We start from the raw sequence: 277391 nt of genomic DNA, 5'->3' as shown, positions 1-277391 counted from the left end.
AGACCATGTAAAAAACAAGGTTGTTTCTTTCCATCAGTAGTTTTCTGTTTTGGCAGTGCTAAACAGCACAGTCCTTGGCTGCCCCTGTGGTACAGACCATCCTCAGAGCTCCTTTCTCACATGAAACAAGAAAGAAACATGAAAGTTCCTTTCCCACAAGAAAGTTTGTGCTACAGACACCTGTCCACTGGCAGCTCTGCTAAAACCACCCTTTTGTCATTAAGATAGCTGCAGTGGTTGTCACCAGTCTGGTCTGGAGATCTTCAACTTCTCTGAGCTGAAATTGTGCAGAGACTGTTAGTTGCTGCTCTGAGCTGTAATTGTGGCAAAAACCCTTTAAGCCAGCAGTTTAGAGTTGTAGTTTAAAACTTTGGTCAATACAGCTACTGCCTGCTACCCGATATAATCATTTTATGCAGCAGTATTTAGTAGTGTGGTGACTCTCACTTGAGATGGATTATTTAGGATGTGTCTGATGCAGAGAGAGTGAGTTGAAGTAGCAAAACCTAATAGAGGTGTGGACTAGGCTGTTGCTGGACACATACCCTACTCCTGAGCTTGGATTGTGCACTGGCAGACTGCTCCATAATCTCTGAGGGCTTGGGCATTCCTGCCCCTTGCCTGCCAGGCTTGCAGCATTGGCTGCTTCTGCAGAGCTCAACCTCAAGATGCAGATATCCTGGCTTCAAAATATTAGTAAAAAGTCTTTCCAAATTCTCAGCCATGCTCTGGGCTTTTTTTATAGCTGAAGCCCCAGGGATACAAGATGGCTTTAGCAAATAAAAGTAAGGAATCTGTGGAAGGATTTCTAAAATAATCATTATCTGTTTCCCTCTGTGTATTTGCGGACTTGGAGAAGGAAATGGAGAATTTAGCTGTCTTGTTTACCCAAACTATTAGGCTGGCTTAGCCATTCCACAATGAAGTTCCATTTCAGTATTGAGCTTATTAGGCTGTGGAGAAAAAAATGATCAATTTGATTGGTTTTGTCCTCCTGTTTTTACATTCAGGTTTCATGGCATTGGATCAATGTCTGCCACAATTTCTTCCTGTAAAGTATACCCTGAACCTTTCAGCAGACACATACATCTGCTCCAAGCATCCAAAAACTGTGGACTTTTTTCCACTGTCAAGAAATACAGTGGTGGCTTAGCATTATGGCCATGGCTGCGACTGGGAAGCCAGAGTTAACTAAATTTAAAGCATGTGTTCTATTGCAGAGCTATATGGCCTGATGGTCATGATTTCCAGAGAATGTCCAAAACTCGTGCTCTGCAGAGGTTGCCTTTGGCTTCATTTGATCAAAGTGAAAGGATGGATATGTCGAGGGATGGTGCAGGCAATTAAAATCTATGAATTGGATTAAAACCCAAGTGTTAGTGTGCTTTGATGGGATTTTTTGGTTTTGATTGGGATGCTTTTTGGCAATAAAGCTGGAACCAGCTCCTAATCTGCAGTTGCTTGGGGCTTTGCTGTTTGAGGTTTCTTTATTTTGATGCTCTTACCTGTTGACCTGCTTGATTAATTTTGTGTCTGAACTTCTGTCCTTCTTTATTTCTGACTCTTCTGCCCTGTCAGAACACAATTGAAAAACAAAAATCTGTATAGTTCAGAAGACCAGATAGGTCTAGACTTTAAGATAAGTGCTTAATGACTGTGAAATAGTATGTGCTTAGTTTTTTGCTTCAAGACTCTTATTTTTTTATTAGGAGCTGAGCTTGACAAGGAAGGATGAGGCCAGTGACAGTTATAAAGGGTGCATTGTATTTTTACTGCAGTACTGAAGTATTGATTGTTAACTTATTGATAGGCTTAATGCACAACCATTTCCTTAGTGTTTGAATGTCCATTAGAATGTGGCTTGGTGCCAGAATATTGAAATCCTATGTTTATAATATAATTTGTCTATCCAAAAGTACTAATGGGGTTTGGGTTTAAAAGAAAAAGATAAATAGGCAAGTTTTAAGTTTCCTTGTTTTGTATTTGTTAACCTTCACATACTGAATTGAACCCCTAAAGCAGAAAACACTGAAAAGAAGACAGAGGGAGGCTGACAAAAATCCTAATGTTTTGAGGTTTGTGCGCCTCTTGATATTTTTGACCTTTGATCTTTGACATGCCCAGCCATTTGCTGAGCTGCTAACAGACATTAAGGGATGCTCTAATTTATTAATTTAAAAATAGTTATTATTTTTTCTAAGGGAAAGTTTGTTTTTATAGCTTCACAAGTGTGTTGCATGTTAGTAGCACTACTCATAAAAACATGTCTGTTGTGGTCACGGTGTAATTCTCCAGATGTGAGGTGAAACATGCCCTTTTTTCCCTGCAGCACCATCAGTAATCTGTGCTCAGTTCTTGCAATGCTTACCAGTGTGGTTTAATGGTCCACATTCCTCTTGGTCCCTTCTGCTTGAGTCTCAGGCTCATGCTACTGATAGCCAGTTGTCCAGTTTGTACAAAAGACCACATCAGGTTTTGGACAGGTGGGTGTGGAAGGTCTGATGCTATTGCTGTTGCAGATGAATAATCCTGTAGAAAGCAGCTGTCCTGATAATTGGGGTGACTTTTTTGTATTAATCAGGTAGACAGGGTGAAACCTTTAATTGCTATGAATTACTTGCCACTGTGGTAACCCAGAAGCCTTTCCTTACACAAGCCTCTCCTTTTTAATTGCTCTGGTACAGATAACCAGGGATCCTTCAGGAGCCATCTATACCTTTTATAGAAACACAAACCTTCACAAAACAGAAAATATTAACCTTGTTTTGGTTTATGTTTATCTGTGGGCTTGGGTGGTGGCATGGCCACACTTCTGGTGGAAAAGGACATTTTCAGGTATCTGGTTCTGTCAGGTAGTTTTGCTGTTTGTTACAGCCTGCTATGAAAACCACTAATTACACAAATACTAAATACTTCACTGTGGCTAGAAGTACTGGAAGTTAAGGGAGACCAAAACAGCTTTCTGCACTTTCAGATATGAGGGGAAGCACTTGACAAAAAGTGAGGAGCCACAAGTTTGTCCTCTGGCTTGTAGCCTTGTAGCCAGGACTTGATGCAGTCCCTTTGCTGTCATTTCATTTTATTAAATAATGAAGTTTTGTAAGGTATGGTTTTTGCCTGTTAAAAGTCCACCATTTTAAAATAAGTTATTATATTTTTGCAAAAAAAAGTTTTTCTCTCACTGGGTAGTAGTGGAAATTGCTCCATCTCTGAGCAAATACCAGTGTGAGTGGTATAATTACTAAGATGAAACTTGGGGTGGTATTTGTGTTGAACTTGACTTTTTATCTGCCATGGCATATCTTGTGGCTTAGTGTTTATTTCTCCAGCGATCTGACTTTCTCCATCCCCCTGTTTGAATAGTCTGCCAGATCTGATATTTCTGTGCAGAGGTGGCCATCACAATTGTGCACCATCTTTCCAAAACATACGAAGATGATGGAAAAAAACTTAAAGGTTTTTCATTTTGCCCTATGCAGTTCATATCCATTCAATTACTGTGGTTGGTCTGTGAAATTTTATGGTGATTTTTTTCAAAAGGATGCAGCAGTTTGGAAACTCTTTCATACCAAGTGGGAAAGAGAGAACAGAACAAGCTACTTGAGATTTTCAGCTCATCTTTGTCTGGAGTACAATACAATGTCTAATCATTTGTACTCACTTTCCATGGACTCTTACATGGCATGGTCTCAGCTTACCTGATTTACTTAGAGTTCAGCTTTAAAAGAAAAGAAAGGACGTTACCATATAGCAATTTAATTAACGCTATGGCAACAACTATTTTTAGACTTTAAATAATTACAATGCCAATTTAAGTTGCTCTATTCTGCTTTTTTAGATACTAGCAATAGGAAGAGATGGTAAATTCCCTCCCTACAGGAGGGTGAACTAATGGGTGCCCCAGAAGGCCTGGAAGGGGCAGGATTTGATTGCATTCCTTAAAAGCTGAATATCTAAGTCTCCCAAATTGGATAGCAAAGAGGATCTCTTCAAAGATTTGATTGGCAAGAAAGGCCCTTCCTGATAATGGAGGACCCTAGGGAAAATGCATTTTGGGTGGTATTAAACTTCTGGAGCTGCAGGATCTCTTTGGAACAAACATTAATGAAAGTTTTCTTTAAAAAGGAAGTAAAGTCTTCTGTATCTTTGCCTCCAGCATGTCCTTGCTTTCAATAAATAGACACAGGAATTAATGTTATTTGTAGGATCCTAGTTCAGTAATAGTACATGAATAATATGCTATATCATAATTGAGTAGCAAGAGATATTTTTATATAAAAGTGTCCATTGATCTACGCAATGATGACTGTGCTGCTTAAACTGCAAATCCATAAGGGAGTGTTTGCTTAGTAGTAGGTGAAGAGTGGTTTGACACAACCCCCTCTGTAAATACATCTGCAGCCTGTGTTATAGTGCCCAGTAAGAGTGAGAAGGATAATGCTTTACTGGATGTCTGTATTTTGCAGCATGGCATGATATTAGAGCTGTGGTTCCCTGTGAAGGAAGATGGGAGACACCCAAGTTGTGCTTGATAACCACCCAAAGTTAAAGCTGCATTACTGGATGTACCTCCTGAGCAGTAAACATTGTGTTTACTGCTTTTCATTACTGAAATGTATGTTTTGGAATCCTGTCTGTCCTCTTTGGATGTCCTCTGGAAGGATGTTCTGCAGTAAGGCTTTTCATAATGTACATCTGAGTCTGCAGTGCTGCAAGACCTCTAGGGATAGCTGGAGCCTCTTCTGAGCCATGTTGGAGGAAAGGATAAATGACATTTGGTGGTCTGTTTTTCATGAATATGTAAGTTGTGTGACCTTGGTGAATCAGCAAAGTATTTTCACAGGAAATTCTCTGACAAAATAATATTGGAAACCTGCAATGTGATCTTAATGCTTGTTTATAGATGCTAAGTGGGTGTTGAGTGCAATATCTGATATCTATCCAGCAACAAACATGTGAGCACACTATGATAGAGTATCATAACCAGAAGGAATAACTTGGCCGTTTTAAGCAAATGGAGCAGTGCATCTGTCTCACTTCTGCACTGACTAGGGACAGGCACTTGGTGTCTGGGTACCCACCTAAGACCTGGCTCTTCCTCTGGGGCAGGAAAGAAAGTAAATTCTGCATTGTTTTCTGCATGGATTTTGCAATATAGGCTCCTCAAGGAGGATTAACAACACATTGCTGTTTACACCACTAATCAGTCTTTAGATGCTTTAGTCTTGGCCACTACTGATCAAGTTCATGTTTGACCTAGTGACCTCTATTTGAAAGTCATTTTGTCCTTTTAATAGTTTTCTGAGTCAGCCACTGTCCCTTCCTGAGAGCCTCTTTATCTATACACTTGAAAAGGTTGTTCTTTTTCTGTGAAAGACTAATCCCCATTTTGTATGGCTATGCACATTGCATTAAATGAAAGCTCTGTGCATTCTCCTCACTTGCCTGGAATGAATCCTTGCTTTGCTTCTAATTTAACAGCTGGTGACTCAGTTTCAGTGGGCTTCTGTTACCTTCAGTTTTGAGGGTTTGGATGGACAAATGAGGATAAGGTAGTCTTATCCCCTGTCTTGTCCCCTGCAGCTCATTGTTTCCCAGTCCTTACCAAGTTTATGTTCTTGAGTTTGGCCTTTCTCTAGGCATTTGCTTTCGCTAGAAGCATCTGCCTAACCCCAGCTAGTTGACCTTAAGACATGTAGCATTGCCAATCCTTCATCATCTTGCTTGAGTCTAAGATTCAATCCCTCCCAGTTCTTTTCCTTTTAGCTCTTCCCATTCTCTAGCTGTGTCCTCACAGTGTCTTTGCAAAGAATTATTGGGTTATAACTTGGAAGAAATGGTGACATAATGGTAACTTGTCAGCATCAGAAGGATAGAGGCAGATAATCATTAGGAAAGGTGAAAGGCACGTGAGTACAAAAGTAATAATTACTGACTTCAGTCTTCTACTTTTGACATCCAGGTGAAAGCTCTGTATCTTTAAGATGTGTGTTTTGTAAGGAATTTAAGGGCAGGATGAGTTGTACATACCTTTGTTGTCCCTTTCAGTCAAATTCAACAGATGGATGCTTTTATTTCCTCTGCTGGAAGTTGTATCCTCAGTATTATCTAATGTAAGATGACAAGACAAGGAGATTCAGGCAGAGAAATGAAATGCTAAAGCTCCAAATGACTTAATTTGGTCCACAAAGGACAGACTTTTGTTTGTCTGACAGTCATGTCAATCCTGCATGGAAATGCTGCTGGGAGGAGACTTGGTGCTTTTAATATGTATAGCTGCTTAATCATTCTGCTGATGACTATGATATAAAACCATTAACCAAACAGACATGGCCATGCTCTGTGTGAGCAAGGGCTGAAGGAATCTCCCTTCCCAGTCGCTGGGTGTTCTGTGGATCTGCTTGAGCACTGTATTTCCACTCCTCCAGGAAATGGAGAAGAGAACAAACAACATTGACAGATGTTAGTCATGTCACTTAATGCAGGACTGGAAGGCACTTGAATATTAATGTAATGAGCACAGTATAAAGACCTGAATAGAGCAGACCTGACTTCTAATTAAGCCTGCCGAGATGCCAATACTGATTTCAGTTGTACTTTCACTATGAGAAATAAAAGTGTGGGAAGATAGTTTGTAAGGATAGTACTGAAGGCATTTTTCCTCAATGAATTACAGTTGTACTGATTGCTGAGAAGTGGAGACAGCCTTGCTTGTCCAATGAGAATGGGTGTTATAAGAGAGTGGTCGAGAGTCAGCTGCAGTCAGTGGAGTCTGCTGGAGCTTGGGATGGAGTCTGCTGGCTGTGCTGTGGGAGGAAGGGCCATGCAGTTGTGCAGGGGACAGACAAGGTAAGAAGATGTTGTCTGAGGGACAGACGGGGTTATGCAGCTGGGTAAGGGACAGCTTGGGGTTAGCCAGTCATGCAGAAGGAAGAAGGAAACTTGCAGAGAGAAGGAGTCAGTGCTGTGTGGAGCTGCCTGAGAGAAGTCCACTGAGAGAAGGCATGATAAGTTTTTAATAAGAGACTGGTAATGGTCCTAGTCATGTCTATCTTGACATTATTACTACATACAAGGATGGTTTGAAAAAGCAGCCATGCACTGCTGTTGTTCACTTTAAACAGTATTCATTTTCCATGCTGGCCAGCAGTTCTAATGCCACTTTCTTCAGAGCTGGCTGCTGTAATTAAAGGAAAAACACAAGTTTAGCTTCTCATCTAAGAAAATCCTAAAATGCGGTCTTCATTCTGGCTTTTCACTAATTTCAGAATGGCATGGCACCCCATTCCAAGCCAACATCCTTGTGCATTTTGGGATTCAGCAGGTCTTTTTAGGTCCATTACTAGTGTTTGTTGTGTCTTGGCACCTTGTGGTTTAATAAAGGGAGCTGTCTGGTTTCCTTCGGCAAGCGAATTGAGCAAGCTGTTCTTCCTGAATGTTGGGATGCTGCTAGAGGTCCATACCTTACATCCAACTGGCAGGGTGGGCCCATGCCTTTCAGAAGGAGGCTGGATTGCCCTTTTGGGTAGCATTCATTGTCATAAGGGTTGAATGCATTTATCTTTATCTATTACTGGTGAGCAGGATTGGAGCCACAGCTGCTTGCTTCTGTGTGCGCAGTCCGGCCCTGGGCTGCAAACAGCTTGTGCTGAGGATGGTCCTGAATCTGCAGGCAAGTTTATGTGACTGCATTTTATCCAGTCCAAGATGGATTGAATTGATGTGGAAATTAAAAGTATGGACTTGGTACTGCATATATGACTGTTCTGTTAGTATTGGAAGTCCATGTACAGCTGCTGTAATGCAGGTGGCAAGGCAGAGCTTTCTTCTCGCAGACCACGTCAAACTGAAAATACAACCCTAAAGAAACAAAGGGTAAAAGCACAGAATTTCTTCTGCTTTCGTACATGTGGATGTTTATTTCTGTGTGGTGTCTTTTGGACTTTGTGATGGGGAATTTGGAGACATTTTGTGAGAAGCAGGCGCATTGATAATTGCATTCTGATTAATCATCATAGAAGGCTCATGTTTGCTCCTAGCTGACACTTTGCAGCTTCCTCTGGAGTTAATAATTCATTGCTGGACTGTGTCAAAGCATGCTCTTAAGTCCAGTTACTCTGTGGATTGTTGGCATCTGTAGGAGTCAGAAGAGATGAAAGATGGGCTTAGTGTTTGACAGCCATTAACTTGGTGAGGGCCTCCAGGCAGTGTTAGGTTAACTTCCTCATCTTGTGCTTCCCTGTGTTTGGGAATGTGAGGGATGTGGGAATTCAGCTTCCTGTGAAGCTGTTTTAGGATTTCCAGCAGCCGGAGAAAAGAATGCTGAAAAGAAGGTATGAATATCAGTGGCCATATGGTTCTGGTTTAATAGGCTGTGGCTCGAGAGGATTTGCTTACCACGATGCTGAGGTGACAGTTTATAAAAGAACTATTTAACTATGAGGTTGAACTGCTTTCCAGCACACGGTGCCAAACCTCCCAGGGAGAGCGTGCTTTTACCACCGAGGGCTGAATTTGGTCATGTCAGTGCTTACAGTCATCTGCAAGAGGGATTGACATGCTGGGTTTGTACATAAAAAAGGGGTTAGCAATCTGAATTAAAAATTAACACATTCTCCTCATAATTACAGACTTACAGCAGGCTAATGCTGTACAAAATAGGGCTTTCCAGACACAGTTTAATGGCTCCAAAGCAGAGCCATCACTTCTCTCCCCCCTCCTTTTAAATTAGCATTGGCATGTTTAAAACGCTCTTCAAATTCTGCTGCAAAATAGCTGTTTGGCTTTCAGTTGTGGTTTTTGGTGGTGTGGTTTTTTTAAAGGTGATTATTCTTTTCAATTCTAAAGATGGAAAGTGGTTTGCATATTCATGGCACATTATAATTTTGAAAATAATCTCTTAGTGGATATTTAACAATGGCTTTGGGTAAATGGACACTTGTTGCGCTTTGTTTAAACGATTACATCTCAATTATCGCTTGATGGTGAGAGCATGGGTAATACCCTCGATTCTTTGTCAAACAGGCTCTAATTAAAACTGGTTCCTGCACTTGCCTCTTGGATAAATATGGACGTGAGGTGGTTCAGTGACACCCTGTCAAACTGCCGAATTGAGTGCAAGTTCCCCATTCACACAGACCAATGATGCCACTAATTGGGGTGTGGATGGCAGTAATAGCACTGCCAGTGTTGGTGCTAATCCTCTCTGCTTGGCTGGGCTCCCCCCACCTCTCCCCTGCTTGGGACTAGCACTCTTCTGATTTTACAGGGTTTGTGTTTCACTTCTTCCTGTATCTGCCTGGTCACAGAAAGCACTGGTCCTCAATCAGTTCTCTCAGGGGTGTTTCCTGTTCTCTGCCTTTACATCCTGCCTCTTGTTTGGTACAAATTTAGTTCGAAAGCTGTGTTGAACCTCAGGTGTCCTTTGAGCTCTGTAACAAGCCAGCAACTCCCAATGTGAATGCATTAGTGGTTTTTCCCCTGATGGAGGATGGCTCTCTCTGATGATGATATTGGATGTTACTGAAGCTGATCACTTCCTAGTTCCAGTTTTTGTTTTGATTTTGGATTGCTCATTTGTCTTAGTCCATGTAAGTTAGCCCGTTGTAACAAAGCCCAAATTTCCTGCTAGACAGTCCAGTAGCATCATAATGCACTCAGCCTGACTTTTTGCTCTGCTTGTGTGTGAGTATAACTGTATTGATGTTAAAGTGTTAGCCTGGGTTTTCTTCCTCTTCGCCACAACCTGCTTGGATTGGACTCCTGAACTCTCTGGCTGTTCTTTCTGCATCCCTCTGAGGGGGTAAGATGAGTGTGCAGAGCTGAAAGCAGAGGAAGAGACCTTGCCTGTCATTAATGCTGGATAATCACCCTGCTGGCCTTGCAGACAGGACCAGCTATTGCTTTAAAGCTTTCTCCAGAGCCAGTATGACACTGCAGTATTTGCTGCTGCTGCTACAGTGCTGGATTAAGCAGAGAAGAATTTTTGGGAAGGAGATACCTATCACTGTTACAACTCACTGCCAGCAATGTCTTTCAATTTTGCTGGCTAATCCTTACCGGCAATGGCAGGCGTTGAAACTGAGAGCTTCAAAATGGAGCTAATACAGGAGCAGATCCAGGGATGTTGGTCCTATTCTCCACCTTATCCCTGTCCAGTGCAAGACTGAAAGAAAATGAGATTATATCATTGATTGCAGGCTACCATGTTTTATGGTTTGTTAGTGGTGTTTCTTTTTTTCCCTAAGGTAAGGGTGATTGCGTCTTTTGATTTTTGTAGTTTTGATGAAGGAATCTGCTTCACTCCCTAGATGAAGCTTTATCTGGCAAGGCAGAAAGACATTGTGGACACCCAGAGTTAGAGTGAGGGAATGATTCTGACCCAGAGAACTATATTCTTACTCCAACAGCTTCTGTATTCTCTTTGCATTGTCATTCTCTTAGAGATATGATGCTTTCTACTCAGAAGGAAGACTTTTGTGGTTTTCATTAGCTGGGGCCCAGCAGCCCTGAACAGTAGTTCTCCTTCTTCTCCTCCCACAGTCACATCAGAGCGCAGAAGTGATTGATGTGTGAGCAGACTGAACGCTCCACTAAATTGATTGCCAGTGAAACAGATAGTTCCGACATCTTAGCTGGGTTAGCACTCACAGTTGTTTACGCTAACAGCCATTTGGAGTGGGTAGTTTCTGCTCATATCCCTCAAAGCTGTTGCTTTAAGAAATCCATAGGTAATGGGAGACTGCTGTGCTTGAGTTATACCAGTAAGGCTTTCCCTGGCAATGCAGTATGTGAAAGAAAGTACCAATACATGATTGTGCTGATTGTAATGCATAGATCTGCAGTTGAATGGGGCTTCTGCAGTAGCCTTATGTGGTCAGCAAATAACAGAGAATGTGTCTTGATAAAAGCAACTCCTTTAAAGTTCTGACTAGCCAGCTCCAGATGGATGACTGTGCTCCTGAAATCCCTGGGAGGCTGCTGTGTGTCCTAAAGAGTTGATTGTCTCTCCAGGTACCTTTGCCTGTTTCAGAGTTTGGCTAGGAAGCAAAAGTTCTGTGTATCCTCAGTGCTTCTGCCTCTGCACCACTGGTGGGTTTTGCGAACTAGAGGTAAGTAGGGAGAGAAGCCATCAAAACCAGAGCAGTGTGTGTGAGGTGAGTGGCAAGTTACCGAGGCAAGCCCAGCAGTAGGGATGGTGCCAGACATGGATGCTCAGAAATGCAGGAGGAATGCCAGAGCTAAATCATCCCTGTAAATGTATTAACCTTCCTCTCCCAGAAGGGCCTTGCCTGCACTATGGGGTGTAGCTGGTTGTGGTCAATAATTTTCCCTGCAACTGACTGCAGTTTTCCACTAAGAGTGTTGAATTCAGACCTGTCTTCTCTACTTGCAAAATGCCTGGTAGGAGGATTCAGATAGATGCTCGGTGTTCATTTGGTCACAGGTAGGGAGGGATTGCTCCTTTCAGTCATTTGAGGAAAATCGCCTTTATCCTAAAGTTGGCCAATTTAAAAGCCAAAACACACTGTAAGAGATCACTCTGCCACCTGTGAAATTCTGAATTGTGCAAGATGCAGTGATGCCTTTGGGGTATGTGCGCGTGAGTCACAGGGTACCCTCTGCAGGCATAATCCTGTTGAGAATTGCTCCCAAACCAGAGAGTACTATGTTAATTCAGAGACTCCTGTTTCTTCCATATAAAATGTCCTGCACCATATTTTCTGGTATTTCATGTCCAACATATATATTTCAGAGTTGTTTTAATTTCAGCAGAAGAGGAAATAATGAATTGGTGGTGATTCTGCAGGTATATCAGTGTTCACGCACAGTAAAACACTTTTCTGATACCTTTTTCTTCTTCATTAAATGCAGACATCCAAAATCTGGGTATTTTTGCCTGTGTGTCTTTGCAAATCGAAGGTATGCATTTGTGAGGAGAATTACTGAATTGTGAAATGAAGTAATGTGGCAGCAGGACTGTTGTTCTGGAATTTAAAAAGAGTGATCTTTGAAATTAGTAGTGTCACTAGCAGTTTGCAGACTGGAGCTGGGTTAGCGCTGGGTTAAATGTGGACTTGGGTTAAATATGCACTTGGGACCTGTGACAGTAACTTCCTGATAGTGTTACACACACATTCTCTGAAATCCTTCTTCATGGTTATATATTTGGCATATTAGCAAGTGCATCCTTTATTCCTTTGGTGCTTCTAATTTTTTTCTTGAAGATGGGAGTGGTCTGTTTCTCGATTTTTCCATGGCTTTCTGCACCGTAATGATGGCACCATCACCTGACTGCTGGAATACACTGGCCTGACTTTAATCATCGGGTGACTGGCTCTTAGCATGGTTTCATCTCTGCCGTTTTACATCTCCTCTTGTAATTGCATGATTGCTTGCAGCATTGTTTTTCTGTTGGTGACAGTGAAAGGCACAAGCGAGTATTTATGTAACCTTATACTTTTCTGTTTGATGTTTAAAGTGTGGGTGAAGAACTGGTACTTTGCAAATAAAATTCTCTTTATTTGATGGTAAGCAGCATATTTTCACCCCTTAAGTGCAATAATTGTATTTTCACACCTCATATGCAGTCATTTGTAAGACAAGGTTATATATACACACACGCATTCTTAAGTATTATATGGAGGAAGAAGTAGGTTGAGCCTGTATGAATAAGAAGGCTGCATTTCTATAGTGCTGACAGTTTCATTGATGTATATATGCTTACAATTAAATAACCTGTGTAAAGCTACAAAAAAGAGTGATGTTTAACATAAATAGTATCTCAATCTTTTAACTGCTAAATAACCAAACACAGCAAAACAATGGAGAATCAAAGCTCCCTTTTAAAGAGCATCGATACCAATTAATATGCAGTAAAATTATCTGCCTGTACAAGTTGTACCAACAGCTCTGTGGGTCTAAAATGGCAGAAGCTCTCAGTTGCTGTATAAAAATCAAACTACCGTTTATTTCAGCCTCATGGTATGTGCAAATTCATGCAGCTCAGTTAAGGGAATAGCTTCACAACTGGTGTTACAATCTGTAGCTGGAGTGCTGCATCACAATGCAGCAAATGCATTTTCCACATTAACCAAACATGACAGCTGAAACGATTATTAACCATGCAATATGTCGGAAGTCATCAAAAATTCACATCAGAGTAATTGCAGTGGCTCAGGAAAAAAAAAATAGTAGCATCTCTCTCTTCTTGCCTGCGTGCCGCCTCACCCCCTCCTAATTCCTACATGGTACAGTCCGTTAACAATAAAATATCCTTCTGTAACCTATAAACTGTTACTCCCATCAGTTACTGGTTTCAGACTGATGCTTTCCCTAGAATTTGAATAAAGCACCACTGGAAAAAAAATATATAGATGCTTTACAGGCAGTGGTGTTCAGCCGTGGAAAGCAGCTGCTTTCTTATTGTCTTGCTGGACTCTTGACTGTCTCAGCCATTTCAGGACTTGCAGGTTTGATTTATATATATTTTTTTTAAGATGAGAAAACTTGAACATTAATAGAGATAGATACAGCTGTGTAAGCCTAAATACCAGTCAGCTGAAGTGTGGCAGTTACAGCCAGCATTAACAGGTTTGTAACTCCTCAGTACTGAGATCTACAGGTAGGAATGTCTATCTTTTAAAATATATAAAATGAGGGTAAAAAGCTTGCTTTGATAAGAGAGAGTTTTCATTCAGGTGTCTTTTATGGTGGTTTTTCTTTGTACTGTTGCTGCAGGTTGTTTTAATTTGTAGGTGAGTAATTAAAGAGAACAGGTGGGTAGTTTTGGAGAAAAGCTCCTTTGCTCATAGAAAAGAAATGGGAAGGGTCTGTGCCTTTACCTTCCAATGTTCCTTGCTAGAGCAGCTGTTGGGTGGGGCAGTCCAGTGTCTGCTTTGGGTTTCATTTGTGTTGCCTTTTAAAAGACCCTCTTGACATTGCTGACTTTGCTTTTTATTTAAGCAGAAATGCAGTAGCATAACTTTCTGAATGTCTTTATTCCTGTTTTCCCTAGGCTATGAGAAGTCTATGGAAGTACTTTAAACAAAAAATAAAGATGCTACTTGATTATGATTTTTTTTTTCCTCTTTTTCATTGTGGTGCAGAGATGTTGGTCCACTCTCTTTCCTCTGTTCTTACATATGCACTTATGATTTATTTAGAAGACATGTTAAACTCTCTTTAATTTTATTTTGAAGTAAGGATTTCAAATGTAGTGAGAAAAAAAAAGAGAAAATATTTAAACTCTTTCAAAGCAAATGAAGGTACTTGGAGATTTGCTTTTTTTTTTTGTTAATTTCTTAAATGAAGTGGTGAAGCATATTTGCTAAGTCAACTGGAGTTTGCAGCCTAGGTCCCACCTCTCTTTCAAGTGAATAGGATACATTATGAAAAGGGTTAATCTAGTAAAATCCAACTAAAGAGAAGCAGTCAGGGAATTAACATTTATATGAATGTGGTGGCTGTGACTAGCTGGGTGGGTGGCAGCTCATTTAATACTCTCAGATCTGGGGACTTAGAGGCTGTGTGAAACTAGGAGCTCTGCCTGGCTTTGGTATGGGGACAAAAGTACAGGGTGGGTTGCTTTTTCTCCTTCCCTTCCAATTCTATTTTAGTATATGAAAGGAAGCAGTTTCATAAAACATACTGTGCTGGGATGGCACCTGGGCACTTGCAGTAGAGTGACTTACCTCCTGTGGGGCTCCCTCCCCAATATTAAGGTGCCTGTGTGCCATGTTCTGCACTCTTCCTTTTGTCAGCTGAGAAATACTCAGGGGGAAGATGTGGAATAGTAGCATAGCACGGCCAAAAAGTTGTTTCTCTCCACCTAGCTTACCTGTGCAAAGCGGGGGTCTTTCCACAAAAGCAGCTCAGCAAAAAATCAAGTAAAGGACAATGAAATGTGTGGTTTCCCTGTGTAAAAACATGGAGGAAACCATCCCATCCCCACTGACCCTGTATCAGTTATCCTTGCAGTTAGTACAGTGTGGCAAATTATTTTCCTTTGTTTGAAGTGGGTGGGAGACAGACTTCAACTATGCTCCATAAATTAATGCATGAAAAAATGACTGAGCCACTGTAATGAATAATTAGCTGTAGGTCTCTTATAGCAGGGGTTTCTGTGATATCTGTTGGCAGCATCTGGACTTGACATTTAATTTACATTAAAGTCCAAAGGCTTGCGTGTCTTGTTAATGCAAGGTGCAAATAAAGGCATGCACTGCTAGACAGTTCCTTAGCCAGGGTGGAGTACAGCCAGAGGAGAAAAATGGAAACCTATTGTCTGTGGTGTATCCTCAGCACACCGGCCTCATGCCCCAAGTCTGGAAAGTTTAAACCTCAGGTTTATTACACAATAGGACAAATAAACTGGAAAAGGATAAAATGGTTATTGTAACATGTTTATTGCAGCAGAGAATTTGGATGTATGCTTTTCCCTCTGAGCCCTTTAATGTCTAACATTTTTAAATATAACTTGTATAATTATAACAGGCATATTCCAGACTTCTGTTTCTTAGTTTAATGATCTGCAATTAATAATTCATATGTAATTTAAATAATTGACTTTGTGAAATGTATCAGTAACATAGCAAAGAAGAAACATTTCTAAAGACCATGGCATGTTTAAATTGAGGATTTAAAGATACTGTGACATGTATGAACTCCAAGTTGCTTGCTTTCACTGTCAGTAAAATATTTATTTTAGGGGATAAGGTGTCACATTGAAAATAGCTATTAGGTGAACAAAGTAGCTATGATTTATTTACAAATACTGAGGTAGAATGGGGTAGCTAATTTGGGCTTATTTTTTTTAACCCAGGTACATGATTTTGCCATATCATCTCATGTTATTTAACAGGGCTGAACTTCAAATTTGCACATTTTCTTGACATTCCAGTGTATATTTAAAAAAAAGCCTACATTCTTCACTACAGTGTAATCTTGCCTCTTTATCGTGTTAGCCGCTATCAGCGAAATAAAGTAAATTTAACTTGGGAAAGGTTTCCTTTCTCTGTATGGGTTTTTCTGAGAGACTTCAAACTGTAGTAGAAAGGTTATAGGAACCCCCTTTGTGGAGGTACAGCACTGGGGAAGGCCACCTGTGCTGATGTAGGATTTGCATCCTGGTGTAACTTGGTTGTTGCATCTCCAGTGCTGACAGGATTTTGATGTCTGAACCAGGCGTTGTCCCTGCGAGGCAATGAGCATTCGCTGCCTGCATCGCTTTCTGTCTGAAATGCAGATGGAGGCTGGAAGATACTGCTTGGCTTTTCTTTTCACAGAGCAGAACGATAACTCCTGCTCCTAAGGAACATTCAGGAAGGCAGTATGCAGGCTTTCAGCTGTGGGATAGGGGCACAGCAGCCGAATCTTTCTGCTTGAGTCAGCCTGAGAACAGGGACAGTGTCAGACTCGGTGCTGCCAGGCTCACTACTCAAATCCAGAGGAGGTAAAGAGAACCAATTTTTTTTCATTACTGTTTTCTTACCTACAGTTTCAGACTAACTTGGAGGTATTTAACTGTTTCTACTCATCTGAAACTGAGAAGGAAGAGATGTGGAAATATCAGTCATATGTTGGTTTTCAAAAAATCCTGAGAGCGTCCCTGTTTCTTACAAACAGGAAGGTTGCATGTTCATAGTCAGAGAAGGGAAAGGATAAAGCACTTAACAAGGGGTGGGGGAGACTGAAGGACTGCAATAAAATTTTTAGAAGTGAATTAGAGGAGGCTGAGTGTTAATGAGTAGCAGGTTTAATAATTTGCTCCCCCTTGTTGGTGATCCATCCGAAATGTCATTTCAGGATAAGGAATACTTTATTGATTGACTGGGATGATTGGCTTTTGGATGTGATCCTGAGAAATGAATTTTCTGCTGCCAGGTTAAGTGGGTTTTTGTGGTTGCCTATATGTTAATGCTAATGTACAATTAGTCCAGCAGCAGACACTGCAACCTTGTCTGTGTGCCTCCTTTATGCCTTTTGCTTCTCTTTTCAAACTACTCCATTACTAGGTCAGTGTTTTCTGTGGGGTTTGGAGAGCCCTGTAAGCAGGGCTGGACCACTCCTCTTTCCTCAGTTGTATCAATTTTTCCTGTGGTGCCCATGGATTTCCAGCAGCTGGTTTCTGAGCTTGCACCTTCTCGGGAGACTCCTCTCCAGCTCTCGGTGCAGGGAATTGAGGTGTGGTCTGCAGTGGCAACTGTGCTTCGTCCCCTGCCCCTGGCATGCAGGGACGTGACACAGACAGAAATTCAACATACAGATTTTGTTTGTCACTGTGTTATTCGAGCATGGTTTCCTCTTAGAGCAGGGAGAATGCACAGCTACTTCTCGAGGAAATGTGGAGTAACCACGATGCTAAAATGGCAGCGAAAGAAATAAGAAAATGGCGTCATCAGTGAAATTGGTTTTGATGGCTTGATTTGAAGGCGTCCTGCCTTATGTGAGCATGTTTCCAGCAAAAGGTATTACATTACTGCCTTAGTTATGACTATACAATGAAGGTAGTAAATAATATAAATATGTAGGGTTTTTCACAGTATTCCCTTAAAAAATGTGATACCAGAGAAGCGGGTATAACAGCTTATTCTAGTGGACAATCAGAAGTTATCTTTGTTTGCATGCTTGAAATATTTTTACTATGGAGTTGCATTGTGGATCTCAAACCCACTGGAATTACCTTTAAATTTAATTTACTGAAAATAAATTCTAAAAACGAGGCAAAGCCTTGAATTTTGTTTTGGTTATGGATCTCTCTATGTGTTTGATTTTTTTTAGGCTTGTGGTTTTTAATCACTATTATAACGTGAACACTTGTATAGCACAGGAGAGAGGCTGAAGGCATTCATCATGGCACTTAGCAAAGCCCCACACTAAGGTCATCCCTCTGCATTCAAAAATGTCAAGAAAAATGCGTAGCTGTATATTTGGAAACTTGGTGAATGAGCTCGGGTTTCAGACTGTGCTGATGCCATTGCTGATGGTGAAACACTGGTGCCACGGGAGATGTGCTTCCTGTGAGTCCTGCTGGCCTGATCCGTGTGGAGAGATTCAGTCACTCAAGAAGTTGTAACTCCAAGCAAGGTAGCATTGTGTCTAATTGGCTTTGTGGCATTTTGGTTTCTTTGTCTTGATTACGACAAACAGAAACACCATCTGAGGTATTTTCAGTGTAATGCACCAGTGTTAGCCTATTAAGCAAGCTCCTTCTTGAGTAATTTCTCCTACTGCCATAGCTGGCTGGCAAGAGTCTGTCTACCTTCTTCCTAGTTTTCCATTTTCATGTTTATTCAATTAATAAAATACAGAGTTTTACATTCCTGTTAAAAATATTCAGGAATGTAAAGATGGTAATATCTTTCTAGTTCAAGATTTTTTTCCCCGATTGTTACTCCTCCCGTTCTTTGCATGACCTCAGCAGGTTAGGGCTATTCTTGACTTTCTATTTTGTTATTGCACAGATCTCCGTGGTGCTTTTTACGTTGATAGAACCTGGGATTCTTGTTGAACCATTCCCAGTTATATGATAGAGAGAGGAAAATGAGTATATGCCTGGGGAGAAGGACAGAATTGCTAGCGAAAGTAGTATTGTTGTTTACTTTTGTGTTGCATTAACAATTGCTGTCAAAGTTATGTGTGCAGTGGAGGCTAGTGATTGTTTGCGAAAGAGAATCTCATTCTAATCAACTTCGCTACAAAATTTTGGATTAAAAAATATATTCTCTTAGTCATATGCCATTAAAGTCTTTGTGACTTTGGAAAAAACCTACTAAACAGCATTTTCATGTGCTGTGCAGCCCAGCATGACATGGCAATGATTTTTAGAGTCTGAGAATGAGAAACTAACTTGTGTAATTCAAGTTCTGTTGATTTCACTGTGGTGGAAGGGAAAGACAGAACAAATAGTATGGCTAGTTACTAATATTTTAATAATTAGGTATGCTGTGTAAGTAGTATGTAAATTATATGTATTGCAATGGTTGATACATTGTGTTTTTTAAAAGTGTCTTACTTCACTCATTTTAATTGCACTTGGATTTGTTAAATCTTGGAAGTGTCTCTGACATATTTTGTAAAATCTAAAATACACAGGAACACTGCAATGCATTTTCATGCTATGTTAGGAGTTAAGCCATGTGTAAGTACAGTTTTAAATGAAATACTGAAATCTCATAGTGCATGAACTCATTGAGCATCCTACATTGGGTTAGAAGAAACTAAAATTAAGCAGAGTCATGTTTCTTGCCAGCAGTGATGATCTCCATTTATACATGGAACAAGCAGTGCCACATAGCAGAGAGTTTGATTTTGGTGCTGCTGAGTGTCTGGCACAGTATTCCTGCAGGAAATCTGAGCAGTGCTATTTTTCTAGACATTTCCAGTAGGATAAAGCTGTGTTTCCTGTGTGTTTCATGGTCAGTTTTGCTTCTATTCACTGCAGATACCTGCGCTCTCCTTGCTGGCCACATGCTGCAGATGTGTTGTGGAGGACTGCGGTTGGGTGTGGGATGTGGTGGTGCCTCTGAGTGCTGGGGATGGTTTGCTATCAACTGATGGTCTGATATAAGCCTTCCATGCTTAATGGATGGTGTCCTGGCTGAAGTGAGCACTAGGAGGTGTTTGTATTTCTTTCTTTTAAGCCTGTATGTCTGAGGAACATATTTCCAGTCTTCACTTGCCAGATTCAAACAGGCCCAGCAAGAGTCAAAGAGCATGCACCATCTGCCCCTGCTTATGTTAGAGCTGATCCCGTGATTTTCCCAAGGAATGCTTCTTTCGGCAGTTTGAGTTTCTCCTGTCACAGCTAGAAGGAATAATTATATTTATCCAACACAGCAAAATCCAGTGTTCCTGGATACCATCTTAAGATTATTGTGAAAACTGCGTGAGTTTCACAGATCAGTCTAAACCAGTAAAATAATACAGAAAAGAGTACTGGACCTTTGCGTTGTGGGCACTAACCTGCAGCAGAGAGCTCTTTGTAAATATTTGCTTAAGGCTCACTCTGTAACACAGATTAAAGACTGTGTTTGAACCTGGGCACTGCATGAATGCATGCTGATGGCGATGTAGGGGAGACCCGTTCCTGCCCCAGTGCTTGTCTCTGGGAAAGGGTGCTGCTGTGCATCTTCCATGGTGCCCACAGCCCCAGGGAGAGCCTTGCGGGCAAGTGGTGGTGCCCCTCTTGTTCTGCACTGCGTATGGGCTCCAGCCTGGCATGCATCAACTCCTGCTGCTGCTAGGGTGGGACCCAGGTTGCTGCTCCTCCATCATGAAAGGAAGATAATATTGCAGCTCTGTAAAATTTGATTTTGCTGGAGCAGGACGCCACTTAAGAAACCCTGAAGTAATCTTTAAAATTGCTACTAGTCATGTAAGGAAGCAGAGATGAAGCCAGGCTTTGTATATTTTAATGACTTACTGCCACTCAAATGCTATTGGATTGCAGGGTGACTCTCCTAGCTTGACTCTCAAACTAGCTGAGTATTGGCTGCAAGCATGTAGTATAGTCACAGTGCATAGGGGGGATGTGATTCAGGGAGCAGAGAAGCAGATCTTCTCCAAGCACAGTGTTTGGCTGTATTAACAGTTTTGTGTTCTAGCTATTGCTGCATGCTTTTCCCTTTTCAGCTTTAACACAGCTATTGCTTTGAAAGTCTCTGATCAACTGACTCATGGGTCTTATCAAACTCCAAAGCCTACTGGTTTTTCCCTGCTTCTCCTGTTCAGTCAACAGGGAATTAAAAATGTTGCAGGACTTCCCGCTCTAAACATGATGGTTAGGAAGTTGAGAAACGAATGTTGTAGTTTGACAACTGCAGCTGTCTTGGGCTGGGGAAATTTTGAATTGCTAAATCCTTAAACTGAACAATGTACACAGCTACAGGATGAGACTCATCAGACCATCCTTCCCAGTGGACCTATTTGTCTGTGTACAATGATGCGCTCCTTGCCTCTCATGCAGCTTTGAAGTGATACTGACTGGTGAATCTCCCTTCCTTGGGGTGTCTTCCTCTCTGCCCTCTGTCTGTTTTGGCCCTGTAGCAGTTTTGCCATCTGAAGCTCTCCAAGGAGGAAGCCAATTTCACAAATGCTCTTGGCTCGTTGTGCTTAGTAGCTGATCTTTGGGCATCTGCCTTGCTGCTTTGAAGGGCACAGTATTGCACAGGCCAGGGTATGTAGTGAAGCTGTTTATCTGCATGGCTTTAGCCCAAAAGACCTTATGCTTTCTGAAAAACAAATCATGGGAGACCTATGGAAGCTTCCAAGATATGGTGGTGTCACACATACAAAGGAAGAGTGAATAGGCTGAAATACTGCCTGTGCTACACTGCTGTGTCCCCATCCTCAGGAATACAGTAGTTGGCCATGGCTCTTCACCCTTTGGCCTATCTATTTAAAGCAAGCACTGATGCTTGTGTCGTCACAAACAGTAATTTACATTTTAAAAGTAATTTTAGGTAAATTTAGGTAAAAAAATTCAGGTAAACTTTAGGTAAATTTAGGTAAAAAAAGGTAATCTTGCTTCATTTTCTGTTTCCAGAGAGTACCCTGGCCAAGGAGGGTTGTGCCGGGGTTTGCTGCGTCAGGAGTAGGCTCGGGTGTGTCCATGTTTTCAATAGGATTGTATTTAGCAAATTGTTTCGTAGAATTGCTAGTAGAAGTAATAAATTCAGGTGGAGTTCACCTGGAGTTGCCAAAGAGTGATTTTTTTTTTTTTTTTTTTTTTTTTTTTTTTTTTTTTTTTTTTTTTTTTTTTTAACGCTCCTTGCTGGATTCACTGGATCTACTGGAAATGCAGCACTTGGAAATATTTTAATCAAAGAGCAATTGACTTGAAATGGTCCCAGATTGTTCATTTCATTTTCTTCTTTCTTTCTGTGCCAATGAAAAAGTACCCATTGCTGTCAACATCCAAAACCTCAATATACTATTTGGCAACATTCGCCTTTTCTTGACAGCTTGAATACTAAGATCAAGTATTAAAAGTATGGCCTGGCTGATGAAAGTAATTAAGAGACTTCTCTCAGCCAGGAGAGTTTACTAGCCTCATTTACTGCAGTACATGGAAGGGACTTTCAGTCTCCTGTCAAAAGGAGACCATTGGAGTGTGCATGTGTGCCCGTTTGTACTGATAATGAACTACTGGAACACTCTCTTGCTGGAATTCAGGCTGGAGCAAGGCAGGTGCTGGTTGCTGTCAAAGCAGCCTGTGTCAGTCAGTGATTGTCTGAGATGACAGGTAATACTGGAGCAAGCACAGGCTGCCAGACGTCCTGTCCTGCCCTTCCACTGTGAGGCCACATCTACAAACCATCATCGAGTGAGGCTGGATTTCAGCAAAAAGAGACACTGAGATCAGGCTGAAATTCAAGGTGTAGGAGATCCAAGAGGATGTGGAATGTGCTTAGGAAAGATGTGAGTCAGTAGACATGTAAGTGGAACTGAGAAGCGGGAACCTGAAGTTGTGAGAGTGGGTGTGTTTCTATGCCTGTGAACCTGTTTTGCAAACAGCATCCCATCAGATATTGTACAAATGGTGTGTGGGAAACATTCAGTGGTGAGTGATGCAGAGAACTGGTGATGGAGAAGTTAGGCTTCCCTTCCAAACTAGATGCAGGAAGGATGTGTGGGTGTCAGACAGTAAGAGAGAAGAAAATCAAAAGCCACTCACTAAAGCGGGGCAGAATGATGTGACATTAAGGCTCTGTGGGCTCTTTGCATAAACCTGCCTCGGGGAAGTAGGATTTTCATTTCCAAGCAAAATCCAGACCACACTGGGATCCCTGCACTGGCAGAGCTCGTGCACGGCGAGCTGCAAGGTGTGGTTTTCACCTCTGAGATTATAGCAATGCTCGTGTTGGCTGTTCCTGTCTTTGCCATCTGCCTTTGCGAAATAGCCTTTTGTCTCCTAACAGTAATCTCTGTTCTCCTCCTGCTTTTCTCTTTGGATGCTGAATACAAAGCTGTGTCTCGTTACTCGTTGTACAATCGGCAGCATCTCCCCTGGGAGGGCGGCTCCTGCTTTGTGGGTCGAGCACTCCCCGGGCGTGCTGAGCGCTGCACCTCCGTCTCCTTGTTACAGTCTGCCAGCGTTCGTGGCAAAGTCAAACCTTGCCTCTGGGACTGCGGAAAGCTTTTAGGGCAGATGTATCTGGTGAGCACAACCAGCACTGTTCACAGCCCAGCCTTCCTCAGAGGCACGTGAACCCTTAAAGTTGTGACCTGGGATTTCTGAGGACAAAGATTCTCCAATGTAAAGTGCATCTCTGCCATCTTTCTGCCTATCCTTGTTCTGGGGCTCTGCTTTTTCATGCAGCAAAGGTGCATTTGTGTATATCCGTGAAATCATGTCTGGTGATCAAAGTGTAGTGCACCACTAGGTGGCAATGCGATAAATCCAGCAGCCAGCTGGACACACCTCACTTTATTAAGGGGTGAAACTCTGGCCACCAAAGCCTGGAGTGACACCCACAGGAGCTCTTACTTGGCCTAAGTTGAAGCAGCTGAAGCAAGCAGTAACAAGAACTCCAGCATCAGTTATTGAAACTCCCTCTTCTGAGGTTTAACAATTAGCCTGTAATTAACTGAAGCAGAAATTGTCATGTTAGAGTCATAGTGTTTAGCACAAGACATAGGGCAACCTTTTTAAAATATTTAAAATATTTCTCCTTAGTGAGGCATTACAGATGTTATTTGGAATGTGTGAGGATTTTATTTTGCTAAAGAAGTAGTTTTTGAGATTGAAAAAGATGATTATCATCCTCTAATTGGCATTTGGTGTAATGTGTTTCCTTAAACGGACCTAGTAGAACTCTCTGGGAGCTGGGCAGTTTCATTAAGATACGCAGCCTGGATTTATTGACATCAAGGGAAGTTCAAGCACATCTTAAATTACTCTGTTGGTTACCATCATTGCTGTGTACATTTCTAGGCAGGTACCTGCTAGGCATACATCCCTGAAAGGAAAGAGGGGAAATACCAAGGGCAGGAAAGGTAGGACTTGTATCTCTTGGGATTTTCGGGAGTCCAGTACTCACAGAGCAAGCAGGGAACCAGGCATCCAGGACCTCTGCAAGCTCACACCCTCGATCACATCCAGGTAACTTTAGGACTGCATCTTGGAGACAGTGGGCTCTGTTTTACCTGTAAAATTAGCAGTGTTGTTAGAATACAGCTAACACTTCTCTCTGCAGCATCAGATCTCTCCTATCAGAAACAGGTCTGTCTCTTCTGCCCGTGTATTGGTGTGGGCTCTGAAGGTCTAGAAGCATTGCCTGTTTCAATTCCAGATAATTTTTCTCCATTTTAGGTTGGAGGTGTGGAAATGAAGGGAAAAAAAAAAATCCCAGAAAACTTGTTGCCCTCCCAAAGTCCTTCTCCCCTTGCAGGCAGGGACAAGCCTTACAAGTCACGTCTCCATCCCTCTCCTGCACAGAGCTGGGGCTGGGTCTTGGCCCAGTTAGGTGACTGCAGCAACTCTTGTCTCAGTGACAGCTGCTGTAATAGTTGGTCCCCAGACATGTGCAAGGATCTGGATTTAGCTTCCCTTTTTTCAGGTTGTAACTGTGATTTCTCTGTGGGCATTGTCTAAAAATAAAGCAGGACCTGTCGGCTGGTGAAATGAAGAATAGGCTGGGTAGCAGTGACCGCTCTCTTCTGTGTTTAATTCAAGGGCTGTTTCTGGGTAACTGTCTCTTGGTGGATGGCAGCTTGTTCTCTCTCTTGTGTAGGAAAAGGGGTCACCTTCTTATTTCCAGCTGAAGGGGGTCACAGCCTGTCCCATGTACCTCAAATTCTTGTTCTACATATTTCAGAAGCACGGAGTGCAATGCCCTTTGTTTATGGTGCTGGGGAGCAGGAAGCAGGCAGCACATCGGTGTGACAGTGTCCTTCCAGGGTGCTTCAGACTGGGAAGATTTCAATTACTCCTCACCTCCCAGAGCTAAGTATCACTCTGTGATACTTGTGATTGTATGTATTACTGCTGCAGGGAGGTTTCTAAGACCTACCATAAATATGTTTTTCCAAAAGCCCAAGTCTCCGCGTGTCAAAACCAGGAATTCTTTACAGGAAGATGGGGAGACTAAAAGGCACAAAATTGTCCTGATTCCTGATAAATTCAGTTGGACACTGCTGCATTTTTTTTTTTTCACTTTATAAAAGCATAAAACATGGTCCACTGAGTTTCCTCTCTCTGGGTTTGTTAGCAGCTTTTGGTTTTAGAGCTGTGGAATGAGTGTACAGACTTTCAAGATATTAGCACTTAATGGATTTGGTAATTTATAAGCTGATTACTTCAGAGAGATACAAAAGGTTCTTTTTCTTTTTTATGACCTCAATAATCATTAAGTTGAAGTCTGGGCGTACAAGTCAGCTTGCTTTATTTAATTGGTGATATAACAGTGAAAATTCAAAATAAGATTATGCATGTTAGAATGTGATAAACGTATCCTGATTGTTGTCTCTATGTTACTGCAGTTTACCCTGCAGCTCCTTGTTTCAAGTTAAAACTTTATTTTATATTTCCAAGTATAGGTCATAAAAGTAACCTTTGGGATGAGGAGCTAACAGCTCATCTAAATCAGTTTGTTCACATGCACCTGACCTCTTTGAGATTTACTCATATACTGAGAATTAAAAATGCAGTTCTTCCTGTTCACCCACTCTGACTATATTCATGGAGAGAGGCTGTGTGGTAAACTTTTTCTGTATGCTTTCCAACTGTTTAGTTATTTCCATCATTCCTCAACTGACTATTTTTAAGGCACTTTTTCACAGTTGTATCGGTCCTCCCAGAGCTCCACTTCTGCCTGAAGCTGCCAAGTCAAAGCCTGTTTTATTTTTTTCGGCATACTCAAGTCCAACAATCTTATCTTGGCTTATCTCTCCTACCAGCTTTCATCCTAGCTCCCTCAAATGGAGAGCAAGAGGAAGCAGATGCTGGGACACAGAGATAAAAGAGAATAGAAGCAGGACATTTCACTAGGATTTAATGCATATTAAAAGAGGGGATTAATGCATTTTCATGTTCACATTGCTCTGGATGGGCATCTTACTGTACCTTTGGTGCAGTAAAGTGACCTTTAAACTTCTTGGGACTGGACTGCAGAGAGAGCTCTGGGCACTTCTCAGAGCTGAAATAGCTGAGTACTACAGTATGTATCTGATGTTAGTGCAAGGCTGATTTTTATGGCTGAAGTTCTGTTTCTCCTTTTCTGCAGGGATTCCTGAAGAATGAAAAAGATAATGCATTGCTGTCTGCCATTGAAGAGTCTAGGAGGAGGGTAAGTTGGAAAAAAGCACCATTGCTTTTGCCTAAAAGCAAAAACAGGAGAGGTTTGCAGAGTTCTGCTTTCTTCCCTTGGAGGGATCAGTGCTTAGTCTGTAAGAAAAAGACAGCCTTCCCTTCTTCATCTCCTGTGTCTTCACCTCTGAACAAATAGTTGTTTTAAAGATCATCTGAGCAGCAACTTCTTTTCTGATAAGAAATTAATCTAACCCTGTTTCTGAATCTACTTGTGCTTTTGATATCAGTTAAGTTCTGGGACAGTGATTTTTTGCAACTGAATTATGCACCATGGAAAAATGCTTCCTCATGTTTGTCTTGAACCTCCTTCTTGGAAATGTCATTCCATACTTCCTAATGCTCATGTTATGATTGTTTCCCTCATATATACTGGGGGCATCAGGTTTAGAACTGAGCCTTCAAATGGTAAGAAACAGTACATAAGCATTACTAAATTATTTCAATTACATAAAATTATGCTGTAACTATTGAAGCATATTTAAAACCCTGTTGAAATTACTATAGTGAAGGTACAGGTAAGACCTATATGCTGCCATGAAAGTAAAAAGTGAATTTTATAATGCAACAAAGAAACAAAATCTTAAGCTCTAGTTGCAGCATGCACTGTAATTAAATGTTTGCCAAGTATCACTATCTCTTATCAATTCATTTCTTCTGAGGAATGTTTTGCTCATTAATTGACAATATCCTAATAGTGAATTGTAATAAAATTAAAACTTTAGCCAACCAAGGCATTTAGTTATGTATGTTGCAGCACAGAGCTGTGTGAAAAGAAAAGAAGACACAATAGAGCTTATTCTCTATTTAGAATTAGTGGAGATTCTCTTATTTCCTGTCCTGGTATACCTGAGGCTGTTAGTCTCACCCCAACAGTAGCAGAAAAGGTAGTGAAGCATTTTCTCTATCCTAATGCTATTGCCAAAATAAGGGAATATTTCCCTTACTGAGGGAAAAGCTATTTCCTCCCATATATTTCCCAATTGCATCTAAAGACAGTGTAGCACATCAGCCATTTTAAAGGTAGTTTTTTCTTGGAATATGATTTTACTGTGTGCTTTCCCAGGTTTTGTTCCTGATGAAAGAGACTTCCTGATTCTTTGACACTGGTTTATTTCCCTTAATATTTTGATTTTTATTCTGTTTCCTGTTTACAAGAAAAATACAGTGGTAAAAACCTGATAATTATTGTGGGCAGTAAACACAGATCTTTGTAGAGTGCAGTGAGTCAGAGCTTTGTAGCTTCCAGGGAGGTGAAAAGCTAGTGGTCATTAGAGAAGTTAAGTCTCAACAAACCACACAGATCAGTAATGAACCTGGATATTGTGTGTGTGCTGCTAAGATAAAGAAGGAAGTCTACTGATTTTTGGCCTGCTCAGATTCCTGTGCTGCCATGCTATGGAAGTGACACAATTTCTCTATTTTACCAGCTGGGGGTATATGAGAGTTGTCTTAATTCCACATACACCTACTTTCTGAATCCCCTTGTACCTGAAGGATTTTAACAGGAAGCCTGTTAAAATAATATGCAGCACACCCTTAACTCTTGAAGGCTGACCTGGTTGATTTACGTAGTTGCTATTTTCTGTTTCATTTTTGGGCTTGTCTATTAATAGCAGAGTTAGGCTGGTGGGTATTTCTCTATGTTCCTTAGCTCTTCTTCACCAACAGACTTTTGCCATGGCTGAGGAGTATCACCGAGAATCCATGCTGGTTGAATGGGAACAGGTGAAACAAAGGATTCTTCATTCTCTGCTTGCATCAGGGGAAGATGCTCTTGATTTCACCCAGGAAAGTGAGGTAACTCTGTCTTGCTTAAATGCTGTGCGTAGTCACACACTGCACTGTACACAGCTGGCATTCCAGCAATGCTGAAACCACCTCTGAAACATTCTGCAGCTACAACTCTGTGAAAATGAGAAATAACAAATCCCTATTTAATTCTAGAATGGCTCTGACTAGCAGAATGCATTGTCTAGCAGAATATCAAACCTTTGTGATTTTTTCTGTTTATTGGCTGATGGATACAGGCAATGGAGCTGCTATTGCTGGAGCTGTGTTTTGAGCAACATATATGCTGGCTGGAAACTTAGTCACAAACACATACTTAGGTCAATATATCCAAGGGACAGAAAACACACTGGGAGCTTCAGGAAACCTTTGTGATGTGACACCAGGGAGTTTCTCAGGTGCAATTGTGCTTACATATATATATATATATATATCTCTCTCTATATATATATATATATATATATATCTCTTAGTGTCTCTTCCTCTTATCACTGTGGGCTAGCCTGGATGTATGACCTTTCTTAGGGGGCTGATGAAGACTCTCAGGTTTCTTGGCAAAACCGAATAAATAAACATTAAAAAAAAAAGCTTTCCTTTTTATTGTACTGTCTCATGCAGAGCAGATTAGAATTCTGTGCTGCTCAGACCTCTAGTGTTCAGGTTAATCCAGCAGTGACTAAATCTTTTGGGCAAGACTGACCCCATGTTTAACCAAAGAGACATGGACTATCATCTTAAAAATTCCTTATCTTCTGTTACAATTTAAACCTTTACAATTTGTTCTCTTGAGGAAAGTGTTTCAGTTAAATGAGTAGAGCCAAGCAGAGTTACATGCAGAGTGTTGGGAACTTGGCTCCTCTGAGCTGAATGCATCAGACAGCAGCTGTGATCCCTGGAGCACAAAGTTACATCACAGCTGCTGAACAGTACTCCATGAAGATGCTCACCTTGAGAGGACAGGGGATAGGGAATGGGGGGATGGAAGTTGCTGTGTCTTCAGTCTGAAAAAGAGACACATTTTTATAGCCACATTCTCCACCCATGAAAATGAATTATTGTTCATTGGGATGACCTGCAAGTATACTAAAATAACAAAAAAAGCCCTTGGTGCTAATGGAGTATGACCTGTATAGGGATTTGGAAATAATTAAAATTGTTAATGAAATATCCCTTTCTGATTACTGTTCATTTAAATATAGGTTAATCCCAATTAGCATACCTCTTTTTATAGAGGCTGTCTTGCCCACAAAGTATTTTACTGATACTTTAGTGGGACTTCTCAAAGGTTGTCCAGCTTTCCAATATTAGAAATGCTAAATATTACAGACTGAATTAATTTAAAACTAGGAACAGCTATCCCATTATTGTAGGATGTGAATCTGAGGACTTGGCAGTTTCACTGATAGCTTCTAACATCTTTGATTTGTGTGATAGTTACTGGTATGGGGTTTTCCTTTTGGAATGTGCATGTTAACTGCTAGCAGAAGTAATTTAATAACCCACTCTGAACAGGTAAAACCCCTCTTCTGGTGTTCTGTTGTCAAATGGGTGCTAACCCCAGTCCATGGCACTTGAAATGCCAAGCATCAAATTGGTGTGAGGGAGGAGGGGAAAAACCTCAGCTCCTAATGTTCTTCGTGAATGAGTTTAAAGGCTCTATTACCACACTCTCACTCAGTAATACTCCATTCTCTGTTTCAAAGCTTTCATAGTAGCAGTATGTCATTTCAAGAGCATTTAAAATCCTTGATATATTCTAGTCTTAGCCTCAAGAAGTCAAAGGTCTGAGAGGTTTGAAGTGCATCTACTGTGTTAAAAGCCTGTTATCTAACCTCCCCACAGCAGGTTGTTCTTCTAAAGCCTTGTTCCAGTCAAATAATTTTTTTGTGTGTATGTGGCACAAACAGACACAGCCTGTAGAATATAGTAGAGGTTTAATTGATATCCTCTGGAGATGGAGAATCAGCTGAAAAGGCACAGATCCAAATGCAGCAGGGGGCCAGTCTGCCTTCAGCCAGTTCTCAAGCTTTGGGCAAGCTAATTTGGGCAGAGTGAAATACCAACACATTATTCATGGAGATAAGACCAATTAACAGGCAAAGCTCATGAGTCAAAGAATCTAGCGCAGGACTTGCCATTAAGGTTTTTCTCTTCCCCCTTGTCCTCCAGTCTGGCCATCTTCTTGTCAGGGAAAACCAGAGCTGATAAAAAGGTGCTTCTTGTGGGGCTGGAAAGGAATGAAATCCTGAGATTTGCCTTCAAGGTATCAAACACCTATGTTTGTTACGACTGCTGTGCCATGAGGTGCCAAGGCATTTCCTTTGTCCTTTTCCAAGTTTTTCCTTATTCCAGGTTTTTCTTCTGCCCTTGCTGTAAGCTCTTCGGCTCCTGCAGTGATACAGAGATGCTGACACCTCTTGGTTTCTCTTCTGCCCCTCTGTATCATGTCTTCATTCTCCTTAAATCCCGAGCACTGCAAGATGCTTTCCACTCCACCACAGTGTATTTTGATGGGGTTTCTCCAGCTTGGTCCCCTGCCTAGATATTCGCTGCGTCTACTGGCCAAGCCGTTTGGAGTGCTGACAAAATGTCTGCCCAGACTTCTGCTAAGGAATGTGCATATGCATATGAGGTTGATGAATAATGCATCTTTACATGCATGGGGTTTGGTGTGCAAGTGAGGCTGAATGCTTGGCTGAGTGCAAATGAAGGAGACCTCCTTTGTAAAGCAGCATCGTTTGGCTAAGTGAATTTAAAATATAAAAATGTGATGGCAGTGCAGCTAAGCTGCAGCTTTGAGAAATGGATAATATTCAGAATAAATATTACAGTTCTGAATAATGTTTTGGAAAGACCAAAATTCAGGGCAGGGAAGAGCGAAGGTGGTTGAGAAAAACAGCACAAGCCGTTTAAGCAATGTCAGACTAGAGATACAGCAAAATCTGTGTGTGTGCATTTACACTTCTGCAATCCTTTGTGCATTCGCCACTTTTCTGCTTTCATTTTGCTTGTCCAGTTAAACTTCAGAACCTGATCTGGAACACGATTCTTCTCATATGTTCCTAGCTGCTGTTTTGAATACAACATTCATTATATTTTTTTTTTTGCTTGAAACTTGGTAAATCCTGATTTGCCAAGAAAGGATATCCCCCCCCACCTCCCCAGTTTTCCCCCCATTAGTTTGCAGGGGATGTCTCTTTTTTCCTGGGAAGGACTGCCTGCACAATCCATTTCTGCAATTCAGGGGGAACAGTGGAAGTGGCCTTCCCCATGCTGACTCACTGCTTTAGTTTTTCTTTTGAACTTCCCTTTTAGCATAGCCATGAGATAGTTCAGTGAACTAGTGCTTTCTTGTAGTTTAATAATCCAATGCTGAAGCCAGAATGCATGCGTGAGATGGGAAAAATAGGGAATAAGCTTGCTTCCATGGCTCTTTTTCAATAGAAAAGAAAAGTATAAGAAAATAAGGACAAATTCTAGACTTTGTGATTTTTATTTTTTTTGCTGACGTGCCAAGTCAGTAGAATTAAAAGAATTTAATTTCATTGTGGCAGTTCTCAGCTGTGGCAGATAGTTAAGTGTTTCTTAAAGCATAATGGTGAAAATAAAACTGAAATTGGAGAAAGTAAAGGGAAACCCAACCCCAGAGCAATTATTTCTTAATTTCAGGTGTGCACTTTTGAATTCAGATTCTTACCTGAATTGGTTTGAACTTGGCAGTCACACACCACTCTGGAGTGGCAGCCACGTGGGTGCTCTTTGGTGCCACAAAGCAGGAAAAGGAACAGATTCACAAAACAAAGCCCCAATCCCTATGTGCCTGGTGCTTGGGCACTGGCTGAAAGTGACACTAAGTCAATATGTGCTAGTCTTCACTTGCTTTAGGAGATAAAACCTGGTTGGTAATTAATGACAATGTCCATAATTTAGCCTTACTTTAAATAACTCTGCATGTTATCTGGCTCGGCACAGGGAAAGGCTGCGAAGCGCTATTTCTGCCATCGTGTCTGTTTCCCAGGAAACCTGCTTTAAGAGCTTCTTTGTTCCTTAGAACAAAGAATTTGTCGGGTTTTAGGTGGGTCTAAAGGAATTTGTGTCAGATGATTTGGCACAGAAAGAAAAATGCAGATGCTTCTGAATATCAGTGCCTACTAAGAGGGACTGTGAAGAATGTTATTAGTGTAAGTTCAGTTTCAGAAAGAAAAAGTGAAATTGCTTTTGGTTTTTTTATAAGGCATTTTTATAGAGCCTAAGTCTAAATGCACCTGCCTGATTTTGTAATCAGGTTAAACATTTAGCATTAAATAGTATTATTAGTGAGAAATTAATGCAGTAATAAACTAATTTTAACCATTTTAAAGGGTTGCCCAGGTTCATCCTTGGTACCTTTATGCATTTATATTTCATTATATTAGGGACAAACACTGCTGAGTATTTTTTATTCTGTAATCTACTGTTGTATGCTGCACAGAAAGCTGTAGCCACAGCTCTTAAAACTTACTGATAGAGGTCACTGCCCTTATCTTCATGTATAAATTCCTAGCCAGTGCTGAACACTTTGCTGGCCATTGCAATTGTGTAACTTTTTTGTTTTTAAATTTTAACTTGTGAACACTTTACTGATCAAAACTCCTGGACTGGGACAGTGACTAGTAGCTGTCTTTGTAAGGACATATGCTCATGAGTATAAGACAGGGCTTATACAGTAGACGATATTCTGGGTTAAACTAAAAAAAAAAAATTATTTGGGAATGGCTGAGAGAGTGTTCAGTTACTGATCAGTAACATGTCTGGATGTTCATATGTTTGTATTATTTCATTTTGAAGTTGGGATACAGTTCCCAAAAAAAAGTGAGATTATTTTGAAGGCTCTACCAGTATTTCATCCTCATTTGAAACAAGAAACTGAATGATGGCACCATCTGGAGAAAAGCTATTCATTTCTGGATCTCTTCCTGAAATCCGCACAAGCCAGGTCATGGCAGGAACATTGCTTCTACCATGCTGCAGTCTGACAGGTGTCAGCAAAGCTGAACTCTAAAGCTGATTAAACTGGAAGTGGAAACAGTGATTTTCCTATTGCATTCAGGCTTTATGTTGTTTGTATGGGCAGCAATTTGGTCACATTTAAGTGAACTCTTCCAGGCAAGACTAGAGCATGTCCTTAAGCAATCCTTGGAGGTGATCCTGTCTGCATTGTAAAGTACTGACTGTCTGGGTAACCAGTGTGAAAAGCAGTAAAGCTGTTTGGCAGTATTGCTTAGGTGCACTCTAACAGCTAATGAGGATGTGCAGCCAGTTGTAACTGACTTGGATGGTAAAAAGCTTAATTTTTAAACTCTGCAGATGTACCTGCCCTTTCTCGGAAAAAAATACTCATTCCAGTTTAGATGAATATCCATGGCCTTGAGTTATATGGTAACAAGCCTGAAAACTTTGCTTTGCTGAAAGCTTGTCTGTTCCTTTTTGCTTGCCCCAACTATGTCAGTTGGCTTCATAATAAATATTATAATTCTGTACTGATCTTGTCTTACTTTGATCTTCAGACCAGCATGGCTTCTGAAGCAGCTGATATTAAAGGACTGCTTACCTCAAAGGAATCTGTCTTTAAAATGATAGTACTTTATTTTTCAAACTCAAGACTTGTAATGCTGATGCTGAAATGAAGAATAATATTCTTTTAGAAAACAGGAAATAGCAGAGAGAATTGTTGGGAGTATTATTTCTTCTGGAGTATTGAACATCTATGTTCAATGGTTGCTGTACTGAGAACATACCTGTGCCTTTTAGTGAATGCTTAAAATCTCTTTATGAAGTATTATACTATTATGGCATGTTGTATTAGGAGTTCTAGAAGAGTATTATTTTTTTATTCTATGATTCCATTGGGTGTCTCTCCCTGCTCTACACTCAAAATATCTCAATCTTGGCATAGTCTCTGTGGGTAAAAAGACTATTTTTTTCAGGACAGGATATTGCCAGCATACTTCCTCTTGCAGCAGACCAGCAGTGAGGCATTTTCCAGCACACAATTGACTGCTGCAGTTCTATTTTATGTCTATATCATGGTACTGGGACAAAGCTGGAGTATCAGATCTGCCAGACTGAATCTGTTTGGGCTCCTCCGTTGAATTCTATGTCCTTAGTGTGATGGAGGTTCAGAGTAGATGCCTCACAGCGTGACACTGACAAGAAGCAACCTTTCAAGAAACAAAAGCAAAGAATTAAAATTATAAGGTGCTACCAAGAGACACTGATGTCCTAATTCTAGAGAGCTAATGGTTGATTTGTGCACTGAATTAGGAGAATTTCTGTCACTTTAGAAAGTTTAAGCTGTATGGGGAAGATAATGGGGTATTGCAGTGAGACTGCATTTTTCTCTGTAGATGGTTCAAAACCCTGTTCTTAGTTCTGTCAGGAGCACGGTTTTGCTGTTGTTCTTCAGGAGCAGATGTATTGGTAAATTGCTTTGTGGTAGTTCTGTACTTCATACCTTCCTGTATGCTTCTCATTAAACAGCCCAGCTATGTTGGTGAGGTTGGTCCTCCAGGTCGCAGCTCTTTGGACAGTGTGGAGATGGCATATGCTCGTCAGGTGAGTGGAAGTGAAAAAACTTCATTAAACACTGTTCTACGTAGAGAGAGAGGGGGAGAATAAAGATTGGAGCTTAGTGTAAAAGAAGATATGGTAGGTAAAACATTAAAATATCTGCCTAGAGATAAAATGCTATTGACCAACACATAAGTCTTGATGTTTTTAGAAGCATACTCACCTGTTTGCTATAGGATATTTTTTGTCAAAAAGATTCTGGGCACCATATATGACTGGGGAAAAAAACTATGCTTGTAAAGTAAACTGAAATTCTTTTAAGTTTTCAAAAGCAGTAATTTTTTAGGATTTGTGTTAATGCATGATTGTTTACAAATGAAGGCTTTATATTCCCTTTATTTTCATGTGTGGAAGATCATTTTTCTCATGTATTGTGTAGGAAAAAAATAAGCTGAAGTGTTAATCCTGATGTTTGTTGAATTATATCCTATTTTAATGACATTGCTTAGAAGAAGCTGTAGTGCATCAGCTATGAATTAATATGCCTGGCAGCATTAGACTCCCTCGGAAAATTTTCAGGGAAAACTGATAAACCTTTACATAACCAATTTGTTACTGTTGTTATTTGAGACTATCTGTTTACCAGCACTGTTGAGAACAAAATGAAAGAAAAGGACTTGATTTTTCAAAATGGAATATGTGAAACAACATAGACAAAGTGTTGCCTAATTTGCACACAATTACTGTTATTGTGTGCTTTGGCTCAGTCTGTGCTGAGGCAGCTTGTGCATCTGTTTTCCTACATCTGCATTCAGTTACGGTAACTGGGAAGAAACTAATAGCAAAAGGTTCACGGTTGTTCTGATAAAGTGTACATTTGATTTAGTGACTGTTAATAATTTGTTAATTTAGTTCATATCTACTGTAATATATCCACAGTAAAGGTGTTCTTTAAAGAATAATTGTGCTTTGAAGCCATCAGTGTTATTCTGTGCTAGTTTTTGGGTATGGGAAGCTCAGTCTCTCTGGGAGTCCTAGCTCTGGGGTAGGTGTGGAGTCACTGTGGCTGGTGAGCTGTTGTCAAGGTCACAGGCTGTGCACGGACTGCTGCAATGTACCCTGGAAATGTGGCGTTTGTGGCCAGCTTCTGCTACCCAAACACTTGGGTGCAGTCACTGTGTGCTCCCAGCAAGGCTCCAGAGAAGCTGGGCTGGCTGAGCTATTCAAGAATAAGCCAATGTCAGCAGTCTGTGTGGGGCTCCTGTGGCTTCACTGGGGAGTTGGGAGACCTGGAGGTCAGGCAGGGGAGCTGGAGATCCATGCTGCTTCCATTTATCAGCAGCCGTGAAAGTGTGTTTTAATTACACTGAAGTGATTAATTGTTCTTGGTGAATAGTTCAGACTGTCTCACAGGAACAGGGTGACATCCACGGACACGATTTCACTGATGCTGCATTCTGTTTGCAGTTCTGAGCTCTTTGTCTTGTCTGCACCCTGGGCATGTTGTAGTTGTGCTGCATGCCAAGTGGAGTTAAAGTATAATGGCACTGCCTTTCTGGTATTGAGAATTATTATTTTGGGACACAGTGGAAGGTCTTTGAACTGAGAGTAGGATAAACAATAGTAGATGAAGCTCAGTTAAGATCAAGAGTTAAAACAGGGAGGTGTGTGTATATGTTTAAGGGCAGGCTCTGAGGGGTCAGATTTCTGTTCATTACCCTGTCTCAGATTTCTCGGAATACTGCCACAAACCAGCAAAATCCTGTTTCTTTCACATCAGCAGGTGGGAGGCTGCCATGGAGGGGAGTATCACAGCCATCCATTTGTCAGGTCACTTCTGAATCTTTGTCCTCCAGCAATTAGCTGCAATTAGTCTAACAGACCATTCTGCAGTGCTCTGCCATGCAGAACCCCTGAACAGCTGGGCTGCTGCCAGCCTTGAGGCAGGCCTGAGGCTTTGAGGTGATATGCAAGCTTGGGGTGATGCTGATGACCATTCCTCTACTGTTGAGTTGGAAGTGGCTGATGTGGGAGTGAAGCAGAAGGACTTGCTGGGAGCACTGTTTTTGAAGCCTGATTTAGATTTGGCTGTGGCTGGAGATGGAATGGAGCATAATATGTATTGTTAAACATGCTTACTTTAATTACGTTTTAGATTTATATTTATAATGAGAAGATAGTGAATGGACATCTGCAGCCTAACCTGGTGGACCTTTGTGCTGCAACTGCAGGCCTGGATGATAAGGTACTGCCAGTAAGTTAACATAAGGAAATGTATTTAAACTGTTTTCAGGCTGTGATTAACTGCCTGCTGACATTGGGGGGAAAAAATACTGATGTTGCCAAAAAAAATTGCATGGCTCCACAGAAAACACAGGCAATACCAGAATTTTCTCCCATACAGCAGCTCCCACCTGCGATGAAGTTGGTCATGGTGAAAATTTCTTAACACAGCAAGGAAGAAATGAACCTGGTGTCCCGTCATAAATGATAAGCTGTTGAGAGAAAAATTGCTTTTAATTTTAAATGGATTCTGTTGTGTTTGGTTTGCAAAATGTGGGCTCTTAATGTCCTTTGAAGGTATTTAGTTGGGGGCAAAGGGTCTTCAGTCAGTTTCTGCTAGAGCTGAAACAGGCTTTCATCACAAAGCTTAAAACCCCTAGGACTGACTTTAAATCAATCATCTGCCTACTTTCCTTTATTTCTATTCCTTTAATTGTTCTGCCTTGATCTACCCCAAAAAAGAAAATAAACTCACAAACAGTGGAGAAATGCCTGGAGCAGAATACTGCAGCAGGGTCAAACTATGAAAAAACTGTGCAAATGGGGAGAGCAAAAAGCTGCTCAGAACCTGAGGGGCAAGCCCTTCAATTTGATCTGAATTACAGATGTTCATCTTCACTCTGAACAGCTCTGTTTTGCAAGGGACAGCACGGAGAGTTTCAGTGTTGTTGCTGCTTTGAAGCATCAAGATCAAAGAGCTGCCCTTGCCCAAGTGAACGGTGCTGTTAGTTCTCAGTATTTTGCCATTTCAGCAGGGACGCCCTAGTACTGTAAATACTGATATGCTTTTGTCCTAGTGAATAAGCAGATCTGGATGGTTTTCAGCTTTTTTTTATAACTGAGACTTGGTCCAAGTGATCAGTGTCCTCTTGATGCTTATTACAGCTGATTGCAGTTTCCCAACAGCAGCCAGAGCCATTGCTTACATGGCAAGCTGATGATGCTGTGGTATATATTGAGTGGGAAGTGTGAACTAGAAATGAGCAAGAGACTGAGTACCAAGTACCCAGCCTAGTTTTGGAAATAGTTGTCAATTTCTGGGAACAGTTGCTGGTCAAACATTTATAGCCATCTTCTTGCACAAGAATGATGCAGAAGAGCCTGTGAAATTTTAATTCTGTGGGACAGAAGCAGCTTCCTTTCATGACTGTGTCCAGTATCTCCATTGCAAGTCTAAGCTGACATGAATTACTCTTGTGTTCTTATGCTTTTAACATCAAAACACCACGTAGCTCAAAACAGTGTTGTTTGTTCATCTCTGTGTTAATGGCTAAGGCACAGAATGACTTTTTTATAGAACATCTCCGAGATGTGGGCCATGGTGAAACAAATGACTGATGTCACCCTGGTTCCTGCCAGTGATGCCCTGAAAGTCCGGACCAACATGGAGGTGCGCATGGAGTTCGTGAAGCATGCTCTGCACTACCTGGAGGAAAGGTAAGATGGGTGCTCTGAGTAAAGATTTATAGAGTTCCCTAATAATAAACCAGAATGACTTTGTAGTGCACTTAAAGTCAGCTGCCTCGTGCTGCTCACAGATGTGTCTCTTGCCTTTTTTTTATTGTGCAGGTCTTAGAGCAGCCACTTAAATAAAAAACTGTTCTAGTTTCAAAGGCCTTCAATCCTTGGGGAGGTTGTTTAGAAGATGCAAAGAGTTTTATTCTTTCTTCTGTGTTGCTTATAAATATTCTATATATGTATGGTGGTATGTGAAGGCTTTTCATTTGAGGGGAGTGATCTATTTCTCTTCTGCAAAAGAATATCCTCTTTTCTTTATGCTCCCTTTCTGATTACTGGTTACTGTCAGCAGCCCATGAGGACAGCGTGGGGACAAACATGGTGCAGTGAGTCAAGTTCTGATCACACCATTTCTACACTGAAAAGTTTTTTGAAAATGTGAAGAAGCTGAAGTTGAGACATGTAGCAGTGATTTTCAGGCAGTAGAAAGTGGTTTGCTGTTTGTATTAGCAAGTACCTATGGGGGCCTAAGCTCCTTGACCAGCAGAGTTCTCAGAGAATTGCAAGCTGTGAGGCTGCCCAAAGCCAAATGCCCCTTCACTGCACATGTGGATATTGCAATGTCTCTTTTCTAGTAGCTCCAATGTGATGCCAGCAGGCTCTTCCAGCCCATGCAAGCAGTAACTGCAGAGTAGTATGTGGGCATTTGTTAGGGATGACACAGATGGCATCGGAGCACGGAAAGCACTGCACTCTGACACAGCACTGTGGGAAGAGATGCTTCCACCTCCTGACACAGCGTCTTCTTGGCCCTGACAGTTGGTTGTCACACCCCATCAGTGCTCATTGTCACCTGGGGGTGTTGGCAGCTGCTGCCTGTGCACAGAGGAGCTGACACGTCAGAAGGATCTCGTGTTCCCAGTTCCTCTGTCTCAGCAGAGTGCAATGAGCCAGTGACTCTTAACCTGTTTTGCCACATGTCCAGCTTGCTACATTTTCTCAGTGCCATTAACTGCTAACTGAAGTTAGTTATACCTAGTGCTTCCCCAATGCTCCCAGCAGTGGTGATTAGGCCTCTCAGGCTTGGGTGGTTTTTTTGGTGGTGTTTTTTTTTTTTTTTTTTTTTTTTTTTTTTTTTTTTTTTTTTTTTTTTTTTGTTAGTGGGCTTTTTGTTTGTTTGTTTTTTGGTTTGGTTTGGTTTTTTCGGTTTTTTTCTTAATTAAAACCTTGCCCAAACCCTGTGCCTTGCTTCATAGCTTTTCTTCTCCCTGGTGGGAATTGGCTAATACTAGGGTGTTTCCATGCCTCACCAGCCTCTCACTCATATATGGAAGAGATGTAATGCCACTCACAGATGTTCATACATTAGTGCCTTTGGAACAATTGTGATCTTAAGTCCTGAGGATGATGCACTTGTCTTAGCCATAATTCTGCTTATCAAGATACTCTGATACCTGCTTATATAGTCTTTCAGATTTCTGATGGTCCACAAGTCTAATGAGCTGCAGAGAAAGAATAACTTAATTTATTATTATTTCATAATAATTATTATTTCATATTATTATTTCATAATCATTTATTAATACTGCTTACTTAGGTCTTTCTTCAGTGTACAAATTTTTGAGGCTCCTGCTTCTAAACATGAATATTTGTTAAATTGATCTGCCTTGATTAAATGCTTTGGTGGGTTATTTTAAAGCTTCCTTTACCACTTATATTTCTCTAAACTGCCTTTTTCTCTGGGATTTCCTTCTGGTAAGTTCATAGCCCTAAGGCTGATATTTTTCTATAGGGCAGGGAGGAGAGACAGACACATCTGTGGTATTTAACTGTTCTCCATAATAGGACTGGGAGTTAAAGTATTAGAGTGGAAAGGCTTTTTCACCATTTATATATTTGAGTTTAACTTTGTACTACAATAATATAATAAGAGGAACTATGTAATTTAGAGTTGAACCTGGAGCAGTCCACCAGACTCCAGGCATGGTGTCTTCTGAGACTGCTGAATACAAGGATCTTCCTAAACTGGCCCAGATTTGTGCCTCACTTAGTTGTAATGATAGTGCTTGAACATCAAGTTAATTTGCTTTAAATTGTTAATTTTGTCAGATCTGAAAGGCCGTGGATGTTTTTGTGGCAGGCGTGTCTCAGTCTGTTCACCTTTGTTTTGCTTGTGGTGTTTTCCAGTTACAAAAATTACACTTTTGTGACAGTCTTTGGAAACTTACACCAGGCTCAACTGGGTGGAGTCCCAGGCACCTACCAGCTGGTCCGCAGCTTCTTGAACATCAAACTCCCAGCGTCTGTCCCTGGTCTGCAGGTATGGCCAGCACTGTCAGCCACCAAGCAAAAATAACACAAATCTGTTCATCAGGTACACAGGGGGAACCAGTGCTGCCTCTGGTGGCTTTTATATTGTTTCAGTTGCTTTTAGGGCATCAGGCTCTTAGTCCTTCTCTAGAATTTTTCACTAGGAAAATGGGAAATTACAGACAAAACCACTCGAGTTCAGACCTAGTCCCAAAGCACGGTGGGTGCTCAGTATCTTGAGTTGTAAATTCTAGACATTATGAAGTCTTCTGGTCATAATCTTAGAAATCAACAAGCATGATTTTAAATCATTATGATGGTTCAAAAAAAAGCAGTAACTTAATCTCCCTGTTTTGCTTTTTCTCTTTTTTTAATGTTTGTTGTAAGATAGTAAAACCATCACCAAACGTGTAATGAATTCATCTGACTTGTAGTCTGAGCCTTTTATTTAGAAATCTGGATAAAACCTTTCTTACCTGCATGTAGTAGAAAGTGCATAGCTGTGCATCTACAAAATTATCAGATAAGTATTCTGGGTTGAAAAATTATTTAGAAGTTAAATGAAAAATAACACATATCTTAGTCTAGCTGTCTCTTCCTTACCTGCTGAGATCAGTGATCAGTTTCATATCTTTGTGTTTCAGTAAAAATGTTTTTAGTACTTCAGTTGCCTAATCCAAATCCATCTCTTGGTGGGGAGGATATCACATGCTAATTCTGGGATTCGCAGAATCTCCCTCAGTATGGAAATCTGGGCAACAAGAAGAGAATCACACCTTGCATTGCTGAGATGTGCAGAGCTTTTCCAGGACTTAACCCTCATGACCTTTGGCTTCTGTAACAAACAGTGTTTTTATCAACAAGAGCTTGGGTTTAAGGAATAATGAACGAGGCAAAGGATAAAGAAAAATCATTCAAATGTGTTGCTTTTAAGAAAATATTAAGTATGTCCTGTTTTCTTTTCAGGATGGAGAGGTGGAGGGCCATCCTGTGTGGGCACTGATTTACTACTGCATGCGCTGCGGAGATCTGAGTGCAGCCATGCACGTGGTGAAACGGGCACAGCACCAGCTGGGAGAGTTCAAAACCTGGTTCCAGGAGTACATGCACAGTAAAGACAGAAGGTAATGGGCAACTAGGTAGGATCTTTGTGAGGGGTGGGAGTTGCTGTGGAGTAGTGAAATTATCAGTGGCTTGGTAGAAATACAAAAAAGCTCAGGTCTCTTCTGGTGGTGATGGCTGCCTCATGTTTATATTGCCTACCTAAACTACATGTAGAACTTCGCATATTTTAATTTGTGGCTTTGAAGCTGAGAAGTCTCAACAGAGGAAGAGTTGTTTGAAAATATTCAAAAATTTACGTTGCAGAAATAATACTGTGTGGTGTAGCTTTACTTTTTTACAGAAGGATAAACCCAGTCTAACAGTGGGATATGGCATACAGTAGATCAGATGTAATCTGCTGTCTTGAATCCTGTATCTTTTTATTTCCCCTGTTGCTTATTTTAGCTGAATTTCCTTTGGGGAACATTTTTTACTACATAAAAAAATTTCATAAGAATGCTACATAGGAAAAGCAAGTAGTGTTTGCTAGAACCTTTAGAGGCCTCACTCTCACATCTTTCTTCTGTTTATTCTCCTCTTACAGTTTTTGCTGTACAGCACTGGACAGAGGCCATTGGCCAAACTGCTGCTGAAGTGGTAGCAAAGTGGTTGAGTTAGTGGATTCCTAGGGTGTGCTCTGAACTCCACAGTGGTTTTGCTTTCCATCTTTCCACTTGCAGTGAATCTAAAAAAAAAACCACCACCACCAACAACAAATAAAAAACAACTAACCAAGCTAACAAAATAAACTGAAAGGATAAAAATCCAAGTGCCATTTACCGAGTATGCCATGGTATTCTTCTCTAAATCAACCTGTTTTATAGAGAGTATCTAGAAGTATTCATTATATCAAGGTTGTTGCAGAAATCTAGTTGAAGGTACTGTCACTGTTTTCATTGCACTTTTATGAGGTACAACATAATAGATTTGTGTTTGCTAGAGGTATGAAAAAGTGCTCTGCCTATGGATTTGACAAACAGTGCCTTAGTCTAAGAACATTTTATTGATTAAATTCTGTAAAATGCTCAACAAGAGGTTGCGAGAAAAAAAGAATGACAAAGTACATTATGACAGTGTTTAATAATGATGAAAGTCTCTCTCCTAAAAGACCTTATGGTACAATGACCTACTCACTTGTTAGTTACTAACACAAAGACTTCCAAAGATGTTGTGAGCACTCTTTTTCTGAAATTATGCAATAGCAGAGTCAGCTGAAAATAGTTCAAATGTGACAGTATTAATGTACCCCTTAAGAGATTGTGATATGTGGTTTCTTTCCCTGCAGTGAGCATTTGAAGATGATCCTCCATAACTTGAATTATGTGTTTAAATTAATGTGTGCAAAATTTTTACCTAGAGGTATGAACAGAAAGTGCAAGAAATATTGACCAGTGCTTACTGGCATCGTGCCTTTTCTGTGGCTATGCACCTATTTACATTGATTTGTATCCAGGTTTCCACATACAGGGAAAATAGGTTTCATGTCTTTAATCTTTTTTTTTTCCTTAGACTGTCTCCTGCTACAGAAAATAAACTGCGTCTTCATTACAGACGAGCTCTGAGAAATAACACTGACCCCTACAAAAGGGCTGTTTATTGTATTATTGGCCGTTGTGACATTACAGACAATCAGAGTGAAGTTGCTGATAAAACAGAAGATTATCTTTGGCTAAAAGTAAGTCTGGTATTTGGGTTGTGGTGTTTGGTTGTTTTTTTGTTTTTTGGGGTTTTTTTTTTGTAAGAACAGGTCTAAATGGTACCACATTTCTCCACTGCTCTGCTACCATTCCTACTTCTAGATCTAGTGTTTTGCATCAATGTAGTGCATATGACCTGACCTTGAAGATAATGCAGGGCTGAGAACCTGAATCCCAGGGCTGTTCTGTTACCCTCTGTGCTGCCAGTGTTAGTTTGGGTACAGTTGTTTTTGGAAGTGTCATGTTCTTCATTTGACACTGATGTTTGTCAGCTGTTTTTATAAGTAGTATTGGCTTGCTATAGTGAGAATTCCTTGAATTCTCCTTCCTGGGTGGATGTCTGAAATGTCAGTGTGAGTTGACCAAAGACAATGCTGTCCATGTCTCCGAAGTCCTTACAGTTTTGGTAAGGGCGTGATAGATACTGGTTGGTACCTGTTTCTCCCCTTTATCAGAAAAAGGGTGGTAGAATGATGTATTTGTTAATATTGTATTTGTGGCAAAAAATGCTGCTTGAGAGCATTCAGAGTCCCAGCATCCCAGTTTGCTGGCAAGGATGGAGACAGACCCTGGGGTTATGTCTGCATGGATTTCAGCTGTTGCTGCATTAGAGGTTTTTGCTTCCCAGCAGTGGATGGAGCTGATGTTGTGACTAGATGCAGTTTCTAGCCAGGTGGTCAAATCCTAGGAGAGGCTCAGATGGAATTAATATCTTCTGAGTGCATTGCTTGTGCAAAGGGAAATACTTGTGCTTCTCCTTTTTGGATGTGTTTTTTTAGCTGAACCAAGTGTGTTTTGATGATGGTGGCACGAGCGCCCCACAGGACCGGCTTACGCTATCACAGTTCCAGAAGCAGCTGCTGGAAGACTATGGTGAGAAACTACAGAGTGATGTCTTACTTGGGGCTTTGCTTTTCTGCTGAGGACACTTTCCAGTTGTTATTTCACAAACTCCAGACTGCACAAAAACCCTGCAGCTCTCCACTAGTGACAGGCATCTTCAGGGTGTCCATGGACAGCCTGCTTCCCTGGAGGCACAGCGGACCAGTAAGACATGATGAACGAGTCCCATATTTTCCCAGCAATCCAGACAGTTAATACTCATCTGTGAGCAACATTTTGCTGCTGTCCTTTATCTATTAATTGTGGGTTGCTTTCTCTCACCATAAATATGCAAAAGTCCTTTAGCAGAACTTCCAGCTTTGGGAATACAGAACAGAAAAGCAGTCACTACCTAATTAATGTAGGCACGTATTTCCAAGCTTTTCCTCTGTGTGCATCTGGTGTTCATCTTTTCCCTTAAGTTAGTATTTCAAGCAAATTTCTGGGGACCCAAGTCACACTTCCTTCCACTTAAGAAGGTTTTAAGAGCATCCACAGAATAGATTTTTCTGTAATTGTCTTCCAGTCAGTCAAAATTAAGTTACTTGGAATTGTCCAAAACATACCAAATTTGATTCTCCACAGCTTTCTAGTTAGTAGTATCACTCACATTCAGATAAAAATGTGTGGAAAAGAAATATAATAAACTACTGTTGGTGTCACTGAGTAGGAAAATTCAGGTTTTTGACATTATTTGTACCAATTGGTGCGAGTAGAAATGAAGACAAAAAGTTTGTGGTCTTTAGAGAATCTATCACAGTTGATCAGAGTTGGTGGTTTGTTGTCTGAAAAGAACAAAGGAACTTTTCTGAGTTTATTCTGTTTCACTTCTCGAATGTCTTTATGCTGTGGTTATTCATGATAAATCTGCAGTGGCACAGTTGTAGGTGAGCCACTGATGTGTGGTTAGGAATTCAGTTTTGTGTACTGTGCTTATTTGGCTGACACCTAATGAACAGTAACGATGCACTGTGACAGGAAGCATCCACTGTCTGTCATCTCTGATTGAAAAATCATGAAAATGATGTGAAAATGCCCCATGTCTTGTGATTTTTTTTATTTTTCAGGTGAATCACATTTTGCAGTGAACCAGCCACCTTTCCTCTACTTCCAAGTGTTGTTCTTGACAGCACAGTTTGAAGCTGCAATTGCTTTTCTTTTCCGGACAGAGCGCTTGCGCTGTCACGCTGTTCACGTTGCTTTAGTCCTGTTTGAGTTAAAATTGCTTCTGAAAGCATCTGGACAGAGTGCTCAGCTATGTAAGTCCTATTTACCTTACAATTAAAGGAATATTTTCTTAGCCCTCAGAGTACCCTCTAAAAACTGTAGGCCTATGTGGTTGATCAAAGATTTATCAGAACAATCTCATGAAAGTTAATTGTTTTAGTTGTATTAGAGCTCTCGATCATGGTTATGACTAATTTGAGATGAAGATCAGCATTTTCCTGGCATTAGGTTCTCTGACAGTGCTGTTTCTGATATTGCAGTAAGCCATGAAGCTGGTGACCCTCCTGGTGTCAGACGTTTAAATTTTGTGCGGCTTTTGATGCTTTACACCCGTAAGTTTGAATCAACAGATCCAAGGGAAGCTCTGCAATACTTTTACTTTCTCAGGTAGGAGCTAATGTATGTCTTTAGATATTCTCCTAGTTATTACAGCTTTGTTATTCTTATCTGGAAAGTTTTCAGGAACAGGAGTACCTTCCTCCCTCTCTTTTGTTTTACAGGAACGAGAAGGACAGCCAAGGAGAGAACATGTTCTTGCGTTGCGTTAGTGAAATAGTAATTGAAAGCAGAGAGGTGCGTTTGGCCGTGTTTTGCCTTCCTCAGTTAAACTGAAATTCATTGCTTCATTAAAATCTTTATTAGTCAGGACAGTCTTAGAGTTGGTTACTCTTTCTGCCTGATGCAGACACAGATGACAGAAAATCTTGCAATGGCATTATCTTTAAGACATTTAATCGTGTCTTTTTGCCTGTTATTTAGTTACAAATAGTTTTTACATTGGTCACTGATTTTCATTCATGACTGTGTTTTTGTACTTAAAAAATACGTTTTGAAATATGTGCAATTCATCTCTATTTTTGTTTCCTTTTTTTCTTACTTTACACCTCTGTGGATATAGTTTGATATGATTCTTGGAAAGCTGGAAAAGGATGGTAGTAGGAAGGTGAGTTCATTCATATTTTACATTAAAAGTACAATCTGTGTGTGATTTCCAGTGTAGTCATGAGGCTATTTTGCTTCTCTTTGTTTTTCACTAGCTAAAGTATTACTGTGTTTGAATATATTCAAGTTCTCCCAGTATGAGATCCTTTTACAGAATAATCTGTGACCTGCCCTAACAAAAGGTGGGTCAGGAACTGCAGGGCAGACTACGTTCCTCTAGGCAGCTGGTGTAACTGAAAAAGCAAATGGCATCAAGTAACTTCAGTGAGATCCAATTTTGTCTTCCCAGTAGGAAATGGAGTTTAGTTTAAGTGGGTGTGGGAGAGTGTTCTGCTAACCAGGGTGTGCATGTGAAAATTATTTATGACATCCTCATTTACCTCACATAAGAAATATATTGCAGTCCTTGAAAAATCCTTGCAATTAAAGAGAGATTTGTGGGCTAACAGACTACAGGTATAGCCACAGCTCATCTGACCTGCATATAGGTGAGAATAAGTAGTTTTAGATGTGACAGATCTTACTTCCAGTGTAAAAGCAGTCTCCTAATAGTAAAGTGTAAGATTACACAGTAAGAAGATAAAGGAAACCCTAAGGCTTTACCTGGAAACAGGAGAGTGGATGCAAATGATGAAAATTTTAGATCATCAGTGAAGTTTTCCTGTTTGCTGTGACAACTCTGGAAGATTTCTATGTAAAGCAGACTGCAGAATAATTTACATCTTAATTTTAAGATTAGGGCTCACACTGCTGTCAAAAACAGGGGAGGAAAGTTATTTCTGGCAGGAATTTCTTTTGAATGTCTTTATTTTGTCATTTCAAAATTAGTAAGACTGCATATAAGAGAGCAACATAACTTGATAATCTTTACAAATATTTTGCTTTTTGCACTTTCTTTGATGTGAAACCAAAAATTCTCAGTTTAAAATAAATTATTCTAGATTATATAATCTTATTTTTTGCATCTTCAACTACGGTAATTTCCAGATATTCTTAACTCTTTCATCTCTTTTTTTTCCCAATATGTTAATTATTTGTTTTAAAATTTTTGTTGCCCTTTCATTTATCTGTGTGGGATTTCACTTGCAACCTGTCATGCCAGTATAAACAAACTGCATCCCTGAAATCCCTGGAATGCTACAGGCTGAAGTCTTGTGTTTTCTTCTCTGTGTCATCAGCAATTAACAGCTCTGAGTTATTTTATCTGGGTCACTTTGAATGAATTAGAAATCAAGGATGTCTCAGTGCTGACTCCCATTTAGGAGAGAGTACCTCTTGCAAGAGCTCATTCGATTTTTAATGTCTCACTTTAGTACATTCCTGTGGAAATGTACAGGCCATTCCAATCATAAACCAGCATGTAAAATATTCATTGCCTTGACAGAATATTCTGGAGTGTTTCAGCCTTCTGATTCCTCTTTTCTCTTTTCATTTTTGTCTCACCTCTTTAGCCTGGAGTGATAGACAAGTTTACAAGTGACACAAAATCCATTATTAACAAAGTGGCTTCTGCAGCAGAGAATAAAGGATTGTTTGAAGAGGCTGCAAAACTTTATGACCTTGCAAAGGTATATGTCTTGTGTGCTGCCTTAAGTATGTACTTTGTTCACCTTTTTCCCTTCCAAACATTCTACCTGTGATTAGGAGGTTAAATTTCATCTTGGTGGTTGTATTTCCCTTACTCAAGCAGCTTATTTTTGCTGTTGTAAGAATGGCTGTGTGAAAAGGTGTTTTAGTTAGCAAATCCAGGATTGCGCTCTGGGGATTCTGATTTAGGACATTGTGGCTCCTGATCAAGGTGCTCTTTTGAAGAGAGTCCCCCGCTCATGATTTAATTTTGTCTAGTGCAGTTATTTACCTGGAGTGTACTCCTCCAATTTCATAGACATTGAAGTCTAAAATAGTTGGTCTTTATGCTGAGTACTCTTGTTTCCCTTTGAAATAGAAGTGGATACAACCATAACCACTGTTTTAGAGAAAAGCTAGGGGGAAGTGCTTTTTCATGTGACCCAGCAGCAGTATGTTGCTTGTAGCTAATATGATCTTGACTCTTTATGGGAGAGAAGTGGCTCTGGGCTTGCAGTGGGCACCACTGCATGAGATTTTGCTGCTTTTTCAATGAGATCAAGACACCACGTTCCATAATGCTCCTTCTGTTTGTGTAACTTTAATGCCAACAGAACCCTGACAAAGTTTTAGAACTGATGAACAAGCTCCTTAGTCCAGTTGTTCCCCAGATCAGCACTCCCCAGTCAAACAAGGAGCGGTTGAAGAACATGGCTCATTCCATTGCTGAGAGGTAAGACTCAGGTAAGGGCAGGACTGGGTGATACACCTCAACATGACCTGGGACTGTCAGTGCTGTACATGTTAGTTCCTGACGTTGTTTCTGCAGGCTGGACTGTGGCATCCACAGCAGTATATTTAGAAAGACAAGAGGTCAGAATTTACCCTGTCCTGCTCATGATGGCTTGCAGTACTGAAACCAGAAATCTTCAGGGGCAAGTTAGGTAAATTTGGCAAGAAATTTTCTGTGGGTGAATCAGGATTGTCATCTGGAGATAGTCTGTTAAGGAGCAGTAAATATATGTTTTATATTATTTTTAAAGCAAAATATTGTAACAGTCTCTAGGTCTTTGCATTCATTTCACTTGTTTGAAGTAGTATTAAGAGAGAGCTACAAACCCAGTAGTTTTGAGTTGTAACAATAGTTCAGTACCTGTCTGAAAACTGCTGCTTTAATGAAAGCTGAAAAGGGATTATTTAAGATGAGCTGGGTATGGCTAATGCAAGCAGTGGACCTCATTTCCACAGCCTGTTGTATTAGCCAAGTACTGTGTGGTGTCCAGAAAAGTAAGGAAGCAACTCCAAAAGAAAGGAATGTCCACTGCCATGTCTGTATACTAATTAGGGTATGTGCTTGAGAGACATCAGTACTCAAGATTCACTAGCAGCTAGAAGTTAAGAATAACCTGATCTGAAAAGCTGCAGTTGCAAAATATGTCCATGATTTTTTTTTTTAAATCATCACCTTTTGGTGACTGCCATGTGCCTTTGTCACGGCGACTGCCAAGGGCAATTCTGTATTTTACTAGAGCAAAATGTAGATACCTATGAGAAATGCCTTACTGGTTTTTATCAACCATTGAGCTGCAGAGAGAATAAAAATAAACCAAGCCCACTTGCTGACACTTAGAAATTGAGAAGACAAATAGAGGACTGTATTTATTTCCATCAGAGGCCTTTGCCTTTCTTCTTTTGACAAGTGGCATTTGCCAGTAACTCCTTCTAGTCAGCCTTTCCTTCATTTAGGCAGGCTAGGATCAAGTGAAAATTGGTGCTGTGTTGACTTAGTGAGAGACTGATTTGATGGCAGACATTAAAGAGAATTAAATCTATGGCTTGAGTTAAAACTTCAGCAAAGGCTATAATGGGCTTTTTTGGTTTGCTCCATGCTTTGATCTGTCTGAAAGCACTAAATGCTACTGTGCAATAATGCCACTTCACAGCTGCATATCTGGGTGATTCCAAACCAGAGCAGTTCTGACTAGCACATCATCTTGCCAGTTAAGTGTAAGACAGGGCTATTCCTTGTGTACTGTCCTGATGACTGTGCTGTAGGGATGCAGCAAGAGGCTGCAAGATTTCCTCATCTGCAGCACCATTCTTGCAGAAACAGCTTCTTTGTGCCCTTATGCAGTTAGGAGTGAGAGCAGGCAGCCCTCCAGTTCATCCCACAGCCAGTGTAGCTCCCGAGAGTGTGCAGGAGCTTTAATCCATCTTTTAAGTCTTAACTTCTTGCCTGAAGGAGGTAGTTGTGCCGGAGGATTGTCTGCTGTAAAGCAGCATGTTAAACATGCTGTACAGAGCTTGCCTTGCAGGTTTCTGCTGCCTGGCACTGTTTCCACATGAATGTGGGGAATGTAAACTTTTTAAAGGAAACAAATGTTGGATTTGATGCAAAACTGGAAGTGATTAACAGTGTTTTTAAAAAGCCCCAACCTGTGAAAATTCTGCCTCTTGCTTAGGGGAAATTAAAGCTGTCCTTTGTTAAATGCACTCTGTCCTTGAGTTTGATGTCTCCACTTCCAAGAATTGCAAGCGCACACTTACAAACAGTTGCCATTTTGCACAATAAAATTGTAAAACAATTTCTTTCAGGTACAAAGCGCAGGGGATAAGTGCAAAGAAATCCATCGACTCCACATTCTACCTTCTGCTGGACTTAATCACATTTTTTGATGAATATCACTCTGGTCACATCGACAGGGCCTTTGATGTAAGTTTCAAGAGTTCTGTTTGAAGTGTAGCCTTCCTAATGCCCTTGAAAGCCCAGAATGTCTCAAATAACATCCCTTTAAAAGTTGTATTTAATGAGTTAGAAGGGACTGCAGTGTTACAGGAATTTAAAAAGGTGTTTCTTCCCTGTTGCTTGATAAGCAGGATGATCTTCCTGGAGCTATTTTGTAGACATTGAACAAAGTATTCCTGTTGCTCAACAAAGCGAGGAGATAAATCAATAAATGACAGTGAAATTATTTCTTTTGAATGGAAACAAGCATTTAATTAGTACTTCAGAAACACACTTTATTAGTATATGGTACATAGAATGCTGATTATCTGTCCTGATCCCTGCTTTTCTTTTTGAAGATTATTGAACGCCTGAAGCTTGTACCTCTCAGCCAAGATTGCGTCAAGGAGAGAGTCGCTGCCTTCCGGAATTTCAGTGATGAAGTAAGTAATGTCTTGGGTTTAGCTTCCTAAAGCCTTTTGCTTTGTTAAAAGGATCTTAAAACCTTGTCATCTCATCATTCTTATTCTTTAGCGGAGAAAAAGGATGAGATTATTTTTTTATTTCATACACGTAGGCTCTTGGCTTGAAACTTCTTAATGCTGCTCTTTTAAGCACTAGAATTCCCTACCCAGAAATCCTGTCTCCCTTTTGAAGAAGGTGTATCTGCAGATGTGAGCCTGAACTTACTGAAGTTTCATTCAAGAATTCAGAATACTGAAAACTTTTAACTTGCTGGTGACTTAGTTCTTCTACGCTCTTAATGGTTCACTTAGACTTTGTAGGGTGTTTGTTTCCCTCCCTCTAAATTACAGGAATTAATGGATTTGTGTATTAGGAAATGAAGCATAGTGGAAAGCTGTTACTGCTCTTGAACTGTTTTAACTGGAAGGTGACACTTCTTTTTATGGCAGTCATGTGTATTTGGGTGCTTTGGGTTTATCTAACCTGCTGCTATCCAACATGAAAGTGCAGCCACTGGGCATGTCTGTCTCAAAACTCTGGGTAGTGTTTGTGCTGGATGATGCAGTCATAGTAGGGGTAACCATTACAGCTATGATTGTTACAGGAATCTCTATAGTAAGGCTTATGGTTCTGTCAACCTGATTTTGCTGCAATGTATTTTTTTCCCCCTCCTTTGTGTAGATCAAACACAATTTATCTGAGGTCCTGCTTGCAACCATGAATATTTTATTCACCAAGTATAAGAGGATGAAAGGCACAAGCCCAACCACTCCTGCCAGACCCCAGCGGGTAATGGAAGACAGAGATTCGGTAAGAACATAATCCTCACTTTCTTATGAGGTTTCCTATATCCTATTCTGCTGATTTCAAGAGACTGGGCTTCAAGTAACTGTGAATCTCCAATGGTCTTGATTTTGGCTTGCTCAGTTACTTGGAGTTTTGGTCTACTGAGCTACTTTGGTCTACTGCCCAGTTACTTAGTCTCAAGGGTGGTCTCTGATGCCTTCACCTTTGTGTCAAGAAAGGTTGGAACTGGATGATCTTTAAGGTCCCTTTCAGCCTAAGCCATTCTGAGTCTATGACATTGAGCTTATGGAGGTATTACGTCTATATTCACCTCCTAGCAAGAGAAAACAAGTGTTCACTTTGCTTCTTAGTGGAATCTTAGATAGTAAAGCAAATGGGAACAGTGCAATGTCTCTAGGATGGCTGATGTTGCTGCCTTGACAACTGATCTGTTGCTTTTTAAGCACCTGATCGCCCCTCCTTTCATCTGACTAAGCTGGTAGAAAGGCCACCTTTGACTCTTCCCCTCTGCTTGCTTCTGTAGTGATGCAGTCCAGCATTTTCCAAGTTTTCTTGGGTGAAACACCAAGATGCTCAGGCACATCCCCTTGGTGTATGCCAGCATTGTTCTGCTGCCCCTGTGGGAAGTGGGCAGCTTGCAGCAGTACTTGGTCAGGCTGCTGTTGAAATGCATTACATCAGTCAGTTTTACTTAACTGCTTGAGCTGGTGCAGAGGCATTTCCCCAAGCCCCTGATGGGAGCCTCCACCTCCAGCAAGCTGCAGAATAGGTGGCATTTAAACATGCACAGCCAGATTTGTGAGTACTCACCTGCCAGCGTGTGGGGTTGAGCAGAAGGGTTCACAGCTTTATTCCAGCCAGGTTTGGTCTTGTAACTCTTAATAAATTAAAGCTGCTGCTGGCAGCACTTGAAACCAATGCCAAACCATTCAGCCTGTCTTAACAGATTAGAAAATAAATATCAACTCCTTTCTACAGTGAAAAACCAATTTTGGGCCATAGCCAGCTTTATTCTGGGTTATAGTCAGCTGCAGCAATGCCTTTGATCTGTAAATTGTAATATTGGTAAAAATCTTAGTAGCATTTTAAAATTACACAGAAAAAGAAAAGGCACAGGTAATGGTACAGCTTTTGTCTTTGGGGCACAGCCTGTGAGAGCTACAGGATCCTGCCTCACAGGGGTGCTTGTACTCTAGATCAGCAGCACTGGAGAAGGGTACACACTGCTTGGGCTTCTCCCACCTTAAACTCTGCATGTGTGAAGAGGTCCCAGGCAAACACAATCTGTTACCTGCTGTGTGTCTTCACAAGGTTGGCACAGAGCAAAGAGTGCCTTAGCTCCTTGCTTTCCAAGTGAGCTGTTCGTTTTGATTTTGTGATTTCATTTTTATGCCTCATGTAGAAGGATTTACCATCTCCATAGGGATGGAGTGCTGTCAGATGTCAGCTCAGGATGAATACCATGGGTTGATTGGGGATTGGATTAGCAGCTCTGCTAGCAGAGGTTTGTGTGGAAGGAGGCCACCACGATATTGTATCATATCCTCAGTGTGCTCAGTGTGAGCACTGCTTCATAAACTTGCCCTGCACTCTCATGCTATCACAGTTGTGGAGATCAACTGATGATGTACCTTGTTACAAACCCTTGAAAGTTTTCTTTATTTCAGGCTTCAAGTTTTGTTAATCATGCTCCAGGCCTTGTGATGGGATCTCATGGCAGCAGGGTGTCAGTGATGTTGGGACACCAGGTTTCTGAGTCACAGATTTCTGGCTGCCATGTGCAGTACAAGCTGTGCTTTGCCATCAGAGGGGACGAGTGTCCACTGCCTCTGCTGTCAAGGAGAGGATGAGAGAACAGCTATGTGACTGGAATGTCACAAGAGAACATAAATCTGCTAATGTAGGATTAGCAAGAGAAACAAAAACAAAACTACCACTGTATAGCTCCCATCTGCCTAAAGATTTGCATGTGAAAAAAAATACCAGGAATGGGCACATGGAAGGTAGGAGAAGAATGGCTTTTAGCATGTGTTGCTCCTTTTTCTTACCCTGAAGACTTTCTTCCAAGACTGCAGGAGCAGGGAATTTAGTTTATTTCATTTGGGAGGCATCTCAGGCAATTTTAATGGTGTGAAGAAATGAGGGCATTACAGATGTGAGAAGAGAGGTGTTTCTTCAGCAAAATCTCATTCACCTGCACAGAGATGGCAGACATGAGCTTCAGCAGACTGTGGGTGACAGGAATTTGTTTCCTGAACTTCCCTGGGAGAAGGGCAGCTTTTCCATATTCTCTGGGGAAGCAAATTTACAGGGAAATCAGACCCTTTCAGAAGCTTTAACAGTCTTGGCACATTGCCCAGTAGACAGTACAAGTGAAAAATTACCTTTCCTTGAATAGGTCTTTGAAATCCCTGGCTTTCCTTTAGATCCATCAGAACAGGGAGATTCAGATCCCTCTGTTTATCAGAAGAAAAGATAGTTGCTGTTTGTAACACTGAGGGTTATTCTACATTTTGGGGAACAACGTCCCCCAGAGAGGAAATCAGAGCCCTTGAGTTTGCCCTCTGGTGCCAAGTACTGCTCTACCAACCACCCTGAGCAGGATCCTCTTGCTGTGGGTGGGACTTTGGCAGGAACAGCATGGACCTGGCAGCACAGGCAGGATGAAGAGGAGTAGTGCTGCTGGAGCCCCCCCTGAACTCAGTAATGCTCTCTGCTAAACATCTTCTGTCCCACTTTGGAGGTGGACTAGACTTTACTTAGAAAAAATGAAGTTTGGGGTTAGAGCTGGCACTTCTGCATTGTGTTTATTTCAGAATGAAATCACCCAAGCTGTGTTTTGAGTATTTTTTCTTTTATGTATATAATTAATTAATTTGGGAATGAGAGAACAAAGTCCTGTCCCACTTGGCTTGATCCATTTTCTCAGATTTCAGGCAGAGATTGCAGGGAGTCCAGCCTGCAGTGCTGGAAACCGTGGCTGCAGTGACAGCCCTGACCCAGATGCTGTGAGTGCATGACAGCAATGTCATAGACTCCTCACCCCAGTCAGGGGTGGTGAACTCCCTGGAGCAGCCCAAGGGCATTATCTTGGCAAAATTAGGTCATGAATGGAATGGAATTATTTTTATTTTAAATTATCTATGGTCTTACTTAAAATTGCAAGTAACTGTAATGTTCATGAAGTAATTACAGCCAATAGAACATCTAGACCTTCAGGCCGCTCTTAACCTCTGCAAACCTCTGTTTGTTCTTCCCAAAGTACTGTTTTTATTTTTAAAAATAGGCCAGCTCTGGTATCATTGCTGCTGTAAAGGTAAAGAGAACAGTAACTCACACACCATTCCTCAGCCCTTCTTAGTCATGGTGAGTTTTTGCCTCTTAGTACTTTACCCCAAAGTCAGATACCTTGACGTGCCTTTTTTTTTTTTTTTTAATCTGCCACCTGTTTTGACCTCCACTGAAAAGCAGCAGCTCAGATGTAATTACAAGGCCTCACTCTGTAACACATTTGGGAGCAGGCTGGGAGACTGTGACTGGAACAGAATAAATGATTTCCAGGCCACCTTGTCAAGTTGCCAGTCCACTGGTGGTAACTGACAGCTGGGGAGGGAAACTGTCCTGGGAGATGTTAGCAATTAGGTCAGTCCCAGATTTTCCATTTTCAGCCTCCAAAGCTTCTCTGTGGCTGTTTAATAACAGCCTAGTTTAACATCAACTTGAAAAAGGGGTGGAATTTGGCAAAAATGCCAAAGAGGCATCGGGGATGGTATTTATAACAATTCCCAAACATGCAATGGACTTCAGTCCCTTCTCAGATATCAGATTTACCATCTACATGCCAACAGCAACTTAAAAACCTTTGGCTTTCCCTGCAGTCTGTAGGTGAAAGCAGGATTTGAACAGTGGGATCTTCTAGTACAGTAATTTTGAGGTGCTTAAGCAGTCTGAACAGCTTTATACAAAGATTTGGGTTTTCTGTATTCTCTTAATTCCTACCAGTTATTGGAATGACTTTAATAACTGTTTTAACAAATTAAACAAATTATTCCTGAATTCCTTCAGCTGTTCTGTGGTCTTCTGGTGTGCAAGAAGGGGTTTGGTTGCTTTGGACAAACTGAGTGGGCTTGGTGCCTCTGCTGTCATTGTGTTATTGGCAGGAAGAGCTTTTGAGGAGATTGTTATGTTGCAGGTGATGCTGGAGATCTCCAGGTTTGTGTGGCATCTCTGATTTGTTTCTAGTGCTTCTGCTTTGAGAACATTAATGCTGCATTTCAACAGATCAGCTTTGTTTTGCAAGGTGGGAAAGGAATCCTGTTGCCCTGGGAAAGCCCACTTCATGCAGAAATTACAAGATTGCTGCTGTACAGCAATGACCCACATTGCTGAAAATGTTTTTTCTTAGGTGTTTTCAAATAAATGGGATTATTTTTTTTAAGCAGAAGGGTAACTTGACATGCTTTTAATGGTTGGAAAAGGGAATAATTGGATTCTCTTCAAAATGCAGAGACCCCTTTTCCAGAAAGCAGCTCTGAGGAATATAGATTACATGTGCTCATTTGAAGAGTATTGTATCATTGTATTATTTTTAATACTAAAGTAACCATACTTTGTTTTTCTGTTTTTTAGCAACTTCAGTCTCAAGCTCGTGCACTGATAATGTTTGCTGGGATGATCCCATACAGAACATCGGGAGACACGAACGCAAGACTGGTGCAAATGGAGATTCTTATGAATTAGCAGAGCAGCTTTGGCTGGGGTTGCAGCAGCCTGTGCCTGTCTTTAGTACGTTCAGAGGGCCCATGGGACCAGTGTCATTTTGTATTCTGTATTTTTGTTGACGGAAATAAATTTCTTTGGTTTTGATATTTGTTTTTGACATTTTCATTTTCACTGATTCTTGTGTTTTTATGTTTTTTATTAACTTTATTTTCAATTGGTTTGCATTTAGAAATTTATTCTTAATTAGTTATAGGCTATGCAGAAAAAGAAGTCCTAGCTCTGCAGTAGGGACACAAATATGGACTTTTATATCAGAAGAAGTAACGGAGAAGAAAACTTTGATTTATTGCTTAATGAACTTACAGCAGAGAAACTTTAGGGGGTTTTGAATGCATGTTAAGTGTTGAGAATGTCTCTGATGCCCCACCCACTCCTGTGACACGCTGCCATCAGTCCATCCTTGTCTCGTGTGGCACATGTGCTGCTGCAGTGCTGGTGAGCTCTGTGTGCTGCACACACCCCTCTGTGCTGAACCAGGCATTCACAGCCCTGCAGCTCTGCTGAAGCTTTTGCAGGAATAGCTGGGTTGGAAACAAGTATCTTTTGGTAGGAGAGTTTGTGTGTGACACCCGAGTTTTCAGTCAGCTGCATTCCAAGTGGACCCCTGTGGAGTTCATCAGCAGTGAGGAAGTTGAATCAGGGAGGCCCAGGTGTGTGGTTGTGTTGGGTGTGGGTAGATATTACTGTTGGTTTAGCAAGGAAACCTGAGCCCTACAAAAGCAAGGGGCTTTAAAAATGCTTGCCTTCAGATGTTCTGAGCTACAATTAAATAGGTGCATGTTATAGTATAAGCTTTTAATTTTAAACATAACTGTCTGTCTTTGAAAAAAAAATGGGAGGAATGTTGGTGGTTACTCTTGCTGCTCCCCTGCTGCTGTCTCACCCTCTTGTTTTACTGGGATATGAAAACATGGGGAGTTTGGAATGCAGACCAGGCAGCAAAATGTAGGGGCTGATTTCAGTCTTTGTATGTTAATAGCTGTCATGGGAGAGAATTCATCTCCATTTTGCAATGTCTTTATTTACTGGGATGGAGAAATATCTGACTGACATGATGACAATTTTACTTTTTTTCACCAGAAGTGTCGTAGCATAAGTTTGTCCACCTTTTGGACAGGAAGCAAAGGGCTTGCCAGCCATCCCAGTCCATGTCTCTCAGCATTAGCAAACCAGCTGCTGGGTTCTCAGAGAATAGAGCTAGGGATTGTGTACAGCACAGAGTGCTCCTGTAGCATGGCCAGGATTGTCCCAGCTGAAGGCTGAGAGACACCTGGACAGCACCCTGCAAGTTAAGGGGAGTTGGTGAGTTACTAAGTAGTTATTTGGGAGTTGGGACTGTGGGGTAGAATTGTTTAACAAACTTGCCAACAGGTGAGTGTGGAAAGCTGTATTGGCTATTAAAGTTTCTGGCATATTTGTGTGGAAATGCTTCTTGGCATATGTCAGGTAAGAATTGATCCCATTCCCTAGAGAACAGGCACCTTCCCTGTTGTTGGTGGACAGTTGTGGTGGGGCCAGGGCTGCCCCACATGCAGTCCTGCAGGATGATCCTGCTCCTGTGTTTTTCTTGCTGGTGTGATTCAGCCCCTGTCCCTGAGTTAGTCCCGGAATCAAACCACCTCCCATACAGAGTGCCTGGCAAGTCTGCACCTGTCCTCAGGCAACCACTGACCTGAGCAAGAGAGGGACAATGTTTGCTGGGGTCTGGGAAGGGTGAGGGCCACCTTCCCTGCTGTACTTCCTGCTCCCTGGTCTGCCATTCATGCAGGGACAGAAATCCTTTGGGTCTCAGCTCTCAGTGCTGCCATTTCAGGACTTCTTTTGTCTCTTGCCCATCTCTCCTGCTCAGGAGAGTTATTGTGCTGCCTCACTGGCTTGTTTTGATGTCCAGTGTTGAACCTGGGGACCTTCTATAAGCAGTACAATACCCTTTCTTCATCTGCCCTTCGAGGAGGCTATAGCGGGTGTTTTCTGGTGCTTCTCAGCTTTCTTGGGTGTTAGTAAAAGGGAAAGTTGATGCCTCTATATAGTTTGTTCTCTTTGTGCCCAGTGGTTGTGACTCCAGCCTTTGGTCACTTTGTAAGCTAATTGGAAACTGAATTATTTCATTCTTTCAAAATCCAAGATAATCCTTCTGTGATGAACAGATGGGAAATAAACCCCAGGGAGTCCAAGTCCTGAGACTAATCCTGAAAAGGTAAGACCAGCCCCATTTCAGTCAAGATAAGAGACTGTGGGTATAACACAAAATGCCACAGATATTTGGAGTTAATTTATTAGTTGTTGATTGCCCTGTGATTTCTTCTTAGGTTTGTGCAGGTGGTGAATATTACATCCCATCCATCTTCCCACATTCCCCAGTGTGGCAGGTTCCAGCTCAGTGCCTGAGCCTGACTCCTCTGCATGACATCAAGGGCTTTGCTGCTTTGAGATAGATGCTGATGCACATACTGGTGCTTTGCTGAAAGGCACCCCCATGATTTTCCACATGTTCCTGTTTTCCCTCCACCTCATGTTCATTCTGCTGGAGAGAACAACCAACTTCTGCTCCCTCAAGTTTTGCATCATCACGCTCTGACTTTGCTAATTTACAAGCTGAGCCTTTTCTAAATAGCCTATGAGCTGGAAGGGTTTCTTTGGGGTGTCACTAATCTCATACCTTGTGTTTGGTATAGCCTGTTCAAAGGTGGGTTCACCATACACTCCCTTTACGACTGGGAGTAGTGCACAGTGTGCAGCAGAGCCAGGGATGTTCATCTGAGCTGAATTCATTTTGAGTAAAAACTGGCAAATCTTCTCTAAGTCAGTGGAGCTCTACTCTTTATACACAAAGCAAGAACAAATTAAGTTTAGGATAATTCTATCTGCTTTTTCCTACTGTGAGACTAATCCCTGGCATTAAAGATCCTCCAGGTAGGTGAGGTGAACTGAAGGGTAACTCATGGGTTTGAGTTAAATACAGCTGAAGCTTGTGTTGCTGCAGGAGATTAGAGGAAAAAGTTAAAGGTGTTTGCTGTGAGAGTGTGTGACAGTCTTGTTCTGGTGTAGAAGCAAGAGAGGCAGGCAGTCTCCAGGTCTGTCCCCTGCAGGTTGTGTGTTCTGTGGTTCTGAAACATCCTCACATGCTGCAGTACCAGCACAGCAGCTCCTAAAGCTTCATGCTGCACCTCATCCGAGGACCAAGGGCTGAGTGATGTGGTCTGGATTTACAGGAGAGTTGCAGGGAAATCTAGAAATATTCACTGTAAACTTCTGCTTTATGTTACCTGTCCAGTAAGGAAAAAATTAGTTAAAGTTCTGTCCAGGGTTAACCTGGTAAGAACTATACTGAGCTAAGGGAAGACCGTCAGCTTCTGTGGAAACTGGCACTGCTGAAATCTGCTTCAAGGGCCTCCTATAAACACTCAGAAAGCTGGTGTCAGTGAGTCCTGTCTTCTGTGAGGTTTTTCTAGTCCAGACAAAAAAAAAAATCATTCTTTTAAGAACTTTCACCATTTTAAGTATTTTAACTGCTACCCCAGAATATGCTGGTCATAGTCAGGGTACTGCCTATAAGTTACATTCCTACTCCTCTGCCTTGGATTTCCCTGCTGAATGCAGATTCTGCATCTCAGTCTGATTTTTTTGTTACGTTTTCCAGACCCTCTGGCTGGAGTAGACCTGCTAAATGAGGTGGTTTCTCTGTTCACCATTTCCTACTACTACTGCATTTGTCTAAGATACTGCTTGGACCTTGTTCCTCACAGGAGCTGAAGGAATTGTGCTCAGAAAAAGTGAATTCAGTTAACTTATTTTGGTTTTTACTATCCCAATTCTTGTCACTCCAGTCTCTCAAAGAAGTAAAATGTTTTCCTTCCAGCCTGGAAGAAGTAAGGGGATATTGTTAATTCTAGTTTTGTGTTCCTGGGGTGGAACAGCACTCAAATAATGCCTCTGTTCATGTCCCTGTGCCAGCATTTTTGTCCTCTTTGTCTCTGGGTTTGAAGTTGGAAGGATGGAAATGGTGGTCTGGAAGAGATGTGAGATGAGCTCTGTGTTCCCATTAGGCAAGGTTACTGGCAGCTGGCTGAATAACCATCTCTTTTTCTCTTCCCAGGCTTCCTTTGCTGTGGTGGTGAGAAATCGAGTCTGCTCTGCATGGTGGGTTTGCAGTGCTGAGCCCCTGCATCGTTCCTGTGTCACTCGGGGCGGTAGGTTCCCTGAAACAGGTCAATTAAAGCCTCATTAAAGCCTGTTGGAATATAACACTTTGGCAGCCTGTAAAAGATGCTGTGTAATGCACTGCGCCGTTCTCTGCTTAACTCGATTTTGGGTTCATTTGATGCATTTAATATCCAGAACAAACTGGGGGATCGGCTGGAAGTGAGGGAAAGCCCTGCAGAAACAACTTGGCACCTCTTGACTGTGAGTGGAGGGGCTGGAGGGAGGTGCTGCAGAGCTCCGCTCCCTGCCCGCAGCTCCCAGCGCCGCTCAGCCCGGTATTGTTGCTGCAGCTGGTGTTGTGAATCAGGCCGACGACAAGCGCTTCCTACAATCCGGCTATTTCACTACACCAGGGTTGCATCATACCACTCGCTTCGCTCTTCGCCCGCCTCTGGAGCCCTCCTGTCTCTTCTGGAGCATCTCTGACCGCGCTGTGTTTAACAGAGACACCCCCCCCCCCCCCCCCCCAACTTCAGAGACTGATTTGTGGTGTTTTGGGCAAATCAGCGGTTTTGATGAAACAATGAGGTTCTAAAATAAAGCAAATTCTGCTGGGTGCGAGTCTGCTGGTGCGTCTGTTGTGGGAGGAAGCTGGTGTCCACTTTGTGGAGGGTGTTGGGTGAGGCTCTTTGCTCGTCCCCGCTCCTCCGTGCTGCGAGGGCTGAGTGTGGATGCGCAGACCAGGCTGCCTGCCCTCAGCTTCCCAGGTAAGCAGCTGTGCAGGGCTTGGGTGATCGCGGCCGTCTGTCCTCACACAAACGAGGGGGCTGGAGCAAGTCCTCAAAAATCAGGTCAAAATTTGTCTGCGAATGCAAAGATAGCCAGAGGCAGTGGAGCAGGCAGGTCCAATTTTCCATTAACTTGCAAAGCCACACGGAGCTGAAATTCCAATGGGCTGCCCTCGAATTTTATTGCTGGCCTTGTTTGCTGTCTTTGCTGATCTTATCTGTAACTGCTTTCGTGGCACATGTGACAGGGGCTGCAGGGGTGTAACAGGAGCCCATCCCTCCCCCTGTCCTCACCTGCTGTGGCTGTGCGCTGTGGGCTGCTTCAGCTAGTGTTTTGTGTGATGGCAGCGAGGGTTTAAGTGAGGGTTTATTAACTTAGGGATGGCACTGGGGGTAATTCTGAGCCCTGAGTGCTCAGTGGTACCCTGGGTTGGGAGGAGAAGAGGGCTGTGGGACCATGGGTATCTCTGCTGCCTGGTACTGAGAGCTGTCAGCTCCCAGCCCTGGACAAGCGCAGACAGTCTTACACTGGTCTGTGCACCCTGGCTTCTCCAGCCCCTGGAATCCAAGTCCCAGCAGGGGCATCCCTCAGATCCCTTGATTTCACGTTCCCTCCTTCCCCTGGTTTCACTGTGAGATAAAGGTGCCATTCCCCTCCCCACATCCGGCCCAGCTCAGTGCCACAGGCAGCACCCTGGAGACCAGCCAAGATGATTTACGAGATCTGACGGGTCTGGGGCAGTATCCGAGGGAAGGGTGAGGGTGCGTGGGAGTCTTGCTCCGTTTTTCCATAATAAATCCCTGTGGGAACTGAATGTTCCTGGGTTGGGGCTGGAGGCAAACTCAGCGCTGCATTTCTCTGCTGATCTGTCCTTGGGACTTAATCTCAAATCTGTTATCGCTGCCCCCATCGAGTGCTGGGAGGCAGTGATGCCCATTATGGTAGTTTTGGTATCCCTTCCAGCTATTTTTTTCTCCCCTGACCAGCTTGGGGTGGTTCAGACTGATTCCTTTCCTCTATTAGCATCAGTAGTGGGTGTGTGCTGGTCACCTCACTCCGGTTTTGCGGTGTATAAAGCTGGCGAGCCCCTCTCCACCCTGTCCCCACCTGGCTGGTTCCTGGGCAAGGGCAATGGCTGAGCTGCCCATCCCAGATCTGCCCCCGGCCCGCTGCAGCGGCCGCTTCACCATCAGCACCCTCCTGGGCATAGAGGAGGGGGGCCGGGGTCCCTACACGCCCACCGAGGGGTCCAGCTGTGACAGCGCCCAGCCCACCCACCTGTCCAGCAGCACCCTCTGCAGCAGGACCTTTGGCTACAACACGGTGGATGTGGTGCCAGCCTACGAGCACTATGCCAACAGCAAGGGGGTGGGTGACCCCAGGAAGGGCAGGCCTTCACTGGCTGACCTGCATTCCATCCTCAAGGTAATGGGGGCTTTGCTGTACCCATAGCATCTCCGGCATCCCCTGGCCATGCTGCTGGTCCCTGCAATGTGTCTGTGGTGGGTCACAGTCTTCTGCCTCTGTTGCTGTAAATGGTGTTGTGCTGACTGCACATCCCCAAGAAGGCCCTGGGAGAAGCCAGAGAATCCAGCTTTTTCCAGCTGTGTGCTCCACCAGAGCACTGCTTCCAGGAATAGCTGCCTGAAGTCCACCCTCACCTGTCCTCCCCTCGTCCCACAGCCTGACCCGGGCCACCTTCGCACGCCAGTGTCTGACCTGCAGCAGAGCAATGGCCTGCCGGAGGCTGGGCCGGAGGCCGGGCTGGAGGAGGCAGAAGGGGAGCCAGGCAGAGACTCCGTGCCAGAACCTGTCCGCTTTGGATGGGTGAAGGGCGTCATGGTGAGTGTGACCCATCCCCCACAGAGCATCCTCCTGCCCTCCTACCCCATAAGCATTTTACCCTTGTTGCATCTTTTTTCCCCCCTGATGTCCGTGTTTTTGTAAGCACGTGTGCTCTGAGCAATTCCCTGCCCTCCTCGGTGGGGTGGTTTTCTCTGAGGAGCAGCAGAGCTGGCATGGTTTGGCCATCCCCAGGTGTCAGTGCCCTGATGGCCAGTTCCCCTCTGTCCCCCCCAGATTCGCTGCATGCTGAACATCTGGGGAGTTATCCTCTACTTGCGCTTGCCCTGGATCACTGCCCAGGCAGGAATCGGTGGGTGCTGCGGTTCACCGTGGGCTGGACGGTGGCACTGGGCCCATCATCACCCCAACAGCTGCGGGGTGGTGAGACTCCTAGGGAAGGCTGGGGGACACAGGAGTGAAGTAATGCCCTTTCCCCACAGCCCTAACATGGCTCATCATCCTCATGTCCGTGACAGTGACCACTATAACTGGCTTGTCCATCTCTGCCATATCCACCAATGGCAAAGTGAAGTCAGGTAGTTGTGTTCCCTCCCAGCTACTCCAGGGGTCTCTTTATCCTGGGGCTGCCCCATGGATGTGAACTCCTAGTATGGGCTGTGAGGTGTGGGGGAAGCAGTAATGCCATGAGGTGTTCCCTGCTTCAGGAGGCACCTACTTCCTCATCTCACGGAGCCTTGGGCCGGAGCTGGGTGGCTCCATCGGGCTGATCTTTGCCTTTGCAAATGCCGTGGCTGTGGCCATGCACACAGTGGGCTTTGCTGAAACTGTCCGGGACCTGCTGCAGGTAGGAAAACAGCTCTGTGTCCTCTGAGTCCCAATGCCCCCACTACCCTCCATCCCCACCTTCTCCTTGCATAACCTGTATTGGTTATCAATATTTGTGTTATCGTTGGACCATTGGCTGCTAAAACTCACGGGAAAAACAGTGGTTTGGTAAGGAAGAGGGTTATTTCCATGTTGTGAATAGCTCCCCTTCCCCAGGAGCACAATTCCCTCATCGTGGACCCCACCAATGACATCCGAATCATTGGGGTCATCACTGTGACGGTGCTGCTGGGCATCTCCCTGGCTGGCATGGAATGGGAGGCCAAGGTAACCCTCACTCCTGCTCACATTTTTCTTCTGGGCTGATGAGAGCTGTCCCTGCTGCCCCCTGGGCATCTGAGGAGCAGAGGATGCTTGTAGCTCCCCAAAAGTGGGCATATGTTTCTCCTGATGCATTCTTCCCTTTCCATGCTCAAATGCTCAATCCTTCAGCTGGTTCTTTTTGGTTTGGCAGGCACAGATACTGTTCTTCCTGGTCATCTTAGTTTCCTTTATTAACTACCTGGTGGGGACAGTGATCCCAGCCACTGCTGAGAAGCAAGCAAAGGGCTTCTTTAGCTACCGAGGTGGGTCCACCACAGGCTGGGGTTGCACTCAGCAGGTCCAAGTGTATCTCTAGAGCCCCTCTCTTTGCTGCAGTTGGGGGAGATGTTTGCTACAGAAAGGTGTCCCTTGCTGAGACGTCATTAAAAGCAAAGTGTCCCCTCCCATGGGGTCCCTGCCATCAGCACTATGCTCCCAGCCAGTGCTGAGGTGCTTTAGCCAGGCAAAAAGTAGCCAAGAGGCCCCAAATGCTTCTCCTCTGCTTCCTCCCCAGCTGATATCTTTGCTCAGAACTTTGTGCCCAACTGGCGTGGACCTGAGGGCTCCTTCTTTGGCTTGTTTTCCATTTTCTTCCCATCAGCAACTGGCATCCTGGCTGGGGCCAACATTTCGGGTGACCTGAAGGTGGGTTGTGACTGTTGCTGCCTGTACCAGAGTTTCTTAGAGCTCAGGCCGTATTTTCCCTGGGGTTTTAATTTTGATCCAATCATTAGACTTAGTTTTATTTCTTCTGGAAACTTTGGGCTCAGCCAGGAGATGCTCTGTGGCTTTGTGATACAGTGAATTAAAATTCCTCATGTACAGCAGCCACAAATAAATTGCTTGCATTAGCACTTCTGCGGGAAAGCTGTCTTATAAATCTCTGCAACTCACTTGGGCAGGATCCTGCCGTGGCCATTCCCAAGGGCACCTTGATGGCCATTTTCTGGACCACTGTGTCATACCTGGTGCTTTCTGCTACCATTGGTAAGCAGCATGTCCTCAGGTGCAATGGGTGAGGGGCTGGGTGGCTGGGCTGGCCCCCACCCAAAATGGGTGGCCTGGGTGGATGCAGGTGTGTAGGAGCCAGGAGCAAGCTGTGACACTGGCACTGATATCCTGGTGTGAATTCCACAGGTGCCAGACCTTGTTCCTACCCCCATGTAGGGCAAAGTCATCCTGGGTGGGCAGTGGAGCTCATGGCATTGCTCAAAGCCATCGTGCAGTGGGGCAGCCTTATGGCAGGGAATGGGAGTTGTCACAGGAAACAGGACGTGGTGCTGGGCTTCATGAAACCGTGGAGAGGTGCCAGCCCTGCTCTAGCCCTGTGTGTCCCCCCAGGTGCCTGTGTGGTCCGAGATGCCTCAGGTAGCCTGAATGACAGCGTGGCCGTGGGCTCTCCGGGCTGTGAGGGACTGGCCTGCAGCTTTGGTTGGAACTTCACTGCCTGCACCCAACAGCAGAGCTGCCGATATGGGCTCAGCAACTACTACCAGGTACTGCCCAGAACTATGAGCAACACCTGTTCCTGCTCCTGGCCAGGTTTGTGTTGCAATGGATGGCTTTCCCAGGGCAGCTGCATGCCTGGCACATCCCTGCCATCCTGGGGGCACCCATGCTCTTGAAACAGGCATGTTTAAACAGGAAGGCACCAAAAGCCCAGGGAGTGGGCTTTTGGATGTGGCTGGACTTTGCTGTCTGGATAATGTTAAAGGAAATGCAGAAGGATGGGGCCTGGGGCTGGAAATACGTCAGGGTTGGGGTGGAGGTTGGTGCACCAGGGACGCTGGGGTTCCTGATCCCCTGGTTTTCATGCAGAGCATGAGCATGGTGTCTGGATTTGGCCCCCTCATTACAGCAGGGATCTTTGGTGCTACCCTCTCCTCAGCATTGGCCTGCCTTGTCTCAGCCCCCAAAGTCTTCCAGGTGAGGGGGTGGTGTCTGCACACTCCAGCTCCTCCCCCTGAGCTCAGCAGTGGGTGATGCCCCTTGGTGCAGGGCTTTGCATCCCTGAGCAGCCCTGGGGCAAGGATGCTGCTGTCAACACAGGGCATGTGTCCAGTTCGGCCCTTGCTCTTATGGATGCAGGAGCCCCCATGGCACTGCCAGCCCATGTCCCTGGCAAAGCCTGCTGTCCCCACTGCATCTCTCCTTGCAGTGTCTCTGCAAGGACCAGCTCTATCCTCTCATCGGCTTCTTCGGGAAGGGCTATGGGAGGAACAGCGAGCCCATCCGTGGCTACATGCTCACCTATGTCATTGCTGTTGGCTTTATCCTCATTGGTAGGTGCTTGCTGCCCCAGTACCTTCCAGCAGGGTGGCTCAGTCCCCACTGCTGATGTCTCACTGTCTTCCTCCTCCCACAGCTGAGCTCAATGCCATCGCCCCCATCATCTCTAACTTCTTCCTCTGCTCCTACGCCCTCATCAACTTCAGCTGCTTCCACGCCTCCATCACCAACTCTCCAGGTGGGCTGTGCCATGCCAGGCCGTGCCCTGCAGCGGCCGGCTCCGCGTGCGGCTCCCCGTCCCGGCAGCGGCCGCTGTGTGTGTTTGCGTGCAGGCTGGCGACCCTCCTTTCGGTATTACAGCAAGTGGGCTGCGCTCTTTGGAGCAGCTGTCTCAGTGGTGATCATGTTCCTGCTGACCTGGTGGGCAGCCCTCATTGCCTTCGGCATCGTCATCTTCCTCCTGGGATATGTTCTCTACAAAAAGCCAGGTGGGTGGTGATAACCTGGCATTGGTGATGCCCCAAAAGGTGTCTGGCCCTGTTGTTAATCCATCTTCCCCATGCAGATGTCAACTGGGGCTCCTCCATGCAAGCCAGCTCCTACAATATGGCCCTCAGCTACTCAGTGGGGCTGAGTGAAGTGGATGAGCACATCAAGAACTACAGGCAAGGGCAGCTCACTGCAGTGCTGGGCACCAAGGGAGGGGGATGAAGAGCCAGCCTCTGGTAAACCCAGGGAGGCTTCATGCCCATGGCCACAACCTCACCAGCACCCTCAGTAAACAAGAGCTACAGCAAAATACATGTGTCTCCAAAATCCCATATCTGTGCCAGGTAAGGTAGAAAACTGGGCAAACTCTGCCTTCCCTGACATGGACAGACCAGGCAGTCACAGACACATTGGTCTCATGTGATACAAAAAGACCAAAGAGTGAGCCTGGACCCTCAGGCCACATAATGTTTTCTCATTCTACAGATGCTCCCTGGAGTTGCCACTGGCCGAGTATGGGAGAAGACACATGGCTCATTCCAAAGAGGCTGGATTTCTCCAAAGTATCATTCCTCACTCTCTTTTTCCCCTGCCTGCAGACCGCAGTGCCTGGTGCTGACTGGCCCACCCAACTTCCGCCCAGCACTGGTGGATTTTGTGGGGACCTTCACCAAGAACCTCAGCCTGATGCTCTGCGGCAACGTGCTGATTGTGAGTCTCCTGCGGAAGCTGGTTGGTTCCTTGTCCTGGAGCCTCTGGCCACTGGTGGGTGGTGGGCTGGGAAATCCAGTTGTATCCTGAGAAGCTCACAGGGTGGAGATTGAAATGTGTCTGCTTGTGTGCTGCTGGATGATGAAATGTGTCAACTGGAAGCCTCTCTGAGTTAAGCAATATTGGTGAAGCATCAGGATGTCCCTGTGGGCTTATAGCTTCCCTTTGCCAATTAATTGTGGAAGATTTGGAAGGATGAAGTAATTGCTCAGAGGGCATGGGGGTTCTGTAGCCCTGAAGTCTCCAGAGCAATTGGGTGCAGTAAGAACCAGCTCATCTACACCCACAGGACTGCTGGGATTGTGGACGCTGGCTGTCAGCTCCCTGGATTCCCTGGTTTTCTTGGCTGTGACTGCAACCTCCCACGGGTGGGGTGCAGTGGTTATATTCACCTCTTGCCAATGATTTGGGAAGAGAGGAGCTAGAAGTCCTTGGTGGCAAGACACCACCCCCTGGAAGGGGCTGCCTGAGCTCCTGCCCGTTTCCTGCAGGGACCACGGAAGCAGAAGATGCCAGAGTCCCGGCTGATGGCAGATGGCCATACTAAGTGGCTAACGAAGAGGAAGATCAAGGCTTTCTACACAGATGTGGTGGCTGAGGATTTGAGAAGTGGTGTCCAAATGCTCATGCAGGTACAGCCACCATTGGCCTTCCAGCAGCAGGGTGCCTGCCTCCTCTTTGTCACAGCCTGGGGGAGCTCTGACCACCCTCAACGATCTCCAGGCACCCCCTTTGTGTTGTTCCCCCATGGAGTGGACTGACACCACCTGTGTCCGTCTGTCCCTGCAGAGGGTTCTCATGGGGCAATCTATCCATAGGCTGCTGGCCTCGGGAAGATGAGACCTAACATCTTAGTGCTGGGCTACAAGAGGAACTGGCGGACAGCATCTCCACAGAGCCTGGAGGACTACGTGGGCATCCTGCAGTATGGCCACACTGGCTCCTCTGCCTCTTGGGGACACTGGCACCTGGTGTTGGCCCCGCAGTCGCTGACGGCTGCAGCCACGGGTGCAGGGTCCAGCTGGGCTGAGAGTGCCACCCCCCATTAACTGCCTTCTCCTCCCTCCTTCCAGCGATGCTTTTGATTTCAAGTACGGTGTGTGCTTGATGCGGATGAAGGAAGGGCTGAATGTTTCCCAAGTGCTGCAGGCACATGGTGAGTGGTTTTGGGTGGCTAGGGATGCACAAAGACATGGAGCTGTGGGATGTGCCAGCCAGCACCCTGTCCCCAGACAAAGGTCACAGTCCTGGCAGGACATCACTCCTGTGCTGGGATCAAAGGGGATGGGGACAGAGGCACTGCTGTGCTGCCCTTGCTCTTCTCCTCCCTCCTCAGTTAACCCCACGTTTGAGGCAGCAGAGCACCCCAAGAATGGCACTGGTAGCAAAGCAGCCCCAGGCACAGGTACGTTGGCTTGTGACCGTCCAGAGCAGCCCCAGCTCTGAGGAAAATTTTGCAGGCAGGGTGAGGGTTTCAAGCCCTGATGGGGAGCAGAGATGGGAGCAGGAGGAAGTGATGCCTTTAACCTGTGGCCAGTGGTGCCCTCTGCTGATACCAGGACCCTCTTGTCCCAGCAGTGGACCCCACCACCTTGGCCAGTGAGCAGCAGGCAAGCACCATCTTCCAGAGCGAGCAGGGCAAGAAGACTATTGACATTTACTGGCTCTTTGATGATGGAGGTAACCCTCATCTTCCATCTGTCCAGATAATGTGAGCCCAGAACCTCCATTACGGTGCCCAGGAGGCCTCAGTCCCTGCCAAATGCGGCCAGGGCATCCAGGCCAGACCTGGTGAGCCTGGGGGTCACTGCTGCATCTCCCACTGGGTGTTCTCGGACAGGTCTCACGCTGCTCATCCCCTACCTCCTGGGGCGCAAAAAGCGGTGGGGAAAGTGCAAAATCCGTGTGTTTGTCGGCGGGCAGATCAACAGGATGGATGAGGAGAGGAAGGCGTAAGCGCTGGCAGCCACTGCACCTCTTAGCCAGTTGGCCACTGCCACTGTCCCATGGGTGGTGACACAAGCTGCTTCCCATCCTGCTGAGCCCTTACAGCTTTGCCATAATGGGATCTGTGAGCTTTGACCTGGCTGCTTTGCCTCATTTCTCTGGAAATCAACGTGGCTGCAGAGTGGGAAAATCCAACGTGCAAACTGATGCCAGCAGCAGGGTTTTCTGCTGTGGCAGGTCCCTGTCAGAGCTACTATTCCCTGCTAACTCTGGGAAAATGTGTTCTTTTCCCTCTATTAGGATTGTTTCTCTGCTGAGCAAGTTCCGCCTCGGCTTTCATGAAGTCCACATCCTCCCCGACATCAACCAGAAACCCCGACCAGAGCAGTAACCACCCCCCTCCCCTTCCCTGTGCCCCACCAGCACCCTCAAACCTGCCCAGATCCTCTTCCTCAGCACTGTCTGCTTCTGTTGCAGCATCAAGAGGTTTGATGAACTCATCGCTCCCTTCAGGCTGAACGATGGCTTCAAAGATGAGGCCACAGTGAATGAGATGAGACAGGGCTGTCCCTGGAAGATTTCTGATGAGGAGGCTGATAAAAACAGAGCCAAGGTAGAACCAGTGCTGGGGGAGCTCCTGCAAAGGATCCCCTGCTTTTTAGACAAAATTCAGTCTTTCTGGAAACCATTGTTTTGTGTTTCTCAATGCTCTTTGGTCCACAGTCACTCCGACAAGTGAGGCTGAATGAGATTTTGCTGGATTACTCACGGGATGCAGCACTCATAGCCATGTAGGTGCCAGGAATGCCCTCACACCCATTTCTTGCCCTATTGGAATGGTCCCTCTGGATGTTCACCCACTCCCTGAGTAGGGAGATCCTGCACAGACACCCTAATGCTGGGGTGAGACAGTGCTGCACCACAGGGAAAATCCCTTGGAAGACACCAAGGACTCCAGCCTGGGTGCTGTCGGGTGGGAGGATGGGGTGTTGCCCCTTTTGAGGGAAATAATCTGCAATTGACTGAGAGAGGGGTTGTGGCAGGGCTCTGTGCCTCCCTGCCTCATGCCCCTTGCTGTGCTGCAGCACTCCACCCATCGGCAGGAAGGGCCGCTGCCCCAGCTCCCTCTACATGGCCTGGCTCGAGACCCTCTCACAGGACCTGAGACCCCCCATCATCCTCATACGAGGAAACCAAGAGAACGTGTTGACCTTTTACTGCCAATAAAACCTCCTAGATCCCCGATGACTTGGTATGTGAATTTTTCAGGCCGGTTTTGATCATGGAGCACACTCCTCTGGGAGTCTGGGGGACCAGTGAAGGCATGGTGGTTACCAGCCCTCTGGAACTGCCCACCAGGCACAGCTGCCACCCTCTTACAAACACTTGTTTGGCCCATCTCAGGCTCTATAGTTTGTATATCAATAAACAGCAATGCCAGCCCTGCAGTGCAGGTGCTGCTCTGGCCTGGGGCTAGCCAGAGCTAGGCACGGGAGTTGTGGGGTCCTGCACCTGCATGCCCAGGAGCACCCAAGTGCTGTGCAGGGACTCAGCTCTGGCCCCAGCAAAGCCTCTGGCTCAGGGTGGAACAGCCCCAGGAGCTGGGAGCAGGTTAGCACCAAGCCTAGGGACTGCAGGGCCCCAGCATGTCCCCTCAGGGACAGGGACAACAGCTACGCCTGTTCCAAACAACTGAGCAGCAGTGTGCTGTGACCTCAGACTGTGGGGCCTGGCTGCAGATGCAGGTCCGGCTCCTAATAGAGACAACATTTACCACCAGAACCAGGACATTTTTGGTAGAGATGGCCCCAAGCAAAGCAGGAGTGCAGCTCATTTTCAAAAGCACAGACCAGGTCCCCTTGTCATGCTGCAGAAGAAACACACACTCATTTACCTCAAGAGTTACAGAATTTACTGATAATCACCACCAGAATTAGGAGTGTCAGTAGAAAAATAAAACATACAGGATTTTCAATCATATAAAGATTTGTTCACAACAGCTGCAGCTGTGAGCGAGAGAAAACCAGGTGGGAGCAGCAGGATGTCACACACAGGGAGCAGGGCCACACGTCCTGGCATAAGCAGGTGTTCCTCCAGGGCAGGTAGCTTCTCCAGAAGGTGTTTCCTTAACCAGGCACACTGGCTGGGCTCCCCAGCAGAGGCTCACAGCACTGCCCAGCCCAGGACACCTCAGTGTTGATGTTTTTGCTGGCTCTTTGCAGTTTTTGGCAAGTTTAACTGAGCAAAGTATACCATTACCTGATGAAAACTGAAGGGACTCCTCCACCTGTCTCACTTGGAATAAAGGAATGGAAAGGGATGGCCAAACCAATGAGGGCAGAAAACTGCCACCAGTGCTTCAGCTGCCATCTGGTGTTTCAACTCAAGGTTACTCCTCCTTTCTGTTTAGCTCTGGTTTATCTGGAGAGGGAGGTTGACAGCAGCAGCCAGTGGAGTGGAGGATGCTCTGTGAGTACCAAGGTGACACAAAGAACTTGCCTCCTGTGCTAATGTGTCAAGACCAATCAGCTGACTGTTCAGCTTTTATGCAAGAATTCCTGGAAAATTTCACAGCATCCAGGCATAGAGAGACATGGCCAGCTCCAAACATTCCAAACAGGGTCAAGCTGCCAACTCTTCAAGTAAACCAGAACCCCCTCAGAACAGACTCTAGGAGATCCCAAGAGATAGAAACTGGAGGTTTTCAGTTTACCCAGCATTGAGTGACTTTACCAAACAATTTTTCACTTGTTTTGAGCTAGCAGCCCCATTTATGTCCTGCCTCTCTTCCTGCAAGGAAACCTCTTCATGCTGTAGCATGGGGCACAGGGATAAAGTGCTTTCTCAGTTACAATCAGCTTAATGGCTATTGAGTGGTGCCAGGAACCAGGGCAGGGTAAAGGAGAGCAGAGCAGGTGCTCAGGACATTGGTTTCTGCTATCATCTGAAAGGTAAAACCAGACCCACCCTATCCAAATTCCATGAGATATTTTAATCCATCCAGGAAAACATGGGATAATTCCTGTAAATTAAACTGTGCATTCTGTACACATGTTGAAATACAAAGTGGAAAGGGGGACAGAAAGCAAGCTTATTCCTTCCTTTTCATTGTTTCTGCCCTGGCAGGAAGACTGAAACAGCACACAGGGCTCTCCACAAATCCAGGGTTTAGTATATGTTACACCACTTGGACCTCACCCACCTAAGGAGAAGGATTCACATTAAATTATTTCCTAAACTGTGCATGTCTATTCCCTGAATTAACATTGGCTAAAATTTGTAGTAATCTCAGAAAGTAGCTCCTGCAAAACACCTCTCACTGTCGACAGACCTCCTGAGAAGTCCATGCACAGAGAAACCCTTTTCCATGTTAAACACAATGCCCTGTTGAAGAATCACAGAATCAATTTAGTTTAGAAAAGCCCTCTGAGATCGAGTCCAACCTTTGACTGGTCACCACCTTGTCATCCAGAGCATGGCACTAAGTGCCACATCCAGTCATTCCAGCACTGAGGGCATGGGCTCATGGTAGATAAATGGCCCTAGGAAATGCTGCAGGTACAAAAGGAACTGGTTTGGAAACCAGAGGAATTCAATGAAGACAGAGATGGGAACTGTTCCCTGAAAGGCTGGACACAGACAGCACTTTCTGTCTGCAGCCAGCACGGTTGAGCTGGGTACAAACACAGACCACAGCCAGACCTAGGGCTGGCTACACTGCCCAGCCACATCCCTGGAATTCAACCTCAGCTTCTCCCAAGAACCAAGTCCCAGGAAGCACCCAGTCAGCTGCTCAAGTGCCCCAGCCATACGGCACAACTCAGGGCACAAGCGCAGAGGTACCAATTAGTCACTTAAAACCGTAACAAACTAAAATAATTAATGAGGAGACAGTACTGGATGTGGATAGGGGTTGATTTGGGGCTGTGTTCACAGGGACACAGGAATCACACAGGCTCCTGCCAGAAGCCCTGCAGCTTTCTCAGCCTCCAGCATGCTATCAGCTCAATGCTGAAAACATGGCACACTTCCCACACCAGGGACACCCCAGGTCACAACCCAGCCTGGCCATGCAGCTCTCAGGGACCATGCAGCATGAGGGACTTCATCCATGCTGGCCAGTACCACTTCCAGATCAGTACAGACACCCAGCTCCACCACACCAACGTGAACAGCATTAGCAAGCCAAAGGAGAATGGGGTCATTTGAAAATCCAAGTCTCCTTCAAAGCCTGAGGAGAAGCTGTGCATGCCCACGTGTACCTGGGATTTCTGGAGTGCCCATTCTACTGTGCTCTGCCTCTGGGCAGAACATTCACAGGGCCAGAAGGGCTTTGCTGTAATAAAATTCACAACATCTTTTTTATACCAGTCATTTGCCCTGCACATCATTCCCACCCAAAGCTCCCAGACACAAATTTGCACTCCCATCCATGTGAGTTCTCTTTTTGCTGCTCCCAAATCCATTATGGCTATGACCTGGTATTAAGAAGTTTGGGCCACGAAGAAAAAAATAATTAGTTTTTTAATTTAAAATACTGACATTAAAAGAGCTTCAGGTTCACTCAAAACCAAGCAACAAAATGGTGAGTGGTGAGGACACAATGTCATTCTGGTCCTGTTCCTACTCCAGCACAGCTGGTGTCATATTTTAGTCATGTCCTGTTACTACAACTCTTCACTGGTGAAAGGTACACGGGTCTCCTCCTCTGGTAGCCATTTTCCTATCCTCCAGATAAATAAATTTCACTTGGCACTTAATGTTACCAAAAAGTAACAAAATTCAAGATTTTTAAATTTCAAGCGAGGCTGGAGGCAGGAGAAAGCTCTCCCACTTCCTTAAATCAGTGGAAGAAGCAGAAGGCTGGACTGTGCTCCCTGTGATTTGTTCTGAGGCAGCAGGTCCTTTGCTCCTCCTTTGGTTTGTGTTCTCCAGCCTCCCCAGAGGAGCTACAGAGTGGCCAGAATGCGCAGGAAGGAAACCACCACCACACAGAACGTCTGGCCCACACCAAAAATGAGGGCCTCAAAGGGAATCATTTTTTTCCCCGCAGCTCTGTAAACTCCAGCAATGGCAGCACCTGTGGAGAGGGGGGAAAAGCCGAAATGTGAACGTCAGACAGCTGCTCTGCCACAGGGATGAAGGGGAAGTCTCTGAAGAGGCTGGGGCAGAGTACAGCAGGCTCTGAACCTCTCCCTGCACACCAGCAGGCAAGAATGCTGGGCTGGGGATGTCTGACAAACCTCAACCAGTAACCAGTATGTGCTGCTGGCAATGGCTGAACTGGTGCTGAAACTCTGCTGAGGCCTCCAGCAGGTGTGGGGGTTGGGATGGTTTGGGATATTCCCTTGTCACAAGATCTCCCACCCACAGGCTGCAAACATTACCCAGTTCTGGACACTGACACCAAAACTCTGAGAGACTTTCCTCCAAGTGCTCAAAAATGTGAAAGCCCTCTTGGCTCTGCACCCGATGGGCACGTCTGGTATGCCCGATGCAGGGTATGGTCCAACTCTTTCAAACGTGGGGCAAGGGGGGAATGAAGCCATAAGGTTAATCTCCATCCCAGGGAACACCGCTACTCCACGTGCTCCCGAAGGCAACCTTTGATCACCACAGAGCCCCCCGGCCGCTACTGCCGGGCACTTGCCGTACTTGTGAGCGTGCCGGCAGTGATGGGTCCCACGATGCCCATCAGCAGGACGCTCACGGACATGAACCTGCCGTACTTATGGTGTCGGAGCGTGAAGAGGGCAAGCAACGCGGCCGGGACGTGGAAGGCAAGAGAGGAGACGACTGCCCACAGGAAGACGCCGTACCACATCTCTGCGGAGAGAAGGGCTGTGAGGGTGGCTCGGGGCCCGCAGGCGTCCAGCGACCCCGGCGGGCGGGCCCCGCTCCGAGTAGGGAGATACCTGGGAAGGTGGAGAGCGGGCTGGAGTAGGTGGTGGTGCCATTGCCCATGCGGGGCACGAGGCGAAGGCTGAGGATTTGCTGCAGGAGACCGCCGCCGCCCGCTTCGCCTCCCTCCATCCCTGCACCCGCCCCGCTTCGCCATCCGCCACCGCCTCTTCCTCCCGTCCGCTTCCGCCCGCTGCAGCCAATGGGAAGAGCCGTAAGATAACAGACAGGGCTCACCGCCAATCAGCACTGGCCTCCTGGAGCCGGACCCCGCTCCGACCCCGTGCTGCCATGGGAACGGCTGTGAGCCGCAAGGAATGCTGGGAGCCCCCGGTGGCGGCTGGCGGGACGCTCTGGCCCGCTCGGCGGACTCTCGTCGCTGCTCCCGGTGCGCGTCACCGCCTCGGAGGCGCGGCTCCTGTCCGCTAGGGGGCGGCCGCGGGCGGTAGCGGCGCTCTGGGCGGCGGCGGGCGGGAGGCGCAGTGAGGCGGCGGGGCCGGGGCCGCACCATGTCGGGGTCGGAGTCGGAGCAGGAGCAGGATCAGTACTCCTCGGCCGAGGATGACGACTACGTGCCCTCAGGTGAGCGTTGGCGGGCGGGAGCGGCGGTCCCGGCGGTCCCGGGGCTCACTGTCTGTGCTTGCAGGTGCTGAGTACAGCGAGGATGATGAGAGCGAGCTGGTGCGGGAGGAGGAGCCGGCGGACAGCCCGCGGCCGCCCCGCGGCAGGAGGAGCCCCCGCCGCCCCGCCAGCAGGTACGGCCGCTGTGGTCCGGCCCGCTGCCGCCGCTGGTACGCTGCGGGGCGGCGGAACGGGAAACGCTGCTCTGCGTTCCGGTTTAGTGGCAGGAGCAGAGAACTCCGACGGACATCGTGACTAAAAGCCCTCCCCAAGAAGGAGTTGTTTATATTAACCGTTTTCAGTGCAAAGCACGCGCATACGGGGTTTCTCCCGTCAGCTAAATATAGACATACTCTAGTTGAGGTTGGTTTCTGTCTAGCCCAGGTCCTCCTCCCCTCCTCGTTCCTGCATTATCCTAGAACCACAGGACCCTGGAATGGTTTGGGTTGGGAAGGACCTTAAAGACCACCTTGTTCCATCCTCCTGCCGTGGGGAGGAACACCTCGCACTAGATCGGGTCTCTCAAAGCGACATCCAACCTGGCCTTGAACACTTCCAGGGATGGGACAGCCACAGCTTCCCTGGCCAACCTGTGCCAGTGTTTCAGCGCATGATATACTCTCAGAAATGCGTGCAAACGGGCCAGTTCACTTCAGGGGAACTGCCTGTATCAGTCTCACTGTATTTTCTGAGCAGCATCATCATCTTAATAAAATACATATACTCCCGAGGTTAAGAGATGACCTCCCAGATTGGATGTCTTAGTAAAAATATGAAATACTGTGTTGCTTCACCCAAGCTTACAGTTCAGCTCTGGAACAGTGTTGCTGCATCTCCATATACGTTTTTTATTCTTTTTTGGCATCTGCTTTCAGGAAGAGGAAGAAAGGTGGTCTCTTGCTAGAGCCAGATGAGAAAGAGGAAGAAAAGGCCCAGCAGAATGGAGAGGAGAAGAAAGAGGAGGAAGTGGATAATGTAGAACAAGTAGAAAGAAGCAGAGAAGAAGAAGAAAAAAAGAAAGAGGATGCTCTTTGGGCCAGTTTCCTCAGTGATGTAGGACAGAAACCCAAAGCAACAGCTGCCACACAAGTGACACAAATCAAGAAGGTAAGGGGGTCAAGGCTTGCATCCAGGGAGTGTAGGAAGGGCCTGAAGGTTTAGAGCATGCAGCCTTAGTTCTGGCTGGTATCAGGTGTTGGACAGAGCTGTGAAGAGGCTGGGGTTGCCCCTGCCTCCTCTGCTTTGTAAGACTTGAATCCCCTGATAGGCCAGACTGCAAGGTGCTGGCTTCCTTCCAAATGTGGAGGTGGTGCTGCATTTGGGGCTGTTTGTCAGCATCTTGGAGTGTCCTATGCAGCCCTCTTGGCTTCCCTTCCTGGTCCTGGATTCCTCTTTTGACACAGGAATGAGCTTTGGTCTGAGTTGTGCTTGTGGGCACAGCTGTCCCTGAGGCTTGTGGCTTTCCTGATGCTTAAAAAAAAAAAGGGGGGAGGCTCTGGGTGTGTGTGATATGTGAATGGGGAAGCACAAGGGGTCTGTGCTGGCATCTCTGTGCCTCCATCCTCGGGGAGGGGATCTGGAAGGTGCTGCATGTTGCACATTTGTAGCAAGATTGAATCTGGCTTTCTTGTGCCCTTTGTAAGCCCCAGTAAGGTGCTCTCCATGTGCAGAGGTTTTTCTGGAGAGAGAATTCTGTGTGTGGTAGGTATTTAAAAGGATTTGGTTGTTAGTAAAACCAGATGCATGTGTTTCCCTGTCAAAACCTTTCATGCTTTAGGTGGTAGAAGGGAAGAACATTCAACAACTAATCCTCTGTTGCTAGAATTATCAGTTTGGGGTTTTTTAAATGGCCAGCCAAAATAAATGTTCAGTAACAGAAGTCTGGAGTGTGCCTGGTGAGTACAGTTCTGACTGTGGGAAGCTTCTTTCTATGAGTGTTGGAAGGCTGCAGAGCAAGTATAGTTTTGTAATATTTGATTGCAGCTTTTGGAAGGAGAGTCCTTTCATCTTAGCCCTCCTGCTTCTCCTTATTACTGACTGAAGAGCTGGGGTGGTTACTTGTAGAGTCAGAGGGAAGAAGAGAAGTGAACATTTTCTTCTGAGCAATTCTACTTTTATGGGCAGGTTGCTAAAATGTGAGATGTCTTTGAAAGTTCTTCCATAGCCTGGAAGAATTCATGGGGACATGCAGTTCCTCAGTTCTCTTTGTGAACTTCTTGGGTTTGCATTGCCTGCTTGAAGATCTCTGTGATGTGTGATTGATAGAGCAAGAATTTGGGCTTTGTTTTGGTAACTTACAGTGTCTGAGGGTTTTTTATGTATCCTTTGAGCAGCTGTGACTGAGTAAATTAAAGAGGCCTTGTTGACAAATTGCATAATAAAGATTTTTCCTTCTCAAATAAATGTGATGTTATTGACAAGTAGGGATATCAGTACTGCTTTTTCTGCTGATGAGTTTTGTTCTTCTCTATTCTTGAGTAAAAATAAACATACTCTCATGGAATTCACCTTGGCAGCTTTCCTGCTTGGTGGTGCTTAGTTTGAGAGAACCAAATCTCCAGGCTTTTGCTTGCTTTTTCAACCACTGCAATGTAATCTTGCTCCTTCCTACATTTATTACAATTTCACTTCTTGTTTTAATTTGTTTTGATCCTAGTGCTTCTATGACAGCCTGGAACCAAAATGGGGAATTTCATTCTGGTGGAATGAAATGTATTTATTTTCTTTTTACTTGTCTGTTCGTGACTTGTTTTGCCCACCAATCTAAACTGCAGTGCTACCCAAGGTCTGTGTTGGGCCCTTGGCCCTTTGGAATAATAATTTGGCTTGGCTCAACAAATGCATTATTTTGCTTTCTCCTTCATGTATTTTGTAGGCTGAAGATGACAACAGTGGGAATAAGCCTCAGGAGAAGCCAAAAGATTCAGGAAAAGTGACAATCACCAAAACGTTTGATTTTGCTGGTGAGGAAATCAAGTAAGTTGGCAGATGTGATATGTCCACTGTGGGCCCAGTGCAGACTGGGTGCTGGAGGCAGGCTGGAGCTGGGCTCTGAAGTACAGTGGGTCTGCTCTTTCCTTTACACTATTTCTTTCTTTTATTGTGAGCATGTGCAGATATCAGGGAAAATGAGGCCAAGATTTTCCTGCATGAGTGCTGCAGAGTATCCTCATGTGTAGACCTCAGTATTTACTCAACTTTAAAACATTCATAAATATAATTCAGATTCACTTAGGCTTCCCCATCTGGCCAGTATTTGTTTATAATTGTTGGCACAGCTCCCTGGTGGTACTGTCACTGGGAAGGTTGAGGGAATTACATTTCATTCCTTCAGCCTAGTCCAGGTTCTGTGCTGTGAGCAGGATATTGGCTGGCACTTTCCCTGGTGATGTTTACAATCCACGACAAAGATTTGCAGATAGTAAGAGGTATTTTGCTGAGCAGACTAACAGCTGTGTACTTCTGACTCTGCATCAGCTGCAGCAAAGGGGATGGGCTGGGTAAAATCATGCTTTAGGCTGAGTTTGGCTTACAAGAGGCCTCTCAGGTTGTGCTGCAAGAAGGGACAGGTGTTTTGTAAATATGTAAGACCAGAACTGTGGGGCCTGGGTGAATCCACCTGAAATCTGACTGTCCTGTGAACTGCTGGTTCTAATCATGTAGGATTTTATTTTAAACCTGGTTTTGTCAGACTAACTTTGCCCGTTTCATGTGACAGCAGAGGGCAGCAGTTCCCAGTAGTAACATTCGCCCTCCCTAAATCTGGAGGAGGCAGAGCTGGGGCTTCTGCTGCTCTTGCTTTTAGTATTAGCACTGCTGCCTGAGCTGTTTGAAAGATCTGAGGAGAGCTGTGAGCCATGGCAGGGACTTTGCTACTTCCCTGGGCAAACCAGACCCCTTGTTCACTGATGAATTTCTTTCATTTCATTCACTGTCCTTTGAAGCATTGGTTGTCTTATGTGAACAGAAGTTGTTCAGGGCTTCTAAGATGCTGATTTTATGCTTTTGACATCAGTATCTTATCTGTATTTTCTTAAGAACTGTAACTAAGGAAAAGACATCTTTTCCTGCACCAGTTGCTTTTCTAGCGTCCTTTGTACTGCTCAGTGCTTACGGTTTCCCTTGGGAAACTGCAGAGGAATCACTAGAAATTTCTACCAATTTTTGATTAAATAGGCAATAGCTGGATCCTGGGTGACAATGAGACTGTAATTCTGCAAACACCAAGGCCAATGCATGTTTTGTTTACAGCAGTTATTATATCAATTTGTTAACAGAATCAGCAACAGAAGGTTGGCAGTGAGGTCTAGAGCACTGTTTTCTGTTGGTACCAGAGTTACAACAAAGTTATGTTCTTGAGCTCTTTGATAACAAAAAAATACTTCAATTTTTTTTTGCCCCCTTGATTTTTTGTGATATGCAAAGCTGATTCTTTTATGTTGTTTGCTACATCTTGCTTCTTTCAGTGGGTTACACTGTTAGCTGTGGGTAGGGTACAAGGTGTACACCCTACTCACAGCTGCTGGTACTTTCTCCTAATGTCAGTAGGTGAGGCCCAGAGGGCTGCTCTTTCTTCAGAATAGCAGGAGGTTGTCTTTGCACCACCCCAACGTCTGCAAATGCTCTGAATACCAAACACTGTCTTCCTTGCCTGAGGATGCAGCTGGCAAATCATTGCTTATATAAAAGGCCACCACACTGTAGTTGTATGTGTGTGCATTTCTGGACTGGAGGAACTGCAATGAGAGCTGTCTCTATTGCTTGCCTTTCTAAATGGTTTGAGGCTACTGTTGAGTGTTGCTCTTTTGAAAGTTTGAGAAGAATTTAGATCAATATTTACGCAGTGAAAGATTCAGGGCACAAATTTTCACAGTCTGCTCACTGAAGCTCTTAACAGAAGATCATTTAGCCCTGATCTCCTGTTGCAGAACAGTTCATTTTCTCCTGTAAGAAGATGGCATGATTTTTCTGGTCTGATTGAAGTAGCAGAAGTGGCTTGAAAGTGATCTCCAACTACAGGGCTGTACTGGATAGAAAAGGGGCTTTGTGTTGTCAACTCCCCTGTAGGGAGTTGTACTTAATGTCTTTTGATGAGTCCATGCTTGTATCAGTTGCCAGTGCTGAACTTTAGCTTTGGAGTGTTAAGAATTAAAGATTAGCAAATGAAGATTTTAATTTTGTGGCTTTTAATTTTAGAAAACACATTGTATAATTTTGCCTTGTAAAACTAAAGCTGTTGAATTCTGGAACTGGAAACAGTCTTAAACTGATGGCAGTACTTTCCAGTTGGGACTTTTTTGTCTGTTTTTCCTACCTCCTTCATGTTAAATAGATTAGGAGCAGCAGGTGACTGTCACCCAAATGGCTGTAATGGTGGGCAGCAAGAGCAATTTGCAAAGGCAGTTCTGTGTCTAAATGAAAGTTCAAGCCATTTCTCCCTGGCAGATGAGATTGAAGCTCCTTTGAAGCCTCTGGTTTATGAACTTGCCTCATAATGCAGGACCTGTGTTTGCATTAAGGAACTGCATCCATAGTGCCAGGGTTTAACTGTTGCAATTTGTAACTGCTTGTTTTCTCTTTGGTACTCCAAAAGGGTTTGGTCCTTGGCTTTCTTTAAATCTGTGTTGTGCTCAGTGCATCAAAATGGTTCTTCTGTGCTCTTTCCATGAAAGTGAACTTTGTGTCCAGCTGGGGCTGCAGCAGAGTGGAGCTCACACACGTGGAGCTGGTCTGGCCCCTTGGTGTCAGTGTGACAGCATGTGAGGGAATAGCAGAGACAGATTATTGATTGCTGCCAAGAACAGATTTTACTTGGAAACATCTCTACCTTAATTTGTCTTGTGGAAGGCAAAACTGTGTTAAAAGGACTAATGGCTTGGGTGATAATTCAGGAATAGGAGGCCTGTGTTCAGCACCCTGCTTCATTCATACATTGCAGATTCCAAGTAAAGGACTCCAGACTAGAGGCTTTGTATTTCTTGCACATGGTTTGTTCATGTGGTTTAAAGCCAGAGCTTTACACAGGTTATTCTTGTGGTGGGAATGCTTTCCTGGCTGCAGAGTTGCTGTGATGTACTGATGGTGCTGTATTGTGCTGGCAGAGCTGTGTCTTGTGCTGCTTCAGTGACTTGGCTCCTTCCCCATGTGCATGAACCAAGGAGCCAAAGCAAAGCCACTCTCCATCTGTCAATGGGGAGAGCCCTGCTCTTGTCCTGAAATCTGGCAAAGTGTTCCTATCACAGCTCCTTTTACTTTCTCACAGTGATAGGTGGGATCCACACTGAGCTGGTGCATTGGATGGGCCAAATCAAAGTAGGAAGAGCCAGTGCCAAGCAAGCAGTGTCATGCTAAGTGTGTGACGTGCTGCTGGATATGAGGAATACTTTAAAGTTTATATATTTCTGTAGAAAGAGGTGGGCAAACTCATGACAAAACATAGTGAGCTGTTCTACGTGAGACATGAACTCCTATCTCTGGATAAGGACTCCCTGTTGTTGACTTTTGTAGGAAACCACATTTGTGACTTAGAATAGCCCCTGGGTTGCTGCTGTAGGTCTGCTTTTACTTATGTGACCACTGTGCTCTGAGGAAACAAGCTGTGCTGGTACATGTGCTGAGCAGAGTTGAGTGGCAGCTTGTATTTTGGTTTAGGGAACATGATGGTTCACAATGCAGCTATTATATCTTAAAAGTGCTAAAGAAATACCTAAGGGATCTGATTTATAACCAGATAGTAATAATCTAAAATTACTGTAGTAATTACTGAGGTTTATACTGGCTGAATTTGATACTTCATCTGCCATAGTTGAAGTATGGGTGGAAAAAGAACCTGATTTTCATCTGTTAGTGTTTGTAAGGGGTTATCATATAGGATGTACCTGGACAAAACCTCATTGCTCATTCTGTGTTGCTGCTTCGCAGGTTTTGAGCCTATGTCAAGGATTCAAGATTATTCAGAGGAGATTGTTTTCAAGTTGAAATTTAAAGACTATAACTGGACCTTAGGTTGAGGGGTTTAGTAGTGAAGTTCATTACTTTTTGAACAGAAGAAGCAAATGTGAAGGGAGGTGGCTGAGAGCAGGTTCTTGTCAGGAGGCTTGCCTGTGCTAATGAAAGCCCTTTCTTGGCCAGTACCCCGAGTCTCTGTACAAGAATGCCATTGACAATAGGAATTTTGCAGGCAGAGATATGAAATATGGATGGAATTTCTTTTTTTGGTGTCCTGTGAAGTCATTGAGGTTTAACTTAGGCCTGATGGGTGAGATGGTGAGGCCCGAGGTGTTGCCCAGGCTGCTGAGCTCTTCACCTTGGTGAACTCCTCAGTAGAGTTGTGCAGAGCTGGTGAAGGCCTGATTTATTACTTTGCAGCAACTGCTGACCTCAGAGTGGAAGTGGTGTTATAATTCAGTTCTCTGCAACTGTACAGTACTGCTGCTTTGGGATTTCTTTATGTTGTCTCTCCTTACTGAAATACTGATTTTCTGTTTTTAATTGTAGCTCACCTGTGTGCTTGTTACATGGACAGCTACGTCCCAGACTGCTCACTGTTTTAACTCTGGATCTGCTTTCCTCTTCCAGAGCTTCAATCACTTCATCCCAGACCATTTTTAGGAGATAGCAGGTGGAAAGGGCTGCAGGAGAAACAGATCAGATACCTGAGAACAGCTTGAGCTTTCCACAGTCCTTGCTCAGGCTCTGATTCCTTATCAGTGGCTGTGATGTCCTCTCTGCTCCTTACATGACTATTAAGACCAACCAAATGTGACAAAGTTGGCAAACAAAAGGTGTGCTAGCTGAAGAGTTTGGGACACTGTCACCTATTTTGTTGCTTTGCTTTGAAGACAGTTAAAATAGCTGTCTGTGCAATAGCAGCAGCTTCTGCTTTTTCCTGGAAAGCAAGAAAGAGTAGAAGGAAAATCCTGATGCTGTTGATGTATTTCAAGGGGAATGGCTGGCACAGAGAGTAATTTTTAAAGTGTGTAATTGTCCATCTGTGTTCTTGCTCTGTGGTCTCAGCATGGCCCAGTCAGACCTGTCAGGCTAACCAGTGAGAGAGCATGTGACACCATTAAGCCTCTCCTTACTTAGTGATGTTTTTCAGGGATCTCAGTAGATGAATCAATGCAAGGGGTTGGCAGCATGCTGACACTTCTTGCTGGGTGTGAATCTTGGTCATTTGTTTTGTGCTCATGGGGTTTTGAGCAATGCTGAGTGAAGCACGGTAGCTTTTAAAGTCTCCAGAAAGATCAGGAGTTTGGGTGGGCATCTCTTGATGTTGTAGGTGGTGTGGTGCACATCAGATCAAGTTGGATGTGTTTGATGTCTTCCATATATGCTTTTTTGAAAGAGCTTTTGCTGTATTGTTTATACCTGTGAGTGAGAAGGCCGGTGAGCATTACCAGAATGTATATCTGGAAGCCTGATATTTGCAAAGCCATGCCTTTTCTCCAGGTGGATAACAAGTGCTACAAAGCTTCCACCAGATGAGGTGGTTGGGTGTTGTCAGGCTAGATATGAAGGACAATGAACTGAAGTAATAGGAGCAGAGGAATAAACCACTCATATTTTGCTGTGCTTTTTGCAATGGCTTTGATTGCAGTAGCAAGGAATTGTTAGAAAAAGTTAAGACAAATTAATTTCAGTGGCCCTTTGAAAAGCCACTCCTTGAGGGCTTCTGTTTCGTGTTGCTGACTGGTGGTGCCAGATGTCAGTAAGGTTTTATCCTTAGTCCTCCTTAGCTAAGGTGTTCTAGAGAAATGTGTTCTAGCCACTTTCTGGTGACATAACACTTTCTGGTGACATAACACTTTCTGAAGGAGGCTTGCATGGTGCAAAAACCTTGGCTTTTAAGATTTTCCCAGAAACTTAATCTGAACAGTATAAGCGTGGGGATGATGCTGTGGTACCGTAAGACAAATCAAACTGTCCAGAATTGCATGGAATATGAATGTGACCACTGTTTAGAGGTGGCAGACTAGAAAGTGAGTGGTTGCTTTTCTACCACCAAGCATCCAAATGCTGATTTTGGCATAATGGAGTGTAGGCAGCAGCCTGTTTCTGCCTTTATGCTGTTGTTTTTCTTAGAGTTCAAAGCATGCCTCAGCTATCCACAGTTTATATTGGCTTTTTCACATTTAAAAAGCAACTATTGATTTTCTTTTTTTAAAAGCCAATAAGGGAAAATACGTTACCTTTCAAGAATGACAGGGTCTCAGGGGCCCATTTTGATAACCTTTCCTCTGTGTGCATCCATTCCCTGATGCTTCAGAATTTCCCTGGGGTATACTAACATTGTGTGATCCTGCTTGGCACAACAGTGGCCTGGAGATGAGGTCAGTAATCATGAGCAGGAGCTGTGCTGTGTGCTGGTTCACTTGTGAGCCATTTGCCTTTCTCAGAGGCAGCTGCAGAAATTGTAAGTTCATAAACATCAAACCTAGCCAGGACTCTTCTGAAATAAATCGTGTTATGGTTTGCTTAATGTGCTTGGAAAAAGGGAATGGGCTAATGAACAGTGTCTAATCAGGGATTTTTCATTAGTAGACGTGCAGATGAGGCTTCTGCTCAGAGGGGCTGTGACTTGCAAAGTGTTACATAATAGCCCTACACTCACCAACATGCTGACCCCTGTTGTCTTCCTTTATCTCAACATGCTTTTGAAACTCCCAAGGTGACTGAGCAGATGCCCACCTGAAAGTCATCTTTGGCTTCTAATCTGGCTTGCTGTTTTCAAGGAAATAATTTATGTGTGTTGGTTTCATTTGTGTGGTTTTGCTGGTAATTGGTGTGATGAAAAAGAAGGCTCAGCTGGGATCTCTAGAGGTAGGAGGAGTTTCAGAGCATCTCCAGAATGATGGATTGACCTTCAGATTAACTTGGGCATTTCTAGGTCTTTCAAACCTGGGGTGTCTGAGTGCTGCACTGGCTTTGGGAGCTGGATGACAAACTGCATTGTCTCATCTTCAGGTTCTTCCATCTGTGTTCTGCCTAAGTCAGTGTGGAAATACTTCAGTAAAAATCACACCCTTCCCCAGCAGGAGATACTGTTTCTTTATCTGGCTCTCAGGTAGTTTCCTGGCTTTTAAAAATCTGAAAACAGAAGATGCCTAGTGACCTATTTAGTTCTCACAGGAGCTCTTCTGCTATTGGTAAGGGGGTCTTTGGTCCCTCTGTTCATGCCTTCATCTCAGAGGCCTCAAATCCAGTCCCAGCATTTTGCTGTTTGGCCTGTTTCCCTTCTTTCCAAGCTGTTGCTCATTCCTGACAGCCCCAGGCTCAGAAAGGGGCTTTTGATGTCTGGTGAGATGCTGACAGAGCCTGCTTTGCAGGCATTGGGCCTGGGGTTTCCCCTGCTGGAAAGTGCAGTTTGCAAGATGCATTATTATTTTTTTTCTGTAACTAAGAGATGGTGAAGCAAGAGGGTTTCTGTGTTAGCCTGAAGGGGAGACAGAGCTGCTTGCTGCCATACTATCTCATTAACACATTACAAACTGAGTCAAGCTTAGTCTGGCCTTTCCCCCTTGTGGATGCTTCTGCTTTGTAGTGTGTGCTGGCTCCTGTTACAATCAGTGAAACCTTTGTGTCTAGTGTTCGTAGCTCTGAGTGAATTTGGAATCCCTGGCTTTTAATACCAGAAGAGGCATCCATGGCTCGAGCACTGCTCTGCTTTGAGGAAGTTGGAGGGTTGCAGGGATCTGTCTGACTTTCAGTGTATTTGCTGTCACAGTGAAACATGCAGCAGCTCATCTGTTCATCTGGATTACTCAGCTGTGAGGTGTTCCATAATGTGGATTTAATCCTTTTGAGAGGTACAAATTAAAACACAGGGATGCCTCAAAGATTGACATGCTAATGCATGGTGGGATTTTAAGGCAGTGCAATGGAGCTGGCCAAGGGAATACTTATCCAGTGAAGCAAGAAGAGACCTGGTACTTGGAGGTGCTTAAAACTGGAGTGGATAAAGCTCCAGACAACGAGATGAAGGCTTGTGCCGTGGCTGTGGGTCAGCTTCTCCAAAGGGCCTTGTTTGGCATGCTCTACTTATTGCAAGCCCCAGTGGGAGCTTGTTAACTGGAGTGCTACTACCCTCTGGATTTGGGGAGCCTCTTGCAGAAGCTGCAAGCAGAAGTCCAGAAGGGGCCTGACAGCTTGGTCAGCATTTCAGGAGGCAGCAGTGTCCATCCCCTGATGTTTTCTTTGCCTCTATCACAGAGTCTTAGTTATACAGGAGATGATGGAAAATCAGTAGTTTCCTTCAAGGCTTACAAGGTTATGCATTATTGATGTTAAAATACTATTCACCTTTGCTGGTTTTCAGGTGAGTTGATTTGAGATGCAGCCTGGGCTGCCTGTATGGTTTGCAGCACACCTGCTGTGAGGAGCAGCACCAGGCAGGCAGCTTGGCCCTTGCCTGACTGCAGGAGAGCTCTCATCACATTTGATTCTGTTTAGAAACCAGCCAGCAGCTTCTGTCTAGAAATCAGCCAGCTTCTTCTGCCTATCTAGTCAGCCTACAAAATTATCAGTTATTCCAGCTTGGTCTTGTCTGTGTTGCTTCAGGGAATAGGCTGTTTCCCAGGGAACAGCTTCTCCCACCTGGTTTGAAGAAGAATGCTGGGTTGTTTTTTTTTTCTGAAAGGGAGAAAACTGTTTTACTTTGAAATTAGAAAAGTGATGGGGACATACTAATTTTAACTCTGTCTGCTCTACACCAGTAATTCAACATAAAATACATACATATGCAGTGTGCAGGCAGATATGGTCTGGAGTAGAGGTTCCCTTGTGTGAAGACTTAATTCCCTCCTGGGAAGTGCTGAATGTGTTCACTCCAGCATTTTCAGGACCTTGCAGGATGGAGGATCTGCCTCTTGTGCAGTGCATCTGTCTGTGAAAGGCACCTGGGACATTACAGCTCAAGCACAAAAGTCTACCAAAAAAATTCAGAAAAATTATTCTTTGGCTTAAAAGGGATTAATTTTTTTAACAAACCCTTGTATATAAGTATTACTTTCTCCTTAAGTGATCATTCCAGAAGGCTAGAGGACTATTTATTGAGACTAAACACAGATGAGGAATATTGAAAAAAAGGGTAATTAGCCTCATTTTTGTCCCCCTTGGTCTGTGATTCCCCAGAGCTAACAACATGAAGATAGTGTGGAAAGTTCTATAATTGTGTCGTGTCTAAACTGGGACAGCCTTCCCAAGTAAGGAGTGTGTCCTGAGTACAAGTGGTAAAGAGCTGGCATTTTCCACAGCTTCCACTCTTGTTCTCCCTTTCTCAGCATGGAGGTCAGGAGAGGGTAACTTTGTGCTGCTGTAAGGATTTTAACTGTCTTCTCTGCTCTAAGTCCTCTTATACCTAAATACCAACATGTGCTTTCTCAGCCTGATGTGCACCAGGTGTTTTGGTTAGGAGAATGTAGCTGTGTTTAACCACCTGGGGGCAAATTGGAGGGATTTTGGCACTTGGGATGCATAAGGCTGCTATTACACAGTAGACTACAGATAATTACCCTGTGAGCCTTCTTGCTATGCCTGTTTGTCTTTCCCAGCTTGCCCCTACCCTGCCTCTGTTTCCCCTCTGTGCAAGGATGAAGCTCTGCTGGCACACTTCTCCAAGGGCTTGCAGGGCACCTTGCTGCTCATTGCTGAGCTGGGCACTTTGCTGACACACTGCAGCCTTGGCAAGTTCTGTTTCTGGCCAGCAGGACTGGATTCAGCTGTGCAGGATGGAGGCATCTGAGCACCACACTGGGGAAAGTCCTGGGCTGCGGGTGTTGTGTTGTGCCGTGGTGTGGTGGATTGGGACCCTCCTGTTCACCCTGGTAGCTCTGCAGGTGGTGTAAGACCAGGGTGCAGCAGACAAGCTGGTGTATTAGACTTACTCTGCCACTGAACTAAGGCTCCAGCGTGGTCCGAAAAATTAATAACTGTTCTCTGTTTTGGAAACCTTACACAATTTAATAGCATAGCAGTGTAATGAAGTCTCTGTGGCAAAGTGATGAGAGTGAGTGGTTTTGTGCATGAATTACAGGGGCTGCAACTGGGCAAGACACTAGCTACTTGTTTTATTGCTGACAATATACTTATTTTCATATTTATTCCTGGATTACAATGTGTGAATAGCATCCCAGTAAACAGTCGGGCAAATAGTTATTTATCAAGTATTTAAAAGTGAAAGGTCTTGTAATTTTCCTTAATAATAACTGTGATTTCTTCCAGCTGGATTAATGACTCCCATTTCTCCCCTTGAAGAACAAGAATTGTTTTGGTTTCTACACGGAAGGAGTTATTGTCTCCCATAATAATGCAGACCAGAGGGTTTCTTTTTCCTTCCTGGCCTGGGATCTGGGCAAGGTTGAAATGTGCATAACCTGAATTAATACCTTGTAAAGCTCTTTAATACTCTTCCATCATTCCTGTTGGAGTGGTGCAGGAGTTGCTGCTGGCATCAGCCCAGCAGCAGCCTGCCTCAGAGCAGCTTTTGTTTCAGTTTATGAGGCAGTAAGTGGGTCTTGTGATGGAATTGCCTTGAAAGGTCACTTTTAATTACATTTCTGTCACATTCCTCTGTCCTCAGCTGGGCAGTCCTGGTGGAACAGGTTGCATGCAGCTTTGCAGCTGAATTTCTGCAGCATACAACTCTAAAAATATATGTTAGAGCAGTTGCTGGCAGGCCAAAGGGAGCAAAGAAAATGGATCTAAGTGTTGTACTTTGTGCCCAGCCATTGTTACTGGTACCCCAAGGTGGAGGAGGGTGTGAGAATGGAAGCATAAGTAAACCCTTGGTAGCAACCTGTCTTGTACCCCTGGATAGCTCAAGTATCTGTCATTGAAGGCTTGTGCCAGACTCTCCCTGTGCATCATCTGCTTTCTGCTTTCTCACCCTTTCTGGGATTGAGCACTGTCCTGTTCTGAGAGCTGTGACTTGCAGTGCTGGTCCAACCAAGAGTGTGCTAATTCCATCCGAGTGTAAATCCCTAGAGCTGTTTTTCATTTTAGCCTTGTGCCTTTCTTTTCCTCAGCTGGTAGGGGAGACATCAGTTAGTTCTCTCTCCAGGCTGGAGAAGGCTGAAGATACACAGGAGGTTAAAGGGCCCACTGTTGAGATCCCAGCTCTGCCACTGGTTTTGAAGACTTGCTCACCGTTGTGCGTGAGCATACAGATCCTGTAAGCTACTTAATTGCCAGATCCCTGTAGTTTTGTGGGAGCTGAGTTGGGCTGTTATTTCTTAGCAGAGCCAGTGGGAAGGCATGCTTTTAGTGACCTCTGCCTCCTTTCCCAGCCCCTGCCTCCTGTTGGTCCTACAGTCTTCAAGGCCCAGAAATGTCCAGTGTTCAACAGCTGGGATCCAACCCAGGAGCAGGTCCTGTGGCTGCATTGAGACCAGTCTAGAGTTTGTTTTTTTCCCAGGGCACATGGTTACTATGCTATACCTATTTGATTCCTCCCTGCTTGAGGTTGCCTGATATTTCTCTCTGTGGCTCACACACTCCCTGCATGCCAGGAGTGCACCCTGGTGGCAGGGCAGTGCAGGGGGTGAAAAGAGGAGAGGGACTCTGCCAGGAGCCAGCACTGCAGAGTGCACAAGGGAGGATGGTGCTTCTCAACTTGGCAGGGGTCAGAGCTGGCTGTTTAGATGCTGCATTTGAAAATAGACTGTGTGATTGCATTGATCTCATCCTCATATTTGGGGGGAAATCTGTCTTACTGCTTCATGAAGACACCAAATTTAACCTGTCAAATTAAATCCATGGATGAAGGGTAACCTTTGGTGTATGACTGCTACATGACATGACCACTGTTTCCAAGGGCTGTGACTGAATGGTGTGGTTGGGGTGTTATAAATTGTGATGATGCTGTAGCAATTTTCTTTTCTTCGTGAACTGCTTTTCTCCTTTTCCCACCCCATCCCTTACCAAGCTGATCAGCAAATACTTCTAAATATTCATGGTGTGGGATTTGTCTCTATCCATGTGACTGCCATGTTTCAAAAGGCATGTGACAATGCAGGGGGGAAATGGGGTTAATCTCCTCCTGCACTGGCAGAACAAAGCTGAGCAGTTGTACAGCACAGGCATTACTATCCCTTTTCCACTGCATTTGCAGAAGGAGGAAGGACGTTTCAGATGCTGATTCACTGTCAGGATGGAGACATGGATGCATTACTTGTGTGCAAGTGAGATTTCAGGACATCAGTGCCTCCAGGGTTAACAGATAATTAACTTGATGCCAGCCAGCAGAAACCTATCTGGGGCTGCAGCTCCTGGGGTTTCTCTGTGATTATTAGTCAGTTCTTCCATGAAAGTTGTGGGGTCAGGTTGGTGGGTAGGAAGTAAGCAATGATTAGCCTGACTTGTAGCCAGGGGAGATCCCATGGCAAGCCAGGCTTTCAGCCTCTCCTCAGCATATGGTCTAGATCAGGGATGAGCCTGCCCATCCTTGCTGGAGCAGATGCAGCCAGAGGCCCAGGCTGCAGGAGGGTGAGATGAAGGATTGTTTCTTCTGTGCTGACTGAGCTGTGGGTCAGGCTGCCTCTGTGCCCATAGAGCTGCAGAGCCCTGGAGAGGCTCACAGGCTTGTGCTCCATGGGAACAAAATTGTTAGCTTGGCAAATCAGGGCAACCTCATTAAGAGCTACTGCGAGCGTGAAAAGCGTGTTGCTGGAGGCAGGTCATGGTAAATGAGGGGGCTAAAGTAGCTGGGATTGTCTAACAATTAATTATTGAGTGGTTTTCTAGAGATTCTTTCTCATGTTTATAATTCATTCCCTGCTGTAGATGCCATATTGATTTATAATTTTTTGAAGTTCAATATTTTGCACCCTCGGGGCCTCAAACAAAAATTAACTAGAAAATGAGAGTGAATTTCTACATTCTGCCTTGTCAGAGCTTTCTCTCTGTTGCCAGTTTCTGTGCTCTGGTTTGGGTTGCAGATGTTGCCAAGCCTGTGTGCTGTGGGGCTGTGAGACGTGGGTGGCAGAAGAACTGCCTCACTGACCAACAAATAGGAAAATCAAGAGCCCAATTAAGAGCCTGGAATTGCCCCCAGTGACCTGAGGAGAGCATTTAGTAGCTGCTAGTGAGATGGGCCTGTTTGAATGAATAAGCATTCCAGTTTGTTGGAAGGAAAAAATCCCCTCCTCCCCCAGCTCTAATTAGCTACTCTTTTTTCTGCCATGAATGTAGAGGGTTTGTTACTGGAATGAAATGTTAACAAGATGTGTGTTCTTCAGCTTGCAGCTGGTAAAGGTGATCTCTGTGCAGGGGATGTGAAGACTCTTGTACCTGTTTTCTGTGTTTCCTTGATGGATCTTTGATTTTACTGTTGAGTGCAGGTCTTCCTTACCCTCTGGTTTCTCTCTTTTCCTCCAACAGGGTGACTAAAGAAGTGGACTCAAACTCAAAAGAAGCTAAATCTTTTCTGAAGCAGCAAGAGAAACTGCAGTCAGCAGCTCCAGCTTCCTTGCCGACAGTCTCAGGGTGAGTCTGGGATTTGCCTGCCCAGGTGTGGACTCGTAGTGAAAAAGATGGCACTTGAGCCCTTCGTTCAGGCTCTGCAGTATTTAATGGGTGTTTCTTTTCTGCAGGATTTTAGTGGGAGCAACACTAGGCCTGAAAGGTGTGATGATTTGGGCTGGAGGGAAGCAGGGGAAGCAACCTGTGAGTTCCAGTGACTCACTTCATAGGTTCAGGCTCAAAGTTTTTAATACTCACAAATCATTCATCCTAGTAAGGAAATAAATAGTGGTTTGACAGTCTCAAGCAGCCTGATGAAATTGCAGGTAGCCAAGGAACATGCCTGAGATTGCCTGCAGTTCCTCAGACAGGTGCTTCTCAGTGCTATAAAAGGCCATGTCAGGGTGGGCTGTGGCGTCTTAGAGACTTTGGTTGAGCATTTAAATGAGAGATGTTTTTGCCTCTTTGATGTTCTCTAATGTCATTTTGATGTGGATTTGTCACTTTTCTGTTCAAGCTCTAGCACCTAATTCTGAGATTATCATAATGCTTGTCAAAGATACAAGGAGGTTGGGTCCCCTGTGTATCTGACATGCCAGTCTGGTTCTTGATGAGCTTGGGAGATCACCAGCTTTTTAGGAGTGGAGGAGATGCTTCTGTGTTCCAGTGATGATTTTTATTTAAGTCAGTTATTTGTATTTATATTTGAAAGACATAAGCTGCATATGATTCGATCACACAGAAACAATACCCATTAAATAAATTCATTGTCCTTCCCATCTGCTTAAAGCAATTCTCCAGTGTGAGTTAAGACTGCCTTTCCCTGAGATGCTGTTATTCCGTTGTTGCAGCTAGATTGTCACTCATTTTTCCAGCTAAGTGTTGCATAGCTTGTACTTAGCTCAGGGTAGTGAAAGCATAGTGTGTGTATGTGCATGACCCTTGACAGCTGCTGTTCTCTGAGCTGAATGAAGGCATAGATGAGCATAGTCTTCATGCTCTTGTTCAGACTGCACAAGGGTTCGTCTCTGCTGAGCTCATTAATTGTAACTTAAGTGTTGTGTACAGGGTTTTGTGCTGGAAAACTTGCCTTGTGTTGGGCTGGCATTCTTTGTGCAGTTTTGGTGGCCAAAGTTTGTTCAAGTGGCATCTGAAGCTGGGGCAGCTCCCTAGTATGCACACTGCTGGTGGTCCCATGTTTTCAAACCTGTCTTTCAGTTTCCCCAGCAATTGCCCTGCTGTTCTGAGTGCAGGCAGGTTTGGCAGCCCACTGGGAAAGCTCCAGGGGCTGTTCACCTTCCAGTTCAGCAGAGATCCATGTTTCCTCCTGTGTCTTACAGGCCCAGGGGAGGAGCTGGGTGGCCAGTGCAGCCTAGTCATTACTATGCTTTTGCTGGAGCTTGGATTGCTCAGGACTAATATCCACAGCTCAGTTTGAGCTAATGTTGCAGATACCTGAAGAATTTGCATCAAATATGGAAAAAAGTGGACTAAAAATCAATGTAAGAAATAATGAGTTCAAGGACTTCTTTAACTTTCCTTCAGTGTGATTATTTTGGAAGCAGCTTAATTAGGTCATTGCTCAACTTGTTGATGTGTGATGTCCTACTGACAGTTGCTTGCCCAGAACAAGAGGTGACCTGGCTGTAGAGAAGGATGGGGAAAAATATCCTGGGCTTGTAGGTCTTGTCTTTCTTCAGAGCACCAAACCCCAGTGCAGCACAGCTCCAAATGCCTTCCCTTTCACAACCCTCCTGCAGCATATCCTGGCTTTGTGCAGGGACCCTATGACAGGAACAGCAGTGGTGTTTGGATCAATGTGTGGAACAGCCCAGCTCTCTTGCTGCTTTAGCAGGAGGTTCTCTGGGGCAATCTGACCAGCATGGGCCCTCTGATCTGAGAGTGCTCCAGGGAGTCTTGGACTAGTATCCGAGACTGATCCCTGAGACTGCCAGCAAACTTGCTTGCCTTTGGACTTAGGAAGATGCTTCCAGCTGGGAAGCCAGCCAGGGTATTTTCAGGTGAGAAAATTACTAGCAGGCTTGTGGTATTCCTTAAAGCCAGAGGCAAGCCCCATATGTTAAGCAAATTACAAAGGTCACGTTTGAGACTTGAGCCAAGCTATCCAAACTCTGCTGCTCTGGAGCAAAGAGCCATAAGCCTTGGTGACATGCCAGAGCAGTGCTTGGAGACTGACAGAGCCTGCCATAGCCTGACAGTTCTTTGCACCTTTTGTCTAATTAAAAATAGAGGTTTTGGGGGAAAGGGTACATTTTCCTGTATGTATTATGGGAGAGCCCCAGTCTATTACCAGAAGGCAGTAAAAAACGTGATCTTGGGATCTTAGATGTGCCTATGGACACCCACTGTGCTGTGAGCCATTGTCAGCCCCCAGGAGCTTTGTCAGCTATTAAAAAAGAAAAAAAAAGCCTTGCCCTGTGTGCAGGGAATTTGAGCAGCTAAGAGTGGCCTCTCCATCTGGCTTTTCTTCCTTCACCTTGCAAGCAGCATGCATTATTTCTGAATGCAGCCAACCTACCCTGCATTTATTGGATTTCCCTTCTCTAAACAGACAGAAGTAATCCAGAAAAGCAATGGTCACAAAACCAAACATCCGGCTCCACGTCTCCATGTTATAAACCCTTGCAAACTGACTGGTCCAGGGGAGGGGATGTTTGGGGCTGAAAGTGCATTTCCTGAATGTGTTTAACATCCATACCGGATGTGCTATAAAAAGCTAGATTTGTGCTTGTGAGGGACATGGGGGTGGTTGGAGGAGAATAACTTAAACACTTGGCTGTAATTAAAGCCAGGACTACAAAACAACCCTCCCAGTTCTCTCAGCAGGCTTTGCTAGAAAGGTCAGAAACCTTTGGTTCCCAGGGATGTGATGGTTTCCCAGCCTTCACAGTATTCCCATCGTGTCCCCCTGTGACACACAGCTAGGCAGTGTTCTGTCAGCAGTGGGTATTGGTTTGTTGGAGAGGTTTGGGTTGTGATACTCTGTTCCATTTGTTTCTGTTGTGCTCTTGGGTTCTGTTGGGCTCTTGCTGATGCCATCAGAGGTATCAGATGTGAGGGGACCCACTGATCCTTCTCACTAGCAGCCCCAATAAATGGGTGGAAGGCTCCCAGCATCTAAAAAAAAGCCCTCAACCCACCCAGCTATGCCTTTTGGTCTGTGTGTTTTAGAGCTTATTTCCTATCCTTAACCATTGCTCCAGGACCTTTTGGGGAAAGCAGGAGTAGATCCTAGCTGTAATGAAATGCATGACCTGTTGAAGGGGTCAGTGGACATTCCTGGTACTCCAAGAAATGTTTTTTGCCCTCTCCCAAGGCCAGACAGGACTTGTGAGCAGGGTCCATCGTCTCTGCACTAGTAATCCCATTTTACAAGCAGCATTTCATATTCAGAAGATGTTAAAGCAAATTAAATCCTCCAAGCAGCTTACTGCAAAATGACTCTGTGCATGTAGTTGTGAGACTCGACAGGGGGTTGAGCTCCAGGCTGGGAAAGCCCTACACCGACCCAGCCCTGTGGTGGGAGCAGCTGCAGTCTGCCCATCGGTCCTTGGCACTTGTCAAAGCACAGTGCCATTGCACAGGGAACTGTGCTGCTGTAGCAGTCCTGAAAATGTAGTTGGTGGGTTTTATTTGAGATTCTCTTCTAGGCAGCTGTTTCTACACAGCCTGAACAGGAGGCAGGAAGAAAAAGAGAGGTTTCTCACTGGCTTTGTTCTTGCTTTTGCTTATTACCAAAACCATTTGTAATTAAACGTGGACTTGCTCACTCAGCCCAGCTGTTGCTGTTCTGTTTGATCCTGCCTGAAATTACAGTGGTGGATGTTTGACCTCCTAGGCCTTTTCATGCCTTGTAGGCTGGTATAAACACCGGGTACAATTTGCCTTTGAAGCAGGCAGGCACTGCTCCCACAGAGTTCAGGAGGTGCTGTGCTTGCTGACCCCCAGGCTGCATTGGGACTGCAAGGGTTTGGACCTCAGTACAAGACCCAGCAGGAAGAGGCACTGCAGGAAAGCTCTGACCCTGAGAACACATACTTGCCCTGAACAAAGAAAGCCAGATAAACTCCAGCCTGTTCATGATGGATGCCTTCCTCCCAAAGCCTACAGTAGAGCAGTTCACATGGACTGGCTATTAAATGGTATGAAAAGCTTCAGGCCTTTTCTTTCAGAAATAATTTACTCTGCTACATGCTAATGTTGGAGTAGAGGGACTCCAGGAGGAAGACATCTGTCTATGGCTTCTCTCCCACCTTCGGTGTGCAAGAGGAGCTGAGGTGGCAATCTTTGTGGGTGGATAGGGATGGTGGGAGAACCTGCTGCATGTTTGCAGCATCTTGACGTGTTACTGTAATTTCTAAGCTGACTTTCCTCTCCAGCCTGGCCCCTCCTAGGAGCTACTTTGCATCCAAAGCTTTTTCTTGCAAAAGATGCTCTTTCTGCATGAGTTGGCTGTATCCCTTTGCTAGTATGACCAACACTAGTTACTTGAGATCAGGTTACTTGGACACTGGTGAGACAGGCACAGACTCTCAGTTTTTGGAATCTTCAGGTGATCCAGAGCAAGGGCTGCAGTACTTGCCTCTCTTGCATGCAATTTCATGTCACAGCAATCCAATGGGCTTTTATTCCTCAGAAAGCATGAATTTACAGTCTTCAGCTCAGTGTTAACTGCGAACAATTATTTAGCTAAAACTCTGGGACATTTTTCTTGTACAGGATGAGTAATAATGCCAGTAATCAAGACCTGTGGGGTAGGTGGAGGTAGGGTTTTATCAGTAGTTGCTTAAGCACTTGAATAGTTCTGCTCTTCCTAGTGAACTCAAAGCTTCCCATCTTTCTCCTGCTCTTCCCTTAATGTGCTCCAGAGAGTGCTGTTCTCTCAGACGGAGAGATCCAGCCCCTTGCACCACAGCCAAACGTCTGGGTGTAATAGTGTATGACTTACTTTCTGTGGATATGATGAACCAGCTAGGGGCAATATTCCATGCCCTAGAGTTAGTTTTACTTATTTCCTATTCATATGCTTTTGTTGTGAAAGATTAAATGTGGCAATATCTGTTCCAAGTAAATAATTTCTCTTTTGGTCTTAGATCCCTTATTGTTATTAACTTCATTTTAATTATTCATTGTTAGTGTCTGTCTACTCTTTTGCACATATCCACTCCATTGAGTCAATGTGGTAACGTGGTTAGGTGAGTTTCTAGAATAATATAATTTTATTTGCTAGTGAAACTGAAATTAATTACTCTATAGGAATTAATGTGGAAAGGTGTTTGTATGTGTCAGGAAGGGGAAGTTTGCCGTTGGAAAAAATGTTCAATGTTGAAGTGTTTTCATCACCCATAGTAAATAAGATACTGATTGCTGCTCACTTGTAAATCATGTGAAACACCTCATCCTCTGAGCATCTGCCTCCCCTCTTGAAGTCAGAGTCATGTGAAATGAGAACCCACAGCACTGAGGGTGCCCATCTCAGCCAGTGCAGGTTGGCAGCAGTGAGGGCACCCACGGGGGTTTCCCAGCCCAGCTGAGGAGCCAAGTGAGTCTGGCTGTCTGAGCTGTGAGCTGTGGCCACGCTACCTCTGGATCCTGTGCTGGGGACTTCCTGAACAGAAGTCCTTCCTGCAGACAGGCTTATCCAGGGCTGCAGTCACCTCTGAGGCTCAGCTGTGAGTGAGAGAGCTCTGCCATTTTGGGACTTAGCCCCTTTTCTGAACAGTTTTTTCTCCTGAGCTTGTGTTAAACCTATTTTGATAATAAGCAGAGCTCTGCACGTGGGAAGTTTCATACTCACTTCGCAGACTCAAAGCAGAATGTGCACTAAACATCCTTGTTTTGAACTAGTCTCTCAGGAGCAGTTCTTCCTTGTTCTCAGGCTGAATGAGTCAATGCCTTCTACCCTAGCCTCTGTTTTGCAACAGAAATGAATGAGATTCTTTCACTCTGTGCTGTGCTTTCCTGTGGCCGTGCTACCATGCATGCAGTTGTCTTTCTCTGGGGCAATGGCATCTTACTGGAAAGAGGTTTAGCAGTGCCTCTACAGTTCTGTGCCTTACTGCTGTCCTCTGTCTTGATGTGGCTAAGCTGGATCCCTGGGCTGGACTAAGTGGGATCAGCTGTTTCTTTTTCTAGTCTCGTTGGAGGTTCAGCAGAATGGAATCTCAGCTATTTGAGGACTTACTTCTCTAAAGCATCTGTCTTATAAAATAAAAACAACCCCCCACGAGTCTGGGGCCTTTGATAATTCCCCAATGAAAGTTGTGGGGCAGTTTTCCCTTAGGGCAGTACAGGTTTTATGAGGCTTATTTTCATATGCTTTCATCTCTTGGATCATGAACATTTCTCTTTCTCCCTCTGTGAAAATTATTGAGGAAATTAACTGCTAATGGGGAATGAAGCCAGCTTTATTTTTATTCCAGACCTCTTGCAAAGTTGTGAAGGGAAACTCCTATATCTTCCCATGTTGGACTTGCTCTGGTTGGAGCGAGAGGTGAGAAGGGCAGCCTTGCTTTATGGATAAATCATAGGATTGAAGGTGGATGCTTAGAGCTCCTGTTCCCAGTTGTGCCATGCCTTGGGCGTGTCTGCCAAGAAGATTTGTTTCCACTCCTGTTATAGTTTGCTTTTATAGCACTTCTTAGCATATTAACTGAGCTGTGCCATGTCCCTTGAGTGTCTCCCCCGTACCAGATGCTTGAGTTACATCCTCTTGCTTTCCCACACTTGTGTTCCTCCCTTTTTCTCATGTCAAGGAGCAAGTTCAGCTGAATCATTCTTCATAAAATATGAACCAAGTAAGTAAGGCTGCAGTGGTAGTCAGAGTAGACTGATGCTCCCTGCTCTTAGGCAGTCCTGTTGCCCCAGGCTTTTCACACAGTAGTGGCTTCATTCATGGAAAATCTCATACTAGTGGCCTCATTCATGGAAAATCAGCACACCAGTATTTTCCAGCATATTTGTTAGCTGAAACTTTAGCTATCAGCCTTGTGCAGGACTGTATTTAGAAAATGGGCACGCACAGGCTGGCTGGATTAATATCAAGATGTGAAGTCAAGCAATTAGGGTTAGTTACCACCTAATGCCAGCTTTCTCCCTGCCCGCCTGAAAGGAGTTGTTGATGTGACTGAATTCTTGGAGGGTGCTTGGTCTCTCTTCAGAGCTGCAGCCCCTTCAGCTGGCACCAGTCTCTGCCACTGCTCTTTTGTTTGATTCTAGAAAGAGACCAGGAGAAGCTGGTCAGACACACCAAGTGTCTGCCTGGCCCATGGGGATTTTCCTCTGCCATGAGGATGGTTAGGATAGCTGGGATTCACTTCAGCTGTTGCTGTCCTGGTGTGGGGGTAGCAGAGCCCCCCATTTTTTGCAACTGCTCTTACTCCTGCAGAAAAACCGAGCCTCAAGTGAACTAGTGCACAGTCTGAGCTGAAAGGGCACCTTAAACAAGCTCCAGTCTGTCTCAAGCTCTCCAGGGTGCTCTAATCCAGTCTGCCAAGCCATGGAGTACTTTGTTTCCCTATCCAAGGAGTTTCAAAGCCTTACTAATGTGCTGGGTTACAGCCCAGTCCTCTTTGCCCCGGAGCCCTTGCCGTTTTGCTTTTCAGAGTGCATGGTCCTTGAGGCAGTTGCTGTACAGAGGGACCCTCTGCAGAGGCAGATAACCAGTCTTGTGTTGGCAGCAGATGTCCCTCTGGGTGTGCAAGGACGTATGTGACATTCTTGTACCTGCTGAGGCAGGGAGTGGAGGGAACAGATTTGTTTGACATTTCTATTGGAGACCACTCTTTCTCTGGGAATCCCAGGGGAAGATGTATTTTGTGCCATCTCTTCTTGTAGCATCTACTCTTGATTTTTTCCTGTGAGGGTGGTGAGGCCTTAGCACAGGCTGCCCAGAGGAGCTCAGGCTGCCCCATCCCTGGGAGTGTTCAAGGCCAGGTTGGATGGGGCTTGAAGCAGCCTGGCACTGTGGGAGGTGTCCCTGTCCAGGGCAGAGGAGTGGAATGAGATGATCCTTTTTGAGATCCTTTCCATCCCAAGCCATTCTAGCATTGTATGATTATCAGCAAATAATAGAGGATATATATTGGTCTGATCTGACCTTGTGCAAAAGCTTTGATACCCTTTCAAGAGCTCATAACTTCAGTGCTGTTACTAAGAGCCTCCGGCAGCCAGTGGACAATAGTGACGCCTGTTCATGGCCTGACTGCCTGGCTGGAGGACAATGATGGCATTTCTTGAAGTAACAAGTCCTGGGCATGTGCAGGGTTGGATTGTAACACATTCCGCCCCCCCGCCCCCCCCCCCCCCCCCTTTAATCTGCAGGCTTGAGAGCAGCAGGTCTGGGTGCAGCACCCATGAATGCAAGTACAGAGGGAGCTTGCACCTCTTAGAAAATACTGGAAGAAATTAAATGGCTGCCTTTTTAGATGCTTGCCTGTTCTGTCTTGAGGTTGAGTATGCGTCCACTGTATGTTCAGAGGTCGGCTCAGATGCTTGTTTAGCAGCAAGGAGGGGGTTAAAGAGAACTGTGAAGGCTGGCTGATTGCTGCTCATGGCTTTCATAATGCAAAGCCTGTGGGAATTCAGCCGGCTTTGGCTTCATCTCCCCCCACCCCCTCCCCTCTGCTAGAGGCAGGATAACCTTCCTGACTCCTCTGGAGCTGCATCCCTGCCAGTACAGCTTGCCCAGGGAAGCTCTGTGAAAACCCAGCAAAGGTGTGAGCGTGTGAAAGATGAGATTTTTTAACTTTCTTGGGAGAACACTGAAAAAGTAATTTTTCAGCATGGTCGTGCTGTTTCCTTACACTGTGACTGGGATACAGCATGTCTGCCTCTTCATCTGTGACCTGCAGATTTCCCATTGCAGGACGGCTGAGGAAGCAGCTGGTATATGTGATATCTCTAAGTCTCTGGAGACTGGAATGTGGGGATGTCCTTGGCTTTGCCATAGCTTCTGAATGATGTACAGCAAAGTTGTTTAGGCCAGAAAAATATGAAGGTGGTTCAGTAGTGGTTTGTACAGCACTCTGCACACTGACCTGCAGCCAGCACGGTGCTGCGATGTGCACCCTGTGACAAGGGGTTCCATCTGATGTTTGGTATTAGAGAAGTGCTGAACAGACAGTGCAATGCAGAGTCTTCTGTGTAACGTCTGCTTTAAGGACAAGCACTATCATGGTGTTTTTCCTAATGTGTGAAATCCCTTCTCCCTCCCTGCTGTTTGCAATAACCCTTAGGAAAGCTGGAAAGGCTCTCCATTTCCTTTCCCACTCACACGCGTGCATTTGTGAGCCTCGCCAGCACTATTTGGCTATTTGCATTGGGAGGGATTTTCTTCTACTTTCCCAAGTCAAAGAAAAGTGTGTAGCATTTGTTTTGGAAACAAAAACACTTCACGAGAATTACATGACTTCTTCAAACAGATCAGCACAAAACAGGTCATGTGCTTTGGGGTTTGAAGACTGTACAGAATAGCTGTCTCCATCCTTGCTTTACAGTTTCATGGCCATTGCTGTTAACAAGGACCCTTAAGAATCTTTTGAAGGAGTAGTATAGTAGCAGCTTTACAGGTCCTGTGCACAGTCAGGGTGCTTAGCAGCTTTCCAGTGGTCAGTGTTGTGATTTCGGGGCAGGATTTGTATTTTTTATGGGGATAGAATACCTGCACTCAAACAAATGGGGGAGAGTTTTTCATCCTTACTTTTCTCAAAGCTTTTGGAAGTAAAGTTTATTGGTGGATATTAGTAAGAGGTTGTTAGATCATAGCTGCTGAAGGACACTACAGGGCTGTCTATCTTCTACTTCCTTTGTTACAAACAAATGTCTATTGGAAAAAAAGTTTCCTGCTGCCTTCTTCCTTTAGCACTAGGCAGACTGGATGAGAAGCAGGTAACACTGCTGTTACAAGAAGTGCTTTCCTGTCTCTGCATGGCACAGGGATCCTCTGGTCAGCTTTGATACCTTCCTGCTCTACAACCTGCCCTGCTCATGTTGAGCCAGGTCAGCAGGTATTTGTGCTGCTTTGTCCTTAGCTAATGAAGTAGTCTTTAACAAGTATGTGACTCAGTGGCAGGTGTCACACTAGATTATCTGGAGTCAGATCTGTTCTTGAAAAAAAAGGAAGGCTTTGAGTGCCATCCAGACTAAACCAGTACAGACATTTCAGCCTGAAGCAGTTTTGGGCAACATGTACAGCTGTGTTAGGACACAGTGCCTTTATGAGCCCACCCTGGCCTCTTGCTGCTGCTATTTTTATTGAGTAACAATGAAAAAATGCAAACCTTCAGTGTCCTTTGTCAGAGGCTGTGCTTTGCAGGAGGGACTCCAGGCTTTAGCACTTTTTCTAGGTAATTTGAGGCAGAACCGATGGGTTTTTGATGTGTACTGAAGGTATCAAAACTTTTGCTGGAATGGGTGAAAATATTTGGGACCAACTGTCCTGTTAATGTACCCCCTGGAAATGCCCTTAGCCTGGTCCTGATCGCTCTGCTGTGGTTATTGTCTTCATTCATCCTGGCCGTTAAACAGAGAAGTGGAGGCACCCACAGGCTGGCATGCCTGAGGTTACTTGGGAAGCCTGGTTGATGCAATTTCCCAGATCTGAGATTGGCCCTGAGCTTTTGGATTGCCTTTCTTGTAGCTCTTGCTTCCTGTGTAGCCTTTGTGGCTGCTGGGCTAAATACTGTTGCTTTTAGGTGAAAAGTCTTGACTGTGCATGAAAAAATGTTTTCAATAAAACAAAAAAGAAAACAAAAGTCCAAAACCCTCTCTGAAATGGGCATGCCTAACATGGCAGGCCTGCAGACTGGCTCCTCAGTCAACTACTGTCAGCTACAGCCTCTGCCTGGCTGCTAGAGCTGAAGGCCAAAAATGCTCAGGAGTTCATCTGCCTCAGCTCCTGCATGGTGCACTTCTCCCCAGCCACCCCTATGCCAAAACAATGGTCTTTGTTTGGCCTCTCTGGTAAAGAATTGTATCGAATTTTGAGTTCTTCAACTCAAATAAATGAAGAATCCCACCTTTCTTTGAGCTTAGTTAACAGTGGCAGCTAATTGTTGAACAAATAATTTGAAACAGTTACAAATATGCCAGAAACTTCCCAGTTTCAAAAGCTCTGCTTTTGTGGGTCTTATTTAGGTGTCACTGTGGAAAATATTGCAGCTGCCCTTCTTGCTCTCCAGCTCTCTTGAGATGCCTGTCTCTGAATCTGAGGATTCACACAGGCTGATTTATGTCATTTACTGGCTTGACCAAGGGCAAACTCTCCAGCTGTATAGCTGTGGGTGATTCATCTTTCCTCATCCATGGAGATAAATGTCAGGATAGATGTCAACTGTCTGGCTGATGCATGAGTGAATCTGCTTTCATATGTGCACCTTGAGCCAAATGTACACACATGAATTTTTTACTGTTTGTGATAAACCTGGAAATGCAGATTGTGTTGGAGGAAGAGGCCTCTTGGTTTTAAATATTGATACCAATATAACAGGGCTGCGGCTGTGACAATCTGGGAGCCTTGAAGCATTAGCTCAGAGATTATACTGAATGCCATGGGGAATTCAGTGGTGTGTAAAATAAAAGGAAGAGCTTTGCAAACTGGTACCATGCTTCAGATGGAGAAACAACACGTGGGGTCCTCTTGGTCCACAGGCTGTGGGCCTGAAAATGGAACGGATTTAGGCTGAGTCTTTGGAAGAGGCCCATGACAGTTTTTTTATTTACTTTGATTTGTGATGTAACTATAAAGAGAGCAGCTGTCCAGAAACCTAGGCGCCTATGGATTGATTGCTGTGGAGGAAGAGGTGAAGACCCCGTTCCTTGGAGATGCTCAAGGCTTGGGGAGCTGGATGTGGGGGGTCGTCATCATCTCTAGAGTCTCAGTTCAGAGAGTATCAAGTACTTCTGCTGTGTGGTTCTGCATCAGCTAATGAAGTTGAACAGTCATCCAGAAGGCATGCTGAGGGCTGAGAAACTTTTTAAAGTTCTCATCTCTTCATTCCCTTTAGAAGTTTGAGCCATGTGTGGAGCTAATATACAGTCAGACATGCGGAGGTTCCTGCCTATGAAGTTCCTCTTCCCCATCACAGCTTGTGAATAAATTGTAAGAAGTCTGCAGACTCAAGAGCTGGCTCCACACAGAATGTACCCGCCAGTTCTCAGAGGGCTTGCTAGCAAAGGATAGCTTTGTTCAGGGTGAGCTGTGCTGCTTTCAGATCTGAGCTGGTTTTGTGCCTTCCTGTGCCTGGTCTAATCTGCTCTCTCCAAGTGAGATTTGCTGGGCAGTGCCTGTTGAGGCACCTGGGCTGGCTGCACAGCAGTGAGTGGAGGTCTGACACTTTGGGCATTGCAGCTCCACTTACTGCTGTGAAGGTGGTGAGCTGGCTGTAGTTACTTTCTGGCTTTTACATTAACTGGTTGTAATAAGTGTCATCTAAGACATAACTGGTAGTGTCTCCTAATTTAATTTTCACAGGCTGTTCCAGTATAGAATGTAGCTCTTGCTACAAGAAGCCTTCAAAATAAAGGGGTAACTATTGATTAGGGTAGCAGAGAAATATCCTAGCACGACTGGGACTCCTCTGGGCAAGGTACAGCTATGCAGGAGGGGACACCCCTTTTGTGCTGTGCCAGAGTGATCTCAGCACCTCATGCATCAGGGAGCATCCTGGGAGCACATTGCCTTGAGTTAGTGTGTATGGCAGTTGTGTACACTGCCCTGTAGAGTTTAAGGACCTCAGCATGGTTAGTTGGTAACGGAAAAGCAAGCTTATAAAAATTTAGGATAACCATCTTCATGTAAAAAGCAAACACCGCTGAGAGGCTGCAGGAGACAGGGAGGGGAATAGCAACCCAGTCTCTTAATTCAACTGAAGTTTCTCTCAACGAAGAGAGAGTAAATGAGAGGAAGTAATTTTACTCTGCCAAGTGCTTTATTTAAATATAAAAGCTTTTCATGGGTACTTGCAAGAGATACTGTTAACAGCATGGTCCTTTGCATGACACTTCTTTCAGGCTTAGGTTCCTGCAGTGTCAGCCAGATGATCTGGCCACTGGCTGCTGTGTTCCCACTATTCCTCTCACATCCATGGTCGCTGGATCTTTTTGCTGAGCTATTTCAGTGCATTTAGCTGAAACTAGCCTGACTGCCAGCATTGTGTGCTGAAACAGCCCTGCAACAGCTGAGGGCTGAAGCCAGTGTCATGGAAGACATGGATAGATTTAAATTGTGAAGGAGCTTCATTCTTAGTTAAAGAACTTAATCTTTCCAAAACGAGCTTGTTCCTCAAGGCAGGAAACATGCACGAAGGAAAGACCGCTTTCTACTTTCTTCTCTTCAGTTTGTGCTCCAGAGCAGTGGTAGAGGCAAGATCCTGGATAAACCAGGCCTTTGGACAGCAGCTCACTTGCAGTGAGCAGTCTTCTGTTTTGAAAGCTGTTCTGTGTGTGTATGTGTGTTAAGGTTACTGTTAGGATAACCTGATACTAGGGTTATCATCTGATGTTGCACAGAGTTGCAAGAATAAATAGTCATGTGCTAGCACAGCATCTCTAAAGTCACATACATGCAGCTGCTGGTGCCTGTGGTCTTTGCAATCAGAACTCATTCAGACACATGATAATACATTTTCTTTATCCTTTTAATTAAACAGAGACTTGAATTCCATTTATCTCTTTCCACATTTCTTCAAAGTTTCTTATGTTTGCCCTCTTCCCCCACTTCAGCTTTCCCTAGTAGATTAGAGCCTGCTGGAAAACATAGAGTACATTGTGAAGTCCAAAGCACAAGCTGACTCAGTGATCCTTCCCATTCAGGCTGCCACTGTTCATGGAGCAGGAGGTCAGCCTTAAATTACTTCTGCCAAAAAATACTGCTGCACATTTTATTAACTGTTGCTGTGTCTTTTAAGTTTAGGGTTTTTTGGAAAAGCAGTCTACTAGCACCATAACAGTCTGGGAAAGAGGGCTTTATTTTCATATGCTGCAATAATTCTCATTCTGCTGTAAGAAGCTTTTGCATCTCTTCTCCAGATCTATGGAGAAAGGCAGTGTCCTAGGCACAGCCCCTATCTCAACCAACAGTGGCCCCTGTCCTTGAAGGCTTTCAGCTCATCCTCTCTTTAGGAGAAGGGGCATGTTTTTGGTGCTGGGTGGATCTCTTTAGAGCAGGCACATTCAGTACAGGCAGGAAGAAAGACTTCCTTGTCATTCCCATTATTCTTACTAGGTGGAGAGATCCACTCGTGACCTTAGAGCAGGCTGGTCCACGTGTCTGAGTGTGATCTCGCCAGTGTCTATGAACCTGGATGCAAACATGGCAGCAATGCTGGTGGAGCTGGTACTGAGGTGCCACTACGAAGTGAAAAGTGAATCTCATCAAGTTCCTGTGTTCTCCATAAAGCAATCAGTGACAACTTGCAGTGATATTCCAGGGAGAAAGTAGATTTTGAGGAGGGAGCAGGGCAGAGAGCAGGGCTTCATGTGACAGTGGTGGGAATTTTGGATGTCTGTTGTTCCCAGAAATATGCCCAAGTGCCCTTTTTCTATTGGTATATTAAGGAGTTATGTAGACTCAGCCTAGTTTCATTAATGGATTTAAAATAGGTTTTGGCATAAGGCAGCCAAGCACATCAGAAGTGGACCAGAAAATACTCTTCCTCAGTCCAAGAGTCTGGAATCTGCTTCTCACACCAGCTAAAGCAAATGACAAATGCTGGTTCTGTTGTAATCTAAAATCTTTCTCATTTTCTCCCTCCCCCACATCCATTGTGTGCATGAGTGCATAGACTATTTATTAGCAAATTTAAAGCCACAGGCACAAAACTACTGTGGAGTCACCCTAAGGCCCCTGCACTAGAGGAGGAACATGTTGAATTAAAAGATAATTGCCAAAGCAGCTGAATTCAGTTTCTTCATTGCGTTGACTCCAGCTTGAGGTACTTATTGATGCTTTCCTTTTAACCCTTATTTCTTCTCCAGTCTGATCTGCATTTTTGACAGGTGATTATTATCACTGAAAGAGCTGACAGCTCTGGTAGTCTCCAGTGCTGCAGAAGTCCTGATGGTGGTTTTAATGCATGCAGGTTGTCTTTGAATATTTGGAAGGAAAGGCTGTAAAAAACTTGAAGAAAACGTTTGAAGTTTGTCTGCACTGTTCTGTTGGGGCAGGACCTACCCTGCCCTGGTCCCAGAACAACCCTGAGATTACAGGGTGTCTTGGACTTCAATGGGGGGGCACTCATAATTGTGAATCCCGAAACCAAGTGATGCCCATAACAGCTAGACAACTTCTGTAGGTATTTCCAGCACTTCCCTGGCTCTGTCCTTAAAGGTGAGAACCTCTCTCAGCTTGTGCTTCTTAGATGTACATCAGTGACCCAGTTTCTGGGTTTGTCCTTCACAGCAGATGCCTCTTAACAAAATTTGTCTTGGTAGTGGGCAATCTTTGACTTGTTTGAGTCCAAAAAAGCTCATTGGTATCAGACCCAAACCCAAGCTGTCACTGTGCAAATACCTTCCTCCTGTGCTGAAAAACTGTAGGGACACTCAGACCTATTGCTGAGGATGTCTCAATTTAAGCCATGTTCAAAGTCGAACTTTACTGCACAAATGCGTGTCATACTTCAAGACCTGTTGATGTGAAGAAGAATATTCTTAGAATGATTTGGGTTCAAGGGATCTTAAAAAAATCATCTTATTCCACCCTCCTGTGTTGGGCTGGGACACCTTGCACTAGACCAGGTTCCTCCAAGCCACATCCAGCCTGGCCTTGAACACTTTCAGAGATAGGGCATCCACAGTTTCTCAAGGCAAACTGTGCCAATGCCTTTCCACCCTCACAGTGAAGGATTTTATGCCTAGTAACTAATCTAAACCGCCTTTCTTTCAGTTTAGAGCCATTTTCCCTTGTTACATCACTACATGTCCATCCACTGTGATGGATGGTGAATGTCCTGGTGTAATGCCTCATGTGCAAGGGTTGAAGAACTAGCAAATGCTAGGATGGAATTAATTCCATGAAGGGCCCAGCTTTTAACTTCTTAACATACAAAATTATTTGTAGCTGCTGTTTGGCAGGGTTCTGTCTCTTGCAACAGGGGTCACTGCTTCCATGCAACACTAAAGTTGGTTTATCCTATTTTTACTAAGCGGCAAAAGTTGTTTTTCTAGTATGCTGTAATTCTGCTTGCTTCCCCACCCTTCAACTCCATTTGTACACTTCAAAATAGAAGGAGGAAGAGGGCAGAGAAAGAACAAAGGCTCATAATACGAATGGAAGGAAACTAGGGAAATTCAGGAGGAAATGGACAGTGAGAAATACAAAAAGATCCAGCTGCGCTGAATGCATGAGGTGTGAGTGCACTGGGATGCTTTCTACTTGTATTCAGAGCTCAAGACCTACATTGTGGAGCTGAACTTTTCTTTGAGTCAGTGACCTATTCAGACACCTAACAATGTCCATTATGTACAGTCAGCTTGTTTATGCCCTGTGCAGGGCTTGCATAGCTTTTTTCCATGTGCAGTAAAATTATTTACAAAGTGGCCAGGCTGGGCTCAATTTTGCTGTGCAAGCTCTTGACCATCAGCTTTCAGCAGGCATCTTGTAACTTCAGAAAGATTTAAGAGGACAAACTGTGATGACAAGATGCTCAAGGAGAACATCTGCTGATGAAAACACTTCCTAGCTGACTGATAGCAAATGTCTCCTTAATTTGAAGGACAGAGGGAGGGGAAGGAGGTAGCAAGAATTGGGTCCCTGCCTCTCATGGAGTTGTAATGATCAAATTGATACTGTGAGGCAGCCTGAAGTGGTGAGTGCAGAGCAATGCCTGATGGCAGTGTGGGACCAGCTTGGCAGTAGTGCTTGTGCATCACTGTGGCTTGAGAACGGTGGAGAGGGGAAACCCTGGGAGCTGGAGGAGGACTTCTCCTGCCATGGACACCCAAGCAGTGCTGCTGCTACCTTCATCCTTGCTGTAGAATAGATGGGGCTGTCAGCCCATGGGAGAGCTATGCTTATGTTCATTCTACAGCTGCAGAGGAACCAGCTGGGCCATGTTTAGCATACGAGGGGATCCCCCAGGAGGCTTTGTGTGCTCTCTGTGGAGGTCAGGGCAGCAGCTGCAGAAGCATCTTAAGTGCGCTCCTCTGCAGAGATATCCTCTGTGACCTTGGGCAGCCCAAGGTTTTAGCCCTGTTGCTTGGAAACAGCTCCCACCTCCACTACAAAATTCAGCATGAGTTTTTGGATCACATGGTGGCTCTGATTAACATGAGAGCTGAGGTACAGCTTTTGGGGTAGGAGGAATCATGACTTGACCTTAGCCTGTAGTTTTCAGCACCAGGATGTAATTCTGAGTTGAAGAAGGTGCACTTTGACCCAGCCCGTCAAGAAGCAGCTGTAAGCAGTGACTGAAAGTTGAAGCTAGAAATAAGGTACATATTTGTGGTGAGAGCAATTTGGGCATCGGAGCAAGTCTGTGCAGGCACTGGTGCTTTCTCCTATTTAAAGAGAGAAAGCATTTTGGCAACTTGCTTGTTCTATCTTATGCCCTGTTTAACCAGCAGTCATTCAGTTAGAGCCACTTAGCAGCTTTTAAGGCATTTCTTTAGGGAAACAAAAAGAATTCTACACATTCAGGAAAACATCTGTCATTGCTTGGAGCAGAAACTGTAGCTAAGGTGGTCCCTAGAGCATGTGGGAGAGCTCCAGTTCCTTACTGCCTCTCTGCAGTCACTTCAGAGAGAATAGAACTGGTTGTGAAGGTGAAGAAGGATTTAGCAACGTTGCCCAACATTTAGGAAAAAAAATCAAGGGGTACCTCTTTGAAACTTCAAACGTGTGCACAGCACATGACACACAAGGAGTGTTTTTATTAATGTTTGTTCTCAGGAAATTGTGTTGCTTTGTAAGCTGAGGTCTTTTAAGTGTCTTAAAGTTTGGCACACTACAAGCTGGGCTTTAGCAGGCACTTCTGGAAGTTGTCAGCCTGAGCTGTATTTTCCTGACTCAGATCCTTGCAGTAAGAGCTAAGGAATGGAGCATTTAAATGGGAAAAAAAAAGGAAAAAGAAAAAAGTAGAAGCTGCAGTGCAGCTAGATAATGTCAATCTTGTCATTACTTTTAATATTCATTGCTAGGCACAGTCATCACACTATGTCAGTTTTAACTTAAGCATCCCTTAGTCCTAGTCATCTTCTGCCTATGTACATGAAAGAGATGACTGAGCCCACAGCTGCTAAAGGCATCTCTCAATTACTTATATTTCACTGGGTATTTAAAGATTAGGTCAGGACACAGAGGATCAAAGGGTTTTTCTTTATCTTTTAATAAGAAACTTGTATTTGCAGATATGAGAAAGACCAAAGACTGAAGTATCTAACATGTTCCTTTCTTCCCTGCTGCTTCCTCTAAATGGTGTGGGGGTAGGGAAGTATGTGGAGATCCTACAGGGAATAAAACAATGTTCCTCTTGGTCTACTGCTTACCACAGCCCAGCCCTGTTTCCCAAAATTGATGGGTAAGGATGTGCTGTGCTGGAGTTCTCATGACATAGCCTTGCTTGCAATGCAGGAGACCAAGCAACGTACAGGGAATTAAAGATATGGGGCTTTGCATGCTTTAAATGTGAACAGCAAAGGCGAGGATGTAATGTGTGAAGCACTTGAGAGATTCCTGCAGTCTCTTGCTTTTGCTTTCTCAGCTGACTTATCAAACACTTTTTGGGAAAAAGATCTCTACATTATCCTCTTCATTGTGATGCTCCAGCTCTTCAATCAATAAATTGTCATCCTTGGAATCTCCAGAAAATTATTTGGCAAAATCAGGGAGGACCAGATTAACCTTGTCCTAAACTCAAAGAAAGAAGCAAGGAAAAGAGTTTGGAGATCTTCCAGCTGTCTGTATTGAAAACTGTGGGAAGGGGGTTGGAAGGCATGGATCCCAGTGTTAAACAAAGCCAGCAGCTTTTGTATCGCCTTTAAGGCAGACACATGTGGCAGGAACAAAGATGCTGCCTGTGCTGTAGCTGCATGACCTCAGAAATGAGTAGTGTACAGACTGCACTCGCCCCAGCGTGTGCTCAGGAGAGGGGTGTGAGCTGTTCCCACACAACCATCTCTAGAGCAGCCTGAAACTGTGTTTAGTGTTCTTCTGCCAGCCATTCATCATCATGTCAGCAGGTTGAAACAAGTGATAAAGCTGCTTGAAGAGGATTTGATGGTGAACAAGTTGTGTGTGGTGTAACAGACTTATCCAGTGTCTCGGGGCGCTTGCTTTGTAGTAGCTTAACTGGACATAGAAAACTCTGACTTTGTGATTCATAGATTTGGGGATGGGGGGGAGAGCTGGGCACACCAGACCCTCTGTATTGCCAGAGGCACGTGATGTGGATGAGGAGGATGTGAGGCAAAGCCAGCGTGTCTGAAGAATAGCAGAGCTGCTGAGCAGCCCAGGCACAATGCTACCTTGGGGAAGCTGGCTGAATCTGTGCCTCCTGCTGCTGATGTGCTCCAAACCAGCTTGGGTTTTCCATGTGGCTCTGGGTGCAGCCACCCCATGCAAGGTGAAGGCCTGGGGGAAACCCTGCAGCTAAAAATGCCCTTTTAGTTGTCTGATCTTGCCTTCAGGCCCTGAGGCTGTTACAACTGGATAAGCTAAAAAAACAAAGGAATCGTGGCACGACAAGGAAAATCCCTGATCTGGATTAGACGCGCAGCTGAGTTACCAACACTTCCACAGCACAGCCAGGCTTTCTCAGGCAAGCTGCACATACAGGTAGTTTATAATCCAAAGGAAAGAAGTGCAAGGTGGAGAGGAGGTGACCCTGGTAGCCAGGCATAGCTAAGAGCCAGTACACATTGGCTCTGCCTCTGAGTTTGTTGTGTGACTTCATCTCCGCATACTGCTCTTTTCTTCCCCAAGCTGCAGGGTGTGCCTCACTCCCATGGAGGACTGAGAGGTTGTGTCTGTCCTCTTCTAAATGCAATATCATTCCTTGACGTGCTTTAACTCTGAGAGTTAATACCTTCAAGTCACCTTTCCTGTTACAAACTACCATCACCTGTAACTTTGGCCTCTCTGCTCCTGTGTTCATGCCCCAACAGTCTTTAGTTGCTCCTGGGTTTGAAAGAAGTGCTTGCTGCTTCCCACCTTCACCTCAACCAAATGTGCAAGGTCAGGAAGCCAGCAGGGAAAGCCAGCCTCAACTCAAAGGAGAGGAAAGAGGTAAAATAAACACTTGCCTTCTGAAGTTGCTACTTGGGACTGTACTGATGCAGACTTTCCCATCTGCTCTGTTCTCTGTGGAGTTGAGCACAGCAGGGTCTGTTCAGGTAAGCATCACCCCAGCTGGGAGATGCTCCTGTAGGATTTTGCTGTGAGGAAGAAGTAAAACAGAAGAGGGGTTTTGTTAATAATCTAAGACTCCTGCTTCTAAGTGGTGCCTTTAGGCATATATTCAAATGGCAAAAGCTGTCAGTTTTTCTTCCGTCAGAATTCATTCTTGTTGCTGCATTCAGGCAATGGTATATGTGAAAAACGATCATCTCTAGTGACAACTTCAGAGTCTTTTGCCATTCAGAATTGGCCTTGTTTAACTCTGCTGCTGAGAACGGGCATTCAGGCAGTCTTGCTTTGGTTTTGTTCCCTTTGTATATAGTCAGCATGGCAATGATAAGAGCAGAAAGTAAGCTTCACTTTCTCTCTACACGTTGTTACCAGGCTGGCTATCAGGCTTTGGGCATCTTTGTGTTCTTTCTGTTCTTTAAAGCAGGAGAGTAAATTGGAGTCCCCAGGTTAGGTGTCAGCCTCCTGCAGAGATGTTTGTGGTAAGCCACAAGCAAGGAGGGAACCCTAATTTTATGTGCCTTCATATTGGCTCTTCCATATCGACTGTCTGCTATGTCTCTGAGTTTTTCGTGTTGTGTCAGAAGAGTTATTGTCTGAAAATTCTGTAGTTCTGTTGATGCTGCTGGGCCAGTATGGACAGATTTCATACCCTGCTCTTGCTGCTGCCTGGAAGATTGCACTAGAAACCATGTTTTTCTGCAGCATGACATTGCAGTTCACCTTCTCCAGCACAGAGGATTTTACAGGGTCATTCACACGTCTGTGGCTACAGCATGGTCATTTAGAGTGCATGAGCAGTTTAACCCTTTAGTCTTTCTGCTGAAACTCTTAAAAAAGGACTAGGTGAAGAGCATTGATTTGGTGGCATAAACCTTTCCATCAGATTGTCCAGGCTGAATTCTGGATAACAGCTCTGCTCTACTCCAACCAGCACAAGCCTCTTGCTACAAATTGTTTCAACTAGTGTCACATTTGACTGATCGGGTAAGAATCTCAGCTTTGCAGCAAGGAAAATAAAGTTTCTGCCTCTAAGGGCTGGAAGGAAAGGCCAGCCACTCTGGCTGGCTTTAGCTAGGAAACTAGGTGACAAATTATTGCTGCTTCTGATTTTATTCCTTTTCTGCAATGCCTGGCTTCAAGCAAACGCCAGCTAGAGAGGGTGCGGAGACTGACTGGGCTTTTGAGCGCTGGGTGTTGGCAGCTCTAGAGAAGAGCTCCCATGTGCTGTTGGTTACACTGATGTCCCTGTGCCTATGAAACCTGGGTGTGTGCTCTGGTTCGCAGCACTGCTTGTTGCCAACATGTGGCTGGATGTAGGTGGCCTGTCCTTGCTGTAATTTGGTGGGTACTAATACATCAACACTATGCAAGTCTGCTTTTAGTTAGCTCTTCCTCCTCCCAGATGTATGGCACACCATGTGGGATTTAGTTATCTGGAGCTGCAAGGGGAAACCCTGCTGGAGAATTTTATCTTGCCCTAGTTTAGTTACATGCTCAGAAACAAGACTTCCTATTGAAGAAGTTGGGGTTTTGCTATTGACTTCTCAGTCTATCCAGCCCCCCTCTAGTCTAAAAAAATTATTTATTATCATCCTGGCTGGAATAAAACTGCTGTGTGACTTCTAACTGCATCCCTGCCTTACCAGCTAAAGAAAGAGCAGATCAGCTGGCTTGATTTAATAGCAGAAGTGGAGGAAAGCTGATGGTGGTGCATTTCTTTTTTTCTTTTTGAATGCAGTGATCTTTAGCTCAGAAGAACACATCTCTGCTAATTGACTATTAAACAAGATTGCTTGCTGAGGTGCACTGGCTTGCCATTTCAATCCTTTAAGGAATAAGCCTCTGATCAGCTGCACATAGGGCTCTTAAATATAATCTGCCTAATGACTGGAGGGCTTTGACCTTATGTTATTAAGGCACTGATGTTTTGGGTTACAAACCAAACCTTTGGGGTGGGGGGCTGAGCAGGGGTGGGGTTTTTTTCTGAAATGGTAATACTTGAAACAACAAAGGCTGCTTTTAACTCTCAAAGACTTGGAAGCAGCACAGAGTCAGTCTAGAGATAAGTCTCTTTTAGCTCAAGATTCTAGAATTGCACACAAGTTACCACATGCCTGGACCACCAGTTAGACACCTACCTGGCCACAGATCCTTTGTCCCAGTTGCTGTGCACTGTGCATGCAAATAATGTGTGTTTTCGTGTGTTTACCCAGTTTGGAAAATATCTGGGCCCTGAGGGATTCGAGCTTCCTTTTGTGTTATGAAAGGGGCCATGCTGAGAGCCAGCTGAAGCAATGCTCATTGCCTGCTTTGCAGACACTGCAGGCTCCAGGAGGATTTTGGAGTCCATGCACTCAGTGTTTGAGGAAGGATGCTTAGTCTGGTGTTTCACACAGATTCCAACTGCCATTTCAAAGAGCTCTGCTGACAGGCTTCAGAGGAGATCCCAACACAAGCCTGAAAGATGCAGCAGCTTGGGGTTCAGAGTAGGAAAGGGCTGGGCAAAATAAGGGGCTAGCTGCAAACAGAGGCAGACTGGCTCTTTCCCTCTTCAAATCTGTTTTGTTCAGCTGGCACCCTCCTCCTCCACAAGCATGGATGCAGAGGAGGAATGCTCCTTGTTGTGGCAGGCTTTGGGTGCTCTCCCTAGGGTGTGGGGAGGGCACAGATTATTTGGATGCTTTCCGGTCCCATTTCCCCCCCACACCCCAGTTGGTTGATATACATCATCCTAAAACCTTAATATTGTGTGGCAGCAGACTAGAAATGGGAAGAGGGACAAGACTCATGCTTGCTTTTCTGTTTTAGAGTAAATGCTGCAGGAAGTTGGTATTTCATTGCTGATGCTAAACCTGGATGTGGGGAGAAAAGGCAGAATGTGGCTAATGTTGAACACCTGCCTCTGACAAATAATCCACTAGAGACCCTGCAGTAATTTTGTAAATCACAAACACATTTTCAGCCTTCCCAGAAATGTCTACTTCTAAATGCTAATCATCAAATAGCCTAAATTACTGATCCAACAGATTAATCTATAAATTGAGGTAGGCTTAGAATAGCTGTTGGAGAACAATATTAAGTAAGTAGGATCTAGTTCAGTGCTCTCTATCTTTTGTTGTTCTGACCTGACAAATAACTCAGTCTCTTCTTTGTGTTATACTAAAATGTGTCATAGGAAAGCTGTTTAAATTCTTTTTGACCCATCAAACAGCATGTGTCTGTAGGAGAGAGGATACCTGCATGCAGCAGTTCTGCAAACAAAGTGGGAGACTGTGAAATGAATGATGCCTAGAGCATCAAAATCCAGCCTGCCTGTTTTCCCTGCCTTCCCTTTCTTGCACTTGTAATCAGAGAATATGGGAGGTTTGATGGATTTCTGATAATAAAGCCTCAAAGCAAGGATCAGCAGTGGGAACAATGTATTTCATTTGTTATAACCTGAAGTAAAACTGCTCTACGCATATTCCACTAAGTCAGGTTGCCACCTCTTTCTAAGGTGATACTACAGGATGTCTGTCTGCAGACTTTGGCCTTTTATTTGGGAGGGGAGAGGAGGGAGTTGGTTTCCTTTGCAGCAGCAAGGGCAAAATAGGCTTTTAATAAAGCTTAAATTCTGCAGCTGCTGGCTAAATTAAAAAAAGAAGTGCTGGCACTCTGTCCTCCTGGAGATGAGCCTTTTCCAGTTCTCTGCGGTGACCCAGGGATGTGAGCCATCCCTTCTTGTCTTTTTCCCTTTGTGCCACTTTCTTGGATGAGAACAATGGGAGAGCTTCTTCCCTTGGCAAGGCTTTGCCTTGCTTCACCTTTTCTGCCCATGGAAGTGGTTTAGGTTTGTGAATGGAAGGAAAAGAATCATAGAAGGAGAAGTTCTGTAGCATAGATATCATGGAGGAGGCTTTTTACTGGTTATAAATAAACTCAAATCTCTGATTATAGACCCTGAAGAGAACTAGAAACTCAATGGCCAAGAGATAAGAAAAGGAGGCATATATATAAAAGGAGTTTATATATAAACACTTTCCACCAAGGTGCATGTGGATCAGCTAAGTGTTGCTGGAGACCTGAGAACAGCCCTTCTGAAACACTAGATTACAGTCCAGATACAGTCCAAGAACGCTTTGTCCAAATACTACTGTGATTGAGCCAGATAAGGGAATTTTTTTGTTCATGCAGAAAGTTTCCTGCTTCTTACTGGTGTCCTGGGAGGTTCAGCATGACTTCCTTGTACCTGGCTGTTTGCAGAGTTTGTTCCTGGTGCTGAAGAGCCCAGCAGCTTGAAGTCAGGAGCAGGGCAAAGTATCTCACTCTCCTCTCCCTTCAAATGTATTTTTCTGCCCCTTTGCTAACAGTAGCCTCTGAAGTGCACCAGAATTGTTCACAAGCAGATTCTCTGCTGGAAACCACCTCAAGTTTTGAGCAGCTTGAGACATCTGGTTTGACAGGAGAGGACTCAGAATACAGACTTAACTGGGTGCTTAACATCAGTGAGCGCACTGCAGTACCAATGTAGGGGTATCCCGAGGTAGCTCCTAGGCAGAGTGTGACAGCCTTGTCCCTTGATGCAATTGTCACAGATGAAGTTAAAGAAAATGAAGAATTATGCTGTGGGTGAGTTTCAGTCTCCTCTCTCTTGCCAAGGACTGCTGTCCAGGAACTGAGAGTAGGCAGAATGCTGAATGACCTGACTCTAGCAGTGTGGGTCATTGGGTGCAGCATGCTGTGAAGGCTTTCACTAGTCCTTATCCGGGAGTTTTGCCAAGAAACTGGTGCTGGGGGAACAGAATCTCAAGCTATGAGGCAGAGAAACTCTCCCTAGGAGATCTGTAATTGAAAAACAAGGAAACAAAAACATCTAGACAGGGTGACAAGGTTCAGAAGATTGCTCAGTAAGCTGGGTCAAAGAAAATTTAGCTGTCCTGAAGCAGATCACAGAAACAGATGAAAACTGGGCTGGACGGAGACATTGAAAAGGAGCGTAGCCAAGAAAAGTCTTTAATTTCTGTGGCACAGTGCAAAGGGCAGGAATCTCATAGGTTAGGTGCTTGAGGGGTTCAGAGTACCCTGTCTGATCCCTGCCTTCTCTGGGGTCATGGCATTTTCCTGAGAGCTCCCTGTGAGCACTTGTGGTTGAACTACAGCCTGCGTTTCTGAAAGAAGCATCCACGCACAATGGAAAGACTTAGAATTTGGGATCCACCACATCCTTTGGGAAGCTGTTCCCATGGTTAATGCATTTACCACGTAACTGTTAAGAGTTCCCTGAAGGAGTTTGAGTCCTCAGCTGGCAACCTGCCTGCCTTGCTCAGTGCTGCTGCACAGCTTTCTGCCTCCTGAGGCAAAAGTCTTGCTACAAGGGGTCTAAAGGCTTCCTGGGATCATGCAGGCTCCTCTAGGACAGCCAGGGAGCTGAAACTGTTCCCTCCAACCAAGAGCGTGGAGTGAAGCATTAGTCTGTTCATTCACCAGCAGTCCACTGATCTTGTCTCCTCTCTGTGTGGATGTGTGCCTTGCTGGTTGCCCTCAACAGCTGGTAGGTCACACAGGAGTTGAGAAGCAGCTCTGGCACTGTACCAAGCAGAGGCTGTGGGACACTCAGCAGTGAATTCCAGAGATGATGCGTCATGAAAGCTGGCCCTGCCAGCCCCTCTGCATGAGGCTGCTGGACGTAGTGGGAGCCTTGCTGGGTTGCAGTCCCCATGTTCAAGGAGAGTTTTGGCTTTCTGAGCAGATTTTGGTAGGTGGATGTTAGCTGCAAAATCTCTCTGGAAGCCTGCAGCTTTGTGTGGGTGGGAGGGAAGCCTTGCATTTACCCCTCTGCCTGCCTCCAGCTGGAAGGTGACAGCTGAGCTTGTGGCTGGGAGAAGTCAGCTGTTTCCATTTTCTTCCTCTGGAGACTTGAAATCTATTTCCAGTGAGTTGAAATCTATTTCCAGTGAGTTGGGTCTCTGGGAAGAGGAAGGGCAGTTCTTCTAAGTGACTGCTGCCAAAGCCAGAAGGCACTGGGAGGTTGCCTTGCCAGCCTCAGATATTTAAAACACTTCAGTCAAGCCCTGGAAGAAAAATAGAGGATATTCTTATTTTTTCTTCTTAGGTACATTTTGGGCTCTCTGCACTGTCCACTGGTTCGTTATTAAGCTTTTCTGCAGCCTTAGAAAGTTGTTGAAACAGCAGAGAAAGTTCTTGTTGAGATGAAGAGCACATCCTTTCATCAGTTGACTTCCTATTGTCTGTTTTCTCCTGGCTGGACGTTATCTTTTATATGGGAAACATCTTTAAAGCTGTTAGGGTATTTCTCTTCTTACCCCTGGACTACCTTTTTTGATCTGGAACTTGGGGCCAGCTCTTTATCTGGGCTGGAACAGGAGAAGGTAATTGTGATGGATCCCCCAGTGATATTACCCTTTCCAAAATGTGATCAAACCCTCATTTGTGTTTTATGACTGCTTGTAGCAGTGCCCAAACATTTATGGTCCCCCAAAGTCCCACATGCTGCCAGGCCAGGCTTTCCACTGGAAGAAACTGGAAGATTATATTCATGCTATTGGTGAACTTGCATAACACTGCAAAGCAGCTGCTCCACTGAGCTCTAGCTTGTTGCTTGTTGTAGTGATGCATTTGTGCTACGCAGCCCTGATTCTCCTTCACCCTCACTTAATTTCCTGGGAGCATTCCCCTCTCCTAGGCTGCTGAGCTTTGTGAACATTTGCCAGTGGAATGCAGTGTATTTGTTTTAATCAGATCTATTTTTAAAGCTGTCAGATTAATTGCTGGGCTGGGAGGGGATCCCTCCCTGCCTCTGTCCTGCCGTTCTCACCTCATTTTGATCAAAGCCTGGCTTTGATCTGATACAGTGGGAAGCTGACCAGGACTAAGCACTAAGGCTGTCCAGGAGCCACAGAGAACAGAGGAAGGGACTCTGCAGTGCTGGGAGGACACTGGGAGTTGTTTTCTCTAGGGCGGTTGGGGTGTTGGATCCTCCTTGCATGGCACACTGCACTGTAAGGAGCGACCTGGGAATCACACCAGCTGCTCCACCATCCACACTCATTCACTTCGAAATCCCTTTAGCACTGGAACAATTCCATTAGCAGGACTTCTTAGGCCTGATTTGAAGGGGTTTCTCCGCCGATTAAAACTAAATCTGTGCACCAGTGTGGAGAGCTTGTCATAACCAAGACATTCCCTGCGTACCTCGGGGCTGCTTGCAGCTGAAGTCTTGAACAAAAGATCTGCTGTTAGACAAAGGAGGAAGGAGTGAGCCTCTGAAGAGAGGAAGAACTTCTCTGTTTGTCAGCAGCTTTTTTCTAACTATTCGTTTCTTAAGGATTGGTCACCAGTTAATCCATGTCGTTTTGCAAACAAAGCTGTCAACATATTTAAGGTTGCATGGTGAAATAACTTCATTTCTGTTGGTTCTAGCAGCTCTGAATGTTCTCAAACAAATGCCTTTTAAGATAAAAATGGCCTGTGCTTGATCCCAGCTCAGAGTTGTGATGGTTACTTTTATTTGAAACGTCTCAACTGAACCCAGTGAAGTCAGTGAGAGCTGCAAGTGTTTGAAAGTCAAGTCACACTGATTTCCATGGCTAAATATGGGCGTAATGCAGGGTGTTACTCTAAAATACTTCAGTGTGTGACCCAAGTTGGAGCCCAGCAAGTGTGCTGTGTGCCACAGACACTGCCTGCAGTAGCTTCTGACAGCTTTCAAGTCATCAACCCGTTGGACCCGAGTACCAAACACATCCTGCCCTCTCACTTTTATTTTTTGCTCTTACCTGCTGTTGAGGTGTGAGATATCTCACAGCCAGGTAGGAGTGTGAGCTTACTGGCAACTTGATTATGTGTTAATTTCTGCTGATTTCATGGGGTCAGAAGTGAGAATGGTAGAAGCAGGACACCTTCCTCCCTCCTGCACACTTCCCACACAGTGTGGACTGTTAGAGCTTTGTAAGAGACATTTCTGGCCACTCTCAGTGGTAGCACTAAGATACAAAATTAAATGTAGCCCACCAACTTGGAGTGGGGTAGGTGCGCTGGTTCTCTGCTGATGTAGCAAAGTCCATCTGAAACTGATGCATTTATTATCCCTAAATGTTTGAAGAACTTAAGAGGAATGTAAAATATATATGAAGAACATGCGTGAGACTGATTCAATAAAATTAATTAATACAAGCAGTGCAAATGCAATTTAGTCCATGTGGGAACAGTTTTGGGAGTTCTGGTGCATGTATGCAGTCTTTCAGTGGCAAGAGCAAGTCTGGTTTGTATTGTGTGGATGCCCTGGGTGGAAGAGAGCTTACATGAGGAGTGACTGCAGCTTCCAGCTGGGAAGGGGCAGCTCTGTCAGCATTTGGCTGCAACTGCAGTGCTGTGTGTAACAGGGGTGTAGCTTTGGCTGTAGACCAAGCCCAAGTTACAGGTCCTTGCCCATCAGCCAGGGCTGGTTAGTGCTGGCCTGGAGTCCTTAATGTCTTCATAGTATCAGAAGTAATTTGAATGCTATGGCTCTTTCAATTAAGCTCCGGTTGAACTCCATGCACAGATATTGTAATATAATTGGCTGGCCTGCTGCAAGTGCATTAGGAGAGTCTGCTGGTGAAACAGCCTCTGTCTGTGTTCCAGGCTGGAGGGGAGCCAGAGCGAGCCCTGGGCTCTGCACAATGTGATACTGATTAGGAGGGTGCGAGATTTTGTTTTTGCTAAAATAGTTCTGCCAGTACAGCCCGGAGGGCAGCTGCAGTTACACTGGTACAGAGGGGGCCTTATGCTGCTCTGAATTGTCCCTGGCTCTGGGATGAGGATGCTGCTGGGATACCTTTATCCTGCAGTAACAGCCTGTGCATGGCTGAGGGCTGCCCAGCTCCACAAGTGCAACTTTACTTTGTTGATATCCACCCCATAGCAACTTTGTCTCAAAGGCCCAAGGGAAATATTTTGCTTCCTCTGGCTGTTAGGAAGTGGGTTCTCCATGGCAGCAGTCCCTTCACAAAGGGTTTGGTCCTGAGCAGGAAACCCTGGTCCAATCCCTAATGAGCCCTTCCTGATGATAAGGGAACCTGCGGGTCAGGGGCTCTGCCTGAGCCAGTCAGCTCCCCAACAGCTGATGAGCTTTTTGCTGAGCACATCCTTCAGAGCCTGTAAAAGGAGACTCCAGGCCCTCCAGAGAAGTGAGTGCAGACCTAGATGCCACAGTATAGTACCTGCCTGAGGAAAAGCCAGCTCTGGCAGAGCTGTGCACCTGTGATATTGCTACTGCTCTCTGACATTCCTGAGCTAGAACATCCCATCTCTCCCCTGCTCTGCCTCTGACTGTACATGGAGACCCAGTAATGGTTTTATTACTGGAATAACTGTATTCATGTGTGCAGTATTGTGTGTATTTACACCTGGGTTATCCCCCAGTTTGGGGAGTGGACTGGAGAATAAGGTGCTGTCCTGTTTTGGAGCAAGGAAGCACTTAGATCTTTTTTTCCAGCTTTGCACTTTGGAAAGGCCTATCCAGTACACTCCATGACATGAAGATAGGATGAAGTATTTCTGTGTCTTGGAGAGTGAACTAGAAAAGAAGTTACTGACTGGTGTCTCTTCTGGCAGCCTATGGCATGGTGCTCTTCAAGCCCCATCATCAGCTGCTGTGTCAGTTTTGCTGTTCAAGAGCTGGTTCCATGGATATTTACTTCCCTCCTCAAGGTAAGGTGCACTCTGCCAAGGCAGCATTGCACAACTTCTAAAGTCACACCTAAACTCTCTGTGCTGGATTAATAACAAATCCAGCAATAAACCTGGAATACTGGAACGCTTCCCTTTGTCAGGCAATGCTTGCTGTTGTTGCTGGGAATTGGGAGTGACGTGTTTTTTTCCCCTGTGACAAATCTTTGTTCCCCCACTGGCTATATTTAGACACAAATATATCCAGAATCAACTTGGGCCCATGGCAAGCTGTGCTACTGCCTGCAGCAGCCCTCACCAGGGCAACATCACGTGGGCTTTTATTCTGTCACATCTGCCCTTGCCTCTCCACAGTGATGGAAAATGCATCATCTCGGTCAGGCTTCAATTGCTGGGATGAGGTGGTCTGACTGTCCTTTCCTGATGGTGCCTTTTATCCCCATCTTAAACTTTTCAACATAGAACCTAGCTGTGGGAAGGAGAGCTATCACTCCCTTCTGGAGAAGTTACACCTCCTCTTCTGTATGTGCGTCACATTGCTATTTGAACACTAGTGTGCTTTAGTTGTGATTCTCCTCAGGGATTACCTTCTTGACTCAATGGAGCCAGTGTCAGAGACTTTCTATGAGTTGAAAGAAGCTGTGAACATCACTGTTCGTGTAGGGGTCTCCACCATGAGATTCTCTGAGGTCTCAGAGAGTATGGGGTGACATTAGAAATCAGAAAGGACCTGGGGCTTGGTTTAGCCCTTGAGATTGCAAAAGCAGTGATGACAAAGCAACTTGGGGCTGCCAGGTTGGCAAGCCTGAACAAAAGCCTGAGAAAAGTTAACTAACATTATCAACTCAAAACTCCCATTTCCTTGTTCCTTATAAGTATTTGAGGTTGGTCCTGCTACAGTCAGACCATGCTCCTTTTGCAGGTGTGCAGTCAAAGCATTTTCACCAGGACTCCTGTCAGCGAAGCCCTCCATGCAGCAGAAGTCAGTCTGCCTTGGTCTGCTGGCAGGATCACAGGCCGGGTAATTCCACTGCACTTGCATCTCTTGCTGCCTTTGGACACAGCTGCCTGCTCTGCTGCACCCTGTAGCACCATGCAATGGGTTTTGTCCCAGCTGGGGCTGCTTTCACACAGTGGTTTTGTGCATGTTGTTTACTCTTCAGAGTGCAAGGAAGTTTGACAGCCCTCACTCCAAAGATATAACCCTGCGTCAAAAATCCCCACTACTCCTAGAACACTTCAGGCAGGTTCTTTGGCTCAGTTTGTGTGTGCTTTAGGGTGTAAATGCTGAGCTGCTACCAGCTCAGCAAGTGGAACATATGGACAGGCACCACTAGGTTGGCAGTGAGTTCCTTGGGCTGTGCCACCCTGGCTGGGTGGTGGGAATCCATCAGTCCTCTCCCTGCCAGCCTGCCTTGGGCAGTGCCCTCCTTACAGGATCGTCGCTAACCCTCCAGCACCATCCACCCTGCTCTTATCTTCATTTCCTCCTTGCTTGCTTTTTTTTTTCCTCCTGGGATTTCAGTGTTTGTTTATTTGGTGTTAAGGAGGCTTTCTTGTTTGCTTTTTTAAATACCTGTTGTGACAGGCAGAGCTGAGAACAAGCCAGGTTGCTCTCTGCATCCACCTGAGAGTGTGTTTGGGAAACAATACAAAGTAGGGGCAGGGGGAGAAAATAGAAATGCAGTTGCATTTTTCCTGGAAGACTTTCTGTCTTTGGCTGGTTATGTGTGGTGAAGGGTGAGAAGAGCTGGTCAGTTTTAGGTTCTGAGGAACAAGATCTGTTATATCATTCTGGGGAAGGTTTCTGCAAGCTGGCACTGTTGTTCTGCTTCTGTCTTGCCTTTGTGATGTGTGCCCCTCTTGTTCCCTGCCAGCGTTGTTACTCTGTTGAGGAAGATGGTCTGGGAGTGAACAGTAGAAGCTGGCATATGGGTACCAGCCAGATCTCTGCATGCATTCCTCTCGTGCAGTGTCTCTCACACCCTTGCACACAGAAGGAAGGACAGCAGGGTGGGTGATCTATGGTACTCTGGGCAGGAATCTTCCACTTTATTGAAATGAAAGTATTTACTGGCGGCATCAGTTCCCCCGCTGTGGTTAGTTTGCATGAGAACCATTTCCTGCAGTTAAGGAAACTATTCAGCTTTACAGTAGATCGTGGAAGGAAGAGGTACTACAATGTCCAAAATCCTCTGTTTGCTGAGTGGGCAAGTTTTTCACCTGAATCTCTACCATCAAAGCACTTGGGGTGACAGGAACAGAGCTGCCATTACTGTGCTGCAAGTAAATATCACAAGTTCCAATGAGGAGGGAGGGGAGGGCAGGAGAGGGACATCATGAGAGCTAGGGCTGGGTGGTCCGGATGGTGTTTTAAGGGCATTGTGGCCTGAGATGCCATCTTTCTGCACTTGATGACATCTACTTACCAGCACCCTGACGTGATAGTGGGATCTGACATGCTGCTCAGCACTGCAGGGAGCCAGCAGATAAGTGGTTTGTGTTGTAGTGTGTGTTCGAGTTGAGTTCTTCTGCTTGAAGCCATTGGAAAGCCATTCAGCCATGATGGAGAGCTGGGAATGGATGCCTCCTGCTTGTCCTCTTCTGCCAGACATCATAAATACACTCGTCCTTGCAGCAGTCCCATCTAACGAACAGCAAAAACTATCCATCCAAGTTCTGAACCTTGCTTGAAAGTGGATTTTTATAGGCTGTAGGGGTAACCTGCCTTTTAAAATGGTAATTGGTAAAGGTGATCTCTGATAATCTGCTTCTAAGGGCTAGGGTAGAAGGCATGTGGGCTTTCCTGGTCTTGCAAGATTTCCTGCTGATGAAATCGTGTCACCCCTGTGAGTCCACATTTATTTCTGCAGAAGGAAAGATTGTTCTGCAGTGCCTCATGGAGAGTCACCAGATGTTTTGGATGGATGCTGGAATGTGATGGAGTGTCCAGCACTAAATTGTCTCTGCTCTGGGAGTTGCAAAACCCTGCAATCAGGCCAGAGAAGGTGCCCCACTCTGTTGTCTTATTTTCTTTACGCCATAGCTGCAAGGTGTGTGGAATGCCTTGGTGAAATCAGCAAACCTAAAAAAATACTCTTCTTGGTTCAGGTCTTGCAGCAGCTGCTTTGTCACAAGACCCTCATTGGCAGAACAGGTAATTTGCCACTGTTTAACTGGGGATCAGGGTGCTGGTTTTCATTAGTGGGGGAAAAACAAGCAAGTCATTTGTGGTTTGCATACATCAGTGACTATCCTCTTCTGTGTGTTTGCTCAAACTGTTTCCCCAAAATGTGGCATAACAAGAAGAGGGGTGAGGGAGCATTGAAGTGTTAGCTAAGAATCAGTAATACCCTGTTTCATGTTCAGTATTTTCTTCTAACAAATTGAGCCCTTCTTAAAAGTGTTGATACATGACAGAAATAAGGCATTCCTGCTACAGAAGTTGTTACCACAGCAAGGAGGATACTACAAGGCAGATGGGAGAAGCAGCACAGGGTCTGTGGAGCCAGCAGAAACAGAGCAGCAGAGGGTTTGTGGTCCCCAAGGGTGGAGGTCAGACTAAAGCTGGGGACACTGCTGGCTCCTTGGCCAACATTGGAGTAAGTGTCCTTTGGGCTCAATTTGTTCATTGGTGTTGGACATGATCTGTCAGCTCCTGCAGTCTGATTCGGCCTGTCCCTGCCTGCTTCTGGCCAGTCACCTTGATCTTCTTGGGCCAACTGGTACTGGTTCAGCTGTTAAATAGTCTCCATAGGTATTTCACAAAGATGGGAGGTGTTTTCCCTAGCGTTCCTCTTCAACAGCTGCTGCATGGCTGTTGTGGATAGGAGAGCCTGATTTGCAAAGACATCCGAGATCCACTGTGTCAAGGGAAATGTGAGGGCAGACAGGAAGAGCAGCACAGAGCTCTACCTCTGGTTAGCAGGAATGTTCTGCATGGATGAAGGAGGAAGGTGGCTTGGCAGCACTGGAGCAGACAGATATCTTGGTGAATCACAGGTTCAACATGAGTCACTGCTCTCACATGGTTGTGAAAAAGGCACACGTCACAGGGGCTGTGTAAGGAGCTGCGTGCTTCTCAAGGCATCTGAAGCATTCCCCCTGATTCCTGCTCCCAGTGCTGCTAAATCCCTCACTCCTGCTATTCCCGTTTTGGATGCTGCGTTTTGAGGAATATGTGGGCCAATAGCTGAGAGTCCATGGAGAGCAGTGAGAGTGGTCAGAGGGCTGGAAACCATGAGGAATGAGTAGAGCTTGAAAGGGCCTGGGATTGTTTAGTCTAGAAAAGAGCAAGCTGAAGGGGGGGGGGCAATATGAAAAGCTTTCAAAGACATAAAAGGCTGTTGCAGAAAGTGAGGGAGTGATCTGTTCTTAGCTTCTTAGGAAGAAGATATCAAGTCATAGGCTGAACAAGGAAATTTAGTCATTGGGGAAGACTTACATAAGGCTGATGAAGTACTGAAACCTCAGTGCATGTGGGAGTGGTGTCAGGAGACCTTCAGAGCACCCATCTCTGGGTGGGTGGGAGAGGAACTCATCCTGCTTTGGCTGGTGGGTGCACTACGGGATTTTTGTAATCATGTTCCCAACTGCTGGAAGATTATTTTCTAAAGCTTGTGATGAAGTCCGCCTCTTTTAAACAGGCATACATTTCCCAGACACTGACCTTCCTGTAACAAGACATCAGGGATTATATGTGGCAGTGACACTTTATCACTGCTATAGCAGCAATTTTCCAAGCTCCTGGTCAGGCTGCAGGCTTGCACCAAGATGAAGGGGAAATGTCATTGTTAAGGACAGAGATACAGGGCGTGTTCACCTATGGTGGGACAGCAAGGGAGCCCATGGCTTGCTGCTTGTCCCTGTGTATGACCATGCTAGATAATGCACAGGCATAGTCCCTGTCCTGATGACATTAGATGGTGCAGGGGAATTCCCCCACCAAAGTAGAGCTCCCCAGCATTTTATTTTTATTTGCTGGTTCAGGGGCAGACTTTGGCTGTGCTTTTTAATTGTGAAAATTCAGAGCATGTCTTTGTGTCCTAAATAGGTGACTGTCCTGATACTCATCCCTGGGATCCATTATGTCTTAGCAAATTACTTTCTCTCTTTTAAATGCCTTAGTGATTAAAGATGCCACAGCAGATACCCTTAATGAGTACAAAAAGGGTAATAATTCCTCTTGTTGGCACTGAATGCAATTAATCAGGCCCCTTTACTTGCTTTTTAAACAGATGAGGCATTTAAGGCCAAGCAAGTTTTTAATTGGACTTTAATGTTTCTCATTTGCTTCATTTTGGCACAAGCGTAGGAATTCCCACCCCCAGGTTTGCTGGATTTATTCAGGGTGATAAAAGGCTCAGCGTCGAATGAAGACTCAGCAGCAGACTCAGACATGTCCTTCAGCCTGTGCCTGGCCCCATTGCCTGGCCCAGGCTTGGTCCTGCTGCAGCAGTACGGAATTGTCTGGACAAGAGTAGAACCAGGTTATCCAGCCCAGAGCCAGTTTTCAGCATGGGGCTGGCATTGGATATTAAAAATATTTCTGGAGTAGTCATCAACACAAGGTTGCAACATAGCCTGCCCTTTCTTGTTAGGTCCCATTGCCTTGAAGGAGCTGTTGAGTTGTGAGTATTCTTGTGATTATATGGATGCCTTTGATGGAGGTCCATATCATAGCCCAGACTCCGTAGCTTCAAACAAGAGGTGAATTATATGTTTTAAGCAATATTCCTGAGATCTGTGGCCAAGAGGACATAGAGAGGTCTTGAGCACCATTAAATATGGATGTGTGCATCAAGATGGTATTATTTTATGCCAGGAATTGCCATGGAAGAAAAGATACATCATAAGAAGCCCTCATCTGATTTGCAGCTCTTGCTCCCTGAAGCCAGCACCACCTCTTCTTCCACTGCTGGCCATGAACCATCTTGCCTTTGGTTCCCTTCCCTCTCATCTATCCTCCACTGTGGTTTGGGGACAGCAGTGGCCAGTTAGCAGGTCTCAGTCTGTGTTTCATGCAGAGACCTGCTCAGCAGCCCAGCTTGGTCGATTGGCCCCTGTCCCAACTCAGCTCTTCCCCACCAGCAGCCAACAGCTCAAGGTTCAGCCAAAAAGGATCAGTCTCAGCATGTGTGAGCCTGCCTCTGGGCATGCTTGTCACTCTGCAGGGCAGGGATTTCTCTAACACCCAGGAAAGATCCCAGAACTTTCAGTTGGGTTTTTCCAGGTGTGTGCTGTGTCCTTTGCAGTCAGACCTGTCTGTATTTCAACTGACAGTGACTGTAGACTACCATCCACAGAAAGGTCAGTGGCTGGAGATGAGCTGTGGGTGTCCTTGGATAGGTGAGATGGCTCTTGGGTCATTGAGGTTTTTTTGCCCCCCCCAAAAAAAAACGTTTAGGAGAAATCTAGGGACAAGGGACAGTACCCTCCGTTTCTACACCCCTGCTTTTCCCACTTCAAATCTTAAGCCCAAGTGTGTCTGGAAAGTTAAGTGTATTCAGAGAAATGTGTTATTGAATACCTTGTGTTAATTTAAACACCTTCTGCCTGCCAGGCTCGGGGCAGAGGAGCTTTGCCAGCTGGATCAGCCATAGCACTTCCCTAGATCTGTTTCAGGGCGTCTTTAATTCCTCCCAGTGCAGCATAAGGAACTGCTGTGCACAACGACCAAGCTCTGCTTTCCAGGCAGCTGTACAGCAGGGAATGCCACAGGGGATGCTTGCCCAATATTTTATTTGGTTCATCCTTATTCTTTGTCTGGTTCATCCTTATTCTTTGTCTTATCTCCTTTCCTCTTGACTCCCTCACATCTTGAACGTGCATCTGATACTGGGTTTGGTGGTTGAGCAAGTAGTAGTAGTCTTGTAGTCTTGGATAGCCAGATGTGGGACCCAAGTCTCTCCAATTTTATCTTGTGCTTAGAACATCTTTGCCCATTTTGCCCCCTAACACCACTTCCCTGCTACCTGCAGATAAGGATACCTGGAGCCATCATGCCTTGAAAAGTAAGGGAGAATTGGAGGCTGAGCAAGAATCAAGGTTTTATTGTGTGATCATGGTGTGAAGAGCTGTAGACATCTTGAGGAGATGTTCAGGGATAAAGGCAAATCAAAGAGCATCCAGGTTGTTCTGTGTCCCACAGTGTAAACAGCTTCTAGGTGTTGGCCTGTGCTCCAGCCATGGGCAGGGACTGAAGAAGATAAGAGGGCCAGGTCCTAGGACATTTCTGCTCCTCTCGCTGGTATTGAGGAGGGGCAGGCAGTCTCGTCCAATTGCTATGGAGCCTGCCAAGGTGTCCTTAATCCCAAATATATCTATGTCAGGAAGCTGCAACCCCAAGTGTCTCTAGCCAGCCATTCTTTCATTGAAAGTCTTCTGGCTGAGGCTTACAGAGTTGTCATTTTCTTTGATTTAATTCCATATAAACTGCAGAATTATTTTCCTTTAGAGGCTTGCAAATTACAGAAGCATAAACCATGCTAATGATCCGATAAGGACAACTTTGGATGTGTTCCCAAGAGCGGCTACCCCTGGGCAGGAGTGTGCTCAGAGAACACTGATAGAGAGCAATTTGCCATGCTCACCTGGCTGCCTTCCTTGGGCCCCCCTTCCCAAATTCCTTCATCTCTCAGGAACGAGAGTAATTTCCTCTCTGGCTTCTTGCAGAGGCAAAGGCCCTGCAGACCTGAAGTTATCTCTGGAATGTGTGTAAACACGAGTTCAATGGGATGCTGTTTGCCCCCATTCCTGCAGGGGTTTAAGAAGGGTTAATACAAGTTTGTTTTACGGGTTCCTATCCCTGAGAATTGTCTTCCTTAGAGGGCAGCTTGGCTGACCCGAGCCCCTGTGTGTGCATTTCCCAGCATAAAGGGGAGATTTGGGGGCCCCACCACACGGGTGGGATTTCACTCCTCTGAGAACAAGGGATGAAAGACCAAAGTGGTCTTCCTGCCAAACAGGGACCCAGGAGATGGTATAGGATCACAGTGCATGTGCACTGGGACTCAGTGTGCAGCTAACAGGATTTAGGTGATGCTTGGACAGAAACAAATCAGGAGAAGGGTGGGGGTTACAGGCAGTTTTGTGCTCCCATCTTCAAAAGAGCATTGAAATGTAAGCAGGGGGACAAAACCTTAGAAGTGATGTGTGGGCTGGGGCTAAATGCATTTCAGTGAGAGGCATAAGGAAATCTTAACTGTTTGCATAAAAATAATTCGGATGTAATTTCATTAGTGGTGTACAAGTACGCCACTAATGATACTTGCCTGGAGAAGAAAGTGTTGCTGGATTCAGAATAAGGAGCAGCAACCAGAACCTAAAACTAGAGAAAATCAAGCATTAATACCAATGAAATGGTTAATTCCTAGATGTGTTGTCAGCGCGGGTGACGCACTGAGGCTGGATGCCTTCCAGAAAACAACACTTTAACTGAAGACAAAGAACCAGACTTAGCACAGAGGTGATCAGTGGAATGGCTTGGCCTGGTATATTCAAGGGGTCAAACTAGATGATTTAATGATCTCTTTTGGCCTGAAAGCTCTCTGTTCTCTTAAGAAGATAAATGAAAAAGCCCTTTCACAAAAACCAAGCACTTGAGATATGTGTGTAATGAACTCTGCTGCTTCCAGGAGAACGGCAGAGCAGGATCTGCAGGAAGTGTGACCTTGTCGCCTGCAGGCTGCCTGGAGTTGGTGGCCATCTGTTTGGTGGCAGTGGCTCACCACCATCAAGGCCACCACTGTCACGCGTGACGTTTCTCAGCTGTGTTTTTAATTGCAACCTCCCTGCATTTAACCAACATTTGCTCCTTAATCTCCATCAGGGTGAAGAGGCCAAGTGGTATGAGTAGCCTCCTGGGGAAGATCGGTGCCAAAAAGCAGAAGATGAGCACACTGGAAAAATCTAAACTGGACTGGGAGAGCTTCAAAGAGGAGGAGGGGATTGTGGAGGAGCTGGCAATCCATAACCGAGGGAAAGACGGGTAAGAGGGATTTTACCTAATAGTAGTCCAGAATTTCCTGCCACTTCCTTTACAAGTGGGAAGCCCTTTGCTGGCCACAGAGTTGAAAAACCCATGGGATTTCTTAAGGATTTATTCTAGGCATACATAAAGCTAGTAGCTGCTGTAAGCATCACAGGGAGACAGGTAAGTCTGCAAACACCTGTCACTCTCTGATAACAACCTTGTGAGTGCTCTAAGTCCAGCCAATGTCTGGCTTTATCATCTCTTCTGCTTGTGGCACAGAGCATGAACTGATCTAATGCAGCATTCCCATGAGGAAACACAATTGCCTTTATCCTGGGTTGTTGTTTTTTTTTTTTTTCAGTTTGGGAGAGTTTTGTTCTGTTCTTCAAATGACACATTTCAGCTGCATCTGTCCTCCTTCCTCCCGCATAAGGATTTGTGTAAACCCAGAACAGCTGGCAAGGTGCATTGATTATGGCAGCACTGGGCGTTGGTTGTTTGCGTCAAGCAATGTTCACTCCAGTGAAGTTAATGGAAGTATCATAAAAGTAAATGGTGATGCTATAAATAAAACAGAAAGTTAATAACATGCACTGCAGGAGTGATAATGAGATCAGAAGCAGCATTTCCACTACAAGTGCTTTGCTAAGCTCTGGGAAAACATAACCAGCTTAGTGGACAGCTTGTAAAATGTAGATTTTTTTTTTATAAGCTGTTCTTCTACTCTGCAGGAAAAACTCAAAGCTTCTGCATTCCAACAGGTTGTTTTTTCTATTTTAAACAGATATTTTATAACTGTCAAACTATCAAGTAGATATTTTCAGTTTGGTCTCGCACCCTTTCACAACACACCTTCTCCATCAAATCTCTCCTGATCTGTTTCTGATTGCATGCCCTTGAAAAAGTAGAGCAATTCAGTAGGAGTGCTGGAGAGGGGCAGCTGTTCCTCTGAGATCCCTGAAGTCCAAGGAAGTGAATGATTTACACCACATACAGGTGTGGCAGAGCAGTGTTTTATGTCATCTTGTGTGTGCCCAAACCCAGTATGTCGACTGTTCTTGGCCAGTGCCATTTCCTTTCCCACCCCATCCAAGCAGGACAGCTTGCTCTTCATGCCTGGCAAACCTTTCTGAAGACACTCACGTGATGGTCCTTGAAGGCTAATGAAGGGATCAGCACATGGAAAAGACGAGCAAAGCAGAGCAGCAATTTTAAGAACATCTTTAATCTTGGACAGCTTTGGGTTTTGCTGCCTGTCATATCCCAGGCTAGAAAATCTGCTGAGCTCTTGGCAAGTGGTTTTTGTCATTAAACAAATGAGAAACATAATGCCAGGATAACTTTAGACTCCTTATAAATATGTTTATACTAGGCAGGCATATAGTGTGAGGGGATCAACTGAATATCTGCTCACTGGGAATTACTTCCACCTTCAAGGTAAAGAGAGAAGGAAGGAGCACTGATGGAGGAACAGCCCACTGCATTTCTGCTTACAGGCCAACTCGGTGTGAAGGGTGCAGTACCCTCACAGAGCAGCCATCCTGCCTGGGGGGCAGGTCACACAGACACAGCTGCTGCCAGCCTCAGGTCATTTCACAGGAGCCTGTTGTCCCTTCTGCAGCTGCCTCTTCTCCTTTAATAATGTCAACTGTGCTCACCCTTCAGTGGGCAATCATTTACACATCTCTATAAAAATTGTAATGAGCTGTTGTTAACCCTTCAACCCAGGCAGGCGAGAGCAGGGTGCTGCCTTTAATCCCTGGTGCTGTTAGAAACCTCTGCTCCCCACGTGTCCTGCTGTGTGATTGTGAATATCTGCCTGATAAGGAAAGCTACAGCCCATTCCTGGAGATGTTTGCTTGATGCCACACATCCTGTGCATTTACAGAGATGGTCCGTGCAGGTACACATGCACGGCCAGAGCACAGCAACCAGTGGAGCAGTGGGGCTGTGGCATCTTTCTGCTGCCAATGGTACTTACCATACAGCCACAGCCTAGGCCTAGAATCCCTGTGACAGAGGGGACATGTGCTGCCCCATGGCTCTGTTCTCCCTTACCTCTCATTTTCCACCCCTTTTACCCCCAGCCCCCATCCAGTGATTTGCATTTCCTTAGGAGTAAAATCTAGGCTTTTACAGCCTGGCTGTATCAGGTCCTGAGGGCCTGTCCTGGATTTGACAGGAGGGGCTGGAGTAAGGAGCAGAGGCAGCTATCCCCTTTGCTCTTCGTCTCTCTGATGTGCTTTATAAATGGAAATGTGTAGTGGCCTCTTAATTGGGCCACCTTTGTAGGACAGCCCCATGGGGGAGCAGCCAACCCTGTGCACTCCTGCAGCGGGTGACTGATGGTGACTGACAGGGGACAGACAGCACAAGAGACCCTCCCCAGAGCAGCTTGCAGCTGCCCTTGTTAGCAGAGACAGCCTTGCTCCCAATGGATTTACTTTGCTCTGCTGTGGATCACAGCTGCCCTGTTTCCAAGCGGGTTGATAATTTACAGGAAGGTGTTGATTCAGGTAGCAAAGGTTGTTTAGACAAGCACAGGACGAGTGTTTGTGCCTCGCTCATGCACTTTGCACTGTGTTTGGTGGTGCCTTGGTGCTGGCTGAGCACAGAGAGAGCTGCAGCTCCAGCACAGGCTTCAGAGCATGGAGGGGCTTGTGCCGACTATGCAGCTTCCCTGTCCGCGTCCATCTGCGCCTCCAGCCCCTGCGTGCTGGCAGCACAAGCCAGCCAGGCCCCACAAGCCTTGGTGTATGCCCAGGTAGTGCCTGGGGTTTCTGCTCTGGTACCTACAGCACTTTGCTGTGGCCGGCCAAGGACATCGCCATGGGATGATGTCGCAGTTCCTCCTCCATGCAGCGCTGCTGGCTGCAGCTGTGAGACTGCATTCCTGGTTCATGATCCATATCGATCCCCCAGGAGCTAGGCCCTGCCCACCAGAGAGGCACAGCAATCAGGGAGGAAGAGGAGAAGAAAGAGACTGACCCCTTGCTGGGGTTGATAGATGGGTGTCACTGAGCAGCCAAAAGAGCTTCAGATTCAGTAGGTTGGGCTGTTGCTGCCCAGGCCACTGGGGTGTTCCCAGATGAACATCAGTAACTCCTATGCTTGTCTTCCCAGCTGGGGTTGTGGTTTGTGTTCAGCAGTGGAGGGGGAGAAAAGCCACACGCCCAGCAATATGACACTGAGCACATACAGCATGACCCCTTAGCTTCCTTCCTGTGGCCTCTCTGAGCCCAGCCCCAGGAGCCGGTCACCTCCCTGCATACAGGGATGAAGGGAAGCGACACTCCCCTGCCTGCCTTTCCTGAACCAGTGTGGGGAGGGGGCCTCAGTGCACAGCTCTCTTCCAACGTGAGGGGCAGGGGCCACAAAAATGCCTCCTCCTAGCCAGCTCTTAGCCTGCATTGTGCTGTGCTGGTCCCTTCCCCTCAGAGATGAGCTGACCCAGTTGTGTCAGCACGAGACTGGCTGGAGCTGCAGTGGGAATGGGGTGGCAGCAGGGATGCATGGGGCTGTTCACCCGCTTGGGGAAATCACTCGCTGAAGTGAATGTGGATTAATTCATTTCCAGTGATGGGCAGGAGTGTCAGGGCAAACACTCCCTGCTGGGAACACATTCAGTACAGGTTCGATAGCTGTAGCAGAAGGAATTGCAGAATCACAGAATGGTTCAAGTTGAAGGGGACCTTTAAGGGCCAACTAATCCAACTCCCAGCAGTAAGCAGGAATTCTTTATCTAGATCAGATTGCTTAGAGCCCCATACACAGCCTGACCTCGAAGGGACCTCATCATCAAATACTCATCTGTCTCAGACCACTGGTAGGAGAGGCCTTCAGCTTTCCCATGTGGGTCTTGGGCACTTTCATGCACACTGCCAGCCACCCAGCAGCCTGGAAAACCCACAGAGCTTGAGATGCTCATCTTCCCTTCGGCTTTGGTCTTGCTTTCAAGCAGTGAGCTGCTCTGGTGAGCAGGAAAAGCAGTGACTGACAGAACAGCCAAATTCAGTGGTTCCCCACACAAGTTTAATGACCTTGTCATGGCAGTCCAGTGTTTGCCATCCTGAAATAAAGGAAAAACAGTTGTGATGATTCAATTACAGCTCCTGTTTTGAACTGCAATTTCGCTCCTTCTGTAGGTTAATTAGTAGCACAGCCCCGGGCTGTCTGTGGCAAGGGTTTGCAGCAAAGTACATTAAAATTCAGCTGCATGCCATTAATGAGCAGCAAGGTGCTTTTCCAGGCGCAGGCGTGCCTTCTTCCTCACAGCACTCGGGTGCCGTGCTGAGGGGCAGCACTAAATACTCAGTGGTGGTTAGAAGCTGGTCTGTGGCTGGGAAACCCCTGGCCTGCATCCCTTAGCTTCTGCAGGCTTGCTGGGTGATGCTTTTTGCATCCCCAGTGCTCCCTGTGTCTGTTCCTGGCTTGTATCGTGCGCCTGTCAGCTTGTACTGAAGGTTGTGGTTGGATTTGAGATGCTTTGCTGGGTGGTGCAAAGGCCTGCTCTGATCCCCTTCAAGGTGTCTATGGAGGACATTTCTCAGCTGTAGGAGAAGAGCTGGAACCAGAATCAGCCAGTTCAGTTCTCTAGCCTGTGCAACCACCAGAGCTCTGGGAGTCCCCAAGGTGACAGCCAGCAAGCCACAGGGCAGTTTTGGTGTCCATAGGAGATGTTCAGTGGAGTGATCAGTTAATGGAAAGAGAGGGAGCGAGACAGATGTTGCTTTCCCTCCCTGCTTGTCCATTCAGGTGGGGTTTGCCCCAGGCTGGGAGACACACAGGCTGCCACAGGCACTGCTCATAGCCTCTGCCTCTGCCTCCCTGCAGGTACATCGAGAGGAAAGCGTTCCTGGAGCGCGTGGATCACAGGCAGTTCGAAATTGAACGCGACATCAGACTGAGCAGGATGAAGCCCTGACGTGCCGGGGGTGGCCGTGGGGGATCTTGCTCCCTTCTGTGCCCCAGGGCTGGCTGGGGGCTGCTGGCCACCAACGACCACCAAGCACGGAAAATGTTCTCTACCCAAGACTCAGCCTGTATGTCTCAACATACAGGGTTTTCCTTTTACTGTAATAGTTTGGGGAGGGTATTTGTCAGTGGACAGGAGGCTCTTTGAGGGTTAAATGGCCCAGCAGCTTATTGAAGACACTCATATAATTCTGGCAGAAACTTTCCAAGGAGAAGAGGTGGTGTCACCCATCCTTTACCAATCCCAGGTGCTTCTGGCAGCAGGAGGAGCCACCAAGGCTGGGAGAGTACTGGCATGTTTGATGGTGAGAGTGGAGCTGCGGGAAGGTTTCCTGGCTGCTGTGCATACACAAGCTCTGGGCTGGAGCCCTTCTGCCTGCTCTGCCAGCCCCGCAGCACTCCCTGCCCCTCCGCCCTCTGTGCCTGTCCAGACAAAGCCAAACTGTCTGTACTTGTTTGTGGGGTCTGATGATGCTGGGGGGGGGGGTTAAGCAAGCTGGTGAAGAAATCCTTCCTTGTTCATGCTGTCAAGAAGATGGGAGCAGCTGCAGCAGGCAGGAAGGGCCAGGATCTGAGTGTTCACGTGAATAAAGTATTCCATCCCAACACTCTTGCATGCTGGCAGTGTGCTTTGTGCAGGAAGCAGAAGACAAAGAAATTAAGTATCACATACAGTAAGGAGTGTCTGACAGGAGTCATAAAACCCTCTCTCAGAGGTTCCTAGTGTGTGCCTTGATAGCAGCTTGGGGGTCAGAGCAAGTGCTTGAATCACTTTCCCTCCTCATTACTGGGGCTGGTGTTGCAATGAAACCCAGAATTGGGAGTGACCAGGTCAATGTCGTCCTGTAGCAGTGCTGCAGGAGTAAGGAAACCCATCCAAAGCATGGCCATACAGGGATATTCAGCAAGTGCAGCTGCCTGGGAGGGCAGGCCAAGGCGCCTGGGAACGAGCAGCTGGAGCTGGAGACCAGAAACGCACTGTCATCCTGGCTGTCCCTGCTGGCCTGGCTCTGGTTGAGTTGGGCAGCTCCCAATGTCTGGCTGTGCACATCCTTGGAGGAGAGGTACCCACCAGCATTTTCCGACAGGATGCTCTGGGCCCGCTTGGTGGGGCAGCCTGTGCTGGTGCTGTGCTGGGGGAAAGCAGCACAAGCCCCATCCTTCCTGCCCACAGGGTGAACGATGCTGTCACTGCCCATGGCCCCTTGCCTGTGGCTCTGAGCACAGTCTTAAGCTCATGTGTCTGCTGCTGAGTCAGCCCCTGCTCTGTGGCCTGCAGGATAGACCAGAACAAAACACCATGAGCTCAGGGGAGCTGCAGCCTTTGGCACCCTGTTCTGTACAGAATCAGCTGTAGTGGACCTGCTTGAACAAGCCTAAAATTGGACAGAAACAAACCAATGGAGTGATGACATGTTTTCATCTCCAAACACTTCCAAGCCAGTTGCTGTTCTGGCTTAAGTTGCAAAAACAACCAGAGTCCTTGTGCAGGGCACTGTTGTGGGGAAATCTCAGCTTGGGGCTCCTGAGTAGCCCTGGCAGGATCTCAGTGTGGGCTGTGGGGCAAGGCAGGTGCTGCTGCAGTAGTTGGGCTGCTCTTCTACTCAAAATGGTAGTGTTGGACTACCTCCAGCGCCTCCACTCCTTATGTGCTGTCCTGCCCTCCTTATAGGGTCCCTCCCAACAGGGACCCCAGGGCAGTCCAGACTTGTTTTGCTACAGAGCCCTGAAAACAGTGAGTTTCTGAGGCAGCCACAAGAAGGACTGGGAGGGCTGGGCCTGCTGTGAGTGCTGAGCAGGCAGCCAGGGAAATGTTTGCCTATTGCTCTGCTGTTGCTGAGAGAAGAGGGAATATTTGGGAAGATTTCTGCCCTGTGTCCCCCATGACCCTGACACTGGACAGTGGCAGGGAAGGGTCATGTCACCCCTGCACAGGCTGGGGACCCCGTGGTATCTGGCTTCTGGGAGCTGCCAGTCAAAACCTTCGCTGCAGTGTGAGTATCCCTGATGCATTCTAGGGCCCCCTCTGCTCCAGTAGCTGGGCAGCACCAAGTAGGCAAGAAATGGAAAATAATTCTGTGCATTGTATCATAAGCAAGAGCAGAATGGAGATGCAACATGTACCTCTGGAGATCCCAAAGGCAAGAGGCACCAAACCCAGCCTTGTTTTGGAAAGCATTAAAGAGCTCCAGGCTGTGTCCATAGTGAGTCCTGCAGCTGCACATGGCTCTGGATGGCTTGGGAGTGGCTTTGGATTCACATGCAAGCTAAGGTGTGTTAGGGGATGTGGCTAGCACAACCTCCCTTGGCATGCTGATGAACTGGGAAAATTGATGACCCCAAATTTACGGGATCCTTCCTGCCAGCCCCAGCTATGCTCTTCAGAAACCCTCTACATTTTTTTCTTCTCTTCAGCTGAACAAATGTGGAAAATCTTGAAATCTTGGAAGCAACCTGACCTGCTGGAAAAGTGCAGTATAATGGCAGTGGCCGAGAGCCTTGACTTCTGTCTCTGCTGGGCTCCCCAGCTCATGGTAGCATGGTGTGCCCAGCTCAGCTTGAGGATGCTGGGCTGCAGTGCCAGCTCCTGGCCCAGCATGTAGGGACAGGCTTGGTGGGATGGCCGGGAGGCAGCCTCCAGCCTGGGCTGATTCCTGGCTTCCTCCACACTCCCAAGAGTCCTGCGTTTTTGCTGGGTTGGATCATGTATTCCTTGCCTCTATTTCCTGAAGACGAGGAGTGATTTACAAGTCTCCAGAAAACACAGCTTGGCTGCTCTGGAAGGGAAAAAAAATCAACCAAAACTCCTCTCTGCTTGCTATTTCCATTGCCCAGTCTTGTGAATGGGGGTGGCCCCAGGACCTGCCAGCCCTCAGCACCCCCACCAGCCCTTTGTGTCCCCAGCTGCCCCGCACTTTCTGCGAGGAGCAGTGCTCTCAGATGTGGGTCCATCTTCTGAGACATTCCCACCTTGAATTGTCTTCTCTGGGAAGCTCATGTGTTCTCCCTGGGCTGGGACCTACGCTGGGCATTGCTTGGTGTAATTTTGGCCCCATAAGGAGTCCCTCATGGTCAGAGCATCACCTCACCCCGAGGAGCTCCCCCTTTCCTGACTGCCTGAAGGGGCCCCTTGTGCAGCTGAGCCCCAAACAAGGCTCCAATTGTGTCCGTGTGTCCTGATAGTCGGGGCTTCTGCCACAGCATCCGTGTGCTGGGGCCATGGTAGAACCAGCTGTGTTCAACCCACACCCACAGGCTCAGCTTTACTGATCTGCTGGGGTTTGTGGGGGTAGTTAAAGGCCATGGGAATAGGGACAGGAAGGTAACACTGTGCGTTTAAAGCTGCTTCAGTGAAAGGGACACGGCAATAAATGTTGGCTCTTGACATGGGAGGAGGTTGAACACTGGATGGTTGGGGATGCCTCCCATAGCCCCAGGCTGTCCCAAGGATCACAGCGGGATTCATGGACAGAGCTGCCATGGGGCAAAGTGTGGCAGCTGGGAGAAGGAGGGACCAGAGCATGGAGCTGACCTAAGGAGCATCTCCCCACAGCCAGGGCAGCAGTTCCTCGAGGGGCAGAGCTGGTGCCTGCAAGGTGATGTCAGCAGCATCATATCCTCTTTTCCAAGATGTTGTTTTCAGCCTCCTCCCACCTCTCCTTCAGAGCAATGTCCCATGCAGCAGCACAGTGGGATTCTGTTTGCAGTGCGTTCAAAACTAGTGGGGAGTAATGGAATGGCCTGTGGGTCTCCCACCCCATTTGAGGGTCTCCACCCCGGGGCATCCTTGTGCTGGTGGTGGGTGCTGGCACTGACATTCGAAACTCTGCTGATGGCAATGGCACAGCCAGCCCTTCTGCCATCAGCCCTTCCCACTCCCAGCAGTGAGCCCCAGCCGGGGGCGAGGATCAGCACCAGCCCTCACTAGGGGATGAATGGGGAGACAAACAGAACAGCCACTGTTGGGGCAGCCTGAGGCCTGCAGTCCGCCTTGGCTTTGCTGAAGATTAGGGGGTATCCTGCCATCCTGCTCTTCAGAAAGGCAAGCAGCCTCTCCCAGCATCTTCTCTCCACAGCTAAGAACCAACCCAGTGCCACAGAGAAGCACAGGGATAAATCCTGGTTGTGATCCCGTTGGGTCCCGTGATATTACAAGCCAAGAGAAATGTCCTCATTATTTCCAGAATATTGAAGTCTACTAAATCCTGTCCTGCCTTATAGGATTTATTTCTTCATTCATTGCTAGGAGACTCAGTCCTGTGTAATCCTATTGCTGCTCCAGGAGGTGGGGAGTGGCTTTCTGAAGCACAGACCTGGCAGGGCTGTGGGCAGGAGCAGAAAGCCCCAGCCAAAGCTGCTAGTCCCGGCAAACATCCCAGTGCCAGCCCATTTCCTGCTATGCCCCATTATCCCAGAGCTGTGCCCTGTGTTTGATTCACCAAAATGAATCTCATCCAATGGTTGGGGCACAGCTGGACCAATGGGACATTAATTGGCTGCTAGCCAATTAATACGGCACAGCTCAGCACAGCTTGCTCCCCCTGTCCACTGTACCTCTGCCATGCTCCCCCAAATCTCACTTTGGAGTCCTCCTACACCTTCTCACACCATATCCAGCAGGAAAACTGCAGAAAGCCAGGAATAGGCAGGCCCAGCACAGCCAGTCCCCTGCAGCCACAGCCTGCCTGTGCGGAGCCAGCCATGCCTGGCTCACCATACACCAGGGACTCTCCAGAAGACAATGATTGGCATGTGAATATGGCTGGAAATTTTGCCACTGAAGTGCTTTCCATAGCAACTGTTGCTGGGGCAACCTGTATCCCAAGGAGCATCCATCCTGAAACACCCAGCCCTGTGTCCAGTGGAGCTGGCAGGGAATCACAGGGTGGGACTGGTGGGACCCTCACCATACCACACCAGCAGCAGCAGGGATGCTCTGTCAGTCAATCCAGCTCTGAACATCCCCAGTGCTGCCGGGCCCCTGTAGCACTCCACATTTCATCTTCTTTTTGGCATTTCATTTTCTCAAAGGCAGGAGAAGCCAAAGGAAGACCTGTTGGTGCCTGTCGCCCCATAGGTGCTTGGCTGCAGAAGCAAGGATGTGCAGGAGATGTTGCCAACTCAGGATGCTCAGCAGATGCAAGCAATGATTTTTGGCTCTGATGGACCAAAAATGGGAAACCGAGTTTGACAATGAACACTTTGATCTGGGCATCAACACAGAGACAGGGAAAAGTGAAATTCCCACTGCTTTTAAGTCCAAAAGCAGAAAGATAAAGGCCCCGCAGCACCTGCCTGAAGTCTTATGGTGGCAGCTTCACCCTGGGGACACCTCAGGGATCCCAGGAGACCCTCACTGGGTCTGGTGGGCCGACACCATACTCAGGGTCTCCAAAGCAAACATACCCTGGCTGCATGGGTATAGAGTGTATTGGCTATATATTGGCTGTAGAGCGATGGAGGAGAGGCTGGGGAGCCTGGAGCCCATCCCAAGGATGCCCACAGTGCTCTGCCTGTGCTGTCACCGCTGTCACCAACAAGAGGAAACCACAGTCCTCAGGCTGCGCCTGCCGGGGCAACTGAGGTTTGCGGGCATGACCACAGTCACTGCCACCGGATGTCTCCCGCCCACAGCTGTGCCTCAGTTTCCCTTTCTGCCAGTGATACACAGGGACACTTGCCTCCAAGCTGGGGACAGTGGTGGTGGCTCAAGTACTGGTTTTTGGGGAAGGGCATGTGTTTGCAATTTGGCCTCAGCTCTGCTGCCGCGCCCTGGTGTGGCCTGAAAGTAACCCTGGAGAGTGAGAGGAAATGCCGTGATGGGGATGGTGGCGGAGAGGCACGTGCACAATCAGGGGCACATGCCTGGCCTGTCTCCATATACACCACTTACTCACTGGCCTGCGGCTCTCATACAAGCCTACTCATTGCCCACTTGCCCATGACCCCACTGGTTGCAGGCATCCCTTGTGTCCCCCTTCCCTTGGTTCCCGATGTGCTCTGACATGCTCAGGGAACAGCATGGGCTTGTGCATGTCCATAAGTCCTGTGCCTCCACGCAGCTCACACGTGCACCTCCCACAGCTCCCAGTTGCAGCCACCCTCCCAGCCTGCTTCCAGCTCTCTGCAGATGATGGCAGGGACTGCAGCACAGCATACAGTGATGCCAAACCCAGACTTACCAGCTGTTGGGATGCCCATGGGCTGTGTGGCCAGGCTGTTGGAAAATGCCAGGCAGCCAGACATGTTGTGCCACGGGTACTGTGGTGTGCCAGGTGTGCCATCTGTGCCATGGTGTGCCATGTAAACCATTGCACCTACAGCTACCCATTACCTGCCCCTTGTACCCATCCCCCTGCTATTACACACCATCCTCATTACACACCCCCTAACTCTCTAGTTGCCTGTTACCCTTTATTGCACACCCATTGCACGCCTGTTACATGCCCATTAACCTTTAATGACCTTTGCTCATTACACACCCATTGCAGAGCCTTTTTCCTTCATTTGCACACCCATTACACACCCATATAGCCTTTGTTGCACACCAAGTACAGGCCCACTACAACACCTGTTGCACACCCTTCCGTGCACAGCTGTTGCACGCCTGTTCGCTCACTTTACCCTTTGTCGCGGTTGGTCACACCCCTTGCCCCGTGTCACATCCCGTTTCACTCCCTTTACACGCGTGTCGCGCACCCGTCACAACCCCCGCGCCCGCCCCGCCCCTCGCTGTAGGCCCCGCCCCTTCCCTGGGCCACGCCCCCCTGGCGGGCGCAGCCAATGGGGGCGGGCGGAGCGGCCGGGCCGGGCGCGCGCGGCGCTATAACGATCCCTACGGCGCCGCCGCCGCCCGCGCGCCCCGGCCCCGCCGCCCCCGGCCCGGCCCGGCCCGGCCCTCGGCCCCGCACCCGGCCCGCCGCCTACGCTGCGGCCGGAGCGGCCCCGCGGGAAGATGAACTACCTGGTGAGCGGGGACACGGGGGAGGACGTGGGGGTGTGTGCGGGGACAGGTAGGGCGCGGGGGAACGGCTGCCTGGGGGCCCCGTTGGAGGACGAAGAGGACGAGGAGGAAGGCCGCAGCCCCCTCACCGCTCGGCCCGGGCAGGGCTTCTCCTGTGCGGCCGATCCCACTGACGTGACCTTGGCCGAGCTCCCCCGCTCCGTGGCGGCCGGGCCTTGCCTGTTCCCCGCCTCCGTCCCGGCGGGTCAGGGCGCTGCGCGATTCGCGGGTGGCCCAACGGGGCCAGGGACCTCCTCAGGCCTCCACCCCACCGGGTGGGCGGCACCCGCATCGGGCAGGGCCGCGGGACAGCCGGGAGTCCGGCCCTGCCATCCTGGGCGGGCCGCGACCTGTCCGGCCGCCACGGCCCCGAGCAGCGCTGGCAGGTGCCGCCGTGGCTCGGCTCGGGGACCCCGCGGGGTGGAATGGGGCCTGGGGCCGGCGAGGGGTGCCGTGCGACGGCCACAGCTACGGCTGACTCACCGCCCCGGCACTTCCTCCCAGTTGGCGGAGGGAAGGGGCGGGAAAGGTAGAGGAGGCCCCCCGAAACCGGGGAGGCGGAAGGGCCCGGCCCCTTCCCAGCACCATCTCTGGGAAGGGTGGGTTTTACTCCAGCGAGGAATCCCGCGGTGGCCGGAACGGGGAGATCCAGCTGGCGGGAACCGCGCGAAGAAGCCCCCGGCCTGCGGGGCTCCGTCCCGGTGCTGAGCTGCCGCCCGCTGGGATGACGCCCCACCGGCCGGCGGGCCCCGGCTCACCACCCCGGCGCGGGGCTCTCTTCCAGAACGTGCTGGCCAAGGCGCTGTACGACAACGTGGCCGAGTCCCCGGACGAGCTCTCCTTCCGCAAGGGCGACATCATGACGGTGCTGGAGCGCAACACGCAGGGGCTGGACGGCTGGTGGCTCTGTTCGCTCCATGGCCGGCAGGGCATCGTTCCCGGGAACCGCCTCAAGATCCTCGTGGGGATGTACGACAAGAAGCAGCCGCAGCAGCAAGCGCCTGGCCCGGCACAGGGGCAGGCATCGCCGCAGCCATCGGTACCCCAGCCGGCTTTGCCCTTCCACCACCAAGGGGGCTACACCCCGCTGTCGCCTGCCTCGCAGTACACACCCATGCACCCTGCTTATGCCCCCCAAGGGGACAATGTCTACCTGATGCCAGTCCCCAACAAGGGACAGCAGGGTCTGTACCCGGGCTCGGCGCCCACTGGACAGTTTCCTCCTGCCCCAGCTAAACAGCCTTCCACCTACCCAAAGCAGGCACCTCCCCACACCTTTCCCAGTTCCGGCCAGGAAATCTACCAGGTGCCCCCCTCCCTGGGCCAGGCAGCAGAGGCATACCCAGGGGGCTCTGCCACTCCCCCCCAGGATGTCTACCAGGTTCCTCCCTCAGCTGGTCAGTCTCAAGAAATCTACCAGGTGCCACCATCACTGGACATGAGAAGCTGGGAAGGGCACAAGCCCCAGGGAAAGGTAGGATGGGGAGACTGGAGTGGGGGAGTGTGTTGTGTTTGTTGGGTGCTCTGTGGCCCGTGTGTGTGATTGGGTGGCACCAGCTTGGGCTTCTCAAGTTGCTACTCTTGGGGCAGGCAGCCCATGTGCCCATTGCTGGGGTTGTGCGGGAATCCTTGCCTACACTGCTGGCAGGAGTGGGTGCACTGGGAGAGTCCCTGCAATGGCTGAGGTGCCCTGGTTGTTGTGAGCTACCCCTCTTGGGGCTGGTACAGCATTCAGCACTCTGGTCCTTGTGGTCTCTTGTGTGGGTTCTGCTGGTGTGACAGGCATGGCAGTGTGTTCAGTATGGGCATAGAGTGTTGGTAACCCAAGAGCTGTTTTGGGATGCCAGGTTCTGGAGCTGTGGAAGTAGCTGTGGTACCCAGCACAATCCTGTGAGGTTTTGTTCCTCCTGGGAGCGCACACGGGAACAGACAGGCAGTGCCAGGGTTTCCCAACTGTGCCAGGCAGCCTGCCAGTACTTGCTAGGTACACTGGTGAGGCAATGGTGAGCCTCCAGGCTGTCCTCAGCATGGAGCCTAACGGCTCCATCCCAGACACCAGCCTTCTGGCTCTGCCCCTACCCTGGCACGTCATCCCGCGGAAAAGGAATGAGGTACTTTCAGTATCGTGTTTTCTGGGAAGGCTACTCCAACTCATACCCCTGGGACGCAGCCAGTGAGGGGAGGGAGCTGCCAAATCACAGCCAGGGCACAAGGAACATCCAAAAAGGAAGAACCAGCCCAACACCTCAGCCCTCCTTGGTAGCGGTTGGGCAGGGTGTCATTACCCTCTGGGTTTGGTTATTCTCCATTCTGGAGTCACTGTGAAATGACCCATTCAGGCATGGAGCTGTGGCTGGGATCTCCAGGCGTTGGCAGACCCCAGCCCTCGCCTGGATCAGCCGTTGCTTTCTGCACGCCACGGCTGTGCCGGCCGGGCTTTGTCTCTCGCTGAGACTCTATTGCCGCTATAAATAACCGGTGATATCATCCCGTCCCCGGCATCGCTGCACACTCAGCCGGGGAGCGCCCTCCCGTGGCACCAGGCAGACCCTAATCCCAGGAAATCGAGTATGGAATCCAGTAGCCATCCTCTCTCTGACCCCGTTGCTGGGTTTTGGGGGGAATGATGGCAAGTGGGAGATGCTTGGTGGTGCCCACATCGTGTCTTTTCCTTCTTTCCAGGTGCTGGTGCCCACCCGTGTGGGCCAGGTGTATGTCTATGACTCCCCCAAGGGTGAGCAGGTTGAGTATGATTTCCCTCGCCACCTCGTCTCCACAGGCTCCCAGGAGATCTATGATGTGCCACCTGTCCGAGGAGGGGTCCCAAGCCAGTTTAGCCAGGAGGTGAGGCTGCTTGGGATGTCAAGGGGAAATCTCTGGCTCCGTCCTTATAATGGGAGATGATCTGTCACAGCTGGAGATCCATGCCAGGCTAAATTGCACCCAAAATTGTACTTTATGGATCTTGGTGCTACTTCTGAGCACCTCCACTGTTCCCATCTGGTCCCTGAGAGGAGGTGGGCCACTGCACCATCTGACACATCATCCTGTGTCTCCCCCCCCAGGTCTATGACACCCCTCCCATGGCAGTGAAGGGTCCCAATGGGCAGGACCCGGGCCAGGAGATCTACGATGTGCCCCCCAGCGTGGAGAAGAACCTGCACCAAACTGTAAGTGCTGCTGGGAGGCTCCCAGCTTCTTTATGTAAGAATAACAAACAGATTTTTACCGGGAGAAGAATTTACTAGGTCAGTCTCTCCAGAGATGTGGTGATGTCCTTGGCACTGGAGGATTTCACAATGCCAAGTAATGGATTGCTGGATGTTCACATCCGGGGGATGAAGTTGGACCAGATGATCTTTCAAAGTCCCTTCCTACCTGGACTGCTCTAGGATTTTTTGATTCCTGTCCCAAAGGGCAGGGGCACCCTTGGGGGTACATGGTTTCATCTGGTGCCCACCAAGTGCCATCTTGCATGCCCAATGCTGGCACTTGCATGCCCCACAGCTTGGGGCAGCCAACCTGTGCCTCCACACCTGCCCCAGGCCAGCTCTCCCAGCAATGCTGACAGTGCCACTGCTCTGCCCTTGCAGGTGTACGATGTCCCCCCCTCAGTGAGCAAGGATGTGCCAGATGGCCCAGTGCGGGAGGAGACCTACGATGTGCCCCCTGCCTTTGCCAAGCAGAAAGCCTTCGATGCCTCCCGCCACCCCCTCATCCTGGCCCAGCAGGACCCCTGCTTGCCAGAGGATGTCTACGATGTGCCCCCGGCAGCTGGGAAAGGTGCTCCTGAGCTTCCACTCTCCCATGAAATTTATGATGTGCCCCCCAGCCTCAAGAAGCTGGGGGGATCCACCTTCACTTCCCAAGAGGTGTACGATGTGCCCCGGGACCTGCACGCCCCAGGCAAGGGCTCTGTGGACACGGAGGGCGAGTACATCTACGATGTCCCACCACAAGTAGACCGTGAGGCCAAGGGCGCTGATGGCAAGCGCCTCTCGGCCTCCAGCACAGGCAGCACCCGCAGCAACATCTCCACATCCTCGCTGGACGTGGTGCCTGTGAAGGAGTCAGCTAAGGGAGCTGGCAAGGAGTTCTCCCTGGACTTGGATGCCGCCATGGAGACGCTGGCCAAGCTCCAGAGTGGCATCAGCAGCGCTGTCTCCTACCTCATGTCCTTTATCAGCACCAACTGGCGCAGCCCTGAGCACATGGAGGTGAACGCTGCTAACATCCGTGGGGCAGCCGAGGGTGTCCGGACAGCCCTCCGGGATCTGCTGGAGTTTGCCCGGGGGGCAGTGGGCAATGCTGCCCAGGCCTCCGACCGCTCCCTCTACACCAAGCTCAGCAAGCAGCTGCAGAAGATGGAGGAGGTCTACCAAGCCCTGGCACGGCATGGACAAGCGCTGGATGCTTGCCACTGGGCCCCCAGTGCTCTGGCCAGCAGCAAGCCGGGCACAGATGACTTGGAGCACTTCATCATGCACTCTCGTGGTGTTCCTGATGACACCAAGCAGTTGGCTTCTTTCCTGCATGGCAATGCCTCCCTTCTCTTCAAACGGACAAAGCCAGCGGTGGAGAGTGGTGGCCATGGGCCCCCTCACCCCTCCGACAAGGCCAGCAGCATCCAGTCCCGGCCCCTGCCCTCCCCTCCCAAGTTGCTGGCCCAAGAGTCACCTGATGGGCCCTATGAGAACAGTGAGAGCGGCTGGATGGAGGATTATGACTATGTCCATCTCCAGGTGGGCATGGATATGGGGCCTGCTTTCCACAGGGAATGTGTAAGGTAGTGGCTCCCTGGCACAGGGGGGATTAGACAGCTCTGCCTCCACTTGTGTTTTGCTCTTACCCTCCAGCTTGAGAGCTGTGTGGCACAGGGTTGTCCCAGGGCAGGTGGGGGCTCTCTGGCAAGGCTGATGTTGCTGACCCTTTCCATGTCATGCTCCTGCAGGGCAAGGAGGAGTTTGAGAAGACCCAGAAGGAGCTGCTGGAGAAAGGCAATATCATCCGGCAGAGTAAGGATCAGCTGGAGCACCAGCAGGTAAGGGCACTGGGGCAGGCAGGTGGGCACTGCTGCACACAGCGCTTGGGACATGCAGAGCCCCATGTCATGCTTCCCTTGTAACCTCTGCTGCTGGTCTGACCACAGCCCTCTTCCCTTGGATGTTCCCATGGTGCATTCTCCCTTTCCCTCCATAGCAGTGCTATGATGGGGAAGAGGGGTGTAGGCACCTTGACCCTGGAGATGAGCCTGGCATGGCTGTCCTGGGGCTGGCACTGTCCCTCACTGTGTTCCCTGGGGCTGGTGGCCATGTCACCTGTGCTGGTGGCTCCACGGAGGGAAGCAGGTACTGGCTCAATGGCCACCCTGCCCCACATATGTCTCTCCCACAGCTGAAGCAGTTTGAGCGGCTGGAGCAGGAGGTGACGCGCCCCATTGACAATGACCTGTCCAACTGGAGCCCCCCCAAGCACTACAGCCCCGCCCGGGGCAGTGGGACACTGTGTCCTGCTGACCGCCAGCTCCTCCTCTTCTACCTGGAGCAGTGCGAAACCAACCTCACCACGCTCACCAATGCTGTCGATGCCTTCTTCACTGCTGTCAGCACCAACCAACCTCCCAAGATCTTTGTGGCCCACAGCAAGTTTGTCATCCTCAGCGCCCATAAGCTTGTCTTCATTGGAGACACGCTGTCCCGCCAGGCCAAGGCCCAGGATGTCCAGCACAAGGTGATGCACTACAGCAACCTCCTCTGTGAGATGCTCAAGGAGATTGTGATGACCACCAAGGCGGCTGCCCTCCACTACCCATCTCCTGCTGCCTCCAAGGACATGGTGGAGCGTGTCAAGGACCTCGCCAACAGCACGCAGCAGTTCAGGATGGTGCTGGGCCAGTTGGCAGCCATGTGATGGCCTCAGGGCCACTCTCCCCTCTCTCTGGCTCCCACTCTTCCCCAGACATGCATTTCCCTCCATGCAAGTCCTCTCCGCCCGGTGTAAGCAGACATGTACATAGAGACTCCCACGCACACCGGGGGGCTGGGGCTCTGTGGGAACAGAGGTGAGGGGCTGCAGACATCATATCCCTTCCTTCTCCCTCTGTCTAGGGGCCAGGAAGTGGTTTGAGCTGTGCCCGTAATGAAGCAAAGCTGGGAGGTGGATCTATGTCCACTCCTGCCCTGCTGTCCTCTGCCCATACAAAACTAGCAGCCCGTTGTGGGCTGAAGGGCATGGGGCCATGTTCCTGGTGAGGCAGGGATGTGCCTGGCAATTTGAGATGCAGTGTGAGATGCCCTTTGTGATGCTGTGGCAGCTCTACTTGTGGGAGGACTTCATGGGGGCCAGGAAATTCTAATGGTGTGGAAGCCATCCCCTGTGATGGTGGGACAGTGTGACAGAGATGGGTCGTAATGTCCCTTTTTGTGCTGGAGACTGGGGAGAGGGGTCCCCAGGGGAGTAAGGGGTGGGGGGTAGCTGCTGGGGCAGGAACAGGCTAACCTGTGCGTTCTCATGTCTCGGGTTGTGCTACAGTACCAGCTGTAACCGAAACGTGAACTGAAATTGGTGCCTTTGAACACAGGGGAAGCTTCTGCTGGTTCCCAAAGCTACCAAGTAGCAGCACCCTCCAAAACATGGCCCCAGACCCTCAGCAGTATAAAGATTTGCCTAGAAACACCCCTTATCTCCTGGGTATCTGTGTGTGCCTGCCTGGAGGAGGGAGAGGCCCTGTGGAAGGGCTGGCGAGATCCTGTCCTAAAAGAGCTCCTAGCCTTTGGAGAGTGGAGGTGCACAATGCATTAATGGGACACAAGGCATGGGCCTAAGAGGGGTGGGGGGAAATCAGGGGTGGCAGTGCAGGGCACTGGGGCTATGTGAGCCCTGAACCACTCTGGGGTGAGTGTCCCTAACAGCACCATGCTAGAGGCCAAGGTGACCATAGCAGCTGTGGGTTTGGTGTGGCAGAGAGCATGATAGCCCCCTGAAGCCCAGCAGTCCTGGTGCTAGCTATGCATCCTTTCCAGGACCTCAGGAGAACCATGGCACCCTCAGTCCTAGAGACTCCTCTCCTACTGTGCTAGAATCACAGCACACCTATGTACAGTCCACAGATCCTCACGTGTGTCCTCATCCCCAGCCCCTCCATTGCGGACACCTCCAGCCCTATAACCCCTCTCATGCCCACGGTACCGACAGGAAACCAGAGCCCGGTGCCACGCAGGTGTTTGTTGAGGGCTTTGCGGGTGACTCCAGGCTCCACTGTCACCGAAAAGTCCTCGAGGCTCAGCTCCGTGATGGCATCCATGCGGCTCAGGTCAAAGCAGACACCGCCCTGGCACAGAGGCACCACCTGGGGCCACGCCACCATGGGCTCTGGGCACGGCCAGGCACCGAGAGCCCCCGGGGGATCAGAGGTGCCGGGGGAGCCAATACCTGCACAGCATTGACACCTCCTTCCAGGCCAGTACCGGTGCCGAAGGGCACCATGGGCACACGGCAGCGGTGACAGAGGGCTGCCAGCTCCTGCACCTGCCCCACCGCCTGGGGCCACACCACGGCGTCCGGCGGGGCACAGCTGGGGGACAGGCAGCACCACTGACCAACTGACTTAACCACTTGACCCTCCCCACGGCTCTTCCCCCGCCTGGGACTTGTCACACGCCCCTTGCCTTCCCCATGGCCCCTGGTCCACCCAAATATTTCCCATCCCCAGACCTTTCCCTTTCCCTACAACCCTTCCCGTGTCCAGGCCCCTCCCGCTGCTCCCAGCTCCAGGGGCACTCACGGATGCATGGATTCATCGTGGCCGTGCTGCTCCCGCACTGCTGGGGCCGTGGAGACATTGGGAGCCCCAACCACGGCCCTCAGGGCCTCCACGAAGTCAGGGGGCAGCGAGGGCTGCGGGGGGAACAACGAGGACCCGTCAGGGCTGCACTGGGGAGGGTGTGAGCGCGGCCATGGGCCGAGGGCACGAGGCCAAGGGGCCAGGTCAGGACCCGAGTGCCCTTCGGAGCCCCGGCCCCACCTTGGAGCAGCAGCTGCGGCGCCCCAGGGCCGCCCCCAGCGCCAGCACCCTCCGCAGGGCCATGTCGCAAGGGAACAAGAACGGCAACATGGGAACTGCACGGGACCAGGACACTGCCCTCCCCTGCACTGACACCTTAAGGTGGCTCCAGCCACACGCGAGTGTGTCCCTGCTGGAGGCACCTGCGTCCCACCGGTGCCCGTGGTCATGTTCCCATGCTGTCCCCTGCCTGAGCGGAGCCGCTGCATTCACCATGGCTCCTATCCTCGCAGCTGTGTCCCCATGCCTGCTCAAGTATCCTCGCAGCTGCTCAGGGGTCCACGGCCCCACAGGAGACCGTATGTCCCCGTGCTCCTCCCCTCCCAGACCGGACTCACCATGGCTCCCTGCCCATCTGTCCCCATTCCTACTCAGGGGTCCCCATGACACCCTGTCCCTCTGTTCCCGTGTGCAGCCCGGTGTCCCCATTCAGGCCCAGGAGTCACCATGTCCCCACGTCCATCTGTCCCCATTCCCAGCCACGTGTCCCCACGCCTCTCAGCCCTCCTGGACATGTGTCTCTCTCATGCCCAGAGAACTGACCCCAGCCCACCGCACGCCCCCATCCTCAGCCGGCTGTCACCCGGCCACCCGCCTGACCCGTGCCCCGCTCCCCGCTCCCGTCCGTCCCGCCACGGTGACAAGGACACAGTGCTCAGGGGGTGGCAGCGTTTATTGCAGGCCTCAGTTGGCCTCCAGGATGGAGTCGATCCAGTCGCGGAGCTTAGTGACGCGGGCGTACACGCCGGGCGTTTGGGTGTCGCAGGTGCTGCTGCCCCAGGAGACGATGCCCACCAGGTTCCAGGCGCCGTCCTTCTGGCACACCAGCGGGCCGCCGGAGTCGCCCTGCACGGAGCAGCGGGTGAGCGCCGGGGCGGGGCCCGGGGCCGCCGGGGGCGGCGGGGGCCGGGGGCACGTACCATGCAGGAAGAGGCTCCGTCGGCGCCGGCACAGACCATCACGTCGCGGATGCGGAAGCCCCAGAACTCCTTGCACTGGTCGTTGGTCAGCAGGGGCAGAGCCACCTGCTGCAGCACCGCCGGCGTGTGCGAGGCTGCGGGGAGCGGGGCGCGTCAGCGCCAGCGCCGGCACCGGCACCGGGAGCGTAGCAGGAGAGGGGAGAGGGCTGGGACGGGGAGGGGGGCACGAGGGGGACAGGACCGTGATGATGGGGGAGATCGGAACGCGACTGGGTCAGGACTGGGGATTGGTGATGGGGATGAGGAATGGGACTGGGATGAAGATGGGGATATGGAAATTGGGTGGGGATTCAGATTCAAATTTGAATCTCCACGGATCTGGATGGGAGATTGGCAGGAGCATTATGACTCAGATGAGGCCAGGGACTGGACCCCTATGGGTGAGCAAGGGGACAGGGAAGACAGCGGACAAGGATGGCGATTTGGATGAGGCAGGGGACGGGAGTGGGGATGGGGACAAGAAAGTGCAGTTACCGCTGGAGTCAGTGAGCCCCCAGCCCGTGGTGACGCAGGTCGTTCCTCCTGGGAATTCGTCAGTGGCCTTGGGCAGGCAGACGGGGGACACGCGATCCGACAGCTGCGCCGGAGTGGCCAGTTTGATCAGGGTGATGTCGTCGTGGATGGTCAGCATGTTGAACTTGGGGTTCTTGAAGACCTGAAGCAGGCAACACTGCTCTCAGCACCTGCACCCTCTGCCAGGGTGTCGGGCACTGGGCACAGGGATCACGGGGGACCTCGGGAACCAGTGGGGACCCTGGGGATGGCTCCTGTGGGTCTCCCGTGATGGCAGGGTGTCTGAGTTGCAGGGCCCAGTCCCTGGGGCGCAGGGGAGCAGGGACATCCCAGCTCACATCTCCTGCGGGGATGAAATGGACCCTGAGGCCTGAACCCCTGTCCCTGGAGAGTTCCTGGGAGCATGGAGACATCCAGGGGAACTGATGTGAAGGATGAGTGGGAGCACGGGACACGCCAGGGGATTGCAGTGCAGGGATGTGGCACACCATGGACACCCCAGGGATCCCCGACCCTCCGGATAAGGGGAACCAGGACTCCTCAGGAACAAAAAGCCCAGGACAAGGGGGACCTGGACGTAAGCCCCCAGGCTGCCTGTGGCGACCGTGGGATCTCACAGGCGCATGGAGGCCGCCCCGCAGGTACCTTCTCGATCTTCAGTTTCTGCTGGTCAGGGCCGGGTGCGTCCTGGTCGTAGGCGCCCACCACCACGGTGTCGGTTTTCCTGAGCACAGGCAGGCACTGAGCACGGGGCAACGACACGGGGACAGGGGGTTCCCTGGGCACCCTGGGCCCGTGCCCAGCCGGCAGCAGAGCCGGTGCCTACCTGACGCCGCAGTGGGCAGCGGTGACCACCCAGTCCTCGCTGATCAGGGACCCGCCGCAGAAGTGGAAGCCGTTGTAGCGCTGGTGGGGAGAGCTGCCCTCAGCACCCGGCACCCGGCACTCGGCACCGGCGTGCTCCGTGCCTGTCCCCCCATCACGGCACCCACTCCTGCCCCCGGCCCGCCTCGGGCTCTCACCTGCAGGGACACCTGCCATGGCCATGACCCTGCCACCGCCGGCTCCCCGTTGACAATGCGGTTGTAGCCACGGATGACGGGTGTGATAGCGGGCACGCCGCAGTCTGTGGGGTACAGGTGACCGTGGAACGGCGGCTCCGACCGCCCCGGCCCCATGTCCCCTCCCCACCGCTCCCACCTGCCCGAGCCCCGAGCCCGCCCTGCCCAGCCCCACGACCCCACGCACTCTCAGGGAGGGCGGCATGGGCAAAGCCCGCCAGCGCCACGCAGCTCAACACCCACAGCAGAGCCATTGCCACTTGTGAGGACACACCTGCTGGGCAGCCCTTATATGCACCCCTGGGTGCCTCCCCGCTTCCGCTGGCCTTGCCACCGCGGCCTTGGGAGATAGTGTAGCACCTGTTATGGGTCCAGTATGGCTCTGGTATGGCTGGGAGCATGGCACCTGGAGCCAGTATCTGGGTGGCAGCCTGGGAGGACTTTGCAGACCCAGCCCTAGGTGAACTCCATGGTCCTTCCTTACTCCACCAATACATAATAAACTGTGTGGGCAGCCCCACCATATCTTTGGCTTAAATTCCAGCAGCCTGAGCAGCTCGCCAAGGGAGGGGATTCTGCTCCTCCACTAGGCTGAGACCATGCATACAGTGCTGTGTCCATCTCTGGGACCCCAATTATGAAGGACATGAGCCAGCTGGAATGATTCCAAGGACATTGAGAAGCCAGCACTTAGTACAGGCCAGTGTTTTCCCACAGCCATAGCCAAAGATACTGGCTCCAGGTGCCATGCTCCCAGCCATACCAGAGCCATACTGGACCCATAACAGGTGCTACACTATCTCCCAAGGCCGCGGTGGCAAGGCCAGCGGAAGCGGGGAGGCACCCAGGGGTGCATATAAGGGCTGCCCAGCAGGTGTGTCCTCACAAGTGGCAATGGCTCTGCTGTGGGTGTTGAGCTGCGTGGCGCTGGCGGGCTTTGCCCATGCCGCCCTCCCTGAGAGTGCGTGGGGTCGTGGGGCTGGGCAGGGCGGGCTCGGGGCTCGGGCAGGTGGGAGCGGTGGGGAGGGGACATGGGGCCGGGGCGGTCGGAGCCGCCGTTCCACGGTCACCTGTACCCCACAGACTGCGGCGTGCCCGCTATCACACCCGTCATCCGTGGCTACAACCGCATTGTCAACGGGGAGCCGGCGGTGGCAGGGTCATGGCCATGGCAGGTGTCCCTGCAGGTGAGAGCCCGAGGCGGGCCGGGGGCAGGAGTGGGTGCCGTGATGGGGGGACAGGCACGGAGCACGCCGGTGCCGAGTGCCGGGTGCCGGGTGCTGAGGGCAGCTCTCCCCACCAGCGCTACAACGGCTTCCACTTCTGCGGCGGGTCCCTGATCAGCGAGGACTGGGTGGTCACCGCTGCCCACTGCGGCGTCAGGTAGGCACCGGCTCTGCTGCCGGCTGGGCACGGGCCCAGGGTGCCCAGGGAACCCCCTGTCCCCGTGTCGTTGCCCCGTGCTCAGTGCCTGCCTGTGCTCAGGAAAACCGACACCGTGGTGGTGGGCGCCTACGACCAGGACGCACCCGGCCCTGACCAGCAGAAACTGAAGATCGAGAAGGTACCTGCGGGGCGGCCTCCATGCGCCTGTGAGATCCCACGGTCGCCACAGGCAGCCTGGGGGCTTACGTCCAGGTCCCCCTTGTCCTGGGCTTTTTGTTCCTGAGGAGTCCTGGTTCCCCTTATCCGGAGGGTCGGGGATCCCTGGGGTGTCCATGGTGTGCCACATCCCTGCACTGCAATCCCCTGGCGTGTCCCGTGCTCCCACTCATCCTTCACATCAGTTCCCCTGGATGTCTCCATGCTCCCAGGAACTCTCCAGGGACAGGGGTTCAGGCCTCAGGGTCCATTTCATCCCCGCAGGAGATGTGAGCTGGGATGTCCCTGCTCCCCTGCGCCCCAGGGACTGGGCCCTGCAACTCAGACACCCTGCCATCACGGGAGACCCACAGGAGCCATCCCCAGGGTCCCCACTGGTTCCCGAGGTCCCCCGTGATCCCTGTGCCCAGTGCCCGACACCCTGGCAGAGGGTGCAGGTGCTGAGAGCAGTGTTGCCTGCTTCAGGTCTTCAAGAACCCCAAGTTCAACATGCTGACCATCCACGACGACATCACCCTGATCAAACTGGCCACTCCGGCGCAGCTGTCGGATCGCGTGTCCCCCGTCTGCCTGCCCAAGGCCACTGACGAATTCCCAGGAGGAACGACCTGCGTCACCACGGGCTGGGGGCTCACTGACTCCAGCGGTAACTGCACTTTCTTGTCCCCATCCCCACTCCCGTCCCCTGCCTCATCCAAATCGCCATCCTTGTCCGCTGTCTTCCCTGTCCCCTTGCTCACCCATAGGGGTCCAGTCCCTGGCCTCATCTGAGTCATAATGCTCCTGCCAATCTCCCATCCAGATCCGTGGAGATTCAAATTTGAATCTGAATCCCCACCCAATTTCCATATCCCCATCTTCATCCCAGTCCCATTCCTCATCCCCATCATCAATCCCCAGTCCTGACCCAGTCGCGTTCCGATCTCCCCCATCATCACGGTCCTGTCCCCCTCGTGCCCCCCTCCCCGTCCCAGCCCTCTCCCCTCTCCTGCTACGCTCCCGGTGCCGGTGCCGGCGCTGGCGCTGACGCGCCCCGCTCCCCGCAGCCTCGCACACGCCGGCGGTGCTGCAGCAGGTGGCTCTGCCCCTGCTGACCAACGACCAGTGCAAGGAGTTCTGGGGCTTCCGCATCCGCGACGTGATGGTCTGTGCCGGCGCCGACGGAGCCTCTTCCTGCATGGTACGTGCCCCCGGCCCCCGCCGCCCCCGGCGGCCCCGGGCCCCGCCCCGGCGCTCACCCGCTGCTCCGTGCAGGGCGACTCCGGCGGCCCGCTGGTGTGCCAGAAGGACGGCGCCTGGAACCTGGTGGGCATCGTCTCCTGGGGCAGCAGCACCTGCGACACCCAAACGCCCGGCGTGTACGCCCGCGTCACTAAGCTCCGCGACTGGATCGACTCCATCCTGGAGGCCAACTGAGGCCTGCAATAAACGCTGCCACCCCCTGAGCACTGTGTCCTTGTCACCGTGGCGGGACGGACGGGAGCGGGGAGCGGGGCACGGGTCAGGCGGGTGGCCGGGTGACAGCCGGCTGAGGATGGGGGCGTGCGGTGGGCTGGGGTCAGTTCTCTGGGCATGAGAGAGACACATGTCCAGGAGGGCTGAGAGGCGTGGGGACACGTGGCTGGGAATGGGGACAGATGGACGTGGGGACATGGTGACTCCTGGGCCTGAATGGGGACACCGGGCTGCACACGGGAACAGAGGGACAGGGTGTCATGGGGACCCCTGAGTAGGAATGGGGACAGATGGGCAGGGAGCCATGGTGAGTCCGGTCTGGGAGGGGAGGAGCACGGGGACATACGGTCTCCTGTGGGGCCGTGGACCCCTGAGCAGCTGCGAGGATACTTGAGCAGGCATGGGGACACAGCTGCGAGGATAGGAGCCATGGTGAATGCAGCGGCTCCGCTCAGGCAGGGGACAGCATGGGAACATGACCACGGGCACCGGTGGGACGCAGGTGCCTCCAGCAGGGACACACTCGCGTGTGGCTGGAGCCACCTTAAGGTGTCAGTGCAGGGGAGGGCAGTGTCCTGGTCCCGTGCAGTTCCCATGTTGCCGTTCTTGTTCCCTTGCGACATGGCCCTGCGGAGGGTGCTGGCGCTGGGGGCGGCCCTGGGGCGCCGCAGCTGCTGCTCCAAGGTGGGGCCGGGGCTCCGAAGGGCACTCGGGTCCTGACCTGGCCCCTGGGCCTCGTGCCCTCGGCCCATGGCTGCGCTCACACCCTCCCCAGTGCAGCCCTGACGGGTCCTCGTTGTTCCCCCCGCAGCCCTCGCTGCCCCCTGACTTCGTGGAGGCCCTGAGGGCCGTGGTTGGGGCCCCCAGTGTCTCCACGGCCCCAGCAGTGCGGGAGCAGCACGGCCACGATGAATCCATGCATCCGTGAGTGCCCCTGGAGCTGGGAGCAGCGGGAGGGGCCTGGACACGGGAAGGGTTGTAGGGAAAGGGAAAGGTCTGGGGATGGGAAATATTTGGGTGGACCAGGGGCCATGGGGAAGGCAAGGGGCGTGTGACAAGTCCCAGGCGGGGGAAGAGCCGTGGGGAGGGTCAAGTGGTTAAGTCAGTTGGTCAGTGGTGCTGCCTGTCCCCCAGCTGTGCCCCGCCGGACGCCGTGGTGTGGCCCCAGGCGGTGGGGCAGGTGCAGGAGCTGGCAGCCCTCTGTCACCGCTGCCGTGTGCCCATGGTGCCCTTCGGCACCGGTACTGGCCTGGAAGGAGGTGTCAATGCTGTGCAGGTATTGGCTCCCCCGGCACCTCTGATCCCCCGGGGGCTCTCGGTGCCTGGCCGTGCCCAGAGCCCATGGTGGCGTGGCCCCAGGTGGTGCCTCTGTGCCAGGGCGGTGTCTGCTTTGACCTGAGCCGCATGGATGCCATCACGGAGCTGAGCCTCGAGGACTTTTCGGTGACAGTGGAGCCTGGAGTCACCCGCAAAGCCCTCAACAAACACCTGCGTGGCACCGGGCTCTGGTTTCCTGTCGGTACCGTGGGCATGAGAGGGGTTATAGGGCTGGAGGTGTCCGCAATGGAGGGGCTGGGGATTCCTGTAGGGCTTGACATGATGGGTGTGTCAGGGGTGCTGTGGTGTCCAAAGGTGTTGTGTGCCTTTGGGGGTCCATGGGAATGAAGTGGCATGGCACCATTGCTTTTGGGGATGCCCATGGTTTTGTGTTGGTTGAGGTCCCAGTGGTGTCCATGTGGGAGTGGACACCATCCCCACCTGCCTCCCCTGCTCATGCCCTGCTCACAGACCCTGGGGCGGATGCCTCGCTGTGTGGCATGGCTGCCACGGGTGCATCAGGAACCAATGCAGTGCGCTATGGCACCATGCGCCCCAACGTGCTCAACCTGCGTGTGGTGCTGCCAGACGGGCGCCTGCTCCACACCGCCGGCCCCGGGCGCCAGCCCAGGTGGGTGCTGGGGGCTGTGCTGGGCTGGCCACGTGCCACGTGGGTGCCTGCTCACCAGCTCTGTACAGGAAGCGGGCGGCTGGCTACGACCTGACCTCGCTCTTTGTGGGCTCTGAGGGCACTCTGGGCTTCCTGACTCAAGCCACACTGCGCCTGCACCCGCTGCCCGAGGCCACTGCTGTCACCGTCGCCTCCTTCCCCAGCGTGGGGGCGGCCGTGGCTTGCACCGTCCAGGTGCTGCAGGCTGCTGTGCCTGTGGCCCGCATCGGTGAGTGCCCGTGGCCAGAGGTGGGGCTGGGGGTCCCAGTGCCGGTCATGGAGCTCAACACTGCCTCCTCCCACCCAGAGTTCCTGGATGAGGTGATGGCAGATGCCTGCGGCCGCTTCAGTAAGATGGAGCTGCCAGCAGCAGCCACGCTTCTCCTGGAGCTGCATGGCTCCCGGCATAGCCTGGCTGAGCAGCAGCAGCAGATGGGTATGGCTGGGAACAGGGACAAGGAGAGGGCATGTGGGACTGGGAGCCACAGTGGACATCCAGGGATGAGGGATGAGTGCCCAGGGACAGGGGGACCAGGGTATTCTGAAGCATGGTGCTGGAGGGCCATGATGTGGCACTGGAGTGAGTGATGGATGTCCAGGACATGGAACAATAGGACCAGGGATGTCCTGGGTTGAGGGATGGGTGCCCAAGGCTAGGTGGGGGTTGGAGACCTTGAGGTCATCAGGATGAGGGACAAGTTCCCAGAGCCTACAACTGGGGGACTGGAGTTATGGATGGCTGCCTATGGATAGGGAATGGGAGATCAGGGGTGTCCTGAGGAGAGGGATAGGTGCCTAGGATCAGGGAGAAGAGACCAACAATGGATCCTTGGGATGGGAACTGGGAAGACAGTAGGGTGAGGGATGGGTGTGTGCACTGGGGGTCTGCTGAGGGCCTCATGGAGATGGGACAGGGAGAGCCAGGGGTGTCACAGAGTGGTGAACAGGGACCCAAAGACAAGGGGCAGAGGGACCAGGAGTATCCCAGGATGTGGGATGGGTGCCCAGGGTGGGCATTGGGTGTCTGTGGGTGCCGTGGGTCCTGTCCCAGAGCTCCCGGTCACCATCAGAGGAGATCGTGCGACAGAACAGCGGCTCCAGCCTGGCCTGGGCGGAGGGGCTGGAGGAGCGCGAGCAGCTCTGGTCCATGCGCCACAATGCCTGGTACGCTGCCCTGGCCCTGCGGCCCGGCTGCCAGGTGAGGCACAAGGATGGGGATAATGGCAGCAGTGCCCCTGGTGCTGTGAGTGCCACAGCTCTGCCCTCCCTGGCCCAGGGCTACTCCACGGACGTCTGTGTGCCCATTTCCCGCCTGCCTGACGTGGTGGTGGAGACCAAGCAGGACCTGCAGGCCTCCGGCCTCACGGGTCAGCAGGGACACAGCCCCCAGGGACAGAGGGGGTTGGGGAGTCACCATCCTTCACACCACACCCCCTCTGACCCGTGGCCTTGCAGGACCCATGGTGGGACACGTGGGCGATGGCAATTTCCACTGCATCCTTGTCTTCAACTCCCAGGACCCAGAGGAGGCCCGGTGCATCCATGCCTTCACCCAGCGCCTGGGCAGGTGGGGCCAGGGTGCTGTGGGGGCTTGGGGCTGGACAGACAGACGTCCCCATCCCCTGTCCCTCCCTCTCCTACAGGCGGGCACTGGCAGCAGGGGGCACCTGCACTGGGGAGCACGGCGTGGGGCTGGGCAAGCGGGCACTTCTGCAGGAGGAGCTGGGCCAGGAAGGCCTGGACACCCTGCGCTCCATCAAGGCTGCACTCGACCCCCACAACCTCATGAACCCTGGCAAGGTGCTCTGACGGGGAGAACCAGCACTGAGCTAGCACTGCAGAGCCTCAGTCCTTGGAGATATGGTCAGGGTGACCATGCTTCCTTGCAGTGCCACTGTATGTGTCCTTACAAATCCCCCCATCACCACTTCTGGCGGTCAGGGATCCTCAAACCCCCAATAAACTTTTTGGATTTGCACTGTCCATGTGCTGTGAAGTTGTTTAGGTGGACAGGACCCCCCAGCCCCTTCCCAGGAGGCCCCTGTCCCAGACAGCAAACACAGGGCAAGGCAAGCATCATCAGGGTCCCATTCAGCCACTTCTCCTGAGCTGCAACGCTGCCGGTGCCAGGTGGGAGCTCTCTGGGGCCTGCTGAATGCTACTGTGGCCATCCCCATGTGGCAGGCACAGAGAAGGGGAATTGGCATAGGTGGGGGGCTCCAGCACCCCATTGGCATCATCTGTTTCACCAAGAAAGCCAGTGAAATAAAATAACAGTGAATATTTTATTGAACATTGTTTTAATACCATATCAAAACACCTTGACTAATGAAGGAAGCTCCCCCCAAGCTCTGAACTCTTTTTTTTTTCCCCTGTTTTTTGTTTTTTTTTTTTTAATATATAAATACAGAAAGGTTTCCTGCAGGGGCATGGCCACCAGCAGGGGAGGTCTCACCAACGAAAACGCGCCCGCCGCGCCAGGAGGGGACGGGGATGGGCGAGGGGGGTCACTGCCATGAAATGACACCATCTTGGCACCTCCAGCAAAGCCACTCCTGTAACTAGGGGTGGCTGGGGGCATCCGGGGGGCCACTGGGACCTTCTCCATGCCCTCCTCAAAAGGGTCCAACTCAAAGCCGATGGAAAAGAAAGAGGGGAGGCAGTTTTGGCAAGAGGAGCCCGGCGAGGGGGCACGGGAGGGGCGGCGGGGATGCTGCAGCTCTCCAGTCTCTGAGTGGTTATAGCTGAGTTTAAAGAGTGACCAGTCTGTAAACATCACCGGGGCAGGGAAGCTCAAATTGAAGAACACGCCAGTCAACACGAAGCTTCATTTGTGGTTTGTTGTTTGTTCTTTTTTTTGTCCATTTTCTCTTTTTTTCTTCTTTTTTTTTTTCTCCTTTTTTTTCCTTTTTTTTTTCTCGTTGTAAACACTTGAAAGACGGACCCCTGCCACGCAGCAGGGGGGAGCAATGGCCCCGCTCCCGGCATGGGGCAGAGTCCCCATCTCAATGCTGCCGGGGCCAGGGTGGAGGTCTCCAAAAGGGAGATGGGAGAGAGGAGAAATTTCCCGTTTAGTCAGTGCAAAAAAACCGAGCAGAGCCCCCGGGCGAGTCCGGGTGGGAGGTGGGGGGGTTGCCGGTGAGAAACGCCGCGTGCTCCGTTTGGCCGGCTGTCCCCCGGCAGCTTTCCCCTTTCGGTTCGGGGAGAAAAGCCAAACATCATGGCAGGGTTTCGGCCGAGGGTGTCCCCGGGACCTCCCTGGCAGGCAGAGCTCTCCTGGTGACCAGCGGCTGTGGAGGGGAGAGCAGGTCGCTCCGCTTTCTCACACTGTCTTCTCCTGGATTTTTTTTTTTTGTTTTAAGTCTTTTAAATTAAAAAAAAAAAAACAAGCAGAAAAACAACAGAACAAATAAAAATAATAAAATAAAATAAAAACTCCGCCGTTGTCCCAAGTGGATTCAAGTTTCTGGGTTTTATTTTTCTCTTCTTGAGGAATTTAAAGTCAGCCCAAAACTCCAGGCGGGGTGGGGGGGACGGGGAGAGGAGGTACAGCAGGTTTAGCAAGGTGCCCTGCAAAGGCAGAGAGAGACCATCCCGGGTGAGGAGCGGGAGCCCCGGCTGTAATGTCCCACCCTATCCCACCCCATCCTCCACTTCCAGCCCTGGATTTAAACCCAGCACGGGAATGTCCCTTCTGAGCAGCCCACCACAGGCTCACCTTAGAGAGAAGTCAGCAAGCACGCTGGGCGGGTCAATCAGAAGGATGCTCTGGGCAAGATCTGTTCACTTCAAACCATGAGTCTATACAGCTGCAAGAGGAGGGCATGTTACTACCATGCTGCTGAGCCTCAGGTGTCTCTGTCTGTTCCCTTGCCACCCGCCTGGCTGTCCCCTCATGGTACCTTTTGTGATAAATGCAGAGGCAGGGCAGCCTGGCTATCGTGTCCCCCTGCAGCAGCTCCTCCAGGCAGATCACACACTCGCCAGCATCCTTGGTCAGCACGTCATCTGGGAAGGGAAGACGGGGCAACAGTGAGAGGGGACCACAACAGCATTCCCCTCCCTGGGATGGAGGGGAGCCCAGGGTCACTGCTGCGGGGGCAGCCAGGATGGGGTGGAATGACAACAGTGCTAGAAAACACTGACAGGAGGCTCATGTGGAGGCACAGCAGGACATGGGTCTGGGGCATCTAGAGTCAACACAACCCCTACCCCAGGCTTCCAAAAAAATCACCAACCAGTAGGAGGTGAGCATCACTCCCACACCAGTGGTCAGGAGAGAGTTGGGAGATGCCAGAGCTTGCAGCTTAGTGCTCAGCCTCATGAGCCACCCTGCCAGCAAGGAGGGGAGGAAGGACACAACCCTTTGGGGGGCAGCCCAGGAGGACACGTGCCAGCAGGGCTCCCTCTGGCACAGAGGAGAGGGGACAGGACCCCCTCGGAGTAGGGGGCTGTGTTACAAAGGAGCCCAAAAGCAAAACCAGCAGGCTTGAGCCATGACAGGGGAGCAGAGTGGAGCAGCACCATCCTGCTGGAGCACAGCCCCCTTGGAAAGCCCAGCCAAGCTGCCCACCCGCAGCAAATGTCTCTCAGCCTGCCCAGAGCCATCCCACAGTGACAGGACACCATGTTCCCCACACAGCCCGGCCCTTACCGTTGTAGGAGAGGCGAGGTTTGCTCAGACACATGATAAAGTGCATTTCCATCTCGTCAGAAGCCACAGATTTGGAGCAAATGGGGCACTTGAAACCTGGAAGGAGAACAAAGAGATGAGCCCTTAGCGAGGACAGGAGTCATCCTCTCCCGTCATCCCTGGGAATCCCCGGGGCCATGGTGGGGCAGGACAGCGGGCAGCCCCTCACCCGCTGCCTGCATGGTGACGCTCACCCCACACAGCACCCACTGGGCACCCGCTCATCCTGTGCCAGCCACCAGCGTGGGGGACAGCCACCGAACAGGGGACAGCCGAGGAGCTGTTGCGCTGGCCGTCCCCGTGCCCGCCGCGCAGAGGGCACCGAGAGCGTGCCAAGGCAGTGCCCACGTGGACATCAGCTGCTGCCAGGCCTTAAAGGGCGAGCAGCAGCCTGGGGCATGCAGCACCCAGCCACTGGCAAGTGCAGGGGCACGTCCCTGTCCCTGCTGCCAGAGCTCGGCACCACACAGCTAAGCCAGAAAAGCTGTAAGGAAGGAGTTTTTTTTCTATGGCTGCAGCAGAGGACTGGTAGATTAGAGCCTCAAACACAAATGGCTGCTTTGTCCAGCTTTCCACAGAGTGAAGTGGGTGCTCACCCGTCTGATGCCAGCCTGCCTCCCCAGAAGCAGGGGGACACGGCAAGTTGATGAGCCAACTTGACCTTGGCCATTCCTGGTGATCTGGGTTCTTGGATAAAGCTGGATGGGATGCTTAGATCTGCTCTGTGACCTTGCTTGGGGTCATCACCCCAAGCCAGGGTGTCATCACCTGCTCCAGCCATGCAGACCACCACAGCATCCTCCCCAGCCCCACTGAGTGAGGCTACCCCAAACAGAGTCTGTAAGCCCCGAATTCACAAGGAGCAGAACCCCAAGCAGCCCTGTAGGTCACTCATCTGGGACTCTCTCCCTTTCCACTGCAGCCAGCTCGAGGCTATGTGGTTTGTCACTGCCCAGCAGCGCAGCGCATCTCGAGCTGAACACGCGCGTGCCACCACCACGGGTTTGCACCAGAATATCCAGCAATTCCCTGCCTGCAGAGAGGGAGAGGGTAATTTAAGGATCTGCCTTCTAAAAGCAGATCAGGTTTGACTGCAGTGCTGCTTAAGAGCTTTCTTCATATATATGCAAAGGCTGCTCAAGAACGAAAAGAAAAAGAATGCACACAAATTATCTAAGGATGAATCAGGTTCTTGTTTGCCACCACAAGGATGTGGACAGGGCATTTTTTTGCTTCTTGTAAGGGAGGAAGTACAGGGGGGCTTTAAGGAGAGGCAGCTCAGACCTCTGCTGTGCAAACAGCCCCTCTAACTTCTCAACACCCCAGTGCTCATTAGCAACAGTAATAAATACAGTTTACTTCCCAGGTCCTTGGATCCTGCTCCTCCATGGTGTTGTTATTTCCCAAAAGGGTGCAGCGTTGAGCACCATGGATGGTATGGGATTGGCTCTAAAAGGACCTGCTAAAAGGAGTCCTCAAGCCCAGGGGTCCCTTCAGTGGGGTGTCCTGCTGGCCTGCAGCACTGTTATGCTGGGAACACATCTCTGCCCCAGCCTGGCTGAGCCACAGGGTCTCAGCTCTGAGTCCAGCCCCCATTGCACCAAGCCCCAGGCGACAGGGCCGTGCTGCAGCCAGGGCCTCTTAGGCAGCAGCACCAATCTGCCTTCTCCTCTCCAGCCTAATTTTACTCCTGACCGATTTATACCTTGTGGCAGCCATGCCCATTAGCTGAAGTTATTTTCTCCTCCCAAGTGTTTACCCGCCTGGTGTATTTATAGTGTAGATAGCTCAGATAGCCAGCCTGCCTGCTGCAAGACCCAGCTGGCCTCCCCTTGCCAGACACCCTCCTAGTCCCTGCTCCCCTGGTCCCGCCTGAACTGGTGCTGCCTGGAGTGGCTGGTCTGCCAGTTCCATCAGCACTGGTCCCCACCAGGGGAGTTCTGGGCACTGCTTTCCAGCATCAAGTTCCTGCAACGGCTGTGAAGGGTTCCCTTCTGAAAAGGCATTTTGTCTGCAAGCTCTGTGTTAGGGCACGGCTGCTGTAGAGGTTCAGCACTGTTCCCTGTGCTGTGTGTGGGCAGACCTCATTTCCTCTGGTCCCCCCTTTTCTGTGCCAATGTATTATTTTAAACAGCTGTCCTAGATCTGCCAGCCCCGGCAGCACCCGAAGGGATCCCATGAGACGTGCAACCAATGTAAAGGGTAAAGGCCCCAGATGAAACTGTCTGGTCTGTGGCTGCCAGGGCATGGCTGCCAGCAAAGCAGCAGGGCCAGGCAAAGAGCAGGATCCTTTGCAGGCTCCAGCGAGCGGCTGTTGCTGTATCTCCAGGCCTCTTTGCTAGCTGGGATAGCTTTAGCACGGTTATAAATAGTCAGTATGAACACTCCTCATGCTCCTCGCTGCTCCCTGGGCAGCTGGCTGGGGCACTGGGACTCCTGACACTGCCACAGCCCCGTGGCAAGGACGTGGGGACATCGGGCAGATGGAGAGGCCCAGGCTCAAGCCCCAGCACGTATGTGGCATCCTCCAGCCAGACAGGTCTGGGGGCTGAGCCAAGTGCAGAAGCACACACACTTTTCTGGCTCTGCATTTCACAAGATGGAGGGGGAAAAAAAGAAAGATGAATATGCAGTTGTGTAAGTCCCCAAGTTTGAGCAGGAGCTGGTGTGGAAAGGCCCCCAGGACAGGGGGCTGCCCAGCATCCCAGCTGTTGGCACAAATACTTGACATTGCAAAAGCAACTGCTTGCGTTTCCCTTCACGGCAGGCACAGGAGCCCAGCAACACTGGGAAAGGGGAGGCAGAGGTGAAATCCCTCACCCCCTCTCCAGGTGACCTCTGGGTAAAGGTGATACTGAGTCCAGGGGAGAGCCAGCACCAAACAGAAGCAGGCACCAAGCCTGGTGCCTTGGAACATCCCTTCACAGTTCAGGCACGAGCCTGTCCTGAAGATGAAAGAGCTGCTCTCCACATGGCCAGCCCCCTCCAGGCCATGGTATTTTCCACATTCCCCGAAATCCCCATTAATTTATCCTGCCTAAGCTGCCAGCCGGAGCAACACAGGAGATTACATTTTGACAGCTGCTCATGGAAAATTCAGCTCCCTCCCTCCTCCTCAAGCCCTTTCCGTCCTCCTCCCACATGCCCAAAAAAATAGAGAGGAAGGGCCCAGCTACTCCTCCTTGCCTGGGCCTCTCATACCCATGGGGAGACCCAGGGTTTGCTCCAGGGAAAGGCCATGGACACATCCTCCCTCTCAAGGCATCTGGTGCAGCTGGTGATGCTCCTGCCCATGGCACATTAAACCTGAAGCTGGCCCTGCCAGCTCATGCAGAAATGTGTGGGCAGGGACCAGCTCCCTACAAGAGTAAGCGTAGAAGAGGAGGGTGCTGCAGGAAGGGGGCTGGCCTGGAAAGGCAGGTTCAGGTCAAGACCTGGACTCTTGCACCTTGCAGGAGACTGAGAAAGCCAAGGGCTTTCCAGGGCTGCGAGACATAGGCTGGCAGGTGAACTAATCTCTCCAATGGCTTGGTCTAGAAACCAGGAGCAAACGGCACTGGTGCTCTCCAGGGGCTACTACCCTCTGAGTATTTTTAGAAAGGTTACATGGCTAATTTTAGAGAGTTGGGCAAAGTAGAGCTGGGAACCTCTGAAACTCCCCACCTGGTCCTATGAATGCTGAAAAAGCCTGATGGTTAACCCTCACAGAACCAAAAAGCACTGCCACAGGACTGCAAGGAGTTTAATGATGGTGGGAGGATTGAGACATCTTTCCAACCCATTTCTAAGCATCCCAAACAGAGATGATTCTGGAGCTGAGATAGGAAATTCCCATCACTTGTGTCTACTGAGCACTACAACAAGGTCAACCACACCATGTCCTGCGAGTGGAAGCGGCTGCTCCCCTCAGGGGTGGGTGAGATCATGTCCACATGAGCTGCAAGCCTATCCCAGATCCCAGGGAAAGGCATGTGCCATGTCTACCTTCACCTGCCAAACCCCCCTCCTTCTGGGTGTGCCTCCAGGCAGATTGCTTACAGGCCACGGTGCCATCAGGAGTAGCCCTGGCAGTAGAACACCCTGGTTCTGTTATTGGCAGGGGGCTGAAACATGGAAAGCTGCAGTTTTTCCACTGCACAGCACCTCTAGCACTGGGAGAAAGACACCATTGGGGATGATGTGCCCTGAAGGCAGGAGAAAGCAGCAGCCCAGGCACAACACCAGCAACTGATCCCATACGGCATTCACTAATGGGATCCCTGGTAGCCCAGTCTCCCACTACTGCCATGAGATAAACCAGGAGCCCTGTGAGTGGAAGCAGCAATGCAAACTTCCCAAAACGTGCCTGCTCCAGGAGGGATCCCTTCTGTGGTGCCCAGCCACCCCACAGAACACCTGGAGAACCAGGGAGCTTGAGTAAGCTCCAGGCTGCCTGATCATCATGGAAGATATCTCCATGTCTCTAGAGAACATCCTGGGCTCCCAGCCAAGGGAGCTGGCTTACACCAGGTGAGGATGTGTCCAAACATGAGACAAAACCAGGGAAGATTTGGTCCAAGCATGCCGTCCTTGTCCCTCCTCCTTGTTGAGTAAACCATGAACATCCCACCTTCCATCAGGGCTTCCCTAACACTGACAGCTGAATAAGCACCAGGTGGAAGCTAGAATACATGGATCACCTTGGAAAAAGCTAGACTAGTGATTGAAGAGGAGGGAAAGACTGAAGCACCAGTTGGTCAGCCTGAAGCATATGGGGTTGGGTGAGGCAAAAGGGTTCCAAGTCCTCCCCTTCCCTTACCCCTCGAGGGCTCCAGCACAGCCCCAGGAGGGAAAAAGGGATCAGGGAGGAGTTGCCTTCTGTGCCAGCTAAGTGAATGAAATCTGAAGAGCCAAGATATTCAGACCAAACATCTCCTAGAAGATAAATTCCTTGTGGGTTTAAAGCAGCCTCACTTTTTTAAAGTGACAGTCACATCACATTGGAGATGGCACATGGATGCACAGCCTCTCCAGCACTGGGGCACAACAGGGACCTGGAAGCTGAGGACTCCATGAGTGCCCTCTCACCAGTGGAAGCCCACCATGGAAGTGACACTCTCCCAGACTCAGGTGATGCTGCAGGAGGCAGCACCAAGTGCCTGCAGGCCAGGACCCACTTCCCCCTGCAGAAGGAAATGGCATTAGCTGCATGGGCAGAGGCAGGAGCCAAGGTCCAAGGCAGCCCTGCTGCCCCAACAGGACTCAAGACACTGGGCGAATTCTGTGGCTATTGTGCAGCACAAGGGCTGACACGAGCAGGGACACGTAGGCAGGAAGGACTAAAGCGCTTAAGCTGCCTCATTTGCCAGCTTTGAAAGAGGAGCGTCCTTCCTCCTGATTCAAGGCTGCAGACAGGTGGGCGAACATAAAGGATGGGTGTGGGTGGAAATAAGATATCCCACCTTCCTGGGGATGGAAGGGAGGCAGGGCTGGGGATGCCAGTGAACCAGCCCCAGATGATTAGCCAAGCAGGGGATGTGGCTTGGATGGGACATCTCTGGATGGCAGTGCTTGGAAAGAAACTCGACCATTTCTGTTGCCTTGGCAGGGGGACAGTCTTGCTCCATCCCCATCCTGCCCCACCATTTCCTTGCTGATTGAGTCAGTTCAGCTTGCTGAGAAGGGAGAAAATAAATATTCGTAATATGAAAGCAGCACCCCAAAAAGAAGCTACTGGTGTGCAAGGCCAGGTTTTCCAAGAAGAAAGGAAAAGCTGTCCCTGGTATGTGGTAGCTCGTTGCAAAGCCCCCACGTGGCAGGTGTCTGCTGTAAGCTCAGCCACACACCATCCAAGGGTGGCAGGGATGTGCCACGGAACACGAAGCTGGCTTAGGGCAGCATCATCCTAATGCTCAAGGCATTGTGTTTTGGAGAAACCTCTGTCCACTCCCACCTGACTCAAGCCACAAACTGGAGATGTAGCAGCAAGACAGGGCATTAGTGCTTCAGATGGGATGTAGGGTAGCCACTGGGGTCAAAGAGATGCAGGACACAGAGCAGAGGGGCTGGATAACACCACATCACAGAAGCCCAAGGTTAGCTTGCTGCAAGCCAGGAAGCAGAGCTTTTTTTTTTTTTTTTTTAGCCAGTTGGGTTCTTATGGAGGTAGTGGGGGAGGATGGGAAGGAGAACAGATTGCAAATCTGGGGCTGAGGAAAGCTGTAGAGTTGGAAAGGAGCAGGAGACATGAGAGAGGGAACCCCATAGGAACATTTGCTCCAGAGCACCCAAAACTATCAATTTGCAGCAGATGGACACAACAAAGCCTTACAAAACTCCTCCAGCACAACCCACAGACACTGAAAAGCAGGAGGGCAAAGAGGCCTGGTTATATGGTCACAGGATGCCCAGACAAGCAACCTCCTTGCCTATCACTGTTTAAATAATGCTCCTTCCATAGTCATAATTGCAATTTTTGAACAGGAGTGCCTATGCTAAAACAGAAATTATTTCCCTCCTATAGCTTAGGCTATTACTGCAGGATCACTTCCCCCCAGACATGGATGAAAAAGGCAACTTCTCAGGGTCACCCTGTCTTCTGGCAAGTCCTAGTTTACTGCAGAAACACTCCCCCAGCTGCTGGGAACAGGTTTCATAAGGAAGACTGTGTAGCCCAAAGCTAATTTTAGCATCCCAGAGAAGAACAAAGTTAAGCAGAGGGGTCCTGGGTGATAGCCCAGCAAAGGCATTAACATCTTCAACTCCTGCTGTCAGGCTGCAGGGCTCAGATTTACCAAGTTACAAGCTTACGCAGGGCTCCTGCTAGTCACAAAACAAGTCTAGGGCCATCTCATGGCTCAGGAGAGCTGCAGGGATGCTCTGGTGCTGCCTCCATGCCTCTCAAGGGACGCTCAGTTGTTCAAATTCACTGCCCAGAGAGGACAACGATCCTGCAGGCACACCTAGGAATTTCCAAAAGGCTTGTCTGAATGCCTGTTTTTTTCCTCCCACATATTTCTCATAGGAAGGAGGAGGCCTAGCCAAAACCCTGCTGTGGGCAGTGATCATCCACAAGATGCACAGAGCCAGCAGGGTAATGAGGGGGTCCCAGGTGCTGAAATGAAGAAGCACAGGGGATCCTCTGGCAGCACAGTAGGAAGCAGCAATTTGGAAATCAGAGAATGGAGGGACAGAGTTTGGCACTTTGGCTTGGCAAGGGCTGGGAGGGAGCAGCGAGGAAACGTCACGCGGGGATGCTGAGGTGAGTCATTTCTGACTAACACATCCGCTGGGGAGGCACCCATGGAGTCCCCACTGCCAGGCTCCAGCACTGAGGAGCTGCCAGAGGAATTCCCACTTTTGGAAAGGCTGAAACACCAAAGCCTGACCTGAGCCACTCCCAAACACAGCCAGATCTGACCCCATGGGGTAATTTGCTACCTGACCTCGGGGTTTTCCCAAAGCAAAAAATTTGTGCTTTGATGCTGCCGAGGCTCTATCATGCCTCATCTTCAGATGATCTCTTGGGAAGATGACGGGACACTCCAGAGGCACATGACATGCTCTGGCTTTGTGATGCTGGGAGTATGGCCAAGCACTGATTGCACATACGTACCCTTTCCTGCCAGGAAGTGATCCCAAACAGCTCCTGGGATACCTCTTCCCCAGGCATTCCACAGCAGCACCACACAAAGAGCACAGTGGAGGGTGTCTTTGTGCCTGTGCCATGGTGGCAGGATCACTGAGGCAACTGCTTTTCACCAGTGCAACATCCCCAGTCCTTGGGGTGCATGGTAAGGATGACATGTTGCTTTTTGGGATAGAGAAGGGGCATTTTTTATGTAGTGGACAGCAAACAGAACATAAAAGGCACACAGAACTGTACCCACAAGCAGTGCATGGCTGGGGAACACTTGCAGCCAGTTCACAGTGGCTGTTTCTGCAGAAAGACAAAAAAAAAAATTGAGATTTATCCACTATTGGGAAAAAAAAAATCTTAGTGAGGAACATGCTGCAGAGCAAGCCCTGACCTCACCTACCCCTCACATGGTAGGAGGGGCTGTATGCCATAGAGCATTTCCCTGCTCCCCAAGAGGGACTGTGACTGCTGAGGGATACCCAGTGAATGCCCCAGCTCACCAGGGCAGCAGAAAGGGGGAAAACCAGGTGCAAAGCTGGGGGGGATCACTCTTCTCTGCTGTACATGGTGCAGAAGGGGAGGGATTCTCCACAGCACCAAGCTGCCCAGACAGGCAGCAGAGCACCCCTTTGACTGCCAATAGCTAGGGATTTGAGAAGATCTATGCCGAGGATGGGGATACACCACTCCAGAGCTTCCCAGTTGCTTCTGCAGCATGGAGCCAGCTCTCTGCAGCTCTGGGAGCCCTCCGAAACACAAAGCACAGCATGTCAGAGGAATGAGCCCCTTGGAGAGAGGCAGGGTCTGCCCATGCTGGATCCTGCTGGAGGAGGCAAGAGGGGCTACACACTGTGACACAGGCAGGAACAACCGTGCCCCCGTGTCCTTTCTCTGTCCCTTTGCTTCAACATGTGCCAACCTCTAACATGAAAAGGGCTCCTTCTGAGGAAGGAGACAGTGGGGCTGCAGATGACAAAAATCCCAGCTGTGGGATTTGAAGTTCTCCTTCCCCCATCACAAAAGGCAGCACCTAGAAGAGCAGAGTGTAACCCCACTTCCAGAGCTGGGCAGGGCCTTGTGAAGCAGCATTCACTCAGGACTAGGTGCAGGGTGCCACCTGTTTTGTACCTGTCCACAGGGAGCAAAAAGAAATCAAAGGCATCTAAAAACCCCCTCAGAAGGATAAGATCCAGGCAAAGAGCTTTCAAGGGCTATGAAATCAGGGGTGCAATAACTAAGCAAATGGACATTAGTTTCAAAGCAGTAAGATCTGACCAGGGATAACCTAAAATGCCAAGGCAGGCAAAGCAGGGTTCTCAGCACCAACTTAACAGAGGGCTGACCCCAAAACTGATCTCAGCCCACACTGCCTAGAACCAGCTCTGCCTCCTTTTCCTTGGCTACAGATGTACAGGCCTTGGATGCATGGACTGAAAAGTGGATGTAATTCCCCTGCAACACTTCTAAAGAAGTGCAGCTCCATCACCTTGTAGGAAGAACTCCCAAATGAATTACTGCAATTACCCCTGCTGCAGGAGAAACTGCAGGTTTTCCCCTCACTGGTGACAAAGATTTCTCCAAAAAAACAATCCCCCAAACGCCCACTACCTCAAGCTGTAATGCAACCATCCAGGATGTGAAGAGCAGAGGCCCTGGCACCACCCTCAAATCACTAAGCTGTGATCAGAGAAACTCACAGCCATGGTGAAACCCAGGGGGAGAAGGAAGAGAGCTGTCTTTCGAGGCAGCAACAGGCAGAGAGACACAGAGGACATGGAAATGTCAGTGGCCTCATCCTGGAAGGAAACAAAATGCTGGGCAGAGATGTGGGGCAGGGTCAGCATCACTCAGTTCTCTTGTCTGACTGTTGCTTTCCCCCTCTTGTGTTGCAGGCAGCTGCCCTCTAAAAATACCCACTGTTGTCACGCCGTCCTGCCTGCTTGGGCCAGGAAACAGCCCTGAGCAGCTTTCAGTTCCATTCTTCATCTGTGCTGCTGTGCTTCCCTCACCAGGATCTGCCCCAGCCCCTCTTCTATGCCTAGCAGGTGACAGTCTCTCAGGAACTGTGGCCGTAACTTGACATAGACTCAATGATCCAAGGGTGCTAACTGGGAATACACAATCCCAGGAAATTTCTGCTAGGGTTGTTAAAACTAGCTAAAGGGCAAATATTTCCACAGCATCACTCTGCTTCTCTACAAAGTGCCACAAGACTGTTTCAAGGTACACAGTCTAATTTCATGCCACTGATGGGAGCCCCACAGCTACATGAGTGTGCATGAGCACAGGGAGTCACAGATTTCCCAAGCTCATTCAACTCATGACACCACAACTGTCCCAGGGTCAACCTGGTGCTGATGCTGGCCAGCTCTGGTCTATAGGGAAGGAGGGGAGAGAAGAGTCAGCTCCACCTCAGAGATGCAGTACAGCCTCTCCAATGGCATCCCCATTGGCAAAATACACCCTGAATGGGTTCTGCCCACAGACTCCATGTTGGGTCTGAGCAATGCATCTGCTCAGGCTCAGCTGGTGGCACATGGCACAAACCTGGCAGCCTGGAGGCACAGGGACCACAGCAGGTATCAAACCCCATGCCAGCAGCACAGAAACCAGCCATGAATATCTGCCTGCTGCTTCTCTAGCCTCTCCTTCCACCTTCCTCAAATCCCAGATTGTACGGACATGCAGTGGGCTGGAAGGTTAGTTAAACCATGATGAGAGAGAAGCAGCCCCTGTCCCCCACCACAGGCACTCCCCTCCCCTGCCTACAGCTCAGCAGGGCAGGAAACTTGCCAGCAGCTGGGCTCTGCCCACGGGAAATGCTGTGCAGTGGCACGAGAAGAGGCCCCAGGCAGCAGAGCTTCCTGAAGCTGCACCTCCAACAGCCTCCCATAAAAAAGCACTCTAAGGGGACAGCAGGAGCACCCCTGGGGGGTACTCAAGCCCCAGTGGGTTCACCCACATTTGAAACCTGCCTGGGGGAACTGGTGCAGGGAAGACATTTAAAGCCCAGCTTTAACCACTCTTGCTCTATCTGAAATTTAAAACTTGGTGTCTCTACAGAGGGAGGCTTGTTATACCCCGATATACAGCCAGACCAAAGCAGCTGGGCAAAGTGCTTTGCATCAGGGCCTGCTGCTTTACAGCATCACTTGGCTGCTCATGCACATCATTCCCCAGCCCTTATGATTTCATTTTTCAAGGGAAGCAGGAGAAAGCCAGGTCACATTTACTCAAAGCCAAGTACTCAGCACATTTGGGGTTTTGGTGTACTAGCAGCAGATGCCACAAAATGCACCTTGTAGTTGCCCACCATCTGCTTGGGGCACCACAAGACTGGTCCCTGCAGAGGGAATTTATCTGAAGACCCCTTTGCTGCCTGATCTGTTACATGAGAGATTAGATCAGAAGGGGGAAGAAAGCTTTTTTTTTTATCCTCCTCCAAAGTGGGCTTTTCTTCCTCCCTGCACTTCTCTTGAAATTAATTTTCAGCATTTAGCAGCATTCTCCCATGACTCTGTGTGGCTTCCTTGGCCAGGTGCCAGCCTGATACTGGTCCTCCACCAAAGATGTCTGTATCTGATTGATCCTCTGGCCAGTGAACGAGAGAGAGAGGAGAGAGAAGTCTAAATAGCACATTAATAAATAAGAGAAGCCTTTACGGTTATTCCAGTCACCGGAACAAACATCTCAGCAAAACAAACCAGCATGGGATAAACTTACGTCACAGGCTGGGAGGACAATCCTGGCTGGGAAGTGGGTCAGCCCAGGAGCATGAGAGCATCATTCTCAGCATCTCTAGAAGATATATGTGTGGAAGAGGGAGAGGGCACCTAGCTATCCTATGCTGATTTATGCACAGGTTTATAGAGGAGAGAGCCCAGTTAATGTGTACAGGAATTAGTGCCTCGCTCCTGAGGAAAGTGGTTGGGATTTCAGAGGGCAGTGGGGAGGAAGGCAGTGCAGACACAGCCTGTGCTCGCTCTCGCTGCGGAGACTGAAGATAACTGCCGCCACCGCCGGCTTCTCACGCACAACGCCAACGTTGATGCACTGAAACTTCAGCTCTGGTGTGCATTAAAGCTGCCTTTGAGTCTCCCGTCTTCAGGTGTTCAGCACTTCGCTCTTCCGAGGTAGCTGCTGCATCTTCCACCTTTGCCAGGTGGATGCTGCCCTGGCAGCTGGCTCAGAGACAGCAGAAGCAGAAAAACGTCCCATCCAGACCTGGAGAGCCCAACAGCTGAACATCACCAGTGTGGGAAGTCATTCTGCACCCACTTCCCAAATGATCCACAGGCCTGGCAATGATACAGGTGCTGGATCTGGTTGTCAGACAGTAACCAGAACCAAACGCACGAAAAGATGGTTTGAGGACAGTCATCTTTGGAAATTCCCACTAGCAAAAATAGATTCAAAATGGCAAGTTCGTGCAGACCTTGGGGTGCCCTTCCCCAGGCCTAGCTCATGGAAGCATGCATGATGCCTCAAGTTGAAAACTTCACTGATTCAGTTGAAAGGGAACCACAAGGATCATAAAGTCCAGCTCCTGGCCCTGAACAGGACAACCTCAAGAATCACACCATGTGCCTGAGAGCCTTGTTCAAATACTTCTGAACTCTGTCAGATTTGGTGTTGCGACCACTTCCCTGGGGAGCCTTGCAGTGCCCAACCACATTTTGGGTGAAAAACCTTTTCCTAATATCCTATGTAAACCTCCCTTAGCACTGCTCCATGGTATTCCCTTGGATCCTGTGACTAGTCATAGAGAGCAGAGATTGGTGCTGACCCTTCGGTGCCCCTCCTGTGGAAGATGCAGCCCATGATAAGCTCTGCCTCAGTCTCTTCTCCAAGCAGAACAAGCCAAGTGACCTCAGCTGCTCCTCATCTGGCTTCCCTTCTAGACCCTTCACTATCTTCATGACCTTCCTCTGTCTATGCTCTAAGATCTTTATATCCTTCTTGTATTGAGGTACCTAAATCTGCACATTGGACTGGAGTTGAGGCCACAGCAGCGCAGAGCAAGATAATCACCTTCCTTGACCAGCTGGCAGTGCTGATACACCATGGGACACAGTGGGCCCATTTTGGCTGCCAGAACACACTGGTGACAAGTCGGTGGCAGGACAATCAGGGCTGAGAGAAGCTGACTAGCAAGCTAGAATTCAGCCTTCTCATTCTGGTGTACAGACTGCAGCAGCAGGACTATCTGAAGACCAAGGATTGCCAGGCACCAGTGAGAAAAGACTCAGGACTCAAAGCTGTTGGAGCCCAGCAAGGGTTCACCACAGACAGGCCTCTTCCCAGCTTGCAGAGACTGGGGCTGCCCAACACAGGTGTTCACACACACCTTCAGCTCACCCTCTAACAAACAACTCCTATTTCCCACGCTGTTACTCTGGAGCTAGAATGAAGAGCACTTCCAACCTTATTTCCTCTCAAACTGTGCCTGGAGAACAACACAGCCCAGCATGCTGGCTGCCATCTCTGCACTCAAAACCTTCCCATCTTCCTCAGGCTGGGTCCTCCTGCTCCACAAAAGTGCTGCTGAGAACACAGTAGCTCATTTGGCAAAGGCCTCCTGACACTGATGCTACCTGCATCCAGGACAAACAGCTTGCTTTGTCAGTGCACAGAAAGCCTGTGACATTCCTGGTGGTACTGTACAGGAGGCTGAGCTAGGCATTTCTTTTGGCTAGCCAGCAGACAAGGAGATATGGATTTATTAGAGCTTCAAACACTCAAGGGCTTTGGGTGATGAGTGGGATTTCCAGATAAACTTTAAGCTACTTACAGCCTCTGCGAACTCCCTTAGATCCTCTGATGTAGATGAATAACATGAGAGATACTAAGAGAACCACACAAAGCTGGAAACATGTAGCACTAAATCACACATCTCTCTTTTTCTCCCTTCTTCCCACTAGCCTTGGCTTTACTGAGAAGTCCTAAATAGTCATAAACCTACAGAGGCAAGGTCAAGTGCTACAGGCAAATTCCAAAGTTGTGCAAGATGTGCACATTTTCCACTAATGGAGGCCAAGTAGATCTCAGAAATCCTGGACAGACAGGAAAATCCCAGAGCAGTTTCAGGTGGTGCTGGAACAGTTACACTGCTTGTGTATATGGTGGGCATGCCTTGGGAAAATCCCCATCAGGAAACAGGACTCACCCACAGAGGTGCTGTCCACTCAAAGGGAGGGACAAGCTCCACCATAAAGGTCAGGGCTCCTTGCCCACCCCATCTGGAAGATATACATAGGCTCCACTGTTCACAAAAGCAACAGCTCTCCTGGCCACATCCTGGGACAGGCAAGAGGCCATCAGTACGCAACCACTCCTCCCATCCTGGCATCCCAGCAGCCACAGCAGAGCCCAGAGGGATTCAGCAGTGGGCTCTTCTCACTGACCATCCCCGTGCACAGCATCTTAAAGTGATGCTGCAGCATTCACTGGCCTTGGGGACCACTTTGCAATCTCCCTCTGCACAGGCTTCCCAGCACAATCTTCTTCCCTTCCTCCCCAGGCACACCTAGCTCTTCTGCAGGCTTTCAACTGCAGGGAGGGAAATGAGTGACATCAAGCAGGGAAGAGAGCTCCTGACTGCCCCAACTTACTCCTCAGGGTCCCTGCTGAGGGGCCTGATGAGCCATGAAGCAGCTGGAGAGGCACAGAAACTCTGCATGACAGATACAGGGAGCAGCGACGCGCCAAGACTATCTGTGCTCCTGTTATCACAGGCACATTGCTGCAACAGCAGCACCTTATCACTGCCCTCATGGCTCCTTGTTGTCCTACTGACGACCCCAAAGAGCTCAGGTTGCACTCTGAGCTTCCAGCTCATCCCCCAAACCCAAGTGCTCCTGGAAAAATGTGAATGCAATCCACATGCAGAGAACAGCACCATCCAGGCCTCCAGAAAGGGGCAGGCAGGGCAAGAATGCACTCTCCAGCCCTGTTATCCACAGTCTGGGGGGGCTCCTCTCCTTGGTAGTACAGCAGCTCATTGTACTATCCTAGGCATGCCTCGTGCTGAGTGGGTTTGGTACATCGGCAGGTCCCTTCATCCCCACCCTCGAGTCATCCTTCAAAGGGAGAAGGGACAGTCACGCGCAGCAATGTCAAAGCTTGTCTCCATTTACCAGAGCACTGCTGCTTCAGCACTTTCCAGTGGCTAATGGAGTGGCTCAGCACCACGAGAGGAGCAGGTCGATGGGAAAGCAGGGGGGAAGACAAGGAGCTCCTGACTGCCCTGCTGGAGGTTAACCAGCTGCAACGGCAGATTAACAGGAATTTCAGCAATCTTACTTCCCCCCTTCCCTGCAGTCTCCAAATCCTTCATTAACTTCTTATACTAAGAGAGGAAGAGTGCAAAAGTTAAATGAGCTCTGACAAGTTTTCAGGAGGGTTTTTAAGCATCCTCCACTCCTTTTGCTATTAATTAGCAATGAGGAAGAACCACCACTGGGAGAAGCTTCAACACAGACTGAACAGCTCTCACCGCTGCCCGCGCATGCTTCAGCTCAGCTCAAACGCTCTCAGAGGGCCCCAAAAGAGGCACCAGAGAAACCCAGTTCTTGCAGCACTTCCCACAGCTCACGCTGCAATCTTTCAAGGGCACCGTGTTTAACTTAGCGGCACCGCACTAACTCGCTCAAGTGGCTGAAAAAGAGCTTACTCCATTTTGCAGCTGGTTTATTTTTTCTGAACAGGTTCTTGCCTCTCAGCCTTGCAGTTTAAAATGTAACTGATATTCTCTGCCCAACCACTGTGAGCTGCAGGGTGCTTCTGTAATGAGACCCTCCACGCTCTAGAATCAGGCGCAGCAGAAGCCCCCATGGCCCTCATTCCCACAGAGGCTTGAGGAATACCTGGAGGGATGCTGTGCCTTTGTCCCTCTCTGCATTAAGAAACCAGAGCAACAGCACAGTCTGTGTAAGGTCACAGAGCAAGAAAGTTTGCAGGAATGCTTGGTGTCAACTCCAGTGCCACATGCCAGCCCCCTCCATCTGCCAGGGAGGATAGCAAGTGCCTGGTTTATCTGGATCAACAGGAATCAGACCTAGGGCTTCTGCCACTGAGGATGCAATGCAAGACACATAGCTTCAATCTAACGGAGAAGAGTAGCCTCTGGAGACTGGGCAAAGGGAAAAAAAAATCCCAGTTTGGATTTTTTTTCCAAGAAGTAGGAAAATGGGCCCCATGAGACTCTTCTTGCACTTTGTTCTTATCCACTGCTTCAGTCTCAGGCATTCCTGAAAATGAGGCATTGTCCCAAGGCATATTATGAAATTCCCAGACCATGTCATGCAAGGAGAAGGGGTGGGAGAGAAATCCCAGACTATTCCAGGAAATGCAGGGAGACATCCCTGAAATTACTTCCCTTCCAGCCAGGAGGGGAAGGGAGGACCTCCCACCTCACTCCCTGTACCCAGCCAAAATTAGGTCAGTGATACAGCCCTGCTTGCAGCCAGAGCTCCTCTCCAGACACCAGGACACATGGAAGAGTCCAGCCAGGAGGGTGAAGGGGGTAACCTTGCCCCTTCCCATAGCCTGACATGTTTCCTGCAAGAGAGCCCAGCTGGCCGCCCAGTCCTGTTAAAGAGGCAGGCAGCTCCTCTCCTGCTTCCTCCTCAGCACAACACTGCCAGCTGGCTTGAAAGAGAAAACCCACTTTGGCCTTTCCCTGGCCCTTTATCAGACAAAACAAAGGGGAAAAAAAATCCCCACACCTTACTTTCAAAGGCTTCCTCTGCTTCTTTCTCAGTTTGTAAGGCCAGGAACTGCTACACCTAACTGGCAACCCTCAAACACCTTCAGAACAGACACAAGGCGCTCAGCCTGGTGACAAAACCTAAGGTCTTGAGCTACAGTACCTTCAAGACCACTATCCCCCAAGTCAAGGGGGGTGGGGTGAGGGTGCCACATCCACCGCTTCATATTCTAGAGCCAAAACACCTCTCTTCTAGAAAACCTCCTCCCTTTACAGCCCCTTCCTCCCTTGACCTTGACACAGATGCCAGCTCCAGCACACACCCACCTGTCTGTGCCGGGGAGGGGATGGGGGTCCAAGAGGGGGGCAGCTCCCCCTACCCGGGTGAACGGTGTCCACCGCCACCCCCGCGCACCTACAGAGGGAGGGGAAGCCGGGGGAAGGCTCGGGGGAGCCGGCACTCACCGCTGTGCGAGCTGAACCACCGCGGTGCGATGTGAAGGGGCAACGCGTCGGCCAGCGAGGCCCTGGCGCCCAGGTACAGCATCCCGTCTCTATGGTGACCGCCTCCCGTCTCCTGGAAACTGTTGCCATGGGCGTACGTGGAGTCGGAACCCGGACCGCCGCCGCCGCCGCCCGGGGCCCGCTCGGCCTCCCCCGCCGCCCGTGCCGCCGCCGCGTACAGCCCGAAGGGGACGGCGCCGGCCGCCGCCGGGTCCATGCCCATCCCGGCCACCGAGCTGACGGAGCGGCTGCGCAGCCCCATCGCGCCGCCGCCGCCGCCCGCCCGGTAATGGCCGAAGGGGGGCGGCCCCCCCCCTCCCGGCGGCGGCACGGCGCTGTCATCCGTCGACACCCCCGGGAAGGGGCCCCTCGAGCGGGCCGCCGTGCTTTGCTTGCCCCCCATGTGGGCGCCGCCGGGCCAGAGGGAGCCGAGCGACAGCCCCCCGCGGGGAACGGGGCCGCGCCGCCCCCGCTGGGAGGCGAGAGGGGGCGGAAGGAAGGGGGGGGGCGCGGGGAGCTACGGGCGAAAACCCATCCCCGCCCCAGGTACCCTCCCCCCGCCGGGCCCGCAGGGGCGAGGGCGCCCCGAGTCCGCTGCCGCCGCCGCCGTCACCCCCGGCGGAGGCCGCCGAGGGCTCCGGGGCCGCGGAGCGGGGAGGGAGCGGCGGGGGAGGGGGGGTGGACGCCGGCAGGGTAGCTCCGCCCGCCTCGCTGGTGCCCGGGGCGCGGCCGGGAGCCGGGCGCGGATCAGCTGCGGCCCATGGGCGGCGGGGGCGGCGGGGGCGACGCGCCCCGCTCCGGTGCGCTGCGCCGGGTACGGCCTCGCTGCGGCCGCCGCCTGGTGCTGGGCGCCGCGCCGGAGACAATAGCGGCCGGCAACACGCATGCTCCCGCCCCCGCCCCCCCCCCCCCGGCCCGCCGCCCTTAACCCCTGCACCGCCGCCGCCCGGCTCTGCGCTCGCCGCCGCCGCGGGAACCGGAGCCGCTGCCGCACCGACGAACGGGTGCTGTCCCGCGGAACACAACCCTGGACCCACGCCACGCGCACATCCTGCTTTGTAGCGGGGCTGCGACCATCCGCGCGCCTCCTCAGCCAGAGCCCCTCCGGAGAGACCGGGCCCGCACGGGGACCCCCCCCCCGCCACCGGGCCCTGGGACCCCCACCGGATCCACGGCACTCACTGCCCCAGTTCACCGGGCCGGGGGCGGGTGGGGGGTGGTGAGCGGCGTGACTACATTTCCCAGCAGTCCCTGCACGACGCCCCACGGTGCGCAGGCCCCGCGCAGGCGCCGCTGGGGCGGCCCAAGATGGCGGCGCGCTGGAGCAGCGAGAATGTGGTGGTGGAGTTCCGCGACGCCCAGGTCTGGGGGTCCGGGGGCTGCCGCATCACCGCGCCGCGGGGGCAGTCCCCGGCCGGCCCGTGACGAGCGGAGCGGGGGGAGGTCCCTGCCCGGGAGGGCTCGGTGGCCCCGCGGGGCCTTTCGGCGGCGATGGCCGGGGCTGAGGCGGTGTGGAGTCTTGCGCAGAGATAACGCCTTAGTCCACGGGGCACTTAACTTCTAATCTTAATTAGGGCTTGTATTTTTTAAAAAATACATTTTCAGGCCTAATATACGGTATTCCCACTTCCCACACGTCTTTCCTCATTTCCTTTTGCTGGAGGTGCTCAAGGCCAGCGTGGATTGGGCCCTGAGCAACCTGGTCTAGTGAAAAATGTCTGTGTATGGCAGCGGGTTGGAACAAGACGAGCTTTTATGTTTCTTCCAACTCAAGCCATTCTATGGCTCTGTCAGTTTTTCCAGAAACCGTTACAGCTGCTGTCTCACTGCTGAATAAATTGCTGAGTGTTGTTCGATTAAAATAAAAAGCAGGTTTCAGTTTTTTGTAAATAGCAAAAAAATTGTTTTTGAAGCTGATGGTGACAGTAGATCTCTGCTCAGAGTTTGCTCACAGGCAGCTGTAGAAGTTGTTCTTGCATCCTTGGAAGTGTTCATGGCTAGGCTAGACAGGGCTTGGAGCAACTTGGTGAAGGTGTCCCTGCCCATGACAGGGATTTGGAACAAGATGATCTTTAAGATCCCTTCTAACCCAAACCATTTTAGGACTCTATGATTCTGTTTTAAGAAACGTGGGGGGATAAGGTGTTGACTATAACTTAACAAAGCTAGATACAGTGGGTGAACTATGAACTGCTTCAGCAGGAAACCCAGAAAGACGAAAAAAAAAATAGGTCTGGAAGCTCTCTCATCTGATTTGTCCTCTTGTGCTGGAGCAATAACGGCACTGCCTTCACCATTGGAAACAGAGGCATTGGATCCTGAGTGCTTGCATCCAGCCTGCCCTCTGTAAGCTCACAAAACCTTTTGCTCTTGTGCCTCAGAAGTTTTGTATTCGTTTTCCTCCCAGAAGTGTTAAAGCAGCCTTGTCTGCTACTGAGGATCTGTCCTCAGGAAACCAGTAATGAGATATGAGGGTGCATCATCTTGCATCGCAGATTCACGTTGTATCTGGCTTAGGAGATAGGAGGCCTCATGACTTTATTGCTTACTTGTAATGTCTGGTGTGTGGGAACAGAAGGGACAGATGTTGCCATCCCAGGCTGCAGCAGTTGGTTTCAGTGTCACTCCTGCACCGGCACAAACCTTGGCAGAGAGTGAGCACAGGGGTTTTGGTCACTTTGCTTTACTCTGGTGTGATCTTCGTGGAACTGTTCTGACCTGCCTGCTGTCCCATGTGAAACCAGAGAACTGCTGTGGCTGGGGCTGCCAGACTGCTGCTCCAGGCTAAACTAATTTTTATATTTGTGTCTGAGGTTTTTTTTTAGGAGTCTACCGGAACATTTTTGCAGGTGGGAAACCTGAGCTTGAGAAATTGGAGCACCTTGGCTGAAATCATCCAGTACCAATCTTGAGCTCTGCATGTAGGCCACACTAGCTCCAAAATCCCTACCCCAAAAACAACCCAAATGGAAACAAATCAAAAGTGTGGGCAGCTATTATATTTATAGCCAGTACACCTCTGCAAACAGTGCAATTGTCTTCGTTCACCATGCTGGAGTGTGTCATGAGAAAGCTACAGCACCCGACCTGTAGCACATCAGAAAATCACTGTGTGTTTTGGGGCCTGTGTCACCAACAAATGTCACTTTTCTGTACAAGCTGACAGAGGTCGCACTCTGTGTAGTCTTAGATTTAAACAAGACCCCCAGGCTCTTCTTGGGCTGTTGGCATCAAAAGGAGGGTAAAACTCAGGCAGTGCTGAAATAGAACCATTTGTAGCAATTCAGTGTGCAGATGGGAGGTTAGGTATGCAGGGAGCTGATATTGCTTGTTAAGAGTTTGCTACTGCTCTTGTGAAACAGCATGGCCATGTCAAATTTGGTTGATGTGTTGCCTCTTAGGTGGAGAGAATGCAGCTAAATTGGAAACTAATGAATGTTCAGACATGAAAAGAAGTTTTCTTTGGCTTGCCTAACAGAAATAGAATGAAATGCCAAAGTAAATGCTTGAAGTCTGAGAAGATGCTGCCTGGGCTGTGGGTTCAGAGCGGGTTCTCAAATGTGCAGTGCTCCTGCTGTGCTTATTCATGTCACTGTTATTCATGAACAGCAGTTCTAGCTATCCACAGTGTTGTTTTAGGATAAAAACTGCTTTCAGGTTGGTTTGTTCAGTTTCAACTCCCCCCTTCTGGAAGGTTGTGCTGTGAAGATTGACATATCACTCTACTGAGCACATTACATGACAGCTGTTTGGTTTTTCCCTGTGCCTAGATAAGACTCTTGTATCATGGGGAACTGTTTGTTGCTATAAAGCAACTTAATTACCAATCAGAGTAGCAGCCTGACATGTGAAACTTTTTACTTCATTCTGATTGTTCATTACATTTTTTGATGTTTGGTGCCTGGAAAAAAAAACAGTTTACCAGTGTTCATTATTGAAAACATTTTGTAAGGATTTATGAGGTCCTGGTGCCAACACTAGAAAAAATAAACTTCTATATGAAATTATCAATCACTTTAAATTGACATTTTTTTTTCTGTCTTGAGGGAAGATGGCCCCAACTGTATGAAATATGTCTTCTGACTAGCCCTTCATCACATGAGAAAGCACTGATTACTGGCTTTAGTGTGATCCTCATTTTAATTCCTCAGAAGAAAAATATGTACCATTTGGGAAAAGTTCTTTCTTCTGTTGATTTGTTTGATTTTTTTTTTTTTTAATAGATTCAGTAACCCACTGTTTTGCAGGTTTTGTTCTGTGTTTTGCAAGGTGCTGTGGAGTCTAGAAAGCTGTAATTGTTTCTTTTTTCATTTAGAGATCTTAAAACTAGCTGCTTATTTACAGCATTAGCTTTAGGACTAAGGAAACCTCACCAGAATATTGAATTTGCCTAGGAAAAAGTAATGAAAGGGGGTTGTTCCTGGAACAGTAAAAGTGTTAAAATGGGGTTTGGTTTACCATGAGCTCCTGCTGAAACTCTACAGGCAGCTGTAGCTATTTGCCATGGGGACTCTAGAGAAGAATGGGTCCCTGATGCTGTTTTTCCCTCACTTGGGGTATTTGCAAGGAGGGGATGGGCCCCTGCTGAAGAAGCTCAGAATTTGTGATGGATATTCTGCTGTCAGATCTGACTGAAATGGAGCAGGATTTCTGTCTTGTCTCTCAGGTTTTAGTGATGCTTGGATATAGTAACTCTGGGACATCCTGAAGACTTGTTACATCCACCCTGAGAGCACTTAAAATCCTGAACAGCAGCAGGAGATACATCCTGAACCTTCAGAGAGGTGGCTTTGAAGATGACAGCAGTTAGTGTGAAGAATGTGGGGCATATTCTGATGCTGTACTGTGAATGCCCCAAACTCTGTTGAAGTCATATCTGTGTTTATGGGCTGAACTGTTCAGCTTTCCAAGTAAATTTTTCCTTTTTTCTCTTGGCATTTAAAGAAGATGATCAGCCAGTTCATTCTGCACAAAAAGAGGCAGAGACAATATCCAAACAGTCCTTTTCAATTTTTTTTTTCTAATGGCCTTTAAGTTATCTCAGAGCCTTCTTTACAAGCAATGGCAAAGTAAATTCTGATGCCACTTAGCCATCTCTCATTTTTGGAGACCAGCCATACACAAATGGTTGCATTTCTATCTCCCAGTACATATATAATTAAATCTGGCCCTGCAATGAAAGAGAGAGACTGAGAAAGTTCCTGAGCAGGAGCAGAGGCTGATTATTACAGATTATTAGAGATTGTTGATTGAAAGGCTGCAGCTGTGATTGCCATAGCAGGGAGAAGGGAGCAAGGTTTAGTACTCATAATGTTGTCTGCCAGGTTTTGTCTTCAGTTTATGCTAACAACAAAGATGTTTCTGTGTGCTGTCCTGCATCCCAAAATCAACCACTATGCCCACTGCCCCCCTGTGCTACTTTAAGGGGATGTTACGTTCCTGAACTCCTCCCTAAAGCCATGTGTTGGACTGAGCAGCTGACCTGGCAGGCATTATTTAGTTTTGTTCTGTGTTTCTCTTTAACAGGCGACTGCCATGTCAGTGGATTGCCTGGGACAGCGTGCTGTACTCTCAGGGTGAGTGTGACAGTCCCTGCTGGAGGTGTGACAGTCATTTCCACAAGCAGCAACCTTCAGGCTGACCTCAGCTGGAGGGTTGATGGATTGTTTCAGAAAGGTGCAGCTGAATTCTGTCCAAGGCTTAATGCAACTGATTCTGGGTCATGTTCCCAATGTGATACAGAGTGGAGAGACAGCAACAAGAGCGCAATAAAATACTGGTGTGGATTTCCTGGTAAATTCCTTCCCAGATCCCCATATGGGAGATGGAGCATCATGAAGTACTGTTTGGATTGTCTTGAAATATGGATTAGATTATTTCCTAACAAAATTTACCCTACATATTCCCGTGGGGGTCTCTTCTCTGACCTGCTTCTCTGCTGGTTCAGTGTGGGATGGTACTCACAAACACAGTAGGTGCCACAGACTTCCAAGTTGCCCAAGCTCCCAGGAGAGCTCAGTCTCATGTATCCACCTCCAGGGCAAGTCTTCAACCACCTCAGTAGAGCCTTTCCAGCTCCTGCTTTTCAGTACTAACAGTTATTCCTGTCCCCCATCAGTAACACAATTGCCACACCAATTAGGATGTTCATTTCAGAATCATGTGAGTGTAGCTGATCTTTGGTCAGCCTTCAAGGAACCAAGTCCTTTGGTACAGCTCTAAGCAGTGCTTGCTTCCATGTAAACCCTTAGTCTGGCAGCACTGCACAGGAGTAACAGGAGGAATGGCCAGTGCTCAGAGCAGCTGTATGGTCGCTTTGCAGCTGAGAGATGATTCTTATGTGGTTAATTATGTAGGGTTCATTATGTTTTGATGGTGGTCTTCCATAGGGTTCAGCTGGCTCACAGTTATTTCTGGGAAGTTTCTCTTGCTTGTAAGATGAATCACATAGGACGATACTTTACTTTGTGGGGAGTTGGCTACATCCAGCAGGATGTATGAGCTCAGATTTGCCATCACGCAGAATTATTTCTGCTGCATATAGAGTTAGCTCAGGTAAGTAATGGAACCAAATCTGTGCAGGACTGTGTCCACCCACGTTAAGAAGCTGCTGCAGCTGAGCATGAGCTCTGTGCAGGTGTTTTTGTACTGTCAGTGGAACCAAGCCCTCAAACTGGCGTGGAAAGAAGCACCCACGTAGAATCATCTTTGTCAAGGCTCATTAACTCTTGCTCAGAGCAGCCTATCCAGGCTGAAGCTGTTGCCTTGGACTCCCAGGCCTGTGCCACTTAGGCTCTGCTGCTGCAGCATTATGCCTGCAAACCCTGTTTGAATGTGTTTGCACTATTTTCCAGCACATTCTTTTGTATCCAAGTTACCTGGCTTTTTCTGTGGTGTAAGCTATCTACTACATTTGCAGACCCTGTTTACTTTCACTGTGTCTTGTCTTTGTTGGGGTTTCTCTAAAGTCAATTTTGAAGTATGTAGTCAAATGTAGCATTTTCAGGAATGGTGTTTTCACTTGTGTTGTGAAATGCTTCTCTTCTTTTGGTTCTTGTGCTTCTAGACACAAGGCCATGAGCTTCATGTGAACTTGGGGTTTTGAGATCAGTTCTGTGAGATGCAGCCCCTTTGTGTCTGTGTGTCTTGCAGCCGCCGTTTCCTCTACATTGTCAACCTGGATGCCCCAAATGAGGGTCACCGTAAGATCTCCCGGCAGAGCAAGTGGGACATTGGGGCAGTGCAGTGGAACCCCCATGACAGCTACGCCTACTACTTTGCAGCTTCGGTAAGTTCACTCATTTAAAAGCTGTAACTCATCATCTTCCCTGGTCTTTCTTTCATGGCTGAGCCTCTGCAGAGCTGGAAGGCTGTGTGCAGCTGGTACAGACATGCTTCTGCAACTCACATTGCAAGATCAAGGCTTAACTCTGATTTACTGACACAAAGGTGTTCACCTTGATGGCTCTCAGTTACTGGGCAGTCAGGGTTGAATCTAGTTTTGTTAGCTTTTCATTTACAAAACACTTTGCCAAATAAATCAAGCATCCAAATGGTCCTTTTTTGGAGGGAAGTGGTCTCTTTCTGATTTCCAGTCTGAGATTTATGCATTTCCTGAATTTCTTGCTCTGTGCTGTTTTGTTTTCACCTCCCTGCTTTGCTGCTTGGCTGTGGTGCACAAGGCAGTCTGTAAATAGCACAGGTCAATACTGGCTTGCAGCTGGGCATGGACTGGATCAGTGAGGAGTTCAGTGAGGCAGTGGGTTGGGCTGAAGAAGCAGTAATGGCTGTGTGAGACCAAGTGCAGTTTTTGGCTCTGCTTGGTCTGTCATGCTCTGCAGCTTGTTCACCCAGAGCCCTGAACTCTGCCATTGAAAATCTCAGCCATCACGCACAGCACCATGGCAATTTGCACCACTCAGGTGCAGACTCTTTCCAGGGTGAGCTCCCTTTTCTGCTGTGTTATGTCTGTTTTTGTAGCCTGAGAGTCCTGGACTAGCTGGGAATAGAGAAATCTCTCCATCTATTCTTTCGAGAAAACACCTAGTTGAAGATGATTTCTTAAGGATACCAGAAACCCATCTTGTTCTAGACTGAAACCAGGTGTAGCTGGCATCCAACATTGCTGCTTCTGTTTATAAACAAAGATGCTATGATGTTCTGGGGATTTGAGCATGGTTGCTGACACACAGTGGTTGAGGAAACCCCAAGATGAGGTCAGGCAGCTTTTTCAATTGGGTCAAAAATGCCACCTTTCAAGTATTTTCACTGTGTTGTAGACAGTCCAAGGGTCTTATCCCTCTGCATCCCTGTGGGTGGAAAAGGAATGTAAAAGGTTGCCATCCTGTTTGCCAAAAGGAAACAACCTCTGGTTTGCAGCCCTGTTAATTGGAATTGGTACAGGCAGAGGGGGATCTGTCCCTATGTTTAACTTCTTTCCAGATGCACTGGAGCAAGAAGTCCTTTTACTGTGCTTGGCTGTGTCTGCCCTCTGGCTCAAGCATGTTTTTGGGGACTCCTAAGCTGTTGTTTCAGAAATACTGTTGTTTTCAATCCTAGATCCTTGTTTTTTCTTTCGTGTGGCCACAGATTCTTCAACAAGGGGGTGATGAAATTGTTGGAAGTGAATACTGATACTTAGGAAAATCACAGTTTTATAGAAAATGCTCCTGTTGGGAGGAGCAGTCTCTCTGGTGATCAGTATCTTGTATCTTGTCTCTGGAATTTTTGATAAATCCCACTGGGTATTTTCACTCTACCCCTTAAATACTTCTGTCAATGAGAAACATGCAGAGTCTTTTCTTGCCCTAAGCTCTTGTGCAGCCCTGCTGTGAGCAGTTTGAAAAATGTCATATATTATTGCTGAGCTGGGATGAGACCTTCCATTTCAAAGAAAACTGTAATGTTTTATCTCTCTGCAAGTTGAAATTCACATGAAGCAGCTTTGGGATAGGAAGAAAATCCACCACCACAAAAAAAAAATTGCCACAAAAATGGTAACTTAATAGTTGGACTCAGTGATCTTAGAGGTCTTTTCCAACCTCAACAACTGTGTGTTTCTATGAAATCTCTTATCTTTTCCCTCATCTACCTAATAATCTGAAAACAAGGGGCTCAAGAAAATGACATTTTAAGGTCACGTTCTTTCTGGTTTTGCAAAATCAGCATGAATTTCCCATCATGATCCACTGTGCTTGGCACTCTGTATGCACCCACAAAGACAATTCCTGCCCTAGAAAGATTAGAGATGACCTGGCCTGAAGTGAACCTTGATTGAGACAGAACATGAACTTACAGCACAATAACTAGTTTCAAGTAACTTTGTGTGTGGCTGAATTTGGGCAAGGATTTTTTCCTGGAATGAGTGAAGGAACACTAAGTAATGTTGTCATTGATACATCTGGTTTGCCTTTGTTTTTTACAGCTAGTGATAAACACTTCAAGCTTTTCTCCTGGGCTGGCAAGGATGGGGGGAGGTACCCTTGAGGAAGTGACCTTGAAGCCATTAGACTGTATTGTTTGTGTTTGGCAATGGCCCTGATTATCCCAGAAGGGAATTGAGAGAGAGCTGAGGATGACCAGTGGTAATCCATCATCCCCCCTCACCAGAAACTCCAATTGTGAATCTAACAGACTGGCAGGGTATTCCTGCAGAGAGAATTTGTCTGCCTGTTGCCTGCAGTTACAGCATGTTGTTAGGAAATAAAGACTGTGGGAGTATAATTTCATGGAAAGATTTTGAAATGTGGGATTTTTTTTGTCCCATTCTAGTTTATCTCTAGTTTTAAGTGGGTATAATTAAAAAGTGTAAGCTTTTGAAAATCCTTGCAGCCTGTATTTCATCTTTGCTCTCCTGCTTTGGGCAAGGACTCTGCTAATCACAGCATGCCTCATTGCTAACTGAGGTTGTTCAAAGTGAAGGGAACCTGCTCCTAACACATAGATCCATGTCCTACCTTGTTGGCCTGAGACTGTCTCTCTTTTCTTCCATCTAATTGCAGAGCAATCAGCGTGTTGACCTGTATAAGTGGAAGGAAGGTAATGGGGAAGTTTGCACATCTCTGCAAGGACACACACGTGTGATCAGGTGAAGAATAAGCAATGCTGTGGACTGCTGAGTGGAAAATAATGCAATGTTTCATAGAAGCTGAATGTTTTGGTCCTGACCCCACTCAGGCTATGCTCTGAGCTGGTTTTTACTCACTTCTGTGGACTGGACTGCCTTCCAATTTGGTGATGGTGTCGTGTGAACTGGCTCACCCTCTCATGGTTCCTCCAATATATTAACTTAGCCCTAGATGGCTTGAATGTCATTGCCTTAGGCTGCTGTCGTTGTAAAGAGCAGCAGCCATCATCTGGGAAACAGACAGCATGTTTATTAGATTGAATCCCAGCTGTGTTTCTGTGTGATAGCAGTTTAATTAAGGCAGGTAATCCCAAAGACCCAAGTTTAGAGAATGTTACAGTGGTGCAGGGGAGATTTTTGCCTCTTGTTTTAAGGTCGTATTTCAATGCTGGGTTGGAAATGCAGTTGAAGGACTGCTTTTAATCAAGCTCCTGACTGTGGGAAGTATTTGTAGCCCTTGAAATGACAGTTGTTTGGGCTGACTGGAGGCTGTTTGTGTCCCAGGTGCACTTGGTGTTCCCAACAGGGAGGCATCCCAGAGTGAGGGGTTGATGCCAAAGGATGTGTTGTTAACTGAGAACTCTTTGAGACATTGTCTCTTTGCCTGGAGGGGAAAGAGCACACATCAAGTAGCTGTAAAGTTCAGAGCTAGGAGGATGCTTCACTGGAATTTACTTAGAAGCATTTCATTGCTTCTTGGAATTTACTTAGAGAAATTATTAAGATCTTGCTTTTTACTTTAAAAGTTTCCGTAGATGTCACGGAGTGACATTGCTGTGAATTTCTTGGAGAATGTACTGGCAGCTTGTGGGAAGCTGATGCAAACTCTGCATGTGCTTTTCTTTACTGATCTTTGATTTTGCATTTTCAGTGACCTGGACTGGGCAGTGTTTGAGCCAGACCTACTGGTCACCAGTTCTGTGGACACATACATCTACATCTGGGACATCAAGTAAGAATCAGTATGTTTCTGCATTTTGGGGAAATCACTGGGACTCTTTTCCATAATCATCAGCTTGCAAGGCAAGGCATGCCCTGATGGGTACTGCTCTTTAGCTGTGCTTACAGGGACTTCAGCTACTTCCCACTGTCTCCTAGATGACTTCTGCTCCCCTATTTTCAAGCCAGTTCAGAGTCAGTGATGGTCAGTAGAGTGGTTAAGCAACAGCTGCCTGGCTTCACTCCCTGCCCACTTCAGGTATTTCCTTGGGGGCTTTTCCTGGAGCCCAAGGATGTTCCTCAACCTGTTGGGTTTTTTTAGCTCAGTTAATGAGCTCCATTTCATGATCCTATAGCCATTTTCTACTAAATTCGTTGGTTGTTGCTGGTTCTCCCGCAGTGGTGGGAAGATTGACAATGATATTCAGGAAGGTTTTCCTGTTTGTAACTTCCCTTGTTTCCTGGTGCTGCTTTCTGCCATGAATATTTTCAGTGTAGCAAATATTTCCAACTATATGTCCAGATTTAAGCTCCAGATTTTACACCTGAGAAGCAAAGAGCTGGCACTGGGGCTGCTGGGTTCACTTGCTGGCTGTACAACTCTTTATGATCCCCTGCAAATCACATTGTTCCTCTCTGCCTCCCTTGCTCAATTATAATAGGAGGATAATTATATAACCCCACTGCACCAGGCTACCCAGAGGCTTGCTTAGTTCCTATGAACAAGCACTTAGATCTTTGGTTAAATGGTGCTTGAGAATGACAATATATTATTAATGTGTAATTAAAAGACATGGAGATACAATAACTGCCGGCTGCTTTCCTCTGATACTATCTTAATACCAAACAGGAAAAATAGAGATCTTTGAAGGTTGTTATCAGAAGTCCTCCTTTAACTCTATTGTGCTCTTCCACTGTTTTGTGTCTGCCTGTATCACTTGCCCAGAGTTGCTTCCTTAGGCAGTCTCTGAAAGCCTCTACATCTCACTTGTGCTAGTAAAGGCTCTGAGCTTACTGTGGCAGCGAGGTCCTGGTGCTGCTGGCCTCCAGCAAATTAACATCCTGCTGAAGTGACTGTCTCTAATGACACCCTAGGGAGGTAGCCCTGCAGTAAGGGCAGCTGGAAATTCCCCACTTGAATTTTCATACAAAATAACTTTGATGAGGCAGAAATTCTTAGCGGGAGAGGTGCAGTCCATTGTTCTGTCCAAATGTTCTGCTTTTCAGCAAATAGAAAAAGTTGAAGACAATATTCCTTATTTTCACTGTCACTTTTTGTGAAAGAGTAGGTAAATTCCTGAGGAGCAAGGCCGGGAAGTAAATTATTGCCTTGATCTATGCCCTGGCTGCTAGGAGTTGTCATGGAGCTGCTGGTTTCTGCTGCTGTGGTATTTGGTTTGTAGACAGACAGAATTTGGTCTGCTCACAGCTGGGCTGATTTTCTACTTATTTTGTTATTATATGCTAGACATGAAGTTTTTTCTGTGTAGTAACTGTTCCATCTGCTTTGAATCAGGATCTGCAAAGGCTCAACGAACACATCAGTGGCTTTTGTTAAGTACTTCCACAGCTCTGTTTGTTCCTTTAATCCTCCTTGGAAAGGCTGTTTTGTTGCTTCCCGCAGCAGCAATTTGTGAGCCCTGTTTCCTTGCCTACCCAGTTGCAATATGCCACATTTTGTGTATATTTCTCCTCCCTCCAGTCCAGTCCAGCTCTGTTCTCTGTCCTAAACTTCCTGCTGCATGTGCTGGCAAGACAGGATCATAGAATGGTTTGGGTTGGAAAGGACCTTAAAAATCTAGTTCCATCCCTCTGTCAAGTGCAGGGACACCTTCCAGTAGACCAGGTTACTCCAAGACCCATCCAACACAGCCTTGAACATTTCCAGGATGGTTGTTGTCCTCCAGCTGGTCACCTTTATTCCATTTAATGCTGGGGTATTTTGGTAAGCAGAAGGTACATTAGGTCCCAAGGCAGCAATAACGTTAGTGCTGGAATAGCAGGGAGCTGGCTGGGAAAGCTGGACTATGCTGTGTGTACTCACAGTGTCCACATTGTATTTCAGAGACACCAGGAAGCCCACGGTCTCACTCTCTGCAGTTGGTAAGTCTGATGTGTGTGATGTAGGCATTAAACAACATTATTGTTGCATGCCCCTCTGTTATTCTTCCCTCCCTTTATGCTCCAAGGCCAGGCATGGCACAGTACAGAAGTGCCATCATGTGTGATTGTCCTGTGTAGCAGCAGCCTAGAGGCTCCAGTTCACAACTCCTTTTAGAGAAGCAGAATTCAGAAGAGATGTGGTGCCCCTTGAGGTTGCCAGGCATAGAGGGCAGTTATGGTACTTGGACTTGATGCTCCCACATTGGTGAATGGCACTGTTTAACCACCTTGCTGCACTCCTTATCCTGGGTTGCCCTGTCTGTAATTTCCTCATGTCCTTTTATGTTTGATTGAATCAGTTGAGGAACTAAGCCATACCCCAGGCAGCTCTCTGTGCCAGCCTGTCCCCTCATACACTCAGGGCTGGGTACAGCAGCTGGCTGTATCCACTTCCCTAGGGCACCTGCAACATGCAGGGAGCACACAAGATGCTGTCTTTGGGCTGTGCTTGCTCTGGAAAGGCTTTTATCCTGGCTGCTGCCAAGGTGAGTGTCCAGCCCCTGCTATACCACCTGCTGGCAGGTGTTGCATGTCCATCCTCACTGGCTGAAGCTGGGACTGGGCACGGATGATGAGCAAAACATCCTTTCCCTGAGTTACTGTCCCCAGTACTGGAGCAATCCTCATAATGTGTAACTCTCATGCTCTGCTGCTTACATCTCCTTAGGCTGCACATCTGCAGCAGCTCCCATTCCCTTCCCAGCCAGCAAACCTCTCTGTTGCAGAAATGCAGAAACCTTACTGAGTCAGTGAGAAGCAGAGGTCAGTTCTGGTGTCTGGGGTGAGGTTTCACAGCTGAGCCAGCCCAGCAGCCTGCTGCCCAGAAAGCTTCCTTGCTTCTTTCCTTCCTCCGGTGCCTGATGCTGTTTAATTCTGGTCCAGACATTTGTGTACCCTTCAGTGAGGGGATAAAATCAATCAACTGGCAGTCTATTTGCAGCTTTTTATCCCCCAGAATAGCTTTTTGCCAGGTTGTCAGGATGAATCTGCTCACCATGCAGCAGGAGGTGGGTAGTGGAGGTGGGGAATAGCAGCAGGCTGAGATCTGTTTAGCTTTCTCATGGATCTCACCTTTCTGGTAGCTCAGAAGGTTCAAGAATACTGGCAGAATAAGGATGAACAGATGCATTATGCTTACAATACCTGAACAAGCCACATTAACTGAAGCTGTGCTTTATTTCTGTTAGAAATAACCACCTGATCTGATCATCATAATCTAATTTGACTGAGTCCCTCATGATATTACATATAAGTCATATTTGGATCATCATCCAGTTTCTTTACACTGTCCTTGGTGTCTTTGACTTTTGTGGTGTATCTTGACAGATGGACCTTCTGTTCCACCCAGTGGCCACACCTGAGGTCACCTGCACTGCAGCCGTCTCCTACACCTGTATTTTAATCATAGGTCAATAGCACTAGTTGCCTGTGTAGCAGCTGATAGTATGAGGGATGGTGGGAAATGAAACAGGCCCTAAGCACCTGGAAGTAGCTTGAATAAAAAGAGAGGGGATTTGTGGAGGAGGTGATGTACCTACATTTCTGATCAGGAGGAAGTTGCTCCATTGCAGCTAATGGACATGAGTATTCTAATCAGGTACAGCCCCTGGCTAGCAGATGTGATAAAGATCTCTAGGCATCCAACTGGAACACTAGTTTTGCTGTCCTGAGGATACAAATGTTACACTGAGGAGCCAGGAGTTAATTTTCATGCCATCTTTCATGCTGGCTTCTGGGATATCCTTCCTCTGAACTGCCTTTCCTGGGCTAAGAGCAGCTCTCGGCCCAGGTGATGGGACTACTGTGCTGTTTTCTCTTTAATTGCTTGTTTTGGCCTGCTTTGTTTGTGTTGCAGCTGGAGCTTCCCAGGTGAAATGGAACAAGAAAAATGCCAACTGTTTAGCAACAAGCCACGATGGGGATGTTCGAATATGGGACAAAAGGGTAAGCTGAGGAATTTTTAGCAGTTTGTACATATTCCCACCTACTCAATACAGATAATCCTCTGGTGACAGATAAATACTGAGGAAATGTACTACTTTATCCCAGATCTCTCTTATGGGTCACTTTAAACTAGAGAAAACTGGGAGTCCAAGAGCCTGAAGAGTGTATGTAGGTAGCCTCCTTCCTCAGAGACTGTACCCATTAACATTTTCCTTTTGATCTCATAGTACTTAGCTGTTTAACTGAGTATAAAGTATGGTTAGGACTGCACTTGGTGACTGGAATTTGCCATACCTTCACAGGATATTTTTCTTCAACTACTTCTGCTGAGCTGTTTACTCTTCCCCAGCAGGGGCGGTTGTTCTAACTGTCTTGCCCTGGTTAAAGTGTCTCTTTTATGCCAAAGAACTAGACCAAATTTCAGGTGTCCTGTGCTGAGAAGGACAATGTCTCTCCTTCCAGAAACCCAGCACTGCAGTGGAGTATTTGGCAGCTCATCTCTCCAAAATCCACGGTCTGGACTGGCATCCTGACAATGAGTATACACTGGCCACTTCCAGCCAGGACAACTCTGTCAGGGTAAGTGTTTCTGCAGTTCCTGCTAGGGAGTAGGAAGGATGGTGGAGTAGATCCCCTACTGCTTCTGCTGAAGTTTTGGGGTGTGCTTTGCCATTGGCAAAATCTGGATCTTTATTGTTTGTTTTCTAGTCACCTGGTGTGTTGACCAGGACTGCACTTTTCAGAACAGGCAGAGAAATCATTGAAGAATGGGTGCACATATGTTTGCCACATATCTGTAGTGATTAGGGCAGTATTGAAGCTGAAAACAACTGCCTCTGCCTTTTGCTTGCCAGAAAGGAACAGACCACACATGCCAGAAGAGCCTTTTTCCCAAAATGCATGTTGCTAAGCTGATTATAGCAACTTGAGGGGTGACATACTTCAGCCCCTGGAGTTTCCAAACTCATGTTGAACAGGATTATCAGTAAGAGACTGCCTGCAAGCACTGCTGTGCAGGGCCTATTACTTGGGGGGAAATAGTGTGCTTTGTATGTCAGCCAAACGGTGTTCATTCACATTGAGCTAAGCTCTGAGGCAAATGCAATTGATGTGTATTCTAGCAAAGCAAAAGGTTAGATTCTTCATTAGAAAATCAGCAGTAACAGCAGAGTGGGCTTGCCTCCAGCCTGGACTGGCACGTTGGCTGGCAGCCTGCAGGGTACCTTGTAGCTCTGAAAGCCCAAGCAGGCTGCCTGTCTCCCTGCTCTAATTACTCAAGCTATGATCACTGTGAATATGACCTCAAGTCACTCATTTTCTAAGGGATGCTGGCAGATGTTGATAGCTTGGTATTTGTCCTTTGGGGCCATCTCTGCTGTTAATGAATGGGATTACTAATGACGCTGTGGGCACCCTGGCATGCTTTTTGGTCTGTTCTATTTGCAAGCCACATGGAAAACTACAGTATGAAACTATAGCCAGCTGACTCCTGCCTTTGCTTGCCTTTCTTTTGGTTTGTTTTTTTTTCAAGTTCTGGGATTACCGTCAGCCTCGGAAATACCTCAATATTCTTCCCTGCCAGGTTCCTGTCTGGAAGGCAAGATACACGGTGAGCGAGAAACTCCCGCCAGTTCCACTTGTACTCTGAGAATGCACAAAGGGACATTAAATAAAGAACTGCCATAGGGTTTCTCACCGGTTCTACTTGTGGACATTACCAAGTCGATTTTAAAAATCCTTCTCAGTGCCTAAAAGGCGTAGAAAAGCAGCATCCACAGTGGGGGCATTCAGGAGAAGGAGTGAGCAAGCACCTACCCAAGTGAAGCTGAGGCTCTTAACATCCAGTCATAATCCCCAGAGGTCTGAACGTGTCCTGAAGCCAGTACTGTGCCTTGAATCTTGATCGCCTTTCCCTGTCCAAACAGCAAGAGGTGTAGGACTGGTTTCCATGTTCCTCTGAGCATTGTGACCAGGAGGAGTTGCTGGGGCTCAATCCCCAGGCAGCAGTTCTTGCAGCTCTAGGCAGATTGAAGTAAAGATCCCCATTGAAAAGTCAATGGTGAAATCCCTCCAGCCTCACAGATTAAAAGTGAGAAAGCAGCAGAAAGGAGTTACTCATGTTAAGTGAGCTGCATTGAGTATCTCAGTGTACTACATTTTACCCCTTGAGACACTGTGTTTTTGCACAGCAATTGCCTTGGACCATCCCAGGTTTTGGCCTGGTTCTGTTTTGTGTTGAGCTCATTTAAGACCTTTGCATTTGTGTTGGTGAGAAAAGGGAAAAATTAGAGTATGATAATAGCAGCATGGGAGCATAACTGTCTCTGGCTAACTGGAAGGGTGTGTGTCTCTAAGCCTTTCAGCAATGGACTGGTGACAGTGATGGTCCCCCAACTCCGTCGGGAAAACAGTCTCCTCCTCTGGAATGTCTTTGACCTGAACACACCTGTCCACACTTTCGTGGGACATGATGATGTGGTGCTGGAGTTTCAGTGGAGGAAGCAGAAAGAAGGTGAGTTCAGGGTTGAATGTGCTCTTGTGCTCTCTTCCCTACACTTCCAGGGGTGTGGAGACCTGGCTTCTGATTGCAATGCTGTTGCTGTTTGACTCTTGCCTTTTCTTGAAGTAGCTCCTGCCCACCTTCCTGCCTGCTACTGCCCCCCTCAAACTACAGCTGTTCTATACTGGTTTTATGGCAGTGCTTACAGAAGCCTTGTTTCCATGCTAACAAAGCAAATCTACCAAATGCTGAGTAGGTCAGTGGTGACTCTCATTGCTTCCACTCTCCTAGGAGTCTCTATTTAAATGAATCTTTCAGAATAAATTGTGCAAATTTTTAGATAAATGCATGAGTGCAGGCACCCTTTCCCTCCTCAGAGCTGCAGGCTAACCAGTTAACCCCTCATATCATGGCCTGGATGAGCAGCCTCCAGCATATTCCAGATCACAGACTCAGCAAGCCCACCTTGTTGTGTGTTGGCCAGGGCAAGGGAGGAATAACATGGGATAGAGAGTGCTGTTAGAGTTCAGTCCTGACTAAATTTTCTAGCATAAGCAGCTAAGAATAGGAGATTCTATACCAGAGGTTGCATAACCACACAGAGCACAGCTTTGTTTCCAGCACCTCAGCTGCCACTGACAGAATGTGCATGTCTGGCTTTGGTGTCACTTGTGCTACAGCTTTGCAGTGCTGTGTGAAAGTGCTGGTCCAGTCCTTTCCCACCAGCTGCTGGGACCATTCAGTTAAGTCACCTCCTTTTCCATACCTTGATTTTCCTCTTTCAAAAAGAGGAGAGCAATGGAGAACTGTGTTAGGATCTGGAGACACAGTCTAAATTTGTAAATGAACATTGAAGCATCAATGAAGCAACTTGAGCTACCGTTGGTTGTCTTAGCTGTGTTAGTAGATATGTACCTGGGGTTCTATGTCTTGCTTGTCTCAAGCAACATAAATCAATCACACAAACATTCCAAGTCTGCTTCATTGTGGAGACAACCAAGATAGAACAAATTTCCTTCCACAGAGTCTGTTGTGCTGTATTTAGATGAGGCCCCTATGCCTCAGCAGAGGGGTGTAAGAAGCAGCTGTGCAGCAGCAAATTCTTAAACATAACAGCTATTTGACAAGGGAAACTTAAAACTGTATCACGAGACCTAAACATGGACATAAATCAGCCTGTTGATAGATAGTATGTGGTTAGATATATTTCCTTACAACCTGAACTTGGCATCATTCAGAAGCAAGAAGAGGAAGGGCAGAACTGCCTTCTCATTGCATAGAAATGTTGTAAAACGTCTACCTCTTGAAACAGATTTGATGAACGAAAAGGTATTTTCACTTTACAGTTATAGTTGAGAAATATTTATTTTTACTATACTATTTATTCTATTTAAATAAATATTGTTGTGCATCTTGTTTATTCCTGGTTTTGTCACATTCATTATACTTTGTGCTTCTGGCTTGTAAATCACAGCCTCTTTAGAGGTGTGGGGAGGCACAAAGGCTGATGTACTTGGGCCAATTTGAAGCAGAAAAGGACTTGCTCTGCCTTTCAGTTTAGTGCCTTATCCATTGGATGTGCCTGCTGGCTTGTTTGAATCTGTTTACACTGAACACAGGGCTGAGATAGTCTGTTTCCCAGAAGGGTGTCTAATTGTTTCTGTCCTCTTTAGGCTCTAAAGATTACCAGCTGGTTACGTGGTCCCGGGATCAGACCCTGCGCATGTGGCGGATTGACTCTCAGCTGCAGAGGGTACGTGGAGCTCTGGCTCTTGAACCATAGACAGTTTTCTTACAGGCTGGCTTCACCTCCCCTTCCTTGCACTCCCAGTCACTCTTCTGATATCACAGAGCTGCAGAGACAGAAGCCAGCTGCTGCTTCACTTTCCTCTTGATCTCCAGCCCAGAAACATCCCCAAGGAGACCTGTGATGGGTCTTCTGTTTTGAGCCTCTGTCTCAAAAGTTTCTGTAGCTATGCAAGGCTGCTTTGTTATCTAACATTAAGTGCAGGAGTTTGTTTGGAGAAGGTGAAGGGCAGTTACTGCCTGCATTGCCTCTAAAATGACACATCCATGGCTGCAAGATTGTATTTCTTGGTGGTTTAGGTGCCAGGTGAATGTAGGATCTGTGTCCTCCTCTACCTCCCCTTGTGTCCATTGCCTCTAAGCCTGGAGTGGGTGGTGTGAGTGTGTGGATCTACAGCAGTTACAGATTGTGATACAATTACTAGAACAGCTGTACGGGCTCATACCAGAGGTTCATTTGGCCACAGGGGGCCACATGGGCCTGTCACATCTTCAGCTGATGTCTTGGGCTGGCATAAGAAGGAGGTAGGCATGGAGTGATGTTTCTCTCAAATGCTCTGTCAGCCTCCTGCCATTTGGAACTTAGAGGCTCGTTGAGTCTAGCATCTTTATATTTGATAGAGCTTGATGAGTCTCACTTCCATAGACTTGTTCTGTTTTTTCTTGGGCCTCTGTAAATTCTTGTTACCTTAAACATCATAACAACAAGGAGTTTCATCATGGCTTTTCTGCATGTTGTCTGGAAAACCAGCTATTTTTTTATTTTGCCACCTAATTTCAATTGAAGATGAAATGAGCCATATTCTCTGTGCTACTGATGATTTTTTCACAGAAAAAAAAATTCTGTGGTCCTCCATCATATTCTTCTCAGCTGCCTCCTTTTTTGAGTTAAAAGATCTTGATTCAGTTAATCCTTTGTAGCAGAACTTTGATTGTCCTTTTGCCTTCCACAACCCTTTTTCAGTTCTAGTATATACTTTTGGGGATGGGGATATGAGCTTTGTTCTTTCCAAAGAATTCTCAGTACTTGGTGTATTTGTAAATTGTTTGGCACAATTCCATGAAATCATCAGCTTAGTCTGGCTTCTACATCTTGTTCCTCTGCTTGAACTTGCCATTTTTCCTGATATATGTTGCTTTATATTTATCTGGGCCAAAGTTCATCTTTCATTTTAATGCAGTTACTCTTGTAAGGTCCTTCCGTGATTGTTTGTTGTCAGTCACACTTGTTACTGCCCTGAAAAACTTGGTGCCATCAGCAAACCTGGTCATGTCACTATTCACCTCCTATTCCAGGTTTTTAATGAATATGTTGAGAAGCATGTGTCCCAGCACAGATCCTGCAGGAGTCCTGCAGGTCTGTAAAAAACTTTCTCTGTGAAAAATGACCCTTTACTCCTACCTGATATATTTGTGAACATTTGATTTCTTTCCTGTCTTTAAATCAATTGTTCATTCATGTCAGAGTCTTTATTTTTCCTCTGCTAGCTCCCACTCTTTTGTCCTTGTCTTTGTCTGGATCAAACTATGCACATGATGGCATGTTGCTGGTGACCAGTGCTGTAATTTGCTACATCACACCATTATCCTTTCTCTTCCCTTCCTCTTCTCAGTTTTCCTGTGCTGAACTTAAAATCCAGGGATTTACAGTCTCATTTTGATACAGGACCTAGAACATCAGGGCCCCACATACGTACCTGGGTCTCTAGATCCTACTGGAATGTAAATATCAAATGCAGAAAGTGTGCTGTTAAATTTGATCTAAAAAATTAAATGAGTTTTAACAAATTAATTCAAGGAACTAAAGTATTATCAGTTTTAGTTTTGACTAAAGCTTGACCTCTATTTCTTAGACTGGCCCTATCAGTTAAGTGGCTTTTTAAGTGAGCAGGAGATTTGGCCGGGCTGTCTGAGGTGACAGAGTTGAGGGTGCTGGAAAAGATCACCTGTCTTTGTCACAGGAGCAATGCAGTCTTAGTCATGACTGTTGTGTGGATGAACCTACCTTGCAAATCCATCTGTCTGGAGAGGTGAGTTGTTTAGTGGTGGTTCTTCCCACAACTTGGATTCTGTTGTGCAGCATGTGGGTGTGTTTGTTCTTTTCAGCTCTGTGCTAATGATATCCTGGATGGAGTTGAGGACCTCATTGATGGGATTTCTCATCTGCCAGAGCCAGACAAGACCCTTCACCCCCAGGACACAGAGCCCCAGCATAACTCTGGACATGGGGATGAGGAAGGTGAGAGAAGTGGTGGCTTGTGGAGCTTCAAACACCAGCATGTTTATATTGGGAAGAAGATACGTCTTGGCACAAGAAAACATAGGCAAAGCACTACCTGCCTCTGTTTCAAAGGTTAATGGATTCCTCATCAGGGAAGAGGAGAAGAACTAGGGGCTCCTCAGGATGGTCCTCCTAAGTTTTTTCTCTTCTAACACAATGATTCTGTCTGTAAAATGAAACTCTTCCTTGTCAGGGTTTTCATTTAATTGTATGCTCTTTAGGTTGTAGTTGCAGCTTGTTGCCAAAAGTAAGGCAATCAGAAAAAAAAGTTCTGCCTTTTGAGATAGATTAGTTTAAGCTGAGAGATGAGCCCACAGAAGAGGGAGTATGTGAGTCAGACACTCTGACACAAGCTGCTTATGTATCACACCTGGTACCTAAACATTTCTTCTGGGGTCACTGTGTGAACTGATCTAAGGAGGAGGTGTTGGCTGGTGTCTCCACCAGAAGCAGATACAGAGACAGATCATTAATTTCTGGTAATATATTGATGAGAGGTAGCTGAAGCCTGGCAGAGCAGAGAGGGAGGGACAGTATCTCTGGCTTCTGAGGTGCTGAAGGGTGGGTGGGAGACACTGACAGAAAGTATTTGTTTGTCCCTACAGAAGAGAAGGCACACAAGGAAGGAACATGAAGGAGGGTTTGTGTGGTTAAGGGTCTGTCCATGTTAAACATTCAGGGTTAGTGTTTGAATAGTGTAAGTGCAAGGAGAAGAGATTATAGCATTATTGGTGATGTGCATGGAAAAAAGATATCTAAAGGGATTTCTACAGCTACACTGAGGAAGAAGAATTGGGTGCACCAATGCCTTTATGTCAGTTTGGGGTTAAATTCACAGCTCCTTTCAGTGTTGGAGCTATGCCATAATGGATCCCCATGTGATGGGTTTATGAAGAAGCAATTTCATTCTCCCTTTGGCTTGCCAATAGACTGCAGAGAAGGGGAGAAAATGGTGTAATGTCTGCCTTTTGAATAAAGGAGCAGTTGTGAGGTCCCTAAATGAAAGCATCTCTTCCTAACTGGAAGTTTCTTGCTCAGCAATTGCCAGTGAAGTTCCTCTCTGCATCCTGTCCTGTGTGGCAACAGAGTAAGTTTCTGAAAGCCATCAGAAATTCTGTCTATGTCAAGGTTTTATAAGATGATAGAAAAAGCCCCAGATACCTTTGTTCCCCATGAGCAGTACTTCTGGGGCAGCACAACTTCTCTTGTTCCATCTGGGAGTATTCTCATTCTGGTTGCCTGACCTCTTTTATTCCACAGGAGAGAATTAACTCTTCCACTGTCCCTGAAGAGGCACATCCAGACATCCCATGTGGTTTCTGTGTGGGTCTGGTTTCCATGTGGTTTCTTCTTTGCTTCAGACTGTTACGGTTTTCCTCGTGGCCAAAGGGAATGAATATGTCTTTTCTGTAGCAGGGTAGATTTTGCTGCAAATAATACATCTGCAGGATTAATGCACAGGCAAATCCCTAGGTAGAAATTTCAGTTTTTTTCTAGCCAGAAAGCTGTTGCGGACTGTTGATGTTTCACCTGGGGGTGGCTGCATTTCAGCAGCAGACAAAGCCTCCATGTTCTATTAGTTAAGTGCTTTGGGGGATCTTTTGAAGAGATCAGTGCACTGCAGGTGAACGGGAGAGCCCCGGCTGTGCCTTCGCTGCACAGCTCTCGCTGCTGCTTATAGAGGAGCTCTAGGAATCTGTACCAATGCATGGCTTTGGAGGATTAAAATCTAATTGGAAGGGAGAGGGAGGAGAAGACAAAGGGAGGGTACTGCCCGTACTGGGAACCTCAGAGATGGCTTTTCAGTAAGCTGTGTGGTGTCTTGTGCTAGAAATAATTATCTTTCCTGAGAGCCACTGATCTTCCTTTAATCTCCTTTTCAGCTCCCTTTTCTGGAATGCATCTAAGCGCTGTAATAGAATTGCAAACAAGAATGATTGGCTAAGCATCCTATCTATCCAAATCCAGCAACTCACTGAGTAGTGGTAATACCAGATATTTGTCTCTGCAGCAAAGTCAGTAAATACTAGGTGAATGCCTGTAAAAGGTCAACTTCTTGCATTTCTGTTTGTTTGATTGTTTTTGCTGGGAATAGTCTGTGCAATGTGATATTGCAAGTGTGAGAATGACAGCTGAAAAATCATAACTTCCCTTCTGTCCTTCAAACCATAATCAAAAAATGTATTTGGCCTTCTTAAGAAGTGGTGCCGCAGCAAAACACCGTTGTGGAGATACACAGCAAGACACAAGGCAAAAGCCAGGCACAGCCACAGGCAGAGACCAATTCTTATGAAACTCAGTGAAGTTTGCTATCTTAACTGTAATTCTTTGTGTTCTGCAGTGCTTGCCTGTCTGTTTAAATGTGTTCTGGCCTTCAGGTGTTATTGTCCTCCTAAAAAACTGTGGGGACTGGAGAGTTAGACCCAGTATTTTGATGAGTCTTTAAAGGCTGTTAAAGCACTAGAGTGCTTTGCAACATTAAATGCAAATGGCTACTGCAAATGAATTAAGCTTCTATTAGGACCAGAAATACTCCCTGCTCTCTCCCACAGCACTGTTATGCTTTGGAAGCTTTCCCTGAAAGTCAGGAGTGGTGTGGTGTTAGTCCCAAAGACCAGAGCTCCTCCTGGGGACTGCTAGGGCTGCAGTTCTTTACTGCTGAATTGAGACACTCCAGTTTAGCCAGTCGTGACTCTGGCAGCACTTTGTAAGGAGGAAAAAGGGTCTCACATGAGAAGAGGACTATTTAGGACTGTACAGAGCACAGGCAGGTTCTGTAACCCTTCTGGGAACCCTGTGTGCAGATAGCTTTGGTTTTTTGAAGAGAAGGGTCAGAAACTTGCCTCCAAACAACAGCTGAGACCCTCCAGCTCACAGGTCATTGCCAGGTAAAACTCATACCTCCATGTGTCAGAAGAGCAGAGGAAAACCTGCTGTCTTGGCTGCCTCCTGACATAATGTGAAAAACTCTGCCTATTGTAGATTGTCTCAACTTGTTTTCCATCTTTCCCATCAGCCTTAAAAGAAGATTTCCTGAATGACCCCCTGGTGGGAAAGAAAACTGACCAACTGGGGCTGCCTCAAACACTGCAGCAGGAGTTTTCACTGATCAATGTGCAGATCCGAAATGTTAATGTGGAGGTACAAAGTTTCCTGTTGCTGGCTTGTTAGGAGGGGATGTGAGCAGGCTGGCTTATTGAAGCCTTTAGACGGGAACCTTCCTTGCTGCAGTGACTACTGTCTGTAAACAAGTTTTATATTGAGCTGTAAAGATCCTCTTGACCAGGGGTAGTAAGAAAGAGGATAATCCCAGACACTGGTGTGAGAGAAATGTTTTGACTACAGTAAGTACACTGGCTGATCTTGAGAAGGCTGGATGGTGTTTTCTTCTGTCTGCACTGCAGAGTGGAAAGTGACTTGTTCCATGCAGTTCATCTCATTTCAGCTGGTTCTGAATCCCATCTGCTGAGCCCTCTCTATCCTGAACTCTGTTCCTCAGTTTTGCCCTCTTCCTTGCACTCCAAACTCTCCTCTGTGCATGGAAGCTGGCTGGAGGCACAGCACTGAACTGGGCTGGGAGGCTCGAGGCAGCTGCCTGTCTCCTTTCCTCACCCCTGTGGTTTCTCAGCTCATGGCATGATCGTGACGTAGTTTTCTAACACGGTGGTGCAGGATCTTAGAAGGTGCCTGTTATTGCTGCACTGGGCCTGGAGCTCTGCATGGCCAGGTAAAGTTGTTTGGGGTGCAGTGGCTGTTGGGAGCAGAACCCCTTTCTTGGTGCTACCTGGGCTGGCCACAGTCCCTGAATGCTGGGATGCTGGAATGTCAGTGCTGGTGTGAGCTGAGCCTGTCCCCATCTGCCTGGGTCTTTTTGCTGTCACTGTGTTCTCTGCCCTTGAGAACAGCATGACTTCGTCTTATGTGCAGAGGAACCATTCCCTCAGCATGAATTTAAGCTACTGTAAGTGTAAAAGTCCTGGGAGATCTAACAAGAGAGCAATTGCTTTTCCTCACAGATGGATGCGGTGAGTCGCAGCTGTACGGTGTCGGTGCACTGCGGCAACCACAGAGTCAGAATGCTGGTGATGTTCCCTGTCCAGTATCCCAATAATGCTGCACCGTCCTTCCAGTTCATCAACCCAACCTCCATCACAGCTTCCATGAAGGCAAAGCTGCTGAAGGTGTGTGACAAGTATAGAGTGTCTTTATAAATGTACAAAGGATGGATGCTTAACGTCCAGATTTTTGAGACATAACCAAACATCAGATCTTGCTGAAGACATACCGCAGGTCATGTGTAACTGATAAATTGTGGAGCCCATTGGATGAGGGTTTTGTTGATTCTGCAGCTCAGTGTTTGTCTTTTTCCACTGCTTTTTCATTGCTGCTGTGTTCCAGTGTGATGTGTATTGCCTGAGGATCCCTAACATCCTTCTTCGCATGCAATTGCCCTCAACCCAATAATAGACAAAATGACCAGCAAAGCATCCAGCTGCAGAAAGATACTATTTTTGAGCTGGGATGTTGCTTCCTGCTCTACTACACAAGCTGTTTTAAAAATGAGGGGATTTTTTTTACCCAGGCCCTGCTAATTCAGACCAGGTGTTTGATCATCTGGTGTAGTAAATCTTATTGCTAATGAAATCCTTTCCCCAGCAACACACTGATGGATCAGTTCAGGTTTCTTCCTGAAAAAAAAACTGATCCAGTTTGCCACAAACTGGTATGAAACATATGGTCTGCAGTAATATTGTAGCCTAAATCCTGGCTCAGTGTGCTGCTAGGTGACTCTCAGTGCTTTGATCAAAGCACACAGCCATTCATTCCTCAGAACAGGCAGTACACCAGTGGACATTAGGGGAGGTCTATGACCTGTTCAGGTCCTGGCATCTAAGCTGCTCTGCAGACAAAAAGGATGCGGACAAAATGTCGCGGTAACCATGAATTAAGTTGCATCTTGTATGTATTCCAGATACTGAAAGACACTTCCCTGCAGAAAGTGAAGCGGAACCAGAGCTGCCTGGAGCCTTGCCTGCGTCAGCTGGTCTCCTGGCTGGAGTCAGTTGTGGTATGGAGAATTGTGTGGGCTCTCTGCCCTAGTTTGTTGTCTTTTCCCATGTCGCACACTTCTGACACTGCAGCTAGAGTCTGGCCTCGTTAGATGTGTAAATAGACCCCTGTGACTGGCCATTACATCTGTGTGAGCACTTCTGGTTAATGTTGAAGAGAGCTGAGTGGATGATTAGATGTATTTTGTTTTCCACAAATGGGGCCCAGAAGGTTTGCTGCTTTGAGGAGCTCTGATATCCAGGTTACCAGGAGTGACTGGAGATTGGAGAATCTAGGTGGTGTGTGGTACCTTCCCAGCTCAGCATATATTTCACTGACTGCCAGGGCATGGTTATCATCAGTGAGAGAAGATAAGAGGCCTCAGGTTGTTGATAGATTCATTTTTGCCTGAAAGGCAGTGGCAGATGTCTTTACCTCCTCAGTTTTAGTCAAATATCCTGCTAGTCCTATTCTAGGGTTTTTGTTTTCTTCCCTGAAAAAAATCCAAACTGTGAAAATCTGGGCTTTTTCTGAAGCCTTGTGCTGAGGTTTTGTAGGGATGATACTGCAGATAAATCCAAGTCACACTCTGCTCTTAGCTGAGAGATCTGTGATACCTACTCAGCATCCCAGTGTCATGTATTAGGTCTTTGTGTGGGTGAAGTGTACTGGAGTGGGTGTTTTTAGCATTCAGGAGAAGATTGGAGTCTCCTCAGGTTTCTTTTCTGAGAGGTTTTGTTTATTCATCACAAATAAAGTGCTGGGGGTTTTTTTATGTGAAGGTTTAATTCTGCTTGGTTTCAGAAGTAATAATATTAGAGTGGGAACTTTCTCTGCTGTATGGAAATCTGACAACTTGAGGCACCACTGCTTTCAAAGAATTCCTTTAGACCAAAGTTGCAGTATTCTTTATCCAAATAAATGCAGATTTCTGCCAAAATTCCTGTGGATAGTCCTTAGGTCCCCCAGTAATTCATGCCACCTGCCTTTCTCACTTGAAGACTCCATACCTGCATTTGACACCCCACAGTTGTGTGGTATTCCTGCTCAATGAGATTTTGTGCATCACTGAGGTGTCACATTCAGCTCAACTTGCTGTATTGAGAGTCATATCCAGAGTCTGAAGGTCAGATTTTCTGTATAGTTTCTTCCTCTTCCTCCTCAAATTAAGCTCTGCATTTCAACATGGTTATGGTGGGAGAGAAGTCTCTGGACAATCAGTCAGAGAAGCTTTTCCTCAAAGGCAGATTTGCAATTGAAGCAGTAACTGTGCTCTGAGCTTGGTCTGTTCTGGCTCAAAGGATGAGCCCCTCCTGTGAGGCTGCTTGGCAGTGCAATTTCTGATGCTCTGGCTGGATTTCTCTCCTGTGGCAGCAGGAGTGTGACCTTGGGTAACTTCTGTTTCAGAACCAAGAGGACAGCACGTCCAGCAATCCCTACGCTTTGTCCAACTCTGTAACACCTCCCTTGCCCACGTTTGCCCGGGTCTCCAATGCCTATGGCTCCTACCAGGACTCTAACATCCCATTTCCACGGACTTCTGGAGCCAGGTTCTGTGGTGCAGGTTAGCCTTGTCACTGATACACTAAAACAGGTACTTGGGGAATGGTCCTTTTAGATGTCTTGGGAAACACTTGCCTCTGAACAAGATGAGGCTTTCATTACTGCCATACAAAGAATAAGGAATGGTGTTAAAACAGTGATACAGTGGTAAATTTAGAGATGAGACTAGTTAGCAACTGTTTGCAGTTGGGGTTGCATGCAGGGCTTTAGGATTTGGAAATGCAGGGCTAGGTGAAGAGATAACCTTTGGCTTGTGGCATGCCAGAGGCATTGACAGATCTATTTTTACAGAACACTGGGAATAGCTGTTTTCCTTGCCTAGTTCTCTCCTACCAGCATCACATTACTGGGTGTATTCTGGCACTCAGTCTTCACAAAATTCCTGTGATTTGGGGTTGAACTTATCTCTTGCTGAAACCATATTCATATTACTAACAACTCTTTTCTCATTCTACACTCTTTCACTTGTCCAAAATATCTTTCCCAAGGTCATTAAGAAACTTCTCCTAAATGAGAGATGGGGTACAATCACATCCAGTTTCCAGGACAGCACATAAAGGGTGAAGATCATTAACGACCAAGTTAAGATCTGAGTAAGAGCTGTTAAGTTTCACTGAGCTGTTTCAGAGTCACACTTGCCTTTTCTGGATCTGACTGTATCCCAGTGTGAGCAAGTTTTGAAAGCTGCTTTCCATACAGGCCTCACCGAATTCCTAAGCAAAAGTAAAACAGAATAATATTGCATTGAATAGGCTCAGTGAAACCTGCTAAGTGTTGAAATTCTTCCAAGAGTAGGTGGCTGAACACACTTGAGAGGGTAATAAATGGGTAAGTCTTGTGAGAGATTGCTTTGGTGTTGGCTTCAGATGTCTGGGGCTCTCTTGTGGAAGAAGAGAGTTGTACAAGGTGCAGTGGTATCTCTGCATTGCCAAACATCACCTCACCTTTGGAGTAACAGTGCTTTGGCAGTTCTGGTGGAGAGTGAAAACATGAGGATGCATTTGCTCATTTTCTTTTCCTATCTTTTGTCTATCAGCTATAAGCCACTTGAAATTGTGCTTTTAAGAGAAACAGCTCAAAAACCCCATGCTTTGTAGTGGGTTTGCAGGGAGTTGGGTTGAGAGAATGTGGTTGTCTGCTTTTAGCTTATAATCACTAAGGGTAGTGGATAAGAACCCAGCCCCTTGACTCTGATACACAGGGAAACCTGTTGATTTAAATTGAGCCACTTCTGAGTAATCTGCTCCTTGTTTCATGATCTTTATTCCATGTGCTGTCTCTTCAGGGTACCTGGTGTATTTCACAAGACCCATGACCATGCACCGTGCAGTGTCCCCGATGGAGCCCACACCCAGGTGAGTGCCCTCTGTGTAGTTTGGGGTGTGCTGATGTCATGGGCAGGAAAGCAGGAAAATACCAGGTCCTACATTGAAGCTACTCCCCTCTAGTGTTAGCTGTGCCCTCAGTGCAGAGAACCTGCTCCCTTACACTACAGGGCCTCACCAGAGACTTCTTTTGAGACAGTGGCACTATTGCTGGCAGCTTGGGTTGGTGGAGATGCCAGTGTGAGCCTGCAGGATGTTTGGCAGGAAAAGGCCCTGAAAGTGTCTTCCTTTCTTTCAGGTCTCTGTCGGCTTTGTCCGCGTACCACAGTGGCCTCATTACTCCAATGAAGATCCGCACGGAGACTCCGGGCAACCTGCGTTTGTACAGTGGGAGCCCAACACGCAGTGAGAAGGAGCAGGTCTCCATTAGCTCCTTCTATTACAAAGAAAGGGTAAGTACCAGATCAAAACATTGCTCCTAACACTTCAGCTTTCATGATGTTTTTCCTTTCATTTAGCATTGCTAGTAACAGAAGCTTTATATTCCTCTCCAAAAGACATCTTATAGGCAGTTCTGTCAAATGGATTTATCTCCAGTTAGTAACCTCTTTACCAATCCTTTCTAGCATTTGACCTGCTTATTTTGATGTTTCTCTATACTGACCGTCACAGTTCCCTTCAGTGCATTACACTGACTCCCTTTGGATTATGTAGGGTGAAAATCTCACCCTTTAACAGTTGTAGTCTTCAGATAAGTACATGTAGGCAGCTCTTGCTTTTCTGGGTATTCCCTGATACATGTAACTGCAAAGGGTTGTGACTCTCTGCAGCTTACTGCCAGCCTCTCCCGGACTATTGGATGTGGTTGGTTATTTCTATTTCAGGTGTCTCTTTCAGGGACATATGCCCCTTTGAACCTTTTTTTTTTTAAACAAAAATATTTTCTACATGATTCTCTGAAGATTTTCCAGTCCACATAATTCTGGTTTAGGTGCAGGTTTTGCTGTTGTTCCTGTTTACAAGGCTTTGGAGAAGAGTGGGATTGTTTCCTTCTGGGATATGGTGGGTAAGGAAGACCTGTTGTAATTATAGGGTGGCCACAGGGTAGTTGTCAAGCAGCTGTGAGGGCCTGATGTGCCTGGAGCAGATGCTGTGGGAGCAATAGGCTGAGCAGATTGTCAGAAACAAACTGTGCTTAAGCAGGGGGTGAAGTTGCTTGCAAAAATGCAGTAAGCTTCCACTGAGAGCCTCAGAATTTGGGGTGTTTGAGTAGTTTGTTCACTGTCCATGCAGAGAACATGAATCTCTTGCAGCAGTGAAGAGCTTCCAGGTAACCCACGGAAAGCCAAAAGCTGTCTGCACTCTGCTGGCGGAAGAGTTTGGGACTTGTGTCCCAGGAGCAGAGGAAATGAAAGCCTTGAACACCCATCCTTCCTGTTCACTGAGAGAAGTCTTGTTTTTCTGGTGGTGCTGGGTGTGACAGCCAGCCCTGTCTCTGGGACTGTGTCCTGCTGACATGATGTCGTTACACTTCCCAGCTGTGGGGAGAGCCCCTGTCCCCCAGTTCTGCTTCCATACAGACCCCAGAAGACTCTTGAGTCCCCATCCTGGTGTTTTTTGTTTTTTTTCCTCACACAAACTATTTTTTTAAAAAAAGAGAAAATGGCGCTGCCTGGTACAAGAATTACAGCCCATCCTAATCTTTGTAGGAGAGTTTATTTAAAGAGCTACCTCTGTCCTCTGCAGCAGGCTTGTCTCTGACACACAGCCTCTTCAAGATGACAGACAAGGCTAAAAATAACATGTGGAACCAGCTTGGTGCAATTTCATGTGACCTGTCTCCCCAGCCCTTATATTGATGGCAACAAGATTTTTGTCACAGGGTAAAAGGATTCAAGGGAACAAAAGTGTGTGTGCAGCCGTGTCTGCTGAAAGCCAAGGGAAATTCCTGTGTTCCCTTCCCCTGCTGAGCTATCTCCTCACATGCTGGAATAAATTTAAGAACCCTAGCAGGGAGCTGGTTCAAATGTTCTTGCAGATGAAATAGTATTAAAAAAAAAGCCCCAAAAGCCTGTATCTCCCTTCAGCAGAGGTTTTCTGATTCTTCAGGAGTTGATGTCATGGCCTCTGTTAGATCAATACTACATATTTTTGTTACTTTGTTGTGATGGTTTTAAAAAGCCCAGACTCAGTTTAGTTAACTCCTTGCTCTGAAACTTGGAGTTTATGTTTGCATTAAATAAATTAGTTGAATTTTTGTGCATCAAACTGTAATATCAGACAACTTAGTCCCAAACAAATGCAATATTAATTTATCAGCCATAACCAAATATTTAAATCCAGTGTAGCAACAACTGGCATCCACTACCGTTAGCAAACAAATGGAATTTGCCCATTGCTAGACAGGAAAGATGTCATGTTCCCAAAAAACCAGGGGGCTGCTGAGTCCAGCACAGAGCTCCTTAATAAGCCCAAATGAAACTGAATCTGGCACTGAGCCTTTCTGTGCTTATGTTAATACGTATATGTATATACATACACACACACATATATATCTTCCTCACTTTTTATTCACACTCCTTCTTTCTTCCTCCCTCTTTTTCACTTCTCAAAAAAGCCCCACTGAAGAGCAATAGTCAGCAGAAAGGAGGAGCTTTATCTGTAACAGTGGCAATGCTGTCAGTGTTTTGAACCTCAGTGTCTCTTAAAGAAGCTGCCATGGAATACTTTATTTCCCCTACAGTTAGTGAGGACCTGGGGACAGCTCAGCCTTGCTGTACCTGGGGATGGTGACAGTGGTGACTTTATGCTTCCCATTAGGGAACTGGTGGGGAGACTGAGCTTGGTTTTGCTGCTTTTCCACTCTACTGAATTGCCTTTAACTAACCCTTTTCTCCTTCTCTGTGACGCCTGCTGGAAGAAACTGTAGAACATGGCTGCAGCCTTCTCCTCTCTCTTTCCATGGGGCCTGCAGCCAGCTTTGGCTTCCTGGCTGTAGGGCTCTCCCAAAAGTGAGATGCAAGGGGATGTAGAGGCTGAAGGCATGGTCCTGACTGTCTGTCATCTGAAAACAAACACGAAATACATTGTACCTGACCCAAATATCCCTTTTTATTGTGTTGACTCTTACAGATCTGAATGCAAAACTTTTTCAAGTGAATGTACAGTAATGTGCTTTGAAAGATTCCATTTGTTTTTGCTATAATCCTGTGTTGAGTACCTACTGAAATATCTTCAAGTTCCTAATGGAAGCCTACTTTAGAGCTATTTGGCATAGTCAATCAGTGAATTTGATTGCACACTCAATCTGAATGAGTTTCTCAACCCATTATGACAATACCCACACGGCCCTGCCAAGCAGCAGTGTCTCTACATCCCTTCTAATATCCTGACATATGGTTTTTATTGTTTTAAATGAAAGTGAACAGTTACTGCAGATTCCAGTGACTGAAGTTCTGGAGGATGCTGGATGTTAAAGGGAATCTGAGTAAGCAGGAGTGTCTATTTAGCTTCCTGCAGATATCTGTGCCATGGCACTGGACAGCTGTGTTAAAAATGATGCAGTTTACACTTAGCTGCCTTCCTCTTCAGGCAAGAGGAGTAAAACTGGAGTTTAGGCATTTGGGGCACTTGGGTGTTGTCCTCTGCTCAATTCATGGTACGAACAAGGTTGCACAAAGCAGTTCAGTGCTTCTTGCAGTATTACAACTTCATGTAGAAGACTTTATTCAGATTTTTGTTTGCCACAGTCTTCCATAGAGGCTGGTGTTGGGCACAGACAAAGCAGTCCTTGCTCTGCCAGAGCAGTAGGTAATGCTGTGTAGTACAATTGTGTGAGGATGAAAGTGAGGATCATGGTTTGCAACTATTCGCTGTGTACCAGAAGCACTGGGAATAGTATCTTTTACTCTGCTGGTTCAGGGCACTTTTCATTTCAGTTTATTTACCTTTGTCTTTAATTTTCTTGGTGTCTTTCTTCCCTTTTCCTGGGTATAATGTTTTCGTGTACAGATGTCTCCTCGCTCTGCCCGGCGACGTTGGTCCATACAAGCAATTAACGACTTCCCGGTACTGTGTGCTGTGCTGATACTGTCCTTGATATGACCCTGTCTTCTGCCCAAGGGCCCAAGAATAAAATGCCACCTGCCTGCCTTTGAGTAACCTGCACAGAGCTGGGGGACTCGCACTCCATGCAGGGCCTAGGGCTTCACAAGAGCAGATGCACGTGTAAGTGGGCAGGAGCAGACAGTAGTTTGCAGAGTGCAATTACTGACCTACAGGATGCCTGTTTCACTGGGCCTTGTGGTCAGGAAAGGATGGCAAGGGGTGATTTGAAGTGTAAGAAAAGATCAACCTCTAAGATACAGAGTGCACTGTAGAGGAGCTGAATGATTATTATACATCATCAACCAACTGATGAGACTGACATTAGGGCACTTAATTTCTGAAAAGACAAAGCCTTGCTGGAGAGGGAGGGAAGGTGATTTAAGAGCTGTGGAAGAAGCAAACTGGTTGAGTTTCTGACAACAATCTGTCATCTCATTAAAATTAACTGCCACTTCTCAGAGCAATCCATCACACAGTCTTATTATCTGGATCAAAAACTACAATTTCTTCTTAACTTGTGATCTTCTCCCAACCCTTGTAATTGTACCATCCTGCATTCATTTAGAGTGGTTGTGCTTCAGCTACCCTGGCAGATAGTCCTTCCTCCTGGCACCTGCCCTGCCAAGTCTGCTTTGTTTTCTGATAGTCAGGTCCCCGTGTCCCTCAAGCTCCAGCATCATTCATTAACATCTTGATGATATCAGGATTGCTCAAGCTTTGCTGTACGTGTGGACAATTACTATTTCATCACTCATCTTCCAAGCACAGACAAAGCTCAGAAAACTCCATTTGAATTTAAAGATGATCTCTAAGTCTTTTTGTCTTAATGTCTGCACGAACAACTGCTTTTTCACAGCTGCTGTCCTTCATGCTATCTCTTCATAAGACAGCAGGGAATAAAATAGAACCTTGTAACACCTATTTTAACTTGGTAAAATAAGATCAAATTTTCCAAATTGCAACAGTTCTAAGACTGTACTAGCAAATAATAGGTGAAAGAAACCAGAAGTAATTTAATTGACTCCCTCAGTGCTTTTTGGAAAAAGCCTTGTGAGCAGCAGAGGCAAGAAATGAAGTTCTGTCTTCAATCAGGAGCAGACTGAAAGAGAAAAGCAATGAACTTGCCAGCTTGTGGTAAATTGCAGAACACAAAGGCCACAGTTTAATTCCCTTACCACTGTCCTGGAAGGAAGAGCAAGTAGTGATGTGATAAAGTTATAATTTCTGTAGTGTGTATTTAAAAGGGATACAGGGGTTAGTCCAACCCTCGAAGGTTTGATTGTATTTGTGGATAACCTTTGGAAGAGGCTAAACTGGCTCTCTGAAGGGGGCAGCAGTGCCTAAGGTGAAGACACAGGCATACACAAGGAGAGGTATAGGTTATTAGTGCAAATCACTTGCCTTCCTTCTGGAAGAAGAGCTCAGCATTGCTCAAGGTGTTTGGGAAAGAAAGAGCTTAGCAAGTTTACAAGAAGCAATAATTCCTTTTTCTTTCTAGCCTCCTCTTCTGATGTGTCTGTGCTTCAGGGCAGGTGCCAGCCATTGATTGACGGGAGCTATAAAGAAATATTCCTGCTGTGGGGCACTTGATTCAAAAGGGCTTTGGATTTTTTAGTGCCTTTGTGGCAGGTGCCTGATACTGTGGGAGATGCTGGAAATAGTAAATATTGATTATTTTGAAGAGAAAATCCAGGCAGCGCTGTATGAGCCACACGGGGGAGTTAATCTGTAGGCAGTTGTTCAGAATAAAGGAGCATAGCATTCTACAGGGAGGAAGCAAGTTTTGCATTTTATTTTTAAAAAATTAATATGCGAAGCAGCTTGAACCTGACTCGAGCAGGTTTGACTATTTTGTACATGTCTTATTGCAGCTTAATCTCTTGGCATTTAGTCTGTTCTCTTCTGTTCACAGCCTTTATCTTTGCCCTACTAACACCAGTTTATACCACAAACCCTGAAATTTTGCATATGCTGATGTGAAACAGGCACTTTACATTTCAGGATCCTACTTAAAGCACTGCCTGCCTCAGCAGGATCCAAAGGCACACACACCCAAGTGTTCAGCATCCTTTCCAAGCGGGCAGCATTTTGCAACTCCTGCTGCTGAGTATGCAGTGATGATGGTGGTTGCTACAAAGCAGTTGGTGGCTTATTCTTGGGCTATCTGTTTCTACATGTAACCCATTTACTGCCATCGTTATCACCTCAGATTGCAGCAAATTACAGCCTTGGGTATAGTAGTGCAGGTGCAGGCGCAGGCTGGCTTTTTTAGTCATTATTCGATGCTGTTCCCTGCTGTCACCTCCAACCCCATGATTGCCATAAATGCTCTGGTTTCTTTCCTTCTCGTGCTCTGAGGAACTGATGAGTCTTAATTTACTTATCACTGTAGCTATTTTCTTTCGTATCTTTCTCTCGTTAAACTGAGGAGCAGCTGGGTACGTGCAGTTCTCCTTGGCATGGATTCTAGGCTTCAGAAAGAGCTAGAAATGTTGTGGCAGTGCAGAAGACCCGTGCCTTTGTCCTTCAGCTGCCAGCAGCTAGCTTGGTGCATTTTGATTTCTGCTTCAGCTCCAACTGTTATGTTCCCTGCTCCCCATCCTGACCTGTGCTCCAGCCCCTAGGAAGAAATGTGTTTTCTGCTCTACCCTAATGCCCCTGAGCCTTGGTGACACCTTTTGATTACACCACAGTGGGAGCTCCTGGGAGAAGAGGTGGAATGGGAGGGAGGTGGACCTTGGCCAGACAAACCCAACCTAAGGCTTTCTTTGTCTTTGGTAATCCCTGTTAAAAGCACTCATATATCACCTGGTGGAGAGCTACTCCTGTAATTAACACCAGCAATTATTGGATTCAAAGTAGAACTTCTGCTGTCAGTGGTGGTGAACTTTACCCCATCCGTGATGGTTCCCATACTTCTGATTGTGTTTTTTTTTCTAACTCTTACTTTCTGTAGCTGAGGTAAACCTGAATTGCAAAAAACCCAGACTTTTTTAATGGTGACTCTACGTGTAGCTTTATGATTTTTTTCTGTCACAGCTGTAGGGGCTGGAAGTGGTGGGCATGGAAGTGTAGTACAGGCAGGGCCTGTGGCCGTCAACTAACTCCACTCCCAGAGCTGCACCAGTAAAGAATTAGGGTTTCCTTTTTTGTCAGTAAATAAGCAGAGTTAAAAGGAAGAAAACAGGACAATTTTGGTTTGAGTGCAGGTTTTCAGGGTGTTCTGATACATTTAGTGTTTCCATTTGTCTGGTGATATGCTAAAAGCAAGCAGTGGAAACCATTCATGAGAGCTCTTTTTCATTCTCATCTTCATTTGTTGTCATTCTCCTCCAAAAAAAAAAAAAAGACCCAAATGCCTGTGGAAAATGATATGTGTTGTCCATGTTTCTAGTATTGAAATGCCTGTTGGGAGGTTTCTTCAGTCTGCTCTTGCAAGGGGCAGGAGCAGGTTGAATCTGTTCACAAAGGCTGGGCAGAGGGAGCTCTCCATCAACTGTGAATCCTTGGGGCAGCTGGCTTACAGATGATCAGGAGGTGGCAAGCTGCTCTCCAAATTACCTGCCTGGCTCTAAAAACTCTTGTTGATAGCCCTGCAGAATGTGGTTCTGTGTCTGCAATCCTGGGCTCAAACACCTGCTCAGGCACAGCACAAATAACACCTTTTGCTGTGAGAAGCCCTGGTAGCCCTTCCTCCATTGCCTGAGCTCTTTCCTCCTGAAATGTTATTGTGCAGGGGCTCCCAAGTTTCACTCATATACTGATTTTGGTAGCATCAGCATCTCCTGGCTGCACCTAGGAGACAGCATTTCTGCCCTGAGAAGGACTGAGGTACAGATGCCACTGTTACTTGGGAACCTTGTTGTGACACAGCCCACATCCTTCAGCATGGGAAGGCCAGCTAAACTTGTAGGTGTTATCAAAACAGGATTAGCCTGCCCAATGTCAAGAGAAGCAGAGCTGACCCAGACTGTGCCTTGATTAGGAACTGATGGACTGAAAAGAGGTGGGTCTCCCACCTGGCCCCATTCTAGCCACCTTCCACTGCACAGTGCTTTTCAACTTCAGGGGACAGGTAAGTACTGCAGGCAGATTGCTCTTGGATTAGTGAGGATTTGAATAGATGTGGCAGAGAACCAGTCAGCCAGCTTTTCCAGAGCACTGGATGCTGACAGCCCTGTTTCTACCAGTGTTTCACCCCTCTGAATGTTGGGCACTATGCAACCTCTGCTCCTTGTTCCTCAGGGTACTGGTGGAAGATCAGGGGAATAGTGATGCTGTGTAACATGGGCATCCCTGGAAAAACCCACCTTCACCTCCTTTGAGGCTGAAATGCCTTCTTCACTTACTGTCAAGCTGGAGCCTCTGATCCTCAGCTGTGCAGTGTTCAGAGAAGTTTCAGCTCATCCTTTTTGCTTCTTATGGCATGTGTTAGTAGTACGCTCAGCATGGCAAGACCTCCTCAGCGCACTGGCCTAAATTTGGGCCAGGCAGGCAGTGGCATTTCTTAAGGTCATGAGTAGTTTTTTAAGGACATTTTGTGCTGATTAGCCTGCCCAGGTTCTCACAGGACTGCATGGTCATGATCAAGAGCCGTTTGGCACTCAGCCATCACAGAGCTGGCCTCACACCCACAGTAAAGGTGACCCTGCTTGCAGATCCAAGTCCTGCCTTTCCTGTATCCCAATCTGCTCTTTAGGAGCACCAGTGTGAGCCTGTGTGAGCTGTGTCTGACTTGCAGAGCCATTAGCACTGGGCTGCCTCGCTGGCCCCTTGAGAGAGGGGCTGTCCTGCTTTGATGAGATGTGTGGGAAGCCCCAGCACGAGTGCCCCAGGAGAGCCTCCCTAACTCAGCATGACCAGGCGCTTCCGTGTGCTCTGTGTGGCAGTGAGGGAACACGCCATAGGAGAGCAGCATTGCAAAGCGTTGGAACCCTGCATAGCAGCCAGTGCTTCCTTCAGTAGTGCTCCAGTGCCTTCTGCCTGTCGTGCTGCCACACATCCTCTCATCCTTCCTGCTCACTCTCCTAAAGCAAGGAGCTGGAAGAGGTCAGGATACCAGACAAATACTCTACGGTGTTTCACATAGCCAAGGTAGCTTTATGCAGCTTGGCTTTAAGGTCACCTCTGTATCTGTTACAGGGGGTGCTTGGGAATCTTGGCTTCTTGTTTCTGTTCCCTTCTGTTGGTTCGTCTCCTTTCTTCTCCCCCCTCTTATGTCCTGAGCCAGCTGTAAGTAGCTTGAGCATGGTAGCTAGGGATCCTTGCTAGGAAAACTTGCGCCCTGCTTTATCATCTGCCGGTTGGTTGTTTGAAGCTGTTGATAAAGCAGGAGGTGGGAGCCCTGTGCTGGTGCTGAACAGGGCTGTTCTCACCCTAAGAGGGCAGACCTAGAGGCAGTCGGGAGCTGTGGGCTTGCCCCGAGGCGAAGGGTGAGCAGCAGCTGCCTCCAGCATGTCTCTGTGCTGATGCTGGCTGAAGTCAGCAGTGGTCTTATCTGCAAAGGGTTCCCAGAGAATGAGAATTGAACAGTTCTCCTGCCAAACTTGCCCAGGTTTGATTGGCATCCCAATGCTGATTTATTCTATTATTGGCTTTCACAGGGAAACTCACAAATACTTTTTGAGTGAGTTTGACCTTGAGCTCGCTGCCTTGACCTGCTTTTCACTTCCTACAGATGGAGATGCTTGTTCTCCTGGGCATGTCATGGATGTTTTCCAGGGTAACACAGAGCCTTCTGAAAGGCAGGTTTGGGTGCTGCTTGCATTATTCCTGACCCTAGTGCTTTGTTCCCTGTCCCAAGCAGCCCACTGTCCTCTTCCCCAGTAACACTTTGCCATTCGTTCTGCAGAAGTCAAGGAGGTGGAAAAGCAAACGAGAGGGGACAGATGCCAATAACCGACCCATCAAAGCTGCTGGGAAAGTTATTATCCAGGATATTTCCTGCTTGCTGCCTGTCCACAAACTGCTGGGAGAGCTCTACATGTGAGTACATGCGGGCTGTCATCCTTTCCCGAATGAAAGTAGCTGTCTTTGGCATTGCTGTGCTTTAATCCTGACATCAGCCAGCATGGATCTGTGAATGTTTCTCTACCTCTGTTCTTGCCTCACTGCTTTTTTTGGTGTCCCTCTTCCTGTGAGAGGGGACCTGTCTCCTGTAAATCTGAAAAGTGTTAGGGAAGAAATTTGTGATGAGGTGTGATCAAGAGAGTTTGAAGTGGTTCTTCAGCATCATCACTGCAAATGTTACAGGTTCAGATTTTCACCTGCTAAACAGAGAAATTATCAGTAGAAATTTTTTTTCAAATCTCATGTTAAATGCGCAGGCTTAAAAATCTCAGTAAATGCACATTTTCATTTTGTAAAGCTATTAATAGCTCATAAAACTTTTTAGTTTCAGAAGTATTTAGTATGTTCCCACTTGGTATCTTGGTTGTACATGTCAGGTCTGTTCTGCAAGTTGTTCTGTGTTAATTGAAAGACTGGAGTTCTGTGGGCATTTTTTGTGTTTTTGTTGGTTTTGGGGTTTTTTTTAAACAAAGGGCTTCCTTTTTCCAAACTTTCTAAATCACATGGTTACAAAACCTCTGTTCCTGATTTTTTTCTTTCTTAGCTTTGGTAATACTGTTTGGTCCTTAATGGATTTTCCAGTCTATGGACATCCAGGGAAGAAGCAAATTTCCTTTCTGAGGAAAGAAAGAGAGGGGTAAAAACCCTTCTTTCTATGTTATTAAAAATAATATTCTTTTAGAAAACCTTTTGGACCTTTCTTCTTGGGACATCTTGCCTGACCTTTTTCCATGTACTGTAAAAGCCCCAAGTAGTTGAAGTGTTGGGAAGATTTCTGATGACAGGCAGAAAGGCACATGTGGGCTTCCTCAGCCCACCTTGCCAGCCTGTCAAGGCTTCACACAGTGGGTGTGTTATCCCCCAGCCAGCCTGGTTCTTCCCAGTGTGCCCCCATCTCCCTCTGAGTCAGCCAGAGCAGACTGATGGGCTGAATGGGAGCAGGACCATGTAGCCAACAGCACCAGCTTTTAGGGACAAGAATGATTCTGGACTTTGTGATACCCTGGCAGAAGTTTGATCTGATGTCCTCTTGGAAATGGTGCTGCTTAGAATCAATCCCAGCTAGTGTGGAATTGGTCTGAATGTGTGGTGTATTAGCAAAAATGAATAGTGGGAGGAGGATGGCAGTGATCCCTGAATAAGAGAAGGATGGGATGGGATCCTGGCCATTCAAAGAGTCTCGTATGGGTCAGGAAATTCTGGGCTGGTCACTGCTGCCAGAGCCACGTTCCCCCTTCTCCCCATTCCTCCCCACCTTTGTAGGTAACGTGCCAATCAGAGCTGAGTTACCTCTTTTCTTTTCAGACTGAATGTGAATAACATCCAGGAGACTTGCCAGAAGAATGCTGCCTCAGCCTTGGCTGTGGGGCGGAGGGATCTTGTACAGGTATGGAACCAGACCTCTTCCTCAGCATGCTGTGCTACCCTCCAATGGCTTGTGCTGTCACTGATACCCAAAGGGTCACTGGGCTTCAGCAGCTCTTGCAGGGAGTCTCTGGGTGGTGAACCAGGCCTGTGGAATGGCTGCCAAGGTGGTCCCCACCTCACTGACTCTGGGCATTGAGAGATTCCTTCCCAGGGCTGCACACAGATTGTTTTGTGCCCTTTGCCAAACTGAGCAAAACACATTTTTCAGGGAATTCCTGTAGGCAAAGTGAGGAATGCAGCCTGCTTTTGAATCATCAAATGGAGTAACTGTGCACAGAGTTGCCTAGCTGCTGTCAGCATTTTGATCCATATTTTTTTTCGTAGTTATGTAATTGTTCCCATTGTTTGGCATTCTGCTGGCGCTGAGTACTAACTGCAGCCATCCTCTCCCAAGAGTGCCTGGGCCCAGGGGCCCCAAAATGGGGCTGGCTATTTACCTTCAGATGAAAATAGCAGAAAAATGGCTATTGTGGCCCACATTTTTCCCTGTGATTAGTCTATTGCAACAGGCAGAACATAGGACACGGGAACACCTGAAAGAGATGGGAATTGGCAGTGCCGCGGGAGCTGTGCACATCTCCTCAGCATTTGGCTCTTCCTTGAGCTGGGCAGGCAACATGCATAGGCTTACCTGATCTAAGCAGAAGCTGACTCAAGCTGTTGTCTTGCTTCTTGGTGAATTCTGTGACACCAGCAGAGAGAAAGTAGGTCTAGTTCCCCTTTGTCTGTTCTTCCTCTTGCAGTCTGGTTTGTCCACATTGGACCAGAGTTTGGGTGGAGTAACTTCAGCAAGATTTCTTTGAGATAACTCAGTTTCTTGCTTGGTTTTCTCTGTCCTATGTAACTCCAGCCTATAGTGCAGCACACAGCAGACATGCAGGCTTGAGTTGCAGGTTACAGGTTTGATGTGCTCTGTAGCAGTGTAGGAAGTGGCATCTTTTCTGTTTCCTTTCTGTGCACTCTGCACTCTCTTACTCAGCCCAGTCCTTGTTTCAGTTTCTCTTTGCTCTCTCTGTTTTCACGGGCAGCAGTTTTGGGATTACTTTTTCTGGCTGTTCGTTCTTTATACTTGGGGCATGTATTTTTTCTTTATTGTCCTTGTTGTCAGTTCTCTGATTTCTGCTGTCTTTTTAGCACCATGCTCTTCTTCCTTTCCTGCTCTTTTTTTACTGAACTATGAGCTTTGCTGTTTCCTGGAATATTCTAACTGTCCCATTTTTAAAGGCAGAGCAGAAGAAAACAGTCCTACATGAGTGGTTTAGAGACTGACAATATGAAACCGTTTTCGGAGTAGAGAATGATAAATTAAGGTGAAATCTCATGTGAAGTGGTTAAACTTCTGAAGTAGAAAAGACAGTGTCCTGTCTGTGCCAGGCTGCATTAGGAGAATAGTGCTCAGTGACACCACTAATGAAAGGATACTTCTCATACAAATAATGATTTACCAGTAAACTTTCTGCCACCAAACATCTCTGAACCCAAGAACTGTATCAAATCTAAACCCTTTTGAGGCTTGTGAATATAAAATTCACTAATAGAATATCAACTGTTCTGCTTTTGCATTTAACCCAAACACAAAGCATGGGATGGGGAAAGCTTTGGTTTTGTGTTATTTTCTGCATTATTTGTGACACAGAGATTGAAACTGTTCCCTGCTGTCAGGAAAAAAAAAAAAACAAAACCAGACAAGCACCATTATTATCTGTCTGTCTGTGTGTGAATTTGTGCACACCTATGCCCTGGGAGTGTGGTTAATCCTAATTGTAGCTTTGCTGCTTTTCCTTCCTGTCTACCAGGTTTGGTCACTGGCCATGGTAGCCACTGATCTCTGTCTTGGACCGAAGTCTGACCCAGATTTAGAGATACCTTGGGCACAGCATCCATTTGGACGTCAATTACTGGAGTCCTTGTACGTGTCTGAATGCTGGGGAGGGGTTGGGGAATGGTTGCTGAAGCAGAGCCCTCCATAACTATCTATGTGTAAGGGGTCATTTCAGATTTGGGGCAGTGCCACAGCATGGATTTTTTTCCCATCTCAAGCCTCTGATGCATCACAAAGGGAAACTCCAAATGTGTTTCTGGCTGGAGGCAGTTCTTGACCTTCTACCTATCACCAGGTCTTCCTTGGCCAGCATTGAGCAATAGGCCAGGCACAGGTGGAGCTCTGCTTTCCGTGCCCACAATGCCTGACTTGGAGATTTGGGTTTCCTTCTCCCCACTAAACGAGCCTGTTGGTGCAGCACCTTTTTTCACTTTCAGATTCCCTGTTGTCATCTAGCTTTACTGGGAAGTTGTTCCAGAACCACGTGTTAGCTACAAATGTCTTCCAGTTGGTGAATCTGCTCAGGAGGACACATAGTTAGTAATTGATATTATTTGTCCATCCAAACTATTTGGAAATTCAGGATTTGTGTGCTGTGCTTTCCATATTGTTGCTTGGCCAAGCTCTCTCCTGCTGTACGGCAGCAGCGGGAGCACAGCACAGGTTATGCTTTATCACTCTCAGCCTTCAGAGAAAACTGGGAACTTCCTAGCCTTCTAGAAAACCTGCAGCAGCCTTTTGCCTTTTGATCCAGGTACAGGATGTTTGCAGCCAGAGGGCTTTGTCAAAAAGATGTTTTGACTGGGGGTGAATCTAATGACTCCAGCATTACATCAGAGCACAAGTACTGCTGGATTCCCAGAGCTCCCATCTTTCTCCCACCAGCTGGGGCATGAGCATTCTCAGAAGGAGAACTTGGCTCCTCAGAGATGTGACAGAAAAGTCAACCCAGTCCCTCAGTGCACGTGGGCAGTTATGACACCCAAACCCATCTATGCAACAGGCTTGAAATTAGCTGCTGTGGAGTCTCAATGGTTTTGCCACTGAATTCTGCCCAGTCTCACACACTGTCCTTTTCATTTTCCAGGCTGGCTCATTACTCACAGCTCCACGATGTACAGACCCTGGCCATGCTCTGCAGTGTGTTTGAAGCCCAGTCCAGGCTCCAGGGGTGCCCCAACTCTTGTGTCCCCTTTCCTCAGCGTGCCTCCAACCTGGCCTCCCACAGCCGATACGTACGATCACCATTTCTTTCCCCTTTGTCTTGGACATCTTTGAACATTTCTCATATAGATGACATGATTTATTCTTCTTTCCCCCTCAACAGCCTAGCTTTACTTCCTCTGGCTCCTGTTCTAGCATGTCAGATCCTGGAATTGGCACCGGAGGCTGGAGCATAGGTATGAGACCTGGCTAGTAAATAAAGGAATCTCCCGTCATTCTGGCCAAGGTTTTAGATGGCTCCTGTGGTGGGGAAAGAAGGGAGTTAATATTGGCTGTGATTGCAGATGTGCTCTGCCAGAGCAGCTCTGTGGGTTTGGTCAGTATGGTGTGACTCCGTGGCTGGAAGTGAGCAGGCCTTGCAATATCTGCGTCGAGGCTCCTATGGTCTTGCACCTTTTGACTTCAGTAGATACTTCATTCAATGGGTACCAAAAATGGCTCAAAATTTCATCAGATGGCTAATGCCACAGGGTTCAGGGCGAAAGTAGTGCTGGACTTTCTTCTCTCACTGGAAAAAATGCAGCAGTTGGAAAGACTGTGTTCTTGGTGCCATAAATATTCACAGAGGTTTTTCACTGTGACAGAGCTGACAAGGGGGGACTCTGGTGTCAGAGTTGAAGCTTTTTACAGATTCTTACTGATGTACACAGTCTGGAGCAGCATTAGCCCTGTAAGCACCACAGCTATAACTTTTCATTGTGATACCAAGGCACGTGTGACATGGGGAAGAGGAGAGCACGGGAGTTAGGGGAGTGGATAATCTTTTGTAGCAGTTACCAGCAGTCATCTTCCTGCCCTCAGATCAGCACCTTGCATGCAGAGGCCCCTTTACGTAACAGCAGTCCTGGTGATGAGAGTCCTCTCTGTCTAGGAAAGAGGAACCCAGGTCTGCCTGGGAAGATGTTCCCAGGCAAACTCCATGGGATTGATTGCCTGGTTACTTTTTGTCTAAAGCAGAAGGCAAAAGGGATTCCTCCACATCAGATGTCTCTGGTTCGTGATCCCTGTTAAGTCCTGTCACCAAAAGTATAGTAGAAGCACTTTGCAAGTAGAGGCTGGCACTTAATTCTTGGAGGCGGGGCAGTGTTTGGAATGCAGAGGATGGTAGGACAGAGATAGGACTGAAGCGTGGGGATGTAAACCTGTGGTCTTTCATGTCCATTCCTGATTCCAGTTTTGAGGGGGGAGATGCACTCACAGCTTCTTGGTGTTTGCAGCAAACAAAGACACAGAGCAGACCTCCACTCCCTGGTGTGAGTCTTCTCCAGATGACTTCCGCTACGGAAACCTAATGTATCCTGATCATCGGGAGCGGGAGAAGGACCAGCATGAGAAAAACAAAAGGTAAGTTATCACATGCCTCGGGGATATTCAGAGATGCCTTACTTGTGTCTCAGTCACATGGAACTCCATGGCCAGGTCTCTGTTGGTGCTGTGCAGTACCACACCTGCCCCTAGACCTTGTCATTCACACAATTACTTGAAGAGGCTTCATCCTGCAGATCAGCGCTGCTGGGATTACATGATACATGCCTAAGAGGCCATGGTGAAAGCCCCAAAGGACAGTCCACCCATGGAGTGCGCACACTGGAGTGTACAACAAGTCAAGGCCAGAGCAGTCTGTGTTCAGCAATGTTTCAGCAACCCGTTGGAAATGCCCTGCTGCATTTCCAGCAATGTGAGCTGTTTGCATAGCCATCGCTGGAAAGAGGATTGCAACTAGAGTCTCTGAGAGTCAGTCAACTACAAGTCTGTTTGTTCCTCTAGGCTGCTGGATCCTGCCAACACTCAGCAATTTGATGACTTTAAGAAGTGCTATGGAGAAATCCTTTATCGCTGGGGCCTGCGAGAGAAGCGGGCTGAGGTTCTGAAGTTTGTCTCGTGTCCTCCTGATCCCCACAAGGGAATTGGTGAGTGTCTGCTCCAGCTGCCCAGGCAGAGCCACAGCCTTGGGAGCTTAGGAGTGTGCAATTTGCAGGGCAGGATGTGTCATGGATGGAATGGACAAAGTTTATCTGAGAGACCCACCCAAGGGAGTCACAAGGGTTTAAAATTGTTATATAGGTGTAATTGAACCTTGGTACAAATCGTTCCACAGGATTAATGATGGCAAACCAATTATTTAATATGAATAAAATATGAAGGGTTTATTTAAATTGATGAATATAATGATAATCATGAGACTAAAAAGGCCTTAATCAGAATTATTTGCCGCACAGTATAGAAAATTAAAACTAGTAGTACAGTGCACTGGTTGGTAAATAAAATAAATAATATCAAAGCTAGCTTAATAATTATCAGGTAGACATTGATGTCCACCCATAACAATGACCATGGGCAAATCTCTCTCACTCAGCTTTCAGAAGTGACCTTGAGGGTTGTCCCCACCCAAAGTAAAGATCTTCACACACACCTAAGGGAGGCGTGTTAAAAATTTTCACCATTTAAAATTGGAACTGGTCTTTATGGTATGAAGTGATTGACTGTCAGTCACACGGTTTTAGATAAAATGTTGTCCTGCCTGCTCAACAAAACGTGTTTTATTTTTGAGTAAGATGCTATCAGCTCTTTGGTTTCTTCTTTTGTAAACATCTGCCTCTCCCTTCCCTACCAGGGCTTTCACATCCCTGTTGATGCCAGCCTTGGTGAGGAAGCATTTGCCTTACCTATCCATGTGATGGGTCTAATTTGGGGTAGTGTGATCAAGCTGGTTTCAGCATTCTTCAGCACTAAGAACCACAGGCCCCCCTGTTCAGTCCATCACTGGTAGCATGCAAGTAAGGCAAAACCCAAGCTGTTTTACTCCTGCTTAGGCAGAGCATCCTGCTACATGGATGAAGTGTCCATTGCTTACTGAAATGTCACTGCAAATGTGGCATGTAACCTCTGACAGAGGTTAGCTCTGCCAGTAAGTGGGTTTGACTTCTTCACAGTTCTGGCTGGAAGTGAGGTTTGCAGGTGTTGGTTCGAGGGCTTTGTAGACTGTAACATCTTTCCAGGAAAGCTGGAAAATTCACATACTGCTATGCCAGCAATGCTCAGCTCTGTGCTGATGAGTGTCCTTCATTCCCCCTGAGATGCCCTGTCTTCATTTCTGATCCTGGGCTGAAATGTCCTTATGTTACTTATGTCCTTATGATACAGGGGCCATCAGGTGGGCTCTCTGATGAGAAATGGAGGCTGTTCTTGCTTGCTTAGTGACACTTCCTAGTGGTGAGAGGTGGATGAGACCAGCAGGAAGCCTTCATGAGTCAGTGTCTCCAAAGCTTGAAATCCAACCCACATTTCCAGCAGACAGCTGTAGCCATCAGGGGAATTGTTGGGCCAGTCAGTGCCTCGATGCTCCGGTTGCCTGTTCGTTTAATCGCGTACGGAAAACAAACCGAGATCTCTAAACGCCATCCATTCTCCCATCCGGATGGAGCTCTGAGGCTTTCAGGGGGCTGTATGCAGGGCTGCTTTGTCCGTGGTTCCCCCAGCAGTAACTGTCCCGCTGTCCGTGTGTTCCCTCCGGCAGAGTTCGGCGTGTACTGCAGCCACTGCCGCAGCGAGGTGCGCGGCACCCAGTGCGCCGTCTGCAAGGGCTTCACCTTCCAATGCGCCATCTGCCACGTGGCCGTGCGGGGCTCCTCCAACTTCTGCCTGACCTGCGGACACGGAGGCCACACCAGCCACATGATGGAGTGGTTTCGCACCCAGGAGGTCTGTCCCACAGGCTGTGGGTGTCACTGCCTGCTCGAGAGCACATTCTGAGCGGTGGGGACAGCACTGGTTGAATATTTAATTCCCAAGGCATGTTGAGTCAGCTCTGCTCCGCTCTGTCTGGCGGAGAACGGCAAGGAGCTGAAGCAGGACGTCCTGGTAATGTGCTGTGGTGATGTTTACAAGTGCTTCCATTATTCCTACGCTTCCCAGGCTGCTTTCAAACCAATTTGAGCAAATTCCTTGTGTCCATTGCTGGCAGTGGATACCAGATCAGAAAAATTTCTCTCTCCTGCAGAAGGGTGTGTGAATATTAGTTAGTTTGGGATGAAGAGGTTTTTGAAAGCTCCCCTGGAAAGGGCCCACCTGGTAAGAGCCAAACTCACTTCAGCAATGTAGAGTCTTTTCCAGGTGCCTCCTTACATTGGCTCAAACTGAGTAAATCTGTTGTTTTACACAATTAAAGCAGAAATAATTCTCAAGCAACAGTAAGCTCTAAAGGTGAGTTGTAAATGGTGCTTGGAGAGGGAATAGTCCATGGAACTGTGCTCAGACTTTCTCTGGAAGCAGTAGGGTCCTTATTTGGAATGGTTTACATTGTTTAGATTTCCCCACAAAGCAAGAGAAGGAAATGGCATTTTTCAGGATTGCTTCTTAAGTAGATTTCTGCTTACTAGTTAGTACCTGTGAAAAGCTCAGACAGGCACCCAGGATCCCTGGGATTAGTTGCTTCCAGCAATTTTAGTACTGTTAGGCTTTAAGGTGTCTCCATCTCCTGCTCTGACCAGGTGATAAAATGCACTTTAATTTGTCCTTGTCTTGTTGGTGACACTTCGTAGTGACTGGGAAAAGCATCTGTCTTTTGAGTTTGAGATCCACACTGTCCTTCCATAGATGTGGTGTTTTAGAAAGCCTTTGCTCCCTCACTGAGAAAACACAAAGAGGACACTTGCTCCATGCAGCTCTTTTGGCCATTGTCTCCAAGCATTATGGGGAGAACTATAGGTTATTTGAGATTTGCTGCTGCTGGAGTGACAGCTCTTGAACAGGGAGGCAGCAGTTTCTAGGGAAAAAGTGGGTTTGGAAGAATGGTAGGATCCACGGAGGCAAAAGGTTTATGACTTTTCTTACTGTGGAGCATCAACTGGAGAATGTACTGATTGATCTGTGTGTTTGGGGCTGTGCCTGTGGGTCACTCCCAGCAAAGGGACACTGCTGTGCAGTGTGTGCACACCTGGAACGTGCAGCCTGTGCCTCTCCAGGGCTGGCTTCAGCCTGAGCTTTGGATTTGGGTGAATGTGTGGTCAGGGATGAGCCAGCTGGAGCTACCCCCCCACCTGTACCAGCACTGATCCCTTCTCCCACGCTTGCCTGCTGACTGGGGCCACGTGCCATGCCCGTTCCTAACCCCTGTGCTGGCTCAGGCTGTGGGATTCTGCTGTGGAATAAACAGATGATGTATCTTAAACAATTAAAACATTAAAATTATTTTTTTAAGTGCTGTACTGATAGAATGTGGTGTTGCTCTGATGGCCCCCCCTCTGTGGGGAGCCCCCAGCAGCTCTCCCTCCCAGAGGGTGCCGAGTGCTGCACCCACGGCCCTCTCCCTGCACCCCAAAGAGGGGGGCTCGGTGGTAGCACAGCCCCACAATAGCTGAGGGGCTGCTGAGTGCCCCTGCCCTGGCTGGGACAATGTGCTGACTGACACCTGCCACAGCAGCCTGGGAACAGACTGGGAACTGCCCGCGGCTGTGAAGCTCCCCTTGGGAAAGCAAAGCCGGGCGGCGTCTGAGCTGCCGGCAAACCCAAGGCCACATCCTGCAGTTTGGGGAGGCCCTGGGCAGCGTCTGTCCCCCGGGATAACAGGCGGGTGCACCGGGTCCTGCCCGGCGCCGCGGCAGCCCCAGGGCAGGAGCTGCTGGGAGAGAGCTCCCGCCCTCCGCCTCCCTACGTGACAGCCATTCAGCCTGGAAGTATTTCCATTTCCATGCTTGAGTGCTCCTGTAGCTTGGAAGGGAAAGGAGATTTGTTATTTAAAGGTGACGGACCGACAAATCGCGGTATTTAGTGTGTTATTACAGTCCATTACGGTCCATCTCCGTAGTACGTGAATGCCCCTGAGGCGGAGCGCGGCCGGCACTTCAGAGGAAGGTGGAAAAGCCCTCGCCGTGGCTGTTTGTGCAGCCCTGCACAGGTAGGTGGAATTTCTTCCCGGATGCTGCCGACATTTCTCTCACATCCTGCAGCATGTCTGGTGGGGCCTTTGGGTGCAGCCCCGCTCCGTGCAGCAGTGACTTTCGCAAAGAAACAGGAACAGCTTATTCCTGCCTGCCTGGAGCCGGTCGAAGAGAGAAATGTTGCTGCCTTTGCTGTGCAGGGCAGCTATAAATGGTCAGAAATGGGGCGTGGTGGTGCCCCACACCACCCCCTTCTTCTGTGCTGCCCACCTCCGACTGCCCGTCCCAGCACACACCTGCTCTTGGGAATAGCTAGTAAAGTGCAAAAAGTTGCCCAGTGTGACCAAATTTTGGTCTGAATTGCAGGCTTTAGAGAAGGGAGAGGAGGCAGGGACTGCTCAGGCAGTGAGTCTGGGCGAGAGCGTGTGTCAGACCAGCTCTGGGCAGGCTGCCACGGTCAAACCAGGTGAATTGGATAGAGCCTTCAGCTGATGCACAGTGCTCAGGAGCGTAGTCAGTCGTGCTGCAGGGCGGGGGATGCCCCATCCATGGTTTCTGCTGGAGCAGGAGCAAGGGGACATTGGATTAAGCCAGCCGCTCTGCACCAGGCAGGAGCACTCTCTGCACACTTCGTGGGAGGGGTGTCAAACCACTTCCCTCAGGGCATCACCAGTGCCACGGGTTTGCCAGGGCTCCAGGGGTGACTGGACACTGCCAAGGAGAGGAGCTCCATCCCAGACCACCTCCATCCAGAGAGCTCAGCCAGCAGTGCTCTGCAGAGATGCCCACACACCCCACACCTGCTTTGGCACCCTTCCCAGGCTGATGCAGAGGAGGATGCTGAGGGCGGAAGACCTTTGGTCCGACCCTGAGCAGCTGCTTGCCAAAACTTGCTTCAGCTGCCTGCCAAGTGCATCCCAAGGGCTGTTACCTGTGTATCCATTAGCTTTCCCAAGGACAGGGCTGGAAGAGGGAGAGAGCTCCCACGACAACCCACGCTGTGCCCTAAAGGCCACTGTCAGCATTCTAAACCCTATTTGTTTTCCTACCGAAGGTGTAACAAATGTGGTGTGTCTTCCCTATCCACACTGAGGCTTTCCATGTGCAGAGAAGGAAGTTTAATCCCCGATGATCAAGTTTGGCAGAGAAACAAGGAGTGTTTAGCAGAGAGGGAAAACCTTTCCCCATGGATGCAATACCAACAGAGTCTGTATTGGCCTCCTCCTCCTTGGCGGCCACAGCTCCATTATCCTAGTATCAGCCCCTCCAGCACTGCGAGGCCTAATCCTATCCCAAGCCCAGCAGCACATTCCTGCTGTCTCCTGTGTGCCAGCCCCAGCGTCTGTCCGTCTGTCTGGTGGGGAAACCAGTTCAGGAGCTAATGAGCCAAAGCCACTTGGCTGCTCTCATTTCAGCCAGGCTCATCAGCAAACCAGCTACACTTCCTGATCCTGCTTGTCCTGGGGCTGGCATGGTAAGGACAGCGATGGGGACAGCTGCAGGGACAGGGCATTGACACAACCCTCTGCTGCCAGTTTGGTGCTGTTCCACTGGTGTCTGCTGTACAGTATGGTCCCAGTACTGTCCTCTCCCAGTGCCACCCATGCTCAGTGCATTCCTGCTCTGCAGGTGACAGGGACCCCCATTCTCATGGCATAGCTGGGGATCAGCTCACCCACTGTGGGGAAACCCTTGGGCCTTGCACGGGGTGACAGAGCCCCACCACAACACCCAGCAGACAGCATGGGCAGATGAAATGTCAGCTCACAAGAGCCTGTCTCATATCCCTGAGCCCTGCTGTGGCACATTTGAGGACCACAGTTCTCCATGTGCTTGGGAGAGGATGGCAGCAGGGACCCACAGGCCACCCGACAGCTTTGTCAGGTGGCAAAGGGCCACCTCTGCCATGAGCTGTGATTACAGAGGGTGGCCCTTGGCAGCTTGTGTCCCCAAAACCCAAGGTAGGGCTGGGCTGCACAGGGAAGAGCAGCTGGTGGGGACTGCATGGTGGGGTCACAGCCAGGTGTCCTCTCTATCTCCTCCAGCACCCCACAAATGGATAGTGGCCATTGCACCTGAGCATGCTTGGGGTCTGGGGTCCCTGGTTTGGGATTGGGTGCAGTGGGCTCCACAGGAGAGCCCCAGCTCATTCAGATCTGCCTCTGCCCCCCCACCTTGCCCTCATGCTCATTAAAAAATCCTCCGTGTCCATCCAGAAGCCACCCTAAATCCCCAGAGGGCTTTAGACTGAGCTCACCCACAACAACCAGGACCACCTTGGACATTGAGGAACTCTCTTTGGAGAGTATCCCACTCCATCACCTTGTTTGGGGTCTCCCAGCAACTTCTCAGGACTCCTCTGGCCCTCCTGACCCCCAGCAAATGTTTTTGTCCTTTTGTCATCCTTCCCAAGGGACCCCCAATGCACTCCAGGTGCCCTGCAGCAGCTCCAGCCAGGAGCATGCTCACCCTTAACCTCTCTGCTCCTGTCAGGGTGCAAAATCAATCTGCCCACCCAAAAAAGAACTTTTCCCCTGAGCAGGTGGCAGGCCCATGCCAGGAGCTAGGTGGGAAGGTGGAGCCAATGCCGACCGCCACGGCTGGTTTTGCATCCACCTTGATTAAAGGCCTCAGTGAACTCCGGGCCAGCGCCCCACAGCACCCCAAAGCCGAGGGGTTGAGGTGGTGTGCTGACCCACCCTTACAGGTGGGGCTGGAGGGGCTCCCCATTCCTGGGATGGCAAACCCCACCTTAATCACTGGTTGCAGGCCGGTGTGGCTGGCAACACCAAATTTTCTGGCATGTGGCCAGCCCCTGTGGTTGAGTGTGTCACCCCAAAGCAGCCCCCCTTACTTCAGAGGGAAATCTTCCCTCTGAAAAATGCATGGGAAACAACTTTCTTGTAATTTTTTATTATTTGTCTGTGATTCTTCGAGGTATTTTGGGCTGCCTCCTGCCCCCCTGGCTAGTTGCAAATTTAATTAAATACGGAAATATATTTTTAAACAGCTAGGAAGGGGATGTGGTGCCTAGCAGCAAGTGACACTGGGGGGGGGTTGGCCTCTGGGTGACCCCAGGAAGGACCCTGCTCTCCTAGGGCACTCTGAGCTAGGATTGGGGTGTCCCCTGCCTTGGCCACCGAGGACGTTGGAGGGGAATTGATAACTAGGGAAGGGTGATTGCCCCAGAGGTGCTATATACCCCCCAGCTACCACCCCAGGATGTCCTCACAGCCTCATCCCTGCCCCAGAGGTGCCCATACTCCTAATTCCACTCGGCGGTACGCTAGTGCCCCCCCATAACCCATCCGAGGTTGCCAAGACCCCCTATTCCCCTACCTTAACCGTACCCATGGGACCCTGGGGGGACACACTCCCCTCCCCTGGGAACGCATCATTTCCCCATTCGCCCCTTGGGTGCCCTGTGCCCCCTTCTCCCCGTTCTGTCTCTCCACGGATGCCCCATTCCCACTCTCCAGGGTACCTGCGGTGGGGCGGAGCCTCCCCACCCCAGCCATGCCCCACCCGTCCTGGCTGCCCAATGCGCTGCGGCGGGGCGCGGCCGGGGCGTGTCTGCCTGCATGTGCATGTATGCAGATGAGCAGGTGCGGGCAGAGCGCGGCGGCACCGGACGGGACGGGACGGGGACCGGGACCGGCACCGGCGGCGGGGCCATGGCCACGGCGGGGCCGCGGTCCTTCAGCGCCGCCGAGGTGCGGGCGCGCTGCGCACAGGGCGCCTGCCTGGTCTCCTGCCACCGCCGCCTCTACGACCTGAGCGGCTTCGTGCGGCTGCACCCGGGCGGGGAGCAGCTGCTGCGCCGCCGGGCCGGCACCGACGTGAGCGCGGCGCTGGACGGGCCGCCCCACCGGCACTCGGAGAACGCCCGCCGCTGGCTGGAGCAGTACTACGTGGGGGACCTGGAGCCCGGCGACGAGCAGGTACTGCCGCGGGGCCGAACCGGGACCGGGCTGGAACCCGAGAGTGTGTGCAGTCTCTGTGGGGTGCCTCCGGTGCCGGGTCCAGGGTGACCAAGGGCTATGGGGTGCCCCAGGTCTCGGAATTGGCAGATACAGAGGTTATAGGGTGCGCCAGGTGCTACTCCAGGGTGTGCAAGGTCTGCACAGGGTGTCCCAGGTCCTGATCCAGGATGTACAGAGTCTCTCTAAGGCACCCCAGATCCCAGGACCGGCATATACAGCGTTTCTATAGGGCGCCCCACGTACTGGGATGTGCAGAGATTATAGTAGCCCCTAGGTCCTGGGTCGAGTTTTGATAGGCTGCCGGGTTTATAGAGCATCTCAAATCCAGAGTGCATGGAGTCGAAGCTGTGCAGGGTCTGTAGGGCACCCTGGATTCAAACTGTGCGGGGCCTGAGCCATACAGGGTCTGTAGGGCACTCCAGGTCCAGGCTTCTTAGTGTACAAGATGTTCAGGACATACAGAGGCTGGATAGACTTTGGGGTGTACATGACGGGACGCTTCTGGGGTGCATGTAGCATATAAGGTGTTTAGTGCACCCAGATCTCAGTCTGAGCTGTATGGGACATGGTGTGTGTTGGGTCTGTGCAGGACAGGACCCATAGGATCAGGCTCTGTAGGATCTGGGATCTACAGGGCATCAGGGGTGAAGGAGACAGACGGTGTTTGAGGCTCCTGGGATGTTGCATGGGTGGTACCTGAGGTGTGCAGGGTGCCAAGGTCCCATGTGCCTCCTGGCTCCCAGGGGTTCTGTGTGGCCTGAGGTGCAGGGGACCCTGAGGCCTATAGGGTGCCAAGTGCACCGAGACTGGTACCTACAGGGTCCCACTCCACAGCCACATCCCACCCTGGCCATGCTAGGAAGCAAGGCTGATGGGTGGATCTGGGGTACCAATGTGGCACGGAGGTGTTGGGATCTTTGGAGGGATGCAGGAGATGGAGCTCAGTGTCAGTTTTAGCAGGACTGTATGGCACGGGGTGGGCCATGGGACAGGACACCCTTCCTGGCTCTGTCAACACTCAGCCAGGGACCAGGGTGCTGGGCACTGGGGTTTGCCAGCAGTGAGCAGCCACTGCTGAGAGGAGCCCAGCCCTGACTGCCTGGTGTGGGGCATGGGTGTCCATGACACGGCTCTGTCCCCGCTGTGCCAGTTCCGTGCTGTCCAGGCGGAAGGGAAAGTTCCCTGGGGAAGTTTCCGCAGCCTCCTGGTGGCACTGGGCACTCCTACCCAATTACCAGCCCTCACCAATTGCCAGCACGCCGTGGTCAGGATGCTGAGCAGCGGGGCTAGCCCAGCCCCCTTCACCAGCCCGGCTCTGGCGCTCCCCTCTACACATCCCAGCGAGGTCGGTGACCGGCCGGTCCCTCTGGCTGGTTGTTTGCTCTCGTCCTCCCCAGGGTGCAGACTCGTCCCCAGCGCCACAGACAGGGCTTTGTTTCAGCCTCGGTGCAATGCCTGCATTTTCCCCGGACGGATCCCGGCCATGGCACCTCCTCTCTTGGGACACTCGCTGAGCCGCCGCCTCCTCGCAGGCGTGACGAGCCCAACGGGTTGGGGCGAAGGAAGGTACCGGACGGACGGGTTCCCGAGCCGAGGGGAGCTGCCACCATCCCAATGCAAATACATGGCGTGATAACGCCAGGACGCAGGAGATCAGACACTGCCTGGTGCCAGATAAACCATCCCAGGCGGTGACACACACGGGCGGGATTAGAGCTGCCTGCTGCGTGGTGAGGTCGTGTCCAGCGTGCACTGATGTGTGAGCTGCTCTGCCCTACTCCCCACCCCACAAAAATCCTCTCTGCGGAGAGGCAATGCCTTGGTGGTGCTTGGGTTCATGCTTTGGGGCAGGTGTAGCCCAAACAGCTCTTTGAAAGAAGTGTTACATTGCCCCAGTGTGATTCCAGATCCCCACAGCTTTGCCAGTGCCTCTTCTCACCTGTTGGATGTCCCAGGGCTGCATCATTTCCCTTGCTTAGGGATTCAGAATGCTGTGGTCCCACAGGCATGCAGCGTCCTTCTCTGCTTCCCCAGGAATTTCCAGGAATTTTTGGAAAGGGGGAAAAATACGTTAATAAAGGAGAGATAAAGAAGATAAGATCCAGCCTTCATCCCACTGGCCTCTCCATGCTCCTTCTCCTCCCAAGGCTCTCTCCTTCTGCCATAGGTCACTTTTCTGCATCTGTCCTTTTGGCTAAGGACAAATTGATCCCTAGACATTTTATCTGTGCAAGCAGGACATACAGGGGAGATCAAAGTGAGTACCAATAATTACCTAAACTAGACAGTGGATTTTAACAGTCTTGCTGGAAGGGAACTGGATCATCTAATTACCCTTCCAGTTTGAGCAATGAGAGACTTTCATCACAACCTCTTTGGGGTGCATGATGTGGCTGTGAGTCACAGTAAATCTTCCATTCTTCTCAGGTTTATTGTCTTTCTCTTCCTCTTGCCTGTATTGCTGCATGTCAGGCTCACCCTGGCTTTGCATGCCAGCCTGAGCACACTTGGACGTAGGCGAGACACCTGATGCACCTCTTTGGGAGTGATGTAACAAGAAGTGCCTTTTTATATTGCTACTATGATTAAATTTACCTCCTTTTAATAGTCCTGCTTCACCCAGTGTTTAATGGGCTGACAGCTTCATGGGGCTCTGCCAGCCAGGGGCCACAGATCACGATGGTGCTGAGATGGTGCCCCCACAAGCAAAGGCCTTGGTTGGGTTCTCTGCACCTCCTGGGTGTCCTCATGCTGCATGCCTGTACTTACACTGCCAAAAGAACTTGTCCCATATGCACACCAGCAAACTGAGCCTCTGAGGAGCTCAGTGATGCGGGGGGCTATGAGCAATTCAGAGGTACAGTAGGACTCCTCTGGGGTTTGATTCACTGGGCAAATGGGTGGAAAATACCCCTGGGTCCAGACTTTCAGCAGAGCAGCTGTCTGCAGGCAGCATTGCCCTGTCTGGGCCAGGGGGAGGTTTCCAGCTTCTCTGCGTGTGTCCCAAGAACATGGAACCCTGTGCTGGACCACCCCCTCTCTCTGCATCTTCTCACATCACAGCTGGATTTTGTTCTTTTAATGCCCCTAGACCTGATGCAGAACAGCACTGGGGTGGCACAGCCAGTGCTCTCCAGCTGGTGCAGGACCAGTGCTGAGCTCCCAGTCTGACCCACGCAGGGCAGCTGGATGTTTGCAGATGGATGCTGGGTCACCCAGTCACTGGATCATGCCATGCCCTGGCTGTTTGGCCCCGTTGTCTCCCAGCAGTGCCTTGCTGGCTCTGCTGCTCACTGACAGTCACAGTGCCTTGTAGGCGTTGACTTTCCCTTCCTTACATCAGGCCCCTTGTTCATCTTCCCTGGCAGGACCTGTTTGCCTGAGGACAACTCAGATGCACTTCACCACCCACAGGTGACAGCAGAGCCCAGCTCAGCACAGCCCTTCAGCCTCCTTCCAACCCACCTCCTCTTTGGAGGAGAATGGGCAGAATCCCCAGCATTGGTTCGGGTCCCATGTGGCTTGATCCCAGCCGGGCCACTGAGTGCTTGGGGCAGGCAGGAACAGGCCACCCTTTGGGGAGCCAGTCGGGACATGCCAGCATGGTTTGCATCCTGGTTGCAACACAGCTCCTGGTCCTTTGAGTGCCAGCCCCAGGGCGAGCAAGAGGAGAGCCTTCCTCCTGCTCCCCAGCTGAGGAGGAGGAGGAGGAGGGGTAGGAGATGATTCAGGTGCTGGGAGGGAGCTGTCATAGTACACAGGGCAATGGCATCTCACTGATGTCACCCAGCCCAGGTGCTAGTGGTGGGGTGAGATGCGAGTCCCACAGTCCATCTCCCTGACCTGGGAGGACCAGGAAGCCTCCAGCCATGACATGGTGCTCAGGCATCCATGGGCAGGGGAACTGGAGGTGTGTGAACATTTCGGAAAAGGGAGGAGAGGTGCCGGGCATTGCATCAGCCCAGCTTTCTTAAGCATCCTTCCTGCTGCTGGCTAGGTTGTGGTGCAAGCGTGAAGGTGGAGAGCACCAGCCCATTTCCCAGGGCATGGATAAGCCGTTTCACTCTCTTAAACCCAAATTTTCTTCCAAAGCACCTGCAGGACAGAGGCAAAACCATAAATCCATCATACTTTGCTGGATTTTAAGACATCCCACCTGCCCTAGGGTTTTGGATTATCTGGCTGAAGGACAGAGCATTCTGTGTGGAAAATAGCAGTGGGAATTCTCACAGAAAGGTGTTGTGGTGTATGGTATCAGCTCATATCAGTGCTTTGCCTGCAGTAAAATTGATGCCAGTGGGATTCCAGCCTGGAAGTATTGACTGGAAATATTCCCTGTCCTTCCCTGCCCGCTGCCCCAGGCAAGGGGCTGCCTTAGAGCTGGGTAATGCAGTTCCTGTTCCAGCAGAATGAGGCTTGAAATCTGGCTAGCCCGGGAAATGAGGTAGGAGCACAGCTTGCAAGGAGTGCCCGGTGTCAGCAAACAGTGCCTGAGCCCTGCCTCAGTTTCCCCAACAAGGCACAGAGTTAAGTCCTGACATCCTGGCAAGGTGGTTTCCCTGCATCCCAGGTCCTCCTGCCGCTGCCAGGGTGGTATGCCCATCAATACGGGGGCAGTGCATCCCTCTGGGAGCAGTGGGGAGAGCATCCATTGAGGAGTTGGGAGAAAATCCTTCCTGTCTGGAAGCAGCACAGCTGGAAGCCCTGCTGGACACGGCTGTGCTGCGGCTGCCGGGCCATGCCGTACCCTGCTCCGGGTTAATGGGTAACTCAAGGTGGCAAAGAGGGAGAAAAGGCATGTTTGGCATGTCCTGCATGGGGAGCCAGCACTGCTCTGCAGGGCATGGCTGGTTTGGGGTTTGCAGGGGCACAACCTCACCAAGCCCCCCACCAGCAGCACAGAGGGAGTTGGCACAGCTATAGGAAGGAGGCTGGTGCTGGCAGGTGGCAAAGTGTTTGCTGCCAAGCATCAGACAAGGCAGGTTTCTCCTGTTTCTCAGCCTGCCCTGGCAGTGGGACTGCAGCTGGGTCTTCAGTCATGCCACCACTGCACCAGTGTATCCCCTGTGCCTCAGTGTGCTCTCCTGAGCCACAACCAAATATTCCACAACCTAATATTCCATAGCCCATGGCAAAGGCACCCAGCCCAGTGTCACCCTGTGAAGGACACTTTGCCTTTTTCCCTGGACAAGGTCCCTCCTTCTGTGTTTTTCCTAGTGCCCGCAGCCAGGGTGGTGGCACCAGCTATACCACACTTGCCAGGTCTGCCAGCCCAGCTTTCTGAGGGACCAAAAAGCCAAGCTGGGCTTTTGTTGGAGAACAGTGGGGTGGGAGGAGGGAACACTAACCCAGCAATGCCCCTTGCTTTACTGGAAGTGGCAAGGTGATCTCTGCTATGGCACTGCTCATTTCCAGGGGAAAATGCTGCCCCAGGGCCCAGAGTTTCTGCACTGCTACCCTGAAGCACCCCTGCTGTCCTGGCCACGGGCAGGTATTCCAAACACTCCTGGGGCTCTTTAGGAGGTTTCCAAAGTGCCCCAAGCCTGTGATGCTCAGCGCACAGTCTGAAGGGCAGCGCAGATCTCTGGCAGCTGCTTCTCTCGGGAAACCTGCTCTGCAGGAATTGACTGACTTAAATCCACCAGAATTTTCCCCATATTTATTTAGCAGGCAGGAGCTCACTCAGGCCATACCCCTGAATGCTACAGCCATCACCATCCCCAGCTGAATCCTCCACTGGTGCTTCACCACAGGGTTTTCCCTCTCTTTTCAGAGCCTCTCTGAGACAGTGGATGAAAAGGAGGAGGTTGCTGCAGCCCAGACCCCAGAGCAGACAGATCTCTGCTACAGAACAGTGGATGTGGAGAAGGTAAGAGCTCTGGAATTTCTCCAGCACACTGTTTGCCAGAGTGCTCCTGCAAAACATCAGGTCTCTTCTTCCCTGCATGAGTGCTGGATTTCTGCTGGCCTCTTGGATGGGAGGGATGGCGTGAGGGAGCTGAACTGATCCAGTCACTTCTGCCCTTTCTCCTGGTGTGGAAGGCATTGCTCATGCTTTATTGCACAGGTGTGGTCACGCTGGGAGGCTCCCATTGCAGCAGCATGGGAGAGATGCCTTTCTCTGACAGCAGCTGTGCCCTTCCAGAGGGAAGTGTTGCAAAGCCACACCTTGCTTGCTTTTATTTCTTTCTTGCTTTATTTGTTTTATTACTTATTTAATTTTTTTCCCTTGCCTGAGCACTTGTAATGAGCAGTAAGGGATTCCCCAGCCTGGGCAGGGTGATCCCTGTGTGTGCAGGGTGCTTCCTGTCCTGCCAGCTTCTTTCCAAGCATGCCATAACAGTGGGGATTTGTCCCCAAGGTGCCTTTGGCTGTCCCTGCCCTCCATAGCACCATCTGGTCACCACATCTTGCATGGTCCCAGCTGGTTGGTGAGCATGATTTTATCTTGTGGAAAGCTGGGGGTTTTTTTAGAGCAGGAGAACCTCTTTCACCCGGCAGATTAATATTTTATCACTGAGCACCTTTAGAAGAGAATGTGCCATTTCAAAGTGACTTTTTTCCTTTAACTTTCCCCCTACATCCTCAGTGGACCAGCTGGGATTGTTTCCCCTCCTGTGTGATTGTGATCATCCCTGCCTGCAGCAGAGCCCCCAGAATGCCCACAGCCACCCTGGCTCCTTGCCCTGAGATGCCCCGGACTGAGCCATCCCCACCACTGGCAGCACAACCCCAGGTGCCAGATTGCTGTGCCAGTGCTGTGTGGCACAAGCAGCCCAAGGAGAGCTGCCAGGCCAGTGGTTTCTGTCCTGGCACAGGGGTAGGACCAAGAATCCACCTTATCTGGCCAGACCAGCAGAAGATGTGTCCAGGGATGCTGAGCAGTGGCAGAGGTGGTGCTGCCAGTTGTGCCTTCTTGTTTTTGTGCCATGCCGACATGTGCACCTGCACAGGTCCCTTCTTACTCTTGCACCTGAGTTCAGTCATGCACTGCATCAATGCTGGAGTCTGTGTTCCCATCCTGTATCCTTGCTGCTCCTCATCCCTTCCCACTTTGCTCCTCACTGGGGTGCCCAAACAGCTGTGGCTGCCCCATGTGTCCTCTGCACAAGGAGAAATGTCCTTGGCTGGAGCAGTGCCATGGCAATGGGATCTGTGTGCCACCAGAGGTATTCTGCTGGGGAATATCACTGCTCTCTATCTAATCTTGGCAGCTCAAGAGGCAAAGAGCTATCAGGGCCTGATGCTGAGCCAGGTCTGGGTACAGCCACCTTCACCTTGATCTGCTGGCAGGTAGCTGGTGGCACAGGGGTGAGTTAAGCCCCTTGTTTGTGGGTTGATGGAGCTGGTGTGTTTGGTCCCTTGTCTGCCCTGTGCCGGGGCTTGTGGGGATCTCAGGGCACCTTGGAGCCAGAAGCAACTGCTCTTGGGGCATGGGAAGGGATTTGCAGCCCAAAATCCTGCAGCAGCAGCTCAGCTTTGTGCCTGGTACTGGGATGGTTTGTGGGTTCCACAGCACTGTAACCTCTGTCTACTCAATCAGGACCTGGTAGACTGGCAGAAGCCCTTGCTGTGGCAGGTGGGCTACTTGGGGGAGAAGTATGACGAGTGGGTGCACCAGCCTGTGGATCGACCCATCCGCCTCTTCCACTCGGATTTCCTTGAGTTCCTCTCCAAGACAGCATGGTGAGCTCACAGGGTCTGCACTGTGCCCTGGATGGTGCCTGCCCAGGGAGGGAGGGGTGGCTCACCAGCCAGCAGGACACTTCCTCTGACATCTCCTCTTACCCCACAGGTACGTGGTGTTCATGGTATGGACGCCCGTGGTGCTCTATCTCAGCTGGGTCAGCTACACCTCCCTTGCTCAGGGCAACACCAGGCTCTTCTCCTCCTTCACCACAGGTATGAGCAGCAGCAAAGCCTTTGGGCTTCCACTGCTGACCCCACTCTGGGTCCAGGGGCAGGACAGCCCTGGGTGGGCAAAGACCTGAATCCCTTCCTCATCCCTTCTTCTGTACCTGCTCCGCACAAGCCACATGCAAGGGCAGCAGGTCAGCACCTCTCCTTTGTGGCCACCAGCATGTCCCTGCATGGAGCCACCTGTGCTTGACCACCTCCATCCCCTCCTCTCACAAGATTTGGTCCCCCCCCAGGAGATCAGCGGAGGGTCAGAGCCCACTGACCTGGGCTGCGGTCTGCTCCCTCTCGCCTCCGCTCCCTCCATCCCCAGAGCTGAGCCCTGCGGGTGCTGGGGTGTGTTCCAATCGCCGCTGACGCCCACCCCGGGCCAGGCTGAATGCCGGCGTGGCGAGCGAACAAACCCGGCTCTCAGCGCTGCCGGCGCCTCACAGTGCAAGGCTTGTTCGCCCGAAGCGCCTGCCCTTGAATCTCCCACTGTCTGCTCCCTGCTCCCCCGGGAATAACAAGCGTGGCCGGGGCAGGCTGTCTTCTTTGTTGTCTTTTTTTTCCCCTTTTTTTTTTCTTTTTTTGCTGGGTTCCCTATTTTTTTTGCAAGGTGCCACGCAGTGCCAGCTGTGCCCGGCTGTGGGGTGGGGAGTGCTTGCTGCACAGCACCCCCTGCTCCTTGTGGCATTCAGCATCTTGCTGCCAAGTTTTGTGGTTTTTTTTCCTAAAAATAAGCAGGTTTTGGGGGAATCCAGATTTTGCTAGGAAGGACACAGGGCTGTCAGCCAGCTCTGAAAGAAGGAGGTGGCTGAAAAATGTTCTGCGGGGGAAAGCGCCCAACGAATCTATTCTTTTTCCCCCCAAAAAAGAAACACCAACACCAACAGTGCTGTTTTACTGTCACGAGTGCTGCATGCAGAATTAAGGTCCCTCCTGCCTTGTTCTGGTGGGTGAAGCAGGTTTGTAACGATGACGCTGTCCCTAGGGTGCACATCTAAATCTCCATTGGCATCTGGAATGTAGGGAGCTCCCCTCACTGACTTCCTGAGACAGCAAGAAGCTGACTGTTTCTTTAAATTAATGGGAATCAAAGGAAAATGTGGTTTAGAGCAGTTGCTTGGGCAGTTAGCTCCCTGGACAAACTCAGGGCAGAAGGTGGATGAGAGGTGGGAGGGAGGGAGAGCTGAGCATCACCCTGATGCCAGTGGGAGGATAGTGATGGATAAAAGCACCTGTAGGTTGCCTGCCCTGCTGACTGCTGCATGTCTCGTTGTGTAGAGTACTCCATCCCTGTCCACAAATACTACTTCCCCTTCATCTTCCTCATTGGAATGATCCTGTGGTCCCTGCTAGAGTACCTCATCCATCGTTTTGTCTTCCACATGAAGCCACCTGCTAGTAATTACTATCTCATCACCCTTCATTTCTTGCTGCATGGACAGCATCACAAGGTGAGTCGCAGCTCCCACCTCCGCTGGCACCTGCTGGGCCGTGGGAATGGTGGCCTTTGCCCTGCTGGAGCATGTTACTGCGTGGCCTTTGCCCAGGCAGAGCTTGTTCGTGCCTGTTTAGTGTGACTGGTGGCATCCCAAGCGAGGCACTTACCCAATACCAGCAAGGGCTTCAAAACAGCCTTGGAGGAGATGCAGTTAAATTTTCAAGCTGTGTGGTTGGGCAAGGGGGAAGACCAAAAGAGCCGTAGGCTGCCTCTAGCTTTGCTGGAGGAAATGGCCCTGTGGAGCTTGGGCACTTGCCAGATGAAGCCACCACCTGCCTGGGCACCTTGGCACGCATGGGGGGCTGCTCTCGCCACCAAGTACAACTTCAGGGAGGGTTTTTGGTGTTGGCTTGTCCCAGATGGGTTTCCTGGATGCTTGGCAGCGATGTGCTGGGGAGGTGGGGTGAGCTAGAAGCTGCCTGTCCCACCATCCTCTCTGCTTTCAGTCTCCCTTCGACAGCTCCCGCCTGGTCTTCCCTCCTGTGCCAGCCTCGCTGGTGATCGGCTTCTTCTACGGTGTCCTGCGGCTCCTGCTGCCCGAGGTGCTGGGGCTCTCGGTGTTCGTCGGGGGGCTCTGTGGCTACGTCATCTACGACATGATGCACTATTACCTCCACTACGGCTCACCCAAAAAGGGCACCTACCTGTATGGCCTGAAGGCTTATCACGTCAAGCACCACTTTGAACACCAAAAATCAGGTAGCGCCACGTTCCCCGTGCATGCGGGCAAGGGCTGTCAAAGTTCCGGTCTACCTGCTTGTGTGCAGCTGATTGCTCCAAAATGTTTGGGATTTGGGATGAGGAAAGCCAAGCATTGCACTGCTGGGGAAGCAGCATGTGAGATGCTGTAGCCCACAGAGAATGTTTCCTGGCTCCTGGGTTGAGGATGGAGAGCCAGAGCAGCACAGGGGTGAGAGCAGCAGCCTGTCTTACTGGTGGGCATCAGTGCTGCCTGGAATGCCAGGGCAGAGCCCAAATCCCCTTGGTACTGGGATGTGGGTGCCTATCACTGGCCAGGACAGCATCTCTTCCCACTGGGAGGCATTGACAGGTATAGGGTGAGGCCCTGGGCTTCCCCAGATCCACCCCACACTTTCCCTAGCCCAGTGCTTACTCAACCTGCCCTTTGCCCGGTTTCCAAGGAGAAAACGCCCCATCCAGATAAGCTATCATCCATGGGGCTTGTTGGCATGGCCCAGCCAGCTACTGCTCCCTCTGCTCTTCCTCCTTGTCCTCACTTTGCCTTCCTCCCTTTCCAAAATGTGGACACTCCTCCCTCACCAGTTAACACAGAGCCCTTGCAACACCTCGATGATGGTGTTGACATGGGCTGAACTCTCATTTCCCTGCCCACAGGTTTTGGCATCAGCACACGCTTCTGGGATTATCCTTTCCGGACACTCATCCCAGAGGAGAACTTCAAGAAAGAGGACTGACAGCCCCAGCCCAGTGCTCAGCTGCTGGGTCCATACCCTCTGCACTGGGGCTGGTGTCACTCCCCAGCCCCCAGCAAGGCCAGCTGGTCCCTTCCTCCTTCCTGGGGGCTGTACCACAGCAGTGACTCCTAAGTGGAGCATCCCTGTGGAGTGCTGTGGTCCAGCTGTGACACTGGCAAAGGGATGGGGGGCTGAGGATGGTGAGGAAAGGGGAGGAGGAGGCTGTGGGGTTCCCTGGTGGACTCCTGCCCCTACCTCACTGCCCTCCTGCTCCAGGCTATGGATGCATGGGCAGATCTGCTGCCTGAAAGATGAAGTGCCTGATGCTGCCCTCCCTCCTATGCCCTGGCACCTTGTCAGAGCCCCTGTCTCTCCTGGGGTGCCCTGTCCCCAGGGCATCAACACACTGCAGTTACCCCTATTGCCTAACTCATGCCATGGGGATTCCCTGACCTAGGTCCTTCTCCTGGCCTGATCTCAGCACAGGGTTTTCTTGGCCTGCAGCCCTTTGGGGCTGGTCCCACAGCTCTGTATTGTGCCTTTTTTCTAACCAGTGCACCCATATCTCTCTGCCAGATTTATCAAGTTCATGGTTTCCATAGACATTGGCTACTTGAAACTCAAACTCCAATGAAAAAAATTATGAGATACCTTCTTTTGCTGATCCTGTGATTTTATTTTTTATTATTATTTCCCTAATGTTTACTGCAGATATTTAAAGGTTTGAAATAAATTTATATGTAAAACTGTAGACACTACAATTGTAAATAAACTGTATATTTTGAAAAATAAAACTTTCTAAAAAGGTTCTGGCAAATGTATCCCTCCGGGCTGTTCACAGGGCTGTTCTCCCATTTTTTGTGTGTCCCTTTCCAGGTGCTGATGGCCCTTGGAGCCACCATTCCTGTCTCCCCTCATCAACCATGGTGAGGTAGGAGAATTGCAGGGGATATTCTCAGCAAATCTGTGTGACATTGGGGCTCTGGGTAAGCAGAGTGGCTCTGCCACTCACTTCTCTGAAGTTGGGCAATAGCATCGCATGTGCAGCAGAACTTCCTAAAATCAACCTGGCCCTCTGACGAAGCAGTCTGCAAAATTTCCTGCAGTCCCAGCAGAGGTCAAGCCCCGTTTCCAGCACTGGTGCCCACAGCCCACCTCCTTTGGTGCTGGGGGCTCCTGGGGCTCAGGGATGGGGCAGGGAAGCACAGCTTCCCCATCCTCTTTTTCCTACTGCACTTCCTGTGGGCAAGTCCTTCTTCCATCAGGCAAAACCCAGCACAAGGGCACACAGCCCTTGGGAATGCCCCAAGTATCTTTCTGGGAACTGGGAGCTGTGATGGCGTGGGAAGCTGGGTTGCACAATGTCCCTTCCGCTGCGGAACCCTTTAAACCCGCGCGTCCTGCCCTGCCCCTCCAGTCTGCGGAGACACCGAGGTCAGCGAAGCAGGACCAAGTAACAGAGGGTTTCTCTTGGCAAGTGGACGAGATCCTTCCTTGGGGGCTGTGCTGGAGAGAGCCTGAAGAGGACGGGAGAGTGGCTGCAGCTGAATTCTGGGTGCGTTTCCATCTAGTTTTCAGCCAGTAGAACCTGGCACCCCTCTCTTAGCGCTGGCTACATCAGAGGGGCTGCTGCTAATTTCCCTGCAACAGGGGTAGTTTTCTGTCCTTGCTACCTGCATGTGGGCTGGGAAGCAGGCAGCATCCTTGTGGGGATGCTGAGTGCATAGAAGAACTTGATTCAAAATCTTAAGTGGGCAGAACAGAGCTATGGGGAGAAAACGTGGAGAAGCTGGGGATGCTGGAGCTGTGAAAATGTGCAAGCCTTTATTAGATAGGTGACCACGGAGAGAGACATTGGGTTGAAATGAAAATAGATCTTTACAGCCAAAGATACAGGCTCTGCGAGCAGGAACCCAGGGTGATGTGGGGCCGGAGCCAGGAATGCTGCCCAGGGGATGCTCACTGGGAGACTGATCTCCCTGCTTTTCTGGGCAGAAGCTCTCTGGGATGGCTCACACTAAATTAATATACATAAATCAAGCCCAAACACCTCTTGCTAAAACAGAGAGAGATGTGCCACTACTGTTGCTACTGATGTCTCTGCATGTGTCTGCTCCAGTCTGCCCAAGCAGCTGCAGTGCCAGGCAAAGCAGGGAAGGCAAAACAGCGGCAGATGTGAGGGGCTGTGGGAGGATGTGTGTCATATCAGGGTGTTCCTTAGGGTGGAAGGTGTGGAAGAGCTGCATCTAGCTGATCTCCAAGCAGCACCTGAGGTTTACCTGCACCAGACTCTGCCAGCCCACACCTCCGGTGGCCAAACCCTTTGCTGCAAGCATGGACATTGTGGAGAGGGTCCTCTCTGTGGCCCAGGCCATCTATGCCCAATTTGAGCAGGTGAAGTGTTGTAGGCACCAGTGCCAGCGCCTCGTGGAGCGCATCCAGATTCTACTGGAGCCTGTGAGGATTCTTAGGGCTCAGCCACGACAGCACATCTCCCACCACGAAGGGGAACTGATGAAAAAGCTGCTCCGGGCACTGGGGGAAGCCCAGAAACTGGTGATGAAATACAGCCAGACCAGCTGGATCCAAAAGTTCCTGCGAGCCCGAAGTACTGGTGAGGAGTTTGTCTGGGTGAATGAAAGCCTGGAGGACATTGCCCAGGGGCTCTCACTCCTGCTGCAGGCAGAGCAGAAGCAGGCTTTCCTGGAAGCTTTCCAGTCAAAGACATGTCGCAGGCAGGATGCTGAGGACCTGAGAGATGACAGAGCTTTCTTGGACCAGGTGATTGCAAGTGAGTGCATTTAGCAAACCCTCTTTCCCTGCAACTGGTGGTTGGCTGCTCTTTCCAGCTGCTGCCTAGCTCTGGCTTGATGGCCATGGCCATGAAGAGCCAAAAGGACATTTCAACCATAAAAAAAACAAACCACACAGTCATACTCGTTCATCCAGTGGCCCAGCCTCTACTTGTTTCTCTCCATAGGTACTGAGGAGCCCAAAGATGTGGTTGAGGAAATCTACATCGACAGAGAGTATATGGAGACCAAGGTGGACTGGATGCAAAGTGAGCTGAACAAAGTAATTCGTGAGATGGAGCGTAAGTTGGTGTCACACCACCTGCCCCCTGTGCACTGTGTCCTTTCCCCCCAAGCCCTGCCTAATGTGTCCCTTGTTCCCTTCTGGCACATGGTGGGAGCAGGCTTGAAGAAGGTCAATGTTGATAAAAGAGAAGACATCACTGAGATCAAGCGAGACCACCTCACTTTCCACAGGCACCTGCAGGACACAGAGAGCTACGACCTTCATGAGGGCGAGTACCTCAAGTACCCTGTTGCCATCAAAACCTTCAAGAGGCCACTGACCACTGACCCAGTGTGAGTTGCCCTGGTGGGAACAAGTGTGGCCCCAGGAGGGTGGCACAGCACTACGTCATGCTTTGTTCTAGGGATCTTACTGTGCTGTCCATTTCCACAGCAAGGTGAGAGACATCTTTGAGAAGGAGATTCAGACGCTGAAGAAGTTTGAGTCTCCAAACATCCTGCGCATGTATGGGATCTGCATTGAGGAGAAGGGTAGGGATGTCACATTAATGTCACCCTTTTCCTCCCCTGCCATCCCCAGTGCTAGCTGGTGGTACATGCCTTGTTGTGGTCCCCTCCCAAGAGGTGGCAAAAGGCAGGATGATTTTGCCTTGCAGATGGGAGCCCCTGCTTCTCCATCGTCATGGAATACTGTAAGCATGGGACACTGCGGGATGTGCTGAACAAGCAGCAGCATCTTTCCTGGGATATCCGCATTCGGATGGCCCTGGGAGCAGCCCGAGGTCTTTACAGGTGAGATCCTGTATAAATCAGTGAATAACTCTACCTGATGATCCAAAAGTTAAGCGCAGCTTCCTGATATCTCAGACTAAGCCGTGGTATCCTGTTAGACGCTGATTCCCAGTGACACCACCTTGGGACACTGAGATGGGAGGCTGGTGAAGGGGTAAATAGAGGATTTGGATGCACTAGCTCCCACCTACCCTGGTCACTGTCCCCTACATCTGGCTTCAAGCCTGCACAAGCCTGGAAGGGGGAAATCCCCTTCCCCAGATCCACAGGGCAGGTTTGGAAGTACCCTACAGCACAGCCAGCTCTCCTTACAGGTCCTGCTCATCCACAAGGCTTGTTACTTTGCCCACAGCAGCTCCTCCTTTCCTGCTGGAAAGGTTGGCTTGGCAGGGTTGATCCACCAAGACAGGCAGAGAGCTGCTGGCTTCTCTGGATGCATGTCAGGCATTCCCTTCATGGCAGGAGGGAGTGCCAAAGTGGGGATGAATCAGTCCCTCGTCGTCGTCATCATCATCATCATGTGTTACCCTTTGTTCCATCCATCTGCAGGTTGCACCAGACAGGGGAGAAGTCCCGACTCCATGGCTGCATCTGCAGCAGCAAGTTCCTGGTGGCTGGGGATTACTGTGTGAAGGTAAGCACCACACTTGGAGATGTTTTTGGGAGTTTTAAATGGTTTTGTGGATGTCTCCCTCCACCATACCGAAGGGAATTGTGATGATCCAGGATAAAATGGGGTAGTAGTATCTCCCCTATGACTTTAGGCATTTAAACCTCATCAGCAAAGTGAGCACTCCTAAAGCATCCAGCCTGGGATGAGCTGAAGCTGGGGCACTTAACCTGCCTTCACCTCTGGTTTTGTTTGCAGGAAGAGAGCTGTGATGGGAAGCACACACGGCTGCACACCAACCTTTGCTGCTCAGGGCATCTCGCTCAGTTTTCTCCATCTCAGGGCAGTCCCTAGCTGCACCACAGGTTTCTACTTCTCCTTTTCTCTCTAATTCTCTCAATCAGCTGTCAGGATTTGAGCTGTGTGAAACAGAATCATCCATCAAGAGGAAAGCCAAGAAGGACTGGAAACGAGTCTCTATGTTGGCTTACATTGCTCCAGAGAACCTGAAAGACATCAACTACCCTTACAAGAGGCCCTGTGAAATATACAGGTGTGTCTGTCCCTCCCAGGAGATACCTGTGAGCAGGCAGGTGTCTGGCAGAGTAGATGCTGAGCTACAGAATGAGGCCACATTTAATCGGACACACAAGCAGTGCTTCCAGTTGGCATAGACCAACAGTCCTCTCCATCAGAAGTGAGGAATATCATGGTGGAATGAATACTGAGACTCTTGCTTGTCTCCTTCCAGCTTTGGGATCGTTCTGGCAGAGATTGCAACCTCCAAAATCCCATTTGAAGGTGAGACAGGAGTATGTGGTTCCCTGTGTAAAAGCACACGGCACAGTGTGGGTCCTGCCTGGCACTGGATGCTCCCTGCTCCTTTCCTGAGCATCCCATGCAGGTGCCAGTGGCAGTGCCTGGTGTGCCTGACTCTGCATGACAGCTTCATAACTTCTCCTGAAACTCCAGTATAGCAAAGTACAGCTTATAGTAAAGTAACCTGCTTAAACCACAAACATGCAAATAATTTTTGTTTCTATTGGATGGTCCTGTGCATTTAAGCATAAACACGTCTTGCTCTATTGGAGCCCAACAGTGTCATGCCAAATACGGTGGGATTCATTGCAGAAGGAGTTTGGGTGACTCCCCTGCTGGCTTCTCCCTGCCAAAGGCTGCAGACAGGCTCTTGGCATGGCTTTGAGCTAGGTTTCCTCCCCAGCACCCTCCTGTGGCAGCAGAGTTCCTTCTGACAGTCCTGTTTGCACTTGTTGCCTAGGCTGCACTCCTGAGGAGATCGTGGAGAAAATCTGCAATCACCATTACTGGGACCCTCTTGGGGAAGATTGTCCTGAAGACCTGAGAAAAGTCATTGAACAGTGCCGGGCCTTTGACCCTTCCCAGCGCCCTTCTGCCGAGGGTAAGTGTCCTGGACACCTGCTCCACAGGCCCTTTGCATCCTTCAATCAGCTACTTCAGCAGGCAGTTTGCCCCTTATTTCCCATATGAATTTGCCTGGCTTTCTGTCTCCAGGATCCTGCCTTGACCTTCCTTTATATGCTAACAAGTCCCCCAGTTCCAGACTCATGCATTAACATTTGTTTACTCATGTCATTACAATAATCATCAGGCTGTTTGTTCATAAAAGTAGCTTTTTCTCTCAGACAAGTACTGAACTGGGAGTAGGGGTCTGTGAGTTAATCCCCACTCAGGTCCTGCAGATCCCATAAACTGGAGGAGCAGCCACAACACTCTGCAGGAGTATTTCCTGCCTTGGGCTTTGAACAGTAAATTGCAGTCTTGGGCACTGCTCTATGACAGGGAAGTTTTCACTGTCTCTGAAGCTGGTTGTTGTCTGATCAGATGAGTAACTGGTCTCCATCAAGAGATACAACAGTAACATCTGGAAATTATAGAGGAATGTTTCTGATGTGTTTGAAGTCACAGAGGTTATACCTTTCCCTTGTCTAAGGGAAGAAAATTTCCTTCAATCTCATTCACTCCATCCTACAGGACTAAGTCAATACAAGAGATGTGGGAAATGTGCCCAAGAAATCACTGAGTGTCATGTCTGTGTGCTTCCATTTCACACAAGCACCTCCCTCCACAGACCCTGGCACAGGGAATTGCCCTGGCTGAAGTGAAAATGCCAAAATATTATTAGAGATGTTGGCAAAGCCACAGTAAGGAAACAGGATGGCTTTATTACTCTAATATGACCCTAATCCAACACCTACCACTGCGTGGTGCTGAGCTGGAAGGAGAGATTATTACAGCTGTTCACATGGGTGTTTCCATAATCATGGCTGCTTTTGTTTGGGCTGTGCTGTCTGCTCAAGGCTGTCCCGTGCTAATCCTCGACCATTTGTGCTGGCCCAAGGACAGTGTGACTCTGTCTCTCCAGTCATTATCAGTGAGAGAAAGCCATCTTCTCATCCCTTAAAAAAATACAAACAAGCCCACAGCAAATCCTCTGAGTTGATTAATGCCATTCTTGTGTTTTGCAGAGATTGTGGACTCGTTGGCTGACCTGGAGAAAAGCAGAAACCAAGGAAGTTAACTGCGGAAAACGGGGCCAGGTGACCAGGGGCAGCAAGCCCAGGGGTGCCACTCGTCCTTCTTCCCCATCACAGAGACTGATGGTTCAATGCTCCTGTTTGTTTCTGTGTGTGACATCTTCACCTTACCAAGGGGCTGTGCCTGGGTGGCCTTGGAGGCAGCTGGGGAATGAAGTGACTTGAGGAGAGGCTGTCAAGAAACCTAGAGGGACCAGACGGATAGAACATAGCTTCCTTTACAAGAAAAGACTGAGGGAGTTGAGCCTGTTCAGCCTTGAGAAGAGACAACTGAGAGGGGACCCCATCAGTGTCTGTCCCTATTTGAAAAGAGACTTCAGAGGATGGACCACGCTCTGGTGGTACCCAGCAATAGGACAAGAGCCAAGGGGCAGAAAATGATACATAGGAAGTTAACACTTGAATATGAAGAATAATTTCTTTACTGTGCGGGTGATCATACACTGGAACACTGCCCAGAGAGGGTGTGGAGTTTTCCTCACTGGCATTATTCCAGAAACATCTGGAAGCAATCCTGTGAAAGGTGCTCTAGGACAATCGTGCTCGAGCAGGGAGGTGGGACCAGATGACTCACAGTGCTCCCTTCCAACCTGACTCATTCTGTGATTCTCTTCGGCGCCGGGGCCCGGCTACCCTGGGACCATCCTCGGCTCCCCCTGGGCTGCCCCGGTTCCCCCCAAATCCTTTCCTGCTCTGCTCGGTCCCCCTCGGGGTTCCCCCGGGTTTTCCCCGCTTCCCAGCTTCTCCCCCATTCTCCCCAGTTCCCCCGCGGTTCTCCCGGCCTCGCCCCGGGCCCACTCCGCCGCCATGACAACGCCCCTCCCGCCTCCCCCCGGTTTGAATGAACCTGCCTTCCCGCTCTTTTCGCCCCGCGGCTTCTCCGCCAATGGAAACTCTCTCCCCTGCTCTTGCCCCGCCTCCTAAACCGTCATAGCCTCGTTGCCCAATCAGCCGGCCTTCACTGCGGCGCTTTGACCAATCAGAGCACAGCCTGCCGCCCTGCCTCTCGTCCCTGTGGCTCCCAGTTCCGTTAACAAACGGACAGGGCGATTGACCAATGAGAAGGCCGAAGCGGCTCCGATTCGCCCAGTGGCAGCGGTCGCTGAGGTCGCAACCAGCCAATAGGGTGTCGGGGGCGGGGCGGCGCGGCGCTCGAGCGGGTAGCCGGGCCCGGCGGAGGTGAGAGCTGTGGGGCCGGGGCGGGTTGTTCTGGGCTGGGACCGAGCCGGGATCCCGGCATAGCTCGATTCCCCAGGGCCCAGGCCGAGTTCCCCAGCATAGCTTGTTTTCCCCGAACGCTCGGGTTGCCTGCGGCTACCGGAGGGGGGATATCCCTCTCCCTTTTTGCGTAGGGTGTCGTCTTTGAAGTATACGAGCTCTGTGAAAAAGACGGCAGAAGATCCCCGCTTGTGGAGCATGTGTTTCGTTTGGGCCACGTTCGTTTCTTTTTTTTTTTTTATTTTTCATTTTCTGTTAATTTCATGCTGAAGCGGGCAGGGCAGACCCCGTGCGGGCCGTGTGGAGCGGGGCCTGGGTGCCCTCCGCAAGGGGAAGCTGCTGCTTCAGCCTTCGGCCCTCGGGTGCGAGCCCTGCGGCTGCAGGCCAAGGTCGGAATTTCTCATTCGGGCCTCTGGAAGCGCTCGGAATTCCTCATTGGGGCCCAGGAAGGCGGTTTGTGGAGACCCTCCATCTGCGGGCTCTTCCCTGGGCTGCCTGGCTGGAGGAGGCACTGCTCCTTTGGGTCAGATTCCAAGATTTAACCGTGAAAATGCCATTATTAACGTTTTTATAAATCTAATAGTCAGTGTAGGCAATGGAACATGTTGCACTCGGGGATTGTGGATATCCCGACTCTGGAAGTGCTCCAGGCCAGGTTGGATAAAGCCCAGTGGGAGGTGTCCCTGCCCATGGCTTGGGACAGCTTGGCAAAACTGTTGTTTGTGCTTTGGGCTTCTAAATAGTGCTAAAGGTCTGCGATTCCCAGGGCTTTTCAAGTTTATGATTGCTTAAGTACTTTTTGGAGAATGTGAATAATTTCCAGCAGCTTGCAGAATTTAATCCACGCACTTCTTCCAATAAAGGACTTGTGAGTTTTTCGTGCATCTGTTCATTCAATTAATGAAATAATCTTGAACTTTTTCGTGTTGTAAGAACAGTGTGACCCAAGTGCTCTTAATTTGGTGGCTGACAGCAACATGAGAATTAATAATGCATAAACTGTTGTCTTGTTTTGTTTTTCTTCAGACCCTAAAGTAGTACTCCTGTTTTGGAAGTAACCCGAAATCCATATGCTAAAGATGTAGAAAGGCACCCATCCTTAATGTATTTGCAGTTTTACTGCAAATTTCACGTTTATCCAGTCTTGGGCTAAATATGGATCCACAAATGCTGATGCTGCAGATAACTTGGTACCACTAATGTCTCAGTCACATGTTCTGCTGTCATGCCCTTTCTGGTTTTGCCTGGTGTTGGTAAATACCTGAAGGGCTGTTCAGTGTACTCTGGATAAGGGTCACAGTGATATGTTCCGATAAAGTGATTTTATTTGTAGAAACTTGAACATCAGTCCACCTCCTGAGAGCAGTGTAGACACGGACTGTGTCATAGAGCTTGTTTCTGGCTGTATCTGTGGGTGCTTGTACAATGCTGCTCACCCAGGAGAGTCTCTCACATGTTTCCAACTGTTCTTCAAGATCCACATGAATTTATTTGGTGAGTCAATGATGGCAGCAAGAAAGCATTAACTTCACATACTCATCCAAATGCTTATTTAAGTTGATTTTGCAATGTGCCTTTGGTGTTGCTGTTGAGCCAAAGATTTTGAGCCCAGGATTCTGGGAGACTGTTCCCAGCTCACATAACGTGTATTGACTTGTGGCTTAACTCTGCTGCAAAGGACAAATTTTCTCTTAACTCTGAATTCTAAAAGCTTTTTTGGTCATTGAGTGCTGTACCTGGTTCTTGCTACCATCAGGTTACAAGTAGGGTACACTTACAAGTAAATACTAGTTTTCTTCAACTCCTTGCAGGAATGGCTCAAGAAGAGATGGAAGTTGATCTCCACCCCGTTGCTGGTTACTCAGTGGAGACTCTCCAGACACTTGCCCCGGAGCCCTCTGGTCACACAGCGCTCTCCCACATTCCTGTGCTCGGGGAAGGAGGAGGAGACAGCACTGCAGCCCTTCCTGCTGACCGTGATGCTGTTGTCACACCCAATGCTGGTATAACAGGGGAAGCAGCTGCAGAGCCTGAGCTGCAGATGAATCCTGCCACGGCCCCCAGTGGGTTACAGAGGCTACAAGAGGCATTAGATCTGTACCAGCAGCCTGTGCCACAGCTCACACAGCGTCCTCAAGTGAGGAGAGCTCGCAGGCAGCAGAGAATTGGTGGTTCCCAGAGGACCATCAGTGCCAGGTAAAGCAGTAATGAAATTGGGTCTCAACTGCCCTCGGGTCAAGTCCAGCATCAGTTCAAAACTTCCTGGCTTACAGAGCCCAGCCCAGGTGTGTGGCTGGGGCCAAATCCAGGCTACCTCACCTTTTAAGTTCACTAACAGCACAACAACTTCCGGTCTCTTCTGGCAGTTTCTTTGCCCTTGTTAAGTGAATCCCCGTTTCATATGTTGGCAGGGGTGATGTTGACTTCTGAGCCCTTCTACATTTTGAATTTTAATTGCAGAGCTTCTGCTGCGGCTGTTCCCTCCACATAGCCAGATTCCTGTCCATGATTCCTGCAGCAGTGCTAATTCTTAGCAGTTCTAGCCAGCAATTAGCTCAGTAGGGCTTGTGCTCTGATTTGCATTTCACCTTTGATTTGAGATCTGCCTGATTACATTTGCTGCAGAAATGTAGTGACAGTTGTTGCAGAAACTATCACAAAGATACAAACTGATATTTTTCTGTAGGGTTTTGTGGTTGGATTTTGTGTTGTTTTTGTTTTGTTTTTTTTTCTTAATGTGGGTTTGTTTGTTTGCTTTTACTTTCAGACAGAATAAAATATCCTTTCTATTTAAGACCATTTGTGATGGGATTAAAGGGGTATGAGTGGGGATGCTTTTGAGTCAGAAATTCCAATTTCTAGTTAATTTGTTTTTTTTTTCTCATCCTAGCTTTTGTACATGCCAAGGGTGAAATTATAATTAACTGAAGCATTGCTTTTAAATTCTGTAAGACCAAGAGCTCCTCTCCTCCCAGTTGATTAAACACTACTGTATTGTTTGCCCTCGATTGCCTGTGAAGGTCACTGTAGTTGTGAGAGCAGGAAGGCAACCCTAGAAACTCCTTTGAATCTGAAAGATAATTGAGATGATAGCTGAACTGATGGGGGGAGAGGGGAGGATGTTTCTAACTAGGGATGAATTTCCAGTACAAGATAAGAAGTAAAATAGGAAGACTAAGCACAAAGTAGTCGATGGAATGAGGCTCTGGTCCAAGTGGTGTGCATTTCACAGTACCAGTTCCTTCAGGATCCAGGGCTGAGTTAGGCTTGGAGAGACAGGTTAGGAGTTTCCTTAGGCTTATTAGTAAATGATACTATTTTTTCTCCTCTCCAGCCCCACCATCCCTTTCTCCTCCAAAAGAAGACAGTATTGTAATGAGAAGATTTTTTTTGAACTGAGCAAAATGAATTGTTGCTGATCCTGCTGATTGTTCACAAAGTGGGCTGTCCTATGTGACTGCCTCCTACCAGAGAAGGCCTGACTTGATAACAGTGACCCATTCCTACTGCAGTCAAAGCCTAGGAATTTTCCTGCAAACATTCATGGAGAAGCATGATGAGTCTTTAGCTTACCTGAAATGACTGGCTTTTGTTTCTTGCTTTTCTGGTCTCAGGGCAGCATTGGACCATTACTTTCAACTCAGTAGGACCCAAGAGCCATCTGCAGGACCAGCTCCACACCTGGAGTTCCCCCGTATGGCAAGGGACACCCAGGAACAGCAGCCAGACGAGATAATTGAAGTGAGTGACTCTGACAGCAGCACTTCTGAGGAGGAGGAGGAGGAGGAGGAGGAAGCAGTGGAGGCAGCAGCACCACTGTTACCATCAGCCCAGGAGACGCCTCCAACAGCGAGCTCAGGAGGTTTGTACTGTATTGGAGCTGTGCAGAGACTGATTTCAGACACTTTTCTTGCTGTTTGAAAACTCAGCAGGGAAATCTTTTGAGCTTCTCAACAGACGGTGCTCAGAGATCTTTGTGCCCACAGCTGACAGGAGCAGGCTGCTGCCACACTGCTTCCTGGCAAGCAGCTCCTAAGAGCAGCAGCAGCAGCATGGGTGACTGCTAGCATAATGTTAAATACAATATTTTTGCTGTTTGCAGACTGCTACTTATTCTGAACCTTTCCAGGATTATTTGTAACTTAAATTTAGAGATTATTGCTTCCAGTCTCATGTATTATTAAGGAGTGCTACTGAAGACATCGGGTCACAGACAAGGCATCAGCAAGTGCTTTCAGAGAAGCATCTGATTCAGTCTTTTTAATTATTTGAGATTTCAATCTGCTTCAGTTTAATTTTCATTCCTGTAACTTGTGACACTTAACTGAGGAGATGGAGGTGCTTTTTGTTCTTCTTTTTCTTTCCTCATTTCTTTCTGTCTTGCAATTCTTTATCTAAGCTCATGTTCACAGGCTGACACATACTTCGGTGACATTGTTTGTGTTGAACACGCACAGTTTATGTAAGAGTGACAAATATTTAACTTGCTAGTCAAGGTTATTGATGCCCAGAGAATACAAGAACAAGCATATCTTTTTACTTCAGTCTCCAAGGAATGTCCTTATGATTCACTCTTTGCCCTCAGTTTTGGTTTTGATTGGCCAGCCCACCTCGTTACCTTTTTTAAAAGGGTACACCTATGAGGTGTCTTTTGAACAGATCCATTCTGCTGCTCTGGGCTAGTTGTACACATGACAGGAGCTCAAGCTGTTAAGTGCTGTATATTATTGTGTGAACATATGCTGTCTGTTGGATTTCCTGGAATTCCCTCCTTGCTTATATAAGCCAGTGGCTCCTCTTACAGCCCAGAACCACAGAAGCCGAAAATTTTATTGAAATTAGACAGAGTTAGGTGATACTTCCACTGGATGGAGAATATCTGCCTTGATTACTAAATGTGATTAATAACTCTTGTTTTATCAGGAGCTAGAGGGGAGGCAGTGATTTCTGCTCCTTTTTCACTGTGCTGATGGTGGCGATTTCCATATAGCAATTCAGTGTGCCCAGGCCTCAACAGATGGGCTGACAGAGGCCTACCACAAAAACATAGGGAGAATACCAGCAGCAGTGGTAGTTCAGACAATTACCAGCTGGAAAACTTCTGAAGTCAGAGTGAATGGACAGCCAACATACGGGAAATGCTTTCTTGGCACATGAAATATGCATGCTTAGATCCCTTGGCAAAGCAACTTCTGATATTGGTGTCTGTCTTTCTCAGGGCATAATGATGCAGGAATATAACCTTACATCAGCCTAGCTATAGACAAGGTCTGTTTGTTTTATGCAGGTCAGAAAATTCTGATAACAATTGCTGTCCTTAAAGGACCTCTCCCTTTTCACTGAAATTCTGTTGCTTCTCATTAAAAAAAACATAAAATTCTTCAGCACTACTGTTCATGCATAGAAAACCTTACACTCAGGCTGTGTCCAGGGCACTGATCTGAAGCTTTGTAAGTAACCTGTGTTGTGTCACTACTTAACCTGTGCCCTGAAGATTTCAGATCAAAGCAGGAAAACTCCTTTTTCCCCCCATTATGAATCAGGTTACTTAAGCAATGCTTTGTTTAGTTTCCAGTCAGGTGCAAGCAGAGCCACCTCAAGCTTCTGCAGAACATGAAAGTCTTGAAGATGAAGCTGAAGTCCAGCAAAAGCAAGTAAGGTCAACTTACAGAGCTTTTGGAGGCAGATTATATATGATAAATGATGTGTTTTCTAAAACTGTTGTGTTGTTTTTTGTTTTTGTTTTGGGGTTTTTTTGGGTTTTTTTAAAATCTTAGACAGCTCAACAAAAGAAACTGGAGCTATCAGTTCCTGCTGCACCTCTGGATGAGGAGGAAGGAGATACCTGTGCAATCTGCTTTGAGCAGTGGACCAATGCTGGGGACCACCGTCTGTCTGCGCTGCGGTGTGGACACCTCTTTGGCTACACCTGCATTGAGAGGTGGCTCAAGGGACAGGCAGGGAAGTGCCCTCAGGTAAAATGGGTGTTCACATGCACTGCAAAGCACTTAAAGCACTTATTACGTGTGGCTAACTTTTGCCTCAGATGTGATCGCTGTAAGTGTTACAGCTGGTTGCTGTGTGAAGCTGGTTTCAGAAGTAACAAACCCCACCATTGTTTTGATGTTATTAGGCCAGTAACAAATAGAAGTACTTTAAAGGATGGGTTATAACTTGGATCTTCTCCCTGAAGTAGAGCATTTGTGAGTAGCAGATGCAAAAGTGTGAGAGTTAAGTGCTAAACTTGGAAATGGTTTCAGAATGCCCCACTCCAATCCTGGAGAGAGCCACCTGGAATGGAAATAGACAGATTCCTAGAAGCAATTAATTAAGCATAAAGACTATGTTATTGGACAAGAAATCTGTCTGAGAACTGTTTTGGAACCACAGAATGGCTAGGGTTGGAAAGTCCCCTAAATATCAACTAATTCAGTTTTCAGTTGATAAATCTTCTGTTTTGAACTGTGTCTGCTTTTGCGGAGGACCATGTTGTTTAGGAAGATGGCAGACAGCAAACTGAGAACCAGGTTACATCTTTTAATGTCCCTTTACAAGTGGTAAATCAGCTTTTGAAGGTTTTCTTTCCATAGTTAATACTCATCTCTTTCAGTGAGATCTACACTTCTCTATTGATGTGTTTCCATTCCTTATTCCTTTTTTCCGTGAAGGAATATTGACAAAAAATAGATCAATGAGTACCTTGTAAATAGGATTCAGTTCTGCTGCTTTCTGAGTTGGTGGCTGGAAGCCATAGGTTTCTTTGGTTGTGTCATTTTGAGGGCTTCTGTATTCTTGCTTGACTTTGCAGGATTCCCTCCTCTCAACAAGGAACGTCCTCTTGACATGTGCTGTGACTAAATCTAAAGAATTCCTGTTGCCATAGCAAAGGCCCAAAGTTGATTTTTCTTATCTCTGTGAATTCTGTGTAAGCTTTTCTTCCCCCACTTCAGGCCCAGACAGAATTCTGAGAGACCTGCCTGAAATATTTACTTTTTGAAATTTCGTGACTGCTTTCTTCTTGAGCAGTGACATCTCAAGGCTTGCTTTCTCCTTCTTCCAGTGATACAAATGCAAAAAAGTTTCTGAGAAAACTTGCTCTAGAAAGAATCTTGGAAGTTAAATCATCTTCCCTTCATTTTCAGTTGCCGTCCTTCGCAACTGGGCATTCTCTGGTTGAATAGCCCAGAGTTGCTGTGCATGGTCTGTGTACTAAGTGGCTTGAGTGCAAGTTACTGTGAAATTACAGCATTCCCGATCCTGCCAGTGGCAGCTGCTGGCTGCCAGGAAAACTGTCTTGGCCATTTACAGCTTGGCAAGGCAGTTTTTACAAAGGGAGGTTGTCTGCTCTGAGACTATTGCATGTGATATCTTCTCTAAGTAAGAGAAGTCTACATTTGAAGAACACACAGTAGTTTAATGTTCAGCAGAGGTTACTCAATCTGAGTATTCACTGCCTCTTATCAACAAAGAAGATTTGCAAAACAATAAAATTGAAAGAAATTACGGCATCTTGAAGTTCTAACTTGCCTTCTTTTTAAGGTGAATGTAAAGTACTAAATGATTGCAGCTAGATGCACAAAATTATTGAAATATCTGACTCCCTGTGTGTCCCTGGAGTCAGTGCCATGTCAATGTTTCATACAACACTGGAACACTTTCATGGATTTGGGTCTGTAGAATTTGATTAAAGGAATATAATATAGAAATAAGAGTTGGGAGTATACTCAGGGGTTCCTAAATCCTTGTCTGTTGGCCAAGCAGCAAGTCTTGGTGTTTTTAGACCTGAGGTTGGGCTCGTGTTTTGTTCTAGATCATCTTGTTTTCACTTCTTTGTCTGATTTGGAGTTTTTTGTCCCTGTAATTTAGCCTGACCATGCTGCCTTGCAGGTGCATTAGCAGAATACATTTAGTGGGAAGCAAGGAGATGGATTATTAAAGGTGCAATAGGATATGCAGCTTTTCTTGTAGCCCTCGTTAGAACTCTGATGTCTGTACGAGGGAACACTGTGCAAACATGCTTGTCAGTGTTTGTGGCACTGTTTTCCAGTAGACAGCCCCTTCCTTCAGAGCTAAATAAAACAGTACCTGGGGTCTCATAAGGATGCATAGTTTGGTGGGGTAAATTCCTGTAGATGAACTGAGCTTGTGTTTGGTTTCAGTGCAATAAGAAGGCCAAGCGTTCTGACATTGTGGTCCTGTATGCCCGCACGCTGAAGGCGCTGGACACCAGCGAGCAGGAGCGCATGAGAAGGTACAGAATCTCCTTGTAAAGACACCTGGCACTGAAAGCTGCACTCTGACTTCTACTTCATGCTTTAATTTCCTGTATTGTCTAAAGCAGTTTGTGCATTCCCTTGGGGTTTATCAGAAGTGTAGCTACCTTAAAGAACTGAGGTCTTGCTGTGTTGCAAGTCTTAATTTTCTTTTGGAACAGAATTCTCGAGTTTGCATTTTGTGGCCCTGAAGCAGCAAAAGCTATCTTGTGCTATATCCTGAAATGCTGTCATGGGAGAACATGCAAAGTTGATGCCAAAAAGCTGTATATTGCTAATTCATCATTAGATGGGAAAAGCAAGGCATAGTTAGGAATGCAAGGAGGGTGAATAGCTGACCTTTTCTGCCATCTTTTCTGCATGCATTAAACAGAATAATACCTCATATGAATCAATTTCCATCTTGCTTTGTCAAACTCTTCATGTAGCTTTACTTGCAAAAGGTCAGCAAGCATTACTGTGACTCCCACTTCCCTTTCCAACTTAAATGTAGACTTTATACTGAAAAAGGCAAAAGCAGGTATGAAAGTGGGGACTCATTTCTTTTCAGTAAGATGCTGTCACAGATACTATTTTGAAATTAAAAGGCTGCAGATATCTGAATTCTTCTGAGTCTTGTGTTAAGTGGAATTTAATTGGGGTTTCTTCACATGTCTGCAACTATACCACTATTCTTTCAAGGCAGTCTTTCAACAGAAACCTCACTATCCTGGTAATTGTAAATCAGAAATGATTGAGGAGTAACAGTCAGGAAGGGAAGGATCTCTCTTCTCTCCAGATTGCCACAGCCTGATGGTGTTTGAAGTGTACCTTTAGAAGGGTCATGCTTCTTTTACTGGATTAACACAGAAAAATAAATTCTGTATAATATTTTTTTCAAAAGCACAGAAGACATTTGGGTGTGTAAATTTTGTTATCTCTCATGAAGGGGTAGTTGTCTGACTTCTGTTTGTGTCTCAGAGCCTCACTGTAGCTGTTCCCCACATGCCTTGCCCCTCTTCTGCCTCCTGTTTTTGTTGTAAGGCAGGCAGCAGTGGCTGCCTGTGGGTCCATGGAGCTGCTGGCAGCGGCTGCCTTGTGGCACACAGCCCTGAGTGGAGCACAGATGTGTGTGTGCATGCATTAGTATTATTTACACGTAGTCTTAAATTAGGTATAAGATCATGGGATTTGGTTTCTCACATTCAAAAAAATCCACCAGCCTTCAGGCTTTGAGTACCGATATGGAGAATATGTTTGTGATGGTTAAATAGGCATTTCACCTGTTTCTTCTGCAGAAAAAAACAAACAAACAAACAAAAAAAACCATGAAAAAGCTATAAGGAGATGACAGAATTCTGTGCTTTGGAACATGCAAGGCTAGGTCTGTGCATTTGCAAAATACTGAAGCAAGAGCTCCCTGCACATGAACGACAGAAATAACTGGAATATTGCAGCTTTTGATGTACAGAAAGCAGTGGGCAACATAGACCAAGTGTACAGCTAATTTTAAGGAGTGTTGGTATTTCTTTCCTCTCTTTAGCTATTCCTTCATGTAAGCCTGTATGAAAGAGAAATAAATTCAAGTAACTTACCAAAAGTGCTGCTGCTATGTGGTATGTATGCACTTTTGGGCTCAAGGTGAGGTAGTAAGTGGGTCCTCTTTATGGGCATTCACAGAGAATTTATCTGTATAATTTTTTCTGGTACAGATATATTTTCCTAAAATACAAGATTAGCTAGTGGTAGTAGAGACAAGCTTGAAGATCTTGCTGTTACATAGTTATGCTATGATGTGCTGTGTAACTGACACAGTGTATTATGTGGACATGGTGGTATAGGATTTGCTTAAGTGTTTCTGTAGGGGAAAGAAAATTGATTTCTTTTTCATTCTCCTCTAATAAATTAGTCCTTTTGGAGAAGGTGAGGTAGAAAGGCTGTTGGAACAGTACTTGAAGTGAGTCATTCAGAACAATTGCATAACTGAATATTTCCAGGTGAATGTATTGGGTTAGTGCAGTACCAGGTTTTCTGTTACTTGTGGATTTGCCTGAACAGGACTTCTGCTGGGATGAGGTCAGAGGGTGGGAATTGACAGCCCAGAAGAGTATCCTAGATAATACCTAGTCCTAAGAATTGCTTTCCTCTCCTTCTTCCAGTTCTTTAGAAAAGGAGCAAATGTTGCGGAGACAGGCAGAGCTGGAATCTGCACAGAGCCGTCTCCAGCTCCAGGTTCTGACAGATGAATGCAGCAAACTCCGCAAGCAAGTTCAGGTGAGTCTCATGCTACAAACACACAGAGCATTTCTGTCTCTTCAGCCTGCCTTTTCCTGTTCCCTTACAAGTGAGAAGACAGGATTCTAGTTCTAGTAATCAGCAAGATTTAGTAAACTCAATTGGTGGATCATCCCAAGCTGGTAAGGACATCCTGGGCTGGGATATTCATGTGTGCTACAAAAACACTGACTTTTTCTTGTGCTTTTAAGAATTAATTGAACTGGCAGACCAGCAGTAGAGTTGTTTGGCTGCTGATATTGCAGTTTCCCCCTCAGGTTTTGTGCTGCCTGGAAAGCACATATTTAGTGTTCTCATCTTTCTTGTAGTTGCATCAATATAAGCTTTGGAAATATCTGTAGTAAACCTGTAATATGACCTATTATCACTGCTTAATCAAGAGCCTTTGGAAAGCAGTTTGTGAAGAAGCATGGCTACTTGCAAAATCAAAAGAAAACAAAAAAGTCCCCTAGGGGTCTGAGTTTTTTTAAAGGTTAGTCAACATTTCAGTTTCACACCTGCTGGTACCCTGGGACCTGGCCTGTCAACAGTGGTGGCTGTACACAGGCGAGCAGCTCCTGAGAGGCTCCTCTTAGTGCGCAAACTACTGAGTATAAATGATGGATTGTTAAATGACTGCTTCCTTCTGGCTTATGCAATACTGAGATATTTTGTATCCCTTTCAGGCTGCTTTTGCAGGATTCCTATAAGTTATGGACTCTGCTGATGCTTCCAACTGTGAATTAGCTGGCGTATTCCACCAGTGCTAGGTTTTCCAAGAGCCTGTTTCATTGCCAGTTCACTACCTTTTGTTGAATGAGGCAGATGATATCCTCTCACTGTCTAGAAGCCTGCTTAATTTTAGGCTTTTCTTTCTTCCTGGGTTTTTTTTATAGCTTTGACTATTCATATCTATACATTTAAGCAACATCCTCCTTGCTGAAGTCTTCCTGTGTGATGTAAGATAAGGCTTTATAAATTCCCTAAATTCCTGCATGAAGCCATATGCATATCATCACTAATAAGAAAATTGGTCCCCTTCAAACGTTGGCTTAAGAAAAATGCAAATAAGATAAAATTGCAGGTTCATAATGTTTTCCTGCAATTAATTTGGTGTTAAATGATGGAGTATCCAGTCTAACTGAATTGAAGTCACATGTTATAAAGATTAAGTACCCTGTGTTCTTTAAGCTCTGTTTCAGTATTTATACTGCATTCATCATTGTCCTGTAGTGGCTAATGCAAATGCTGGAGCAATTTTAAGGTGTTTGTTTATACTATGAATGAACGGAAAGTAAAACAATATACTGGGGAGCAAAAAAAGTCAGCAGGAAGTCTGCAATAAATCTTTAACTTGTTTGATTGCATTTTGAGCAGATGCTCGATGAGCTCCTTGTTTTATGAGAAGTCATATAGTAAAGCAACCACTTGCATAAAAGTATTTAGGTTGTGAGGTTTCTAGCCCAGCCCTAGCTGGGTGATTGCAGTGTTGGGTTGAGTTGTTCAGGTTCTTTTGTTGCTAATGCTTTTGAGCTGTGCCCAGCAGCAGTCATGGCACTAGTTATGACCTTTTTTTAGGTTTGTATGCATTTTCCTGTGCTCTTACCCATTAACAGTCTTGTTCATTGTACTTTGTCATTGAAGTATGTAATGTTATTGAGACTAGGAAATGGATGGTTTTTAAGTCTTTAGCTATATGAAAATACATAAGAAAAGGAGCTTGAAGATGAGGAGAGCTCTGAAAGGAAGCCCTCAGGAGCAGGGGCTGTGCTGAGTGTGTTCTCCCCACCACATGGAGGTTCAGGATTGTGTTTTGGAAGCAATGCTGCTGACATCGTACTTTTACCTAATGTTTTTCATTTGAGAGTAGAAAAAACTTGGGAATGAGATGTAAGATACTGCAGTACTCCTCCTGAATCTGCCAGCATTTTCAGTAAAAATACCTAATGATAAGCAAACCGTCTCTGCCTTCTGGTACTGGTATCACTGATCAGCTGGGGTAGGAGATCTGATTTTTGCACATGGGAAGCAGTAGCTCTGTTTGGGTATGGAGCAGGATGAGGAGGACTGGCAGCAAAATTACAGGAGATTGCATGCTGCTGTGGAGAAGAAAGCAAATATAATTGTTATTCTTGTAGAGATCAGTTCATATTGCTTGATGTAATGGGAAAGCTTTTTTAAAATAGGATTTTCAGAGCATCCAAAAAAATTGAATGGCAAAATATCAATAAAAACTTGTGTATCCAGTACCTTTAGAAAAAAAAATAGGCTAATTGTTTTATTGAATAAAAATTGTTCACCTTTGTGATCTCTGTCTTCACCTCCAGCTGATGTCTGGGGAAGTGAAAGCTGATATTTCATGGCTGTTGTTTATAGTGAAGGCAGTTAGAAATGCTCCATGTTCTTTAGATTGAATTTGAGCCTGAACCCAAAAGGGAGGTGGGAGGGGGAATGTCTTCAGTGCTGCACCACAGCTTGAGGTTGTCCTGTCCTATGTTTCTGTTAAAGGCAGGGCTGGGGCTGTGCAGTGCAAGGTGGCAGTTGTGGTTTCTCTAAGAGCTCTGTGGGAAACAGCCAGAGCGGCAGTCATTGATACCTGCCTTTGTCTTGGAAGTTTCATATCAGCTGTTAGGGCCGTAACCTAATAACTCAAAGCTGTTCTGAATTTATTGTAGCTGGTGGTTTTCCTTTCCTATTCACTGTGCTCTTCTACTTCTTCTGCATGCTCCTCAGGAAGCCTTTTGCTATGTAGCCCATTCTTTCCCCCTCGGTGTGACTGTGTTCATTCATCACTGCAAAGGCAAGCTGAAATCTAGAGACAGTCATAGCATGTGCAGAGAGAGGAGCCTGCTCTCAAGGCCTTTAGTTGACACCAGGCATCAGGAAAAACTCTGCAGAGCATCTTAAAGGAAAGTATAGGCTTTTACATAATGAACAGAATGTTCTTTTAAGCACAATTAGTGGTATTTGTCTGCAGTGCAACAGGTTTTAATCACCTTGCTAATGTGCCTCCAGTAAGACTTCCTGGTTCTGCTGGGTTTGTCCATTGTGTTTAAATGTAAACATTGTACTAATAGTCCTTGTGATTTTAATTGCCTGGTTTCCTTGTTAATAACTTGTGTGAAAGGTGAATGTTGAGTGCAAGTGACAAGGAGAGTTTTGTAAGGTCGCCAGAGCAACAGATAATTTTGATCTCTTCTGATCACCAGCGGTCATGGCCTCCCCCCCACCTTCTAGAAATAATGAGTTTATCAATATTTTAATTCTAAGTTACCTGTGTATTCACTGACTGCTTACTCTAAGTCTGAAGCTACAGCTTTCACCATAAGCATTCTGACAACCTTCAGACTCCTTCCTTGCCCAGGTTGTTTTGTCTTTTCTTGCTCTAATGGGATCATCTGGTCATCTGGAGTCTCCAGCTTCCTTTTTTTTTTTTTTTTTTAATATTCCTTTGGGACATTTGCAATGTGTTTGATGCCAAAGAGATCAGACCTCTGCAGAGTATCAGGACTGCTCTCCTTTTGAGCAGCTTCTAGAAGTTACAGGTCTTGATAACTATTAATATACAGCTTGAACTTTGATCTTACCTTTTTGAAAACTGCTGCCTTTGCTTTGATGCAGGATAAGTGGTGGTGGCTGGTTCAGTATTGAGACTGACTTGCAGTTACTGATATATTCATAATATCACTCTTGTGACCCTTAATTGTTTAAAGATTACATAGTGTTTGAAGCAGAACCTGCATTGCTCAGACAACAGAAAGCAAGTAGCAATTTTCATTTGTTATACTTCCCTCTTAAATATCCCTGAGATTCTGTATTGTCTGGTTTTGACCTTGGATTACAAGATGGTCAAAATGCTTTTTGGGAAGGGACACTTGTAATTGACTCACAATATGCTGATGCCAATACCTTTATTCCCACCTCACCTCTGATGTCCTCAGCAGAAAAAGGAATTCAAGGAATACCTTGTTCCTCACAAAAGCTGTTCTTGGCCATGCCTTTGTTGAGTATCCTTGAGCATTCATCAATTGAGGTGGAGGAAAAGAGGGGAGGAGATGGTAGAAGACAGGGCTGGAGCTCTTGAGAGTTGTGTCATTCCTGGAATTTGCTGCACAGGGTTTACAAGAACAGGGTCATTGTCATTAAATAGACTGTCTTGTTTCCTGCAATGCCCTTTATGTTGAATCTTGGGCTTTTATTTTTTTATGGGGTATTCTGGAAAATTATTTTAATTGACTTTCTCTTGTGGTTTAGGGGCACATAATACTTGGCAGTTCATTCTCTTCTAAACAGCATTGATCTGGTAATAATTGTTACTGGCTTTTATGTGTTGCCCAAGAGTCCTCTCTTTCACAGGGTGTAATACATACAGTAAAATCTTTGAGTACATTCTGCTGGTACTTACACAGCACTTGAATACTTCTGTTGCTCATTGTCATAGGCCATGGACTTAGAAATGTAGCACTTCAGGAATAGCATGGAAATGGGGCTGTATTTCCCTCTTTTATCTGAGAACAAGTACAGTTGGAGCACCTGAAACAGAGAGCACAGAAGGTTAGGCTGCTGGTGATGCATTAAAGCTCTTTGGGTTTTTTCTTTGCAGGAGCTGAAGGCTCTGGTGGCCCAGTACAATGTGAGCACTTCACAGCAAGCTGGCAGCTCCCGCACTTGCCTCCCAGGCAGCCTCCCCTCCAGCCAAAGCCAGCGCAAGTACCACTTGGAAAAGGTTTTTTTGGTGTCTCAGACTGGGAACTGCAGAGTGATGGCATACTGTGACTCACTGAGTTGTCTTGTGGTATCACAGCCTTCTCCACAGTCTACTTTTATTCCTGGTAATTAAGCAAGTCAACATTTGGGGGTTCAGAAGTAGAAGTTAATGTCATTTCTACTTTGTCCCTGCTCTTCTCCTTGGCCTTTGCATGTGCCTTGTAAACTGAGGATACTCGTCAGACTCCCCATACTTCATCTGGCCCCTGCACTGGTAGCTTCTGCCTAGCAAAAGAGGTTGTTTTCCCTGGCACTTCTATGGCAAAGTCCTAGCAGAGGGTCTCTGGCTCTCCTGCTGGAATGCCACATCCACAGGAAGGTAAAAGGTGTGTCTGGTAATCCTTGCAAAGGATTGGACCTTCTGAAAGAACAAGGGGCCAGGTAGTGGGGCCTGCAGAGAAGCTTCCAGTGGTTAAGTGAGAAACACTGCTTCCCACATTATAGGTGGATTGATGCACATGCAGCTGATAAAAACAAAAAAACCCTACCAAAAGCAAACTCCTTTTAATATGAATGCCTGAAGCGCTGTTCCCTAATGAGGAAATAGGAAGCCAAGAAGTCATAGACAGCCCTGGTTTTGTCTCACTGTTATGTCCAGGGGCCAGTGACCTGCCGTCTGGACCAGTGCCAGTGGCTTTTTCAGTGCAATATATACAACATTATGAGTCTGAGAGCACTTATTTACAAAATGCTTTCTGACTGATGAAACTTACTTTATTTGGTTAATGGGTTTGAGGTTAATGTGCCTTATCTAGGCATAACACAGTGGTTTTCCGCATGTAATTGGTCTCATTTTTCTGCCATTTGTAGCCAGGGACTGAATCTCTGAATGGAGGCTTTGTGGTGACTCTTGTAGCACACAGGTTAAGTTCACCTGTAACCATTCTTTGCTGTGATTCTTGTTTTCTTAAATAGCCATGTAATCCTGCTCTTTGTGGTTTTATCTGGGCAAGAGTGTCTTTGAAGAAGCTGGCTAAACACTGGTACTGAATTTACTTGTGCTGTCTGGAATCTTTAAGGATTTAGCCTTGTTGCCATTTGAATTAAAGAATGATTGGTGGCAGTTCTTAGCCAGAGCAGCAAATAACTTATGTATTCATCCCACCAGAGGCTTCAATACAGACTTTGTAGTTCTGACACAGAACAGCCAGTTCTGTGCCTATGCTGTTTCACAATAATCTGCTTTACCCTTCTTCTGTGGCAGGTTGTGGTGTTAAGATGATGAGCTTGGCCAACCTGAAGAGCAGTCAGTACATCCCCATCCACAGTAAACAGATTCGAAGCCTGGCTTTTGGCACTCGAGCAGATGGTTTGCTGCTCTCTGCTGCCCTGGACAGCACTCTCAAACTCACCAGGTGAGCCCTGCTGCCTGTCCCTGCAGAGTTTGGCTGTGTGCAAGAGATTGACAGATTTTGTTCTGTCTTGCAGCACTTGCTATTCTGCTTTCTGAAAGGTGCTGCAAAGATGAGATCAGGTCTGCATATTCTTCCTGCATGTGGGAGCTAACAGAGAGAAGGACTTATTGGTGCTTTTGCATCTTTAAGGTGGAGATGTCGTGGAGCTACATCTCTCTGATTATTTTCCTATGGAAAACAAGTAATTCAGCATGGATTGGCCAACTGTGTTGAGAATAAATAACATAATATACAGACACAACATTTACTGTCCACTTGGTTTTCTGTTACTGCAGGGAAATGTGAAGTGTGGGAACTGGTACAGCATAAAGCAGAAATAGTTTGGGCTGGGCTCCTCCTTCCCTGCACTGATGTTGTCTTCTCCGATTTTAAACTTCTTGCAGATCATGGAATTCATCTGGGATTTGAAATGCATAAGCAGCATTATTGAGCATATGCTAGAGACTCTCTAGAGCTAGCAAAGACTTAAAGCAGTGGGTTGGAGACTAATTATGCAGAGACTGAGAGAAAAATGTGTCCAGTCTTGCTAGAATTTACGACTTATAAGTGTATTTTCTTGCTGTTCTGCTGCTCTTTAGTCTTAATCTTACAGTGCTTCAAAACTTTATTGGCTGATTGATTCTTATTGAACTGTATTGACATCTCTGTGCAATCTGTCTGTCAGTATAGGGTTAGGCTGGATGAGTGTCTGTTGTTTGACTAATTAGTCTCAATTCTTTCCCACAAGTGAAGCAATGAAGAGAACTTAATCCTGCAAGAAAAATGTTTCTTTCCTGTAACCATGCTGAAATGTTTGCTACACTAGTTAAAAGTAAACAAAACTCTCTCTGATGCTGAAGTCATCAAGGTGTCAGATTTCTAATTGATTAGGCTGATAATTCTTTTCAGGGTTTAATCTGAAGAGTGAGCAGACACTGCACGGAGGAGCCAGACACATCTTCCTCTCACTGCCTGGTTGGCTGCATCAGAGCCTGTGATGCTCTTGCTTTTGTGTTTGATCCCAGAATGTCTTGGAGTTAGATGTTTGATTCAGCAGCATCTTCATACTTTTTTCAGTCTCCCTCTGAAAGAATAGTCCTCCTTTGGCTTTCTTCTCTAGTTACTCATTTCATAGTCATCCTCCCCAGAAGAATTATCCAAGATGTCTTATGTCTCCTGCTCTGGCTTGCAGTTGTTTAAAATAGCACTGTGAGTTTGTTTTGGTTTTTGAGGTTTTTTTTTCATCCTGTGTTTTGACCCAGTCAGTGCTCTGATATCAAACTCTCAGTTTCCCCCGCTAGGTTTTTGTAGTTTTTCCCCTTACCTGGGAGCAATTACTTGTTTCTCTGGAGTCCTGAGCATAATCACCTTCCCAGGGAGAAGCACATGTGTTACAAAGGGCATCTGGAGTTCCTTTGATATGTGCAGTCTACTGTCTCTTGTTCTCAGTGTGTAAATGCATGTTGGCAATGCTGGCCTTTGCAAATACGTCCTGATCTGATACCAGCTTCATCTGCTGTTCTGGGTTATGTCCCTCTGTGGTCTGTCTTCTTCTTTAGAAACTTGATTTGTACAAGGAATAAGTAATACTATAAATGTACTTTCAACTGTCCTTAGCCACTCACTGTCTCACTCTTGCTTAAACTTGATTCTTTTGAGGCATGAATAATGTTCCTCCTTTGTAAAAAGAGGGGAAATAATTAATGAGAGATGTAATCTGAAGAGATGAGGCCTGTGATCTCAGGAATACGTGACATTACGGGACTACACCACAGTTTCTTCTAATTGTTTCCAGAAAAGTAACTTAGCTTTCTCTTGCCAGTAAGGCAGCTGAGACCCTGCTGTGAGATTTCCTCTCCCAGTCTCCAAAGATCAGTCTGGAAAAAGAAGCGTTGGCCTGGAAGAATTTTAAATCACTTGACAATATCCAAGGGATTATTCTGTTTGGGGTTTTAGATTCATGTCTGGTGTAAAGGAGGAGTTAATTGATAATTTGGTCTAAAGAGAGATGCTTTTGTCTGAAGACTTTAAAAAGCTAGATTAGCTTAGTTTAATTGTGCTGTTTTCTCATCAGTAGATACCTGTGCAACTGGCCAACACTTTGCTTTTCTTCTGCAGCTTGGCAACAAACACTGTGGTGCAGACATACAATGCTGGCCGTCCTGTGTGGAGCTGCTGCTGGTGTCTTGATGATACAAACTATGTCTATGCTGGATTGGTCAATGGCTCTATCATGATATATGATCTGAGAGACACAAACTCTCATGTCCAAGAACTGGTCCCTCAGAAGTCAAGGTATGGCAGAAGGATTTATCATTCTTCTCAACTAATATACATCAAGTTTAACACAGCTTCTTCCATAAATCACACAACAATCACAGTAGTTTAAATTGTATTATGTGAATCTCTCGTTCAAAAAATTGACATTTAGCACAAATGTGAGAAGTTCCTCATAAGGTTGTGTGGTGTTTATATATAACTTATGCAGGTGCCAAGCACTTGTGCTCTTTTTAAGGCGCACAAGGGTCAGAAATAGACCCACTGGTGAAGTATGAACAGAAGAGCTGAATTTGTTTTGGGGCTGGGTTTAGTATTTAATTTTGAAAGGACAAATCACAAAGAAGTGTGAAATTCTGATGCTTCTGTTTCTTGTGCTCTGGGAATCAAATGCTGATTTGCTCTCATCTGTTGTGTGCTGTCTGCTGCTTCTGTAAAGCATAAGGCTCGATAGCTGAGCTCGATTTAATTTATACTTGACACATCCATTGGCACTCCTTGCTTGAGGGACCATCTCTCAGCCTGCTTAGGCCCTTTCTTTGCCATGCAGTTGGAGAACTGGAGCTCTGCAGCAGCGAGCAGGATGCTGAAAGAGCTGAAGCTGACAGCACTGACTCTTGCCAATGGCCCTTCCAGGTGCCCCGTGGTATCTCTGTCCTACCTGCCCCGGATGGCCTCAGCGTCGCTGCCTTATGGTGGAATATTGGCTGGGACCTTGGAAGGAGCCTGCTTTTGGGAACAGAAAGCTGGCAACTCCTATCGACCTCATCACCTGCCCCTGGAACCTGGAGGCTGCATTGATCTCCAAACAGAGATTAACACACGGCACTGCCTGGCCACCTACAGGCCTGGTACGTACTGGGGTGTGTCTGCAGGCTCTGACCTCTGCTTCTCACTGCTCTGGGCTGAGCTCAGCAGCAAAAACACAGGACCTGCTCTTACTACAGCAATGAGCATCTGCACGTAGAGGAAAAACTGGGGATGGGCAAAAGGAGGCTGGTGCTGCTTGTATTCCTACAGGTAAAGCCTATCTGTGAGTACGTTTTTCAAAAGTTGCCTTTTTATTTCTACTACACAGGCAAAAATAACCCATGCGTGCGTTGTGTGATGATGGAACTGACTTGCAGCCCACTGGCAGAGGGCTCAGAAGATGTGGTGTGTTCTTCTAACCCGGTTCAGACTTTCAGTGCTGGGCCCACTTGCAAGTTGCTGACCAAAAATGCCATTTTTCAGAGCCCAGAGGATGATGGGAGTGTCTTTGTGTGTGCTGGTGATGAGGCATCCAATTCTGCTTTGGTATGTCTTGTTCCTTTCAGTGTGGTGTAGGAGTTTATTGCAGTTCTTAGGACAGAAGCCTTATCAATCAAAGCATCAGTGTGACTTGGTGGGAATTGTCTTGTCATGCACATTACCCTGTGCTAGTTGGTCTGTTGTACTGCTGTGGAAGATGTAACTTCCTGATAGCATGGGATTCCCAGTCTTAGCCAAGGCCTGTGGTCCCCATCTGTCAAAGGGCACATAGGCAGTGAGCCCCTTTTGTCCCCCAGGGGAATGGGGTTGGGCACAGTGGCACAGCTCTGAGTGGTGTAAGAGACTCAGTGGGGTAGTTAGTGTGGTAAGTGCTGCGGGAGAAGAATGCAGGCTTTTTAGGAATGGTGGGGAAGAGGAGGAGAGGGATTGCCCTTTGAAATAGCAGCCCAAATGCAGAAGGTGGACAACAGGCTGCGTGAGACCTCATGAGTGGGGTCAGAGAGGGTGGTCAGGGTGGCATTGTGCTACAAGTCTGTTAAAGACAATCAAGAAGGGTGTGGAAGTAGGGGAAGGGTCCTACGAGTAAACTGAGGAAATCTTTTTGTGGAGAGAGGAAGGTCTGTTCTGGGTAGGAGGGGAGAGTCCTGCAGTCCTTGACCTTGTCTGTCCCTCCCACAGCTCTGGGATGCTGGAAGTGGTTCCTTGCTGCAGAAGCTGCCAGCTGACCTGCCTGTTCTGGATATCTGCCCCTTGGAAGTGAACCAAAGCCACCTCTTGGCTACTCTGACGGAGAAGATGGTGAAAATCTACAAGTGGCAGTGAGCTGTCCCTATGCTTGCCATTGACTGTCCAAATATGCTGCTGATAATCCTACACAACTGCTCAGTCCTGCACTTGCTGCTTACAGGAGACAGGATCCATTTCAGCACCTTTGTGGCAGTGGGGAGGAACTGGGATGCACTGGTGCCCAGAGCAATTCCTTTCTTCTTCTGTATTCCTCTTTATGCCTGCCCTTATTTCTTTTGTTAATTTTTTTAGTCAAACTCCACAAGCTGCCTCAGCACAGCAATAATTCCTGGAGAGTTTCCAGCATGTGTTGCTGCACTTTTTTATCTGCTGTGAATACAGCACAGGGACTTTCAAATCTCTGCTACAAATGAATAAAATAAGAGGAACTTGAAGACCTGAGACTCCCACTGCATTTTCTTGTGGAATCCTGCTGTGATTACTGGGTGATGAAAAGGCATCTTGTAGCATTGCTGATACACTGTGAAAGCAAGTTCACTGCCATGGGGAGCACATTCCCAGCGTTCTGTGGAAGGTCTTAGGGTCAGTTGGCAGTTATTCCCTAACAAGAATGGAACCTGTTTTGGGGCCTGGAGAGAACAGGCTTGAAAAATCTACAGAGAATCTTTTTCCTTTGTGGTTTTTTGTCCATGAGCATATAATTTGCACTGTAATTCCTTAATTCTCTGCCTTCTTCCCCTTCTCTCCTTCCTGCTTTACCTGAAAGCACACTTGGACAGTTTGGCTATGGAAAATGAAAATAGTACTGGAAAAGTACAGGTAAAGAAGAGGGAGATTATTTTTGTACTGTTGGCTGCTGCAGTCCACAGTGTTTTTTCTTAAAGACAGGAATGTAGTGAAACAGCCAGTACATTGGAAAAGAATGCTGGCTGCTTCTGTTGTCTGGGGGTAGGGGAGTTGGCTTTTTTCTTTTCTGAGGAACCCATGGAAGCTCAGGGATTTAGTCAGCTTGTTTTTACTGATCTTTTGTCTCCCGTAAACTACAGTTTGCAGCTCCACAACTGGTCACACAGAGCTTCCAGTTGTGTCTGTGCGAGTGTGCTGCAGCCACTGGTTTTTGTAAACGTGGGCCTGTGTGGTGGGAGCACAGCCTGTCGATGTGTGTGGGCAGGTGCACTCCACACCTGACTGTAAATACTCTGAGGGCTGGGGTATTCATCTCCAGGTCAGATCATGGAGGGTGTCTTCAGGTCCATTTTATGTGTAACAAAGTCAAACTTGCAAGGATGTTGGAAACTGTCAGACAAGTTCCCTGTGCTGGAAGGTTATCCCCTTGGCACACCTCTGCCTCTGGATGTGGTGAGCAGCAGCTGTCCCATTCAGATTGAGTGTGCCAGCACTTAAGCTGCCAGGATAATTTTATTTGCTGAAGTCTGGGGCTTGTACAATGTGATCCTGTTTGTCTTAAATGGGACTGAGAAGATCTCAACTTTATATTTTTCTGTATTTTGTTCCTATATTTTTATACTGTAAAAATAAAGTGGTTATAATTATCAAATAGGTCTCAGTGACATTCAGTGCATGTCTTACAGACATTACCAAGGGTTCCTTTATGCAGGTGAACCTTCTCTTGCTTTGTATTATTTCCAGGTCACACTGAGCTTCAGGCTGAAATAATGAAGGTATTTGGTGAATGAGTCCTCGCTGAAACATCCTGATCCGGCCAGGTGAGGGGAA

The 277391-nt window shown here is 47.9% G+C and overlaps 13 protein-coding genes across 25 annotated transcripts in view; 10 read left to right on the top strand and 3 right to left on the bottom strand.

Moving 5' to 3' along the window:
- The window catches only part of NUP93 (nucleoporin 93), a 71812-nt gene extending 14931 nt beyond the window's left edge, over window positions 1–56881 (top strand). The window contains exons 3-21 of the mRNA XM_062499919.1: window positions 26229–26291; window positions 27983–28111; window positions 34622–34696; window positions 36807–36896; window positions 38232–38371; window positions 40580–40712; window positions 41669–41826; window positions 43316–43481; window positions 44283–44376; window positions 45453–45644; window positions 45873–45999; window positions 46113–46185; window positions 46511–46555; window positions 48006–48122; window positions 48735–48853; window positions 50716–50833; window positions 51205–51288; window positions 51992–52120; window positions 56747–56881. Of these exons, the coding sequence (XP_062355903.1) occupies window positions 26229–26291; window positions 27983–28111; window positions 34622–34696; window positions 36807–36896; window positions 38232–38371; window positions 40580–40712; window positions 41669–41826; window positions 43316–43481; window positions 44283–44376; window positions 45453–45644; window positions 45873–45999; window positions 46113–46185; window positions 46511–46555; window positions 48006–48122; window positions 48735–48853; window positions 50716–50833; window positions 51205–51288; window positions 51992–52120; window positions 56747–56857 (2163 nt within the window). The 3' untranslated portion in view covers window positions 56858–56881. The remainder of the gene's footprint in view (window positions 1–26228; window positions 26292–27982; window positions 28112–34621; window positions 34697–36806; window positions 36897–38231; window positions 38372–40579; window positions 40713–41668; window positions 41827–43315; window positions 43482–44282; window positions 44377–45452; window positions 45645–45872; window positions 46000–46112; window positions 46186–46510; window positions 46556–48005; window positions 48123–48734; window positions 48854–50715; window positions 50834–51204; window positions 51289–51991; window positions 52121–56746) is intronic.
- A 6081-nt stretch (window positions 56882–62962) lies between these two features.
- On the top strand, window positions 62963–71488 carry SLC12A3 (solute carrier family 12 member 3). Of its 2 annotated transcripts, none has more exons than XM_062499786.1 (26): window positions 62963–63256; window positions 63515–63673; window positions 63911–63986; window positions 64117–64212; window positions 64342–64481; window positions 64679–64789; window positions 64977–65088; window positions 65340–65470; window positions 65728–65812; window positions 66167–66321; window positions 66644–66751; window positions 66984–67107; window positions 67191–67292; window positions 67387–67542; window positions 67620–67719; window positions 68143–68254; window positions 68806–68946; window positions 69133–69239; window positions 69388–69470; window positions 69651–69719; window positions 69893–69994; window positions 70155–70266; window positions 70562–70648; window positions 70739–70874; window positions 70985–71052; window positions 71347–71488. In XM_062499786.1, the coding sequence occupies exons 1-26, from the start codon at window positions 62963–62965 to the stop codon at window positions 71486–71488; spliced, it is 3108 nt and encodes a 1035-aa protein (XP_062355770.1). The 2 variants fall into 2 exon arrangements, with proteins under 2 accessions (XP_062355770.1, XP_062355771.1); XM_062499787.1 differs by having other exon boundaries at window positions 69651–69723; window positions 69915–69994.
- Window positions 71489–74409: 2921 nt separating this feature from the next.
- On the bottom strand, window positions 74410–76294 carry TMEM170A (transmembrane protein 170A). The gene is made up of 3 exons (XM_062499880.1): window positions 76177–76294; window positions 75917–76087; window positions 74410–75341 (listed from the first exon to the last, which is right to left on the bottom strand). Exons 1-3 carry the CDS (start codon window positions 76292–76294, stop codon window positions 75211–75213), a joined length of 420 nt encoding a protein of 139 aa, XP_062355864.1. The 3' UTR covers window positions 74410–75210.
- Window positions 76295–76631: 337 nt separating this feature from the next.
- Window positions 76632–137813, top strand: CFDP1 (craniofacial development protein 1). Of its 2 annotated transcripts, XM_062499979.1 has the most exons (8): window positions 76632–76744; window positions 76809–76917; window positions 77659–77890; window positions 79659–79759; window positions 93161–93257; window positions 121927–121943; window positions 132109–132267; window positions 137086–137813. In XM_062499979.1, the coding sequence occupies exons 1-8, from the start codon at window positions 76672–76674 to the stop codon at window positions 137174–137176; spliced, it is 879 nt and encodes a 292-aa protein (XP_062355963.1). In that variant the 5' UTR covers window positions 76632–76671; the 3' UTR covers window positions 137177–137813. The 2 variants fall into 2 exon arrangements, with proteins under 2 accessions (XP_062355963.1, XP_062355962.1); XM_062499978.1 differs by lacking the exons at window positions 121927–121943; window positions 137086–137813 and adding an exon at window positions 132614–132949 and having other exon boundaries at window positions 93161–93265.
- A 6368-nt stretch (window positions 137814–144181) lies between these two features.
- On the top strand, window positions 144182–150139 carry BCAR1 (BCAR1 scaffold protein, Cas family member). 3 transcript variants are annotated; one of them, XM_062499945.1, is made up of 7 exons: window positions 144182–144193; window positions 145014–145703; window positions 146912–147073; window positions 147295–147399; window positions 147823–148971; window positions 149181–149270; window positions 149624–150139. In XM_062499945.1, exons 1-7 carry the CDS (start codon window positions 144182–144184, stop codon window positions 150137–150139), a joined length of 2724 nt encoding a protein of 907 aa, XP_062355929.1. The 3 variants fall into 3 exon arrangements, with proteins under 3 accessions (XP_062355929.1, XP_062355928.1, XP_062355927.1); XM_062499944.1 differs by having other exon boundaries at window positions 147295–147416; window positions 147789–148971; XM_062499943.1 differs by lacking the exon at window positions 144182–144193 and having other exon boundaries at window positions 144954–145703.
- Window positions 150140–152975: 2836 nt separating this feature from the next.
- Window positions 152976–155099, bottom strand: LOC134048425 (chymotrypsinogen 2-like). Of its 2 annotated transcripts, none has more exons than XM_062500171.1 (7): window positions 155024–155099; window positions 154807–154910; window positions 154611–154690; window positions 154430–154508; window positions 153746–153926; window positions 153212–153345; window positions 152976–153137 (listed from the first exon to the last, which is right to left on the bottom strand). In XM_062500171.1, the coding sequence occupies exons 1-7, from the start codon at window positions 155097–155099 to the stop codon at window positions 152976–152978; spliced, it is 816 nt and encodes a 271-aa protein (XP_062356155.1). The 2 variants fall into 2 exon arrangements, with proteins under 2 accessions (XP_062356155.1, XP_062356156.1); XM_062500172.1 differs by having other exon boundaries at window positions 155033–155099.
- A 640-nt stretch (window positions 155100–155739) lies between these two features.
- Window positions 155740–157863, top strand: LOC134048407 (chymotrypsinogen 2-like). 2 transcript variants are annotated; one of them, XM_062500148.1, is made up of 7 exons: window positions 155740–155806; window positions 155929–156032; window positions 156149–156228; window positions 156331–156409; window positions 156913–157093; window positions 157494–157627; window positions 157702–157863. In XM_062500148.1, the coding sequence occupies exons 1-7, from the start codon at window positions 155740–155742 to the stop codon at window positions 157861–157863; spliced, it is 807 nt and encodes a 268-aa protein (XP_062356132.1). The 2 variants fall into 2 exon arrangements, with proteins under 2 accessions (XP_062356132.1, XP_062356131.1); XM_062500147.1 differs by having other exon boundaries at window positions 155740–155815.
- A 468-nt stretch (window positions 157864–158331) lies between these two features.
- LDHD (lactate dehydrogenase D) lies at window positions 158332–161698 on the top strand. The gene is made up of 11 exons (XM_062500195.1): window positions 158332–158451; window positions 158714–158826; window positions 159037–159178; window positions 159280–159421; window positions 159691–159850; window positions 159919–160118; window positions 160197–160325; window positions 160960–161087; window positions 161166–161256; window positions 161345–161456; window positions 161533–161698. Exons 1-11 carry the CDS (start codon window positions 158332–158334, stop codon window positions 161696–161698), a joined length of 1503 nt encoding a protein of 500 aa, XP_062356179.1.
- A 389-nt stretch (window positions 161699–162087) lies between these two features.
- On the bottom strand, window positions 162088–181814 carry ZNRF1 (zinc and ring finger 1). 2 transcript variants are annotated; one of them, XM_062499992.1, is made up of 5 exons: window positions 181373–181814; window positions 164544–164639; window positions 163792–163897; window positions 163608–163698; window positions 162088–163459 (listed from the first exon to the last, which is right to left on the bottom strand). In XM_062499992.1, exons 1-4 carry the CDS (start codon window positions 181812–181814, stop codon window positions 163641–163643), a joined length of 702 nt encoding a protein of 233 aa, XP_062355976.1. In that variant the 3' UTR covers window positions 162088–163459; window positions 163608–163640. The 2 variants fall into 2 exon arrangements, with proteins under 2 accessions (XP_062355976.1, XP_062355977.1); XM_062499993.1 differs by having other exon boundaries at window positions 162088–163252.
- A 905-nt stretch (window positions 181815–182719) lies between these two features.
- Window positions 182720–230961, top strand: WDR59 (WD repeat domain 59). Of its 5 annotated transcripts, XM_062499717.1 has the most exons (27): window positions 182720–182773; window positions 186938–186987; window positions 188564–188699; window positions 191413–191498; window positions 192409–192489; window positions 194542–194579; window positions 196495–196583; window positions 197046–197162; window positions 198115–198192; window positions 198939–199095; window positions 200757–200836; window positions 202996–203128; window positions 206187–206311; window positions 207187–207351; window positions 208143–208238; window positions 209627–209783; window positions 211068–211137; window positions 211406–211559; window positions 215119–215175; window positions 221066–221199; window positions 222589–222670; window positions 224508–224620; window positions 225621–225768; window positions 225861–225933; window positions 226975–227101; window positions 227525–227667; window positions 229275–230961. In XM_062499717.1, the coding sequence occupies exons 1-27, from the start codon at window positions 182720–182722 to the stop codon at window positions 229508–229510; spliced, it is 2979 nt and encodes a 992-aa protein (XP_062355701.1). In that variant the 3' UTR covers window positions 229511–230961. The 5 variants fall into 5 exon arrangements, 3 of the variants coding, with proteins under 3 accessions (XP_062355701.1, XP_062355702.1, XP_062355703.1); XM_062499718.1 differs by lacking the exon at window positions 215119–215175; XR_009933529.1 differs by lacking the exons at window positions 215119–215175; window positions 221066–221199; window positions 222589–222670; ... (4 more) ...; window positions 227525–227667; window positions 229275–230961 and having other exon boundaries at window positions 210271–211137; window positions 211406–211478.
- Window positions 230962–235310: 4349 nt separating this feature from the next.
- On the top strand, window positions 235311–246458 carry FA2H (fatty acid 2-hydroxylase). Of its 2 annotated transcripts, XM_062500186.1 has the most exons (8): window positions 235311–235573; window positions 236209–236233; window positions 241426–241488; window positions 243163–243305; window positions 243415–243521; window positions 244803–244975; window positions 245469–245721; window positions 246379–246458. In XM_062500186.1, the coding sequence occupies exons 1-8, from the start codon at window positions 235311–235313 to the stop codon at window positions 246456–246458; spliced, it is 1107 nt and encodes a 368-aa protein (XP_062356170.1). The 2 variants fall into 2 exon arrangements, with proteins under 2 accessions (XP_062356170.1, XP_062356169.1); XM_062500185.1 differs by lacking the exon at window positions 236209–236233 and having other exon boundaries at window positions 235311–235577; window positions 241393–241488.
- Window positions 246459–248767: 2309 nt separating this feature from the next.
- On the top strand, window positions 248768–253640 carry MLKL (mixed lineage kinase domain like pseudokinase). The gene is made up of 10 exons (XM_062500153.1): window positions 248768–249249; window positions 249439–249552; window positions 249655–249829; window positions 249930–250027; window positions 250153–250288; window positions 250838–250922; window positions 251303–251451; window positions 251650–251699; window positions 252178–252318; window positions 253406–253640. Exons 1-10 carry the CDS (start codon window positions 248793–248795, stop codon window positions 253456–253458), a joined length of 1458 nt encoding a protein of 485 aa, XP_062356137.1. The 5' UTR covers window positions 248768–248792; the 3' UTR covers window positions 253459–253640.
- A 2865-nt stretch (window positions 253641–256505) lies between these two features.
- RFWD3 (ring finger and WD repeat domain 3) lies at window positions 256506–277088 on the top strand. Its single transcript, XM_062499965.1, has 12 exons — window positions 256506–256888; window positions 258307–258554; window positions 260261–260346; window positions 260470–260667; window positions 262852–262943; window positions 265104–265218; window positions 269822–270050; window positions 271190–271340; window positions 273498–273674; window positions 274293–274507; window positions 274735–274952; window positions 275586–277088. The coding sequence occupies exons 1-12, from the start codon at window positions 256506–256508 to the stop codon at window positions 275727–275729; spliced, it is 2256 nt and encodes a 751-aa protein (XP_062355949.1). The 3' UTR covers window positions 275730–277088.
- The last annotated feature ends 303 nt before the right edge of the window (window positions 277089–277391 follow it).

Source organism: Cinclus cinclus, chromosome 11 (genome assembly GCF_963662255.1).
Source record: "Cinclus cinclus chromosome 11, bCinCin1.1, whole genome shotgun sequence".
NCBI classification, from domain to species: domain Eukaryota; kingdom Metazoa; phylum Chordata; class Aves; order Passeriformes; family Cinclidae; genus Cinclus; species Cinclus cinclus.
The sequence above is the reverse complement of the archived record's forward strand: the minus strand, read 5'-3'. Positions and strand labels throughout refer to the sequence as shown.

What these genes read in the sequence shown, in the direction of transcription:
- SLC12A3 (XM_062499786.1), top strand. Translation starts at nt 62,963, where the DNA reads ATGGCTGAGCTGCCCATCCCAGATCTGCCCCCGGCCCGCTGCAGCGGC. An exon ending in CAATGGCAAAGTGAAGTCAG is followed by an intron (nt 64,213 to 64,341) that starts GTAGTTGTGTTC and finishes TCCCTGCTTCAG; the next exon opens with GAGGCACCTACTTCCTCATC. An exon ending in CAGAAACCCCGACCAGAGCA is followed by an intron (nt 70,649 to 70,738) that starts GTAACCACCCCC and finishes CTTCTGTTGCAG; the next exon opens with CATCAAGAGGTTTGATGAAC.
- TMEM170A (XM_062499880.1), bottom strand. Translation starts at nt 76,294, where the DNA reads ATGGAGGGAGGCGAAGCGGGCGGCGGCGGTCTCCTGCAGCAAATCCTC. An exon ending in CCCGCTCTCCACCTTCCCAG is followed by an intron (nt 76,088 to 76,176) that starts GTATCTCCCTAC and finishes TTCTCTCCGCAG; the next exon opens with AGATGTGGTACGGCGTCTTC. An exon ending in CACTGCCGGCACGCTCACAA is followed by an intron (nt 75,342 to 75,916) that starts GTACGGCAAGTG and finishes CCCTCTCCACAG; the next exon opens with GTGCTGCCATTGCTGGAGTT.
- CFDP1 (XM_062499978.1), top strand. Translation starts at nt 76,672, where the DNA reads ATGTCGGGGTCGGAGTCGGAGCAGGAGCAGGATCAGTACTCCTCGGCC. An exon ending in CCCCGCCGCCCCGCCAGCAG is followed by an intron (nt 76,918 to 77,658) that starts GTACGGCCGCTG and finishes ATCTGCTTTCAG; the next exon opens with GAAGAGGAAGAAAGGTGGTC. An exon ending in CATAACCGAGGGAAAGACGG is followed by an intron (nt 132,268 to 132,613) that starts GTAAGAGGGATT and finishes TTTTTTTTTCAG; the next exon opens with TTTGGGAGAGTTTTGTTCTG.
- BCAR1 (XM_062499944.1), top strand. An exon ending in GGCACAAGCCCCAGGGAAAG is followed by an intron (nt 145,704 to 146,911) that starts GTAGGATGGGGA and finishes CCTTCTTTCCAG; the next exon opens with GTGCTGGTGCCCACCCGTGT. An exon ending in CAAGCCAGTTTAGCCAGGAG is followed by an intron (nt 147,074 to 147,294) that starts GTGAGGCTGCTT and finishes CTCCCCCCCCAG; the next exon opens with GTCTATGACACCCCTCCCAT.
- LOC134048425 (XM_062500171.1), bottom strand. Translation starts at nt 155,099, where the DNA reads ATGGCTCTGCTGTGGGTGTTGAGCTGCGTGGCGCTGGCGGGCTTTGCC. An exon ending in CATGGCAGGTGTCCCTGCAG is followed by an intron (nt 154,691 to 154,806) that starts GTGAGAGCCCGA and finishes TCTCCCCACCAG; the next exon opens with CGCTACAACGGCTTCCACTT. An exon ending in GGGGCTCACTGACTCCAGCG is followed by an intron (nt 153,346 to 153,745) that starts GTAACTGCACTT and finishes CGCTCCCCGCAG; the next exon opens with CCTCGCACACGCCGGCGGTG.
- LOC134048407 (XM_062500147.1), top strand. Translation starts at nt 155,740, where the DNA reads ATGGCTCTGCTGTGGGTGTTGAGCTGCGTGGCGCTGGCGGGCTTTGCC. An exon ending in CATGGCAGGTGTCCCTGCAG is followed by an intron (nt 156,033 to 156,148) that starts GTGAGAGCCCGA and finishes TCTCCCCACCAG; the next exon opens with CGCTACAACGGCTTCCACTT. An exon ending in AGAAACTGAAGATCGAGAAG is followed by an intron (nt 156,410 to 156,912) that starts GTACCTGCGGGG and finishes TGCCTGCTTCAG; the next exon opens with GTCTTCAAGAACCCCAAGTT.
- LDHD (XM_062500195.1), top strand. Translation starts at nt 158,332, where the DNA reads ATGGTGAATGCAGCGGCTCCGCTCAGGCAGGGGACAGCATGGGAACAT. An exon ending in GGCCCCGGGCGCCAGCCCAG is followed by an intron (nt 159,851 to 159,918) that starts GTGGGTGCTGGG and finishes AGCTCTGTACAG; the next exon opens with GAAGCGGGCGGCTGGCTACG. An exon ending in TGTGCCTGTGGCCCGCATCG is followed by an intron (nt 160,119 to 160,196) that starts GTGAGTGCCCGT and finishes CCTCCCACCCAG; the next exon opens with AGTTCCTGGATGAGGTGATG.
- ZNRF1 (XM_062499992.1), bottom strand. Translation starts at nt 181,814, where the DNA reads ATGGGGGGCAAGCAAAGCACGGCGGCCCGCTCGAGGGGCCCCTTCCCG. An exon ending in ACCTCGCCTCTCCTACAACG is followed by an intron (nt 163,898 to 164,543) that starts GTAAGGGCCGGG and finishes TTCCCTTCCCAG; the next exon opens with ATGACGTGCTGACCAAGGAT. An exon ending in CTCTGCATTTATCACAAAAG is followed by an intron (nt 163,699 to 163,791) that starts GTACCATGAGGG and finishes CTCCTCTTGCAG; the next exon opens with CTGTATAGACTCATGGTTTG.
- WDR59 (XM_062499717.1), top strand. Translation starts at nt 182,720, where the DNA reads ATGGCGGCGCGCTGGAGCAGCGAGAATGTGGTGGTGGAGTTCCGCGAC. An exon ending in CCGATGGAGCCCACACCCAG is followed by an intron (nt 211,138 to 211,405) that starts GTGAGTGCCCTC and finishes CCTTTCTTTCAG; the next exon opens with GTCTCTGTCGGCTTTGTCCG. An exon ending in CTGCTGGGAGAGCTCTACAT is followed by an intron (nt 221,200 to 222,588) that starts GTGAGTACATGC and finishes TTTTCTTTTCAG; the next exon opens with ACTGAATGTGAATAACATCC.
- FA2H (XM_062500185.1), top strand. Translation starts at nt 235,311, where the DNA reads ATGGCCACGGCGGGGCCGCGGTCCTTCAGCGCCGCCGAGGTGCGGGCG. An exon ending in TGCATGGACAGCATCACAAG is followed by an intron (nt 244,976 to 245,468) that starts GTGAGTCGCAGC and finishes CTCTGCTTTCAG; the next exon opens with TCTCCCTTCGACAGCTCCCG. An exon ending in CTTTGAACACCAAAAATCAG is followed by an intron (nt 245,722 to 246,378) that starts GTAGCGCCACGT and finishes CCCTGCCCACAG; the next exon opens with GTTTTGGCATCAGCACACGC.
- MLKL (XM_062500153.1), top strand. Translation starts at nt 248,793, where the DNA reads ATGGACATTGTGGAGAGGGTCCTCTCTGTGGCCCAGGCCATCTATGCC. An exon ending in GCAGCCCGAGGTCTTTACAG is followed by an intron (nt 250,289 to 250,837) that starts GTGAGATCCTGT and finishes ATCCATCTGCAG; the next exon opens with GTTGCACCAGACAGGGGAGA. An exon ending in CCAGCGCCCTTCTGCCGAGG is followed by an intron (nt 252,319 to 253,405) that starts GTAAGTGTCCTG and finishes TGTGTTTTGCAG; the next exon opens with AGATTGTGGACTCGTTGGCT.
- RFWD3 (XM_062499965.1), top strand. Translation starts at nt 256,506, where the DNA reads ATGGCTCAAGAAGAGATGGAAGTTGATCTCCACCCCGTTGCTGGTTAC. An exon ending in AACTCCGCAAGCAAGTTCAG is followed by an intron (nt 265,219 to 269,821) that starts GTGAGTCTCATG and finishes TTTTCTTTGCAG; the next exon opens with GAGCTGAAGGCTCTGGTGGC. An exon ending in CCTGGCCACCTACAGGCCTG is followed by an intron (nt 274,508 to 274,734) that starts GTACGTACTGGG and finishes TCTACTACACAG; the next exon opens with GCAAAAATAACCCATGCGTG.